This window comes from Oncorhynchus gorbuscha, linkage group LG08, assembly GCF_021184085.1.
Source record: "Oncorhynchus gorbuscha isolate QuinsamMale2020 ecotype Even-year linkage group LG08, OgorEven_v1.0, whole genome shotgun sequence".
In the NCBI taxonomy this organism is placed as follows: domain Eukaryota; kingdom Metazoa; phylum Chordata; class Actinopteri; order Salmoniformes; family Salmonidae; genus Oncorhynchus; species Oncorhynchus gorbuscha.
The window spans coordinates 36,654,226-36,942,583 of NC_060180.1; the positions used below are offsets into that span (position 1 = coordinate 36,654,226).

Genomic DNA, 288,358 nt, shown 5'->3' on the forward strand with positions numbered 1-288,358 from the left:
GGAGGACGGGCTCATGGTAATGACTGGGATGGAATAAATGGAACGTATCAAACATACGAGCCATTACAATGTGCCCGTCTTCCTATATCTCCTCCAACCAGCCTCCTCTGCTACACAGTGTTCTAAATGAGTCTATAAACCTGAAGGAGTGGTTAGGAATCTTACGCTGTAAGGGCCCATGTGGATGCAGGCTTTTGCTTTAGCCAAACAGTAGGCCTAACACACCTAATTCAAGGCTTCTCATCAAAGCCTTGATTGAATATTATAATTAGTTGATTCAGATTTGTTGGCTGGAGTTAAAGCCTTCGCCCACACCAGCTCGGTCCTCTGGGGGTGGATTGCCCATCCCTGCTGTGAGCTCCAGCAGTGCATGGGTCATCAAACCTGGTACTGGAGGTTGCAGGCGTTTGTTCTGTCCCAGCACAAACACACTTTCTGCTAATCAAAGAATGACAATCACCTTGATTAGTTGAATCTAGCGTGTTGTGCTGGGCTGGAAGGAAAGCGTATACACACCCTGTAGCGCTCCCCATTTGGTGACTACTGTTATGCCGAGCCTACAAGCTATAGCTTTCAGGCCAGAGCCCTAGGCGATGTCCATTCATTCAAAGACCCCATCTCAATAGACTCGCTCAGATCCATAGCCTCAAGCTGTTTAGAACAGTAGGCCTGGCTATTGGACCCAATATTATACACACATAACGGTACCTTTCAGGGTAGAACCTGCGGTCAGAAAACACAGCTATCATGTCTTGGTGTCTGTTCATCTATTCATATGGTGCCGTGCATGGCTGTCTCTTTTCCCCTCCATTGGTCGGGCGAATATGTGTTAACACCTAAAAATCTGCATATTCACCTTTAAATCATCAACTCATGTCATGGTATGTCTTAGGCTGTGTGTGGTAAGCTTGGTGTCACTGGCCGATACAACTGCGGATCATTATGAGATGATAAATACATGAAGTGGTTCATGCCTATGACAAGTCTTGCTCTGCCGTTGACCAATTTGACCGCATTATAGTACATTATAAAACAGTTAGGCCTACCAATGCATTTGATCTGAGAGCCCATGCATGATGGAGAAACGTGTGTTTGTGGGGCAGATGGACAGAACTCTGGGGGTTACCCTCTCTCGTGACCCCCTGCAGATGGCCCGAACAAACCAAAGCCTCCAAGAAGTAGCGGAAAATCGGTAATAAACCGGAACCGAATTGTCAATAACGAGGACAATTAAACGCGTTTGGGTGGCGAACTCTCGCTGCGCTTCAGCCCTCGTTACTGCGTGAAATATGTGCAGGCCTGGTTGACCGATGGAGACTCCATTCACGGGAATCTGGTGGTCATACATATATTATAGAGTTTAAGTGAGCCATCAAAGGGACACGATTGCAAATGAAGACCACGAGGTTGGCGTATATTCCTGCAATCGATGTTTTAGAATATTTCCGTTTGATTTTTTTTTGAATGAATCAGTAAAGGAACACAGTTTAAATTGGTCCAGATTCCTCTACGAATTAAAATCTGTCTCTAAGAGTAATCTAGAAAGCTATAATATCCAGGCCTAATGTTATTTTTCTATAGGCCTAACCCTATATTTTTGTTACGCACGGGAGAGGGGTTGTTTGGTTGCGTTATAGGCTGCTTCATGTTCTCTTCTCAAATACATTATTTATACAGTCGATCAACTCAATGCTATATTAGCCAGCTCAGTGTAATGAAGCGAAGGCCTATTGCATGCATAATGTCATTAGGGGAACCCCCACCGTCAATAACCTCTCCAGAAATAGCCATGATGAATTTAAACTACACAACTTCATAGTCATTCAAATACCCTATCACAAATCAACGGCTTTATAACTACGGTGTAAATGCATCTCACTTGGTCCGAAGGAAAGGGCTCTTTTTAGACAGGACGTCATTGTCGTCGCGCGTCAGAAGGGCCATTTAGAACACCGCGGGGTCCCTCTTCTCCCCGGCGAGGACTGGAACCCGTGAGACAGGTGTACATTTTAAACTGTTAATGAGGCGCGTCTAAATCCATCAAAAGGCGCTCCGTGCAGCGCGCCATTCTCCTAGTTTAGTTAGTCCTTACTAGACAAAAGTGTGTTTCCTCGCTAAACGGTAGTGAATGGGCGCACGCGGCGGGAGTTATATTGTAGCTCCAAACCCCTGTTGATAGCAACTGCTACTGTTTAACCAACAGAGGCGAGTGGCTATCTATATATGGTAAACAAGACCCGTATAGAATATAACAGATTGCATTAATATTCTGTAGAACATACAACAAAGAGTGTGGGTGCCACGAACCTGCTACCAGGCGTGTGCTTTCAGACACTGGACTCCCATAGATTAGAGACAAACAGGATAGACCAGCAGTGGTAGGTAAAAGCCACAATTAGTCCTAGGCTTATTTTTGAAGCAGTGGCACTCGAAATACCAACCCAGTATCACAATATTTCATAAAATAGGCCTGCAGCAGCCAACACGTATCGGATAGACATTTCTATAGCACTTTTTGAGGGGTTACATGCAGTGCATTGCACATTTTCGTTTCAAGTGGTTCAGGGACTCAGCTTCATGCAATGACTGGATGAGAGAGACCCACTGAATGGAACTCCTATCCTCTCAGATTGGCCAAGTGGTGAAAGATGATCTGTGTATACAAGGGTCAATTCTAGCGTAGCCTGGGAAGAAACAGGGGGACCATTCCATTTGTAACACTCCGTGTGAATGTGTCCTGTCAGTCGTAAGGATAGCGCTCTGAGAGAAGGACTACTTTCAACAATTTCCACGGAACATTTGACAAAAACACATTTACTCAAAGAACAGTGCAGATGTACATCTTGAAAAACAGAATTATGCGACCTCGTTTTCCAAAAACGGTTCAATATCTACTCTTATTTAAGACTCAAAGATGTCTGCAGAAAGAATGGGGTGTCAACGATGATATGACACCTTGAGTTTGAAAAAAAAACTCTTTTGATTATTGAACTACAGTAAGTGAAGTGTGTTTAACACCCGGTAACAGAGTGATGGTAACAGAGTGATGGTAACAGAGTGATGGTAACAGAGTGATGGTAACAGAGTGATGGTAACAGAGTGATGGTAACAGAGTGATGGTAACAGAGTGATGGTAACAGAGTGATGGTAACAGAGTGATGGTAACAGAGTGATGGTAACATAATGACATCATGGTTCCCTGATCTGTACTATACATAAATGCATAATGATGGATGACATTCTCTTCATGGTGATGTACCCTGAATAGGTACACAAAGGTAGAAATATGTCATATCCTCATTGGGTATTATTCTACACAAGGTCTATTATTCTAATGTACTCCGCTCCCAAACAAGACCACATTTGGTTGGTTCACACTGCACCAAATCTACACCTATCATCGATGTCTATGTTTCACAAGTTTGGACATCACGCAGTAGAGCACACTAGACTACACTACACTACAGTACAGTACAGTAGAGCACAGCAGAGTACAGTACAGTACAGTACAGTACAGTACAGTACAGTACAGTACAGTACAGTACAGTACAGTACAGTACAGTACAGTACAGTACAGTACAGTCTTGAGTAGAGTTAAGTAGAGTCAAATACAGTAGAGTATAGTTCAAATCAAACTTTATTTGTCACATTCGCCGAATACAACAAGTGTTGACCTTACCGTGAAATGCTCATTTACAAGCCCTTAACAAACAGTGCGGTTCAAGAAGAGTTAAGAAAATATTTACCAAAGAAACTAAAGTAAAAAATAAAATAAAAAATAATAAAAAGTAACACAATAACATAACAATAATGAGGTTATATACAGGGGTACCTGTACTGAGTCAGTGTGCGGGGGTACAGGTTAGTTGAGGTCATTTGTACATGTAGGTAGGGGTGAAGTGACTATATATAGATAATAAACAGCGAGTAACAGCAGTGTACAAAACAAATGGAGGGCCTCATTAGCTCATTGTTATGGATGTGACCAAATAAATGCAACCAGCTTAAACGAATGCAAATGAAGCAACTTTGCTGTTATTCTGGTTTTACTTTTTGACGTGACTGTAAGTTAGCTGTAGTTGGCTAGCTAGCATGCAAGGGATAAGAACGTTGCCAGCCAGTATGGCAATGGAACATTTAGAACGAACGACTGGGTCGCATCCATAGATACAGAACAAAAAGACTGAAGGACTGCGTCGCTTCTCTGGCAACCAAACCAATAGAACGAACGACCATCCGGCTTGGGTAGCAACTCTAGATTTGTGTCTGGACTAATATGTTGTGGAAGGATGAAAAACTCAAATAATGTTTTTAATGAAAATATGCCAATCGTTATTTTAATATGTTGTTAACCCATTGTATAAAAGTGATAATGCCCTCCCGTGCCAATATAATCTCCAAACACCGGTTTCTCTGGCATTATGGTTTAAATACAAGAGACCGCGTTTTACCCAATCACATTCATCCAAATATCCTCTGCGGAACCTTGGGACAAGCAGGCAGAAAGAAACAGAAAGATTTGACCACGGTTTAACTGTAAATATCACAGATAGAAGGAGCTTAGTTTCCAGTATCTTTGTTAATATAGCGTGTTAAAAAAAACAACATATTTTTAAAGACGTGGACGGAACAGTGTTTATTCATTCATTCTCCTCGCAACTAGCACGAAACTAATGTGCCTGAAATGCAGTGAGTCCGTCGCTCTTGTAAAAAGTGCCAATGTTAAGCGCCATTATGACACCAGGCATAGTCAATTCGGTCAGACGTATCCCCTGAACAAGAGGTGAGAACAAACCAGATTAACCAACTCAAATCCCAATTTGAGAGTTCCACCAAAGTCCTTGTATATTCCTTTACAGTCCAACAACGTGCAATGGCAATGGATTGTTCACTGAGTCACTTGTTCACTGAGGATAGCTCCGGTTTTGGAAAAACACACAAAAAAATGCTGAGATGGTAAAAGAATGCACGTGTGAAGTTGCTGACACCTTGCTCGAAGGTGAACTAAAAGATGAGCCCAGAGAAAAGGTCAAACAGATCCTACCGTCTGATTCCACAGCAATGAGGAGAACTCAAGTATTAGCTGAAGACTTAACTTCACAACTCGATGAGGCCATTCAGAATGCACCGTGCATTTCATTAGCTGTGGATGAATCGACAGATAACACTGATAATGCCCAGCTTCTGGTGTTTGTCAGATTTGATAACGAAACAAAGAAAGAATTACTTTGAGGAGCGGTTGGGCTTTAGGGGATACACCGGACGTCACTGGTCTCCATCACTACAAATGGAGGTTCAGCCATGAGGGGACTGCTTGCACGCTTGAAAGACGACCACCCTGACCTGACATCATGTCACTGCATCATCCATCAATCTGTCCTGTGTGCCAGTCTGGGAAAATATTATTCTGAGGTCATGATCAACCTTTAAAAAGTAATATCATCCCTACAACACCGCCTGCTACAAGGCATTCTGACAGAGGCCAGTGGCCATTTTGATGACTTACTACTGCACAACATACAGTAGATACAGAAGAAAAAGACTGTATCTGGCAACCGAACCAATACCATTGGACGACCATCCGGCTTGGGTTGCAACAATGATGAAACCGATCAACTTTTTAAGAGCAACATCATCCCTACAACACCGCCTGCTACAAAGGCATTCTGACAGAGGCCAATGGCAATTCTGATTACTTACTACAGCACAACAATGTCAGATGGCTCATAAAAGGCAGGGTTTTGGAACACTTTTGGGCCATTCAGGAGGAAATCAAAGCTTTCTTATCAGAGCCAAAGAGTGACAAGGCCACTCAGTTTCTGAGTTTTTGAAAGATGAGGAGAAGATGGAAACAGTTGCATTTTTGACAGACATTACATCACACCTTAATCCACTGAATGTTAAGCTTCAGGGACGGGGCAGCACAGTGTGTGATATGATAACAGCAGTCCGGGCTTTCCCGAAGAAATTGGAGCTTTTCAAGAAGGATCCCCAGGGAGAACTTGTCCACCTCCCCAATCTTCTGGTGCAAACACAGGGAGAACTTGTCCACCTCCCCAATCTTCTGGTGCAAACGCAGGGAGAACTTGTCCACCTCCCCAATCTTCTGGTGCAAACACAGGGAGAACTTGTCCACCTCCCCAATCTTCTGGTGCAAACACAGGGAGAACTTGTCCACCTCCCCAATCTTCTGGTGCAAACGCAGGGAGACAAAGATGTTCCCAACCATGTTGATTTCATACTGATGTTGAAGGATTTGATGACTTCACTGTTGGAAGAGAACTGCTGCTGCTCATCCAGAACCCCATCTTGGTCACAAACTGACAAAAGTTGTCAGAAGAAGCAACACAGATCTTCAGATCGGTAGAAGTTGCATCACTGCAAATGGAGTTGATTGAGCTGCGAGGAAATGACCCTGTCACTTTCTGGGGAAAGATGGTGCCTGCAGCTGAAGTCTCTTTTCTCAAGAAACTGGCACTATACATCCTGACCATGTTTGGCTCCACGTACTGCTGTGAATCAGCCTTCTCCACAATGAACTTTCTTCAAAACAAATACCGCACCAGGCTCGTCAATGTGTCTCTGAGTTGCTCTCGCACCATTTGTGCCAAAGTTCAAAGCTTTGGCAAGAGACAGAAAGTGTCATTTCTCTCATTAATACAGGGCAAGGCCCCGAGTGACTTATACATGAACATTGTATGACCCACAGTGACGTCATGTGTGTTCAGAGGATTCTTTTGGTTCAACTCTGCTTCCTTCTCCAGAAAACATGCACTGTGTTTTGTTGAAAACAACTCAAAATATCTCAAGGCCAGTGTACAATGGTTCAAAGTGCACTCTTTGCATAGACAATTATGCAACCACTTTTGTTCATCAGCGATGTTGACGCAACGTTGCACATGTTTGCGTTCTGAAGAATGTGTAATCAATTCCAATTGTATTCTCATTTAACAAACATTTTTGTATGGCTACATGTAGGCGACTATGTTTGTTGCTGCGGCTGTACCACAGCGCCGATAAAGGACGATATCCATCCGGACCTTTGCCGCCTAGGAAATTTGTGTCACTGGACCTGCGCTAATACTAGTTGAGTACCTCTGCTGTACTGTATTGTACTGACCGATACTCTACTTGTCTTTCCTGTATTGTACTGCACTGTGCTATACTACAGTGTGCTGTTCAAACTTGTGAAACAGACGTCTATGTCTGGTTCAGATTTGAACTGACCAAATTTCAACTGCTTTTCAACGTAGGACGTCTGGTGTCGGCCGGTGCTCAGCGGGTGAGGAGGCTGGTTACAGTAAATGGAAAGAGAGGGGGCTGAGAGAGAGAGAGAGAGAGAGAGAGAGAGAGAGAGAGAGAGAGAGAGAGAGAGAGAGAGAGAGAGAGAGAGAGAGAGAGAGAGAGAGAGAGAGAGAGAGAGAGAGAGAGAGAGAGAGAGAGAGAGAGAGAGAGAGAGAGAGAGACGGGGAGAGACGGGGAGAGAGAGGGAGGGGTTGTCCAGACTCCAGACTGTTAACAGAAGGAGAAAGAAAACAGTTATGAGCTGAACATAACAGTATGCCAGTGGAAGAGAGGACAAGTAGCAGGTGACCCAACTGTGGATTGTGACTCTGCTATAAATTCCCATTGGAAACAATTCAGTTGCAGTCATTCTGTTACCGGTTTTATAAGAGAATTACGTGTTTTAACCACTTAATAAATCATCAGCCAAATTGTTATCAGTAAAAACACTGTGTCCTAATTGGTAGATCTACCTTTACTTGTTATTCCTGTGAACTTTCATTATCCTCCCTCCTCATGAGGGAGAGAAATGTGAAAATATCTTAAAAGATATGTGAGTTTTCGGTAACAGAATGACAAGATGTTAGGGAATATTTCTTAAACATACAGATGGGAAATAATTTCTGCCAAACAAAATATAAATGTTGATATTAGGCAGCAGGGTCCTTATCTCAACATTATTGTGTTTTGATGTATTTCTAATACATTTTACTTTTTATGCAAGATGTTTTCTAGGACCCATTTTCCATCTATTTTACCAGAAATAAAACCATTTTCTTATTCCAAATGTTTAGGATGGAACATAAATATATACAGTACCAGTCAAACGTTTGGGCACACCTACTCATTCAAGGGTTCTACATTGTAGAATAATTTTGAAGACATCAAAACTACGAAATAACACCAAAAAAGTGTTAAACAAATCAAAACATATTTTAGATTTCAGATTCTTCAAAGTAGCCACCCTTTGCTTTGATGACAGCTTTGCACACTTGGCATTCTCTCAACCAGCTTCAGGAGGTAGTCAACTGGAATGCATTTCAATTAACAGTTGTGGCTTGTTAAAAGTGAATTTGCTGAGTTTTTAATGTGTTTGACCCAATCAGTGGTGTGGTATACAGAAGATAGCTGTCACGTTCTGACCTTTTATTTCCTTTGTTTTGTATTTATTTAGTATGGTCAGGGCGTGAGTTGGGTGGGCAGTCTATGTTTGTTTTTCTAGGTTTTGGGTGTTTCTATGTTTCGGCCTAGTGTGGTTCTCAATCAGAGGCAGGTGTCATTAGTTGTCTCTGATTGAGAATCATACTTAGGTAGCCTGGGTTTCACTGTGTGTTGGTGGGTGATTGTTCCTGTCTCTGTGTTTGCACCAGATAGGACTGTTTAGGTTTTCGCACGTTTATTGTTTTTGTTAGTTTATTCATGTCTAGTGTCTTTATAAATTAAACATGAATAACCACTACGCTGCATTTCGGTCCGTTATTATGGCAAGAACAGCTCAAATAAGTAAAGAGAAATAACAGTCCATCCCTACTTTAAGACATGAAGGTCAGGTGCTTTATTTAGAATTCAAGGAACACTTAACCAAAATTGTCAAAGACTCCAGACACCCTAGTCATAGACTGTTCTCTCTGCTACCACACGGCAGGCGGTACTGGAGCGCAAAGTCTAGGTCCAAGAGACTTCTGAACAGCGTCTACCCCCAAGCCATGAGACTGCTGAACACCTAGTCAAATGGCTACCCAGACTATTTGCTTTGTCCCCCCCACCCCTTCTTTTACACTGCTGCTACTCTCTGTTTATTATCTATGCATAGTCACTTTAACTCTACCTACATGTACATATTACTTCTATTACCTCAACTAACCTGCCTCCGCACATTGACTCTGTTGATTAAGGGCTTGTAAGCAAGCATTTAACTGTATTCAGCGCATGTGACAAATACAATTGGATTTGATTTGAAGCTGGTTGAAAGAATGTGAAGAGTGTGGAAAGCTTTTTTGGTTACTACATGATTCCATATGTGTTGTTTCATAGTTTTGATATCTTCACTACTATTCTACAAAGTAGAAAATAGTCATAGTAAAGAACAAAAAACCTCGAATGAGTAGGTGTGTCCAAACTTTAACTTGGTACTGTATATATATATGCCTCAATTTAAAAAGAAATATAGACTCTTAGCTTTCATTTGACACCAAATGTGATGTGGAAATGGAAATGCCCTACAGGACCAGATGGGATAAGAGCCGGCTCTCACCTCTGGGTCTGTCACACACCACAGGGGTTAACGTGTGTTAATTGGCTACATTATTCTAATTGGAATGAGTGTGCACATCCGAGGCACGCTAAGGAGTGTGCTGTTAACATTGTGTGTGTGTGTGCGTGTGCGTGTGTGTGTGTGTGCGTATGTGTGTATGTGTGTGTGTGTGTGTGTGTGTGTGTGTGTGCGTGTGTGCGTGTGCGTGTGCGTATGTGTGTATGTGTGTGTGTGTGTGTGTGCGTGTGCGTGTGTGCGTGTGCGTGTGTGTGTGTGTGTGTGTGTGTGTGTACTGTGTGTGTGTGTGTGTGTGTGTGTGTGTGTGTGTGTGTAGTGTACTGTGTACCCATCTTGAAAAGGAGACAGGAGATTATGCAAATGAGCTTGTGTGGCAGACTCAAGGAAGGTGACAGTGTCTCACGCAGAGTTTAATGTACCACCTTCGTGCTTGCGCGACCACATGAGTGCAATCTGTTCCATCAGAACCTGTGACCATTATTTATATCTCTCTTACTCAACCAATGCCAGCTGACACACAACAAGCCATTTTTACGTCACGTAGGAGTGCAGGTAGAGTTAAGTATAAGGTGAGGTTAAGTAAGGCTCATGTCATCTCTAGCATGGTCTGATGACAATTACGTGTCCTCTTCCCTTCTCTAATATCCTCTCCTCTCTTCCTTTCTTTCCGCTTTCCTCTCATCTTCTCCCTTGGATTCAGATTTAAGTCGCTCTAGTGCAAGGATGGCGGAAAAGTGACTGGAACACAAAGATTGGCCTACTTTCTGCTCTTATTGAGAATATATATATATATGAGTTGAAGTGATTTCGTGCTAACGCCTGTCTGATTTTAATTAACAAGCAGCCCTGGCGATAAAACCCACTCTGTCTATATCTACCAGCAATTATACTGATACACCCACTTTCTAAATTGAGAGGGAGAAATGGTGAGAGAGAGAGTGGGGGTGGTGGGCGGTGGCTGAAGAGAGGGGTTCAAAAAGGAGAAAGAGCGGGGGAGATGGAGGGAGAGGGAGATGGAAAGAGGAGCGGGAAGAGAGTTGACTGTTTGAGTAAAAAATAAATGAAATTCATAATTTAACCGAATGCCCACAAGCAGTTAGGAGGCGCAGTGATTCAAACACATGCATTTTCATCTCCAACGCATGGCTGTGGGTGTTTCACTAACACACACACACACACACACACACACACACACACACACACACACACACACACACACACACACACACACACACACACACACACACACACACACACACACACACACACACACACACACACACACACTCACACACACTCGCACTCTCTCTAATCAAAGATTACACACACACACACACTAATACTCTAATGAAAGATCACACGCATACACAATCGTAGGCACGAACATACACACAGTCAAAACCTCACTGAAAGGGTTAACATCTAGCAGTTCCCTGAGCTACAGTCTAACCCACTGTCAGATCATAGCACTGTACATAATGCAGGGTGCATAACTCCCTATACACACACACACACACACGCACACACACACACACGCACGCACGCACGCGCACGCACGCACGCACGCACGCACACGCACACGCACGCACGCACGCACGCACGCACACGCACACGCACACGCACATACAAATGATTCCATTCTATTCATAACTGCATGTTTTTCCTCATCAAACATAAAGTTTGGTTGTATATGAGCTCCTGTTGTTCTCGCCATATATATTATATATATGTTCTGTGTGGTACGATGTCATGGTTATATCTGCAGTTTAGTCATTTGGAAATAATGATACTGCCAGTTATTTCAGGGAGAGAGGACTCATTGTGGGCATGTAGCGCTAGTGAGCTGTGTGGTGCTTGGGGCGATACGTGTGATGGTTTGAAGCCGCTGAGTGTGTGTGTGTTGGCTTGAAGTTTCTGTGTGTTTATATTGATTGGCTTCTAAGGGATTCCAGTCTGACTGATAATCTCAACATTTCTATCTCCTCTCCTCCTCTCCATCCCCCTCTCATCCTCTTCGCTCTTCTCCTCCTCTCCACCCCCCTCTCTTCCTCTTCTCTCTTCTCCTCCTCTACATCCCCCTCTCCTCCTCTTCTCTGCTCTCCTCCTCTCCATCCTCCTCTCCTCCTCTTCTCTGCTCTCCTCCTCTACATCCCCCTCCCCTCTCCTCTCATCCACCTATAGTGTTCACTGTAGACTCTCCCTAACCATTCCCAGCAATCTCCCCTCCACTTTGTACAAGCCTCTTCAAATAGCTGTCACTCAAATCACGTTCATATGTTCATCATTGATTTAAAGGGGAACTGAGCGAGGGAAGGGAGCAACTGAATATAAAAGCAGAATCTACAATGTAGAAAATAGTAAAAATAAAGAAAAGGCCTTGAATGAGTAGGTGTGTCCAAACTTTTGACTGGTACTGCACACACACACACACACACACACGCACGCACGCACGCACGCACGCACGCACGCACGCACGCACGCACGCACGCACGCACGCACGCACACACACACACACACACACACACACACACACACACACACACACACACACACACACACACACACACACACACACAGAGAGAGAGAGAGAAAAATGGTCCAGATCCCATTAGCCTTAATATTTCAGAGTCATGGGGTCGCCAGCAGCCCTATGATCTATGATCTACGACCAGCTTATGCTTCCCCTAATCCTAACCATAGCCATCTGGAAAGAAAGGCTAAACTGACCCGAGATCTGTGCTTAGTCGTCTCTGTCCTTTCTGCCCACAGGGCCCACCTGTCCTGTGTCTTGTTAGCTGAGGCACTTACAGCATGAAAGTGTATGTCACAGTGTGCGTGTGTGTGTCAGAGAGTGTCACCCTAGTGTCAGTTAGAATGTAGCAGCTGATCTGCAGGCATGGAGGATAGCATTCCAGTGTGTGTGTGTGTGTGTGTGTGTGTGTGTGTGTGTGTGTGTGTGTGTGTGTGTGTGTGTGTGTGTGTGTGTGTGTGTGTGTGTGTGTGTGTGTGTGTGTGTGTGTGTGTGTGTGTGTGTGTGTGTGTGTGTGTGTGTGTGTGTGCACACTCCCTCCCGTTTCCCAGGGCTGAATGGTCTGTCTATGGGAAGAGAAAGGAGCTGCAGAGGCACAATAGAGATCTAGCCTGCTAGGGAGAGGGGTTGGGGGGTTGGGGGGTGGGGGGTGAGAGGGAAAGAGAAGGGGGAAACTAGGAAGGGGGAGAGGGTTAGAGAGGAAGGAGAGCAGAATACAGTTTTGTGTGGGAGGCAGAGAGAGACAGAAAAATAACGGGAGGGAAGGAGTCCTTGGTATATGCTGGAGGGAGGGAAAGAGGTAGAGGGAGAGAGAAATACAGGAAGAGAGAGAGTTTGTGTGGGAGTGCCGAGGGGGGCTGATTAGGGGCCCTTGGTTCTTGGTTTTATGCGTTCAGGGGTTTATCCCCTCACACACACGCACTCACATGCACACTCTTTCTGTCTCTCTATGACAAAGGCCTTTGAACTAGTGAAGAAACAGTTTCTCATATTTAGGCATTTTGTCAGTAAGCCCTTTCTCCTCTCTGTGAGGTTGAACATTTAACTGTTCTCCTACTGTTCGTATAGTTTCATCACGACTAGGATCACGACTAGGAGAGCGACAGGGCTCCTACATTATGGAGCAGTGTGTGTGTGTGTGTGTGTGTGTGTGTGTGTGTGTGTGTGTGTGTGTGTGTGTGTGTGTGTGTGTGTGTGTGTGTGTGTGTGTGTGTGTGTGTGTGTGTGTGTGTGTGTGTGTGTGTGTGTGTGTGTGTGTGTGTGTGTGTGTGTGAGTTATGCACTGCATTGACTGTTCGCCTCTAGAATCTATTCTATTCAGTATGCTACAGTTAAAGGCCCAGTCAACTCGCATCATTTTAGTGGAAATATGATATCTTTTAGAATTAAGTTCAAAATCTCCAACTGCTTTCAGCGAAAGGACAGACAAACACAGAAACACAGGTGTGTGGTGTACACACGTGCAATGAAGGCACAATCGCATAAGGATACACATATGAAGAGAAACAAACAAGGAAATGTATTTTACCAGGTAAGTTGAATGAGAACACATTCTCATTTACAGCAACAATCTGGGGAATAGTTACAGGGGAGATGAATGAGCCAATTGTAAACTGGGGATGTTTAGGTGACCATGATGGTATGGGGGCCAGATTGGGAATTTAGCCAGGATACCAGGGTTAACACCCCTACTCTTACAATAAGTGTATCTGGGATCTTTAGTGACCACAGAGAGTCAGGACACCCATTTAGCATCCCATCTGAAAGACATCCCCCTACACAGGGCAATGTCCCCAATCACTGCCCAGGGATATTATTTAGATCAGAGGAAAGGGTGCCTCCTGCTGGCCCCCCAACACAACTTCCAGCAGAATCGTGTCTCCTATACAGGGAACAACCCTGCTTAGCTTCAGATGCAAGCCAGCAGTGGGATGCAGGGTGGTATGCTGCTAGAATAAGAAATCCTTCTCCTGAGGGAGAAAGGAAATTTCTACTCAGAGCCAATCAAATGCGAGCATTAACAGCCAGCACATCCTTTCAAACACAAAATACTGAAGTTCTCCAAACTTCTAATATTTGAGATTTGGCCTCACGAGACTAACCCTAACACAACTACAGGTAAACCTTAACACAACCCAGACACAAACCACAATCCTAACCCTATTGCAACCACAACTTTTAGGTTAAGTTACATGGTAAAAATGATTTGTTCTTTTATCTTTTTCTTGTTGTCAGCGTTTGTGAGGAATGATGATCTGCCCAATGGCTCCTTTTCCAAGTATTACCTAGCATATCACCAATCAAATCCAACCGCATCTTCGACACCCAAGAGGTCTCTCTCTCTCTCTCTCTCTCTCTCTCTCTCTCTCTCTCTCTCTCTCTCTCTCTCTCTCTCTCTCTCTCTCTCTCTCTCTCTCTCTCTCTCTCTCTCTCTCTCTCAGACTTTGAAGTTGCTCCAAAGGGTTTTTGGATAGGGTTAAGACATTAAATATGTCCTCCAGTGATTTTTGTAACTTTTACTGTTGATAAGCGATACCCCAGGTATAAATATTGTAAAGTACACACACTGAAGTGTAAAAAAAAAGGTTTTGAGGAAAATATAGCTTTTTAGTCACAATTGCAGACTAAGGCATTCAAGGAGTAGGGTAGGGCATTTAAGGAGTAGGGTAGGGCATTCAAGGAGTAGGGTAGGGCATTCAAGGAGTAGGGTAGGGCATTTAAGGAGTAGGGTAGGGCATTCAAGGAGTAGGGTAGGGCATTCAAGGAGTAGGGTAGGGCATTTAGGGAGTAGGGTAGGGCATTCAAGGAGTAGGGTAGGGCATTTCAAGAGTAGGGTAGGGCATTTAAAGAGTAGGGTAGGGCATTCAAGGTGTAGGGTAGGGCATTTAAGGAGTAGGGTAGGGCATTTAAGGAGTAGGGTAGGTCATTCAAGGAGTAGGGTAGGGCATTTAAGGAGTAGGGTAGGGCATTCAAGGAGGTGGTCTGATGGGAATCTGTGATCATTTGCCTCCCCCCTTGCCTGAAGAACAATAGAGAAGGCAACAGTAAAGCTCCACCCACACCCACTGGTGCTATGTTATGATTTACCTGGACCACCTATTTAGATGTGCCTTTTGTTAAGTTAATCAGGTGCTAACTGAGGTGAAAAGCGGTGCCACTTAAAGTTCAAGCATTCAATCCCGGGATAAAAACAAATACAAATCAAAGTGTCTACCACTGGGATTGAACACTTGACCTTCATATCCAGATTCCTGGGATTACGTCAATCAGCCACCCATGTCCACAACACCCTAGCGAAACCCAAGCCCACTTGATGGTAAGTGTGCTCACTGGTGTGCCCCTAGTGGCCAGTTTTGAAGGTATTTCCCGACGTCCATCCAATTTCGAAGTCAATCTTGAGTAATCTTGTTCCATATATTTCCAAACTAAAGATGACACAGGGTTCACACAATCACACACACTCCAGATCCGTTCTCAGTCCTTGGAGTAATTATGCACAAACACGGAAAGTTTTAGTTATCGCCACAACAGAGCAGGCATGTCCTTAAATATTTTATGGGCACACACACACACACACACACACACACACACACACACACACACACACACACACACACACACACACACACACACACACACACACACACACACACACGCACACGCACACACACACACACACACACACACACACACACACACACACACACACACACACACACACACACACACACACACACACACACACACACACACACAGATGAACAACACGTTGAACTCACACATCATACTCTTGAGTTCCCCTCACGTGCCAAAACACAGAAAGCCCATAAGAGTCAATCAGGCAGAAACAACCACCCAAAACCTCCCTTAAACGTATGGTCATGAAACATTAAAACACACACACACACACACACACACACACACACACACACACACACACACACACACACACACACACACACACACACACACACACACACACACACACACACACACACACACACACACACACACACACACACACACACACACACACTCAGAGAGAGAGAGAGAGAGAGAGAGAGAATTGACTTTCTCTCGCTCTCTTCTCTAAACACTCCCACAGATACACCTGACGGCTCTATAAATATATGGTTATAAAACATTAACGTTATTGTTTCGAGGCAGAGTGAATCATGTTCTCCCTCATCATCCTATCTTAATGAGGACTAAAGGAGAGATCCCCCTCTGACTATCACTCTGCCTCCACCTGTGTCTGTGTGTTTGTGCGTGTTTGTGTGTTTATGTGCATGCATGCGTGCGTGTGTGTGGGTGCATTTGTGTATTTCTGTGTTGAGAGGTGCTGCTATTTACATGCTACATACAATAATGTGGTGGTAATATTGCAGTAATATACATTTGGGGCTATTGTACAGTAGGAGAAATATGGCAGTAATATACAGTAGCAGTATATTACAAGTAGCAGTACTGTTGGTAATTTTTTAAATATTTTTTACAATGTGTGCAAAAGGCATGAGGAGGTAGGCGAATAATACAATTTTGCAGATTAACACTGGAGTGATAAATGATCAGATGGTCATGTACAGGTAGAGATATTGGTGTGCAAAAGAGCAGAAAAGTAAATAAATAAAAAACAGTATAAAAACAGTATGGGGATGAGGTAGGTGAAAATGGGTGGGCTATTTACCAATAGACTATGTACAGCTGCAGCGATCGGTTAGCTGCTCGGATAGCTGATGTTTGAAGTTTGTGAGGGAGATAAAAGTCTCCAACTTCAGCGATTTTTGCAGTTCGTTCCAGTCACAGGCAGCAGAGTACTGGAACGAAAGGCGGCCAAATGAGGTGTTGGCTTTAGGGATGATCAGTGAGATACACCTGCTGGAGCGTGTGCTACGGATGGGTGTTGCCATCGTGACCAGTGAACTGAGATAAGGCGGAGCTTTACCTAGCATGGACTTGTAGATGACCTGGAGACAGTGGGTCTGGCGACGAATATGTAGTGAGGGCCAGCCGACTAGAGCATACAAGTCGCAGTGGTGGGTGGTATAAGGTGCTTTAGTGACAAAACGGATGGCACTGTGATAGACTGCATCCAGTTTGCTGAGTAGAGTGTTGGAAGCCATTTTGTAGATGACATCGCCAAAGTCGAGGATCGGTAGGATAGTCAGTTTTACTAGGGTAAGCTTGGCGGCATGAGTGAAGGAGGCTTTGTTGCGGAATAGAAAGCCGACTCTTGATTTGATTTTCGATTGGAGATGTTTGATGTGAGTCTGGAAGGAGAGTTTGCAGTCTAGCCAGACACCTAGGTACTTATAGGTGTCCACATATTCAAGGTCTGAACCATCCAGGGTGGTGATGCTAGTCGGGCATGCGGGTGCAGGCAGCGATCGGTTGAAAAGCATGCATTTGGTTTTACTCGCGTTTAAGAGCAGTTGGAGGCCACGGAAGGAGTGCTGTATGGCATTGAAGCTCGTTTGGAGGTTAGATAGCACAGTGTCCAATGACGGGCCAAAAGTATATAGAATATACTAATATACTAATTATTAATATTAATACTAATATTAATAATATAGCAGTATAATATGGCAGTATTATACAGGCAACAGTACCAATCAATCAATCACATTTACTTATAAAGCCCTTTTTATATAAGAAGATGTCACAAAGAGCTATACAGAAACCCAGCCTAAAACCCCAAATTGCAAGCAATGCAGATGTAGAAGCACGGTGGCTAGGAAAAACTCCCTAGAAAGGCAGGAACCTAGGAAGAAACATAGAGAGGAATCAGACTCTGAGGGGGGGCCAGTCCTCTTCTGGCTGTGCCGGGTGGAGATTATAACAGTACATGACCAAGATGTTGAAATATTTATAGATGACGAGCAGGGTCAGAGGGTGCAACAGGTCAGCATCTCAGGAGTAAATGTCAGTTGGCTTTTCATAGCCGAACATTCAGAGTTCGAGACAGCAGGTAGAAAAAGACAGGTCTGGGACAAGGTAGCATGTCCGGTGAACAGGTCAGGGTTCCATAGCCGCAGGCAGAACAGTTGAAACTGGAGCAGCAGCACGACCAGGTAGACTGGGGACAGCAAGGAGTCATAAGGCCAGGTAGTCTTGAGGCATGGTCCTAGGACTCAGGTCCTCCGGGAGGGGAGAGAGAATTAGAGGACCTACTGTAGGACCTACTGAAGAGATGAGTCTTCAGTAAAGACTTAAAGGTCGAGACCGAGTCTGCGTCTCTCATATGGATCAAAATTGATCTCTATAAGAGAATGCCCTGCCTCCAGCTGTTTGCTTAGAAATTCTAGGGACAATAAGGAGGCCTGCGTCTTGTGACCATAGTGTGTATGTACAGTGGGGAGAACAAGTATTTGATACACTGCCGATTTTGCAGGTCTTCCCACTTACAAAGCAAGTAGAGGTCTGTAATTTTTATCATAGGTAAACTTCAACTGTGAGAGACGGAATCTAAAACAAAAATCCAGAAAATCACATTGTATAATTTTTAAGTAATTCATTTGCATTTTATTACATGACATAAGTATTTGATACATCAGAAAAGCAGAACTTAATATTTGGTACAGAAACCTGTGTTTGCAAATACAGAGATCATACGTTTCAAATCAAATCAAATTTATTTATATAGCCCTTCGTACATCAGCTGATATCTCAAAGTGCTGTACAGAAACCCAGCCTAAAACCCCAAACAGCAAACAATGCAGGTGTAAAAGCACGGTGGCTAGGAAAAACTCCCTAGAAAGGCCAAAACCTAGGAAGAAACCTAGAGAGGAACCGGGCTATGTGGGGTGGCCAGTCCTCTTCTGGCTGTGCCGGGTAGAGATTATAACAGAACATGACCAAGATGTTCAAATGTTCATAAATGACCAGCATGGTCAAATAATAATAAGGCAGAACAGTTGAAACTGGAGCAGCAGCACAGTCAGGTGGACTGGGGACAGCAAGGAGCCATCATGTCAGGTAGTCCTGGGGCACGGTCCTAGGGCTCAGGTCAGTTGAAACTGGAGCAGGAGCATGGCCAGGTGGACTGGGGACAGCAAGGAGTCATCATGTCAGGTAGTCCTGGGGCATGGTCCTAGGGCTCAGGTCCTCCGAGAGAGAGAAAGAAAGAGAGAAGGAGAGAATTAGAGAACGCACACTTAGATTCACACAGGACACCTGAATAGGACAGGAGAAGTACTCCAGATAAACAAACTGACCCTAGCCCCCCGACACATAAACTACTGCAGCATAAATACTGGAGGCTGAGACAGGAGGGGTCAGGAGACACTGTGGCCCCATCCGAGGACACCCCCCGGACAGGGCCAAACAGGAAGGATATAACCCCACCCACTTTGCCAAAGCACAGCCCCCACACCACTAGAGGGAAATCTTCAACCACCAACTTACCATCCTGAGACAAGGCCGAGTATAGCCCACAAAGATCTCCGACACGGTACAACCCAAGGGGGGGGGGGGGGGAACCCAGACAGGCCGACCACAACAGTGAATCAACCCACCCAGGTGACGCACCCCCCCCAGGGACGGCACGAGAGAGCCCCAGCAAGCCAGTGACTCAGCCCCCGTAACAGGGTGAGAGGCAAAGAATCCCAGTGAAAAAAAGGGGAACCGGCCAGGCAGAGACAGCAAGGGCGGTTCGTTGCTCCAGTAGTTCTTGACCAGGTTTGCACACACTGCAGCAGGGATTTTGGCTCACTCCTCCATACAGACATTCTCCAGAACCTTCAGGTTTCGGGGCTGTCGCTGGGCAATACGGACTTTCAGCTCCCTCCAAAGATTTTCTATTGGGTTCAGGTCTGGAGACTGGCTAGGCCACTCCAGGACCTTGAGATGCTTCTTACGGAGCCACTACTTAGTTGCCCTGGCTGTGTGTTTCGGGTCGTTGTCATGCTGGAAGACCCAGCCACGACCCATCTTCAATGCTCTTACTGAGGGAAGGAGGTTGTTGGCCAAGGTTTCGCGATATGTGGCCCCATCCATCCTCCCCTCAATATGGTGCAGTTGTCTTGTCCCCTTTGCAGAAAAGCACCCCCAAAGAATGATGTTTTCACCTCCATGCTTTACGGTTGGGATGGTGTTCTTGGGGTTGTACTCATCCTTCTTCTTCCTCCAAACACGGCGAGTGGAGTTTAGAACAAAAACCTCTATTTTTGTCTCATCAGACCACATGACCTTCTCCCATTCCTCCTCTGGATCATCCAGATGGTCATTGGCAAACTTCAGACGGGCCTGGACATGCGCTGGCTTGAGCAGGTGGACCTTGCGTGCGCTGCAGGATTTTAATCCATGACGGCGTAGTGTGTTTCTAATGGTTTTCTTTGAGACTGTGGTCCCAGCTCTCTTCAGGTCATTGACCAGGTCATGCTGTGTAGTTCTGGGCTGATCCCTCACCTTCCTCATGATCATTGATGCCCCACCAGGTGAGATCTTGCATGGAGCCCCAGACTGAGGGTGATTGACCGTCATCTTGAACTTCTTCCATTTTCTAATAATTGCACCACCAGTTGGTGCCTTCTCACCAAGCTGCTTGCCTATTGTCCTGTAGCCCATCCCAGCCTTGTGCAGGTCTACAATTTAACTCCGATGTCCTTACACAGCTCTCTGGTCTTGGCCATTGTGGAGAGGTTGGAGTCTGTTTGATTGAGTGTGTGGACAGGTGTCTTTTATACAGGTAACGAGTTCAAACAGGTGCAGTTAATACAGGTAATGAGTGGAGAACAGGAGGGCTTCTTAAAGAAAAACTAACAGGTCTGTGAGAGCCGGAATTCTTACTGGTTGGTAGGTGATCAAATACTTAAGTCATGCAATAAAATGCAAATGAATTACTTAAAAATCATACAATGTGATTTTCTGGATTTTTGTTTAGATTCTGTCTCTCACAGTTGAAGTGTACCTATGATAAAAAATTACAGACCTCTACATGCTTTGCTTTCGGGTAGCTGGAAAGTAGAACATTGCAGTAGTCTAATCTAGAAGTGACAAAAGCATGGATTAGCTTTTCTGCATCCTTTTTGGACAAAAATGTTTAGGATTTTTGCAATGTTATGAAGATGGAAAAAACTGTCCTTGAAATATTCTTGATATGTTCATCAAAAGAAAGATCAGGGTCCAGAGTAACGCCGAGGTCCGTCACAGTTTTATTTGAGACGACTGTACAACCATCAAGATTAATTGTCAGATCCAACAGAAGATCTCAGTTTTGTCCGAGTTTAAAAGTAAAAAATGTTCCGCCATCCACTTCCTTATTTCTGAAACACAGGCTTTCAGGATGGGCAATTTTGGGGCTTCACCATGTTTCATCAAAATATATAGCTGAGGGCCTCCCGGATGGCGCAGTGGTTAAGGGCGCTGTACTGCAGCGCCAGCTTTGCCACCAGAGACTCTGGGTTTGCGCCCAGGCTCTGTTGTAACCGGCCATGACCGGGAGGTCCGTGGGGCAACGCACAATTGGCCTAGCGTCGTCCGGGTTAGGGAGGGCTTGGCCGGTAGGGATATCCTTGTCTCATCGCGCACCAGCAACTCCCGTGGGTGGGCCGGGCGCAGTGCGCGCTAACCAAGGTTGCCAGGTGCACAGTGTTTCCTCCGACACATTGGTGCGGCTGGCTTCCGGGTTGGATGCTCGCTGTGTTAAGAAGCAGTGTGGCTTGGTTGGGTTGTGTATCGGAGGAGGACGCATGACTTTCAACCTTCGTCTCTCCCGAGCCGTACGGGAGTTGTAGCGATGAGACAAGATAGTAGCTACTAACAATTAGATACCATGAAATTGGGGAGAAAAAGGGGTAAAAATTCAACAAAAAAACAACATTTTTTTTTTTACAGCTGTGTATCTTTCACATAGCAGTGAAACTTAACATTATGTTTTCCCGAATGGAGGTAAAATATATAGTGAAAACAACAGTGGTCCTAAAACGGAACCTTTAAGAACACTGAAACTTACAATTGATTTGTCAGTGGACAAACCATCCACAGAGACAAACTGATATCTTTCTGACAGACAAGATCTAAACCAGGCAAGAACTTGTCCCTGCAGATCAATTAGGGTTTCCAATGTCTCCAAAAGAATGTGATGATCAATGGTGTCAAAAGCAGCACTAAGTTCTAGGAGCACGAGGACAGATGCAGAGCCTTGGTCTGACGCCATTAAAAGGTAATATACCACCTTCACGAGTGCAGTCTCAGTGCTATGATGTGGTCTAAAACCAGACTGAAGCATTTCATGTACTTTATTTGTTTTCAGGAAGGCAGTGAGTTGCCGTGCAACAGCTTTTTCAAATAATGTTGAGAGGAATGCGTTTTCTGGGTCAAGTTTAGGCTTTTTCAAGAGAGGCTTTATTACTGCCACTTTTAATGAGTTTGGTACACATCTGGTGGATAGTGAGCCATTTATTATGTTCAACATAGCAGGGCCAAGCACAGTAAGCAGCTCTGTTAGCAGTTTAGTTGGAATAGGGTCCTGTATGCAGCTTGAAGGTTTAGAGGCCATTTCTATTTTCATGAATGCGTCAAGAGATACAGGATTAAAAAACTTGAGTGTCTCCATTGATCCTAGGTCCTGGCAGTGTTGTGCAGACTCAGGACAACTGAGCTTTGGAGAAATACGCAAATTCAAAGAGGAGTCCCTAATTTCCAGCAGTGATGGATTTCATGAATTCATCACTGCTGAAGTGAAAGCCATCCTCTCTTGGGGAATGCTGCTTTTTAGTTAGCTTTGTGACAGTTTCAAAAATAAATGTAGGATTGTTCTTATTCTCCTCAATTGGGTTGGAAGAATAGGATGATTGAGCAGCAGCTCTTTGATATTGCACGATACTGTCTTCCCAAGCTAGTCGGAAGACTTCCAGTTTGGTATATCGCCATTTCCGTTCCAATTTTCTGGAAGCTTGCTTCAGGGCTTTGGTATTTTCTGCATATCAGGGAGCTAGTTTCTTGTGACAAATGTGTTTTGTTTTTAGGGGTGCTACTGCATCTAGCATATTACGCAAGATTACATTTAATTCCTCAGTTAGGTGGTTAACCGATTTTTGTACTTCGAAGTCCTTGGGTAGGTAGAGGGAGTCTGGAAAGGCATATAGTAATATTTTGGAATTCTTGGTTGGGTTTTAAGCAGATTCTTTGCTGCAATTGAAAACATAATAAGATGTTGGCCCGATAGTCCAGGATTATGAGGAAAAACGTTTAGATCCACAATATTTATTCCACGGGACAAAACTAAGTCCAGGGTGTGACTGTGGCAGTGAGTAGGTCCGGAGACATGTTGGACAAAACCCACTGAGTCGATGATGGCTCCAAAAGCCTTTTGGACTGGGTCTGTGTATTTTTCCATGTGAATATTAAAGTCACCAAAAAATGTGAATATTATCTGCCATGATAACAACGTCCGATAGGAATTCAGGGAACTCAGTGAGGAATGAGGAATGCTGTATACAAACCAGGAGGCCTGTAAACAGTAGTGTCACGTCTACTCCCGCTCCTCCCCTCCGGCATTTGACGTCACTGGTTTATTAACCACTGGTTCTGGGAAACATCATTACACGCACCTGGCTTTCATCATTACTCTTACCTGCGCATCATCATTAAGCACACCTGGGCTCCATTACCTCCCCTTTATCTGGCACTCTTAGGTACCTTCCCTAGGCAGACACCACTAGCATAGGCCAGCCTGCTGCCTGGCCTGCACCCCATCTCATTGTGAAGGAGTTAGAGCCCTGTCTATGTTGATAGATAAGATGAGAGCACCCCTCCAGCTAGGATGGAGTCCGTCACTCCTCAGCAGGCCAAGCTTGGTCCTGTTTGTGGATGAGCCCCAGAAAGAGGGTCAATTATCTCAAAATTGTATCTTTTGAGAGGGGCAGAAAACAGTTTTCAACCAGCGATTGAGTTGTGAGACTCTGCTGTAGAGCTCATCACCTCCCCTAACTGGGAGGGGGTCAGAGACAATTACTCGATGCCGACACATCTTTCTAACTGATTTACACGCTGAAGCTATGTTGCGCTTGGTGACCTCTGACTGTTTCATCCTAACATCGTTGGTGCCGAAGTGGATAACAATACCCCTATACTCTCTACACTCGCCAGCTTTAGCCTAGCCAACACCATCTTCAGATTAGCCTATGCGTCGGTAGCCCTGCCCCCTGGTAAACACTGTATGATCGCTGAATTATTATTTTTAAGTCTAATATTGTATATTATGGCAGTATTATACAGGTGACAGTGCTGTTGGTAATATAGCAGTATATTATGGCAGTATTATACAGGTGACAGTACTGTTGATAATATAGCAGTATATTATGGCAGTATTATACAGGTGACAGTGCTGTTGGTAATATAGCAGTATATTATGGCAGTATTATACAGGTGACAGTACTGTTGGTAATATAGCAGTATATTATGGCAGTATTATACAGGTGAAAGTACTGTTGGTAATATAGCAGTATATTATGGCAGTATTATACAGGTGACAGTGCTGTTGGTAATATAGCAGTATATTATGGCAGTATTATACAGCTAGCAGAAATATAGACGTGTCTGTATGTAGGTCAATGATTTGAAGTGCGTAAATTCCTGTCTGGAATGACAATGGAAATATTTATGGAGAGACACAGAGATCAGGGGGCCTGGGTCACAAGAGGTGGGAGTCCCTGTGACGCACACACACTGAAACACACACATACTTAATCGCAAACATTCACAAACACACTTATACCATTTTCTCACTGTCACGCCCTGACCGTAGAGAGCTTTTTATGTCTCTATTTTTGGTTTGGCCAGGGTGTGATTTGGGTGGGCATTCTATGTTCATGTTTCTATGTTTTCTATTTCTTTGTGTTTGGCCAGGTATGGTTCTCAATCAGGGACAGCTGTCTATCGTTGTCTCTGATTGGGAATCATACTTAGGTAGCTTTTTCCCCTCCTTCTGTGTGGGATCTTGTTCTTCGTTTTGTGTGCAGGGAGTTTTGCAGAAGGAAGCTTTTCGGTCGTTGGTTTCTTCATTGTTTTTGTTTTGTCTAAGGTTTCACTTCGGTATTAAAGATGATGTGGAACTCAAGGAACGCTGCGCCTTGGTCTCATCCTCCTTCCTGACGACACGCGTTACACTCACTCAAGTACAGAGACACATAATCCCTCTCTAACACTCACAGACAAACATCAATTTCAAAACACACCTGCCAACAGTAAAACAATTCAAAGACACACATTTGCACACATAATTACACACACGCACACATGCCCACAAAGCTTGGGTAAAGGTCAGATGGAGACATTCTCAGGAAGTGAACACAAAACTGCCAGCATGAAGAATGGATGAGCAGGAGACAGAAGAGGTGGCTGAATGCACGCACACACACACACACACACACACACACACACACACACACACACACACACACACACACACACACACACACACACACACACACACACACACACACACACACACACACACACACACACACACACACACACACACACACACACACACACACACACACACACCTAAATCACCATTGGAAAATCATTAGAAATCTGGCGGGGTAGAGAGTCACAGATTGCGGGACAAAGCCCCCATTCACACACAAAGACAGGCCTACACTCACACACTCACATAGACACACACAGGCACAAACACTCACACACACAAAGACAGGCAGTCAGGTGGAAGGGAAGTGGGGAGTGACTGGTGATGCACACCCTCGTGCACACACTCCTCAACCTCTCACGGACACACACACACACACACACACACACACACACACACACACACACACACACACACACACACACACACACACACACACACACACACACACACACACACACACACACACACACACACACACACACACACACACACACACACACACACACACACACACACACACACACAGGCAGGGACAGGCCAACCCATCACCCGGACCCTTAACATTTGTAAGTCACTGTGTAGATGGATGTGTCAGAGTTTCATTCACATGTTAACCATTGTGTGGGTGTGTATGTGTGTGTGTGTTAAAGATTCATTCGTGTGTTGTTAAGCATTGTGAATGCTAGGCAACATTGTATCTGTCTGAACCCAACCCCAGCCATATGGCACAGGAAGACCCTCTATCCACTCCTCCTTTCCAGTCTGTTCATCTCTCCTCCACTTCTCCTCCCCTCCTCTCTATTCCTGGCCTCATTTACTCTTACCTCTCCCAAACTTGTCTAAGTACGAGGAACCAAAGGCTTTAAGGAAAAGTACTGTATAAATCTGTGAGGTGTTTTGGTAGGCTTTCTCTATAAAATACATGTACGCGCTCACACCACAAACACATGCATACACACACACACACACACTGGTTCACATGTGAATTAAACTCTGGAACGGAAATGTGGCAGAGACAGCATAGGTCAGTTGGGACAGACCTATTGGAGTGTCAGCTGAGATCAGGGTTAGGGATACTTTAATGTTGTGTGTTGTCCAAGCACATCACTAGGACAACATTTGATATGCCCATTAAAGTAAAAAGCCATCCTCCCTCTGTCCCTTCATGTTCTCTCTCTCTCTCTCTCTCTCTCTCTCTCTCTCTCTCTCTCTCTCTCTCTCTCTCTCTCTCTCTCTCTCTCTCTCTCTCTCTCTCTCCTCTCTCTCTCTCTCCCTCCATCTATCCCTGTCTCTCTCCCCTTCGTCTCTCTCTGTCACACTCACTAACACACTCTGCCCTTGACATCTAGATTGTGATTTCTGACAGGTCGCGGGTCCTTAAGGCTTCGTGCGTATGTGTGTGTACGCGTATGCACACGTGTGTGTGTGTGTGTGTCTGTCCGTGCGTGTGTATGTGTGCGCGTACTTGTGTGTTTTTTCTGTCTGACAGGAGGTAGCCTGGGGTATCCTAACTTTAGAGGGCAAGTTGAGATATTAAACTACTCTGGGTAACACAGCCTTCTAACACACAAAGGACTGCATAAACACACACACACACACACACACACACACACACACACACACACACACACACACACACACACACACACACACACACACACACACACACACACACACACACACACACACACACACACACACACACACACACACACACACACACACACACACACACACACACACTACAGACTCGTGGAAGTGGTTCCTGTATGCAGTGTGGGTATTTTTCTCACCTGCCCAACACATGTAAAAGATAAATAACGTGTGTGTGGTTCAGACAGCAGCCAGTTCCACTTCAAATTCAGACAGAGGGGTGGATTTGGACTTGGCCCTGGGCTTCTTCTAGAGACTAATTAGTCCATGTGACTTCAACATAATAAATAAGGTGGAGAAAATACATAAACACACACACACACAACACAAAATATACAGCCACATTGTCACGTTCTGACCTTAGTTCTTTTGTTATGTCTTTGTATGGTCAGGGCGTGAGTTGGGTGGGTTGTCGATGTTAGTTTTTCTATGATTTGCTATTTCTGTGTTTGGCCTGGTATGGTTCTCAATCAGAGGCAGCTGTCAATCGTTGTCCCTGATTGAGAACCATATTTAGGGAGCCTGTTGTCTATTGTGTTTCGTGGGTGATTGTTTTCTGTTTTCTGTTGTGTGTCTGCATCAGCCAGAACTGTTTTCTGTTGTGTGTCTGCATCAGCCAGAACTGTTTTCTGTTGTGTGTCTGCATCAGCCAGAACTGTTTTCTGTTGTGTGTCTGCATCAGCCAGAACTGTTTTCTGTTGTGTGTCTGCATCAGCCAGAACTGTTTTCTGTTGTGTGTCTGCATCAGCCAGAACTGTTTTCTGTTGTGTGTCTGCATCAGCCAGAACTGTTTTCTGTTGTGTGTCTGCATCAGCCAGAACTGTTTTCTGTTGTGTGTCTGCATCAGCCAGAACTGTTTTCTGTTGTGTGTCTGCATCAGCCAGAACTGTTTTCTGTTGTGTGTCTGCATCAGCCAGAACTGTTTTCTGTTGTGTGTCTGCATCAGCCAGAACTGTTTTCTGTTGTGTGTCTGCATCAGCCAGAACTGTTTTCTGTTGTGTGTCTGCATCAGCCAGAACTGTTTTCTGTTGTGTGTCTGCATCAGCCAGAACTGTTTTCTGTTGTGTGTCTGCATCAGCCAGAACTGTTTTCTGTTGTGTGTCTGCATCAGCCAGAACTGTTTTCTGTCTGCATCAGCCAGAACTGTTTTCTGTTGTGTGTCTGCATCAGCCAGAACTGTTTTCTGTTGTGTGTCTGCATCAGCCAGAACTGTTTTCTGTTGTGTGTCTGCATCAGCCAGAACTGTTTTCTGTTGTGTGTCTGCATCAGCCAGAACTGTTTTCGGTTGTCGGTTTATTGTTTTTGTTCTGTGTTCAAGTTCTTTATTAAAAGATATGTGCACGCTGCACCTTGGTCCTCTTCTTCTTCCACCGACGACGGCCGTTACACACATACAGTGGCGCATACATTCAGTCAATGCCAATGTCCTCCGCACACTGTTAAAGCCCCCAATTCACTGCTTTATTGACAACGTTTCGAGCCGAAACGGATCTCCGTCGGGTCAAAAAGACTTCTCCACGTAAACACACACACACACACACACACACACACACACACACACACACACACACACACACACACACACACACACACACACACACACACACACACACACACACACACACACACACACACACACACACACACACACACTGCTGTGTAATGTGTTGACAGACTGTGCCCCTATAAGGACACCGAGGGCCTGAGAGAACTCCTCTGGCTTTTACACACACACACACACACGCACGCACATACGCACGCACACACACACACGCACACACACACACACACACACACACACACACACACACACACACACACACACACACACACACACACACACACACACACACACACACACACACACACACACACACACACACACACACACACACACACTGCTGTGTAATGTGTTGACAGACTGTGCCCCTATAAGGACACCGAGGGCCTGAGAGAACTCCTCTGGCTTTTACACACACACACACGCACGCACACACGCACGCACGCACGCACACACACACACACACGCACACGCACACGCACACACACACACACACACACACACACACACACACACACACACACACACACACACACACACACACACACACACACACACACACACACACACACACACACACACACACACACACCACTCCTGAGGTCAACTGGAGAGATTAGCAGCTCTTTACCATACCACATAGGGGGAAAAACACAGGGGTCAGAGTTTGTGTGTGTGGGTGTGTCTTCATCTTACACACCTCGGGAACATTGTCCCCTCGTCACCACAACATCTGTGTAATTATTTAATAGGTGTCCCAGAGTAGTGCCCGCTGTAATCAGGAAGCAGATAATCACGCCCTGATGGGAGACAACGCATTATGGAATGTGTTGTTTTTTTTACCCACTAACACTATTATTTGATTAAACAATTCCCCCTCATAAACCAGATAATGCATTTCTATATCCAATCAGAACTAAGGAGAAACAGGTTTTCACAAGGGCTCAGAGCTGATCCATCACCGGTCTATCTACTGTGATGGGGTGTCTAACAGCTGTGTACCTGTGGGTCTGCTTCAGTAGTTATGGGTAGGCACAGCTCCAGGATCAGATCCCCCCCCCACCTCCCCAAATCCCAACCTTATTAGAGAGTGAAAACGCAAAACTGACCTAGGGTCAGTGTCTACGCCAACTTCATCCTATTCCTGTAGGCTCATCACAACAGTGACCCCAGTCCTAACCACCCAGTTTGATGTTGAAACATCAACCCCAAAAATAACCCCCTCTCTCACCTCTTGTCATCAGAAATCAGCTTTCAGTGCCTCGCTTGAGAGAGAAAAGAGAATTCATTAAACTCACTACCCACCCTGGGCTAAAGAATAGAGGGAGGGAGGGTGGAGGGAGGAGAGGGGGGGGGGGGGAGGTTTTCTAAAGCAGAGGCCCTTGAAGTGAATTGAAGAGAGGGTTTAGTTTAGCAGAAGAGCTCTGTGGAAAGAACCAGAACAGAGAGAACACTCCAATGAGGAATACAGAGATAAAGGAACACTGGGCCAGCCAAAGAGAAGAAAAGTGAGAGGTATTAGAGAGGGTCAGTTTAACCCTGCTGGTCCTGTGCTTTGACTCAACACACACTCACACACACACTCACACACAGACACACACGCACACACACACACACACACACTCACACACACTCACACACACACTCACACACACACACGCACACACACACACACGCACACACACACACACGCACACACACACACACACACACGAAAACTGGACTTTCTCTCTGTAATCCCTGTTACTAATCCGGTCCATTTAGTTCTGTTATTGTCCTGAGGTTTTTAATAATCCAGGTTTAATCTGGTTAGATGAGTGGCCACTAAAGCGGTTTATCAAATTTAACCCAAATAGTCATTTAGGACTGATTAACAGATTATTAAATGATTATCCAATTATCATAATTATAAAGAATGAGAGTACCTGACCATCAAAATGCTGTTCGCAATTATGGGCCCAGACAATAGGACAAAGCCATGATGACATACACTGAGTGAGTGTACAAAACATTAAGAACACCTGCTCTTTCCATGACATAGACTGACCAGGTGAATCCAGGTGAAAGCTATGATCCCTTATTGATGTTGCTTGTTAAATCCCCTTCAATCAGTGTAGATGAAGGAGTGGATACAGGTTAAAGAAGGACTTTTAAGCTTTGAGACATTGTGTGTGTCTGCCATTCAGAGGGTGAACGGGCAAGATTGAAGTGCCTTTGAACAGGGTTTGGTAGTAGGTGCCAGTTGCACCGGTTTGTGTCAAGAACTGCAACTCTGCTGTGTGTTTCACTCTCAACAGTTTCCTGTGTGTATCAAGAATGGTCCACCACCCAATGGACATCCAGCCAACTTGACACAACTGTGGGAAGCATTGGGGTCAACATCCCTGTGGAACGCTTTCAACACCTTGTAGAGTCCATGCTCCAACGAATTGAGGCTGTTCTGAGGGCAACGGCGGGGTGGGGGTGGGGGGGTGCAACTCAATATTAGGGAGGTGTTCCTAACGTTTGCTATACTCAGTGTACAGAAGCATGCACAGACACAGGCACACACATGCAGACACATACGCACACATACTTTCCTGCACTGAAACCCTTTTACTGTACTGAATGTCAGTGTTCATCTCCACCACTCTGTACTGTCAGAGAGAAAGGAAGGCGGACAAAGATAGAGAGAGAGGGAGAGAGAGAGAGAGAGAGAGAGAGAGAGAGAGAGAGAGAGAGAGAGAGAGAGAGAGAGAGAGAGAGAGAGAGAGAGAGAGAGAGAGAGAGAGAGAGAGAGACAGAGAGACAGAGAGACAGAGACAAAGACAAAGACACAGAGAGAGAGAGAGAGAGAGAGAGACAGAGAGAGACAGACAGAGAGAGAGAGAGAAGGGTAGAGAGGTGTTCTTGAGAGAGGAGGCCGGGACAGAGGTGTTCTGCTGGATCTAATGTGACATGTGGGGTAAGGTCTCTGAGTGCACACCAGTGGAGGCTGCTGAGGGGAGGACGGATCATAATAATGGCTGGAATGGAGTAAATGGAATGGTATCAACCACATCCATGTTTGACACCATTCCATTCACTCCATTCCAAACATTGTTATTACATTATTATCTGTACACACAGACGGGCTGAGATTGATGCAGGTCTGATGTAGCAGAGGAGCAGAGAAACACTCGTCACTGAGATCAAAGGAGAATAGAGAGAACAGCGAGAGGAAGAGAGGCCCACTCACTGAGGCTCCTTGTAAACACGCTGGCTAGCAGATTGGCATTGTCTCTGCTTCTCTAATCCCCCGAACTAGGACCCTGAAACATCCATGGGACCGTGTGTGTGTGTGTGTGTGTGTGTGTGTGTGTGTGTGTGTGTGTGTGTGTGTGTGTGTGTGGATTCTGGCCTGGGCATAGGTCTGGGCATGTAGAGGGTCACCTGAGGCTCCTACACCAATCAACTGGCAGAGCTACAGAGAGAGAGAGAGGGCCCTGGGGGGAGTCAGAGGGATTTAGAGAAAGAACGAGCTGGAGAATCCACATGAAATACATGTACGGACACCAGAGACAGAACAATATGTTAAAACCAATGGTTAAAACCAGGGTTTGGTAGGTTACTTTATAAATGTAATCTGTTTCAGTTACCTGTCCAATTATTTTTATCAGTAACGTAACTTTTGGATTACCCAAAACTCAGTGACGTAATCTGATTACATTCCGTTACTTTTAGATTACTTTCCCCTAAAAGAGGCATTAGAAGAAGACAAAAAATGTATGTTGCCAATTGAACAACATCTATTGCAGAATAAATCAATGTTAAGGTTTACATAGCTGGCCATATATGGATGTTACATTTGACTTTATGGGTTGGTTATGTGGGCTTCTTCTAACCTATTGCTGGTACGTCCATCATTAGATGAATGAGACCAAAGCACAGCGTGGAAAGTGTTCATGATTCTTAATACTGAACTCCGACCAAACAACAAAAATTAAAACCAAACGTAAAGTTCTGCAGCAACTATGGAAAAACAAGATCCCATAATCTAAGGTGGGAAAAAGGGCTGCCTGTCACGCCCTGGCCTTAGTATTCTGTGTTTTCTGTATTATTTTGGTTAGGCCAGGGTGTGACATGGGGATTTATGTGGTTTGTTTTGTCTGGGGTTGTTTGTAGTTATAGGATTGTGGTTAGAGTAGTACTCTAGGTAAGTCTATGGTTGCCTAGAGGGGTTCTCAATCAGAGGCAGGTGTTTATCGTTGTCTCTGATTGGGAACCATATTTAGGCAGCCATATTCTTTAGGTCTCTTGTGGGTGATTGTTCCTGTCTTTGTGTTTGTGGCACCAGATAGGACTGTTTCGTTTTTTTCACGGTTCTTGTTTTATAGATTGTTGTATTTTCATCTTTATTAAAGATGTACAAAACTAACCACGCTGCATTTAGGTCCGCCTCTCTTTCACCAGAAGAAAACCGTTACACTGCCTAAGTATGATCCCCAATCAGAGACAACAATAGACAGCTGCCTCTGATTGGGAACCCTACCCGGCCAACAAAGAGATAGAAACTAGAATGCCCACCCAAATCACACCCCGACCTAACCAAAGTCTATCAGAATTCCAGTCATTCCAATAAATATTAAACCCATTGATCTTCAAAAATAGGACTTGGAAATATGGAAGTATAGATTAGCCAAATAGTTTTACCTGAGCATGACCCCAAAACTACTGACTTATTAGCCAGCCTTACTCTGCTGTTTATGATTTTGTTGTCATGGAGGACTGATTGGGCTCGTTGATTTGAAAAATAAATGCTGCGCTCATGGAATGGCATGTTTTGAGCACTACTGAAAAGTGTTATTTACTTGTGAAAAATGAATGCCGTATGCTGCATTTGCAATCGGTTGATTGTTTAATCCACAGATTAAACAATAACAAAATGGCTGCCCAGCCTCTGATTTGGTAAAATGCTGAGGGATCGGCCTGGAGAAATGTAACAACTCTCAGATGAATAGACAGAGCTATGGATGCAAGGACTGACCATCCATGATATCAACACTATTGTTTTATCCATGTTATGAGGCTACACAGCGGTTGTTGACATTTACAATGTTTACAAACATTGGAGAAAAACAAGTTTATATTTTGGGACCTCATGGAGTGTGACAGTTGAACTAAGCTTATGAGGCATTTATAAATTATATGCATCAAGAATCAATGGGTATACAGTGCCAGTCAGAAGTTTGGACAACACTTGCTCATTCCAGGGTTATTCTTTATTTTATACTATTTTCTACATTGTAGAACAGTAGTGAAGACATCAAACTATGTAATAACCCATATGGAATCATGTAGTAACCAAAAAAGTGTTAGGTCAAATAGCCCTTACACAGCCTGGAGGTGTGTTTTGGGTCATTGTCCTGTTGAAAAACAAATGATAGTCCCACTAAGCGCAATCCAGATGGGATGGCGTATCGCTGCAGAATTCTGTGGTAGTCATGCTGGTTAAGTGTGCCTTGAATTCTAAATAATTCACAGACAGTGTCACCAGCAAAGAACCCCCACACCATCGCACCTCCACCTCCATGCTTCACTGTGGGAACCACACGTGTGGATATAATCCATTCACCTTCTCTGCGTCTCACAAAGACACAGCAGTTGGAACCAAAAATCTCAAATTTGGTCTAACGTCCATTGCTCATGTTTCTTGGCTCAAGAAAGTCTTGTCTTCTTTTTGGTGTCCATCAGTAGTGGTTTCTTTGCAGCAATTCGACCATGATGCCTGATTCACACAGTCTCCTCTGAACAGTTGATGCTGAGATGTGTCTGTTACTTGAACTCTGTAAAGCATTTATTTGGGTTGCAATTTCTGAGGCTGGTAACTGTCTAATGAACTTATCCTCTGCAGCAGAGGTAACTCTGGGTCTTCCTGTGGTGGTCCTCATGAGAGCCAGTTTCATCACAGCGCTTGATGGTTTTTGCGACTGCACTTGAAGAAACTTAACAATTTCTTGTCATTTTCCGGATTGAGTGACCTTCATGTCTTAAAGTAATGACTGACTGCCATTTCTCTTTGCTTATTTGAGCTGTTCTTGCCATAATATGGACTTGGTCTTGTAACAAGACTCACCTGTTAATTGAAATGTATTCCAGGTGACTGCCGCATGAAGCTGGTTGAGAGAAGGCCAAGAGTGTGCAAAGCTGTCATCAAGGCAAAGGGTGACTACTTTGAATAATCTCAAATAAAACATAAGTTTAACACTTTGTTGGTTACTACATGATTCCATGTGTTATTTCATAGTTTTGATGTCTTCGCTATTATTCTATAATGTAGAAAATAGTAAAAATAAAGAACAACCCTGGAATGAGTAGGTGTGTCCAAACATTTGACTCATACTGTATATATATTGTCACTTTAAGTCTAAAAGCGTGCGAGTTTGAGCATGTGTCCATTAGGTCTATGGAAAATGTTTTATCAGCATGAATTAAAGCCCCACTTTTATTCCATAAACTGGGATCGGCACTATGCAGCTGTTGCAAGAGCACATTTTTCACTGGTTGTCCACTGGTTTCAAAAACAATGATTTATAAGCAGCTTAAACTTCTTGAGTTCAACCATTATTGGCTTCAAATGCACATTTAGATTTGTGAACAGCCATCCACAACAACCACAATCCGTAAAGTGCAAATAACTAAATGAGAGGGCAGCAGTGTGATTCACATCAATGCACTTTGTAAATATCATTAATAAGTGACATCCATATCGCCGTAGTCTACACCACCGCTGTCATCCTTACCTCCAAGCGTTCATTCAAGTTGGATAATCTTAGGATGCCGACAGCAGTCGCACCATTGGAAGACATAGCTTGGACTGTAGCCTACAAAAGCCTATTCCTGCTCTTTTCCCACGATCCATCAAACCCATTTGGTGTGTCGTCATATTGGTCTCTGACTTGCTCAGGTGGAACCAACTTAAACTTGCCCCTGTTTTCAATGCTGATTTGAATGTCATTGAAAAGAATCAAAGAAGTGTCAAATATTTTTTTCCCCAAACATCCTTTCTGAATTTAAAAGTAATCCTGGAAGTAATCATCTAGTTTTTCAGAAGTATCTGTAATCTGATTGCATTGTTTTTGCTGGTAAATGTAACGGATTACAATTACCGTTTTTGTCGTAATCCCTTACATGCAAGGGATTACATGTAATCTGGTACTCCCCAACCCTGGTTAAAACAATGAACAAATCCTTTCCCAACCCTGCCGTGCAGTCTCGTTATTGCCATCTAGTGTTTATCCAATGAGCTGCTCCCTTTGAAGTATGTCACCTGTATCATCACTGGGAGAAGCAAGCTTAATCACCAAAAAATGTATTTCATGAAAATATTATTTATGAAAATTCTATGGAAATGCACTGGGGAAGAAAATCATATCAGACAGAAAAACTCTCTATATATACAGTGCATTAGGAAAGTATTCAGACCCCTTGACCTTTTCCACATTTTGTTACGTTACAGCCTTATTCTAAAATGGATTCAATTGTTTTTTCCCTTCATTAATCTACAAACAATACCCCATCATGACGAAACAAAAACAGGTTTTTTGAAATGTTTCAGGTCTCTCCAGAGATGTTTGATCGGGGTCAAGTCCGGGCTCTGGCTGGGCCACTCAAGGACATTCAGAGACTTGACCCGATGCCACTCCTGTGTTGTCTTGACTGTGTGCTTAGGGTCGTTGTCCTGTTGGAAGGTGAATCTTCACCCCAGTCTGAGGTCCTGAGCGCTCTGGAGCAGATTTTTATCAAGGATCTCTCTGTACTTTGCTCCGGTCATCTTTTCCTCGATCCTGACTAGTCTCCCAGTCCCTGCCACCGAAAAACATCCCCACAGCATGATCCTGCCACCACCATTGCTTCACTGGAAAGATGGTGCCAGGTTTCCTCTAGACATGGCGATTGGCATTCAGGACAAAGAGTTCAATCTTGGTTTCATCAGACCAGAGAATCTTGTTTCTCATGGTCTGAGTCCTTTAGGTGCCTTTTTGCAAACTCCAAGCGGGGCAGTCATGTGCCTTTTACTGAAAAGTGGCTTCCTTCAGGTCACTGTACCATAAAGGCCTGATTGGTGGAGTGCTGCAGAGATGGTTGTCCTTCTGGAAGGTTCTCCCACCTCCACAGAGGAAGTCTGGAGCTCTGTCAGAGTGACCATCTGGTTCTTGGTCAACTCACTGACAGAGACCCTTCCCCCCCGATTGCTCAATTTGGCCAGGCGGCCAGATCTAGGAAGTGTTGGTGGTTCCAAACTTCTTCCATTTAATAATGATGAAGGCCACTGTGTTCTTGGGGATCTTAAATGCTGCAGGCATTTTTTGCTACCCTTCCTCAGATCTGTTTCTTGACACAATCCTGTAAAGAAAAGAAGGATTTAACCTTTCACTGTATGACATGATGGAGGTCACTGTCAACTATGGGACCGTATATAGACAGCTGTGTACCTTTCCAAATCATGTCCAATCAATTGAATTTACCACAGGTGGACTCCAATCAAGTTGTAGAAACATCTCAAGGATGATCAATGGAAACAGGATGTAACTGAGCTCAATTTCGAGTCTCATAGCAAATGGTCTGAATACTTATGTAAATACAGTATTTCTGTTTTTTATTTTTCATAAATTAGCAAAAATTTCAATTTTTTTCTCACTTTGTCATTATGGGGTATTGTGTGTAGATTGATGAGGGAAAAATACTATTTCATACATTTTAGAATAAAGGTGTAACGTAACAAAACATAGAAAAAGTCAAGGGGTCTGAATCATTACCGAATGCACTATATATCTCTCTCACACACACACACCACAGTTCCAAATGTCAGAATCTTTGGTCCGCCACTAAAAAATTACTCTCGCCAAATGTCTCACCTTCAGTTCAAAACGTGTTCTCACCTCACGGGTCACTGACTAACCTCTCTCTCAGTGTGTGTGTGTGTGTGTGTGTGTGTGTGTGTGCTCGCGTGTTTGTTTATATGTGTGTGTGTGATGCTTCTCAGGGTGCAGACAGAGTGTGTGATGATTGAATCCCAGGTCAGTATTAAACCTCCGGGCATCACATATGAGTAATGTAACATGTTTCCCACTGTGACACACTGGGTGGGGAGAAAACTACATTAATGACCTGTTTGTTTTATATGAACTCACACAGAGGAGAGGTAACACACAAACACACACACACACACACACACACACACACACACACACACACACACACACACACACACACACACACACACACACACACACACACACACACACACACACACACACACACACACACACACGCACACACACGCACACACACACACACACACACACACACACACACACACACACACACATGCCTGTCTGGTTGAGTCTCCATCACTCACTGCTTTAGGGTGGTGAAATGCAATAACAGTCATAGAAGCATACACACACACACACACACACACACACACACACACACACACACACACACACACACACACACACACACACACACACACACACACACACACACACACACACACACACACACACACACACACACACACACACACAAAATATGCGGTGTGAAATTGGGTCAGCAGTGGAGAGTGGGCTTAATGCCGAGCACATACGCTCCCTGAAATACATCTGCATATTCATGTGGGTGGCTATCAAAGTACACACACACATATGCAGATACACGTGTGGGAACACAGACACTCACATACAATTACACAATCGCACACATGCACACGACCTCATGATCACATGTTTGAGTTACTGCCAGGAGCAGAGTGTTCACCTTTCGTGGATCTGATTGTTTTTCTATAACACTGGATGCCTTCAGACGTGTGCCTATGTATGTGTCACGATATCCTTTGTGGGAGTGATGATAACTGTATTGACAACTGCTTGCTACTGTTCCTGTAGACACTGGGGCATATGCTGTTTGCTCTGTGTCACCAGCGTCACTTAGAACTATTCTGACCCTAAGTCTCCTCAGTCCCACACACATGCTCAAGTCATAAAACAACATTTTACTCATTCTAATTCTACATATGAAAGAACAAAGAATTGAATCCCACTACACCGGCTCTGACGCTCGTCGGACGTGGCAGGGCTTGAAAATGTTCGGACTACAAAGACTCCCAGACGAGCTAAATGCCTTTTTGTGTGATCACACCCTCTGTGGCCGATGTGAGCAAGACCTTTAAACAGGTCAACATTCACAAAGATGTGGGGCCAAACGGATTACCAGGACACATACTCAAAGCATGCATGGACCAACTGGCCAGTGTCTTCACTGACGTTTTCAACCTCTCCCTGACCGAGTCTGTAATACCTACATGTTTCAAGCAGACCACCATAGTCTCTGTGCCCAAGAAAGCGAAGGTAACCTGCCTAAATGATTATCGCCCCTTAGCACTCACGTCAGTAGTCTTGGAATGCTTTGAAAGGCTGGTCGTGGCTCACATCAACACCATCATTCCGGAAACCCTAGACCCCCTCCAATTCGCATAACGCCCCAACAGATCCACAGATGACGCAATCTCTATTGCACTCCACACTACCCTTTCCAACCTGGACAAAAGGAATACAGTTGTGAGAATTCTGTTCATTGACTACAGCTCAGCATTCAACACCATAGTGCCCACAAAGCTCATCACTAAGATAAGGACCCTGGGACTAAACACCTCCCTCTGAAACTTGAACCTGGACTTCCATATGGGCTTCCCCCAGGTTGTAACAACACATCTGCCACGCTGATCGTCAACACTGGGGCCCCTCAGGGATGCATGCTTAGTCCACTTCTGTACTCCCTGTTCACCCACGACTGCATTTCCAAGCACGACTCCAACACCATCATTAAGTTTGCTGACGACACAACAGTGGTAGGCCTGATCACCGACAACAATGAGACAGCCTATACGGAGGAGGTCAGAGACAAGGCAGTGTAGTGCCAGGACAACACTCTCTCCCTCAATGTGAGCAAGACAAAGGACCTGATCCTGGACTATAGTAAGACAAGGCCCGAACAGGCCCCCATTAACATTGACGGGACTGAAGTGGAGCGGGTAGAGGGTTTCAAGTTCCTTATGACAACACCTTTTCCCCCTCAGGAGACTGAAAAGATTTGGCATGGGTCCCTAGATTCTCAAAGTTCTACAGCTGCACCATCGAGAGCATCCTGACCAGTTTGCTCGCTCGGTATCTGGCTGTAAGGTGCTACAGAGGGTAGCGCATATGGCCCAGTACATCACTGGGGCCAAGCTTCATGACATCCAAGACTTATATACTAGGCGGTGTCAGAGGAAGACTACAGTCACCCGCACGGTAAGTGGTACTGGAGCGCCAAGTCTGGGACCAAAAGGCTCCTTAACAGCTTCTACCCCCAAGCCATATGACTGCTGAACAATGAATCCACCCGGACTATTTACATTGATCTCCCCCTTTGTTTTGACACTGCTGCTACTTACTGTTTATTATCCATGCATAGTCACTTTACAAACCTCGACTAACCTGTACCCCCCCCACATTGGCTCAGTACCAGTACCCCCTGTATAAAGCCTCGTTATTGTTATGTATTTTCTTAAGTCTATTTCTTGAACTGCATTGTTGGTTAAGGGCTTGTAAGTAAGCATTTCACGGTAAGGTATACTACACCTGTTGTAATGGGATTTGATCTGTTGTATGTGACAAATGGGATTTGATTTTTGATTTGAAATTGATTGCAGTGTCTTTCTTCCCTCTCTGTCTCTCTCTCCATCTCCCTTTCCCTTTTTCTCTCCTTCTTTTCGATCTCCAGGTGACAGTCTTCGATGAATAATATACCCATCCCTGGAATGACTATTTAATAAAACTAACAACATGAAACTCAGTACGTCCTTAGAAAGTAAAACACTAACGTTTCAGTAAAACCACAAGGTAAGGACAATGACATATAATTAAACCATCCCATCCAGAGGTAGCAGACTGAAAAACTGAGACAGCGAGAGAAAGAGAGCAAAATACGGTGTGGCTTCCCTGAGGATAAACATGTCAAACCATGTGGTTGGCGTTTCTGACTTTCTCTCTGAGAAATGAACAACCATTTTCTCTGACAAAGCTTTTTTCTGCACTGCATATTTGCAGAAAGTGGGTGGAAACTGTATTTTGTGCAAAAGTGAGAAACATTGAGAGGGTAACAAAGGAAACAGAGCCAGTGAGCAGATTGTTATGAAGCCCCATCGGGGTAAGGGAGGGCAGACTTTTGAAGAGAGAGACAGTGGGTTGAGCCGAGTGGAGCGAGAGAATATGTGGATGTGTGTGTGTGTGTATGTAAAAGCATGCAGGCTTGTGTGCGTGTATCCTTGTGTGTGTGTGTGTGTGTGTGTGTGTGTGTGTGTGTGTGTGTGTGTGTGTGTGTGTGTGTGTGTGTGTGTGTGTGTGTGTGTGTGTGTGTGTGTGTGTGTGTGTGTGTGTGTGTGTGTGTGTGTGTGTGTGTGTGTGTGTGTGTGTGTGTGCGCGGACTTGCCTGTTTGTGTGCGTGATGGCCTGTGTGTGTGTGTAGGGGGTTTGGGGACTCTCACAGTGAGACCTGGGCGTATGATTTATTTCAGAATACTAATGTCTCTTTGATCTCCCTCTGCTTAAAACAACCCCCTGCTGGGATCACACGCACACCATTGTTGTGTCCCTCTCAATTCACTAAGCAGGCCACATTTATGCACTTACACTCGCAGGGAAGTACGGACGCAAGCGCGTGCACACACACATACACACACTCCAGGGTGTCTAATCTACTTTAGCTTTAATCGAATCCGTAGAGATCCAATTACAAAGATAGAGGGATATTTGTTTTTCGGTGAGCATCCTAAAAGACTAATTAAATGTTCATGTAAAGATGACAATATTTGATACAACACAAAATGTATTTTCATTTTCATAATTGCTCTTTGTTGTATAAATCTGTTTGAAGTTGGGTCCTATAATTCTAAGTAAGTGATTCACTGTATCAGAGAATACCACTGGTCCTTAAATTAGGTGTGTGGGTTGTTTTCTGTCCTCTAATTACAGAAACAAAATATGCACGCTTTACTGTTGCAGGGTTAGGCCACACGTTTCTTATAATGCACATCTTGGTATATATTTCTGACACACACACACACACACACACACAACCACAACCACACCTTGGTTATGTGGATACCCTGTAAATAAATCTCTAGGAGGGTGACCAGTAAAACTTCTCATTTACAGCCAGCAGTAAAACTCGTCCATGCAGGGCTGCCTCTGGCGTTTGGAATGATGATGGCGCCACCTCATGGACGAAAACACGAAAACACTCTTTTCCTCCTACCTGAAATTTCGCTGCTCTGTCTGGATCACTCGAAAATAGCCCAGGTGAGCGAATTTTTAACTAGGCAATGGCAAAAACGTAAAATGATCATGTGTTTTCTTTCCACCACTTGAGGGAATCCACTCTATCAATCTGATTTTGTTAAGGAAAAACATTGTCAGAAGCGGGATTCGAACCCGCGCCTCCATTCGGAGACCAGAATACCCCTTTTACCCAGGAAGGATTTTCACCTTGAGTCTGGCGCCTTAGACCGCTCGGCCATCCTGACAACTGTACCTTCATACGTTTCTTATAGCTTTTAGTATTCTATGACCTAAAGTCTTGTATAGGTGAGTACTGCTGTGTAGGTACACTACAGGTTGGATTTATGTAGTCAAGGCAGTTAGAGTACTGATAATGTATGGCCTAAGCCTATAGTTATAGATACATCTTTAGATTTTATAATGAATCATTTCGATTATTTTACCTGTATTGTCGTTATCACTTTAATAAATCATATTCAGGCTATACAGACAGTTTCGCTATTTCAGGGCAGACCGACGGCAGTTGGAAAAGTCTAGCTAGTTTACTACAATCCCCATACTGCACTGACAGAGAATGGGCGGGGTTCGAGTCGAGACAAAAGCGGAAACTTGACATCGCGGATGACACGCACTTTTGTTTCTTTGTTGACCTTTTCTTATGTAGCGTTCCAGAGATAAAGTCGGCATACTCTTCAGTTTGTTTTAAGATCTAGCTCTGCTTTAATGTTGGTGTTTGTTTTAATTTGAACATGGTACACGAAGAGTTGAGCGCTCGTCTGAACGATGGGGGGTATAAGAACTGGCTCAAAGCGGGGTACTGTCTCCTCAAACTGCGGGAGGGGTTGCACCCTTTCACCGATACTGAGATGAGATCCTTCCACGGAAATCTAGTCACTAGGAACCCGAGTCTGCGGCGGCCATGTCGGAGCGGGTGCAGACCCAAAGGGAATCAGGTGAGAGTCAAAAGTTGTCTGCTGGCATAATGTCAGTTGAGTTGAACCCCTCCCCAAATAACCTGAATCATTTTCAGAAAATTATTATGGGCTAGCTAGATCATGTGTCAATTTACTCCAGTAGTATCCTGGACGTTAAGAGTGTATTTATTAGTTCGAACAGTTGCAAAGCGGAAAACACTTATTTTATTTCACCTTTATTTAACCAGGTAGGCAAGTTGAGAAAAAGTTCTCATTTTTAATTGCGACCTGGCCAAGATAAAGCAAATTCAGGTAGGTCCGTTTCGTTCCGTTTGCATCCGTAAGAAACGTTTTGTTAAAGAATCGGCGTAATGAATACGCCCCTGGCACTCGCGTACTCTTTTCTGCTATAATGGTGTTCGCACTAATTTAATGTGCATGCATGCTGGCACCAACCGTACTGGTAATGAACTGAAGAAAAAAATGTAAAACCATTTCGCAAAGGAGTAATACCATTTCGCAAACGAGAGACTACACCAGTAGAGACCTGTCATGACGTTTGATTGAATGATTATTTCTCGTATGTGTCCCACAGCTGTACTCTGTGTGTGTGGTGTGTACAGAGTGGAGGAACGTGATCCTGAGGCACCACACAAACCCCAGGGGGATGGTGAATTGGGGGAATTGCAGACCCCCACTCTGGAACCAGGACCACTGGGAACTGGCCAAGGTAGTGTGTGTGTGTGTGTGTGCAAACTAAATATTACTGAATTATTGGTTCTGTTATTGAAATTGTACTCCGCTTACACCCATGTTATATTAGATAATTGACCTCTTCTCTCCTTCTTTCTTCCTTTGTCTCCCTCAGGCCTACATGCCGCGGGGTCAAGCTGGGGTTAAGGGGGCGGAGCTGTGTGATGCGTCCGCACTGCTCAACCTCCTGAACTTCTGCTCCCACTTCAACTACGTGGACCAGCACTGTGTCAGAGAGGTAACACAAATCTACACAGTATAAACACACATGTCACCTCTGTTTGTGTGTTATGAATGTGTATGCGTCTTGTCTTAGGTTATCAGGTGTAGGAACGAGTTGATGCACTCCTGCGAGATGCGAGTGTGTGACCAGTGGATGAGGCACTACCAGGTCAGCATACAGCAGCTCCTACAGCAATTCACACACCTACCAGAAGTGGCAGCAGCCGGACAACAGATACTAGAGGTGTGTGTGATACCAGCTCTCAGGTCTGTGTGTTGTATCACCTCTGATCTATGGAGTGTAAATGCTGTGTGTGTTCGTGTCCAGATGCTGGCTGTTGATTTGTCAGTGTTAGTTCCTGGTGTGGACCGAGTGGACGGTTCCTTGTCGGAGGGGGTGGAGCCTGAGTTATCAGCCAATGGGAAGCGGACTTGCTGAGAGAGAGGCTGCAGGAGCTGCTTACTGACACAGACACACAGGTACTTCTAACTACAATTCTAACCATTAGTTGTCTGACTGATTGACTCTGTCTGACTAATGTCTGACCTCCTGCTGTATTCTGTAGGACACTGAGGAGTTGCTGAGACTGAGGGATTTCCTCCTGGCCAACAGAGACTTGAGTGACCAGTTCTCCTCTGAACTCCAGACCATCACATCAATGGAGACACAGATGAGGAGAAGGGGGAGGGAATGAAGTGGAGACACCTGCGTAACCAGTTAACCTACTAACTCATCAGAGGGCAGGGGAAGAGAGCAGCAGGAGGAGAGCAGAGGTGAGGACTAAACCAGAAGAGATGGATGACTCTCGTGCCCAAATGCCAGTTTTAGCATGGGCAGCACCATTGAGGACTTCTACAATTTTGAAGTAATCAACAGGGTGGGACTTCCTATGGGTTAAGGAAGGATCACATGATTCCATTTGGGTCATCAGGAGGGATCAGCCAATGAATTATACTAGTGAGCAAACATTCCATAACTGCAGGTGGCAATAAATCGGCAACTTCGGCATTGTACCTGTTCAAAAAATTCACTACAGTAGGGCTGGGCTATATGGCAAAAATATCATGTCACGGTATTTAATGGTTTGAGTAATAAATGTTCTGGATTTGCTTTGAGTAGTGTGTGACCCTAGGGTGACAACACATACATTCTAATTGATTTCAATGGGTTCTCTGTTCTGATTGTTTTATACTGTTATATTAAACTTTCACCCAAAATAGTTTACATAAATGTCCTGCACTCATTTGAGATAATTTCCATTCCATATTGCCATGTAGTGCTGCATGATATTTGCCAAAGCTATTTTGTTTTTTTACCAAATGTTGCAATTGTGATTTGACTTGCGATTTAGATCAGAACACTTGGGTGAACTGATGGAATCATGGAAATATAATTATCATAATTCTATAGTTAGAATATAAGAGTGGACACTTTGAATACAGTGTTTGACATGAAAATGCCAGGGAGGAGTTATTGTGACAGGGGAGGAACCAAAGTGTTGGTCAGTGTTTCCTACGGGACTCTATAATCTTTGGCTACATTAAATGTTTTCTTCATGTAGCGAACATATTCATGCTTTGCCTATTCCTCTTTGATTTAGAAGATACTGTTGCACAAACAACATGCTGATTTAGGCCTCCACCATCACTGGTATCAGGCTGTATTGCCAGCTACATTTGCTCTGACTCAGTACATTTATTGGCTAGTCAGCTGACTAGCGATTAGCATTAGCGGCTAACACGACTTAGCCACAACTTGCTAAGAAAATAAACTAGCTGTTTACAGATGTAAGAAACGCACACCAATAGTGTAATTATAGAATGCGTGTTGATTTATATTAAGAAGTAAAGTGGAATGTGAACTTCCTAAACTAGACAGGGGGGCAGCTGCTGCACTCGATGCAGGGATAACTTTAGAGGAAATTAACACAGCGATAGCACAATTTACAAACGGCAAGGCCCCTGGGCCTGATGGATATGTCATAGATTGGCACAGAATTCTATAAGAAGTACTATCTCCACTTATGTTGCGAATGTTTAAACGATCCAAAGAAAATGCCAAACTCCTGCAAACATTGTATGAGGCTACAATAGCACTGATCTTGAAAAAATATGATAGAGATTCCATGGAGATGTCGTCTTATCGCCCCGTGTTGTTACTCCCTATAGGAAATAAGGTGTTGACAAAGATATTGGCAAACCGATTGAAAACATATATTTCCGACATCATACACCCTGACCAGACAGGTTTTATCCCGGGCCGACATATATACTACAATTTGAGACGCCTTTTCAACGTAATGTATCACGATCATAAGGTTGAGGCAGTGGTAATAGCTGATGCAGAGAAGGTTGAGGCAGTGGTAATAGCTGATGCTGAGAAGGTTGAGGCAGTGGTAATAGCTGATGCAGAGAAGGTTGAGGCAGTGGTAATAGCTGATGCAGAGAAGGTTGAGGCAGTGGTAATAGCTGATGCAGAGAAGGTTGAGGCAGTGGTAATAGCTCTTGATGCAGAGAAGGTTGAGGCAGTGGTAATAGCTCTTGATGCAGAGAAGGTTGAGGCAGTGGTAATAGCTCTTGATGCAGAGAAGGTTGAGGCAGTGGTAATAGCTCTTGATGCAGAGAAGGTTGAGGCAGTGGTAATAGCTCTTGATGCAGAGAAGGCGTTTGATCGGCTTGAGTGGAAGTATATGATGTCGGTTCTGGAGCACTTCGGGTTTGGAAAGGAATTTATTAAAAAAGATAATAATTATTTATGCACACGCAATGGCGTCCGTGGTAACCAATCAGGCAATGTCGCAGTCATTCCACTTGTTCAAGGGCTGCCGACAGGGGTGCCCTATTTCACCTGCTCTCTTCGCTATAGCCATGGAATCCCTTGATTCAGGCATATAGCTTCTGTTAAAATAAGACACTCACCACAAAATTTCCCTATATGCAGATGATGTGATTTTGTTTTTATCCAAGCCTAAAACTTCTATTCCGCCCTTAACTTGATAAATACATTCTGCTCCTTCTCTGGCTACAAGATAAACTGCCAAAAATGCGAATTGATGCCGCTATCACGGCCCGTGGATATGCAATTTCTGCAATCTACCCCAATTAGAACAGTGATGGACAAGTTCACAAGCCTTGTAGTGACGAGACCTTGATCAGCTACTGAACGCAAATTCGGACAGTTTCAAAGAAGCATTTATGCAAGTACAAGATAGAGGGGGCTTTGGCCTTCCTCACTTTAAACTGTATTATTGGGCTGCTAATCTGAACAGTGTGCTTTCTGGAGGGAAAGTTTACCTGGGATGTGACAGAATGATATGTCTTTTGATTGAGCAGTGCACTTGTTAATTGTCCATCATATGTGAAAAAAAGCCACTTATGACTCTAAAAGCCACTGTCATACTCTTAGCATCTAGAAACAGATGAGGTATTTTCTTAACGTACCCACCGTATACATTGACGGCCCGATTTGCCTGAATCATGCTTTCCACCCCGCATTGGATGATGTGGTGTTTTCACAGTGGAGGGAGAAGGGGCTCACAACAATTGGTCATTTATACATGGATGGTTAGTTAGCTTCATTTCAACAATTACAGGGAAAGTTCAACATGCCAACAACACATTTTTTCAGATACCTCCAAATCAGGAATTTCTTAAGGACACATATTCCACAGTATGGCATTAAGCCAAATAATCCTACATTACATAGCCTGACCCTTGTAAAACCCCACTCAAAAGGGTCGGTCTCTAGACGGTATGATGTGCTACAGGCCCACATAGAGGTATCCACAGACACTATTAAAATGGCTTGGGAACAAGAACTGTGGTTTATATTCCTGGGAGCTTCTACCCAGTCCTCATCTGAGATTTATGAGCCAAGTTCTTGTTCCCAAACCCTTTTAATAGTGTGTGGATACCTCTATGTGGGCCTGTAGCACATCATACAGTCTAGAGACCGACCCTTTTGAATGGGGTTTCACACACCGTGTACAGTTTAAGGTGATACACAGGTTACATTACTCAGTAGTGAAACTGCATAAAATATTCCCAGACACCTCACCACTGTGTGAGAGGTGCAAGCAGGATGAGGGGATGTTGACCCACTTATTCTGGACATGTCCTAAGTTACATGCTTACTGGGCTCTCATTTTTGATTGACTTATCTAAAGCCTACGATAGAGTTCTAGCCCCAGACCCATTGTTCGCTCTGTTTGGTACAGGTGATGGTAATAACCAGGGGAAAGCTGTCTCTCTTTGTACTCAATTAGTTAAAGGCTCGTATTGCAATTTTGGAAATTGGAGACTGTACCTACCTTTTGAAACGTGGTTACGGGATTTATGGAATGTAATACATATGGGAAAGATACGATACAATACCTCCAATAGAAGTCCATTGTTTTACCAAATATGGCAGCCGATACTGGATAAATGTTCTAGTCCCGTTTCGTAACTGGGTTGATGATCTGCTGCTACTCTGTGCTGTACTCCACTCAATATTTTTGGCTTAACTACACTGCTTGTAATGACTATATGCTGTCTTCTTATACATGTACCACCTAATAGGATTTAGTTTTATTTTGTGTATGTGTGAGTTAAGTTTTGTTTTGTCCTCTAAAATTGGCCATCCCATTCAACAGTACAATGAATGTCAATGTTTGTATTGCTGTCTTTTTTGTTGAATGTTTTTATTTATTTATTGGAAAATAATAAGCATATAATTTTTTTTTTTAAAATTAGGAAGGAAAGTGGAAACGGCATAATAGTCGTTCTCATTGTTGCATGTGCTGCATTGACCAAGTGTCTCATGTTCGAGACAACAAATACGCTCCTTGAGTGAAGGGGTGGGACTAGGTCTGTGTGGAAAGCGGCATAGAGTGAGGGGAGAAAGATGTTTCAATTATCGGAGTAAACTATACAAATTAACATCACACAATGCGTATCACATTTAACAAGAAAAACTTTCAAAATACCGTTATAGAAGGTAAAGTAAAAACCCATACCGGTCTGTGCATCAATACCGGTGTATAGTAAAATACGGTATACCGGCCAGACTACAGGTGACCGTATGCACTCAGTTTGCTTGCCAACTCGAAGAAGACAATGGAGATGGCCTCAATGGCATTGCCCATTCGCTCATAGGTCTATAATGGGACAGATGCAATGATGCAATGTCTAAGTAAGGGATCATCAACTAGATTCAGATGCAGCCCATTTCTTTCTATTTTTTATTGAGGGGATGGTCGGGGAGCCGGAACATGATTACAAATCATTTGTAGACAGCAAATTGACCGCAAGAAGTCCACACCTAACCAAACCTAATAATTTCAAACCTTGCTTACATTTGTTTATGATCACGTGTCTCGCTATTATGCGTGGAAATACGTGTGAACATATTTCCTAGTTTAAAATCGCGTGGAGTTGATTTCCCAATGTTAATTTTTTAAATAAAAAATGTATGTCCAACAATGAAAATGCAACAACAAAATAATTACAATGGGGATAAAACCACCTGTGGGAAGCCAGTTGGGGAACAGACTTTTTCAAATTGAACCTTTATTTAATTTAAGTCTATGGACTGTACTGACCAATCATGCCTTTATGCCAGAAGAGGGGTTAGGGGTCAAGGTTAATGGGTTGATCAGTGATCTACCAGAGGACGGGACAGTAGAACCCAGGGAACTATTCAAAGTCTTGAAAAGGTTTCAGATTTTGCTTGCGAGCATGTTTTTATCGATATGAACTTGCTGTTGTTGACCGACTAAATGAGAATGTGCATGTACAAAAAGTTGTATGTTTACTCTGTAAATCCAGCCACAGAAGGGACCAGAAGGGGAAATTGATTGTCCCCAAAAAACAACTCTCCAACATGACCATACTTTGTTTTATTTGTTAAATACGTTATATTGAGATGTAGGTATGTCTATGCTGTAGATCACATTGAGACACTTTGTGATTGAACAGTGACCAGAACTGTAAGAGCAAGAACACGTACTGAAAAAAACATACATAAATGCACAATCACTAAAATGTCCTGCGTTTCTATCATTATTGGTTTGAATGCAATGCCGTACATTGGAAGGTTTGTTTTGCTGTGGTAATACATGGAAGCAAAGTATATGGTATAAACGGGTTAAATATGTATCTTGGAGGTGAGAGAACCTTCCCCAAAATACATGTACAGGAATCGATCTACGTACACGTTATGACGGTGGCGAGAACGCTGCTCATTGGTTGAACCGGGACCCTGTGCGCCTGACAGTTCCGCTGCAGACAGCCTGTCAAACCCAGCGCATAGGTAATGTAGGCTCACAGGTTACGGAACTGATCGAATCGGGCGGTACCGAAGGAATTATTATCCAGCACAACTATACAGCATTTGTTTCACCATGGACTCATTCAGACGGTTTCAGGATGACGACTATAAAAACTGGATTAAAACGACCATGGGTCTGAATTGTCTTAAAACGCGACTAGGAGGATTCCTGGAACACGAAACCGAAACGTACCACAATCAACTCCGAAACAAAGTGAACGCAAACAAAGGCGATCTATGTACAACACAATGTAACCTGAAGAAATGGATGCCCAGGGCAAAGCAGGTGATTAAAATATGTGAGTTAAAATGTAACTCGCATGATATCTGAGTTTCCGTCCCTAATATGTTCTGCCCATGCACGGATGTCATAGGCTACAACTGTTTTATGGAATGACTTTTGTGATTGTAATATAAAACAAACCGTTTGAATTCGAGAACCAAATTATTATTGCAAACCAAAAGAATCATATTGAGGGCAAAACATTAACCCAAAAGTATTGAGAGGAAAAATAATATTGCAAGAAAATATTTTTTTAAAGGCAAGAACAAGTGACTTGTAAATGAATGTATTTTTTTCTTCTTCAGTAAGCACGTTTCCATCCACAGTTTGTATGGAGTGAAGTCATACCGTATAAAATAAATCGCACAGTTGTGATAGAAACAGGAAGTTTCGGTACAATTTTATAAATGACGACAGAGAACGTGTTTGTTCGACATGGTGGGATCTCTGTTGGTAAAATGAAATGCGAGAAATGGCGGTGGAAACTCCTTTATGCGTAAATGTTGAAATAATAGCCATCCTACTGAAGTAAACGTGGAGTCACGTGATGATCTGTCGTGTGGTCCTTCCACTACGACTCGGGGAAACTACAGTTTATTAGGCTACAGATGAAAATGTAAATGATCTTCACAGGGTGGTGAAAGTGCTCGGTGATCGTGATGCGTATTTCAAATATATATCGAGGGTTCGATTCTGGTGACTTGACGATCGATGCTTGGACTGCCTTTTGACAAAAACATATTCTCGGGTTTATCCATAATAATCTCACTGATCAACCCATGACCCCTGATCCCTAACCCCCTGTAGACTAGTCTACCCGGGGTTGCCATGTCTGCGGCTTTCTGTAAATTGTTGTAACTTGTTGCTGCAGATTATCAGGCAGTGAGCAGATTGTTACTGAGTGAGTGGTGGGGATGGCTGGAAGGGTGTGTGTGTTATTTAGAGCACTGGTTGAGAGCGCTGCTGCTGAGTCATTGAGACGGCAGCACGCACACGTCGTGACAACTTTTTACCAGTTGTAGGTAGGCTATTTAGATTGTCATTATGGAGACACCCATTTACAACCCTTTCCCATAAAACCTATTAATGCGCTATAACTGCTATAACCCCGACAACGACTGGAATACGACTTTAGGCTCACTAAGTATGCTGTAGATAAATTCGCTCAGAGGTGGTTTAAAGTAAACTGCATTTGAAAGTCGAATTTTCTTATGGAAAACTATCAAGCAAAGGGTTTTACGCATGCTTAGTTCTTGGGTCTTGAGCACTTGAAATGGAATGTATAGATGCTTCTGTTACGGGAATAAGTCCACAATAAACCTGACATTAAATTTGAAGAATGATACATTTGCATTTGTTGGCCGTCATGTAGTCTATTAATTTCTATGCAATTGTAGGCTACTGTAGCTTACCTTTTGATACACTATACACGTAAAAGTATTTATAGTATATGGACACCCCTTCAAATGAGTGGATTTGGCTATTTCAGCCACACCCGTTGCTGACAGGTGTATAAAATCGAGCACACAGCCATGCAATCTCCATAGACAAACATTGGCAGTATAATGGCCTTACTGAAGAGCTCAGCGACTTCCAATGTGGCACTGTCATAGGATGCCACCTTTCCAACAAGTCAGTTCGTCACATTTTTGCCCAGCTAGAGCTCTCCCGGGCAACTGTAAGTGCTGTTATTGTGAAGTGGAAACATCTAGGAGCAACAACGGTGCTGGGAGCGCGTAGCACATAAAAATGGTCAGTCCTCAGTTGCAACACTTACTACAGAGTTCCAAACTGCCTCTGGAAACAACATCAGCACAATAACTGTTAGGCGGGAGCTTCATGAAGTGGGTTTCCATGGCTGAGCAGCCTCACACAAGCCTACGATCACCATGTGCAAGCTAAGCTTTTGGTGGAGTGGTGTAAAGCTCGCTGCCATTGGACTCAGGGGCAGTGGAAACGTGTTCTCTGGAGGGATGAATCATGCTTCACCATCTGGCAGTCCCACAAATGAATCAGGGTTTGGCGTAAGCCAGGAGAACCATACCTGTCTGACTGCATAGTGCCAACTGTAAAGTTTTGTGGATGAGGAATAATGTTGTGGGGCTGTTTTCATGGTTCGGGCTGAGCCTCTTAGTTCCAGTGAAGGGAAATCTTAACACTAAAGCATAAATTGACATTCTAGACGATTCTGTACTTCCAACTTTGTGGCAACAGTTTGGGGAAGGTCCTTTCCTGTTTCAGCATGACAATGCCCCTGTGCACAAAGCGAGGTCTATACTGAAATGGTTTGTCGATCTGTGTGGAAGAACTTGACTGGCCTTCAGAGCTCTAACCTCAACCCCATCGAACAACTTTGTGATAAATTGGAAAGCCGAATGCCAGCCAGGCCTAATCGCCCAACATCAGTGCCCGACCTCACACATGTTCTTGTGGCTGAATGGAAGCAAGTCTCCGCAGCAATGTTCCAACATCTAATGGAATGTATTTACGGAAGAGTGGAGGCTGTTATAGCAGCAATGGGGGCACAAACTCCATATTGATGCCCATGATTTTGGAATGAGATGTTCAACGCGATATCACTGAAGTCATTGCAAATCAATTTGTGCCACTTGTGTAGTCTACCTGGAGCTGACAAACAGATTTGAATAAATGGCCTATAACTTAATTTTTTATTGTAGCCTTGTGTTATTAGGCAATTATTAATGGCCGTGTTAGGATAATTTCTAATTGAATTATCCTATCAATTGTTATCATGGTGACAGCTCTATCGCAAATGTATCATTCTCCACATTTAATGTCAGTTTCATTGTGGATGTTGACCTATCAGGGCCTATAGGCCACCTGCATCTAGCTCAGCAAACCATGGCAAAGTTGAATTGCAATTATAAACACAGATTTTAGTCGGTAGCCTATGCCTATTGAAATAACGAGTCAATCTCACAAACAGGCCGTTTTATACATCTAACACAATGGCACAATTGCCAGAAAATAGCCTAGCATTCTTTTTTGAAGTTCGTTCAAGTGTTTCTTTTTTCAGAGATTTCGAGATCCTCTGTCCAACTTTCATCCCTCTAACTCTCCTTTAGGATTTATCAAGTTATGTGCAAAAGGGATTTAATTACAATTATAAACTGAATGCTGATTGGTTGAAAGCTGTGGTATATCAGACCGTGTACCACGGTATGACAAAAAAAATTACGCTGTTCTAAATATGTTTAACCAGTTTATAATAGCAATAAGGCACTTCAGGAGTTTGTGGTAAATGGCCATTATACTACGGTTAAGGGCTGTGTCCTAAGAACAGAAATATTGGCAATGTGCCTCACCTCCTCGGGCCTTATTGCTTAATCATAGCAGTCAAAACAAGTTAAATCAACATCCATTGATGGAAAATGATCTGGCAAATTTAATAAGGGTGAATTAGCCTTTCTCTTGCGACATATTCTTAAACTCACAATAGTTATTATTTTGATGGAAAACTGAAGTTTGCTTCTTAGCTTACATCGTTACAAATTCCGCAGATATTCCTTCTTAATTTGCTCTAACATGATAGAAAAAGGGTTTATTGGATAAATGTGGCAACTGTTCTTCTGCTGTGAAAAAAAGAAACATTTTTGGGGCTATTTGTCAGGCCTGGTAAGTGGGTTGAGGTTTCATTGGGATAGAAATTTGAACTTGACCTGGCAACCCTGAGCCTATCCTACTCATAGCCTAATCACCCTGTATCTGCCAGCTGTTGGCTAGAGCACATGTGCTAAAACCAGACTAGGCACATTTGCTATTTAATTTTTGTGAAGAACTATGGGTAGAGTAGAAAATACAATGGAAACACACTGAACTTTATATTTTTATTCAGTACATGAAAACTTGAGAGAAAAGGTTAGCCTCACCCAGTGATCCAGTTTGTTTACATCCAAGGCTATGTATACCTCGGTATGTTAGATATAGCTACCATGCAACCCAGATCATTTGCTAGATACTTGTTTGTTACTCTATAAAGTAGCTTGATTGCTAATTCCAGAATTCAGGGGATACAATACACATCTACATTATCTTCAGTCCCTAACTATGTTAGGTAGCTAACAGGTTAAGAAGCTAGCTAGCAAGTTGATTCACACATGACTTTTGTAGGTAGCTGCGGTGCAACGAGACCAAAGTCAAAACCAACTTTTTCTAAACACCTCAATCTACACGTATATGGCCAGTGACGATAGCTCCTTATGTACTTATCAAATTTGAAGAGCCATAGTAATAAACATAATTGTCACGTATACTCCCTCTCCGGCCTCTAGGTCATCAGGCTGCTGATTTATTCCGCACACCTGTCACCGTCGTCAAGCGCACCCGCGCCTCATGACACTCACCTGGACTCCATCACCTCCTTGATTAGCTTCCCTATATCTGTCACTCCCCTTGGTTCTCTCCTCGGGTGTTATCGACTCTGTTTTCACGTCGGCGTGTTTTGTGTTTCGCGGTTATTGTTTTGTTTACTTATTGAAACACACACTCCCTGTACTTGCTTCCCGACTCAGCGCACTCGTTACCATAATCTTTGAGTCAGTCCTTGGCGAGACAGTTGACAAAGCTGTTACTTGACTCAATACTGTTAAAGCTGCAAGACATAGGCATTACCACAGAGTTTAATTACAGTAGTTGATCAATCAGTCTGCACAATTAACCATCACAAATGATTTTATTAAGGACATACCCCTTACTGTACATTTAGACCTGTGATAGACACATTGTCCTTTGAAGAATGTTCAAGAAATGTACAATTTCCACAAAGTGTTCAACTCGTTTTCCTTGATAATGGTTTCCAACATATGATTGTCAGAACTTAACTAAAGAGCAAGAACATCTCTGCATTGTAATTGTATTTGCAGGATACCTTATTGAACATGTGGCTGGTCACAAATTGGTACTGTAAACTGGACTAAACACAGTTCAGCGATAAGTCTGCCCTACTCATTCTCGTCTGTACAGTTAGAAGTGTTTGTAGTATTTTTGGGAACGAAGTGATGTTCCTCTTCGGCTTCTCTCAGCTACGGAGGCAGATCATCAGCCAAACTAGCTGTGGAAAAGGAACAATTTAAACACTGCTGCCCTTCAGGGCTAGGAATGAGGAACATTGAACTCGTGCACACTTTTGTAGAAAGGGTGAAGAATCAGGACACAAGCGGACCCTCTCCCCTTAAGCCGAAGTGCGCATTCATACAATCTCCCTCTTGGCTGAAGCCCTTTACACTCGTACCCGTATACGGGTTGAAAATGGCAGATATGGACATTGATAAGCACGTAAATTGGAACGCAGTGGCTGTACAGTAACATGCTACACAAGACGTCAGAGCTCAAGGGCCTCCACTTCATAGCGCTGTATTGGGTTTTGACTGACGGCCGTTAAGAACTTGAGCAGCACGCACAGCCCCAAAAAAAGTTGCCCCATTCCTCCCGCTAATTGGCCAACTTTTGCAAATGATTTTGTGTGTCTGAGTGAGGGAAATGCCTTAAGTTACAAGGACTCTATGTATTTTGAAAGATGTGACGTTGAGTATTTATAATAAATACCACTTTGATGTCATACGAGCAAGTCAAACACCTGTGAATCCAAATGTACACTTCACATTTCCACATCATAAACCTCATGTCATATACAGTACAGTGTCAGTGTTTATCATCACTATGCTTGATGTACAGTTACAAGATGACATGACGTCATACCCTGGGGCTGTCCTGAACACAATGAGCCTATGCTTGATGTACAGTTACAAAATGACATGACGTCATACCCTGGGGCTGTCCTGAACACAATGAGCCTATGCTTGATGTACAGTTACAAGATGACATGACGTCATACCCTGGGGCTGTCCTGAACACAATCCTTGAACACAAATGAGCCTATGCTTGAACACTGTGTTGTGAAGTTACAAGATGAATGTACCCAGTGGACTTGATGTACAGTTACAAGATGACATCACCCTGGGGTGTCCACACAATGAGCCTATGCTTGATGTGTTGTGAAGAAAATGTACAGTGGACCACACATCAGAGTGCACTCATGACTTCATTCCATGCGCACCAAAATAACCATCTGCTTCTCTGAATTGCCTAGTGAAAGCCTAACACTGTAAGGCCTTTTTAGCAAGTCATGTTGGCAATAGAACCCCACATTTTCCAACAATATTCTTGTCATGTCACTGAATGTATTTAGAGTATTTTCAGACTTTGATACCAAAAAAAAGTACAGTAAGTGTAAAATGCACGTAAAGTCTTGGATTCAGTCTTGTCAGGTGAAGCGTCATGTCCTCACCTTTTAGTCTAATCATTACCCCATGATCTCCAAACGGTTCCCTTTGAATTGCTACCATGGTAATGCTTTTGCTTACCTTATTTCTCATGTAATAAACATTTAAATTTAGCCCTATCTATGTAGGCCAATTCCCATGAGTGTAAGGGTTAAAGGAATGAACTGGCGGTGTAAGGAATATGACGGAACTCCACTCAACCATGGTTGTAGCAATCCATTGCCTTAAATCCATGAAAGGGAATTAACAAGTAAATACCATTTGAAGAAGGGGGTTTAGGGCACCAAGTAATATTTCAGCCACGTCAGTGCCACTACAGCCCTTGCTCCCCATGGGAGAGCATCCTGACCTTGCAGCTTAGAAGGGCAGCTTGGTCAGCAGCATCTGGAAGACAGGAGGAGGCAGTCTGCTGGAGGAGCTGCTGGGTTTGCCTGCACACAGCAATGACTTTAGCCAGCTGAACCTCTCCCTTCTCATACTTTCCTAAGGGTTGGAACACAAAATGGATTAGATGGAAAGCACTAGGGGCAACAGTGGAGCGCATCTTTACTGAGTAGTGGGCACATGTGGTGGACGGGGATAGTGGATGGGTATAATTCCATGACTCTGGATCAGAAGATTGCTTGTTTGATCCCAGTGGTGGACACTGATTTTGTATTTTGTTTTACCCTATCCCATACCTTAACCATTCAGAGTCAGTACCTAAACTTAACTTGACGTTTAGAGAAATGGAATGCAGCTCAGTGTTCAACACCATAGTGCCCACAAAGCTCATCACTAAGCAAAGAACCCTGGGATGAAACACTGCCCCCAGGTGGTAAGGGTGGACAACACCTCTACCACGCTGATCCTGAACACGGCGCCCCTCAGGGGTGAATGCTTAGTCCCCTTTCTGAACTCCCTGTTCACTCACGACTGCATGACCAAGCACGACTCCAACACCATTATTTAGTTTGCTGACGGTGGTAGGATTGAACCCCCTCAGGAGACTGAAAAGATTTGGGGAAGGCCCAAAAAATGGTCAGACTCCAGTCACCCAAGTCATAGACTGCTGCTACTCACTGTTTATTATCTATACATAGTTACTTTACCCCTTCCTACATGTACAAATGACCTCGACTAACCTGTACCCCCGCACATTGACTCGGTACCAGTACCCCCTGTATATAGCCTCCACATTGACTCGGTACCAGTACCCCCTGTATATAGCCCCGTTATTGTTGTTTTGTGTTACTTATTTATACAATTGTTTTACTTTAGTTTATTTAGTACATTTTCTTAACCAACAATGCAGTTCGAGAAATAGAGTTAAGGGCTTGTAAGTAAACATTTCAAGGTAAGGTTGTATTCGCCGCATGTTACAAATAAAATGGGATTTGATTTGAATGATACGGAGGAGCAGGAGCAACTCGGGGTGTAAAAACAAATGTAATTAAAATAAATATACACTTTCAAATGGGACTTTTTGAGCAACTTGGATACATGTCTAATTCTGCACTGAGACATCGCTTATTGGGCAGACAGATAGACACACACACACACACACACACACACACACACACACACACACACACACACACACACACACACACACACACACACACACACACACACACACACACACACACACACACACACACACACACACACACACACACACACAGCCAGTGAGCCAGGCCACACAAAAAAAGAAACATGCTAAACAAAATTGTCTATAGTACAATCACACTGTAGTGAAAAGCTGCCCTTGCTCTCGGGAACCCAGGGCTATACAGCACTGGGGTTCATGAGAAGGGCTTGTAGTGCCTTTGTTCTTGACTAGCCACCTACCACTAGAATAACTTCAGAGTTACTTCAGTGCACCATATCTTGCTTGTTGGCTGGGATCGAAATGATATAACCATGCTAGCTAATTGTTTCAATACATCTTCTAAATGTAAAAGACACTTACCAAAGGGTGTTTCCCTATGTCTTCCTTGTTGTAAAGCTGACGTTATCTAGTTATACTAGTCAGGCCCATTGGGCTAACTAGCTAGCTAATAGCCACTGAGCCTTTAAAAAATAATTTTCTTTTAAATGAGGATGAACTGTCTCTCCAAAACCAGTTGACCAGTAGAGACTCATCATATACCTCCTCCCTCCCAAACCCCGCCTACCCGGAATGAACTTGCCAAAACTTTGCAAACCCAAAACAAGGCAGTGAAGCAAAGGGCCGGATAATGTAACCAAATAGAGTTTTAAAAAATGCAGTCAGAGGTGTTTAATCGCAATTGCGATTATATATATATTTTTTTAAAAAATTACAATTTGTTTTTACCTTTCAAAATGATTTTCTTGCATTACTATTTATATTGCTCTCAAAACTTTTGGGTTAATGTTTGCGTTCAATATTATTATTTGTTGTTTGCAATAAAAAAAAATTGTTCTCGAATTCAAAAGTAATTCTATGGTTGTTCCTGTGTAAGGTTCCTCAAGTGTGTGAAGTGTGCGAGCCATGGAGAGATGAGATCTGGGCCAACCATTCATTTAAAGGCGGACAGGTCTACTGGAGTAACTCCAAGCCGTACCTGTGGCCTACGAAAAAATGGGAGGTAGCCAAGGTAAAGTACCGACATCTGGACTAATGCTCTTCCTGTATTTATCATAAGTGTGTTACATCCTGCCTTGGTAGTTGGTATGTCATTGTGTGTGTCTTTAGGTCTACATGCCCCGTGGAAATATGGACCACACCACTGTGGACCAATTTGACATCTCGGCCTTCCTCAATCTCATGAGCCAATGCAGCTACTTTGCCAAGTTTGTGAAGTCCAAAACTCTTATCACACAGGTAAACTTTCTCACACTCACAAATGTGCACATTTACCTGTGTATACGTATGACAGTGTGTATGTGTGCAGGTGACCAACGTGAGGAACCAGGTGATGCACTCGGCTGACTTCCGGGTGGAGAAGGGGGAGTTAGAATCTTACCTAGGGCGAATCAAAGACCTGGGCCAGGCTCTGAAAACACACTACCCCAAATTCAGTGAGCTGACAGAGGAGATCGAACAGGTGTGTGTGTGTGTGTGTGTGCGTGTGCGTGTGCTATTAAGTCCATACCTCACTTTTACATTGGGAACCTGACCGGTATCTTTGTCCCAGCTCCAGAATACAGACTTCAGTTTTATCATGAGCTGTGTTGGGAAGAAGATTGCACTTGCAGCAGATAATAAGGTCCCAGAGAGCATGCTGAAACTCCAGAACTTTCTGAGTCTGGAACAACAGATACTGAAGGAAAAGTTGGAGTGTCTGTCCCAACGCTATGAAGAGGACAGAGAGACAGCCCTTACTGTAAGACACACACAAACACACACACACGTCATGTTATTCTATCCTCGTGGGGACCTACAATGTATTTCCATTCAAAATCCCCCCCCCCCTAACTTTAACCCGTAACCCTAAACCTAACTTATAACTCTAAACCTAACCCTAATTCTAACTCTAATTGTAACCCTAAGCTTAAAATAGCCTTTGTCCTCATGGGGACCTGGGAAATGTCCCCACGAGGGAGAATTGTTTTACTATCCTAGTGAGGACTTTTTGGAATTTTAGGTCCTCACAAGGATAGAAGAACCCAAACACACACACACACACACACACACACACACACACACACACACACACACACACACACACACACACACACACACACACACACACACACACACACACACACACACACACACACACACACACACACACACACACACACACACACACACACACACACACACACACACACACACACACAGTAAGGCACCTCAAATGTTTTTTGTGTGTGTGTGTGTGTATCCCCAGCTGGAGGAGTTGCAGTGTGTGAGGGTGTTTCTGGAGGGGAACAATGACCTGCAGGAGAGCCTGGCGCCACAGTGGGAGAGACTGACAGAGGTGCAGGAAAAAGTGGACACACTCACCGTCAGAGTGGACACACTGGAGAGGAACACACGCACACACGGTGAGTGAGGAAGAGGAACTTAGAGAGAGAGATGGATTCAACCCCACTCAGAGCATTTGTTTTCCAGAGAGAGAGAGCAGGGCTGTATTCATTAGTCAAATTCCATTGCAAATGTCTGTTGCAAAAAGATTTAACGTAAACCGTTTACACTAAGAAACAAACAAGCAAACAGAGTAAACGGAACCAAACGGGAAGGGACCTACCTTAATTTGTCCAAGAGAAACGCTCATTTTTCATTTGGTGTAAACTGTTTCCATTGCAAAAAGTTTTGTAACAGACTAAACGTTTTGCAACAGAATACAACTAATGAATACACCCCAGGTAGAGAGAGAGACCGAGAGAGAGAGATAGTAGAGAGACAGATAATGGAGTTACTGAGGAATCCAGCCCTACTCGGAGAGAGAGACTTGAGGGTTAAAATTACTTAAAAGATTCACATTTTTATTTAACCTTTATTTAACTAGGCAGTTAACAACAATTTTTTTTTACAATGACGGCCTTCCCCGGCCAAACCCTAACCCGACGGTTGTGATACAGCCTGGAATCGAACCAGGGTCTGTAGTGGCGCCTCTAGCACTGAGATGCAGTGCCTTAGACGACAAATTAATCTAGTGTACAACTTTAAGTGTTCACCACATTTACATAATTTCACACAGACAGACTTTACCATGAACAGAGGAAAAATATTGACCTATGGCAGCTGTGTGTTTTTCAGATCCTGAGTTCAGTACTGACATCCTCAAATATAAGAACCATCTGTATGAGGAGGCCAGGAGGCAAGGGTGGCCTGAGCCTGTCTTCTCAGAGATAAAGGAAGCCCTCGGTAGGTCAGAACCTTATCCCTAGCTTTGGGCCTGGAGTTCTTCCTTAACATGCCCAAAATGTCGCCCATAACGGTCATCCAGACTGTCCTGGCTACGTTACATGGTCAAGAAAAACTCCTGGCCCTTATCCAATTCTGTGGTGTAAAGAAGACGTCTTATGGTGGCTTATGCTGGGTTGTTTCATGATATTATATGTAATAGCTTTATAATATCAGGAAACAGCTCTATAAAAATGTGTTGATTGTATAAATAAATGATTTATTATTATGTGAAAACGTTGGAGATGCAGCTGTGTCTCTGTGGAGACTTGACCCTCTGGCTTCTCTCAAAATGGGTTTGTCCAGGTTACAGGGGTCGTGTGCGGGTGAGAGGTCAGACATTTGAAGGTGTTCAGGTGTGCCCAAAGTCGAAGACAGCACACCAGGAAGTGGCTAAACTGGCCCTGAGCCAGCTTGCCAAGGACAGTGCTAGCCTGAGTGAGCTAGCCAATGACACAGAGGAGGGAGAGGCATCCAGTAGCCAGACGGACCAACCACAAAGCCTCTCATGCACAGGTGCTGTATTCCTCAGCCAATCAAATGTATGGTATGAGTAAAAAATATTGTGTCAATAGTATCTGTTAAAACATAATATCACCATGTTTTGTTTCTCGAATGACCAATAGTCCTAAATTGGTATCAGTGTCTGATTGATTAACCTCTACCATGTAACTCTGTCTTTAGGCCCTGTGTTCTTTGGTAGTGTCACTGTGGTCCTTAAAACTGACATCACCTCTGGAGAGGGGCATTCTGGAATGACAGAGGCTGTTCAGTCTGCCTACAAGAAACTAGCTCTCCTGTTGGATCTACCAGAATCAGGTTAAAGACCCCTACAGTACAGTAATGTACATCTACCTTTACTGTTTTCACTTATGTCCATCAAAATGCTTGTGGCCATGGAAACTCTGCTCTTGTCCCTCAGCTTCCTCCTATAAGGATGTGGTCCTGGAGCACTGTCATACGCGGGATGTCCCACCCCCAGAGGAGGCTGTCCAATCTGATGCAGAGGAGAAGACCTACCAATGCACTCTTCGATTCACTGGACCAATCACCTTCTATGTCCCAGGTAACACCACATTCAGTAGGCCGTATGGATACTTTACAATGTTATGTTTCATGGTGTATTGAATGTAAATATATTGTGTGTATGTCAAATGTATATAGATATATACTGTAAGTATTATATAATGTTTAAAATATGTTTTCTGGTTCACTCCAGAGGGTTCCAGCAAAAAGAAACATGCATGTCAGCAGGCAGCTAATGTTGCCCTCCAGCGGCTGTCCGGAGTCCTCGGCAGTAAGGAAGTGGTGGGAGGGAACTACGTGAGCACCCTGAAAGAGCTGCTGGAGGCTCAGACCCCACAACTGGACAAGCCTGCGTATGATGTCACAGACAGAGGAAGGGGAGCGGGGGAGGTCACTGAGGGGGGAGGGGGAGTGGAGGAACGTGGAGGGGTGACAAGTGGGGAGGGGATAGGCAAGGAGGAGAAAGGAGTGGGGTCAATCGAAGGTGAGGGCTGCCCTCACCTCCCACCAGCTCCCATGATACATAGCGTGCAGCCCCCCGAGAGTCAGGTGGTCCCAGTGTCACGCATGGAAACCTTGGTTACTATGGACCCCATGGCTACCACAGTCACCATGGTTGCCATGCATACCGCAGCCCCCATAAATACCACAATTACCATGGAGACCCAGGGGGGAGGGGCCTCAGAGTCAGACCCCCACCAAGCCAAGCCCACCCTTCCAGAGGAGAGCAGCGTCACTTCAGGTACACAGAATCGCATTAAAACTCACAGCTTCATTGTCCAGTTCATATTAACAGACAACATTGTACCTAGAAGAAACAAGAACAAAAAATAAGACAACAGTCAACACTGTTAAAAGAACACACTTTAAAAGAAGTGTGAAATTGAAGTCAATGAAAACGAGAACATATGAAAAAGGTGAGGTCCTTTTATCTGTCCTCCATTTTTCAGATGGCCCGGGGTTCGTTATGTGTGTGGCGGTACGTGTGCAGAAGGACCTCGACCCACACGAGGCCTCCTCTCGAGAGGAGGCGCTACAGGCAGCCTACTGCAGTCTGCTCCAGGGCCTGTCCCTGGGGCCGCCGCCTACAGCAGGTACACTACACACTTTAGATATGGGGGGACAACTTCATCCTACTTAATTGGTTAGTGGGTGTTGTTGTGACTCAGCCTGAACTCAGTGCTGTCCTTGCAGGTGGTGAGAAGCAGAGTGTGCTGGAGTTCTTCAGACGGGCAAAGTGTGTTCCCCCAGTGGAGGACTGTGTAACAACGATGGAGGGAAAGCACAGATGCACTCTAAGAATCGTAGGCGAGCTCACCTTCCACAGCACAGGTAACTTTTTTTTTTATACACAAATGTCATCACAATGGCACATTTGATGAGAGGTAAACATTGGTTATAAAGGGTAATTGCAGTTTTTCCAGGACATGAAATGATCGATGTCTCACAATCACCTGTAACCCCCTCACCTCTCTCTCTCTCTCTCTCTCTCTCTCTCTCTCTCTCTCTCTCTCTCTCTCTCTAAGAGGCGGCCCCCAAAAAGCAGCAGGCAGAGCATTGTGCAGCTAAGGAGGCCCTGAGGCGTCTGAATGGGGTCCTGAGTGGGGTTTTGGGCGGAGACATCGGCAGAGCGGGTCCAAACTACAAGGGTAAACTCCAGGAGTTGCTGGCCAAGCATGGAGGAGGAGCCAAGCCAGAGTACAAAAATACTGAGGCTAACAAGATCAGAACAGGAGCCGGTTAGTCTGGACCTCTTTCTATCTCCCCATAGCTGCAGGTCAGGTGATGGGAAACTGCTGCTGCTGGCTCTGCTCTGGTCAGAGGCTAAAAACTAACACAGCACTTATTCCATTATTAATACATTATCTTCTCTCTGTATCTTTCTCTATGTCTATGTCTGTCGCGCTCTCTCTCTCTCCTGACTTCTATCTATCTCATGCTCTCTCTCCCCACAGCTGCAAGTCAGATGAGCGGGGAAACTGCTGCTGTTGGCACTACTCTACAAGGTGACAAGTTGTCAATTACCACGGAGACAACACCTGACGATTCCGGCCCGCCTCCGTCTAAGAGATCTGCAGGGGGAGAGATGGAAGGTGACTGTCCTCTCTTTGTTACTCTGCTCAAAGAACCGAAAAATGTCCTTTTTCAAGGAAAAGAATCAGAACCGGGAACGAAACTAGTCTATACTGTTCCGGAACAGAACCGTTATTTTAAAAGCAACCGTTTAATAGCGTTCTTTTATATTCCAGACCAAAAAATGTTCAGTCTCACAAAGAAAGCAACAAAGCACCTACGCAAAGCCCTCCCTCTGTCATTCAGAAACTTCTTCCAGTGTCTGCCTGCCAGCTGAACATCTTTGTGTGTGTGTGTGTGTGTGTGTGTGTGTGTGTGTGTGTGTGTGTGTGTGTGTGTGTGTGTGTGTGTGTGTGTGTGTGTGTGTGTGTGTGTGTGTGTGTGTGTGTGTGGGCTACCTGCCTTTCCCCCTCCGAAGAATAACTGTAGCCTACTGACGTTACAAGCATGATTCAGAAGATGGAGAGAGAGATTTTGAATTAGAGAAGAACAGATTAACTTCTTGGGGATACTATAGTTATCACATTTCACATTGTATTTATTAAGTACAAAAATACCTTATTTTTTACAATTCTGGTGACGGTCTGCACACACAAGCATGTCAGCTAGCTATCTCCGGTCCAACGTTAAAGCCAACTCTGAACTTAAAGGACATTCAAAGTACCTCCATAGAAGCCACTTCTCCGTAGGTGTAATACCACGGGCCTAATTCAGATAATGCATGTTATATCAAGATGCCCGGCGCTTCAAGGCAAGCTTCCTCCTCCACCCTCACCCGCTCTCTCCCCACTCGGAAAATGTCAATTGCATCTCACGGCCCTAGACTTGTCTTTCCATCACACACGTAAACAACTCACTGTACTATAGCTTGTCCGCCCCATAGCAAGCTGCTTTATCCGCACTGCATGATTGGTGAAGTCATTTAATGTCGAGCTAAATGTAAAAAAATGTAGATTTAAAAAGGAACGATATTAGCCAGTACTTTTTTGGGGTCCGAACCAGTTCAGAACTGTATTTATCTGGTCGGAAAAGTGGGACGGAACAAAAACAAAATGGTGGTTCAAAATGAAACGATTGGAAAATAACTTAGGTTCCTACCCCTGGACCTACCCTCTTTCTGAATGATTCTAAGCCTCAATATCAGTCAATTAGCAGTAACCTTTTACTCAGTACCTTTTACTTGGCGCGTGTGTGTGTTTCAGAAATCCGGCGGTGTCTGGCACTGTGGAGTCTGCAGCCCCCGTGTGTGGTGTGTGAGGATGTGTCTGTGGAGCAGTTGTGTAAGTGGATGGTGGAGGTCCGACTAGACCGCCATGCCTTCCGGAACCAGACCCTGTTCAGCTCTAAGAAAGAGGCTATCTGCTGGTCCTGCCACAGCCTGGGTACAGCAGGGGATATCTTCCAGCCTGGCACCGGTGAGCAATCAACCAGTCATTCAATCAATTAATCAGCCAGAGCTGAGCCACAGATCGTTATTTTAAAAAATATATGTTTCAAACACCACTCCTCAGTAAATGGTTACACTACATAATACCCATCTCACCATCCTCCTTATCTTCCTCCTCTCCCGTCTTCACACCCCTTCTCTCTCGCTCTCGCTCTTCCTCTCCTCCCGTCTCTCGCTCTCTCTCTCTCTCCTTCTCTCTGTAGACGAGAGTAAGTCCACAGAGGTGGTGAAGAAATTTTTCCTGCAGCGGTCGTTCCCGTGGCCTGTGGAGGAAGTAGCAGAACCAGAGAAGGGCAGGTTCTGCTGCAATCTCAAAGACATCACCTGTGTCTTCACTTACCGTGGAGAGGGTATATAAAGACCATTATTAGTTGGAATGAATTTATTTGTCATATACCGTGCATTCGGAAAGTATTCAGACCCCTTCCCTTTTTCAAACATTTTGTTACGTTACAGCCTTATTCTAAAAAGGATTCAATAAAATAAAATCCTCAATCTCCACACAATCCCCATAATGACGAAGCTGAAACAGGCTTTTAGAAATGTTTGCTAATTGAATTTAAAAATAAAAAACAGAAATACCTTATTTACATAAGTATTCAGACCCTTTGCTATGAGACTTTGAAATTGAGCTCAGGTGCATCCTGTTTCCATTGATCATCCTTGAGATGTTTCTACAAGTTGATTGTAGTCCACCTGTTGTAAATTCAATTGATGGGACATAATGTGGAACACCTGTCTATATAAGGTCCCACAGTTTTGCATGTCAGAGCGAAACCAGGTCATGAGGTCGAAGGAATTGTCCCTAGAGCTCAGAGACCGTATTGTGTCGAGGCACAGATCTGGGGAAGGGTACCAAAAAATTACTGCAGCATTAAAGGTCCCCAAGAACACAGTGGACTCCATCATTCTTAAATGGCAGAAGTTTGGAACCAACAAGACTCTTCCTAGAGCTGGCCGCCCAGCCAAACTGAGCAATCGGGGGAGAAGAGCCTTGGTCTATGAAGTGACCAAGAACCCAATGGTCACTCTGAAAGAGTTCCAGAGTTCCTCTGTGGAGATGGGAGAACCTTCCAGAAGGACAACCATCTCTGCAGCACCACCAATCAGACCTTTATGGTAGAGTTGCCAGATGGAAGCCACTCTTCAGTAAAAGGCACATGGCAGCCCGCTTGGAGTTTGCCAAAAGGCACCTAAAGGACACTCAGACCATGAGAAACAAGATTCTCTGGTCTGATGAAACCAAGATTGAAGACTTTGTCCTGAATGCCAAGCGTCATATCTGGAGGAAACCTGGTACCATCCCTTCGGTGAAGCATGGAGGTGGCAGCATCATGTCTGGAGGAAACCTGGCACCATCCCTTCGGTGAAGCATGGAGGTGGCAGCATCATGTCTGGAGGAAACCTGGCACCATCCCTTCGGTGAAGCATGGAGGTGGCAGCATCATGCTGTGGGGATGTTTTTCAGCGGCAGGGACTGGGAGACTAGTCAGGATCGAGGGAAAGATAAACGGAGTAAAGTACAGAGAGCTCCTTGAAAACCTTCTCCAGAGTGCTCAGGACATCAGACCGAGGCGAAGGTTCCCCTTCCAACAGGACAATGACCCTAAGCAGACAGCCAAGACAACACAGGAGTGGCTTCTGTACAAGTCTCTGTATGTCCTTAAGTGGCCCAGCCAGAGCCTGGACTTGAACCCGATCAAACATCTCTGGAGAAACGTGAAAATAGCTGTGCAGTGACGCTCCCCATCCAACCTGACAGTGATTGAGACGATCTGTGGAGAATAATGGGGATAATGTGTAGGATAATGTTAGTAAATGAATGCACTGTATGAGAGCGTAGTGCAGGATAATGTTAGTAAATGAATGCACTGTATGAGAGCGTAGTGCAGGATAATGTTAGTAAATGAATGCACTGTATGAGAGCGTAGTGCAGGATAATGTTAGTAAATGAATGCACTGTATGAGAGCGTAGTGCAGGATAATGTTAGTAAATGAATGCACTGTATGAGAGCGTAGTGCAGGATAATGTTAGTAAATGAATGCACTGTATGAGAGCGTAGTGCAGGATAATGTTAGTAAATGAATGCACTGTATGAGAGCGTAGTGCAGGATAATGTTAGTAAATGAATATACTGAGTGAACTGTATCACATTGCTAAAGGCAGATTTGATTGACAGGTTCCAGTGAGGCTGCAGCATGTCAGTCGGCCTACCAGAGGGCGCTGTCTCGTCTTGCTCCTTTCATTGGCTACTGTGCTCCTGTGGCCCCACCCAGCAGCACTGAGGATGCGAAGCAAAAGCTCAGCACTCTGTTGGAGGGGACAGCCCTTACATCTGTGAACTCCGCCCTTTCAGAAACTCAGTACAGAATCTCCGCCCAGCTTAGGTTCTTGGGGTAAAGACTGATAACAATCTATATAACTTTCATTTCTAAATATCAATACATTTGAATAGCCCCTTTAGTGTTTTTTTTTATATGTTGAAAATGTGTATTTTGAGTGAATTCTCTCTTTACCACACAATTATATAATGGACTTGTTTGTAGTGAGTAGGAGTAACTGCCTGATGGTGGTGCATGATTGTGATCGCGATTGGCAGGTACAGCATGGAGACTGAAGGACAGGACAGTAAGAAAGCTACCAGAGCCCAACTCAGCCAGCGCTTACTGGGCCTACTTGGGGAGGATGAGATGGGTCAGTACCACACACACACACACACACACACACACACACACACACACACACACACACACACACACACACACACACACACACACACACACACACACACACACACACACACACACACACACACACATTGATATTGTGAATCCCTCCACAGACTCCACAGCCTCGGCGAGGAACGTTCTAGATGAGTGGTTTGTGAAGAAAGGTCTGGAGAAACCTGTATTTGAGTACACTAATGACAAGTTTGGGACAAAAGTCACCTTCTCTGCCCCTCTCATCTGCTCCTACAAAGGTAGGCTTCTGACACACTCACACATTTATGTTTCAGTGATTTAGATGCTCTTATCCAGAGGGACTTACAGTAGTAAATGCATATATTTTCATACTGGTCCCCTGTAGGGGACACACACTCTCGCTCTCAGGCTATTTTCTGATTGGCTTTTCTCTCTGTCCTTCTGAAGAGTGGCAAGCCAGCCGGGAGAAAGCTAAGAAGAAATTAATCGATGAACTGCAGAGGCGGGTCAAATACTTTTGTGAAGGAAGCACCAACTGAGGGCCCACTGACCAATCATAAAAGATAGTTTTACTTCCCCTTGGCTCCTGCATGAAACGACAAAATGTCCTCTATTTCCCAGTCTGGATCTCTCTCTTCCAAGTTTTCCCTCTTTTCATCAGTCTTGTGGTGTTGGTGACAGATGTGTCTGTCTGTAATAGTATGGCTTTAATACTATATATAATTCACTCTTTGCATGCACTGTTTTTACCACCAGGTCCTGATATGAAATGATCCTACATTTAGCAGCTCTTTTATTTTTTTTACTCCGTCTAGTAACATAATGAATGTACTTCTGTGCATCCCAGATGTATTACATTTTAATCTGTAACAATTACCGAAGTATTTTAACACGAAATGAAAATGCTCCTCTCTGATAATAAGAAATACCATCCACTACTTTGAATGATGTACTTGTCTGTCTCACCTGTCTCTGAAATGACTGGTCTTACTGGTGTGAACAGGGGTTAATGGGAAACACTGGTGTAACCGTTCCGCTGTCAACTGGCCAAAGTATTTTGTATGGTTGGCTGAGTGTAAGTAATGTCGGGCGAATTGTGTGGAATCCTGGAGTGGGTTGGTTGAAACATTATACACCACTATGCTGAGGTTTCAGCCCCAATATAAGAACTCTAATGTCGTTGGTCTTAACATCTTATGAAGAGAGTCTGACGACTAGTCAATAAACATATTTTTTTAAATGGCATCACTTCATCTTCATTACCTTTCCGTCTTAACTTTACATTTGCCTCAATCATTTTTTGACTAATGTTAAAAGCCATGATGGTCGACGCTTTCAGCAGAAACGGACATTTAATACTTCACCCAGTGGGCACCAGAGCTCCTCTTAACCACACTACCACAGGAAACATAGGTGTGCGTGTTGAATGAGGGTATAGAGCCAGAAACCACTTCCAAACACATTGCATGGCCAAGACAGTCTCTCCGTACCACATCCTGAAATAAATAACTCAACTCTTTGCAGCAAGAGTTGTTTCGGTCGTTCTATCCCTGTAGCTCTGGTACCTGTATATTGGTGCTTGATCAACCACGTCCCAATTTAGACACTCCTAGACAGGAGGCCAGTGGAGTCAGGTGCCAGGAATACCGTTCTGCTATTTATTGTTATTTCTGCACCAGCACCTAATAATGTGACTGTCTGTGAACATATTATTACACACCATCTGATGCCAGGCAGGCGGCGCTACTGCACTCTGACCTGGGTGTGTTGACATCCTGTTCACGCTGACAGTCCGTTTCCCATGAGATGCAGGCAGTTAAGGCACACAGAGAGAGGGAAGGGTGTGTGTGTGTGGGGGATGAAGTGAAGTGGATATATATTATGTGTCTGGTGGTAGATGGAGAGGGAGACCATAGGACCGTGGCTATATTCTCATACCAAGGTTGAGAGAATTAAGTCAAATAACAACATGGATCTTAAATATTCCTAAAAGGAAACTCCACTTTTTTATAAATACTCACCTGGCTGTAATGGTCCTAGGTGTGTGTACTACGAGATAGCCACTTTAGGCTCTTGAGACCTCTAAATTTGACACATCCTCCACCACCCCTAAACAGATGCTTGAAATGCGGTAGGCCCATCTCTCGCGTAGCATCTGAATGCGTTAGATCTGTTTCTCTTTCCAAAACCACTTGTGTGTCTCTCTTTGGTCAGCCGCTGCTATGTCCCAAGCCTATAGCGCACTGAGCACCTCGCTCCGCTGTCTGACCCGCTGCGAAGTCTCTCTTTATATACAGGGAATAATTATGCTGTTATGACAGGGTGAAACTCGTGGTTTAATACGTAAAAAGCTTCCAAACAATCATTTGAAATAACCTAATGTGGGGTAAGTAAATAAAACTAAGCCATATTTTTGGTCATTGTTCAGTGGCGACTGATAGAGGAAAATATAGTTTAGATGATCAATTATGTATACATTAATGATTAGAACCATTTATGCTAATGCTATTATGTTATGATTTGAAAAGTATGGGTTTTTAGTAAAACTGTTACTGAAAATGTAAGCAGAAATTAATTGTGTCTGTGTCTCCTGGGAAAGTTTAAGAAGGAGGTATAAGATAGTTTATCAAACAGATAAGAATGTTTTGGTTGGATTCCATTAGTGGAGAGAAGTATATCCTTTAGGCAGGTTGGAATGTAGTTTATGAGGGGAGTGAAACTATCTCCAGGACCGAATACTACGCCATTGTAAGGCTGGGAGAGGGGGTGTAACTGATGACGTCATTTTATGTCTTCTTTCTTTAAAATGTAATGTTCTTTGTATTTTGGGTCAGTACTCATCAAGAATAAATGCTGAACTTGTTTTTAAGACTGGTCTCTTGCTAATTCATGCAAATGATAAACTTACAACTTATCATGAATTAGAAATGAGTGCGAATTGAATTGATTTTGGCAATAAAACATAAAGGGATTAAGAATTCCTCTATCAGCGACCCGTCATCCAGGGTAGTTAATTAAGCTGCATACAAACATGGTCTCTTTTGTTTTCTTGAGTGAGGCAGCTCCAAGATGCAGGTGTTTCAGCCTAGCTCAGTGCTTTCTGCGATGGTTGGGCAAGGCAAGCCAGCAGAAAACACGTAGCGTTGCGCCGTGATTGGCTCAGTGTTCTGTCACTTATGGGGACACTAGGTCACCGCCAAGTCTAAGGGTAGAGCTCTAAAATTCTAGCCCCTTGGGTGCTGCCATAGAATTACATTAGAAGTGCCCATCCAAGAAGGCTCAAGGTCATTGGTCACAGATAAAATGATGTCAAATCACGTTATCTCCACAGTATCTAAAAAGCTTGGACACACCTATTCATTCAAGGGTTTTAATTTATTTGTACTATTTTCTATATTGTAGAATAATAGTGAAGACATCAAAACTATGAAATAACACATATGGAATCATGTAGTAACCACAAAAAGTGTTAAACAAATCAAAATATTTTATACCTGAGATTCTTCAAAGTAGCCACCCTTTGCCTTGATGGCAGCTTTGCACACTCTTGGCCTGGTCTATACTCATCTCACTACAATACTCTAAGACGTATTGCAGTGAGATGAGTAGTAATACCTCATTAGAACTAAAAAGCACTTTCAGAATGAGTGGATAGTGTTTTCAACATTTGAGTGTGTTTTAATGTCACCCAGTTTGCCTCACCTTTTTGATTTACATGACCCTACTGAAACCGAGTGTAAACTCTTCCTCTCTCTGGTTCAGGAGGACACTGTACGTCCACCGCTTCAGAATGAATCTGAAGGATGGAGGCTTCAGGTGAGTCACTCTGTAATATTCTGAGAACATGAATCAATAGGATTTCAAAAGTATTCATTTAAAAACATGGAAAATAAACTCTTACTCCTCCCTACACACATGCGCCATTACCTCCCATGTTATAGCAGTCCGTGTAAGGCCTTGGATGTCAGTGTTATGAGCTGTGCATTTGTGAAAGTAACTGCACTTCATGCACAATCAACAAGTACACAAAGTAGCAGCCCATAATGCAACACAATACAGCAAACATAACAGCCTCCAAATCACCAAGTCCACGTCTGCAGATAGTCCCTGCTGACAGCATCCCCCCGACCATACACCCCCTGAACAAAACACAGCTGAGAGACAAGTCTGTGGAGTGGTAGGTCGTCCCACACCTACACATAATATAGTTAACAATTTTATGTTTTCAACAGAGATGGGACAATTTGTTTGTGTGTGTGTGTATATGTGTATATATATATATATATATATATATATATGCATTTAATTGAGCCTTTGAGATGCTTTTGTTGTTTACAAAAGTGCATGTTTGTGGTTCCAGGTGGAGGAACGCTTTGAAGTGTGTGTGTAGTAATTTGGTGGGTACTAATATTTGTCCTCTTTCACATGAGATTTAGAAATGTGTTTGTGTTTTTTTCATATCCCACTCTCTGAAAGGATTGGATAGGTGTTAACTAAAGGGTAACGACTGCATCTTGCCCTGTGATAGGTTAAGGGGATCCTCATTACAGATCGGCCCACAAGCTTAGGGGTTAATGATGGTGGAGTTTAAGCAGGTAGCCTAGCGGTTTGAACGTTGGGCCAGTAACAGAGGTTGCTAGTTTGAATCCCCGAGCCGACAAGGTGAAACATCTATGGATGTGCCCTTGAGCAAAGCACTTAAGCCTTATAGCTCCAGGGTTACCGTTGTCGTGGAAGGATCAGAATTTGTTGGTAACATTTGTAAGATGTTTAATATTCATCAAATGTGTGTAAGTTACTTCTCATAAGAATGTATTTTGTTGTACTATAGTGGTGGCCATTGGCAGTTTCTGTTCTATGTCAAAACTAAGTTGCATGGGCCACAGAGAGGGGAGAGGTCAAAGTGTCATCATGTGTAAACATATCTTTTACTCCCTACCTTTTCTAGTGGGGAAAGAAGGGTTGCAGTGTCTGGAATCATTCTATGCTCCCTCTAATGTTGTTTCTATCTTAACTTATAGCCTCACTCTCCTCTGTGAGTTTGTATTTAGAGTGGGTTGTATATAAATGACAATTTGATATATGCCTGTTGATATGGAGGAATTGGTTTATGGTTCTGGGGTTTGGGAAAGGAGACAAAGCTGAACGATGAATTATGTCTATGTGTGTCTTTGCTATTAAAAGGAACTCAGTTGCATTGTAAGAGGGCTCTCAGAAAATTCACTAGGAGACACTGAATTTATCTGAGTCACAGGATTGTGATAAGAACTCATATAATTAAAGATGGACTTTTATAACTAACTCTGACGTGTGTGTGTGTGGTTTGCTCCCATGATTAGGTAAATAGAGGAAATTTCCACGACACCGTTCATAATGGCTGGCTGTGACCCCACTCTCCATTATGATCAGTAACCCTGGAGCCATTAGGGTTAAGTGCCTTGCTCAAGGGCACATTCATAGATTTTTCACCTTGCCACTTAGTTAAACCTAGCATGGTGGAGGCATCATGCTGTGGGGATGTTTTTCAGCGGCAGGGACTGGGAGACTAGTCAGGATTGAGGCAAAGATGAACGAAGCAAGAGATCCTTGATGAAATCCTGCTCCAGAGCACTCAGAACCTCAGACTGGGGAGAAGGTTCACCTTCCAACAGGACAATGACCATTAGCACACAGCCAAAACAAAGCAGGATTGGCTTTGGGACAAGTCTCTGAATGTCCTTGTGTCCCAGCCAGAGCCCGGACTTGAACCCGATTGAACATCTCTGGAGACCTGAAAATAGCTGTGCAGCAAAACTCTCCATCCAACCTGACAGAGCTTGAGAGGATATGCAGAGAGCTATGCAAGAAACTCCCCAAATACAAGTGCGCCAAGCTTGTAGCGTCATACCCCAAAAGACATGAGGCTGTAACCGCTGGAAAAGGTGCTTCAACAAAGTACTGAGTAAAGGTTCTAAATACTTATGTAAATGTGATCGTTTTTCTTTATACAAATGCAAAAATGTCTTATTCCTTCTCACTTCAGGCCAAATTTCTCACTCCTCCCTAATCCACAGCTGTCCTACCTTACCAGTGACTGAAACCAGACTGTTGCCCTTTGCCTCCCTCCATAGGACCCACTGATTAACTTTCCATTCACCTAGTTCTTATCTGCCATTTACTCAAACACATACATTCATTATACATGTAAAGTCATCAATAATTCATAGTAGGTAATATGAATAAGTACATTTCAAGCTAGAATCCAACATGTCTGACCAAGGAAATTGCTTGTGGATAGAAATGTATAAAGTTGACATTACATCAAAAAAATCCACATTTTACGTTAGCAATTTATGTTATTAGTAACTAATGCTGTTGGTTTGGCGTCAGATATGTTATTTGCCAATGTGGGTTTTATGCTAGCTACTGTTCCCTCTGAAGTTGGTAGCTAACTGGAGAATGCATCTTCTTCAGGAGTGCTGTTATATCATGTCTACTACTCATCATTCATCCATACTGTGTGTGTCCCATGATCGCAGCTTTGGAAATAAAATAACTATCTATCCATTACTCCTTCCTGTGTTGACTCACAGACTTGATGGATGGGACCAGGAAGGTCACACTTGCCCTGCACACACTCCTTGTCCTACTTGTAGATCGGAAAGGACTGTATAGGTATTAACAAATAATAATGACTGCATCTTCACCTCTGATAGGCTAAGGGGATCCTTCTTACAGTTCGGCCAGAGAGCCTAGGGGCTAATGTTGACGGGGGCTTTAAAACAGCCAAGCAAAGCCGTCTGATCCCGCTGGCATTTACGAGGCTACTTTAAAAACCTCTTGTTTAACTGGCCATATTGACAGGTGTTTCCTCAGCTTCCTCCACCACTGTGATCTCCTCAACACATTTGGACGGCAGGGCCTGAGGGACAAGCGGTGGAAACCAGAAGGAGGAGAAGTTTTGTTAGCTCCACAAAGAGAGAGGATATGTTAGTTTACAAAAGGAAACATGAATGTTTCTGCTCTGTGCGTGTGTTTCTTCACCTGAAGTAGGTCGTCTCTCTCCAAGAGGTGTTTAATCGTCAGTGGGGGGCCAGGGATGGGGGGAAACAGACGGTCCCTGAACACACACACCACAGTCAACGAGGGAATCACACCACTAATACCATAGCGTTATGTCATTACATTTAAACCGTATACTGTTTTCATATTGTTCTTGCCAGTTACTGTTCAATCACACAGGCAATTTTCTTCCCCCTTCTGTTGTTTTCTAAGAATAAACGGGTGTTTTCCACCTCTTGTTGGAAGGAAGTTCTGTTTCACAGTGAAAATGTGTGCGGTCTGTAGACAGATGCTTAAATCTAACACCTCTGCCCTTATTCTATTAATACGTTGTCCTCTTCTCTCTATCTTTCTCTGGGTGTCGATTTTTTTGTATCTGTTTCGTTTCTCTCTTTCTCTGTCGCTCTTTGTTTCTCTGCTACTCTGTTTCTCTGCTGCTCTGTCACTCTCTGCTGCTCTGTCGCTGTCTGCTGCTCTGTCGCTCTCTGTTTCTCTGCTGCTCTGTCGCTCTCTGTTTCTCTCTGCTGCTCTGTCGCTCTCTGTTTCTCTCTGCTGCTCTGTCGCTCTCTGTTTCTCTCTGCTGCTCTGTCGCTCTCTGTTTCTCTCTGCTGCTCTGTCGCTCTCTGTTTCTCTCTGCTGCTCTGTCGCTCTCTGTTTCTCTCTGCTGCTCTGTCGCTCTCTGTTTCTCTCTGCTGCTCTGTCGCTCTCTGTTTCTCTGCTGCTCTGTCGCTCTGTTTCTCTCTGCTGCTCTGTCGCTCTCTGTTTCTCTGCTGCTCTGTCGCTCTCTGTTTCTCTGCTGCTCTGTCGCTGTCTGCTGCTCTGTCGCTCTCTGTTTCTCTGCTGCTCTCTGTTGCTCTCTGCTGCTCTGTCGCTCTCTGCTGCTCTGTCGCTCTCTGCTGCTCTGTCGCTGTCTGCTGCTCTGTCGCTCTCTGTTTCTCTGCTGCTCTGTCGCTGTCTGCTGCTCTGTCGCTCTCTGTTTCTCCGCTGCTCTCTGTCGCTCTCTGCTGCTCTGTCGCTCTCTGCTGCTCTGTCGCTCTCTGTTTCTCTCTGCTGCTCTGTCGCTCTCTGCTGCTCTGTCGCTCTCTGCTGCTCTGTCGCTCTCTGCTGCTCTGTCGCTCTCTGCTGCTCTCTGCTGCTCTGTCGCTCTCTGCTGCTCTGTCGCTCTGTTTCTCTCTGCTGCTCTGTCGCTGCTGCTCCGCTTCTCTCTGCTTCTCTTTCTCTGTTTCTCTCTGCTCTCTTTCTCAGTTGCTCGCTCTGCTCTCTCTCGTTGGAAGGAAGTTCAGTTTCACTGAAAGACAGAAGCTAAAATCGAACACCTCTGCACTTACTCTATTAATATGTTGTCTTAATGTCAGTGTCTCTGCTCTTTCTCAGTGTCAGTGTCTCTGCGTCTCTTGGCTCTCTCTCTGCCTCCGCGGCTCTTGGCTCTCTCCGCGGCTCTTGGCTCTCTCCGCGGCTCTTGGCTCTCTCCGCGGCTCTTGGCGCTCTCCGCGGCTCTTGGCTCTCTTTGCGCTCGCTGCGTCTCTTTGCTCTCTCTGCGTCTCTTTGCTCTCTCTGCGTCTCTTTGCTCTCTGCGTCTCTTTGCTCACTGCGTCTCTTTGCTCTCTGCGTCTCTTTGCTCTCTGCGTCTCTTTGCTCTCTGCGTCTCTTTGCTCTCTGTGTCTCTTTGCTCTCTGTGTCTCTTTGCTCTCTGTGTCTCTTTGCTCTCTGTGTCTCTTTGCTCTCTGTGTCTCTTTGCTCTCTGTGTCTCTTTGCTCTCTGTGTCTCTTTGCTCTCTGTGTCTCTTTGCTCTCTGTGTGTCTCCTCCCTCCCCATGAACCCAACAGAATCAATACCTCTGGAGTCTGATCAGCAGCAGCAGAGCCAGGAGGATCATGGGTATCCCCAGAGTGATGGCAACAACCGCCAGAGTGTTCAGCTGATTGTGTGATTCAGACGGGGCCACTGCTGCGCACACGCACACACACACACAGCAGTGTAAACATAAACCGACAGAAAAGACTGCTAAATCAAATGTAAAAATACATTCAAAAAAGATTAGAGGTCGACCGATTAATTAATTAGGGCCGATTTCAAGTTTTCATAATAAATCGGTAATCGGCATTTTTGGATGCAGATTATGGCAAATTACATTGCAATCCACGAGGAGACTGCGTGGCGGGCTGTGACCACCTGTTACGCGAGTGCAGCAAGGAGTTGCTGGCTAGCATTAAACTTATCTTATAAAAAAACAATCAATCTTAACATAATCACTAGTTAACTAGTTGAGCTGTTCCAGCGTTGCATATAATCAATACGGTGCCTGTTTATCATCGAATCACAGCCTACTTCGCCAAAAGGGTGATGATTTAAAAGAGCATTCGTGAAAAAAAGCACACTCTTTGCACCAATGTACCTAACCATAAGAAAGGATGTTTAAAATCAATACACAAGTATATATTTTTAAACCTGCATATTTAGTTAAAATAAATGCATGTTAGCAGGCAATATTAAACTAGGGAAACTGTCACTTCTCTTGCGTTCCAGGACAAGCAGGGTCAGGGTACATGTAACAGTTTTGGCCACCTGGCTCATTGCGAACTGTGTGAAGACCATTTCTTCCCGAACAGAGACCGTAATTAATTTGCCAGAATTGTACATAATTATGACATAACATTGAAGGTTGTGCAATGTAACAGCAATATTTAGACTTAGGGTTGCCACCCGTTCAATAAAATACGGAACGGTTCCGTATTTCACTGAAAGAATAAATATTTTGTTTTTCGAAATGATAGTTTCCGGATTTGACCATATTAATGACCTAAGGCTCGTACTTCTGTGTGTTATTATATTATAATTAAGTCTATGATTTGATATTTGATACTGCAGTCTGACTGAGCGGTGGTAGGCAGCAGCAGGCTCGTAAGCATTCATTCAAACAGCACTTTCCTGCATTTGCCAGCAGCTCTTTGCAATGGTTGAACCACAGCGCTGTTTATGACTTCAAGCCTATCAACTCCTGAGATTAGGCTGGCAATACTATAGTGCCTTTAAGAACATCCAATAGTCAAAGGTATATGAAATACAAATGGTATAGAGAGAAATAGTCCTATAATTCCTATAATAACTACAACCTAAAACTTCTTACCTGGGAATATTGAAGATTAATGTTAAAAGGAACCACCAGCTTTCATATGTTCTCATGTTCTGAGCAAGGAACTTAAACGTTAGCTTTCTTACATGGCTCATATTGCACTTTTACTTTCTTCTCCAACACTTTGTTTTTTCATTATTTAAACCAAATTGAACATTTCATTATTTATTTGAGACTAAATTGATTTTATTTATGTATTATATTAAGTTCAAATAAAAGTTAATTCAGTATTGTTGGAATTGTCATTATTACAAATATATATAAAAATGGTCCGACGTAATCGGTCTGGGCTTTTTTTTTGGTCCTTCAATCGGTATCAGCGTTGAAAAATCATACTCGGTCGACCTCTAATCCAGATTTCATTAGAATATTGATGACTGCGGACTCACAGATGGTGTTGCTCCAGCTGCTCCAGTGTTCCGATCCTCTGCAGTTACTATTCTTCCTCACCCTCATCTTCACGTCGTACCGTTGTGTGCGGTCCAGGTTGGTCTCGGTGAATGTCAGTCCCTGTGTGAAGCTCCTCACCTTTCAAGACACACATACAAATAGCCTCTTAATAAAAACAGGGCCACCACTGAACACAAGTTAAGACAACTCTCTGGTATACTCATCTATTTTTTTTAACTTAACACTTTTCATAACTCCATTGTTGGTTTAAGAGCTTGTAAGTAAGCTTTTCACTGTAAGGTCTAAACATTTCGCATTCGGCCCATGTGACAAATACAATTTGATTTGATAGTATTACCAGGTCATTGATCTGGAGCTGGTAGTGGAAGCATCTGGGTGTGGTGTTGGACGGAAGATCCCACTGCACCAGCAGACCCTCCTCTCTGACCCAGGCAGTGATGTTGGGGGGCGGGCGCAGTACTTCAATATCTATGGTGTCCATTTTAATAGTGTAGATGCAGCACACGCCAGGGCGTGACACTCTGAAAGTAAGACTCAAAGAGGTGACGCCGTCACCCACACTGCCTTGGCAGCCAGCAGACACGCCTCGAACCACACCGCCAGGCCATCCCTGGCCTCCCATGACCTCAGAGGCACAGTCCAGACTGGAGATACTCTCATTGTTCCTACACACACTGATATTCACACACACACACACACCCCAGCACTTATAACAGACACCTTAATTAAAGGTGGGTGTCATGTACTAACATTAGATGACATTTTTATTATACTGTAAAATGGTAATTGCACAGTAATAACCAATAAATTGACAAGTTCCACTATCAAATAAAATAATTGTTGCTAAGCCTTTCATTTTCTGTGTATCTTGGATATTGTGGGAGGGGCTTACAAGACAGAGGCAGAGGATTGGCTGTCATTAAGAAGACCATGGAATTTCCAGGAGCAGTTGAGTTGATTGGTTGGGTAGATAAGACAGCGGGCCGGTCCACCTAGAGTTACAGACAGGGTTTCAGCGAGTGTGCATGCGTGTGTGAGTGTGTGTTTGGGTCTTAGTGCATTTTGTGTTACTGGGTGATAGGTTGCAGGGGTCAATGCTGGTGTCAATGTCAGTGTCTTCATAGTCCCCGCTGTCTTCATCGTTGTCGCTCTGAACCAGCTGCATAACACCATGAGAATCCCTCTGGTACACTCTCTGGCGCACCGGGGACAGAAAAATAAAGATATTGTAAATCTAAAATGGTTTGAGACAGGGCCATTAGAGACCACAGACCATCATAGTGATCTCACTTCACTGTAGTCCATCTCGTCATCCTGACAGGGGTATAAGGGAGGCGGTTCTTGCTTCTGGTCAGGTTCTAGGCTCTGGTGTGTGTGTCTAGCAGGGCTTCGGGTCACATCCAGCCTTGTAGTAACTGTCCCAACAGTCAACCCTTCTGTGCTCTCAGAGAAACTTGTTTCAGTCGTTTGAGTTACTGTCAGACAGAGACAGAAATAGAGCTCAGTAAGGTCGCACACTATATCGTACCAGTTTTGGTGAAGCTACTCTGAAATCATAGTTAATCATAGTTACAGTTACTTCACACTAGAAGTTAAGCTACATTAAAGACACCCTTAGGATCTGACTGTACAAAACATAGACATGACAGACTGACCAGGTGAATCTGGGTGAAAGCTATGATCCCTTTTTCATGTCACTTGTTAAATCCACCTCAAGTCAGTGTAGATGAAGGGGATGAGATAGGTTAAAGAAGGATTTCAGGAAGGTGTTCTTCATGTTTTGTAGTTTAATTAAGTAAAGCTACATTGAAAAAGCAGTTCACTACATCCAAGCTACTTTGGGAGAATGAAAATGATGTAGAAATGTCATAGACTACAAATGACAAAAACACATCACTCTGGGGTCAGGTGTTAAATGTTCAATGCTGCCATTTATCTTAGCTCAATATCATATCATTTCTGGGTAACAATTAAGTACTTCAATTTAATTGAAAGCAATCACTTGTAGTCAACAATAAACAAAAATAGCTTCTTAGCGAAGAGCAATTTCTCAAGCAATAATTTTACTAAGAGTATCTGGGAGTGGTCTGAGTGAGGAGGGCAAAACTGAAAACTAGGAGAGAGGTTTGGAACTCTTTCTTATTGGTCTATCAATATATATTTTAATGCATGTTGATGTCACCAGACAGGCCAAAACTCAATCCCACCAAAATAGGGTCTTTTCAAACAGCTCTTAAATGAAAAGGATATCATAATTTTCACAATTTCACAGTCTTTTTTCATCCTCACAGTGTGGAATATATATGTCGAACACAGGAAAATCACATTTGACTGCACTCGATCTTTAACTAAATGTGTAATTTGACCGATTATTAATAAAGACAAAAGCTGTTTCAAGTGAGAAATAGGCCGTTCTGAACCTGAAAAAGAAATTCAATTCTTGCCTATATCAGACACATCTTCTCTTTTTTGAAAAAAAAAAGAAATCAAAATGTGTAGTTCAAATAGTTAGCTACTCCACAACATGGATTTGAATTGATTGGAATTCAACTTCCACCATGCTATTGCAAAATGTAGTTTAATTACTAGTTGACTTAAATGTAGTTCGCTACTCCCCAACACTGCAGGGTAAACACATGTAAGGATGATACACACACAATCACAATCACCTTTCTCTGCTCTCCCAAGGGAATGCAGCACCACAGCACAGACCCAGAAGACCACCAGATATAGCCCCATTGCAAACCTGGGGGAGGGGGGGGGGGCAAACACACAGATATCACACCATGATGAACACCTGACTACTTCAGCAGGGATGAAAATAGCCCATATTAATATATGTAGCCTTAGAGATTAAGTTAATGTAAATCAATAATTTGCTAACATCAGATAACATTTATATTAGACATTTATGATGGTAAATTAGATCATTCATTTGATATATATGTATGATGATACAGCAGTAGCAATACAAGGATGTAGCATCTACAGAAGAGACAGAAATGCTTATGAGGGAGGTGTTGCTGTATATATATATATATATATATTCAGAGCCATATCCCTGTAATGCTTCACTAAGATCGTATGTCAAGTGTTATTGAAGTGTTCTGGTTGCTGGTTCATTTGGCACATCTAAAGCCTTTTCTTTCAGGGTGTTGCTATAGTCCACCAAGTGCTAACAGTCAGTATCTAAATAATATGTGTGAAATGCTTGATAGTGTATGTGATGTGAACAGAGAGGGCTACTTTCTTGGGGACCTGAATATTGACTGGTTTTCTTCAAGCTGTCCGAGGAAGCTTCTTACTGTAACCAGTGCCTGTAATCTGGTTCAGGTTATTAATCAACCCACTCAACAGGAAGCTTCTCACTGTAACCCGTGCCTGTAATCTGGTTCAGGTTATTAATCAACCCACTAAACAGGAAGCGTCTTACTGTAACCAGTGCCTGTAATCTGGTTCAGGTTATTAATCAACCCACTCAACAGGAAGCTTCTCACTGTAACCAGTGCCTGTAATCTGGTTCAGGTTATTAATCAACGTACCAGGGTGTTTAGAAACACTACAGAAACAAGATAATCCACATGTATCGATCACATTTTTACTAATACTGTATAACTTTGTTCTAAAGCTGTATCCGTACCCATTGGATGCAGTGATCACAATATAGTGGCTATATGCAGGAAAGCCAAAGTTCCAACAGCTGGGCCTAAAATAGTGTATAAGAGATCATACAAAACATTCTGATGTGATTTACGTGGATGACGTTCATATTTTCTGGTCTGATCCACTTGATGAATTTATGAAATTGCTTCTTCCAGTTATTGATAAACATGCACCTGTTAAGAAACTGGCTGTTAGAACTGTTAAGGCTCCATGGATTGATGAGGAATTGAAAAAGTGTATGGTTGAAAGAGATGGGACAACAGGAGTGGTTAATAAATCTGGCTGCACATCTGACTGGCTGACTTACTGCAAATTGTGACTAAACTCAAAAAGAAGAAACTGTATTATGAAGCCAAGATCAATGATATAAAGAATGATTAAAAAACTTGAGTACTTTAAATTAAATTATTGGCAAAAAGACAAATTCAACCCCATCTTTCATCAAATCAGATGGCTTACAGTGCTTGCGAAAGTATTCGGCCCCCTTGAACTTTGCGACCTTTTGCCACATTTCAGGCTTCAAACATAAAGATATACAACTGTTTTTTTTGTGAAGAATCAACAACAAGTGGGACACAATCATGAAGTGGAACGACATTTATTGGATATTTCAAACTTTTTTAACAAATCAAAAACTGAAAAATTGGGCGTGCACAATTATTCAGCCCCTTAAGTTAATACTTTGTAGCGCCACATTTTGCTGCGATTACAGCTGTAAAGTCGCTTGGGGTATGTCTCTATCAGTTTTGCACATCGAGAGACTGAAATTGTTTCCCATTCCTCCTTGCAAAACAGCTCGAGCTCAGTGAGGTTGGATGGAGAGCATTTGTGAACAGCAGTTTTCACTTCTTTCCACAGATTCTTGATTGGATTCAGGTCTGGACTTTGACTTGGCCATTCTAACACCTGGATATGTTTATTTTTTAACCATTCCATTGTAGATTTTGCTTTATGTTTTGGATCATTGTCTTGTTGGAAGACAAATCTCCGTCCCAGTCTCAGGTCTTTTGCAGACTCCATCAGGTTCTCTTCCAGAATGGTCCTGTATTTGGCTCCATCCATCTTCCCATCAATTGTAACCATCTCCCCTGTCCCTGCTGAAGAAAAGCAGGCCCAAACCATGATGTTGCCACCACCATGTTTGACAGTGGGGATGATGTGTTCAGGGTGATGAGCTGTGTTGCTTTTACGCCAAACATAACGTTTTGCATTGTTGCCAAAAAGTTCAATTTTGGTTTCATCTGACCAGAGCACCTTCTTCCACATGTTTGGTGTGTCTCCCAGGTGGCTTGTAGCAAACTTTAAACAACACTTTTTATGGATATCTTTAAGAAATGGCTTTCTTCTTGCCACTCTTCCATAAAGGCCAGATTTGTGCAATATATGACTGATTGTTGTCCTATGGACAGACTCTCCCACCTCAGTTGTAGATCTCTGCAGTTCATCCAGAGTGATCATGGGCCTCTTGGCTGCATCTCTGATTAGTCTTCTCCTTGTATGAGCTGAAAGTTTAGAGGGACGGCCAGGTCTTGGTAGATTTGCAGTGGTCTGATACTCCTTCCATTTCAATATTATCACTTGCACAGTGCTCCTTGGGATGTTTAAAGCTTGGGAAATCTTTTTGTATCCAAATCCGGCTTTAAACTTCTTCACAACAGTATCTCGGACCTGCCTGGTGTGTTCCTTGTTCTTCATGATGCTCTCTGCGCTTTTAACCGACCTCTGAGACTATCACAGTGCAGGTGCATTTATACGGAGACTTGATTACACACAGGTGGATTGTATTTATCATCATTAGTCATTTAGGTCAACATTGGATCATTCAGAGATCCTCACTGAAATTCTGGAGAGAGTTTGCTGCACTGAAAGTAAAGGGGCTGAATAATTTTGCACGCCCAATTTTTCAGTTTTTGATTTGTTAAAAAAGTTTGAAATATTCAATAAATGTCGTTCCACTTCATGATTGTGTCCCACTTGTTGTTGATTCTTCACAAAAAAATACAGTTTTATATCTTTATGTTTGAAGCCTGAAATGTGGCAAAAGGTCGCAAAGTTCAAGGGGGCCGAATACTTTTACAAGGCACTGTATTTGTCACAAAACCATTTGAGGTTGCCAATTATTTGAATGATTGTTTAATTGGCAAACTTAGGCAGGAAATGCCAACAACGAACAGTGAGCAATTGTATTCATGCATAAAAAAATACAAATAATAAAAGAAAAGCTTTGCAAGTTTGAATTTTGTCAAGTTAAATGTGGAAGAGGTGGAAAAATGATTGTTATTGATCAATAATGACAAACCTCCTGGCATTGACAACTTAGATGGAAAGCTACTGAGGATGGTAGCTTCTACAGCCACTCCTATCATATTTTTAGTCTGAGCCTAGAGGAAAGTCTTTGTCCTCAGGCTTGGAGGGAAGCCAAAGTAATTCCGCTACCCAAGAGCGGCAAAGCAGCCTTTACTTGTTCTAACAGCAGACCTATAAGCTTGCTGCCAGCTCTTAGCAAACTGTTGACCAAATACAATGCTATTTCTCTGTAAACAAATGAAGACTTTCAGCATGCTTATAGAGAAGGGCACTCAACATGTACTGCCCCTGAAAAAGGGGAGAAATAATCACGAGAGTGATACGGTGTTCTCACTTAAACTTTTAGTGTAATCATTTTTACAAAAGTAACACATTACAAAACAGAAAAAACATTATACAAATAACACAGCAAAATATCAGAGCAATCGATCTCAGGCTCATAGATTAAGAGAGGACTGTGTGTAAACACGTGCTCTGGACTAGAGCAGGGTCATACTTAAGCCCTGATTCTGACTCCTGGGATGCAAACAGTACTTTCTGCCTCAAATCTAAGACGCGCATCAGGAAGCTTTGAGGGGTCTCCTTGCTATGCTGTGCTTCTGAAGCTAGCTGTTTGTAAAAGCTCTGTTGCACTCTTCTCTTGGAAGTGGGAACGCAGGATACATCTAAGTGTGGGAAGAGTTAGCTGGGGTTTACCTTACAAGTAGCTACGTAGCTGTGAACCTGGAGAAATAGCCCTGACAACTGCGTCTACTATTTCTACCTCAGGATGGCCTCTTAAGTCCATTCTCGATCTGATGGGCAAGGCTAGGAAAAAAAACAGTTTTTCTTTCTGGTCCGGTTCACCTATCTGACCAGAAATGTTAAACTCTTTGCGCCAGTATGAGCTGTGCATTGGGTGAGAGCGGCACGCTCCCCTGAAGATTGGCATGGGGTTGGGGCTGACGCAGATAATCGCTGGCTTTGGCTGCAGTAATCTGCTCAGTTCCCACCCCTTGTTGTGGGGTTACAGTTCTCAGTTGCTCTATTCTGTGATGTGTTACGGCTGGTTCAATATGATGGTCAGTTTGCCCGGTTTTGTTATCTATGACAATGATCATCTCTGTCATTTTGTCTTTAAGTAGCAACAATTCCAACATACTGCCATCTTCTAACTCTGCAACTTCCTCTCTTTCAAGGAACATCATAATGTGAGTCATCAATGATATGCGGGATTTGTCTTTAACATCTCTTCTCTGTTCGCCTGATATGTCAAGGAAATCACACATCTCTAGTAACTTGTCTTTAGTCAGGGTGTGCAATTCTCCTACTACCTCTTCCTGTAGTTCTTCCAAGGCGCTTGTCATGTTGACAGAACAGGAGGAACTTTTACTGTGCAGGAGTTGACTCTGAATTAGATGGTCCTTACTGTCTCTGATGGTCGATCAATGGCCTCAGTTGACACGTACATAACCACTAACTTTCAGCTCGCCTTGAACAGCAACACTTCGCTCACTGCAGCCTGCCCGAGTTGTTATGTGGGGATTTAGCTGGCTCGGAATTCAGCGACCAGGATGTGGGAACTGGATATCTGAGCAGCAATCTCAGCGGAGCCTCCAAAAATGTTAAGCCCCTATAAAGGGGGAGAAATAATCACGAGAGTGATACGGTGTTGTATTCTCACTAAACTTTTAGTGTAATCATTTTACAAAAGTAACACATTACAAAACAGCGGAAAAACCATTATACAAATAACACAGAAAAATATCTTATTAACAACGCACATGTTCATTCACAATCGACCTAAAACGGCAGCTACTCTCAGTACGATGCTATTCTTCACTTCAACCGAGCAGGGCTAATATTACTCTCTTCCAACCTAACTCTAACTTCCTCAAGACGTTACTAAGACACACCTTAAACACTCTTGACATGTTAGCGAGTTATTACATTTAAATTACTCTTTTTTTTATCGTCAATAATGTACCTGAAAAAGGGGAGAAATAATCACGAGAGTGATACGGTGTCGTTTTCTCACTTAAACATTTAGTGTAATGAGAAAAGACAGATTTCCCCCGGAATATGGGTGGAGACCAGAGCAATCGATCTCAGGCTCATAGATTAGGAGCATTTAGTAGATCACAGATTAACACTTTTAGGCACCACAAAATAAAGTAATCACTATAACGTTTACACATTACTCTCACAATTCGTACCCTTTGTACGCTTAGCGGATTTGAACTTTAACACAATTAGATGAATGTTATCAATCTCTATCAACTAATACTGAATGCATGATCTTTTTAACCTTAGATGTATTAAGATCCTCACATACTATGAACTTACTAATACTTTTTAGTGTATTTTCAGGCTATGAATATTTCCTTTAACCTGTCACACTCTCCCCGACAAAATAAATGTTGTCCCAACATTACCAACATTGTATTCTTCAACAGTCCGTATGCACTGGACCTAGAAAATCCTCTTCTGTAAGGTAGTACTTGAGCAGAGGTCAAGGGTCACAGTTCAAATATAACTAACAAGTTATATTCACAGTCCATATCTGTTGACCAGCTGTTGACATAAGCAGTCTTTTGTCATACTATTGATCAACAGTCCATCAATTTTAATGATCTATATGCATAGTCTGCAAATTGTCTCTTTTGACAGTCTGTGAAATCAGACAGTAGTCCATGGTCAAACATGTCAACTCTGTAGCCTTTTTGCTGAAGCCTATACATGTAAGGTGGCTGAAAGAAACATTGCTGTAGTGATGGCAGCCATGGAACCAGTCCTGGTGCAGAGTAGACAGGGAACAACTGTGGCTGTGGCTGGATACTGTAGCAGGAAGGGATACCAAGCTGATCATAGGTAATACGTCTTGGAGGGTGTCTCTCTCTTTGTGGCAGCTGGTAGGCTGGTTCCTCAGGTTCAGCAGCATCAGTTAATGAAGGAAAGGCACTTGGTGGACGATCATCAGGCAAATTTTCAGCAGGCAAGTTCTTCTCCTCAGCAGGCAGGTCTTTAACTGTTGTTGTCTCCTCCAGCTACTTTTCAACAAGAGGCTGTGCTGGTAGCGTATCAGGGACTGGCACTGCAACTGTCTGTTTCACTGTTGGGGGCCGGTGTTCCCACTCTCTCGCTGGTTTAGGATTCCTCTCCTCAGGTACTGTAGGAGATGTGGGAACCTGTAGCGGCTCATGATAAAGGTCATATTCATGCCCACTGTCTTCATCAGAATCTAGAGGCTGTGATGCAGGCTGGTGTCTCCTCGTTTTCTGACTTTTGTCCACTTTGGTCATTTCTGGTTGTGTCTCAAAAGGTAAGTGGTCACAGGACATGAGCAGATTTCTGTGCAGGACCCTGGAGCGCCCCCTACTCTTTCCTGGTCTCAATTCATAAATCGGCAGGTCTGAACCCATTTGTCTCACCACTGTGTGAATTGTATCTTCCCAATAGTTACAGAGTTTGCCTGGTCCTCCTCTTGGTGACAGGTTTTTAATCAGAACTCGCTCGCCAGGCTGTAACACTGAACTCCTAACTTTAGTGTCATAGTACTTCTTACTTCTTTCAGCGGGTTTCTGGGCATTTTCATTTGCAATGGTGTATGCTTCTTCCATCCCTCGTTTCCAGTTCTCCACGTATTCTCGCTGGTTACTGGAACCTGCCTATGTGCACAATCCAAAGAGCATATCAACTGGAAGCCTGAGGACGGCTCACCTCTCACAGTTCTGGGCGACTTTAACCTCCCCACGTCTACCTTTGACTCTTTCCTCTCTGCCTCCTTCTTTCCACTCCTCTCCTCTTTTGACCTCACCCTCTCACCTTCCCCCCCCTACTCACAAGGCAGGCAATACGCTCGACCTCATCTTTACTAGATGCTGTTCTTCCACTAACCTCATTGCAACTCCCCTCCAAGTCTCCGACCACTGCCTTGTATCCTTTTCCCTCTCGCTCTCATCCAACACCTCCCACACTGCCCCTACTCGGATGGTATCGCGCCGTCCCAACCTTCGCTCTCTCTCCCCCCGCTACTCTCTCCTCTTCCATCCTATCATCTCTTCCCTCCGCTCAAACCTTCTCCCACCTATCTCCTGATTCTGCCTCCTCAACCCTCCTCTCCTCCCTCTCTGCATCCCTTGACTCTCTATGTCCCCTATCCTCCAGGCCGGCTCGGTCCTCCCCTCCCGCTCCGTGGCTCGATGACTCATTGCGAGCTCACAGAACAGGGCTCCGGGCAGCCGAGCGGAAATGGAGGAAAACTCGCCTCCCTGCAGACCTGGCATCCTTTCACTCCCTCCTCTCTACATTTTCCTCCTCTGTCTCTGCTGCTAAAGCCACTTTCTACCACGCTAAATTCCAAGCATCTGCCTCTAACCCTAGGAAGCTCTTTGCCACCTTCTCCTCCCTCCTGAATCCTCCGCCCCCTCCCCCCTCCTCCCTCTCTGCAGATGACTTCGTCAACCATTTTGAAAAGAAGGTCGACGACATCCGATCCTCGTTTGCTAAGTCAAACGACACCGCTGGTTCTGCTCACACTGCCCTACCCTGTGCTCTGACCTCTTTCTCCCCTCTCTCTCCAGATGAAATCTCGCGTCTTGTGACGGCCGGCCGCCCAACAACCTGCCCGCTTGACCCTATCCCCTCCTCTCTTCTCCAGACCATTTCCGGAGACCTTCTCCCTTACCTCACCTCGCTCATCAACTCATCCCTGACCGTTGGCTACGTCCCTTCCGTCTTCAAGAGAGCGAGAGTTGCACCCCTTCTGAAAAAACCTACACTCGATCCCTCCGATGTCAACAATTACAGACCAGTATCCCTTCTTTCTTTTCTCTCCAAAACTCTTGAACGTGCCGTCCTTGGCCAGCTCTCCCGCTATCTCTCTCTGAATGACCTTCTTGATCCAAATCAGTCAGGTTTCAAGACTAGTCATTCAACTGAGACTGCTCTCCTCTGTATCACGGAGGCGCTCCGCACTGCTAAAGCTAACTCTCTCTCCTCTGCTCTCATCCTTCTAGATCTATCGGCTGCCTTCGATACTGTGAACCATCAGATCCTCCTCTCCACCCTCTCCGAGTTGGGCATCTCCGGCGCGGCCCACGCTTGGATTGCGTCCTACCTGACAGGTCGCTCCTACCAGGTGGCGTGGCGAGAATCTGTCTCCTCACCACGCGCTCTCACCACTGGTGTCCCCCAGGGCTCTGTTCTTGGCCCTCTCCTATTCTCGCTATACACCAAGTCACTTGGCTCTGTCATAACCTCACATGGTCTCTCTTATCATTGCTATGCAGACGACACACAATTAATCTTCTCCTTTCCCCCTTCTGATGACCAGGTGGCGAATCGCATCTCTGCATGTCTGGCAGACATATCAGTGTGGATGACGGATCACCACCTCAAGCTGAACCTCGGCAAGACGGAGCTGCTCTTCCTCCCGGGGAAGGACTGCCCGTTCCATGATCTCGCCATCACGGTTGACAACTCCATTGTGTCCTCCTCCCAGAGCGCCAAGAACCTTGGCGTGATCCTGGACAACACCCTGTCGTTCTCAACTAACATCAAGGCGGTGGCCCGTTCCTGTAGGTTCATGCTCTACAACATCCGCAGAGTACGACCCTGCCTCACACAGGAAGCGGCGCAGGTCCTAATCCAGGCACTTGTCATCTCCCGTCTGGATTACTGCAACTCGCTGTTGGCTGGGCTCCCTGCCTGTGCCATTAAACCCCTTCAACTCATCCAGAACGCCGCAGCCCGTCTGGTGTTCAACCTTCCCAAGTTCTCTCACATCACCCCGCTCCTCCGTTCTCTCCACTGGCTTCCAGTTGAAGCTCGCATCCGCTACAAGACCATGGTGCTTGCCTACGGAGCTGTGAGGGGAACGGCACCTCAGTACCTCCAGGCTCTGATCAGGCCCTACACCCAAACAAGGGCACTGCGTTCATCCACCTCTGGCCTGCTCGCCTCCCTACCACTGAGGAAGTACAGCTCCCGCTCAGCCCAGTCAAAACTGTTCGCTGCCCTGGCCCCCCAATGGTGGAACAAACTCCCTCACGACGCCAGGACAGCGGAGTCAATCACCACCTTCCGGAGACACCTGAAACCCCACCTCTTTAAGGAATACCTAGGATAGGTTAAGTAATCCCTCTCACCCCACCCCCCCTAAGTTTTAGATGCACTATTGTTAAGTGACTGTCCCACTGGATGTCATAAGGTGAATGCACCAATTTGTAAGTCGCTCTGGATAAGAGCGTCTGCTAAATGACTTAAATGTAAATGTAAATGATCTCCCAAACAGAAGATAAAATGGTGAATAGCCAGTCACTTCGCAACGGGTGCAGTTATAGGCATAAACCAGTTTGTTCAGAGACTCCTTCCAATTTGACTTTTGTGTCTCAGTTAGTGTCTTTAACATTTGCAACAATGTTCTGTTCATGCGTTCCGCTTGACCGTTTCCCATCGGGTGATAGGGTGTTGTCCTGGACCCCGCCATGCCACTGAGTTTCTTTAACTGATGGAACAACTGATTTTCAAATTCTCCCCCTTGGTCATGGTGGATGCGGGACAGGAACCCAAACTTCAGGGCAAAGTCATTGAAGATGAGATTTGCAGCAGTTTTACCTGACTTTGATGTGGTGGCGTAGGCTTGAGTGAAACGTGTAAAATGATCAACAATCACGAGGATGTACTCATATCCCCCTTTGCATCTGTCGAGATGAAGTCTATACATACCAGTTCAAATGGCCGTGTTGTCACAATGTTTGTCAGAGGAGCTCTTGTTTCATGGGCTGGCTTTTTCTGCTTGACACAGCTACAAGTTTTAGTCACATAGTGCTCGATGTCAGATTGCATATATGGCCAGAAGAAGCGGTTACGTACTAGTGATACAGTGCGGTCAGTACCCTGGTGTCCCTTGTTATTGTGCAACTCTTCCATCACTTTACCTTTGTACTGCTCTGGTAGAACTAACTGCTTGCGGGCTGTAGTGATTCTGTACAGAATGCCATCACTGTCTATTGTCAATTTGTCCCATTCTCTGAATAGGCATTTTGTCTTTGGACTGGATTTCTTTTGCTCTTTTAACTGGCGGTTTGGAACTCGACAGTTTGAAATTGAGCACAGGACGGATGACCGGATCAGATTCTTGTGCTTCTCTTATCCCATCTTTTGGGATCGAGCTGGTTGTTGCAGTGGTTGTCTCACCTTCAGCTGATACTGACATAGATGCAGCTGAAAGTGACCAAGGTACAACAGTCTCTTTCTGTACCTCAACTGCTTGTATATCGTGGCGGTAATGGTGTCTGGTGGAAGCTCCTCAGAACTTTCTATCGTCAGTGACTCTACATCCAGCGGCATCCTTGACAAAGCATCTGCATCACCGTTCTCTCTGCCTGGCCTGTACTTTATTGTAAAGTGGAAATCAGCCAAGTCTGCATCCCACCTAGAAGTGGTTGCGTTCAGTTTTGCAGTAGACAGAATGTAGCAGAGCGGGTTGTTATCGCTGTATACAGTGAAGGTCGGAGCATAGTACAAATAGTCATGGAACTTATCAGTGATTGCCCATTTTAGAGCTAGAAATTCTAGCTTGCTCGAGTGGTAGTGATAGTTCTTCTCAGCTGCTGTTAAGGTTCGAGAGCCATAAGCAATGACCCTAAGCTTCCCATCTGGCTTTTTATAAAGAACTGCTCCCAAGCCTTGGTGTGACGCATCAGTTTGTACAACAAATGGCTGAGTGAAATCAGGGAAACCTAAAACTGGTAGGTGAAGCAAACACTCAATCAGCTGTTCAAGTGCCTGTTGATGCTGGTCAGTCCACAGGATTGGCTTGTTTGAGGGCACCACATTACTTACTTTCTTTGTTTTTGTTTTCCGTGGGTGGTCAGGTAATTTCTTTGAATCTGCTTTCAGGAGGTCATACAGGCAGCTGGCACTCCTAGAAAAGTCTTTGATGTACTGTCTGTAGTAAGTGAGTAAACCAAGCATTTTTCTGAGCTGGCCCACAGTCTCTGGTCTGATTTCTTTCAATGCTCTTACTGCTTCAAAATCGGCTGGGTCAACTCGGCTGCCCTCTGCAGACACTATTCTGCCCAAATAACGGACCTGGGGTTTGAAGAGATCACACTTACTTGGTTTGAGTTTAATGCCATACTCTCTGAGACGCTGCTAAACTTTTCACACATCATTCACATGGCTGTAAAAAAAACTGGAAAAACACCTTTCCTGACTCTGACTAGTGTGTCAAAGAACTCAAGGTCGTCTGGCCACTGCGGGTTCAGGTCTGGCTGGAAAAGCAGTGTCATGTCATCTTTGAAAGGCTGGGAAGCTACACGGAACTCAATCTGAATGCTACTGTGTTTTGGTACAGCAACCTTCTCTTTCTTGGTTTTCACTGCGTATTCATCTGTCTATCCTGCGCTAACAGCCTGTATTAAAAGCTCTCACCTTGTTTCTTTTGAGGCTTGGGAAAGCTGTTTTTACTGTACTGTATCGTTTGGTCTTTTTGGTCATTGTCAGGATGTGCTCGATAACATTGAAACCTATGATGGGATGAGATAGGTGACAGCCTTTCATTACAAGCACCGGGATGATTAGTTCCTTTGTTTGGTCAGTTTCAGAGGCTAGACGAAAAGTTGTTTCAATCCATCCCAGGTACGGTATTTCAGTCCCATTTGCTGCAGTCTACCTTAGATCATCAGGTGAGTCCAGGATTTCTGAAACATCTCTCAGCCTTGCGTTTGGGAGAAATTCCTCTTCCATCGTTCACCAATGACCGATACCTGAGAGCCTGTGTCCCATAAAGCTTGGAGGTGGTGGCGATTCAGGTGACACTCAATAAGGCACTGTCTGCCGACTAGCGAGGTGACCTTACAACCTTGAGCTAGGGATGGTAAGGAGTGGGCATTTTCCTCCGTGCAGGAAAACCTTTCACTGGTAGAGTCAAATTTCAGGTGAGTGCATTTTTCCTTATGTTTAGTCCAATGTTGGTTTTGACATACTTTGGAACAGTACAGTGTCTCTTTACATGATGAACATTGCCTCCAACTGCTTTTAAATGCAAGTAAAACTAAGTGCTTGCTCTTCAACCGATTGTTGCCCGCACCCTCCCACCTGACTAGCATCGCTACTCTGGACGGTTCTGACCTAGAATATGTGGACAACTACAAATACCCAGGTGTCTGGGTAGACTGTAAACTCTCCTTCCAGACTCACATTAAGCATCTCCAATCCAAAATTAAATCTAGAATCGAACTCCTATTTCTCAACAAAGCCTCCTTCACTCATGCCGCCAAACATACCCTCGTAAAACTGACTATCCTACCGATCCTTGACTTCGGCGATGTCATTTACAAAATAGCCCCCAACACTCTACTCAGCAAACTGGATGTAGTCTATCACAGTGCCATCCGTTTTATCACCAAAGCCCCATATACTACCCACCACTGCGACCTGTATGCTCTCATTGGCTGGCCCTCACTACATATCTGTCGCCAAACCCACTCAAACAAACTAGTCTAAGTCTTTGCTAGGTAAAGCCCCGCCTTATCTCAACTCACTGGTCACCATAGCAACACCCACCTGTTGCACGCGCTCCAGCAGGTATAATGCACTGGTCATCCCCAAAGCCAACACTTCCCTTGGCCGCCTTTCCTTCCAGTTCTCTGCTGCCAATGACTGGAAAAAATTGCAAAAATCTCTGAAGCTGTAGTCTTATATCTCCCTCTCTAACTTTAAGCATCAGCTGTCAGAGAAGCTTAACGATCACTGTACCTGTACACAGCCCATCTGTAAATAGCCCACCTATTTACAGATGGGCTGTGTATTGCACATCATCAATTGCACATTCTATCACTCCAGTATTAATGCTAAATTGTAATTATTTCCGCCTCTGGGGCCTATGTATTGCCTACCTCCCTACTCTATTTTGTCGCACTGCTTTGCTTTATCTTGACCAGGTCCCAGTTGTAAATGAGAACTTCTTCTCAACTGGCCTACCTGGTTAAATAATGGTGAAATAAAAAAACGTATTTAAAAAATTGTATTTGGTACCAATGATTTGTTAATTTCAAGACGTCAGCTAAATCTGGTAATGAATGGTGTGGCTGTTGAACAAGTTGAGAGACTAAATTACTTGGCGCTACCTTAGATTGTAAACTGTCATGGTCAAAACAGATAGATTCAATGGTTGTAAAGATGGGGAGACGTCTGTCTGTAATAAAGAGATGCTCTGCTTTTTTGACACCACACTCCACAAAGCAAGATCTGCAGGCTTTAGTTCTGTGTAATCTTGATTATTGTCCAGTCGTGTGGTCCTTTGCTGCAAGGAAAGACCTAGTTAAGCTGCAGCTGGCCCAGAACAGAGCGGCACGTTTTGCTCTTAATTGTAATCACAGGGCTGATATAAATACTACACATGCCAGTCTCTTGTCTCAGAGACTGACTGCCTCACTTATTTTCTATAAGAAACAATGTGTTGAAATCCCAAATAGTTTGCATAAGTCAACTTACACACAGCTCTGACACACTTATCCCACCAGGGGTCTTTTCACAGTTCCCAAATCCAGAACAAATTCAAGAAAGCGTACAGTATTATATAGAGCCCTTATTGCATGAAACTTCCTTCCATCCATCCATCCATCTCATATTGCTCAAATAAACAGCAAACCTGGTTTCAAAAAACAGATAAAGCAACAGTTCGCGGGACTCTCAACGACTCTCCCCCATTTTACCAAGATAGTTTGTGTATGTATATGCACAAAAAGGCTACGTGTGCCTTTTTAAAAATGTATGTAGTTACAGTCCTTGAGCAGTTCTTGTCTATTGATGTTCTGCATCATGTAATTCTGTATTATGTTTCATGTGGACCCCAGGAAGAGTAGCTGCTGCTTTTGCAACAGCTAATGGGGATCCTAATCAAATAAAATAAAAACTCAAGGCACACCAGAACTTCAACATTCAGAGGGCCACACATGTTATACTTATTTCTACCAGGTTTAAGAGTGTCGCCTGGATTCGTTCTTTAATCATGTCATTCCATGGGCTTTATAGCTTCTGGTAGAGGCTTCTCTAAGGTATAGATCTAAGACACCGGTGCCCCCTGTATATAGCCCCGCTGTTATTTACTGCTGCTCTATTTTCTTTCTTAAAACTGCATTGTTGGTTAAAGGCTTGTAAGTAAGCATTTCATTGTAAGGATTGACTGTTGTATTCAGCACATTGTAACAAATAAAATTAGATTTTGAAGACCAGCTTAACTACATGAAATCCTTCCCCTTTCCAGTACAAACCAGACAGACCTAGGAACAGCATCTAACGAAAACTTGATGATATACAACTCATGGGTTTTAGACAGTTGAGAAACACGAAACACTAAATTGCCCCCTTAACATTGGACATATCAAAAGCTCAAAACAGCACAAGACATGTTAGGCTTAAGTGTTAATAAGATAGAAAGGTTAGAATGATGGTCTCATATCAAGATAAAGGTAAAATACCGTTTTGTTTCACTGAGTATCTTCCTTGGTCTGGTCTTGATGCCGTCTAGTGTCAGCAGAAAGAGTGTTGGCACACACACTGACTGCCTCTGGAGGGAAATGTGACATTACTCATTACTGGAAAGTTGATAGACAGGAAACTACATCCAGTGGTGTATTAAGTAGAAATACTTTGAAGTACAACTTCAGTAGTTTTTTGTGGCATCTGTACTTAATCCGATGATGCTGTGACACACCGCCCCAGACTATGATGGACCCTCCACCTCCAAAATCGATCCCGCTCCAGAGTACAGGCCTCAGTGTCACGCTCATTCCTTCAACGATAAATGCAAATTCGACCATCACCCCTGGTGAGACAAAACCGCGACTCGTCAGTGAAGTGCACTTTTTGCCAGTCCTGTCTGGTCCAGCGACGGTGGGTTTGTGCCCATAGGCGATGTTGTTGCCGGTGATGTCTGGTGAGGACCTGCCTTACAACAGGCCTACAAGCCCTCAGTCCAGCCTCTCTCAGCCAATTGTGGACAGTCTGAGCACTGATGGAGGGATTGTGCGCTCCTGTTGTAACTCAGTCAGTTGCTGATGCCATCCTGTACCTGTCCTGCAGGTGTGATGTTTGGATGTACCAATCCTGTGCAGGTGTTGTTACACGTGGTCTGCCACTGCGAGGACGATCAGCTGTTCGTTCTATCTCCCTGTAGCTCTGTCTTAGGCGTCTCACAGTACGGACATTGCAATTTATTGCCCTGGCCACATCTGCAGTCCTCATGCCGCCTTACAGCATGCCTAAGGCACATTCACGCAGATGAGCAAGGACCATGGGCATCTTTCTTTTGGTGTTTATCAGAGTCAGTATTAAGGCCTCTTTAGTGTCCTAAGTTTTCATAACTGTGACCTTAATTGCCTACTGTTTGTAAGCTGTTAATGTCTTAATGACCGTTCCACAGGTGCATGATCATAAATTGTTTATGGTTAATCAAAAAAGCATGGGAAACAGTGTTTAAACCCTTTGCAATGAAGATCTGTGAAGTTATTTGGATATTTACGAATTATCTTTGAAAGACAGGGTCCTGAAAGAGGGACGTTTCTTTTTTCCCTGAGTTTATATATATATATATATATTATATATATATATATATATATATATATATATATATATATATATATATATATATATATATATATATATATATATATATATATATATATATACATATATATATATATGTATATATGTATGTATGTGTATATATATAAATATATATATTTACCCCAAAAATAAATGGTGGATTGGAAATGATGCAGAAAATTACATTAATGGAAGCTTCAATCTATCCGCAATATTAAATCTGATCCACCCCAAAAAAAAAAAATATATATATATATATATATATATATATATATATATATATATATATATATATATATATATATATATATATATATATATAAACAAAAATAAGAAGACACAGTGGCAAGTTCAATGCAACATATGTCTGGTGAAGTCCACTAAGCATTTTGCATGTAATCAAATCAAATTTGTTGAGCAGATGTTATTGCGGGTGTAGTGAAATGCTTGTGCTTCTAGCTCCAAAAGTGTAGTAGTATCTAACAAGTAATATCTAACAATTTAACAACAATACACACAAATCTAAAGTCAATGAATGGAATTAAGAATATATAAATATTTGGACGAGCAATGTCAGAGCGGCATAGACTAAGATACAGTAGAATAAAATAGAATACAGTATATACACATATGAGATGAGTAATGCAAAATATGTAAACATTATTAAAGTGACTAGTGTTCCATTAATAAAGTGGCCAGTGATTTCAAGTCTATGTATATAGGGCAGCAGCTTCTAATGTGCTAGTGATGAGTATTTAACAGTATGGTGGCCTTGAGATTGAAGCTATTTTTCAGTCTCTCGGTCCCAGCTTTGATGCACCTGTACTGACCTGGATTATACCGGGGTGAACAGGCAGTGGCTCTGGTGGTTGTTGTCCTTGATGATCTTTTTGGCCTTCCTGTGACATTGGTTCCTGGAGGGCAGGTAGTTTGCCCCCGGTGATGTGTTGGGCAGACCGCACCACCCTCTGGAGAGCCCTGTGGTTGCGGGTGGTGCAGTTGTCGTACCAGGCGGTGAAACAGCCCAACAGGATGCTCTCAATTGTGCATCTATAAAAGTTTGTGAGGGTTTTAAGGTGTCAAGCTAATTTGTTCAGCCTTCTGAGGTTGAATAAGGGCTGTGCCTTCTTCACCACACTGTATGTGTGGGTGGACCATTTCAGTTTGTCAGTGATGTGTACGCAGAGGAACTTGAAGCTTTCCACCTTCTCCACTGCGGTCCCGTCGATGTGGATGGGGGGTGCTCCCTCTGCTGTTTCCTGAAGTCCACGATCAGCTCCTTTGTTTTGTTGACGTTGAGTGAGAGGTTATTTTCCTGGCACCACACTCCCTGGGCCCTCACCTACTCCCTGGAGGCTGTCTCGTCATTGTTGGTAATCAGGCCTACTATTTGACTACTTGACTAAACTTGACAAACAGTTACATGACCTACAGCATAGTCAAGCAAGTTATGCTTCCGATATTTTCAACAGGGTACTGGAAAGCTCACGGCACATCGGTAATTGTCTCAAGCAGCCTTGTACTACTCCGGAGCATCTGCCTCTGTCATCTCAGTGAACCTGATGAAAATCAGTTAACATCAAAGATCTTCATTGTTTTTCACCATGTTAACTGTATATATATATATTTTTAACTATTCAAAATCCTTGGAAACAGTAGTTGAAGGTGGGGAAGCCTATGCGCTTTTGAATACTTCCAAGCAGTCCAAAAACGGTACTTTCGATTGAATGCGCAAAAGGGTAATTCCCTGACCGGGAATCGAACCCGGGCCGCGGCGGTGAGAGCGCCGAATCCTAACCACTAGACCACCAGGGAAACTATACTTGCAGCATCAACAAGTGACATAACATATATTACACGACGTACACATAATGTCCGAGAGCGAGCTAACTTAATAATATAAAAACTTAAAGTACTCACACTTGGCTTTTACGAGGGAAGAGGGGAGCACACGGTGAGCAAATCACTCTGCAGTAGCGGTGTGAGGGTAAAATCACTGGGGAAGCCAATCCATTAAAAAAAGCGTGTTGTGATTATTGCGTTGTTTGCTCTATAACCTGTTGGCTCATAGGCCAAGCCACCGTTATACATAGGCCTAAGGCCGAGACAATAAGAAGACACAGTGTCAGAATACATTCAACGCAACATCTGTCTGGTGAAGTCCACAAAGCATTTTTCATGTCACAAACAGTTACATGACCGACAGCATGGTCAAGCAAATTAATGTATCTGACATTTTCAACAGGGCACCGGGAAGCTCACAGTATTTCGGCAATAGTCCAAAGTAGCCCTGTAGTACTTCTGAGCGTCTGTACCTTTGCTCTACCGACTTTGTTAACATGAAGAAAAACAGTTAACATGTCCAGTAAAGTTTTTCATTGTCATTCACAGTTAACAAGGTGAAACACAATGAAAAAGACTTGCAACCAGAAATTGTTCAGTGAGTAAAAAGGCTGTTCCCTGACCGGGAATCGAACCCGGCCGCGGCGGTGAGAGCGCCGAATCCTAACCACTAGACCACCAGGGAAACTATAACATTATAGGAGAAAAGTTAAATAGAAAAGCTTCACCTGTCCTCGGAAATAGAGCAAACACTGTATTCATATCAAATAGGGTCATCATGTTAACTATGAATGAAAAAGCACGAGCGATATCCTATGCTCTTGCTTATGCTGGTGTGTCTGTTTGCGGTAGAAATGTCCTTTAGCAAGTAGCTAGAGATAACATAGGTAGCTAGAGTTTATACACTTAATTCTATTGTTCCATCTATTAATCTAATCTGCTCACTGTGATTAAAATGTATATAATTTATGCTTATTAAATGCAAACTTTCCCCTTGATTTTCACAGCAGACAGGGAGTCCAGCTTCAGAAAACTGCCAAATGGAATCCTTGTCTTAAAGGACAGTAAGGATTCCAGGAGTTACAGGACAAAAAACTACTAAAAGAGCATGGAGCAGGGCTGTGTCTCCAGACAAAGTGGTGGACTCAGCCAGGAGGGCTGTACTGTTCAGAGGTGGCAACCCAGCAAGCAGAGCACATTTGCCAGGTCAGCATAACATGCAGTTTGGCCTTTATAAGGAGCAGACCTTCAAGTGGGTGGTTGAAAGTGTGCTGGGCTGGGTATTTGGTGGCATCGATGCAGAAAGAATCTGCCTCTCAGCCAGCAAGTAGTGATTTAAAAAACCATGCTGCTAATAAAATGGCTTTCAAGAAACACATGGAGCTCTTCCCTGAAGGCTGGGAGGCTATCATGATTAAGTCCAACATCCAACCACTGTTATCGGTGTAAAATGGCACAGTGATGCCATCTGTTGGTAAATGTTAATTTACTGCAACTCTTGTGTTGTGATGTACTGAACAAGACTGGTTACTCGCATCAATGCCTCTGTCTCGTCATTTACCGTTCAAACAGCCACCTCCCACCACCGAGCCATACAAAGACCAGATGACCACTGGTCCCATTTCCCAGAGGTCCTCAACATCCTCACTCAGGTCATTGCTGGTTGGAAAACTACACCCCTCCCAGAATTTCGATAGGACAATAAGGAATGTGATTGAAAAGAAGACGGATAACATTACTAAAGAGATCGATGTTAAAGAGGTTCCCAACCAGCGGTTATAAAGTTCCACAACTTCACCCACAAGCAGACGCATATATCGGTTCTGACTGTAGTCAAGGTCCAAGGGTCTCATTCTTCAATGTCTATTCCACAGCGATTGTACGAAGACGCATGTCGTTTGATGAGGTGAAGGCTCGACTCAAGATAATGAATATGGACTACGCACTGATGTACCCGGCCACATTGAAGATTATGGTCAACGGATCGCTTAAAAAACTTTACACACCCGAAGAGGCTGCTGCGTTTATTGACTCTCTCGGGTAAATAACTTTCAGCTGCACCCCGCAGGATTAGATAACTTCTTTATTTGAATCTGATCATGAAGCAGTGATGTGCGTTCTCAAGTGCTCCTGTTCAGCAATATTCATATGTTTTATCATTTGTCTTGCTAAAGTAACTGCCACTATAGCTCAGACTAGGGTTGTCAACCGTCCTGTATTAGCCGGGATGTCCCTTATATTGGGTTAAATTGGTTTGTCCCGAAAGTGATCTCCCTTGTCCCGTGTTTTCATCCAATCACAGTAATAGCGTTAAACGCGCCAATTCCGGCCAAGTAATATCTGTTGTTCGGTGGTTTGGCATATCAAGGATATATGAATAAACCTGCAAAAAAGAAAAGACTGTGCAGCTACAACAAACAATGGGAAGCAAAAAAAAGAGGTGCGTTAAGGCTGTCAGTGGTGACTCGACGAAAGCTGTGAGTGAGCGAACTCGGCATGCATCCACATAAATGCACAAGGATATCTGCCTCCTACGGAAGGCGAACCGGTGTATTTCTCAGTTGCCAGGGATGCCTCAAACAAGGAAAATAGAAAAATGTTTCCAGTGTGCGTCAGATATTTCTCTATGTCTGATGGAGTGCAGTGAAAGTTACTTGATGTTTATGAAGACGGCGATGAAACTGCAAATGGCAAACATCAAGCTTTGATGAACTGTCTGGAAAAGCATGAACTGGATTTTAGACGCATCACAGCCTATGCAGCAGGTAATGCCAATGTCAACTTTGGAAAACACCTCTCCGTTTACCAGTTATTGAGCAGTGACAACAATCGCATTCTGAAAGCTAATGGCCCAGCTCACATAGCTCATAATGCCCTTTGCCTTTCCAATTGAATAAGAATATACACGGTCTATTCATTCCCATTACACCCACACCGCCGTGTCACCGTGCACTGTCACGCCACCTTTTGTTCCTTATTTGGTAGTGAGAAAGTTGGCAACCCTAGCTCAGACTGAGATGTGTGGGAATCTATGTTGGTGCCCAGGTTTGGTTTTAGGTGGAAGAGCCTCAATCTTATTTTATTGATTTTCATTTCCATATATATAAAGGATGGCTATGCGGAGGGAAGAATCTCCATTGGAGAGTTGAAATCCCCTGCATGTTAGCTAGTGGGGAAACCCCCTTCTGCATATTTACATGTTTCATTTTCAGGTTTAGTATAGTTCGGGTTCAGGGTTCATATGGCTTGTTTACGCTCGGTGAGATTAGAGGAGAGTTCAACACATGGGAAAAGGTACCATCCCATTTTTACAGTAGGATTCAGTCTGGATATTGGTTGGTCAAAGTGCAATAGCAGGTAACAGACTGCGTGAATGAACATTAGAGGGAGCCATTAATTATGTTTCCCCCCCACCTTTATTTAACCAGGTAGGCTAGTTGAGAACAAGTTCTCATTTACAACTGCGACCTGGCCAAGATAAAGCAAAGCAGTTCGACACATACAACAGAGTTACACATGGAATGAACAAACATACAATCACTTAAATGTAAATGTAAATGTATATACAGCATGTGCAAATGAGGGAGGATAAGAGAGGTAAGGTAATAAATAGGCCATAGTGGCGAAGTAATTACAATATAGCAATTAAACACTTGGAATGGTAGAATGTGCAGAAGATTAATGTGCAAGTAGAGATACTGGGGTGCAAAGGAGCAAGATAAATAAATAAATACAGTATGGGGATGAGGTAGATTGGATGGGCTATTTACAGACGAGCTATGTACAGGTACAGTGATCTGTGAGCTGCTCGGACAGCTGGTGCTTAAAGCTAGTGAGGGAGGTAAGAGTCTCCAGCTTTAGTGATTTTTGCAGTTCGTTCCAGTCATTGGCAGCAGAGAACTGGATGTCATAAGGTGAATGCACCAATTTGTAAGTCGCTCTGGATAAGAGCGTCTGCTAAATGACTTAAATGTAAATGTAAATGTAGAACTGGAAGGAGAGGTGTCCAAAGGAAGAATTGGCTTTGGGGGTGACAAGTGAGATATACCTGCTGGAGCGCGTGCTATGGATAGGTGCTGCTATGGTGACCAGTGAGCTGAGATAAGTCGGGGCTTTACCTAGCAGAGACTTGTAGATGACCTGGAGCCAGTGGGTTTGGCGACGAGTATGAAGCGAGGGCCAACCAACGAGAGCATACAGGTAGCAGTGGTGGGTAGTATATGAGGCTTTGGTGACAAAACTGATGGCACTGTGGGAGACTGCATCCAATTTGTTGAGTAGAGTGTTGGAGGCCATGTGTAACTCTGTGTTGTTGTTTGTGTCGCACTGCTTTGCGTTATCTTGGCCAGGTCACAGTTGTAAATGAGAACCTGTTCTCAACTATCCTACCTGGTTAAATAAAGGTGAAATAAAAAAATGGAATAAACAAACATACAGTCAATAACTCAATAGAAAAAAAGTCTATATTCAGTGTGTGCAAATGAGGTGAGGTAAGGAAATAAATAGGCCATAGTGGCGAAATTAATTAGAATTTAGCAATTTAAACACTGGAGTGATAAATGTGCAAGTCGAGATACTGGGGTGCAAAGTAGCAAAAATAAATAACAGTATGGGGATGAGGTAGTTGGATGGGCTATTTACAGATGGGCTATGTACAGGTGCAGTGATCTGTGAGCTGCTCTGACAGCTGGTGCTTAAAGACTTCTAGACTGGGGTGCAAAGGAGCAAAAATAAATAACAGTATGGGACTGAGGTAGTTGGATGGGCCAGTGGGTTTGGCAATGAAATTGAAGCGATGGCCATCCAATGAGAGCATACAGGTAGCAGTTGGAGGCCATGGAAGGAGAGTTGTATGGCATTGAAGCTCGTCTGGAGGTTAGTTAACACAGTGTCCAAAGAAGGGCCAGAGGTATACAGAATGATATCGTCTGCGTAGAGGTGGATCAGAGAATCACCAGCAGCAAGAGCGACATACAGAGAAAAGAGTTGGCCCGAGAATTGAACCCTATGGCACCCCCATAGACTAAATAATAAATAATAATATATGCCATTTAGCAGACGCTTTTATCCAAAGCGACTTACAGTCATGTGTGCATACATTCTACGTATGGGTGGTCCCGGGGATCTACAGAGGTCCGGACAACAGGCCCTCCGATTTGGCACACTGAACTCTGTCTTAGAAGTAGTTGATGATCCAGGCTAGGCAGTCATTTGAGACACCAAGGCTGTTGAGTCTACCGATAAGAATGTGGTGATTGACAGAGTTGAAAGCTTTGGCCAGGTCTATGTATACAGCTGCACAGTACTGTCTCTTATCGATGAAGGTTATGATATCGTTTTGGAACTTGAGTGTGGCTGAGGTGCACCCATGACCAGCTCGGAAACCAGATTGCATAGTGGAGACGGTACGGTGGGATTCGAAATGGTCTGTGATCTGTTTGTTAACTTGGCTTTCGAAGACCTTAGAAAGGCAGGGTACGATAGATATAGGTCTGTAGCAGTTTGGGTCTAGAGTGTCTCCCCCTTTGAAGAGGGGGATGACCGCGGCAGCTTTCCAATCTTTGGGGATCTCAGACGTTACGAAAGAGAGGTTGAACAGGCTAGTAATAGAGGTTGCAACAATTGTGGCAGATAAATTTAGGAAGAGATGGTCCAGATTTTCTAGCCCAGCTGATTTTTTAAGGGTCCAGATTTTGCAGCTCTTTCAGAACATCAGCTATCTGGATTTGGGTGAATGAGAAATGGGGGAGGCTTGGGCAAGTTGCTGTGGGCAGTGTAGGGCTGTTGGCCGGGGTTGGGGTAGCCAGGTGGAAAGCATGGCTAGCCAAGAAAAATGTTTCTTGAAATTCTCAATTGTTGTGGATTTATTGGTAGTGACAGTGTTTCCTAGCCTCAGTGCAGTGGGCAGCTGGGAGGAGGTGCTCTTATTCTCAATGGACTTTAGTGTCCCAGAACCTTTTGGAGTTTGTGCTGCAGGATGTAAGTTTATGTTTGAAAAAGTTAGCCTTTGCTTTCCTAACTGCCTGTGTATTGATTCCTAACTCCCCTGAAAGTTGCAAATCGCAGTGGCTATTCGATGCCAATGCAGAACGCCACAGGATGTTTTTGTGCTGGTCAAGGGCAGTCAGGTCTGGAGTGAACCACAGCTATATCTGTTCCTGGTTCTATTTTTTTTAATGGGGCATGCTTATGTAAGATTGTGAGGAAAGCACTTTTAAAGAATAACCAGACCTCATTGCGTCAGTAGAAGATGCCAATATCCTTCCAGGATACCCGGGCCAGAGTGTTTGACAGTGATAAGGGGTGGTTGTTTGACCGCAGACCCATTACGGACGCAAGCAATGGAAGCAGTGATCGCTGAGATCCTGGTTGAAGACAGCAGAGGTGTATTTGGGCGGCAGGTTGGTCAGGATGATTGGCCAGGATGATGTCTATGAGGGTGCCAGTGTTTACGGATTTGGGGTTGTATCTGGTAGGATCATTGATAATTTGTGTGAGATTGAGAGCATCGAGCTTAGATTGTAGGATGGCTGGAGTGTTAAGCATGTCCCAGTTTAGGTCACCTAACAGCACGAGCTCTGAAGATAGATGTGGGGCAGTCAATTCACATATGGTGTCCAGGGCACAGCTGGGGGCAGAAGGTGGTCAATAGCAAGTGGCAACGGAGAGAGTATTGTTTCTGGAAAGGTGGATTTTTAATTGTAGAACTCAAATTGTTTGGGCACAGAACTGGATAGTATGACGGATCTCTGCAGGCTTTCTCTGCAGTAGATTGCAACTTTCAGGGTTTTTGGTGGCCTTCCTAAGCCAGGATTCAGACACAACTAGGACGTCTAGGTTGGCAGAGTGTGCTAAAGCAATGAATAAAACAAATTTAGGGAGAAGGCTTCTAATGTTAACATGCATGAAACCGAGGCTTTTACGGTTACAGAAGTCAACAAATGAGAGCGCCTGGGGAATGGGAGTGGAGCTAGGCATTGCAGGGCCTGGATTAACCTCTACATCACCAGAGGAGGAGTAGGATAAGGGTACGGATAAAGGCTATAAGAACTGATCGTCTAGTACGTTCGGAACAGAGAGTAAAACGAGCAGGTTTCTGGGCCTGGTAGAATAGATTCAATGCATAATGTACAGACAAAGGTATGGTAGGATGTGAGTACATTGGAGGTAAACCTAGGCATTGAGTGACGATGAGAGAGGTATTGTCTCTAGAGTCATCAATTAAACCAGGTGAGGTCACCGCATGTGTGGGAGGTGGGACAAGAGGGTTAGCTAAGGCATATTGAGCAGGGCTGGAGGCTCTACAGTGAAAAAAGACAATAATCACTAACCAAAACAGCAATGGACAAGGCATATTGATATTAGGGAGAGGCATGCGTAGCCGAGTGATCATAGGGTCCAGTGAGTAGCTGGGCGGGCAGGAGACACTGCGATTCAGACAGCTAGCGGGCCCGGGGATAGCAGAAGGGCCTTAGGGGGACGTCGTGACGGAAGAAGTCTGTTGTAGCCCCCTCATGCAGTTACATCGGCAGACCAGTCGTGATGGATCAGCAGGGGTCCGTGTAGTAAAAGGGTCCAAGCCAATTGGCAAAATAGATATAGTATCCCAAAAAATTGGCAGATGGACCTCTTCAGCTAACAGTCTGGTATGCTCTTGACAGATAGCGGGCCGCGGCTAGGAGGCTAGCAGATGGTCATTCGGGGGACGTCGCGACGGAGGAGCCTTTTGGAAACCCACCTCGGGCGGATTATGTCTGTAGTCCAGTCATGATGGATCGGCGGGGCTCCGTATAGGCAAAAAAAGGGGTCCAGGCCAATTGGCAAAATAGGTATTGTAGCACAATGACTGGCTGATGGACCTCTTTAGCTAGCCGGGAGATGGGCCTAGCATAGGCTAGCTCCAGGCTAATTGGTGCTTTCTTCAGGACAGAGACATTAGCCAGAAGAAGCCAATCAGATAGCAGCTAGCTAGCTGGGATGATTCAGGTGAAGAGGTTCACAGCTTGCGGTAGGAATCCATGGATATGGAGAAAAACAAGTCTGATAAGCTCTGGGTTGAATCTGCGCTGTGCAGACTGGCAGGAGTTGTCCGGACTAAAGGTTAGCTGATGACCGCTAGCAGTGGCTAGCTGACTACTAGCTAGTAGAAGGTTAGCTGGTTAGCTTCTGTTGGGGGTTCCGGCTATAAAGTAAATAAAATAGCAGATCTATACCACGTTGGGTGAAGTGGGTTGCAGGAGAGTATTAGAAAAAGTAGAAAAATATTTTTTAATTGTATGCGAAGAAAAAAGATATATGAAGATATATACACGGGACACGACAAGACGAAGACAAAAGACTCCTGATTGCTACGCCATCTTGGATTGAAACAAGGAAGATGGAAGAAGGTACTGTCTTTTTTGAATAAAGAAAATATTGATATTGCTCTGTTGCAAGAAACTAATTTGGATGGTGTTGAAGGAATTTGAATTCCTCTGTTTTAATTCCCAATTAAAATTAAACTCTGTCAATTCATAAGAATTTGTAAGACCCTTATTTTATAGGAATGGACAGACGCCTGGTCTTAAAGTCAAGTAACAGCCTTTATTCAAGAGAATACTGAGTACACACACATTTTACCAAAGGTTATAAACTGATAATGACGTTAGCGTGTTCTAAATGTTCCATCTCTTCTTGACACTGGTAGAAAGGCTCTATAGCTCTCAAGCCTTCCCTCCTCGCCTAGAGCCAAGGTCAGTCAGTGTAGATCTGGCAGATAAGTAACACACTAGTATTCTGATTAGTCAGTCCTGATTGAAATGTATACATAATTAGTCATCATTGATAAAAATTCCCTTAACAGATGGTAAGGAGCATCTGAAATTGCAACAAGGGGGGTTTGGTCAAGTGTTTTTCTCATCCTTTACATTCAGAAGTAGAGGTGTAGCAATTCCTGGGAAAAAGAACCTACCACTTAAAGTGTCAAATTGTATGAAAGATACATTTGGTTGTTTTGTTATAATTAATGGTACTTTACACAGGCAGAACATTTCCATAATGAATATTTACTTTCCCCCCTGCCCACCCTCCTTGATTTCCTCACTAAAGTATTTCTAGACATTTCAGAATTAAACTCAGACATTGCAGTAGTTGCAGGAGATTTTAATTGTTTTTTGAACCCCCTTATTGACAAGTTTCCCAGCGGTATAGCTTCGCTCTCTCCTCAAACTAGGTCACTTAAAGCTATTTGTGATAATCTGGGGTATGCTGATGTTTGGAGAACCTTTCATCCCTTCAACAGAGAGTTAACTTTTTTTTTCTCTGCACCTCATGGATGTCAGACTAGAATAGATACATTTTTTTATGCCCAGGATGTCTTTGCAGTCTGTTTTATCCGCTAGGATAGGAAGCATAGTCATATCAGATCATGCGGAGGTCATCTTGGACATAAAACTCAATGGGGCATCCAATCTGTCAAGACCTTGGAGGTTGAATACAACCATTCTTAAAGACCATACATTTACATCATATTTTTATTACAGAGTTTAAACGATTTTTCTCTAACTCTCAACAGAACCCCTCGCTTCTTTGGGAAACCTGTAAAGCGTACGCCTGGGGTCCGATTATATCATACACAGCCACTGAGGGGGGAAAAGCGTGAAAAGCAAAAACATTAGAGGGTGAATTAGGTACTAAAGAGAAGGACTACATTAAAACTCCCACTCCTGCCTTATTAAAGGAAATATCAGTCCTTAGATCAACGTTGGAGTCACTCCTAACACAGGACGCTGAAAAGAAGATGAGATTTGTCAGGCAAGAGCTATATGAACATGGTGATAAACCAGGAAAGTACTTGGCATACCTAGCTAAAAAGAGAGCTGACTCACAGTCAAATGCTAAAATTACTGAGTCTGATGGCAATCATTTATATGAAAAATAAATTGATAAATGAACAGAGGTCTCTCCTTAATGCACCTATTACTGATAATAGGTGCATTAAAGCTTTCTAAAGTTCTGGCCACAAGATTAGAGGACTCACTGCCACTAATTGTGAAAGGAGACCAAACTGGCTTCATTAAGGGCCGTAAGTCATGTAACAATGTCAGGCAGCTTCTTAATGTTATTCAAGCCTACGAACAAAGTGCTATGGATGGTCTTGCGCTCTTCCTAGATGCTGAGAAAGCATTTGACCGTGTGGAGTGGTCTTACCTATTATTTGCTCTAACTAAATTTGGTCTAGGGGACAACTTTATAAAATAGGTTACATTTTCTCAGGCTGCTGTCCTTACTAATGGTCTAAGGTCAAATAGATTCTCTATACACAGAGGTACTCGACAGGGCTGTTCTTTGTCCCCTCTCCTATTTGCACTCGTTATGGAACCACTGGCCGAGGCCATCAGGGTAAAGCCTGCTATACAGGGGCTGCTCATTGGTGAGGTTCACCATAAAATAAGCTTGTATGCTGATGATGTCCTGATATTCATCTCTAGTCCCGAGACTTCAATTACATCTCTTCATTATTGAATTATTCAGTGAAATCTCAGGCTACAAGATTAACTTAACTAAATTAGAGGCTATGCCACTTGGTAACCTTCATTCTGTACCTAATACGTCTCCACCCTTTCCTTTTAAATGGCCTCCCTCAGGTTTTATGTATCTGGGTATATTTGTAACTCCTAAATTCCAGAAAATGTACAAAGCTAATTTTATTTCCTTGTTTGATACAATAACACAGGATCTGGAGTGCTTGAACTCGCTTCCTATTTCATGGTTGGGTAGAATATCCCTCTTGAAAGTGAACATTGGACCCAGTTTCTTTACTGTTAGGTAGGCCACCATCAGAATGGGTAAGACAACGTGGTTAATTAACAGTATTTTATTATTCATAAACAACTGTGTATAGTGTTCATTTGTGTTAAGAGAATTATGTTCTCAATGTTCATAAACTGAACTTCAATTAAACTACTCGGTCTGCTACCAAGAATTTGTAAGATTCTTGTTGAAATGAAACAGACAGAGGCCAGTCTACAATAGTCAGCAACTTTTATTTACAAGAGCTCTGCTTATCATGTCCTGTACATTGGTTTATATAACTCCCATTTCGTCATAAATGTCCCTCCTCTTCTCAGACAATGACAATGTAGTCTACAAGTTTTCTCCTACACATACATTGCTTATCACATCCTACAACATGTGGCACAATCTACTGCAAGCCCAACGGTTTCTCCGCTCTTTGTGTGGGGAGACTTCCTTCCCTGTTATCAGTTTCACAGAGGTCACAAGTTGTCTGCCACAGATCCTCTTCTCTTATGGACAAACATTCTTCATCACTATACAGAGACAGGGTACAATTCTGTTAGTTATAGTTCTACGTTAAATGTATACATCATTTAGTCATTATTCATACAATTCATAAGGATTTGAGAATCACCCATTTAAACTAAATTCCTGACTTTGTGGTTCAGTCCAATGGGTAGAACACTTGAAAAGGAGAGCTGCACACTCTAGGAGCTTCCGGTTACTAGTCCATGTCTGAATTATTCCACAAAAGAGCTTTATGTGGGGAGAAATTGTGCAGGAAACATTTTCCAGGCCATTAAAGCTTGTTGGTGAGACCTGTGCTGGGATCTGGTTGGTGGCATCCGTGAAGATTGACTCAAAAAAACATGCTGCCAATCAGATGACTTTGAAGGAGTACCTGGATGTTCCACCCCAGCATCGAGGAGGAAGTGCAGCCAGCGTAAGCGAACACTGCATTATTTCAATCGGCGAGCGAATCACTTTAGTCGTACAGGTAAGTCGTAGCTATTACTATTAGCTATCAAACCGTTGTTAATATGTCTTGACAACCAAATCTGCAAAATATGCTCACTGATAGTTGACACGAAAGTAACTAGCTAGGCAGCTAACGTTACTCATGCTTAACTTGCGCGTTACTGTAATATTAGCTACTTTTACACTAAACCTATTAACGTTAGCTACCGTAGCTATCAAATAGTATCTAAACCTACTAAATCATCTTTGGTATTAATGGGCAGTGGTGGATAATTATCTTAAAAGTAAAGATACCTTAAAAGAAAATGACTCAATTGAAAGTGAAAGTCACCCAGTAAAATACTACTTGAGTAACAATTAAAAGTGAAAGTATTTGGTTTTAAATATGCGTAAGTATCAAAAGTAAATGTAATCGCTAAAATATACTTAATGTATCAAAATGTCAAATTCAAGTATAAATATTTTCAAATTCCTTATATTATATTATTATTATTATTATATTATATTATTATATATATTAAGCAAACCAGACGGCACCATTTTTTTTAATGGACAGCCAGGGGCAAACTTCAACACTCAAGACATAATTTACAAGTGAAGCATATGTGTTTAGTGAGCCCGCCATATTGGAGGCAGAAGGGATGACCAGGGATGTTCTCTTGATAAGTGTGTGAATTGGACTATTTCGGGGGGCACTCAAGATGGCGGCATGAGAGGGTGTAACATTACTAGCTGAGGAACAATTTTAGGGTTTTCTCACAGCTAAAATCAAAGAGAGCGCAGATGACATCATGGATTTGGTGGAAAAGAACACTCAGTATTGTACTATTAATGTAGTTATTGTAGGGTTTTTGGATAAAAATAAGGTCTGTGATAAACACAGGCTTAGGAGATCTTACATTTTTTGTCTGTGAGATAATCTTCATCAGCTAACGTCCCTTTTTGTGAAATTTGAAGCATTTATGTAATACAAAAAGCACATAAAGCACCAAGACTTCATAATTTACAAATGTCATGCTAACTGACTGATATCTCATAGAACAAAATATAAGATCTCTTAAGCCTGTGTTAACCTTAGACCTTATTTTTCAGCGTTTATCCCAAAACCCTATTCTTTCCCCATTTAACTTTCCTATTAGGAATGGCTGAATGAACCAGAGGTATCTAATTTTCTGATTTTTAGGACGACAAGCTTGCGAGCTCTATTGAGGCTGCTATCAGTCTCTGGCCCACACTCCCGTACAGTAGGTGGAGGTAATGCACCAATAACATTGGATGCCAACCACTGTAAAACCCCACAGAAGAAGAGGAAGTACAGTGGTGGGAAGTGGCCAAAGATAAGAGCTAGACATTTATTTATTTAGAATGTATTTTTTACTTCATGGCTTCAACGAGAGGGGTCAGTCGTTCTCCCCTGCACAGGCTAGCTATAACTTGTATCAGTAAATGAATTTTGAATGTGACCCATTCTTGGAATTTCAAAAAACTTATCAGGAACAGGGTAGGTTTTATATTTGAGATCATGAACAATCTTTCTCTCTCTCAAGGTCCACCATGCAGACTTTGAGAGAGAATAAGACTTTGATTACAGAGATCCTGTCTGCGGAACCTAAGTTCATCCTTCAGCATGTGCAGCAGGCGAAGATAGTAAACCAGCGTGAATACAACAACCTAAACGTCACTGGTCATCCCCCGGAGACCATCATCCTCAATCTTCTGGATAAAGTGATGAACAAAGGAACGGCAAAATGCCTCCACTTATTTATTTAGGTTAGACAATAGAAAATGGACATAGACAAAAGACAACTTAACATTTCACAGACATGGCTCCAATAAACTAGACATGACATTGGCTGGGACTTAATGCCCAACCTTCGACATAAAGAAGAAGAAGAAAGACACAAACACCAACTCAGACGTACATACATTTCAACAAACATTAATGACATCGTACTTGCTCAGACCTATATGTTCCCACCATATCCATACACAACTTGTTTGTTCTCATAGTCTTTTTTTCATTTAAAAAAAAATCCTCTGGATATTTCAGGTGCTTGTAATACTTTATGCCATATATTTTGAAATTGTGCTAATTTGTTTCTCTCTGTTAACAATCTTTTTTGAAATATCTCAAGAAGAATGCATTTGATTCTCCCACTGTCTTAACGATGGGAGCATTATTTGATTTCCATTTTTTTAAAGTAAACTTTTCAAAGGATGAAGCATTAACAACTTCGAGAAAATGAAAGATTCTACAAGAACCAATATCACTCCCTAAAAATACACCCCTGTGGAACAATCCTTCCTTTACACTAACATGCTGCTAACCTGTACTGTCAGTTAGCGTTGATCTGCTTACTCATATTGTCTGTAGTAAGGGACACTAACACATGCTAATGGGTTTTTCCAGATAATACTGGCCAGGCGGTTGGAATGAGCAGTGAGGTAATTGCAGCAATCCCGTATGCTTTCATTCTTAGCAGAAACAAAACCTAACAAATCATCACAACTACACAAAACTAAACTGCTCGAAACACAACATTCACAATACTACTCACAACCCAACTGAGCACCTCAGACCACCACCAAGTCCAGTCAAGCCAATGAATAAAACATATATTTTTCTTTTTGCACTACAAAACATACACAAGGAACACAGAGTTTTAACCTGTGTACACAGCGATAAGTGTTTGTCTCCTGACTGCGCAGTGTGTGTATGCATTTTTCTGCTTAATCCCATTGCTTTTCTCTGTGTTTCCAGGTCTGTCAATACCGAATGACCAGCCTGCCACGTGGTCATTGTTTAATCATCAACAATGTGCACTTTATTCAAATGGCGGAAAGAAGGGGATCAGACAAAGATGCTGGTAATGTAACCAATGTGTAAAACAGTTCTAACATATTTGTTCCATATTGTTGTTGCATGAACATTGATCTTGTTCCTCTTGTTTGTCTTGAAATTGTTTTGTGTGTGCTTTTCCTGTAGAGGTTCTGAAGGATGTGTTCCAGTGGCTCGGTTTTACGGTGACTGTACTCCTAGACCAGACAGCAGTGCAGGCCCGCGAGGAATTGAAGAGGTTTGGTGACGAGACGCATGGCGACGCCTTTGTCGGCTGCGTACTGAGTCATGGTGGCAAGGGAGTTATCTATGGCACAGACGACGAACCCATCTCCACCAATGACCTCTTCTCACCCTTCAAAGGCACCAACTGCTCCACCCTCATTGGCAAGCCCAAGGCCTTCTTCATCCAGGCATGTAGGGGGGAAAGATACCCAAGCTAGAGTGCAGTTGGAGACAGACACAAATCCAGGTCACCAGATCTACATTCCAGCTGATGCCGATTTCCTGTTTGCCATGGCCACTGTCGAAGACTACTGCTCGTTCAGAGTCATCCAGACTCTGTGCAAACAGCTCAAACAGGGCTGTCCCAGGTGAAGCCTGATTTAATATGTGCTCTAGAGCACCAAATCTGGTGGGTCGCATCGGGAGGTTTTGAATGGCTCGAGGTTATTTATACATATTTGATTAATAAAATACTAGTCTGATTCTTTATCCCCTTACACTGTGTATAAGACAGTAGTTTAGGAATTGTTAGTTAGATTACTTGTTGGTTATTACTGCATTGTCGGAACTAGAAGCACAAGCATTTCGCTACACTCGCATTAACATCTGCTAACCATGTGTATGTGACAAATAAATTTGATTTGAAGTAATCGATAAACATTGCTTAAGCTTGACTTTATTGCATGTTGTGATTTGATCTTCTTTCCTAATTTGGGTAATTTTTTACAATCATGTTCTTACCTGCCTCTCAACTTAACATATTTTATACCTGGAAATAAATATTTTAATCGAAGGTTGGTTGCTGAAGGCTTATTAAATCACATTCTCCTCAGAATTAGAGACATCTTGTTGAACTTTAAAAATGTGAAACATGGCTAATAGAAAAATAGACACCCGTTTTACTGATCATCTCCAGAACACATTTATTACAGATAAAGAAAACGTTCCACAATTTCCAGCATTTAATGGAAAAATTTATTAAAATCTCATGAGTTTGAAACATCTTTCAGGAAATCAGACATGCCAACCAATGTTCAACACACTGTCTTATGGGAGATGGGCCACAGTAGAGGCTGCTGTGGTAGGGTTCCTGAGAGTGACAGCTTACTGTTCAGACATGACAGCCTTTCTGAAGTGTCTCCATCCAGAAGGAAGGACAAGATTTGACGCTTTAAGTCAGCCAACCAGAGGTGTTTCAGAAGTAGGGGAGGAAGAGTTTCTTGGTGAGGGTGTACTTGGGCTCGGGCATCTGTTTGGAGTCTCTATACACTCCTCTGCTGACCTCACGATTCACACGCGTCAGCACCGACAGAATATCCTCCTCTCTACACAGGAAACAGGAAATACACATCACAATACATCGCTCACCTGTTATAGAGATGTATGTGTTTAACCTTTATTTAAGAACAAATTCTTATTTACAATGATGGTCAAACCCAGAAGACGTTGGGCCAATTGTGCGCCACCCTATGGGACTCCCAATCATGGCTGGTTGTGATACAACCTGGATTCAAACCAGCGCGTCTGTGGTGATGCCTCAAGCACCGAGATGCAGTGATTTATGCCACTCGGGAGCCCAGCGATAACAACCTTGTATCTGCCATCATGGTGTCTGTGACTGCATGGGCAGCGTCATTGAGGCCATCTCCATTTTAAAATAGTCACATTTCTTCTTCTGATGTATGAAAAAAGTGGCAATCTTATATGGCCACCTGCAGTGCTGGAGTCTTGAACCAAATCTTATGTGAAATTAATTTGTGACCACTAGATGGCGATCATATAGCTTAAAGCCATTTACAAACTAAACAAACCAATTTGAAGAAGACAATAATTGGCTGATCGCTCCCAACCCGTACGAATTCCCACCCAGTTGACTATTTAAAGTGTAGTCAAAATTAAGTTTGGGCTTGCCTGGTGACATCACAAGGCAGTAAATTAGTTTATAGACTAATAACGAAGAGAGTTCCAAATCTGTCAATAAGAGTTTTAAGTTTCCCCCTCCCTACTCAGACCATTCCCAGAAAATCCGAGCAAAATTCTGTCTTGAGAAAGTTTTCTAAAAAGCACAACAAAAAATATGAAAAACTATTACAGTAAAGTACTTAAATTGTTACCCAGAAATGATTTGATATTGATATAAAAACAGCTGCATTGGGCCTTTAAAAATGGTGGAATCCCTCAATGGCAACATCCCAAAAATGGGTCATTTCTATGTAATGATCTTAATAAATTTCTATGGTTAATGCCAAACCTAACCCGCTTCCCTTCTAATTCACCTGTCCGCTCCCCACTCCAGCTGTTTGCAGAGCTCCTGGATGTAGATGGAACCTTCCTTAGTGTTTCGGAATGACTTGCACTCCTCTACTGTTGCCATACCGATCAGGAAGTCTGCATCCCAGGGGATGGACTCGATGGCGCCGGCGTCTGCCTCATACCGCCCCTTGCTCTGCCTTATGGAGGGGATGAATAGGGCCCCTTGCTGGAAGCCCTTCCCCTGGCAGGCCTGGATGAAGAACAGTTTGGGTTTGCCCATCAGAGAAGGGCACTGCTTGCTGGTGAAGGGTTGTGTGAGGGAGCGAATGGGCACCCCCCCCCCATCTGTCCCAAGCACACAACCCTTCTCCCCATGGGACAGCACACACACCACCTAGGACCAGGCACAGGGATTAGAGTAGTTCAACCTACTTTAATTAATTGGAGTCCAATTGGGCTTCAAGAGTAGAGCTACTGTACCTCCTGAAGAGACTGGAGAATTATGACCTCACTACTCACCAGAGCGTCTGCCTGTATGTGACTCCGCCCTGCAAGCTCCTCTACCGCACCCAACATGGTCTTCTCTGTCAGGTCGCTACACACTTCCACTTTAAACCCCAACCTGGAGAACACATTATGCAGAGCCTCTACACACAGAGACAGAGAGACAGATGGGAGAATTTAACATCCAGGTTGACAAATGGGCTTCACTGAATGAGATCAGGCTCATAAAATCAACCAATGAGCGAGCATGCCTACTCTCGTCCTGCTCAGTTCCTGGTCTGTCTGTCAGACCTGAAAATCCCATGAAGTGGTAGTTATTGATGATTAAGCACGTCCCCCGAGGATTACAGGTCATGGAATAGTGCTCCATCTGTTGGGCAAACACACACAGGAGTTACCACCATGGACAAAAATCAACCAAATGTTAGATTCTATCCCACTGTCTAACCTCAGAGGTCTTCCAGGATTGCGTCGGTGAAGTGGTCACCTGGTCAGGCCCAGACCCAGACCCAGGCTGAGTTTCCGTCATTGCATCAGAGTACAACCTTGTGCGTTGCCCACGTTCACCTGTGGACAAGGGACAAGAACACACTTCAACTACCTGTGTGTGTCTGTGTGTGTCTGTGTGTGTGTGAGACTTACAGTTGGGCCGTGTCTCTGATATAGACAGGCTCTGTAGTGACTGAGGGGAGCTGAGTTGTTGTTCCTGGTTACTGATTGGCTGAACAGAGTACTCCTGCCGTGACACACTGCCCCTTGCTGAAAAACAGCAACCACATGAAACAAATAACTATATTTTAATATACTGAACTATCAAATCAGCGCAAGAGAGTGGTGTGAGAGAGAAGAGAGAACAGTGAGAGTGACTTGTACCGGCTAGACAGCTGTGTGTGAATATGTACCTTCTCTATGCTGCCGTACTGTGTGGGCCAGCTGTGTGTCAATATGTACCTTCTCTATGCTGCCATAGTGTGTGGGCCAGCTGTGTGTCAATATGTACCTTCTCTATGCTGCCGTACTGTGTGGGCCAGCTGTGTGTCAATATGTACCTTCTCTATGCTGCCATACTGTGTGGGCCAGCTGTGTGTCAATATGCACCTTCTCTATGCTGCCGTACTGTCTGGGCCAGCTGTGTGTCAATATGTACCTTCTCTATGCTGCCGTACTGTGTGGGCCAGCTGTGTGTCAATATGTACCTTCTCTATGCTGCCGTACTGTGTGGGCTAGCTGTGTGTCAATATGTACCTTCTCTATGCTGCCGTACTGTGTGGGCCAGCTGTGTGTCAATATGTACCTTCTCTATGCTGCCGTACTGTGTGGGCCAGCTGTGTGTCAATATGTACCTTCTCTATGCTGCCGTACTGTGTGGGCTAGCTGTGTGTCAATATGTACCTTCTCTATGCTGCCGTACTGTGTGGGCCAGCTGTGTGTCAATATGTACCTTCTCTATGCTGCCGTACTGTGTGGGCTAGCTGTGTGTCAATATGTACCTTCTCTATGCTGCCGTACTGTGTGGGCTAGCTGTGTGTCAATATGTACCTTCTCTATGCTGCCGTACTGTGTGGGCTAGCTGTGTGTCAATATGTACCTTCTCTATGCTGCCGTACTGTGTGGGCCAGCTGTGTGTCACACTCCTCCAGTATCCTCTGTAGCTCATCCAGTCTGTCCTCTGTCAGCAGCTCCTGCCTCTCCATCTCACACATCACCTCCAGAGCAGTCTATGGAGAAAAAAGAGAAAGCGAGAGAGAGTGTAATTGTGTGTGTGTGTGTGTGTGTGTGCGCGGCCGCGTTTACAAAAAGGCAGCCCAATTCTGATATTTTGCCCACTTATGGGCAAAAGCTGATCTGTTTGGACAAAAGACCAATTAGTGAAAAAAAAAAAAAAAAAAAAATCAGAATTGGGCTGCCTGTGTAAACGCAACCATAGAAGGTACGGTGAGATTCCCATTTTCAGCCCGAACTCGACGGGCCTTTAACAGGCTGGGGCTGAATTTCTGAGAATTGATTCGGTCCGTGTGGGGTTCGGGCTTGCTGCAACACCTTTTACTACTACTGCTCTCGTCGTAGCAGTAGCCACTATCGGCACCAGGATTACAATATTGGCTGGGTATGAGACATGTGGCCATGATTAAACATATTTTTCTGATGACTGAAACGTTTTCAAATTGTGATGCGAAAAGGCTGGAGCGCACTCAGGAGAATGATGATCCACGAGACCTAGACAAGCTGCGCATCTTAGAATCAGGAGAAGCCGACACATCCTAACATATATACACCCTATGACTTCACCACTAATGGGCCTTCCTTGTAAAACTATTGAAAGGAGACCCATAACTGATCCAAATGTTTTCCTAATCAGGCCTAGGCTTGATGCAGTTATTTCAGAATAACATGCATCCACAACATGGGGCTTTTGAGCAATTATTCAAATGATGGATGTTCAGTAGAAAATATCTTTACAGTAAAACTTCAGTTAATAGCCCAGTTTTATTTGCTTAAATCACTGAACACAACACGCACTTAGAGACAGACTTCTATTTGAGCCAGGCGTCCATTTCCTTAATGCATATAGCTTTTGCTCATTTGCTTAGGTAACTGTATAATTCCAGATTTCACTTCCAGCATTTTAAACAATTCTTCAATTTCTACACTGTGTAATCATGTACACACTAGGTCACGTTTCTTTTGTCTCAGTATGCCTAAACAATGTATATTAATATCAATAATTTTCCTTGACGGAATAATTATCTTCTTTGCCTGTGCATTTGTCAGTTCTAACTAGGTGGCGATTGGACTATTTATGGGGGTCACAGTACACCTGAAGTTGTTGACTATGTTTGTGCTTGCTAGTTAGCCTGCAGTTCTCAGCTGTTAGGAGCCAACGGCTAGCAGTTTCTTACTGGCAATAAAAACGGAGGAGTAAATAATTCAGTAATGACTCAAATTATGGAAATTTAACAAATCAAACAAATCTCGTAAAAAACCATTAATGGTAACCTCGTAAGAAATTCAGTTAGACCAGCATTTATTTGAAACAGGTGCCGTTGCTCGGCTATTAAAAAGGGACAGGGGGCTATTTGAGACTGCGCTTAATTGAAGTACGGTGTTTGTTTAATTATTCTAGGCTCTTTTTTCATTTTCAAAATAAAATGCCTTATCGTAAAAAAAAGATGCATGAATCATGCTGTGTGATGACATGAATTAATGATTGATTGAGGCTTAAGTGACAGCTGTAACAAGATAAACTCGATGGTGGACAGATTAAGCAAGGCTACTAGCCTACTAGGCCTAATATTGATCAAAGTAACACTTATTATTCTAGTAATTCTAATAAGAGAAATAGATCAAGAAGAAAAAGACAAGACCAAGAAGGAGGAGGAAGAGACACGTGCTTATTCTGTGCTAAATGGGTGTTGGATTTCTAAAAATCAACGGTCATTTGACCATTTAGATCAATGTAAACACTACAGAATTTTTTTTCTAATGAAATCACGTTGTAAAGCCTTTTAAAAACAGTCGCATTCATAAAATGCAATTGCTTTATACATGTTGCGGTTGCGTGAAGCTTGGAGCTCAATTGATATAGCATCGGATTACTGTAAACAGTAGTAAACAAACACTCAAAAAACAGGCAACAGCAGCAAGATCTAATTTCTTAAGCTATGGATATTTTATACAGTCAAGATGCATTCAACGGAGAGTTCTGAGAAAATATGCTTCCTCGTCTTCCCATGTTGCTGCCGCCTCAACCACATTGTTGTCAACAGTCAATATAGCCTACTGGTGAAATGGCAACGTTATCTTTTCTAGCAATCGAGTTTAAAAATATAAATGTATTTATTTCACCTTTATTTAACCAGGCTAGTTGAGAACAAGTTCTCATTTGCAACTGCGACCTGGCCAAGATAAAGCAAAGCAGTTCGACACATACAACAGAGTTACACATGGAATAAACAAACATACAATCAATAATACAGTAGAAAAATCTATTGACAACATGTGCAAATGAGGGAGGATAAGAGAGGTAAGGCAATACATAGGCTATGGTGGCGAAGTAATTACAATATAGCAATTAAACACTAAAATAGGTTGTGCAGAAGACGAACGTGCAAGTAGAGATACTGGGGTGCAGAGGAGAAAAATAAATAACTACAGTATGGGGATGAGGTAGATTGGATGGGCTATTTACAGATGAGCTATGTACAGGTGTAGTGATCTGTGAGCTGCTCTGACAGCTGGTGAGGGAGGTAAGAGTCTCCAACTTCAGAGATTTTTGCAGTTCGTTCCAGTCATTGGCAGCAGAGAACTGGAAGGAGAAGCGGCCAAAGGAAGAACTGGCTTTGGGGGTGACAAGTGAGATATTCCTGCATGAGCTGAGATAAGGCGGGGCTTTACCTAGCAGAGACTTACAGATGACCTGGAGCCAGTGGGTTTGGCGACAAGAATGAAGCGAGGGCCAGCCAACGAGAGCATACAGGTCGCAGTGGTGGGTAATTATTTGGGGTTTTGGTGACAAAACAGATGGCACTGTGCTAGACTGCATCCAATTTGTTTAGTAGATTGTTGGAGGCTATTTTGTAAATGACATTGCCGAAGTCGAGGATCAGTAGGATGGTCAGTTTTACAAGGGTATGTTTGGCAGCATGAGTGAAGGATGCTTTGTTGCGAAATAGGAAGCCGATTCTAGATTTAATTTTGGATTGGAGATGTTTAATATGAGTCTGGAAGGAGAGTTTACAGTCTAACCGGACACCTAGGTATTTGTAGTTGTCCACATATTCTAAGTCAGAACTGTCCAGAGTAGTAATGTTTCTTATCGATGGCGGTTATGATAACGTTTAGGACCTTGAGCGTGGTTGAGGTGCACCCATGACCAGCTCTGAAACCAGATTGCATAGCGGAGAAGGTAAGGTCAGATTCTAAATGGTCTGTAATCTGTTTGTTAACTTGGCTTTCAAACACCTTAGAAAGGCAGGGTAGAATAGATATACAGTGAGTGAAAACCTCCTTCCATCAGCAAGGGCATTGAAGATGAAACGTGGCTGGGTCTTTCAGCATGACAATGATCCCAAACACACCGCCCGGGCAACGAAAGAGTGGCTTCGTAAGAAGCATTTCAAGGTCCTGGAGTGGCCTAGCCAGTCTCCAGATCTCAACCCCATAGAAAATCTTTGGAGGGAGTTGAAAGTCTGTGTTGCCCAGCAACAGCCCCAATACATCACTGCTCTAGAGGAGATCTGCATGGAGGAATGGTGCAAAATACCAGCAACAGTGTGTGAAAACCTTGTGAAGACTTACAGAAAACGTTTGACCTCTGTCATTGCCAACAAAGGGTATATAAACTTTTGTTATTGACCAAATACTTATTTTCCACCATAATTTGCAAATAAATTCATTAAAAATCCCACAATGTGATCTTCTGGATTTTTTTCTCTCGCATAATTGGTGGCTGACTAAATACTTTTTTGCCCCACTGTAGGTCTGTAGCAGTTTGGGTCTAGAGTGTCTCCCCCTTTGAAGAGGGGGATGACCGCGGCAGCTTTCCAATCTATGGCAATCTCAGATGACACAAAAGAGGTTGAACAGGCTAGTAATAGGAGTTGCAACAATTTTGGCAGATCATTTTAGAAAGAGGGTCCAGATTGTCTAGCCCGGCTGATTTGTAGGGGGTCGAGATTTTGCAGCTCTTTCAGAACATCAGCTATCTGGATTTGGGTGAAGGAGAAGTGGGGGAGGTTAGGGCGAGTTGCTGTGGGAAGCGCAGGGCTGTTGCCCGGGGTAGAGGTAGCCAGCATGGTGAGCCGTAGAAAAATGCTTCTTGAAATTCTCAATTAATGTGGATTTATCAGTAGTGACAGTGTTTCCTAACCTCAGTGCAGTGGGCAGCTGGGAGGAGGTGCTCTTATTCTCCATGGACTTTAGTGTCCCAGAACTTGTTTTTGAGTTCGTACTACAGGATGCAAATTTCTGTTTGAAAAAGCTAGCCTTAGCTTTCCTAACTGCCTGTGTATATTGGTTCCGAACTTCCCTGAAAAATTGCATATCATGGGGGCTATTCGATGCCAATGCAGAACGCCACAGGATGTTTTTGTGCTGGTCAAGGGCAGACATGTCTGGAGTGAACCAAGGGCTATATCTATTCCTGGTTCTAAATTTAAAGGTGTATTTGGAGGGCGAGTTAGTTAGAATGATATCTATGAGGGTGCCCATGTTCACAGATTTGGGGTTGTACCTGGTAGGTTCATTGATAATTTGTGTGAGATTGAGGGCATCAAGCTTAGATTGTAGGATGGCTGGGGTGTTGAGCATGTCCCAGTTTAGGTCACCTAGCAGCACAAGCTCAGAAGATAGATGGGGGGCAATCAATTCACATATGGTGTCCATGGCACAGCTGGGGCAGAGGGTGGTCTATAGCAAGCGGCAACAGTGAGAGACTTGTTTCTGGAAAGGTGCATTTTTAGAAGTAGAAGCTCAAATTGTTTTGGTACAGACCTGGATAGTAAGACAGATCTCTGCAGTAGAGTGCAACGCCGCCCCCTTTGGCAGTTCTATCTTGGTGGAAAATGTTATAGTTAGGGATGGAAATTTCAGGGTTTTTGGTGGTTTTCCTAAGCCAGGTTTCAGACACAGCTAAGACATTGGCAGAATGTGCTAAAACAAACTTAGGGAGTAGGCTTCTAATGTTAACATGCATGAAACCAAGACTTTTACGGTTACAGAAGTCAACAAATGAGAGCACCTGGGGAGTAGGAGTGGAGCTAGGCACTGCATGTCCTGGATTAACCTCTACATCACCAGTGGAACAGAGGAGAAGTAGGATAAGGGTACGGCTAAAGGCTATAAGAACTGGCCACCTACATGTTCGGAACAGAGAGTAAAAGGAGCAGGTTTCTGGGCACGATAGCATAGATTCAAGGCATAATGTACAGACAAAGGTATGCTAGGAAGAGAGTACATTGGAGATAAACCTAGGCATTGAGTAATGATGAGAGAGATAGTCTCTAGAGACGTTTAAACCAGGTGATGTCATCGCATATGTGGGAGGTGGAACAACATGGTTAGTTAAGGCATATTGAGCAGGGCTAGAGGCTCTACAGTGAAATAAGACAGTAATCACTAACCAGAACAGAAATGGATAAGGCATATTGATATTAGAGAGAGGCATGCGCAGCCAAGTGAATCGGATGGGTCCAGTGAGTGGTTGGGCTAGCTGGGGACACGGCGATTCAGACAGTTAGCAGGCCAGGGCTAGCGAGCTAGCAGTTAGCAGACCCACATCACATTGGGTGAGGCGGGTCGCAGGAGAGTATTTTGAAGTAGAGGTTTAGGAATAATATTAAAAAGAATGCGAAGAAAAATATTTTTTTAAAGATATGTACATGGGACAAGACAAAGACGTCTGACTGCTACGCCATCTTGGATTCATTCCATGTATGTGATGTTGGACTCGGGTAGGGCTCGGGCTAGGTCGGACCGGGCTCAAATTTTCTAGTGTGCATTTACAAATGAGTGTGTGCATGTAAGTGTTCTCACAGTGCAGGGATCCAGTCGTCCTCTGGGCAGTTTGTCACTCAGCAAAAACTTCATCTTAGTGAGATTCTCCTTAGTTACATCTTCTGAGACCTTATACAACATCCTCCTGAGAGAGAGAGTGAAAGAAAGAGAAAGACATAATGCAACCAGTGAATTAACAGAATGTCCAGCTGTTCAGTGTTGCTGTGCTATGTGGTCCATTGTGGTATGTGGTCCATTGTGCTATGTGGTCTATTGTGCTATGTGGTCTATTGTGCTATGTGGTCTATTGTGCTATGTGCCACCCCCCCTGTGCTCACCTGTACTGTGAGAGGGCAGGGCATGAGTCTGTCTGGGTGTGGGCCGTTTGCTCCGGCTGTCTGCTGTCGGTCTCCAGGAGGCGGTGAAGGTCCAGTCGACCAATGACAGAGAGGAGTTGGGACAGGAAGTAGTGGTCCTTCAGCAGGCTTTTCTCCTGCAGCCTCAGGAACAGGCCATGCCCATCTGCCACCTGGAGCCAGCCCAAAGGATTAGACGGTGTTGCGTTCCAATTCTCTACACTTGCTTTCACTGATATAGAAGGAATGGACTGATGGGAAATATAATGACAGGAAACTATAGCCATGGACCACTTTGAAAACAAGCGTTTTAATTAAAACATGCTCTGGGGATACAATGTACATTGTGTTTTTTATATTTTTTATACCCAAATTCAATTCAAATGTATGGTATTGGTTACACCTTTCACCAGTTTCCATTTGGCAATTGTAACATCTGAAAGGATTGCATAGCATAAACTCCATAGTGCGCTAGGATGCGCTATCCTAACCACAATCCTAATATACATCATCCAATCACTTCAAAGGAGGTTAGTATTGGCCATTCATCTCGATCTTAGGCCTCTGTATGTGGTCCCTATCCCTCACCGTCTCCAGGCGTTTCCTATTGAGCACATCTCTGCACAGGAAGCACAGGGCAGCCACCTCAGAGGAGTCCAGCTCCTCATCGATACGAGACAGCAGGCGCAGGTCCATCACACACTGGATCCCCTGACCAGACCGCACTGCAACATCCACTTGCACAGGGCTATGAGAGAGCGGGGGGGAGAAGAAAGTAGAGGAGAAAGACACCTGGGTCAGGTATGAGGAGATGACCAGGAGGAAGGATTCCTAAAGGGCTATGAGAAGTGACCAGTCTCTATATATAAACTTCTGGGTGACAGGATGAGAAACCCACAGGCCACAGTCAACAGTGTAGGATGTATGAATGAAGGAGAGGTGAGCTCATATTGTTTTATAAATAGGATGTCAACATGTGTGTTTTTCCATCATTACCTGATTAGGTTTTTCCTAATCATAGATATTTTTATTTTACCAGGCAAGTTGACTGATAACAGATTGTAATTTACAGCAACCACCTGGGGAATAGTTACAGGTGGAAGCAACAGAAGAACGAGCCAATAGGAAGCTGGGGATGATTAGGTGGCCACGATGGTATGAGGGCCAGATTAGAAATTTGGCCAGGACACCGGTGTTAACACCTTTACTCTTACGATAAGTGCCACCGAATCGTTAGTTACCACAGATAGTCAGGACACCCATTTACATTCCATCCGAAAGATGGCATCCTACACTGGGCAATGTCCCCAATCACTGTACTGGGGCATTATGCTCTCCTTACATGCTGACCAGACTGCACGCGTATCTGCGTGCGTCATTGCACGCATGTTGATTTTGTCTGCCCACACCAGATGCGATCAGGACATGCAGGTTGAAATAAAGTCTGAACCATTTATATTAATTTGGGGGCAGTTCAAAAAGTATGAAACATTTATGACAATTTAGCTAGTGAGCTTGCTGTTGCTAGCTAATTTGTCCTGGGATATAAACATTGGATTGTTATTTTACCTGAAATGCACAAGATCCTCTACTCAGTTCCATCTTTCAATCACCCACGTGGCTATATGCGCCTAAAAACCAATGAGGAGATTTGAGGCAGGTCTTGCAGCCCCTTGAGCATCACAAATAGAACCAAGATCTATTTTAGCGCCCAGCTACGCAGACACTCACGAGCAGTGTGGGTACAATGATTTAATAACATGTATGTGTAAATTTATGCGGTGTGGTGAGCATGTTAGACCATGCACTCTTCCATCACATGTACAGCCGATTTTCAGGATCTTACACACTATTGAGATGCTGTTGAGCCCACACTATTACACTGTCTGAGTCAAGGACTACAAGTTTTGATTACAATACTGGGTGGGGTGAATATATTTTATATTTATACTCATCCAGAACGCCGCAGCCCGTCTGGTGTTCAACCTTCCCAAGTTCTCTCACGTCACCCCGCTCCTCCGTTCTCTCCACTGGCTTCCAGTTGAAGCTCGCATCCGCTACAAGACCATGGTGCTTGCCTACGGAGCTGTGAGGGGAACGGCACCTCAGTACCTCCAGGCTCTGATCAGGCCCTACACCCAAACAAGGGCACTGCGTTCATCCACCTCTGGCCTGCTCGCCTCCCTACCACTGAGGAAGTACAGCTCCCGCTCAGCCCAGTCAAAACTGTTCGCTGCCCTGGCCCCCCAATGGTGGAACAAACTCCCTCACGACGCCAGGACAGCGGAGTCAATCACCACCTTCCGGAGACACCTGAAACCCCACCTCTTTAAGGAATACCTAGGATAGGTTAAGTAATCCCTCTCACCCCACCCCCCCTAAGTTTTAGATGCACTATTGTTAAGTGACGACTCCACTGGATGTCATAAGGTGAATGCACCAATTTGTAAGTCGCTCTGGATAAGAGCGTCTGCTAAATGACTTAAATGTAAATGTAATGTAAATGTTATATGACATACATTATTTTTTGTTAACTAGTAAATAGTGTGTTTAAATGATTTCTAATTTAACAATTTCTGCTAGTTAGTTTTTGCTTCCATGTGGGTTTTAGCTTGCTTGAGTCTGCTAACTGAGGAGTGTTAATTCACCTGTTTCCATACATGTTTCATGATAAACATTTATCTTACAAAGGAGTTGTTTAATCTAACTGCTTAACTATTTTTTTTACCCATTTTTTTCTTATCTACAGGAAAATGCCATGGGCACTACCTGATGTGTGGAGACATTTCACTGCAGCTAATGTACAAGGAAAAGCAGCGTACATTTGCAAATACTGTGCCAAATCATATGTGAAGAATGCAACAAAGATGCAGAATCATCTGGCCAAGTGCATAAAGTTCCCTCAACGCTCACAACCTCTGACAAAAGTCCCTCTACTTCTATTTGAGGTGAAAATGATGAATCAGACACCTTATCGATAGCAACAGCTCATGGTCCTCCTGGAATCAGAAGTTTTTTTGACTCAATTGCGGAACGTAGTCCGAGAAATGCTGATGAATTTCTTGCTCGAGCTGTAGATGCAACTGGTTCACCTCTGATGCTCACAGGCAATGTGTATTGGAAGAGATTTCTGAATGTTCTTCGCCCAGCATACACCCCTCCAACCAGACATGCTTTATCTACTCATTTGCTGGATGCAGAGTTCAAGTGAAGGCCAAGCAAATCATAGAGAAAGCAGGCTGTGTTGCAATCATCTCTGATGGGAGGTTGAATGTTTGCAGGAAAGGAATAATTGACTACATCAACCCCACCCCTCAACCAGTATTCTACAAGAGCACAGACACAAGGGACAACAGACACACTGGTGTCTACATTGCAGATGAGCTGAAGGCAGCCATCAATGACCTTGGACCACAGGAGGTATTTGCACTGGTGACAGACAATGCTGCGAACATGAACGCTGTCTAAAGTGGAGGAGTTCTACCCTCCCATCACACCCATTGCATGTGCTGCTCATGCATGGAATCTGCTCCTCAAGGACATCATGACACTGAAAACAATGGATACACTCTACGAGAGAGCCAAGGAAATGGTTAGGTTTATGAAGGGTCGTCAAGTTATAGCAGCAATCTACCTCACGAAGCAAAGTGAGAAGAGTAAGAGCACCACTTCGAAGCTGCTCAACAACACTTGTTGGGGTGGTGTTGTCATCAAGTTTGACAGTCGCATGGAGGGGAAGGAGTCTCTCCAAGAAATGGCCATATCACAGTCTGCCGATATGGACAGCCCCATCAAGAGGATCCTCCTGTGTGATGTATTTTGGGAGAGCGTGGTAAGCAGCCTGAAACTCCTGAAAACTATAGTAGGATTAGCCATTGCATGGATTGAAACAATTCCATCCTGTCTGATGTGCAGATGTAAGCGAAGAATTCTGCCTGAAGCCCATCCACGCCACAGCATACATGTTGAACCCCAAGTCTGCTGGCAAGAGCATCCTGTCTGGTACAGAGATCAACAATGGTGTCATCACTACCGTGTCTCGCCACCTTGGCCTGGATGAGGGCAAGGCTCTTGGCAGTCTTGTGAAGTACACTTCCAAGCAAGGGCATTGGAGGGAGCTGTAATATGGCAGTCGTGCCAACATATCTCATCAGCCACCTGGTGGAATGTACTTTCTGTATGAGGCTCTTTCCCGTTGTCGGTCATCCTCCAAATCCCACCAACATCAGCCGCCTCAGAGCGCAACTGGTCCTTGTTTGGGAACACACACACACCAAAGCACGCAATAGGCTGACCAATACAAGGGTTGAAAAATGGTGGCCACCCGGGCAAATTTGCAGCTTTTTGAGCCTGACAACGAGCCTTCCACAACCAGGCTGGAAAGTGACAGTGAAGATGAGGCCTCAGAGTCTGATGTTCAAGAGGTGGACATTTAGGAGGTCCATAGAGAAGACATGGAAGCCTGAGAGGAAGACAACCAAAGCTTTAGTTTCTAGACTATCATTTTGTTGAAAATGTTTTTTTTTATTAAACTGAAATTGCAACAAACTTTCTATGGCCTCTATTTTGGAGATTATTTCGTTTTCAAATAACCAAAAGTGAGTGGTTGTAATCTGTACAAAGGGAAAAAGGCCATTCTTGAACATGAGGTGAGACATTCTTACTACTATTTGTACATATGTCTTTCAGCCTCAACAGGAGTGGCAACAAAGTGGCAAGGTTCCAGCTAGCAGCAGGATATTAAGCTAGCAGTAAAGATGCAGATTTTTTCCCCTTCAAAACAGGAGTCCCTATGCAAAGAAATACGCAACTTTGGGAATATTTATTTTCAGCACTCTAGTGCAGTACAACTGTTTTTCACAGCATTGCCATCACCTTTGAAAAAAAATAATGAATTATTTGACATAAAATATTACAAATAAAAGTATTATTTCTACCAGCATTTCTTTTGAAAGTTTACACAAATGCTGGTATGTTGAAAACTATTGTCCAAAGTGAACAAATGAACTCAAGCTTACGGACAATGTCAAATGTGATATAGAGAAACATCGGAGTGAGTTGGGTGCGTAATTACGCAGGTACTTTCAGATGACACAAACAACTGGATTCGTTATCTCTTTCATGCCCTTCCTCCAGTCCACTTACAGATATCTGAACAATAGAGCCTCATCAATATTGCATCAAGCAGTTCTGTGAAAATGTCATTTAAATCAGAAGCCACTGCCAGATTTCTGGATTGGGCTGCACTCAGAGTATCCTGCCTTGGCACATCGTGCTGTTAAAAGACACTAATGCCCTTTGCAACCATGTGCCTATGTGAGAGTGGATTCTCAGCCCTCACTAGCATGAACACTAAAAACAGGCACAGACTGTGTGTGGAAAATGATTTAAGACTGAGACTCTCCAATACAACCCAACATTGCATGAGCATCCTTTCAAGCACACCCTTCTCATTAACCTGTGGTGAGTTATTCACAATTTTCAATTAACAAATAAAAAGTTTTATATGTAAGATGGCTAAATAAACAGCAAAATGACTGATTATTAATATATTATTATTTGTGCCCTGGTCCTATAAGAGCTCTTTGTCACCTCCCACAAGCCAGGTTGTGACAAAAACTCACACTCGTTCTTATGTTTAATACATTTATTGTATAGTGTGTGTGTGTGTGTCAGGCTTACAATGATGGCAAAAAATGACATTTGAGAGTGCGCTGAACCTGGTGCTAGAGGGGTACGCAGCTGGAGGTTGAATGTTTGAAGGAGTAGCGGACTATAAAAAGTTTGAGAACCACTGGTGAACACTATATTTACACAAATACACGTAATAAAATACATGGTATTGTTATTACTCAATCGTCCTAAAATCGGTCTCTTGTGTTGGGCAACGGGTTGAATACCGAGTGCTGGTGACAACTTACTCCACCCACTGCAATGCAATACACTGTATATGGGATACTTATTGGTGACAACTTACTCCACCCACTGCAATGCAATACACTGTATATGGGATACTTATTGGTGACAACTTACTCCACCCACTGCAATACACTGTATATGGGATACTTATTGGTGACAACTTACTCCACCCACTGCAATGCAATACACTGTATATGGGTTACTTATTGGTGACAACTTACTCCACCCACTGCAATGCAATACACTGTATATGACAACTTACTCCACCCACTGGATACAGTTATTGGTGACAACTTACTCCACCCACTGCAATGCAATACACTGTATACTTATTGGTGACAACTTACTCCACCCACTGCAATGGATACTTATTGGTGACAACTTACTCCACCCACTGCAATGCAATACACTGTATACGGGATACTTATTGGTGACAACTTACTCCACCCACTGCAATGCAATACACTGTATACTTATTGGTGACAACTTACTCCACCCACTGCAATGCAATACACTGTATACTTATTGGTGACAACTTACTCCACCCACTGCAATGCAATACACTGTATACTTATTGGTGACAACTTACTCCACCCACTGCAATGCAATACACTGTATATGGGATACTTATTGGTGACAACTTACTCCACCCACTGCAATGCAATACACTGTATATGGGATACTTATTGGTTTGTGGGGGGAAATATCAAATAATCTTCACCTCCCTTAGTAGGGTCTCTAATAACAAGATATGTAAAGTTGGTACTGTGTTGTACATATCCTGCAGCAGTTCATTCTCCACCCCTCCAATACACTGTACATGAGATAAATATTGGGTTGTAGAGAGAAAATTATTCTACCTTTCTCAGCTAAAGTGGGGTGGGAAATACTCTGTTGGGGCTCTAATAAACAAATATGTGTAGTTTTGGAGGGGGATTGTGTTATGCATATTAGTGATGGGGGGGGGGCATTATACAGTTACATATCTGGATATTATATTTGACAATATGTATCGTTTCAACAATATCGCAATATTATTTTTGCGCTGGTTGGCTGTCCCTGTTCTTTTGGGTGTCAGGGAAAGAGTAAAGTACAGATACCCCTTCCACTGCCCCCAATGCTGTACATGGGCTATATGAACCATTAAAGTCCAAAAGTCAAACCTTTTTATTGTACCAAGCTGGGTTTAAGAAAATAATTGGAAGGCTATGCATAGCTGGGGTGAACCTACAGCAACATGATTTTACTGGGATTACTGACAAGTTTTTATTTGTTAGGCCAAAGCGATTGACCTGTCAAGGCTGCCCTCAGGCTGATTTAAATGTGTAAAGGTGCAGCCAGCACATCCCCATTAGATCAATCTAGGACAGATTCATGTCAGTCCATCATTGTCTTTGAAGCAGTTCTCAACCAATCACCAATCCATTAGGGCAAGGCGAGAGTACATGAACATCTAGTATGGAATGGCATTTTGATTCACACTGGAAGCAAACAGGTTAAGCACATTTATTTGACGATGTTTTGTTTTTCTGGCTGATATTCAATACAGCAATAGTAAATGATTGTATTGTTTTGAAATTAAAGTAACATGCAGAACTAAATGAGTGTCTATAACAAGACAGACTGCGTAATAACCAGACATTTGACAAAGCCACCCCCCTGAAAAAACGAATATTTGATTAGTATAAAGACCTTACATCAGGGATCATCAACTAGATTCAGCAGCGGGATGATTTTCTTCTTGAGGGGATGTTCGGAACATAATTACAAATCATTCATGGACTGCAAGAAGCCCAAAACAGATGTAATATTTAACTAAAACAATTTCAAACCTTGTTCACAAATGTTTACGATCACGTGTCTCTCGATTATGCATGGAAATACTTCAGAACAGATTTCGCCAATTAAAATCATTTGGTAGCTAATTTCCTTGTGTTTTTATAGTTATGTACAATGATAAAAAAAAAAAAGCTCAGAAAACTTGGGGGCTAAATAAAGCCACCCGAGGGCCAAATTCGACAGCCAGTTTGGGAACCCTGCCGTACGTAAAGTTATGCTGTGTTTTTTTTTTACAGGCCCTACTTTATTTTATCCTTATTTAACTAGGCAAGTCAGTCAAGAACTAATTCTTATTTTCAATGACAGCCTAGGAACAGTGGGTGAACTGCCTTGTTCAGGGGCAGAACGACAGACCTTGTCAGCTAGGGGATTCGATATTGCAACCGTTCGGTTACTAGTCCAATGCTCTAATCTCAAGGCTACGCTGCCGCTCCACAACTTAGTTGTGGCCAATGGAATGGGTGGAGTATAAAGTGCTCCTGGCCCTGACGTACAGGACGGAAATCGATTCGGAGCAGGCGAGTTTGATAAGGACCGTACAAAGGACCGAAGACAGGTTTTTAACAAAGTTATGTTTTCATGTCTTAAAAAATGTTTTACTTTTGTTAAATCATTTAGACACATTTTAAATGGCTTTTACAGATGTGGATGTTTTACATGAAAAAGTACTTTTATTTATGGTTGTTTTTACTGGTTTTAACAACATGTACTTCTTAACAATTTAAATGTAATATTCAAATGCTGTTTTTTATGTGTATAAAGGCTGTAAATATATAAATGAACAGCTTTAAAAAGGAAATGTGACAAAACTTTTTCAAAAACAAATAAAGTGCTCCTGGGTAATTATGACACATTCACTTGATGTCAGAAACTCGAGTTTCCCACTTGGGAAGTATCAGAATCAAACAATAGGAAGCTTTACGCAAATAACTTAATTTGACATGAAGTGAACGTGGCATTAGACCACAGTCCCCCATGAAATAACACCATCTGTAGATTCTACAGACCCAACTGAGTATTTCCCACCCCACTTAGGCAGAGACAGGTAGAACATTGGCAATTGGTTAAAATTCTACATCTTTTTTTTTTAATCAGCTAATGTCCCTACAGGAGGCCTTTTGGTAGGCAGTCATTGTAAATAAGAATTTGTTCTTAAGTGACTTGCCTAGCTAAATAAAGGTTAAATAAAAACAAATACAGTGTTGAAATGTGGGCTTTTATTTAGAAAGTTCCCCGATTAGCATAAAAAGTGAGGTCATCATTTGTGCTGCTGACAGAATAGTTTATTCTGTACTTTTGAAATTGTAAATACTATGCAAAAAATGTCTACACCATGTTAAATAAAATCAACTAATTAAACAGTAATACAGCACTTGAATGTTGTCATGGATAGGAACTTAAAATAAACTTTAAAAGGCAGACACAACTCACCTTGGGTCGGCTGGGCGAGTATTTCCCGCCGGCTTCTTCTACTAACGAAGCTACGTAGTCAGTTAATGAGACGCCAATGAGATAAGACACGATTAAATAGAGAGAACAGCCAATTTACTCAACTGTATGCAAAATGTATACTTTTTTTTTTTTTTAAATACCACTGCCACCGCACTCTTCGAGCTGTCCTGTTTTCTTTCGGTTTGACTTCTTCTCCACGGTTTTATCATTTGAGTCAGGAAGTAGGTCATGACAATGGGCGTGGTTGTACAGTAACGTTGAATAAAATGCTCAAAAATCTCGTCATCCCTTTTCTGGTTACAGAGACAGATAATTATAGGGCCTTTGGTGTAGAGTTGAAGTCGGAAGTTTACATACACTTAGGCTGGAGTCATTAAAACTTGTTTTTCAAACAATCCATTTCTTGTTAACAAACTATAGTTTTGGCAAGTCGGTTAGGACATCTACTTTGTGCATGACACAAGTATTTTTTTTCCAACAATTGTATACAGACAGATTATTTCACTTAAAATTCCCTGTATCACAATTCCAGTAGGTCGACATACACTAACTTGACTGTGCCTTGAAACAGATTGGAAAATTACAGAAAATGATGTCATGGCTTTAGAAGCTAATTGACATCATTTGAGTCAATTGGAGGTGTACCTGTGGATGTATTTCAAGGCCTACCTTCAAACTCAGTGCCTCTTTGCTTGACATCATGGGAAAATCAAAAGAAATCAGCCAAGAACTCAGAAAAATATGTAGACCTCCACAAGTCTGGTTCATCCTTGGAAGCAATTTCCAAACGCCTGAAGGTACCACGTTCATCTGTACAAACAATAGTACGCAAGTATAAACACAATGGGACCACACAGCCATCATACCGCTTAGGAACGATACGCGTTCTGTCTCCTAGAGATGAAGATACTTTCGTGTGAAAAGTGAAAATCAAACCCAAAACAACAGCAAAGGATCTTGTGAAGATGCTGGAGGAAACAGGTACAAAAGTATCTATATCCACAGTAAAAAGTGTCCTATATTGACATAACGTGAAAGGCCGCTCAGCAAGGAAGAAGCCACTGCTCCAAAACTGCTATAAAAAAGCCAGACTATGGTTTGCAACTGCACATGGGGACAAAGACCGTAATTTTTGGAGAAATGTCCTCTGGTCTGATGAAACAAAAAATAGAACTGTTTGGCCATAATAACCATCATTATGTTTGGAGGAAAAAGGGGGAGGCTTGCAAGCTGACCAACACCATCCCAACCATGAAGCACGGGGGTGGCAGCATCATGTTGTGGGGGTGCTTTGCTACAGGAGGGACTGGTGCACTTCACAAAATAGATGTCAGCATGGGGGAGGAAAATTGTGGATATTTTGACGCAACATCTCAGGACCTCAGTCAGGAAGTTAAAGCTTGGTAGTTAATGGGTCTTCCAAATGGACAATGACACCAAGGATACTTCCAAAGTTGTGGCAAAATGGCTTAAGGACAACAAAGTCAAGGTATTGGAGTGGCCATCACAAAGCCCTGACCTCATTCCTATAGAAAATCTGTGGGCAGAACTAAAACGTGCGAGCAAGGAGGCCTACAAACCTGACTCAGTTACACCAGCTCTGTCAGGAGGAATGGGCCAAAATTCACCCAACTTATTGTGGGAAGCTTGTGGAAGACTACCCAAAATGTTTAACCCAAGTTAAACAAAAGGCAATGCTACCAATTACTAATTGGTTGTATGTAAACTTCTGACCGTCTGGGAATGTGATGAAAGAAATCAAATCTGAAATAAATAAAAGCTGAAATAAGTCATTCTCTCTACTATTATTCTGACATTTCACATTTTTAAAATCAAGTGGTAATCCTAACTGACCTAAGACAGGGAATATTTACTCTGATTTAATGTCAGGAATTGTTAAATTGAGTTTAATTATTTGGCTAAGGTGTATGTTTTTTTTAAACAAAGCGGGTGTAGCAGTGTAGATGTTGTTCTCCCGTGTAAATGTGTTTTTTTTCTGTCTTTATTTGAAATCGCTCTAGTTTGAGACTTATCTCCCTCACCAACTTTAAGCATCAGCTATCTGAGCAGCTTACCAATCGCTGCAGCTGTACACAGCCCATCTGTAAACAGCCCATCCAACTACCTCATCCCCATATTGATTTGATTTACTTTTCTGCTATTTTGCACACCAGTATTTCTACTTGCACATCATCATCTGCACATCTGTCACTCCACTGTTAACTTGCTAAATTGTAATTACTTCACTACTATGGCCTATTTATTGCCTTACCTCCTTACGACATTTGCACACACTGTATATAGACATTTCTATTGTGTTATTGACTGTATGTTTGTTTATTCCATGTATAACTGTTGTGTTGTTTGTGTCGCAAGGCTTTGCTTTATCTTGGCCAGATCACAGTTGTAAATGAGAACTTGTTCTCAACTGGCCTACCTGGTTAAATAAAGGTGAAATTAAATAGATATGTAAACTTCCGACTTCAACTGTATTAAGTGTAATGAAGACAACCCCAAAAGCACATTTTGCTTCAATAAAAAAGAATGCTTTATTAAAATTTCAATTGAGACCACACACAGCTGAAAATGAACTCTAATTCCTCATTTGTCTCAATCTAGTAAAGTCCCCCCCATCTCATTTTCTTCATAACAGCTACTCCGCCTTACTGCCCAAACCACTAATAGTTCAGTTGACACACAGGGGATGAAAGAACTAATGCATTAAAGAGTCAAAGGACGCGCACATGATGACACATATAGAAGTAGGACTAGTCTACCTGGCCTGCACACAAATGTAGGCCTATAAATGTGCCCATTTGGGGATGTCTGATAGTATTTCTGATTATCTTAACTCACCACCACTAATGAGCTGTGGAGCTTCTCAAAGTGCGGAGGTCAAACTATGTGCGGAGGTCAAAATCATAAAAAACGATCTTCCAAATCTATTATTTTCTAATGTAGATTACTTCTCCTTGCCATGATCATTTACCAGATGATAAGACAAGACGTGAAAAATAAAGTTTTTCTAACATATGATGGGGATCCCTGGGTAGCCGATTTTCCTAGGAGGGTGTTCCTGGGTCACCGGTTTTCCTGGGAGGGGGGTCCCTGGGTCACCGGTTTTTCTGGGAATGGATCCCAGGGTTGCCGGTTTTCCTAGGAGGGGGTTCCTGGGTCACCGTTTTTTCTGGGAATGGATCCCTGGGTTGCCGGTTTTCCTAGGAGGGGGTTCCTGGGTCACCGTTTTTTCTGGGAATGGATCCCTGGGTTGCCGGTTTTCCTAGGAGGGGGTTCCTGGGTCACCGGTTTTCCTGGGAGGGGATCCCTGGGTTGCCGGTTTTCCTAGGAAGGGGTTCCTGGGTCAGACAGTATACAGCGGTCTGACTTCCCGCCCGGGTTTTTGATGACTCTAGTAGCCACCTCTCCGGCCCCCGAGGTGGTGACTACCCCCCTCCTCCTGCATACGGCTTCCCGGCCTATGGAAGTCCCCCACCAGGCCAGCCTTCTGCCCCCTACCCCTCTGGTCCCCATGGTCCTCCATACCCCATTGGGACCTACCCAGGCCAGCCTCACCTTGTGGTCCAACACCAGGGTATCACGCCCAGCCCACAATACCACCCATGCCCCGCATCACTACTCCTACAATGCCAACCAGTGCACTGTGCGGTAAGCCTGAACCCTCCTCTCTCACCTGGCTGGGGCTTATTCTGAGCTTTCTCTTACTCCCGAATAAGCTCTTTTGCACAGATTAATATGAATCCTTGATACTTAAGTTTATACTTGAGTAGTTGCTCACCAGTCTTGTGTTCTGATGATGTTAATGATAATGTCATTAATGAGGTTTCTGCTGATGTCACAGGCGATGGGGAGGGGTTTGCGGAAGGCCGTTTCAACAGTCTGAAAGTGCGACATGCCTTCATACGAAAGGTGAGACAGCACAACAAGCAAGCACACACACAAACACAAGGTGATATAATTAAACAATAAGGCACGAGGGGTGTGGTACTGTAAATGGCCAATATACCACAGCTAAAGGCTGTTCTTACTGTATGCACGACGCAACGCGGAGTGCCTGGATACAGCCCTCAGCCGTGGTATATTGACCATATACCACAAGACCCTGAGGTGGCATATTGCTATTATACATTGGTTACAAATGTAATTAGAGAAGTAAAAAATATATGTGTTGTCATACCTGTGGTATACGGTCTGATATACCACGGCTGTCAGCCAAACAGCATTCAGGGCTCGAACCACCCAGTTTATAATATAGTATAATATTGTCTCTTTCTCTTAGGTGTATATGATTCTGGCATCTCAGCTACTCATCACTGTCACACTCGTTGCAGTGCTTGTGTTTCTATGACTGTGGTATGTCTGTATATTAGTGGTTTTGTGTTACTGCACACGTGTGTTGAACTGAGTTACTCTTCTCTGCAGTGACTCTGTAAAGCGGTTTGTGATCAGAAACCCAGCCGTCTACTGGTTGTCATTGTAAGTACTATCCCTTTGTACTGACCTATGTTTTTACAGTGTTGTTGGATTGACAGCTGTGCTGGCCTATGTCTTGGCTGTGCTGTTTGATTGACAGCTGTGTTGACCTATGCCTTTGTAGCACTGTGTATATCGTCATTCACATTCTGCCGGTCTGCCGTAAAGCACCCATGTGAGTCTCTTTCTTAAAGAACATCACCTCTAGAAGATGACAATAAAGTTGACCACAAAATTAATAATAGTTTACAATATAGTTGACAATAGAGTTTTATTGTATTAATGTGCTGTTCTTAACGTAGCAACTCGCCTGTCTTTAGGAGGAAATTCCCACGGAAAGTCCTCCAGCTGCCCACCTTTCTGTACTGGTCCAGGCTAGTCTATAGTCTACAATGGTATTTACTGGTCAATGATGGACTTTGGTGGTTTGTGCTGGCCTGCTGTGGTTTATATTGATCTGTGTTTTCTGTTGCACAGACACTGGCCATGTCCTACTGTACATGACAGGGACCATATCCAGGTGAGACAGACACACACAGTGTGGTAGTCATGTCTGTCTGTCGCCGTGTGTGCGTCTCTGCTCTGTGTGTAGTTTCTATGATACTAAAGCAGTGCTTCTGGCTCTGGGCATCGCGGTCATCATCACCACAGTATTCTACTTCCAGACCAAGGTAAGAGGTGCCACCAACCTCTTGTGGTGTGTGCGTATGTGTGTGGACCTCACCTCATGCACAAGCCTATTTTGTGTACTGGGGGTCGTTGTCATGGTGGCAGGCATCATCACAGTCATTGTGCTCTCCTTCACATATGTGAGCTTGCACTTTAGACACCACGTGTTTGATATCATTCCAATGACTATTCCAGCCATTATTATGGGCCGTCCTCCCCTCACCAGCCTCCACTGATGCCGAGTCATGTTTTTATTCTATTACCGTTACTATTGTACTGAGGATAAAACACAGGTAGATGTAGTACAAACAGAACCACTTAAACTGTATCAGCATGTGTTTCTTCCTATAACATATACAATATGTATAATATATGTCTGATATATTGAGGTTTGTACTGATGGTATTTCTGATACATTGTTGTTTGTATTGATGTTGTGTTGCTAGTGGGATATATTTAAGCAATAAGGCGAAGCGGGGGGGGGGGGGGGTATATGGACAATATACCACAGCTAAGGGCTGTTCTTAAGCATGACACAAAGCGGTGTGCCTGGACACAGCTCTTAGCCATGGTATATTGGCCATATAACACAAACCCCCCGAGGTGCCTTATTGCTATAATAAACTGGTTACCAACGTAATTAGAGCAGTAAAAATACATGTTGTCATACTCGTGGTATACAGTCTCATTCCAAAGCTGTCAGCCAATCAGCATTCAGGGCTCTAACCACCCCGTTTATAATAGCAGTTTTACTGTCGTTATTTATATATTACTGCCATTGTAATGGCGATTCCCATTCAAAAGTCACTGTCACAAGAGAAAGCCGCCCGTAACGTGTCAGTCAAGAATCAGCTTTCCAAACGGTAAAGTTCCCATATACTGCACATACACAATAGAAATAGCTCCTAAACACATATTCCTCTTCAAAAGGTACAGAGGGAAGCATACAATAAGCTGTATCTGTGATATATGGTAAGAACCTCTCACCTGTGCGAACCCTTCCTGGTTACCTATATACATGTGACCCATGACCCCAAAATAAAGTGCCCTCTATTGTGAATATAATGACCACAGGAAAAGGAGGGCCAAGCATGCCTCCATTCTCAACCACAAGTTACCGGTGGCCGAAAACACAATCGCAGCGGGACGAACGAGTGACGAATTTCCGGGAAAGGGCAGTCCGTTTAAAAATGAATTCTTTCCTCCCTCGCCCTGCAAGTGGAAACGTGTCTGACACGTCATCAGAAGTGTCCACTTCATTCGAGGGCTTTATGATGTGTCTGTTAAGTGTTTGGAATGCAGCCCAGACATTCCTGTGGCTGCTGAAGCTCATCGGTGCAGCCCACAGATGATTCCCCTGGAAACAATGAGCTGGGAATAGTGAGGTACTTTCCGAAAAAAAAGGGTGTCTGCTAGGGGCAACCCTGCAGTGTAAAAAAAAAAAAAGCTTCTATTTACATTCTGCTTATGAATACATTTCAAACTACTTTTGGATTACAATGGGATTTTAAGGCTCATATAAACTGTCCTGCTTAATATGATGTTTATGTCATCATCGCAAATCAACTGCACTATACTTAAACACTTCCACCAGTAAAATGGCTCTTTGGCTAGCTTTTGCTACAGCCTATATCAATGAGCTTTAGCATTCTAGCTAACAACTGCTGCATTCAAAAGTTAATTGGCAAAGATCACAACCAAATAGAATCTCAGCGATTGTTCAAAGCAAGAATCAAAACATTCTTGTAAAAGCGCATGAGAACCCCAAAAAGATATTTTGTTTAGAAGTAATAACGTAAATCTAGATTATGTTGAAATGGGCGCAAATGGCAACTGCTTTCTTACCGCTGCCAAGAGTCACGCACATCTGTGTCTTGTACTGGGGAAAGGGTCTATACACCCCAGATATCAATCATGCTCTGAGACACGGATGAAGAGGAAACGTCAAAGTAGAGACAGGTTTTTATTTTTACTTCTTCTTCTGTGGATTTCATATGGTGGCTGGCAACCAACTTTAAGGGGCATTACCGGCACCGACTGGAGTGTGGACCAGAGACAATGAAGGCTCTTATACCCCTCTGTTACTCCTCAAATCTAATGGCAATCGCTCCCTTTCACATATTTCTGGCACTGAAATAGAACGTGTTCCAATGTCTCCTTCCTGACAATGATCACACCTCCCAGTCGGATGGTTCACCACCACTTTCAATGCACTATTTAGCCTTGTATGTCCCAGTCTCAGCCTTGTGACTACACTTTCCTCCCTTCTCTCTCGGCCTGAGGACCTCCCTGCCCCCACCTGGATCTCATACAGGTGTCTTCCCTTACTCTCCCTGTTCCACAACTCTTATACAGGTGTCTTCCCTTACTCTCCCTGTTCCACAACTCTTATACAGGTGTCTTCCCTTACTCTCCCTGTTCCACAACTCTTATACAGGTGTCTTCCCTTACTCTCCCTGTTCCACAACTCTTATACAGGTGTCTTCCCTTATTCTCCCTGTTCCACAACTATTGCCACTTACTTTTAACCACTGTTATTATTCATCCATTTAGCTTCCGCTTTACTAAATGACAATTCCAGCTCAACATCAGGATGTTTACGAGCCTGATTGGCAATAATATCCACTTCCTCATTCTCCTCTACTCCCACATGAGCTGGTACCCAGAGGGAACATCACAAATATCCCCATCCGTTTCACCCTATACAAACACTGTAAAACTTCATACAATACACCCCACCCCGTCTGCTCGGAGACACATGAATTTAAGCTCATCAGTGCTGCACAGGAGTAAGAGCAGATGACTACTCTGTCTGGCCTCACCTCCTCCACCCACTCTGGATAAATGATCCGCTGCTATTTTTGTATTTCCTTTTACTCTGCATGTCTGATGCTTTTCTATGATTTAAACATAGGTAACGACAAGGTAATCATGAGCGAAAGCTCTGGGCTGATTGGCGTGATTTTGATACGCCGTTAGGTAATGGTCTCGTCTTAGTGGTGCCATCTTACAGATGTAAATTCATTTTCATGTAAATGCAATGTCTGTTTCTGATGTACATGATACCACATACAGGGTACCTATTATAGCATTGTGAAATGTTTAGCCTAATTGTCAGGTACTGGCTTGAACATACAGTTCTAGGCTCAAATGTGTTTAGAACCCTCAGAACAGAACATTGGATGACATAGCAGAACACTGAGAAAAGGCCCAAATTCACACCTCAAAGCATTAATAGACAAGCTTCTTTTCTACCACATGAGAAGAATGGACGTTTTAGACTATTGATGTTAAACGATTGACTGTTGAGAGAAATCCACATGGGAACACAGTTTGCAGGGTGTACTTACTGATGCATGTTTTGAAAAATCTGGAAAGAAAAGGCCCGTTGCACGTAGCAGAGTGACATGGCCAGCGTTTCTCCCGACAAAGGTCATGACATAGGAAGAACTCTGGATCCTATACTGATCCACGCAGACAGTCGATTCATATACATTCTTGTAGGTGCGAACACTGAGCAAAGTAGTACGGGTGTCTCTCAACAACTGTTTCCAATCCGTATACATCAGTCTCTTTTTAAGGCTTCGTCAGTCCAACGGCAGACGAGGCAGTGAACACACACGCACACATTCACTCAAGCACACACACATCTTCTCAATGTAGTTGGGATCAGTCCAGTCTGTGGTTGCGGTAGCGACTGCCCTCGTATTCTCCTTCATTGGACCGGTTCATCCGCTGGCGAATCCTCAGCTGCTTCAGGCGGTTCTTATCCACCTCTCTCTTGGTCAGGATGAATCCTATTATTCCTGCAGGGAGACCGACCATCCTATAGAGAGGGCAAAGAGAGGGGGAGAGAATGGGAACTTACCAAGGGTGTTATTCACCTGAATACAATAGTACATTGTCAGCTGTTTCTCTACAACAGAAATCTGATGATAAACCACGTTAGAGAACAGAGGGTCTCTCACCAGGCATATCCGATGTTTATCATGGGGTTCTTGGCCTTTCTCGTGGGGATGTACTCTGGTCCCTGCTCCTCCTCTTCCTCCTCAGTCTCTTTCTTTTGCTCTTTCTGCGTGTCAGTCGTTTTCTGCTGATCGGTGCTTCTTGGCTGTTCTGTTTTGGTGCTGATCAGTGTCGACCTGGTGGTGGTCAGTGGCTGGTAGAGTCGGGTGAGACACCGGGGAGGAATGCACCTCAGAGCCTGTAACTTGACCGGGCACCTCTGTGTCCATAATGACCGGCCTGGAATCTGACACAAACCTAAAACAGTGAGAGTATTGGTCAGGTCAAATAATTATAGCCTTCGGAGTCAGCTGCCTCAGGATCTGTGGGTTAAGAGATGTTGACGATGCGTACGACACTTTTTTTTATTTAAATGAGACGATGTCTTTTCATCCTTATTGGGTGAACCGTTTAGAAATTATAGCACTCTTTGTACATAGCCAGCCCCCCCATTTAGGGGACCAAAAGTATTGGGACAAATTAATTTGTGTATTAAAATAGTAAAAATATTAGTATTTGGTCCCATATTCATAGCACGCAATGACTATTCAAAGTGCTGAAACAGAGACAAAACAACATTTGTCAATGTCCCAATAGTTTTGGAGCTCACTGACAATCTTGTGAGCGTGCATAGAGTCAGTGCAAGATAGTCTGGGTAACCAATAATTATCTACTTAGCATTCATGAATTTTTAGCAGTCTTATAGCTTTTTCCCCCGAGCCGTCTCAGAACCTGTTGGTTCGAGAGACGATGCTTCTATACTGTTTAACGAAAGGTGGCAGAGTGAACAGTCTATGTTTAGGGTGGCTGGAGTCGTTGGCAATTCTTCGGGCCTTCCTCTGACACCTCCTGATATAGTGGTCCTGCATGGCAGGGAGCTCGACCCAGTGATGTACAGGGCTGTCCACACTACCTTCTGTAGCAATTTGCGGTGCATTTGCCATATTAAGAGGTGATGGAGCCAGCCAAGATGCGCTCAATGGTGCAGCTGTAGGACCTTTTCAGGATTCGAGGGCCCATGGCAAATCTTTTCAGCCCCTTGCTTACCCAGGTGGGAGAGGGCAGTGTGAAGTGCAATTGTTAATTAATTACAGTGCTACAGGGCGATAGTCATTTAGGCAGGTTACCTTGGAGTTATTGGGAACAGGGACAATGGTGGTCAGCTTGAAACATTATGGGATTACAGACTGGAACAAGGAGAGATTGAAAATGTCAGTGAAGACACTTGCCAGCTGGTCTGCACTTGCTTTGAGAACGCGCCCTGGTATTTCGTCAGGCCCGGCAGCCTTGCGAGTGTTAAACTGTTAAATAGTTTTACTCACATCAGTCACGAAGAGCGAGATCACGCAGTCATTGTAAGTCGCTCTGGATAAGAGCGTCTGCTAAATGACTTAAATGTAAATGTCATCCGGAACAACAGGGGTTTTCACACAAGACTCAGTGTTGTATTCCTCGAAGCGAGCATAACAAGTATTTAGCTCATTTGGGAGTTCTGCATCACTGGGCATCTGATGGTTAGGTTTCCACTTGTAATCCGTTGTCATCTGCAAGCCCTGCCACATATGACTAGTGTCGGAGCCGGTGTAATAGGATTCCAACTTCCTCCTATATTGTCCTTTTGCATGTTTGATGTCCCGTCAGAGGTCGTAACGGGCTTTCTTGTATGCGTCCGTGTCCTGCTCCTTGTAAGCGGTAGCTCTAGCCTTTAGCCAAAGGGGGATATTGCCTGTAATCCATGGTTTTCGGTTTGGATACGTTCGTATAGTCACTGTGGGGATGACGTCATCTATGCACTTATTGATGTAGCCTGTGACTGATGTGGTAAACTCCACAATGCTATCGGGTGAACCCAGGTGTTAAGAAGCGTGCTTTTGGCAGGTCATGTATCGGAGGACGCATGACTCGACCTTCGGCTCTCCCGAGCCCGTTGGAGAGTTGCAGCAATGAGACAAGATCGCAATTGGATATCACGAAACTGGGGAGAAGAATTGGGTTCAAATAAATAAATAAAAGCAGGATAATAAGAGTTGTGATCAAATTTGCCGAAGGGAGGACCTTGTATGCATTTCTGTGGGTAGAATAAAAGTCTTCTAGAGTTTTAGCGCCCCTCGTGGCGCAGGAGCCGTGTTGCTAAAAGTGATGTCGAAAAGTTTTAAGTCCTCCCCGCGTTAATGTCTCCACCTGCAAGAAATGCTGCCTCTGGGTGAGCGGTTTCTTTGTTTGTTTATGACCCCAGGCAGTTCGTTAAGTGCCAAAAGTGGTGTTGGCTTGCGGAGGGATGTAGACAGCCGTGATAATTACAGATGAGAACTCTCTTGGCAGATAATGAAACAATGGAATGAACAAGGGAACAGCTGAGTCGGATTTGAAGTCCAAATCGAGGTTAGTAACTGTCGATTCTTTGTGGGTCTGTGTAATGTGAGGGAAATTTGCATCTCTAATATGGTCATACATTTGGCAGGAGGTTAGGAAGTGCAGCTCAGTTTCCACCAAATTTTGTGGGCAGTGGGCACATATGCCTGTCTTCTCTCTCGGTCTGCCTACGGTGAACTGTCAATAGCAAAGCTAAGCTCACTGAGTCCGTACATGGTCAAAGTCTTCCTTCATTTTGGGTCAGTCACAGTGGTCAGGTATTCTGCCACTGTGTACTCTCTGTTTAGGGCCAAATAGCATTCCAGTTGGCTTTGTTTTTTTAGTTAGCTCTTTCCAATGTGTCAAGTAATTATCTTTTTGTTTTCTCATGATTTGGTTGGGTCTAATGGTGTTGCTGTCCTGGGGCTCTGTAGGGTCTGCTTGTGTTTGTGAACAGAGCCCCAGGACCAGCTTGCTGAGGGGACTCTTATTTAGGTTAATCTCTCTGTATGCGATGGCTTTGTTATGGAAGGTTTGGGAATCACTTCCTTTTAGGTGGTTGTAGATTTTAACAACTCTTTCTCTGGATTTTGATCATTAGCGGGTATTGTTCTAATTCTGCTACGTGTGCATTATTTGGTGTTTTACTTTGCACACAGAGGATGTTTTTGCAGAATTCTGCACGCAGAGTCTCCATTTGGTGTTTGTCCCATTTTGTGAATTCTTGGTTGGTGAGAGGACCCCAGACCCATATAATTAGGAATTTGAATGCTAGAAAGGACATGAACCTTCTTATGATGGTCAAAAGGTCAGCCATGTTGGTCAACCATGATTTGTCAGTGCTGTGATAATCTTCACTGTATCTTATCTTCACTGTATCTTATCTTCACTGTATCTTATCTTCACTGTATCTTATCTTCACTGTATCTTATCTTCACTGTATCTTATCTTCACTGTATCTTATCTTCACTGTATCTTATCTTCACTGTATCTTATCTTCACTGTATGTGTATTAACTAGCTTGCCAGACAGTTTGAGGAAGGATTCCATTATATATATATTTTTCTAATTAACTGCCAATATGCCAACATTCCATTCAAACAATCCAGTCAATCCACTGGCTGAACTCAGTTGATGATAGGATTTAGACAAGTTGTACATGCACCAAGTACTGATATTGTATCATATAATAGCACTCACAGCTTTCCAAGAAACCAACCAAGACATTTATGGTCTGTTCACATATACAGCATTTTAAAAGCTATACAGACAATTGGTATAGAACCCATGTATACTGTATTTATAATTATATAACAATATTTAAGACTGGTTTTGATTTTCTCCCTGACCAAGATAGCTACCATTTTGGCTCCATTACGGAAATGTTAAGGTTTATGATATCTCCTCTAGTAATTGTATAAGATCTCTATGCCCAGACCTCAGGTGGAGGGCAATCGGTATATATCTCCTCTAGTAATTGTATAAGATCTCTATGCCCAGACCTCAGGTGGAGGGCAATCGGTATATATCCCCTCAAGTAATTGTATAAGATCTCTATGCCCAGACCTCAGGTGGAGGGCAATCGGTATATATCCCCTCAAGTAATTGTATAAGATCTCTATGCCCAGACCTCAGGTGGAGGGCAATCGGTATATATCCCCTCAAGTAATTGTATAAGATCTCTATGCCCAGACCTCAGGTGGAGGGCAATCGGTATATATCCCCTCAAGTAATTGTATAAGATCTCTATGCCCAGACCTCAGGTGGAGGGCGGTATATATCCCCTCAAGGTATATATGCCCAGACCCCTCGATATATAAGTAATTGTATAAGATCTCTATGCCCAGACCTCAGGTGGAGGGCAATCGGTATATATCCCCTCAAGTAATTGTATAAGATCTCTATGCCCAGACCTCAGGTGGAGGGCAATCGGTATATATCCCCTCAAGTAATTGTATAAGATCTCTATGCCCAGACCTCAGGTGGTATATATCCCCTCAAGTAATTGTATAAGGCCCAGACCTCAGGTGGAGGGCGGTATATATCCCCTCAAGTAATTGTATAAGATCTCTATGCCCAGACCTCAGGTGGAGGGCATATCAAGTAATTGTATAAGATCTCTATGCCCCCCTCAAGTAATTGTATAAGATCTCTATGCCCAGACCTCAGGTGGAGGGCAATCGGTATATATCCCCTCAAGTAATTGTATAAGATCTCTATGCCCAGACCTCAGGTGGAGGGCAATCGATATATATCCCCTCAAGTAATTGTATAAGATCTCTATGCCCAGACCTCAGGTGGAGGGCAATCGGTATATATCTCCTCTAGTAATTGTATAGGCTCTCTATGCCCAGACCTCAGGTGGAGGGCAATCGATATATATCCCCTCAAGTAATTGTATAAGATCTCTATGCCCAGACCTCAGGTAGAGGGCAATCGGTATATATCCCCTCAAGTAATTGTATAAGATCTCTATGCCCAGACCTCAGGTAGAGGGCAATCGGTATATATCCCCTCAAGTAATTGTATAAGATCTCTATGCCCTGACCTCAGGTAGAGGGCAATCGGTATATATCCCCTCAAGTAATTGTATAAGATCTCTATGCCCTGACCTCAGGTAGAGGGCAATCGGTATATATCCCCTCAAGTAATTGTATAAGATCTCTATGCCCTGACCTCAGGTGGAGGGCAATCGGTATATATCCCCTCAAGTAATTGTATAAGATCTCTATGCCCAGACCTCAGGTAGAGGGCAATCGGTTCTATAACTGACTGAAGTATTTTTTGCCACATCCTAATTGGGATGTCGAATTTAATGTTCCTTTTTGACGGCGTAGAAGGCCCTTCTTTCCTTGTCTCTCAAATCGTTCATAGCTTCGTGGTGTTGTTTTCAAACCACCAGACAAGGAGATGAACATCTTAGCCCCTAAAAACTGCTGACTCCCTCTGTTTATGAGTTATGTCGAAATAAAGGTGGTTTTAAGCTGTCCAGAGTAAACATACCTTTAAACATCACCGACCTCGCAAGCTTCCTACAGGGCGCCGCCATCTTGTTACGTAAAAGTGGACTCGGCTTGGGCGTGCACAAAGCCTCATTCATGCGTTCTACGGCACTCTGCTGCCACCTAGCGGACGATCCACCGATAGATATGCCAGCCAGTGTCATTTGGATTAGTATATTTATCAGAAGATGCGTTAAATCATTATCTTTGGCTATACTCATTCATTACAATCATATCAACTCCAACAAGGTATAAATGTGATCCCACTCCACCCAGGTTAATAACATTTGCTAAATGTTTACTGTAGGGGTGTCAAATTCATTTGGAACTTGGGGCCGCATTCTGTCTTCAAAGAGCTCCAGAGGGCCATACTGAAAATGTGTCATATTTCCTCGCTGTAAAACTTTGCTAAAGAGTCCTCTATTCATCCTTTTCGGATTTTTCAATTCTACCCGACTGTCTTGCTTTCATTTCAGTGATTATTAGTGAGCTGGACAGTCAAGAAACTGCATGAATGTAGGCCCATTATAATTTCTACAGTTTCATTTTGGTTTTGGAAATTTTGAAGTATATTGCGTTAGTGTTCCCCGAAACATCACTGGCGACAAGGAGGCCATAAACAACATCAAACATTTATTTCAAACATTATTCTTCTTAGGTTTTTTGGGAAGCAGATTTCCACATGCTTACAACAGTTATTTCATTTTTTGTTTCGTTTTATACAAAACATATGCATCAAAAGGGTAGACTTTAATTTGTGTGTATTCTTTTACACATACATTTAACATGGGAGGTAAAACCATGCTAGTCAGGATTAACATCATGTTAACTGAGGAGACCCACAAACAGCCATACGCCAGTTAACGCTCTGGAGAAATCAGAGCAACATATTTACATTATTCACCTGGCTACAACAATACAAAATAAAAGGCTTAAAACAGGGTAGAGTCGTTTAAAAACTCTATAAAGCAGCAATACAATTAAAACATGACAAATGTTGTGCATGTAATTACGCTGACCAACATTCAACAAAAAACAACTTCACGGAGTCTTGAATTGGAGTCCAACGTAAAAGTTCTAGAAAGAGGCGATTGAGAAGGAGGGGGAAAGTGCTAGGGAGGGAGTTGGAGGGGATGAGTCTAGTCCTTCCAGAGTGTAGTTGAGGTTGACGACCAGAACCTCTTCCTGTGCCTCCGCCTCTGACCCGTTCAGCCTCCCCCGAGACAGCTCTATCAGGATATGATCCTAGAGATGGAGAGGAGAGAAGAAAAACAGTAATAGTAAAGTCTGTTGGACATTAAAGGTTTGTAAAGGTGTTATTACTCCGACTCAACGCAGCAATGGGTGTGTTCGTGTGTTCTCACGTGGTGCACTAGTCTGTGCAGGACTTTCTCTATCAGGCTCTTCTTGTGGATCAGTTCCTCCTCTGAGTCAATCTCTGACTCCATCTCCTTCAGATACCAGTTGATTACGGCACTCTTCTTCAACTCCTCTTCCTCCTCGGCTGCGCACACAGGCAAACAGTTAACCGCTGCGTAACACACGGCCCACATGTAGAATGTGTGCGTTTCGGGTGCCTTTACCCTCCTCGGCCCTGCGGAGATGCAGCACCAGCAGGCTGGAGATGCGGCGGTACTCTGGGAAGGTCAGACGCAGCGGCGGCGGCTTGGGGTCAGAGTGGCCGCTCACAACGTCGGTGTGTCCGTCGACTGGTGCCGCGGTTAGTTCCGTCGGAGTGGCCGTTCATTCTATCGGCGTGCTCGTTAACCAGGCCGTTTACGCCATTCACTCCGTTGGGAACGTCACGACCTGCAGAGAGACGGAGACGTTTCAGTACATGTAAATATCTGGAGTAAAGCGGCAGTAGTACTAGTGGTTGTGCGAGTGTTTGTGTACCGTTCTCTCCCTCCTCCTCCTCCATCTCCTGTTCTAGATTGACGTCAGGCGTCTCCACTCTGATGATGGACTTATTCAGCAGGCGGAATGCCTCCTTCACGTGCTTAGGCTGGACCTGCCGGGTACAACAAATAACACACACAGAACACCCTACACACTTTATTAGCACGCAATCTATGACAAACCGACAGAGCAAACTTGATCAATCCTTCAGGACCAAACAACGAAACGCAGGTTGAGAGCGGTGTGCGCCTAAGTTCTTGGTACGTTGGGTATAGGTTGTGTGACCTCTAACCTCGTCGCAGCAGTGCATGCGGGCCATGCCCTCAGAGAGGCGGATCATGCTCTCCAGCTGCCGCACCGTGATTCGCCAGGCCGACATGGCCACGCCTCCAGAGCCGTCGCGCTGACGCAGCAGTTTGTACTGCTCCACGAGGAACTCCTCAGACTCACCAGAGATCTACGCACCAACACAAATTCAGCCGCATCAGTCCTACTCCATTGGAATTGGGCATAAGCCCTATCACAGCACAGAAACACGGAAACACAGACATGGGATATGTTTACATGCATTCAATAGTACGATTTATTGTGAATACTCAGATTAATATAATACTTCAATTAAAACAGTTACATGGACGGATCTGAAACCAGGCTACATTTTGCGAACTCACTTCACTGGCGCGAATGAGAAGCTCGCGCCAGCACACGCCAGCACACGCTAGCACACACTAACACACGCTAGCACACGATAGCCCACGCTAGCACACGCCAGCACATGCTAGCACACCGCAGGTCCAACACACCGCTGGATCTCCTATTAAGGTGTTTACACGTCCTAACATTGCGAAAAGATTGCTTAAAAATCGTGGTGTTTTTAAATCGCCGTATGCCTACTTCAATTATGACCGGTCACCGGCCACATCATTTACATTTACATTTAAGTCATTTAGCAGACGCTCTTATCCAGAGCGACTTACAAATTGGTGCGTTCACCTTATGACATCCAGTGGAACAGCCACTTTACAATAGTGCATCTAATTCTTTTAAGGGGGGGGGGGGGGTGAGAAGGATTACTTTATCCTATCCTAGGTATTCCTTAAAGAGGTGGGGTTTCAGGTGTCTCCGGAAGGTGGTGATTGACTCCGCTGTCCTGGCGTCGTGAGGGAGTTTGTTCCACCATTGGGGGGGCCAGAGCAGCGAACAGTTTTGACTGGGCTGAGTGGGAACTGTACTTCCTCAGTGGTAGGGAGGCGAGCAGGCCAGAGGTGGATGAACGCAGTGCCCTTGTTTGGGTGTAGGGCCTGATCAGAGCCTGGAGGTACTGAGGTGCCGTTCCCCTCACAGCTCCGTAGGCAAGCACCATGGTCTTGTAGCGGATGCGAGCTTCAACTGGAAGCCAGTGGAGAGCGGAGGAGCGGGGTGACGTGAGAGAACTTGGGAATGTTGAACACCAGACGGGCTGCGGCGTTCTGGATGAGTTGTAGGGGTTTAATGGCACATCATGATGATGATGATGCAAAATGGATCATATGATAATCAGAGTAAGGTGTTTACATGACTAATGCCATAAATCAGCTTAATATCTAATTATTAGAGTGCATGTAAATATACTCAGTGTGGAAATCCTTAACACACACACACAGCACTTACCTTGGGTTTGAACTGTCGGGCGAGGAGCAGGTATCTTCTGATCTCATCCAGAGAGTGGTATTCACTTTGTATGTTGTCTACCTCACTTGCTTTGGAAATGTTAACACATGTTTCCCATGCCAATAAAGCCCTTGAATTGAATTGAGTAGAGTCTGTCTACTGAGTTCTCAATGCGAGAGTGCAGATCCACGATACGCCTGGCTATGGCATAGTCTGTCACCTACACACACACATTTCCATTAGTAATTATACACACACCATGCTTCACATACACACAAATGTTCTCTCTCTCTCTCTCTCTTGAGAGAGGGGGGAGACAGCGGGTATCAGTGGCGACCCGCCATTCAGGGCAGGTGGCGCAGAGCCCCACCGGGTTTTGGGACCCACATTTTTAGCAAAAAAATAAATCAAACGATATATAAATACATGAATGTACAGTAGCTTTGATTGGACTCATCGTGGCAACATCTTATTTCCACTTATTTCTTCGCTAGCAGTCATCATCGTGAATCAAGTCTACTGGCAAGTCCTTTTTAATCCTCGTCATATGAAGAGAAAATATAACACGCATTGGTGCTCATCGGCCGTTGGACATAAACATTAGGACATTACACTACAAGTTGGAAATTGCAAATTCAACAATGAGTGGTTTGGAAGAAATCGGTGACAGTGGCTAACCGCAAGCATTGCGACTGGGAAGTCAAGACTGGGAAAATACGTTTTGAACAGCCATCCAACTCGGGAATTGTAAATCTTTTTGATGACAACATTTGCCAACGAAGGACCGCCGCCGCGCACAACAAAGGTGTGTCTTAAAATGTCTTCCATGCTGCTGCATGAACGATGTCATTGGCCAGGGACATAAGTCAGCCATGTGGTTTTAAAAGGCAGTAAACGAGGCTGCATGAACGATGTCATTGGCCAGGGACATAGTCAGCCATGTTGTTTTAAAAGGCAGTAAACGAGGCTGCATGAACGATGTCATTGGCCAGGGACATAGTCAGCCATGTTGTTTTAAAAGCAGTAAACGAGGCTGCATGAACAATGTCATTGGCCAGAGACATAGTCAGCCATGTGGTTTTAAAAGGCAGTAAATGAGGCTGCATGAACGATGTCATTGGCCAGGGACATAGTCAGCCATGTTGTTTTAAAAGGCAGTAAACGAGGCTGAATGAACCGTTGCCCTGCCAGACAAGGTCTGTGCTGTTTTAAAAGGCAGTAAAGGGCTGAATGAACAATGTCATTGGCCAGGGACATAGTCAGCCATGTTGTTTTAAAAGGCAGAGGCTGAATGAACCGTTGCCCTGCCAGACAAGGTCTGTGCTGAAAAGAAAGCTCTGCTGTTGGGACAGACTGTAGGCCCTAACACATTTGTGGGCACCGCTTGTCGCCGTTATAGTGCAATTAAGGTATTGTTTAGTGTTGTGTTGTGTTGTGCAGTGGCTTTGTTTTGAGATCTACAATCACCACTGGTGGGTATAGGGAGATGTGGAGGTGATTTTGTGTGAGGGTTAGACATGCATTGTGTAAATTTAATAGGGGTGTAGTGTGCAAGTATGTGGTTGTGTGAGCTATAGGGTGGAGGGATTTTTGACATAGGAGTGTATAGTGTGTAGGGGTCTTACTTGAGGAACGGGCTCTTGGCGGTCGAGGGGTCTCCTACGATGCAGACGTTCACATCTCCTCTGAGAGATGTTCCCTCCATGGTGGTTTTGGGAACACCCCCGAACAACATCAGCAGGATGCCACGCTTCACCTCGTCATTACCTACACACACACACACACACACACACACACACACACACACACACACACACACACACACACACACACACACACACACACACACACACACACACACACACACACACACACACACACACACACACACACACACACACACACACACACACACACACACACACACACACACACACACACACACACACACACACACACACACACACACACACACACACACACACAAACAGTTGTATTACTCGTATGCATGCCATTTTCATGTATACCTGATGTATAAAGCTATTAGAGGACTCGTATTTTTTTTATTTCATCTTTATTTAACCAGGTAGGCAAGTTGAGAACAAGTTCTCATTTACAATTGCGACCTGGCCAAGATAAAGCAAAGCAGTTCGACACATACAACAACACAGAGTTACACAAGGAGTAAAACAAACATACAATCAATAATACAGTAGAAAAATAAGTCTATATACAATGTGAGCAAATGAGGTGAGATAAGGGAGGTAAAGGCAAAAAAAGGACATGGTGGCGAAGTAAATACAATATAGCAAGTAAAACACTGGAATGGTAGATTTGCAATGGAAGAATGTGCAAAGTAGAAATAGAAATAATGGGGTGCAAAGGAGCAAATTAAATAAATACAGTAGGGGAAGAGGTAGTTGTTTGGGCTAAATTATAGATAGGCTATGTACAGGTGCAGTGATCTGTGAGCTGCTCTGACAGCTGGTGCTTAAAGCTAGTGAGGGAGATAAGTGTTTCCAGTTTCATAGATTTTTGTAGTTCACTCCAGTCATTGGCAGCAGAGAACTGTATGAGGCTATACCGACTGTGTGCACATCTTAACCAACTTCAACGTGCTTGTTAGCTAGCTAGCTAGCTTGCTAGGTTTTAACAGTTCCAAAAGCGTTTAAAGATGCGAGGTGGGGGGGGGGGGGGGGCACTTCCAGCACTGGGGAACATCCCGCGCGCCCCACCCAAGTCCCACATCTATTTCTCCCACCCAAGCCCCACATCTATTTCTATGGGAATAAGCACTGTTCATGGCACAAGCTGTTCACACCCCTCGTTGGTGGAGAGAATTTTGCCGTTTTAAAGCTAATCTTGCAATTCTATACATTTTGCCATGTCTAATGTGATATGAGTGACAAAATAAATTACAATATCTATGGGCTAAAAACCTAAATGGAAAAACGTTAACTGACATGGGCTAGTTCATTTGGGCATTTCTGACAAGTTATAAATAGCTGTCTTAGGTATAAAATGACTAACATGAGAAGAGGAACTGACGATGCACTACCCAATTTGTCACACGCGCCAAATACAACAGGTTACAGTGAAATGCTTACTTACAAGCCCTTAACCAACAATGCAGTTAAGAAAAAATGAACACAAAATGTAATTAAAAATAAGAAAAAAAGTAACAAATAATTAAAGAGCAGCAGTAACTAAACAATAGCGAGGTTATATACAGGGAGCACTGGTACAGAGTCCATGTGCGGGGGTACCAGTTAGTCGAGGTAATTGAGGTAATATGTAGGTTGAGTTATTAAAGTGACTATGCATAGATAATAAACAGAGAGTAGCAGCAGCGTAAAAGACGGGGGCAATGCAAATAGTCTGGGTAGCCATTTGATTAGATGTTCAGGAGTCTTATGGCTTGGGGGTAGAAGCTGTTAAGAAGCCTCTTGGACCTAGACTTGGCGCTCTGGTACAGCTTGCCGTGCGGTAGCAGAGAGAACAGTCTATGACTAGAGTGGCTGGAGTCAGGCAGTGATGCAATCCGTCAGGATGCTCTCGATGGTGCAGCTGTAGAACCTTTTAAGGATCTGGGGACCCATGCCAAATCTTTTCAGTCTCCTGAGGGGGAATAGGCTATGTCATGCCCTCTTCAGGACTGTTTTGGTGTGCTTGGACCATGTTAGTTTGCTGGTGATGTGGACACCAAGGAACTTGAAGCTCTCAACCTGCTCCACTACAGCCCCTTCGATGAGAATGGAGGCGTGTTTGGTCATCCTTTTCCTGTAGTCCACAATCATCAACTTTGTCTTGATCACGTTGAGGGAGAGGTTGTTGTCCTGGCACCACACGGCCAGGTCTCTGACCTCCTCCCTATAGACTGTCTCGTCGTTGTCGGTGATCAGGCCTACCACTGTTGTGTCATTGGCAAACTTAATGATGGTGTGAATTTCAAAATTGAATCCATGTACTTTCTACTGCTACAACTTTTAAGAATAAGTTTAAAGCCAGACTAAGTTACTTTAAAAAAACACACACACACACACACACACACACACACACACACACACACACACACACACACACACACACACACACACACACACACACACACACACACACACACACACACACACACACACACACACACACACACACACAGTTTTGGTGTTTTTGTTTATTTAGACTATTTTCTGCATTCTATAATAATAGTGAAGACATCAAAACTATGAAATAACAAATATGGAATCAAGTAGTAACCAAAAAAGTGTTAAACAAATCAAAATATTTATATTTGAGATTCATTCAAAGTAGCCACCCCTTTTGCCTTGATGACAGCTTTGCACACTTGGCATTTTCTCACGAGGTAGTCACCTGGAATGCTTTTCAATTAACAGGTGTGCCTTGTTAAAAGTACATTTGTGGAATTTCTTTCCTTAATGCGATTGAGACAATCAGTTGTATTGTGACAAGGTAGGGGTGGTATACAGATAGCCCTACTTGGTAAAAGACCAAATCCAGTACATCAATATTTTAAGACATGAAGGTCAGTCAATACAGAACATTTCAAGAACTTTGAAAGTTTCTTCAAGTGCAGTCGCAAAAACCATCAAGCGCTATGATGAAACTGGCTCTCATGAGGACCGCCACAGAAAGACCCAGAGTTACCTCTGCTGCAGAGGATACGTTCATTTGAGTTACCAGCTTCAGAAATCAGCAATTACCTGCACCTCAGACTGCAGGCCAAATAAATGTTTCACAGTGTTCAAGTAACAGACATATCTCAACATCAACTGTTCAGAGCAGACTGCATGAATCAGGCCTTTATGTTCGAATTGCAGCAAAGAAACCACTACTACAAGGACACCAGTAAGAAGAAGAGACTTTCTTGGGCCAAGCAAGAAAGCATTCCAGGTGTCTACCTCACGAAGCTGGTTGAGAGAATATATTTTGATTTGTTTAACACTTTTTTGGTTACTACATGAGTCCATATGTGTTATTTAAAAGTTGTGATGTCATCACTATTATTCTACAATGTGGAATATAAAGAGAAACCCTTGAATGAGCAGGTCCAAACTTTTGACTGGTACTAATAAATATATATGTTTAATCTAGACATTACATTGTTGTCTCTCTATGTTAATGTTTTGCTAGATATCCAATAGCTATTATCTAGCTAGCTATAAATCTACCAGTCAGCTAACGTTAGGTTCCAAGAAGAACAATAACACAATGTCACTCACTCTTCTAAGAAAGCCTGGAAAAGCTTCTGGCATTTCTCTGCCAACTCGTCTTTCACCATCTGTCCCGCATTTTCCTGAGTCGTCTGTGCAAGATCCATCTTTTCACTGGATTAACACTGAAATATAAAAATGTTTCTAAAATCTCTTTCGTCTTCCTTTGACGAACTTGCACGCAGGAAGAGAAAGTGAGAAAGTGCACTTTTCGCGCGAAAACAATGACCATGTGACGTTTGGGGCGACACAGTTGACCAATCCCATCGTTGTATCTTGACAACGTGTGAAAGCCTGAAATATTCTAGCCAATCAAATGTGTTATTGAAATATGAACAACCCCCTTTCTCCTTGTAGGAGCAACATTGTGTAAAACCATAGAGCTTTACAGGTAGGAGCTACTTCCAGAGTGATGGTGGGGTACAAGTTCTGCGGTTTCGCCACTAGAGGTAGATGTTTAACTGATAGAGCAGGTTCTCAAATGCAGCATTATTATATTTGCGTGTTGGTTTTGTAAAACCTTGTCATGGGTGTAAGATGGCACGGTAATGCCATCTGTTGGTAAATGTTAATTACTGCAACTAGTGTGCTTGGGATACCCGGATGTAATTGCAACGTACTGAAAAAGACTGGTTTCTCGAATCAATACCTCTGTCTCGTCATTTAACATCCAAACAAAACTGTCTGTTTTCATGGTCTTCCTCAGCGGAAGGACAAGGACCATAGCTTGTCAGTCCTCCCTGGCAAAGTGCCTTTCTCTCTCATCTCTCCCCCAGAGAGTACACAGTAGTCTACTCTTATCTGACAGGTGAGAGCAACATGGTGATCGCTTATCACCTGCCATCAGGGTTGGGTTACTTTCTAAATGTAATCTGTTACAGTTACTAGTTACCTGTCCAAAATTGTAATCAGTAACAATTTTTGGATTACCCAAACTCAGTAATGTAATCAGATTACATTCAGTTACTTTTAGATTACTTTCCCCTTGAGAGGCATTAGAAGACGACCAAAACGTATGTTACCAATCGAACCACATCGAACCAAAGTTTACATATCTGGCAATATATAGGTGTTACATTTTACTTTTATGGGTTGGTTATGTAGGCTTCATCTCACCCATCTCTTTCTACTACATATACAATTCAATTATATTTTTTACATTAAAAACCAAAGTCTATCAGAATTTCTCTTCAATTTATCTTCAAGAATAAGACTTGGAATTATGGAAGTATAGAATAGACTAATTGTTTTACCTGAGCATAACACCAAAACTAAGAATTTAACAGCCAGCCCTACTCTGCTGTTTATGATTTTGATGTCATGGAGGACTGATTGGGTGTATGGAATCGAGTTGAAAAATAAATGCTGCGCTCATGGAAAGGCATGTTTTGAGCACTACTGAAAAGTGCTATTTACATGTGAAGAATGAATGCCATTATGCTGCCTTTGCAATAGGCCTATTGTTTATATTTTTGTTGGTCAGTCTTTGACATCTTGATAATATACAGCTGTTTAAAGGGCAAATCCAAAGATGAAACAATAACAAAATGGTTGCCCCACATCTGTTTTGGTAAAAAGCTGAGCGTTCGGCCTGGAGAAATGTAATCACTCAGATTAATAGACAGAGCTATTGATGCAAGGACTGACCATCCATGATATCAACATGTATTGTTGTAACCATGTTATGAGGCTATACCGTGTTTGTTTACATTTACAATGTTTACAAACATTGGGGGAAAACAAGCTTATATTTTGGGTTCTCCTGTAGTGTGACATTTGAACTAAGCTTATGAGGCATTTTTAAGTTCTATTCATCATGAATCACTGGATATATATCAAAAATGGATGTAGCAACTACAGATTGCCCCTTTAAGGCTATCAAAAGTGTATGAGTTTGAACATGTGTCCATGATGGAATTAGATTGAGCAATAAAAGCCCCGCTTTTAGTCCGTAGGCTGGGATCTGCCAGCCGACTCTGTTGCAAGAGTGCATTTTTCACTGGCTTTACACTGGATTCAAAAACAATGATTGATAGGCAGCTTAAACTTCTTCAATTCAACCATTATTTGGTTCAAATACACATTTTAGATTTGTGATCAGCCATCCACAACAAACACAATCCGTAATGCTGAAATAGCGAAATAAGAGAGCGCAAGTGTGATTCACATCAATGCATCATGTACTGTAGGTAACAATAATAAGTGATATCCTTATTGCCGTAGTCTACACCACTGCTGTCATCCTTACCTCCAAGCGTTTATTCAACTTAGATAACCATTGGATGACGGCAGCAATCGTACCATTGGAAGACATAGCTTGGACTGTATCCTACAAAAGCCTATTTCTGCTCTTTTCCCACGCGCCATCAAACCCAATTGGCGTGTCGTCATAGTGGACTTTGATTTTGTGGTAAAACTCGCTCAGGATGGAACAAACTTAAATTTGCGCCTTTTTTCAATGCTGATTTGAATACCATTGAGAAAACAGAGACATGTCGAAAAGAAATCTGCAAACCTCCTTTCTGAATTTAAAAGTAATCCTCGAAGTAATCATATAGTTTTTCAAAAGTATCTGTAATCTGATGAAAATATTTTTGCTGGTAATGTAACAGATTACAGTTACCGTTTTTTTGTTGTTGTAATCCATTACTCCCATACTCTGCCTGCCATTCACCTATCCAGCTTTTTCACATTGGTGCACTGAGCGCTGGTAAAGGAGAGTAGACAATGAGCCACTTTGGACTGTTGGGATGTACCTCTGGTTTTGTCTCCCTTTATATAGACTCATCTGAAACACAGGACTGGTGATAAGCAATAAGGTGGATGCCTACCAGGTGTTTGCTTGTGTGTGAAGCACATGGGGATGTGTGAAACTTACTCTTCAGACTGAAGTGTCCCCACTTGCACCAGCAAATAGCTAGTGTATTGTGTGGTATCGACTGGAAAGATGCTCCAGGTCACGTGCAAGCAAGTCAGAGGTCCTGGGTTCAAGCCTGGTGTGAGCTGAATCAGGATGTAGTAGCCCTACTTGGTTAAAGACCAAGTCCATATTATGGCAAGAACAGCTCAAATAAGCAAAGAGAAATGACAGTGCTATGATGAAACTGGCTCTCATGAGGACCGCCACAGGAAAGGAAGACCAAGAGTTACCTCTGCTGCAGAGGATAAGTTCATTAGAGTTACCAGCTTCAGAATTCAGCAATTAACTGCACCTCAGATTGCAGGCCAAATAAATGTTTCACAGAGTTCAAGTAAAAGACACATCTCAACTTGAACTGTTCAGAGGAGACTGCTTGAATCAGGCCTTTATGTTCGAATTGCTGCAAAGAAACCACTACTAAAGGACAGCAGTAAGAAGAAGAGACTTTCTTGGGCCAAGAAACATGAGCAGTAGTACTTGCTGAGCAAGCAGCGTGATGTCCTTTATATCTGTATTCACATGGCCAGTGTTTTCACACCAGAGCAGATAAAGAAGAAGAAGCCCGTTTATACCACTAAAGAGATGGTATGGGATTTTGGCAATGAGGTCCTTAATCTATACAGAACAAAAATATATCAAATGAAATAAAAATGTTATTTGTCACATGCGTCGACTACAACAAGTGTAGAACGTACAGTGAAATGGTAACGTACAAGCCTTTAACCAACAATGCATTTTTAAGAAAAATAAGTGTTAAAGTATTTACTAAAATAAACTGAAGTAAAAAAATACAAAAATGTAAAATTAAATAGCAACAATAAAATAACAGTAGCAAGGGGGTACCGGTACAGAATCAATGTGTGGGGCACAGAAATATGTACATGTAGGTAAAGTGACTATGCATAAATAATAAACTGAGAGTAGCAGCAGCGCAAATAGTCCAGGTAGCCATTTGATTAGCTGTTCATTAGTCTTATGGTTTGGGTGTAGAAGCTGTTAAGGAGCCCCATGTAAAGTGTTTTATGAGCTGAATTGAAAGATCCCAGAAATTTCCCATACTCACAAAAAGCTTATTTCTCTCAAATTTGGAGTTGTCTACATCCCTCTTAGTGAGCCTTCCTCCTTTGATAAGGCAATATATCCAGCTGACATGTATGGCATATCAAGAAGCTGATTAAACAGCATGATTATTACACAGCTGCACCTTGTGCTGGAGACAATAAAAGGCCACTAATAATAATAATAATAATAATAATATATGCCATTTAGCAGACGCTTTTATCCAAAGCGACTTACAGTCATGCGTGCAGTTTTGTCACACAACACAATCTCTCAAGTTTTGAAAGAGTGTGCATGCTGACTGCAGGAATGTCCATCAGAGAGGTTGACAGAGAATGAAATGTTAATTTTGTCTACCATAAGCTGCCTCCAACGTCGTTTTAGAGAATTTGGCAGTACGTCCAACCGGCCTCACAACCGCAGACCACGTGTAACCATTCCAGCCCAGGACCTCCACAGTCGGCTTCTTCTTCTGCGGGATCGTCTGAGACCAGCGAGCCAAGCAGCTGATGAAAAGGTGGGTTTGCACAACCAACAAAAATTCTGCACAAACTGCCAGAAACCATCTCATGGAAGCTCATCTGTGTGCTCGTCATTCTCACCAGGGTCTTGACCTGACTGCAGTTCGGCTTCGTAACTGACTTCAGTGGGCAAATTCTCACCTTCAATGTCCACTGGCACAGTGGAGAAGTGTGGTCTTCACGGATGAATCCCGGTTTCAACTGTACCGGGCAGATGGCAGACAGCATGGATGGCTTCATTTGGGCAAGCGGTTTCCTGATGTCAATGTTGCTTACAGAGTGCCCCATGGTGGTGGTGGAGTTATGGTATGGACAGGCATAAGCTACGGACAACGAACACAATTGCATGTTGCATTTTTACATTTTTTTTTATTCAGTGTACTTCCCCAGGGTCAGATGAACGTGTGGATACTATTTTGTATGTCTCTGCGTTCAATATGGGCTTCATTGCCAAAATGGTGTACTATCCCCTTTAAGATGTAGCCCATCTCCGTCTGAATTTCCCAGGATTGTTCAGAGTCTCACCAACAGGAAAGTCTGTCTTGCATTGACGGAGGAGTTAACATTCTGTAGGCAGTAGACTATTACACCCCCCCCCCCCACACCCCCAAGCGTTTAGACCATCACTAGAGTGGTGCTGGGGGTTAGAAGGAGAGAGGAAAATAGAGGAGATGAGTGATGAGAAGAATGAGCGATTAAAATTGAGGGCATTTGTGTCTGTTTCAAAGCTGGATATACATATCTTTACAGGTGTTTATGCGTGTACGTGTCTGCATGTGTACAGGAGTGTCCGTGTGAGAGATCTTTCCAGCTGTTTGCTTTTCCCAAATAGAGAGGGAGGAAGTCCTTCCTGTTATGAATACTCCATGACTAGAGGAGAATAATGTGTGTGTGTGTGTGTGTGTGTGTGTGTGTGTGTGTGTGTGTGTGTGTGTGTGTGTGTGTGTGTGTGTGTGTGTGTGTGTGTGTGTGTGTGTGTGTGTGTGTGTGTGTGTGTGTGTGTGTGTGTGTGTGTGTCACCAAACCCCTGACACATTAGCAGCTGCATGGGGTTTGGGAAGTGGTACATTTTGGATGTGGGGTATGCCTTGTGCATCCGTGTGTGTGTGTGTGACCGTGCGTGCATCCGTGTATGTGGCTGAGGGGTGACTGATTCGGGAATGGTTACATGTTAGGGAGTGTTGACTTGTCTTCTCCTCTCTTCTTTCTGTTTTCTTCGCTCTTCCTCATCCTCTTCCTCCCTCTCTCCTCCAGGAAGCTCTGTTCTAATGCTGGGAGAGGCAGTCAACTTCCAGCTTCTGTTTCTACTGCTTCCATGTGTGTGTGGGAAGTGCTTGAGAGGCCCTGGGAAAACTGACTCTGCTCGTCACTCACCGAGCCACCCTCCCATGTAACCTACTTGGCTCTAAGTTGAAACGGCTCAGCTGGCCAGCAGCTGCAGCAATACTGTGAGTTCCCAACCTATTGTTCCCTACTGTTTCTTTCTACTATCTTTTATTTTACACCAACATCCGACTTACTGTATGTGCAGAAATCCCATTTTCTTGCTCCCCTGTTCTGGTGTGTGTGTGCATGCGTGCATGTGTGTGTGTCCCACGGGTGGTCTTTTAAACAGCTGAAGCTATGGAGCTAAACCAGCTGGTCACCAGCGCTGTCGTTAGAACAGGCTCCATGGCAACCCTGTTAGACCAGAAACACCTGCTCGCCTGTGTGTGTGTTCTGATTCAGTCCATGCCCATATACTGTAAGCGTTGTAGGCCTACAAGAGTCTCTGCTGCAGTAGTGTTCATATTCGTGTCTTAAGGCCTGATAACAATCCCCAAAAAAGGTATTTTCACTTCAGTCTTTTGGAGTCTACATGAGAGTGGGAGTTCTAAGTACAGGAGGTCTTTAATTAGGCCTATGAGGAGAGGGAGATACAGTGTTGGTGATGGGAGGGAGGGAGGGAGGGAGGGAGGGGAGAGAGGGAGGGAGGGGAGAGAGGGAGGGGAGGGAGGGAGGGAGGGGAGGGAGGGAGGGAGGGGAGGGAGGGAGGAAGGGAGGGGGAGAGAGGGAGGGAGGGACGGAGGGGAGGGGAGGGACGGAGGGGAGGGAGGGAGGAAGGGAGGGGGAGAGGGAGGAAGGGAGGGGGAGAGGGAGGGAGGAAGGGACGGAGGGGAGGGGAGGGAGGGAGGGGAGAGAGGGAGGGAGGGGAGAGAGGGAGGAAGGGTACAGATTTAGCATCTTAATTCGACCACTGTGTCGATGGCAATTTTCTTGCAAAGGAGGAAATTCAAACGTGTCGTCTATTCAAGGTTTAAAAATGCTTCTGAAGTTTGTAATTTCCACTTTGAAATGTCAGACTATTTGCCCTGATGCAAAATGTATTAACCCATACAAAACATAAATGATCATCCACATAACAATTCACATTTCCTGTTGCTGCAGGAGTATTTTCCTGCTGTAGCAAACTGGCTCAAATGAAGATCCTACAGTATAAGGGTGTGAGAGTGGTAAGGGCGGGGTGACACCTTCGTCAGTGTTGTCTGGGTCTGAGTCTATGTCTGCACAGGATATGCCTCACCTATAACGAACATCACACCCACTGTCTATACCACAACCCTAAACACACATCTACCTGAACCCTTCACAGGCTGTGGGTAGACTGAGCGTCCAAAATGCGCAATGGCACCGTGCGCCTGGAGTATGAATGGACACGGTTATAACACACACACACACGGTTCATTTATTGTCAAAGAACCTGTGGGAGAACATGGTATTTAACAGAACGGAGAACGGGAGGAGACACTATCTGATCTGAGAATAATAGTACACACACACGCACACGCACACGCACACGCACACACACACACACACACACACACACACACACACACACACACACACACACACACACACACACACACACACACACACACACACACACACACACACACACACACACACACACACACACACACAATAATAATCATATCAGATGACACAAGTCAGAGAATTCTCTCACACACCTGTGCACTTCTTCATGGTGCCACTCATGCAGGACTGTTCTGATTCAGCTCTGTGTCAAAGGGACAAAGTGGTGCAAACACAAACTCGCTCTCCCTCAGTCTCAATTGATCTCACACACAGCAGCTGTACCCTCGTCTATACAGACGCAATACAGCTGGGCGGTGAGAATGTGTTTATAGCGTTTCCCCTCTCCTTTATGGTTTGACTGTCAATAGACAGCAACAGCATTATATCATCATGCCATTGTCAACAATATTATTCTCACAGATTTGACATCAGGGGCCTAAACTGTAAACAAAGGCGCGCACACACACACGCGCGCACACACACACACACACACACACACACACACACACACACACACACACACACACACACACACACACACACACACACACACACACACACACACACACACACACACACACACACACACACACACACACACACACACACACACACACACACTCAAATATCCTGCGATAGAGACACTTTCAGCACCTGACACCTCGAAAACAGGAAAAGCATTTCAGTGGGACACAGATGTGTGTGTGTGTGTGTGTGTGTGTGTGTGTGTGTGGGGCGGAGCAAGGGTGGAAGAAGGGTAGGCTCAGCTATTTAACCTCACCGGGTACAGAACTTTACTCCATTTGGAGAAGAGAAAGACAAACGTGGCAGGAGAGAACAGAGGGAGAGACAAAAATATAGCTGTCTCCATCATGTCCTACTACGAGGTATGGCTTGTTTCAGCATTTAGGCCTTGTAAGCAAAACCTTTCTGGGACTTTGTATGGCTGTCGGCATTTGTCTTGGTTATCATGTTAATCACTAACCAGATTGTAGAATTGGTTCTTAAAATTGTGCACATCGTATTTTTTAAGTGTACTCAATTATCCTTCTCTCTCTGTAGCATTTCGTGATACCAGAATCGGATTATGACTACAATGACACAATTTCCGGTTTTGGTTCTGGCTTGGGCGATTTCGGTGCTGGATTTGAGGAGCCATGTGACCGTGAACTGCTGAGCCCCAGCGTGCAGCGTGTCTTCATCCCGGTGGTGTACGGTTTCATCTTCACCCTGGGGATCACCGGGAATGGCCTGGTGGTGTTTGTACTGGGCTGCCAGCGGAAGGCCCGCCTCAGCCTAATGGACCGCTACCGGCTGCACCTCTGCGCCGCCGACCTGCTCTTCGTGCTGGCACTGCCCTTCTGGGCTGTGGACGCAGCACTAGGGGACTGGCGCTTTGGAGCAGTCACATGTGTCGGCGTGCACGTCATCTACACGGTGAACCTGTATGGCAGCGTGCTGATCCTGGCCTTCATCAGTCTGGACCGCTACCTGGCCGTGGTCAAAGCCACGGACACCAGCACCACACACATCCGGCAGCGGCTAGCTCACAGGTATGTGTACGCTGGTGCCTGGCTGCCGGCTGGTCTCCTCGCTTTCCCAGACATGGTGTTCGCTCGGACCCAGGAGGCAGGGGAAGGGGAGATGGTGTGTGCAAGGCTCTATCCGCCAGAGCACGCCCCACTGTGGGTGTCCCTGTTTCACCTTCAGACGGTGCTGGTGGGGCTGGTGGTGCCGGGCCTGGTTCTACTGGTGTGTTACTGTGTGATCCTGTCCAGGCTGACCCGTGGCCCTCTGGGAGGCCAGAGGCAGAAGAGGAGGGCGGTGCGGACCACTGTGGCTTTGGTTCTCTGTTTCTTCCTCTGCTGGCTGCCGTACTGCATTGGCATCACAGTGGATGCTCTCCTCCGCTTGGAGCTGATCCCACGGGGCTGTACATTGGAGTCAGGCCTGGGGTTGTGGTTAGCGGTGTCTGAGCCAATGGCGTACGCCCATTGCTGCTTGAACCCACTGCTCTATGCCTTCCTGGGAGTGGGTTTCAAGAGTTCTGCTCGCCGGGCCCTCACACTTACACGCATGTCCAGCCTGAAGATTCTCCCGCGTAGACGAACAGGCGCCACGACGTCCACAACGACAGAGTCAGAGTCATCTAGTCTGCACTCCAGCTAAGAAAGATATTAGTCTATAGCCTAATAGTGTGAGTGTGCGTGTGTGTGTGTGTGTGTGTGTGTGTGTGTGTGTGTGTGTGTGTGTGTGTGTGTGTGTGTGTGTGTGTGTGTGTGTGTGTGTGAGAGAGAGAGTAAGGAGTAAGACTGCTGGTCAGTTCTTTCTAATGTCTTGAGATTTTTTTTGTAAATATTCTTTGCTTTGCCAGCATTCACTGTTGTTATGGTATGTAAGTATGTATGTATGTATGTATGTATGCTTTAAAAAAAACTTCAAACATGTTTGTAATAAAATGTAAAACAAAACCATGATGAATCTTTACTTGGTTCTCTCATTGAGTGGTGTTACAGTGTGTGTGTGTGTGTCAGAGAGAAAAAGAGAGAAAGAGAGATGAGGTGTATCTTTACGTTCTTGAAAGTGAAACAGATAAATCCCTGTGGTGCGGTTGACCAGTCAAGCACACTTAAAACATCCTGCTGTGTGTCTGGGCAGGGGAGGGGGTGGACATTTATTGTTTCTCCAGATGTTGTTATGGGAACTGTATACCCCCCACCTACACAGGTAAGGGGCTATTTATGTGTGTCACATCCTGTTATTATCATCATGGCATTGCTGCCCCCCTACCCACACACATACATTCACATTGAAAATGAAATTGGCTGATGTTTCAGACCATAGCCACGGGAAGTAGGGGTGCTGATGGGGCTACAGCACCCCCTGATAAATCACCCCCAAAAAATAATACAGACAAAAGAAAAGTAGGAAAAAAAAAAACTAGGCCTTTCTAGGCCTTTAAACAAAAATGTATGCACTAGGCCTTTATTACTTATTCAGCCCAAAACATCTCTGGTGGCCATGTTCAACGTGTGACACTGGGCCAGGTGTGAGTGATTCATAACAGTAATCTTGCTTGTTTGTAGGTGACCAAATACTTATTTTCCACCATAATTTGCAAATAAATTCATAAAAAATCCTACAATGTGATTTTCTGGATTTTTTATCTAATTTTGTCTGTCATAGTTGAAGTGTACATATAATGAAAATTACAGGCCTCTCTCATATTTTTAAGTTGGAGAACTTGCACAATTGGTGGCTGACTAAATACTTTTTTGCCCCACTGTATATATATATATATATATATATATATATATATATATATATATATATATGTATATAAATTCCATATTATATCATCTTTGTCTCTCAAAATCATTGTAATGTGGATAACCTTAAAAAACTCAATGAAAATGATAAAAATCTTAAAGTTAAAATTCAACCAGAGAGAGTCCTTAGATCGTGGGAAAAGGCCGCACTTGACAGTTGCACTTGAATCATTACCACGGTGAATGGCAAGGCACGCTACGCTATGAAACCACAGACTATTGCAGAGATTTCGATATGACCGCCCACCACTGATATGGTGAAAACAACGTGTGGGGGGAGGCAGAGGCTCAGAAACTCACATCAATACCTTTGTCATATAACACTGTGAAACTAAGAATTGATGCTATAGCTAGCAATCAGGAGGAAACTCTGACTGAATGACTCAACATACCCCACCATATACTCTCCAAACGGATGTTCGCTGCGAGGGCCGAGATGCCCATGCATTGTCTTTTGCTCGCTACATGTCGGGGGATGTTATTCACAAGGCCATATATTTCTGTCTCAGGGATGTTCAGTGTGCTGCGAGGCAATATTGACGAAAAACAGATTCCAGGGGATTGAATGGTGGCTTTTGCACAGAGGGAGCTCCATCTATCACGGGACGGCAGACAGGCCTCTGCACTCTAGTTATGAATGTGTCTCCCTCTGCCATATGAACGCATTGTATGATACACCCACTGAGCTATAATGGATACACCGAGAGCAACTGGCGGCAAAATAGTTGAGCGCAGAACTCGGAGATATGCAGCAGGTAACTTCGATTATGAACTACATAGCGCACGCAAAACTATGTGGAGAAATGAGATCAGAGCATGACAATCTTCTATTTCACACCGAAGCTTGGTGGTTTTTGAGGGCAATGTTGGAAAGAGTTTTCGAATTGAGAGAGGAACTGTTTGTAAATCGCAACGGATGTAAAAAAAAAATATTTAAAAAACTTTGTTGAATTTCTGTGTGATGAAAAGAAAATGTGTATCCTTGCCTACTTAACAGAAATATTCGGGATACTGAATGAACTGAACGCAAGCATGCAGGGGAAATGCACAAATAAATCTACAGATGAGTGACCAAATCAGCTAAATCCATTTGACTGTGATCTTGGGTCAGTTGACATGCCAGTGATGGGTTTGGATATCTGATCTTTAAGTATTATTAATCATGAGTTCTAATAGAGACATGAGAGGTGCCTTAGCCCAGGGTTTACACCAGAAGTTGTCTGTAAGAGGAAGGGTTATGGTGGGTGCAATTAAGCTTGGGAGTAGTTCCTCCATCTTAATATTTTATTTTTATTGGCCAGTCTGAGACATGGCCTTTTTTCCAACTCTGCCTAAAAGGCCAGCCTCCCTGAGTCACCTCTTCACCGTTGACATTGAGACCGGTGTTTTCGAGGGTAATATTTAATGAAGCTGACAGTTGAGGATTTGTGAGGCTTCTGTTTCTCAAACTAGACACTCTAATGTACTTGTCCTCTTGCTCAGTTGTGCACTGGGGCCTCCCACTCCTCTTTCTATTCTGGTTAGGGCCAGTTAACAAGGTCTACACCGTATTTCTGATCAATTTGATGTTATTTTAATGGACAAAAAAAATGTGCTTTTCTTTCAAAAACAAGGACTTTTCTAAGTGACCCCAAACTTTTGAACAGTAGTGTATATTTATTTTTACACATATTTAACCCTTTTTTTTTTTGGGGGGGGACACGGAACGGAATGGGTCAACTAAGCGACCTACGAGACCAATGTCGTAAGGGGAAGGTTGCGAGTGGGGGATAGGCACCTTACTGCCTCCATACTTTCATTCTTTAAAAAAAAAAGGTACCAGTTAGCTTCAGTCGAGTCCCGTGACACTTGTGGGAGTCTTAGAGCAAAACGAGTGGTCAGTTTATAGGCCAAACTGTTCAGACGCTACAGACGTTTTCGTGAGATTCCAAAACCCTTCTATGGATTATGTCTATGGCCACAACACAACAAACTGTATATTTGGCACGCATAAATATAAATAAATAAATATATGCCATTTAGCAGACGCTTTTATCCAAAGCGACTTACAGTCATGTGTGCATACATTCTATGCTACCCAAATTGCGGCCTCAACATTTGTAGGCAACCGGTAACTTCCAAAATAAAGGAAACACTTGAGTAAATGATGGATACAAAGTTTATGTTATGGTGTTTGGGGTGCATTTTCCTGGCATGGTTTATGTCCACTTGTAGAATCTATGCTTTGGCGCATTGAAGCTGTTCTGGCAGCTCGGGCCCAACACACCTTTCAGTCACTTTGTTGGTGTTTTCTTTATTTTGGCTGTTACCTGTATGCACTTGTGAATTTTTTTTATCCACATTTATTTTTATTTTTTTAAACTATTGATCCTCTGTTAGCTCAATTATGCTCCCTGGTGTATTTTGAACATTGAGAGGTCTCTTGTGGTTGGAAAAAAACAAAATAAATGTTTTGACTCTTGGCCCGGGCCATGCACCTGTGAATTGTTTGGAAAATCTGTTACTTTAGTGGCATCAGTGTTCATTTGACTGACAATATTCAAAAGGTTTATGATTGTTTTGTCACTGCAATGGACTTTATTGTCAGGTTCGATTTTTCTGTCTTTGGTAGTGAATCAACTCCCTGATTCACTCCCTGATTAGTTTATTCTGTTCATTTATATTTCAGTTAATATTTACTGTTATAATGCAGTGACTTTTAAGGTAAATAATGTAAAGGAGTGTAATTTGTCAAATGAATATTTAAGTGAAAATGCTTTGTCAACAGAACTGAGCGACGGCTCGGGCTATAGATGGCAGTATTCTCTTTGGACGGCTACTACTAGCTAGAAAAATATTATCAACATGAAAGGTATGGCTCCTTCAGAATGAGTTTGCTAGATATGAATTTGGTCAACCAATGGGCCTACGGGGACATGTGGTTATTAGCACAGAGATATGGTGGTTGGCTTGAAGAAATGGACTGTTTTTAGTGTCTTAATTCAGATCAAGGATGAGCCGAGCATCCAGCAGTAGGTTCTAGGGGACCCCCTCAGAGGGTGGCCCACAACAACCGAATGAGCATGGATGACGCAACACCTCAGGGGTAAGTGAACGGCAGTGGCGCTGCTTCAAATGGCTATAACTGCTATGTTTTTGCAATGATAAGACTTTTGTGGATATTTGTATAACTACAACAAACAACTGGCCTTTGGAAAGTTGAACATTCCTAAAAGCCAGTCTGGGTAATCTGAGAGAACATGTTTTTTTTTTTTAAGTCTGTAAGTCCCACATACTAACTTAGAATGGCATGTCAGATGGCTGTTATAGGTATGTGCTCTATGACCATGGAAGACCTCTCTTGCACTGCCCAACTAGACTACTGTCTTGACGTAATACGAACTATGTGATGGAGAGCCTGTCAATTGATATAGTCAGTCACTAAGCTCTTGGTAGACTGGACATATGATTGCGTCCTAATGATCTGATGAGCATTCATCAGGACCAGTGGTGCTGGCATGGCTCGCGACGCTGCCTTTGGAGGTGCAGATAGTGCCGGATCCCTGGCCCTTACACGATAAGGGCTTTGTTCAGCAGTGTATCAGACAGCTGTGGTCTATCTGGTCTATCTGACTCATAATACATGTTTTGTAAACAGAATTCCTCATAGCACAAGGCAAATAAAGTTGTGTTTGTCACATGCGCTGGATGCAACAGGTGTAGTCCTTACAGTGAAATGCTTACTTACAAGCCCTTAACCAACAACACAGTTCAAGAAATGGAGTTATTAAAATATTGACTAAATAAACAAAATGTAAAAAAATCTAACACAAGAAATGTACATAACAATAACGAGGCTATACACAGTGGGTACCGGCACCGAGTCAATGTGCGGGGGTTAGTTGAGGTCATTTGTAAAGTGACTATGCATAGATAATAAACAGCTATTAGCAGCGGTGTAAAAACAAATGTAAATAGTCTGTGGCCATTTGATTAGTTTAGTTGGTCAGCAGTCTTATGGCTTGGGGTTAGAAGCTGTTTAAGGAGCCTTTTTGGTCCTAGACCTGGTGCTCCGGTACCACTAACCGTACAGTAGCAGAGATAACGGTGACTGGAGTCTTTGACACTTTTTTTTGGGGGGGGCCTTCCTCTGACACTCCTAGTATCCTGGATGGCAGGAAGCTTGGCCCTAGTGATGCATTGGCCAGTACGCACTATCCTCTGTAGCGCCTTACGGTCAGATGCCGAGAAGTTGCCTTACCAGGCGGTGATGCAACTAGTCAGAATGCTCTTGGACATTTTGTTAATCATCATTTAGCCTTCCCACAGGTGAGCGCAACTACTCAAGTCTCTCCATCAAGATCCTGTACTACTTTTTCGGTGCAGCTGTAGAACTTTTTGAGGATCCAGGGACCATTCCAAATCTTTTCAGTGCCCTGAGGGGGAAAGGATGTTTTGTCGTGCCCTCTTCACAACTGTCTTGGTGTGTTCGGACCATGATAGTTTGATGTGGACACCAAGGAACTTGAAACTCTTGACCCACTTCAGTCCTGTCGATGTTTCCTATAGTCCAAGATCAGCTCCTTTGTTTTGCTCACAGTGATTTTCCCCCTTGTTCTCCTATAGTTCCTGATAGAGAAGTGGTTTCCTGGTATGGTGTCAGTGAAGTCACTCAAGGGTCCCTCCACCAAGGCGTTCTTGAGGATCTTTGAGTTCCTCTACTGCCTCATTGAGCCCATCTTCCAGATGCCAACCTTCGAAGTGGAGGAGGTCCCCAGGATTCTCAAAGAATTGGGGTAAATCAATAATTTTAGAAAACCATGTGATTCACTGACAATTTCTACATGTTCGCCTCGTAGCAGGTTCATGTCTACTGACAACTAAACTCTCTGCAGGCAGGTATCCATTTGCACTCTCTAAAAGTCCCATGTTCGCTGTGGGAGCTCCACATACCTGGCCACAGGTTTTAGGGACTCTGACCTGGCTCATTGATACTGTGAAGGTAGGTATTAGACAGCCCAGTAGATGACCAACTCTTTTTAAAGTTCTACATATCACAATTCCACCTGCAAATAGTGTCAAATGTCAATCACCTACCAGTAGTAATGACTGAGTAAACAAATGAGGTTGAACTTATATTTACATTTGAATGCCATGCCAGTTTAAACAACTTTCCGTATTTCACTTGAGACTGACTTGACATTATCTGGCCAGGTTTTGTAGTTTGCCACACGTGGATTACTCTACACTCAACCAGAGACAATTGTAACAGATTAGCTTTGGGGCAACAATTACCAGCATAGGAGTACTGGTCTTTTGGGGTATAACAATTACTTTAAGTGTTTGATGTACCTATGAAGCTACATTTGGTATTGTTATAATGAATTATTAGCCTGTTGTGGGAAGACTCTCAACTCCTGCCAGTGGAGGGCTTTTCTCGTTGACAAGTTTGCTTTCACATTTCACAGGCTCTATGTGTTCAATCTATATTACATTTAATACTAAAATAATTGCTAGCGTTTTATCATTCCATCCCATACGTTTATTGCAACACATGGACCTTTCAGGTTTGATACGCTTACGATACATTTGGATTTTATCCAACCCTTTCTTACCCTGCTCTGAGAGGATGCAATTCATATAGTGCACATGCATGTTTACAAGACTCATGAGGTAGAATGTGTCATGTTTTGTCTTAGATTGTCTTGTCATTTTGCTATTCCCTCTGTTCATTTTCCCCCTGCTGGTCTTTTTAGGTTCGTTCCCCTTTTTCTCTCTCCCTTCCTCTCTCTCTTCTCTCTATCGTTCCGTTCCTGCTCCCAGCTGTTCCTATTTCCCTAATCAATCATTTAGTCTTCCCACACCTGTTCCTTATCTTTTCCCCTGATTAGAGTCCCTATTTCTTCCCTTGTTTTCCGTTCCTGCCCTGTCGGATCCTTGTCTATTGTTCACCGTGCTGTGTCTGTGTATCGCCCTGTCGTGTCGTGTTTCCCTCAGATGCTGCGTGGAGAGCAGGTGTCTGAGTCTGCTAGGTTCAAGTGCCTTCCCGAGGCAACCTGCATTTCTTGATCGAGTCTCCAGTCTGTTCTCGTCATTACGAGTGGAATTATGTCTTATGTTTGTAGAATTACTTTACTGGATTAAAGACTCTGTTTTCGCCAAGTCGCTTTTGGGTCCTCATTCACCTGCATGACAGAAGGATCCGACCAAGAATGGACCCAGCGACTATGGATTCTCTCTACTCTACTCTCGAGTTCCAGGGAGCGATGCTCGGCAGACACGAGCAGGAATTGTCTGCTGCTCGGCATGCCGTTGAGACCCTGGCCGCTCAGGTCTCCGACCTCTCAGGACAGTATCAGAGTCTTCGTCTCGTGTCACCAGCTACTTCCGGTTCTTCCGAGCCTCCGGAACCTAGGGTTAATAACCCACCATGTTATTCTGGGCAGCCCACTGAGTGCCGCTCCTTTCTCACCCAGTGTGATATAGTGTTCTCTCTCCAACCCAACACATACTCAAGAGAGAGAGCTCGGATTGCCTACGTCATATCACTCCTTACTGGTCGGGCTCGGCAGTGGGGCACAGCTATCTGGGAGGCAAGCGCTGAGTGTACTAACAATTATCTGAACTTTAAAGAGGAGATGATAAGGGTTTTTGATCGCTCAGTTTTTGGGAAAGAAGCTTCCTGGTCCCTGTCTTCCCTATGTCAAGGTAATCGATCCATAACGGATTACTCTATAGAGTTTCGCACTCTTGCTGCCTCCAGTAACTGGAACGAGCAGGCGTTGCTCGCTCGTTTTCTGGAGGGACTCCACGCTAAGGTTAAGGATGAGATTCTCTCTCGGGAGGTTCCATCCAGCGTGGATTCTTTGATTGAACTCGCTATTCGCATTGAACGACGGGTAGATCTTCGTCACCGAGCTCATAGAAGAGAGCTCGCGTTAACTGTGTCTCCCTCTCTCCGACACTACCGTCTTTCCCCACTGACTCAGGTGTTGAGCCCATGCAGCTGGGGGGTATTCGCATCTCGACTAAGGAGAGGGAACGGAGAATCACCAACCGCCTCTGTCTCTATTGCGGTTCCGCTGGTCATTTTGTCATTTCATGTCCAGTTAAAGGCCAGAGCTCATCAGTAAGCGGAGGGTGACTGATAAGCGCTACTAGACGGTCCTCTCCGTCAAGTACCTGTACTACTTTACCGGTCCATCTACGCTGGACCGGATCGGCAGCTTCTTGCAGTGCATTAATAGACTCTGGGGCAGAGGGCTGTTTTATGGACGAAGCCTGGGCGCGGGAACATGACATTCCTCTCAGACAGTTAGGGGAGCCCACGGTCATGTTTGCCTTGGATGGTAGTCCTCTCCCCAGTATATTATATGAAACACTACCTTTAACCCTCACTGTATCTGGTAACCATAGTGAGACTATTTCTTTTTTGATTTTTTGTTCACCTTTTACACCTGTTGTTTTGGGTCATCCCTGGCTAGTGTGTCATAATCCTTCTTTTGATTGGTCTAGTAATTCTATCCTTTCCTGGAACGTTTCTTGTCATGTGAAGTGTTTAATGTCTGCTATTTCTCCTGTTTGTTCTGTCCCCTCTTCTCAGGAGGAACCTGGTGATTTGACAGGAGTGCCGGAGGAGTATCATGGTCTGCGCACGGTCTTCAGTCGGTCCAGAACCAACTCCCTTCCTCCTCACCAGTCGTATGATTGTTGTCCTGTTCTCTTCAAGAAGCGTTTTGCATCCGCTCCTATCCTTGTTGCACCTGACGTCACTAAACCGTTTATTGTTGAGGTTGACGCGTCGGGGGTGGGCGTGGGAGCCATTCTGTCCCAGCGCTCCGATACTGACGATGGGGTCCATCCTTGTGCGTATTTTTCTCATCGCCTGTCACCGTCGGAACGTAACTATGATGTGGCTAACCGCGAACTGCTCGCCATCCGTTTAGCCCTAGGCAAATGGCGACAGTGGTTGGAGGGGGCGACCGTTCCTTTTGTCATTTGGACTGACCAAAAGAACCTTGAGTACATCCGTTCTGCCAAACGACTGAATGCGCGTCATGCTCGTTGGCCGTTGTTTTTCGCTCGTTTCGAATTCGTTATTTCTTATTGCCCGGGTACTAAGAACACCAAGCCTCATGCTTTATCCCGTCTCTTTAGTTCTTCTGTGGCTTCTACCGATCCCGAGGGGATTCTTCCTGTTGGGCGTGTTGTCGGGTTGACTGTCTGGGGAATTGAGAGACAGGTTAAGCAAGCACTCACGCACACTGCGTCGCCGCGCGCTTGTCCTAGTAACCTTCTTTTCGTTCCTGTTTCTACTCGTCTGGCTGTTCTTCAGTGGGCTCACTCTGCCAAGTTAGCTGGCCATCCCGGCGTTCGGGGTACGCTTGCTTCTATTCGCCAGCGGTTTTGGTGGCCTACTCAGGAGCGTGACACGCGCCGTTTCATGGCTGCGTGTTCAGACTGCGCGCAGAAGAAGTCTGGTAATTTTTTTTTCTGCTTCTGCTCCTGGTCTTGCTGGGTCTGTCTGTTCCCTGCCATCGCATCTCTCCTGTTCTTGTTCCTGCCCTTGCTGTGTCCCAGTCTGTCCCTAGTTGTTACTCTCCTGGCCTGTTTGGTCCTGTTTGCTCTATAGCTTTCAGTTCTCTACCCGTGTCTCATTTTTTTTTTTTTTTTAGAGTAGTACCCTAGTTTCCCTTTTTATCGTTTTTCGTTACGGTCCTGAGGAGAGGAGTTGGGTTCTTTCTCGGGACGTGCTGGACCGTTTGTGATCTATGATTTCCTCCGTTGCCGCCAGTGTTCCTCCTCGAGAGCGCCAGCAGGCGCTCGGTGAGTGGGGGGGGGTACTGTCATGTTTTGTCTTAGATTGTCTTGTCATTTTGCTATTCCCTCTGTTCATTTTCCCCCTGCTGGTCTTTTTAGGTTCGTTCCCCTTTTTCTCTCTCCCTTCCTCTCTCTCTTCTCTCTATCGTTCCGTTCCTGCTCCCAGCTGTTCCTATTTCCCTAATCAATCATTTAGTCTTCCCACACCTGTTCCTTATCTTTTCCCCTGATTAGAGTCCCTATTTCTTCCCTTGTTTTCCGTTCCTGCCCTGTCGGATCCTTGTCTATTGTTCACCGTGCTGTGTCTGTGTATCGCCCTGTCGTGTCGTGTTTCCCTCAGATGCTGCGTGGAGAGCAGGTGTCTGAGTCTGCTAGGTTCAAGTGCCTTCCCGAGGCAACCTGCATTTCTTGATCGAGTCTCCAGTCTGTTCTCGTCATTACGAGTGGAATTATGTCTTATGTTTGTAGAATTACTTTACTGGATTAAAGACTCTGTTTTCGCCAAGTCGCTTTTGGGTCCTCATTCACCTGCATGACAGAATGTCTGTTTATTTAATTCAAAGTATGGTTTCCTTTGTTAAGATTTTCCGGGTTATGTCGGACTTCCGTGTGTGCTATGTTGTCTTTGTGGGTAAATAGGAGCGCACGCCTCGGTGCCCATAGAATGCTTTTGGCGTCAGAATGTTCATTTGAGAATGATTGTTCCATGTATGCGTGGTGTTGAAATAGCGTTAAAAATAATGACGTCTGATTTAAGAGATGGAGCAATGGACGTGAGAATTTCCTGTTACATTGTAGAACTAGTTTATTGGTTGTAATTGTGTAGTCCTGGGGGGGGGCAAATGCTTATATTATGTAGGCCTAGTGGTTTGAGTTGCTGTTGGACAGATTCAATTTGGTTTCTCAAAGGGAAAATGTAAAGTCGTGCCATTTACCTTTGTCCGATCAGATAGGACAGGTTGGCCTGAGGCTATTTCTTTTGGGCTATTGCCCTTGTATATTTGGTCAATCTACTTGTATATTTTGTTATGGCGCTTTCACCATTTGATCACAAAGTCCTGTAGATAAATCTACACTCTGAGCACGTCAACCTACCTTGTTTTCTACTGACTTCATGCCCTAATGACTGCTACAAGATCCCTATTTTACAATTGGTGTAGATCAAATAATGATGAAGGCTGTCTGGTAGCCTCAATAAATAGACAAAGATTTGTAGTTGAACAAGTTGTTGCATGTGTAGATTTGATTTTTAATTGACTTGATTTTCAAACTTGTCACTTGACTTAATCTGAGAATGCTCTCGCACATTGACCGCTTCGACTTGTGACTTGAGAATTGCTTGTGACTCAACTAATAGTGACTTGCTCCCACCTCTGCGAAGCAGTGGTTAAAATGTGACCTGTCGCTCTAAGAACATTGCTAATGATCACCAAGATGTCATGCTCTCTATTTTGCAGATCTTTCGCAGCATGGCTGAACAACAGGACATGCTCTTAAATTCTGATGGCAGCACTGAGATCGAGGAGGGTATCGAGTTCAGGAAGGTAGCGTTGGTTAAGATGGTTAAGTATGAAGATGCCTAACCTGCTTCTCCAGTAGAAATCCCTGATCACCAGTCTCAACGTCAACAGGGAAGAGGCAACTCCGGGATGCTGGCCTTCTAGGCAGAGTTGCAAAGAAAAAGCCATATCTCAGACTGGCCAATAAAAATAAAAGATTAAGATGGGCGAAAGAACACAGACACTGGACAGGGAAACTCTGTCTAGAAGGCCAGCATCCCGAAGTCGCCTCTTCACTGTTGACGTTGAGACTGGTGTTTTACGGGTACTATTTAATGAAGCTGCCAGTTGAGGACAATTTTGTGAGGCATCTGTTTCTCAAACTAGACACTCTAATGTACTTGTCCTCTTGCTCAGTTGTGCACCGAGGCCTCCCACTCCTCTTGCTATTCTGGTTGGAGCCAGTTTGCGCTGTTCTGTGAAGGGAGTAGTACATTGCGTTGTACGAGATCTACAGTATCTTGGCAATTTCTCACATGGAATATCCTTCATTTCTCAGAACAAGAATAGACTGACGAGTACTTCATTTCTAGCCATTTTGAGCCTGGAATCTAATGATCAATTAGCCTTTTAAAATGATAAACTTGGACTGGCTATAACTACGTGCCACAGGAGTGGTTTCCGATAATGGGCCTCTGTACGCCTATGTAGATATTCCATAAAAAATCAGCCATTTCCGGCTACAATAGTCATTTACAACATTAACAATGTCGACTGTATTTCTGATCAATTTGTTATTTTAATGGACAAAAAAAATAGCTTTTCTTTAAAAAACAAGGACATTTCTAAGTGACCCCAAACCTTTGAACGGTAGTGTATCAACAACCGTCGTTTTATGTGACACAAAGATATGTGCCTGCTGGGACATGCAAGTGTATCTGTAGCTGCAGTAGGCCTACACATCATTTGCACCTACCAACACACACAGATCAGCTCAACAATATGAGCACCACTAGACTATTAATGATTCTCACAGGCTTCATAACTTGAACTAGATTGCTGTCGAATTTGTGACACTATGCAATGAGTGTAAGCAAGCCACAACGTCTCCAAATGGGAAATATTTTCTGTGTGGGAGAGTTTTACACACACGAGCACACACTATAGCAAAAGAACACGGAGTGGGCGAAAAATTAGGCTGTGGCGTTTTATAGTATTCCCATCACTTTTACAGTAGCCTATCACTCAACAACTGTGTAATGCAAGTGAATGATTATAGAGTGAATGCTTGCCTACTTCTTTTCGTGGGCTACACACGGTATTGGTCCTACTACTGCGACATACACAATGTAGGCCAATGTCAACTGGATTCCGGTGCTACATGCAACATAATGCAACGTAATGAGCTACAAAGACAACATCAATCGGGCACCTGACACACATCTATTGCCCAGCGATACTAGACTAAAGCTGTACTCAGGAGCGCTAATGAGCTCTATGGGCACCTTTTGAGACCGAATGTGTTATTCAGGGATGCAAACACAAGCTGGATTTTAAGATTGTGAAAACCAGTCAACATCCTTTTCTCTCAGGCTCTACATGCGAACGCCTGGGACTGATGCAGTTCACTGTACCAAATGACCTGCACATTGTGGATCATGTCCAGCATGGAACCCTGTCCAAAGAACAACTACTCAGCAGATATGACGACGTATTCAACATGCCCGTTGAATCTGTGCCTGGGGAGGTACACTTTGAAGTGGATGAGAGCATCACTACAGTCCAGTGTGCTCCTCTCAATGTGCCCTGCGCAATGAAAGTGGCTGTGAAGGCCCAGCTGGACAAATATGAGGCCGATTGCCACATGACATCGGTGACTGAACCAACTGACTGGAACAGCAATATGTTCATAGGGAAAAAAAACAGAGAAGCTGAGGGTCTGCACCGACCCAAAGCATTTGAACCAAGCACTGAAACGATTCCACTACATGCCGACACTAGAGGATGTCCTCTACAAGCTTCCCAAGGCCAGGATTTTCACCATGGTGGATGCCCGATATGCATTCCTTCAATGCAAGCTGGACAAAGAAAGCAGCTTCATAACTACCTTCTGGACCCCCTGGGGTCGTACATGCTGGCTCAAGCTCCCGTTTTGTGTCTCAGTGGCGCTTGAGGTATACAAACGCAAGCAGCACGAGTTACTGGCTAGGCTCAAGGGCATTGCAACCATCGCCGATGATGGCCTGATCGTAGGCTGTGGTGACACAGACGAAGAAGCAGAACGCGAACCACGATGTGAAGCTCCTGGCACTGATGGAGCGCTGCCGATCAGTTAAGCTTCGTCTTGGCCTGCAGAAGCTGCAGTTCATGGTGAAAGACGTCCACTTCCATGGCCATATTCTCTCGGACAAAGCTCTGTAGGCGGACCCAGACAAGGTCCGAGCGATCCTCAACATGCCAAACCCGTTTGATGCAAAAGGAGTACAGCGTCTCATCGGTTTTGCAAACTATCTTGCAAAGTTCATGTCACACCTATCAGCAGTCTGTGAGCCTCTGTGTGTCTGTGTGCCGGTTGCTTGGATGCTGCCTTATGCAGGAAGGCCAGCCTGTTGCGTTTGCATCGAGAGCGCTCACCCCCACCGAACAAAACTATACACAAATTGAGAAAGAGTGCCTCAGCATTGTCCTCTCCTGCCGCCGATTCCATCACTACTTATATGGTCGAGAGCTGGTCACAGCTGAAACTGACCACAAACCACTTATTGCCATATTCAGTGAACCTCTCCTCAACGTGCCCAAGAGGCTTCAAAGCATGCTCCTGACTCTGCAAAACTACAGCCTGAAGGTCATTTACAAGCCAGGACCAGAGATGTACATCAGCGACACACTGAGCAGGGCAACAGCACAATGTACAGGCAGAGGCACTGCCTATCAGCGGCAGGCCATCTGTTCGCTACAGCAGGAACAACAAGATGTTCAACAGATCAATCAGGCAGACTACTTAAACGTCATAGATCACCGCCTAGCCCAGATCAGGCAACACACTGACATGGACGAACACCTACAGTCACTGAAGTCCATGGCTCTCGCAGGTTGGCCATACCTGAATGAGGAGACACCTTTCACAGTGAGAGAATACTGGACCTTTCGAGATGAGATCATCGTGCAAAATGGCGTCTTGATTCCCAAATCACTACGTCCAGAGATGCTTACCCCATACACTCCAGTCACGTTGGAGGTGAAGCATGCTACCGCCAGGCTCGTGAAACATATACTGGCCAAACAAGCAGAAAGCAGAAATTAAAGACTTTGTCAGCAACTGTACCACATGCAACAGGTACGCTCATGAACAGCAAAAGGAAACCATGATGTCACAGGACCTGCCCACAAATCGCCTGACAAATCGTCAGCATGGACTTATTCAGCCACAGACAAAAGGACTATCTTCTCATCGTTGATCACTACTCTGACTTTTGGGAAATTAAACTGCTCCCTGACTTGTCTGCAGAGACGGTCATAAAGTGCTGCAAGGTGCAGTTTGCAAGGCAAGGTCAGCCTGACAAGGTAATCACGGACAATGGCCCACTGCACAGTTCAAGCGTTTTGCTTGATGGGCGTTTGACCACGTGACCTCCAGGCCTAAGGGCAAGGGGCGCAGAATTGAGACATGAGCCAACTGAAGGTGAGGCTTCTACCCCACCAAGCTCTCCAGCTCGTGGCCCTAATCCTACCCATGTCAGAGCCAATACTTACTCACGGGTGGGTCGGCTGTGCAAGCCACCGGACAGGCTTACTCTGTAAGCAAGAGACTGTGTTAACTTATCCTCTGTTTATAAAAAAAGGAAGATGACAACTGAAGTAAAAAGAAAATGTCATGCTTTTTCAATTGTTATGACTTGACTGTTAAGAACTTAATGTTATGCCGTTATGTTTGCACTTTCTATTGAAAAGGATGATGTTACGGAGTCTAGTTGATAGGTAATCGACTAGCCGGACTGTTCCCTGGACTCCGCGTGTAGGGATTTGTACAATGCTTGAACAAGGCTATTGAAACCAACATTGGTGTCTGTCTTTATTCCTTTATCCAACATATCATACTGAAACAATGTGCCTCACCCAAATGATTACTCCTATTGGTCCCTTTCCCCCTCATCACTTAGCCTACTATTCTGACTTGGTGGTGCACATGTTGCCTATAGCCAGTTTTAGAGAAATGTAATCTTCTGACTTGGTGTACATGGAGAATACTATAAGAACAGCCCATGTTCTGAATTCTGTTGCTGTACATTTCAAAAGAGCTGAACAAATAGTTGTCAACTACGTTTGTCCTAGCTCGCTCATTAATGTCTTAATCGAAATTACGGATTGCATCTTATCTGCTCGTCGTCCCCTTATGCCATAGTTTGTACATCTCAATTGTTAGTAGAAACCACATTTATTTAAGCAAGTCGGACATATCAGCTATGTTTTTTTAAAAGGCAGTAATTGAGGCTGAATGAACTGCTGTTAGCCAGGTGTAGCAGTGGTAAGGATTCACTCCATGGTGCAGAAAAGAAAGCAGTTTGTGGGCACTGTTTGTCACCATTATAATGCAATTAATGTACTGTTTAGTGTTTGTGTAGTGGCTTTTGCATCTACAATTGTTTTTTGTTTTTTAGTTTGCCCCACCTACATTTACGTGCTAAAATCGGCACTGATGATTACAAATGTCAAGTATTTGCTTGCTATATAGTTTTCGAAAACACAAGTTACTTATCTTTCATATCTGGCATGATGTTTTGATAACCATGTAAATCTCTCTCGGACAAGGTAACTTTTATTAATATTTTTGGCTGTATTCAATTCGAAAATAGAAATTAGCATAAAAGTTGACATCATGCAAAACTACAAATCCCTGCAAGCTCTTGCACGTAATCTCTTAGCTGGCACCTTTGTAACAGGTATTGTAAACATTTAAAGCTTGCACGAGACAGTTAACAGAATTGTTAATTCAAATAATTTTTTGGGCAATTTATTCCTTACTACGTTTAGCTAACATTAGATAGCTAATCCAGAGATTCTTACCTTTGCCCTCGATTTGGCAGTCTCTTCCAGGTCATCATGGCATTTGGAGTCGTAGCTGTGGGAAATAGGGGTGCTGAGGGTGCTGCAGTACCCCCTGAAAAAAAACATTGCCCCAAAATATTTTTTTACACAAAAGTAGTGCACTGAGCCTTTATTATTATTATTATTATTATTATTATTATTATTATTATTATTATTATTATTATTATTATTATTATTAGCGGACCAATCGCAGGTAAATACAGGCAAATATATTGATAAGTCACCTTGTCCAAAAACATCACATCAGGGTAAACCTACATGAAAGACAGCCCTTATTTTATGCAAACAGTTGTATGCTAGTAACAATGCCTGCTTAGACCTTTACCCTACTCTGTCTCTGCTTTGTAGTAATCATTGTGTTTGTCTTAATACAGTGTTAATGTGTTAATATGGCTGTCAGGAACATAATCTTCTGTCTCTCCATGTCCCTCCTGAAGAGCACAGAGGCCAAGATGCTCACCTGTAGGACCATGTTAATGTCTTTAGATCTTAAATTTGTCTCTTTTCAGTGGAACAAAATCATTGACTCCTATGTACAGTATACAGTCGTAGTTCCACTGACATATTGTTTCTCCTCGTGTGTCCCCCCCCCCGGGCCCCCCTAGGTACCTTATTACATAAGTACTCAGACCCTTTGCTATGACACTCGAAATTGAGCTCATGTGCATTCTGTTTCCATTGATCATCCTTGATGTTTCTACAACTTGATTGGAGTCCACCTGTGGTAAATTCAATTGATTGGACGTAATCTGGAAAGGCACACACCTGTCTATATAAGGTCCCACAGTTGACAGGCCATGTCAGTGCAAAAAAACAAGCCATAAGGTCGAAGGAATTGTCCATAAAGCTCCGGACCAGGATTGTGTTGAGGTACAGATCTGGGGAAGGGTACCAAAAAATGTCTGCAGCATTGAAGGTCCCCAAGAACACAGTGGCCTCCAAGACTCTTCCTATAGCTGACCGGCCGGCCAAACTGAGCAATCGGGGGAGAAGGCCTTGGTCGGGGAGGTGATCAAGAACCCGATGTTCACTCTGACAGAACTCCAGAGTTTCTCCGTGGAGATAGGAGAACCTTCCAGAAGGACAACCATCTCTGCAGCACTCCACCGTTCAGGCCTTTATGTTAGAGTGGCCAGACGGAAGCCACTCCTCAGTAAAAGGCACATGACAGCCCACTTGGAGTTTGTCAAAAGGCACCTAAAAGACTCTCAGACCTTGAGTAACAAGATACTCTGGTCTGATGAAACTAAGATTGAATTCTTTGGCCTGAATGCCAAGCGTCAACTCTGGAGAAAACCTGGCACAATCCCTATGGTGAAGCATGGTGGGGGTGGAAGCATGCTGTGGGGATGTTTTTCAGCGGAAGGAGACTAGTCAGGACTGAGGGAAAGATGAACGGAGAATAGTACAGAGCGCCCAGGACCTCAGACTGGGGTGAAGGTTCACCTTCCAACAGGACAACGACCCTAAGCACACAGCCAAGACAACGCAGGAGTGGCTTCCGGACAAGTCTCTGAATGTCCTTGAGTGGCCCAGCCAGAGCCCGAACCTGATCTAACATCTCTGGAGAGACCTGGAAATAGCTACGCTGCGACACGCCCCATCCAACCTGACAGAGCTTAAGAAGATCTGCAGAGAAGAATGGGAGAAACTTCCCAAATACAGGTGTGCCGAGCTTGTAGCGTACCCAAGAAGACTCAATGCTGTAATCGCTGCCGAAGGTTCTTCAACAAAGTACCAAATAAAGGATCTGAATACGTTTTTTAAGTTTTAATTAATGTGCAAACCATTCTAAAAACCTGTTTTTGCTTTGTAATTATAGGGTATTGTGTGTAGATGGAGGAGGAGGAGTAGGTCTGTGGATCTGTAACCTGGATGCTTTGAGTCGCTCTCGGAAAGTCTATGCGTTTGACCTCCTGGGGTTTGGCCGGAGCTCTCCACCCCCCTTCCCCACAGATGCTGCCCTGGCCCAGGAGCTGTAGAGGCAATCAGTAGGCCTTGAACAATGTCCTACTGGGACATAGTCTGGGTGGATACCTGGCAACGTCTTACATCATCCAGCACCCTTCTAGGTGAGAGGCCATGTTATTGTTCACTCATGTTGACGTCAGTATTTATTATTGTATTGCCTTGAAGCTTATGCTTGATGTACATTGACAGTGCAAACATGTGTACACTAGGGCCGTTGTGTTGACCATATTACTGCCCCACTGGCAGTCATGACCGCAGTAAAATTCTATGTGAAATTCTCACTTAATAGGGCTGACTGACCTCTGTTCTGACTTCCTGGTGAGGCCTGATCACCCTTACTAGGAAGACATGATATGTTTTTTATGGACTATGTAAAAAATAAATAATTAACAAGTTCATAACTTATTTATTTCGGACCACGAGAAGGACAGAGCTGTCTCCATTTGTATTTTACCATTACCTTATGGGATACAATTACTTCGTTATGGAGTTATCAAGATAATTCGATTTGATATATTCTAATTTGTTTATTTTGATTTAACAGGGAGTGTTTTTTAAATGTATTTTTCCGGACGCATGAATCATGTTGTGGTCATTTGGTAAATATGCAAATAGATTTTCTTCACATGGCTGCCTGTTGGTAATGGATGACAGTTACTCCAAATGAATTGAAGTTTTTCCTCACCTTGAGTGATAGATGTGTATTGCTGATGTTTTCTCTTTGTTTTTGTGCAACACTGACAATGTACTATGTCAGTGTACAATGTACTATGTAAACAGTACCTGTAGAAAAGGCCCATGGAGTTGGTGGAATAATCCTTTAATCCTTTAATTCATTGCCATTTACTCAGCTGGGCCAGGGGCGCTTTAATTAGGTCATGTCCGACAGATCTCAACTCCATTAAAGGAGGAAATTGCCATCGCCTGATCTCGCTGCTTTCTCTTCCTTAACTCCATCTGATCCAGAAGTTCTGTGCGTCCATGAATCCACCACAGACTACTCAGTAAATATACCACTTTATGGTTAAAGGAATTCCTGCCTCAGTCTCATCCATTCCTCTGTCACCTGACCACCTGTTCACCTTCACTGTCAGTCATACTACCTGTCCAGCTACCCACACAGATTCCACTAATCTTTCAGTACCAGTCAAAAGTTGACACACCTACTCATTCAAGGATTTTTCTGTTATGCTGGTGAATGAGGACCCAAAAGCGACTTAACGAAAACAGAGTCTTTATTCCAGTATATGACAAAAGTAATAATCCTGGAAAAATCAAGAAGAAAACAAAACAGGAAAAAACTTAAATCCATTCGTAGTAACGAGGACAGACTGGAGACTCGACCATTGACTGCAGGTTGCTTCGGGAAGGCACCGACCGTAGCAGACTAAGACACCTGCTCATACGCAGCATCTGAAGGAGACAAAACACGACAGGGCGAGACAAGGACACAGAACAGCGTACATCATACAAGGATCCGACAAGGACAGAAGCGGAAAACAAGGGGAGAAATAGGGCTCTAATCAGAGGGCAAAATAGGGGACAGGTGTGAAAAGAGTAAATGAGTGAGTTAGGAGAATGAGGAACAGCTGGGAGCAGGAACGGAACGATAGAGAGAAGAGAGAGAGGGAGGGGGGAGAGAGAGGGATAGAAAAAGGGAACGAACCTAATAAGACCAGCAGGGGGAAACGAACAGAAGGGAAAGCACAAGGACAAGACAATATATGACAAAACATGACATTTTCTTAATTTTTTTACTCTTTTCTACATTGTAGAATAATAATGAAGACATTAAAACTATGAAATAACACACATGGAATCATGTAGTAACCAAAAAAGTGTTAAACAAATCAAAATATATATTTTATTTTAAATTCTTCAAAGTAGCCACCTGTTGCCTTGATGACAACTTTGCACACTCTTGGCACACTCTTGGCACCAGCTTCACCTGGAATGCTTTTACAACAGTTTTGGAGGAGTTCCCATATATGCTGTGCACTTGTTGGCTGCTTTTCTTTCACTCTGTGGTCCAACATCTGAGGTTTGAGGTCGGTTTATTGTGGAGGCCAGGTCATCTGATGCATCACTCCATCACTCTCCTTCTTGGTCAAACAGTGCTTACACAGCCTGGAGGTGTGTTGGGTCATTGTCCTGTTGAAAAACAAATGATAGTCCGACTAGGCTCAAACCAGGGATGGCGTATCGCTGCAGAATGCTGTGGTAGCCATGCCGGTTAAGTGTGGCTTGAATTCTAAATAAATCACAGACTGTGTCACCAGCAAAGCACCATCACACCTCCCATGCTTTCAGAAATCTCAAATCTCAAGGACAGATTTCGGTCGTGTCCATTGCTTGTGTTTCTTGGCCCAAGCAAGTCTCTTCTTCTTATTGGTGTCCTTTTAGTAGTGGTTTCTTTGCAGCAATTTGACCATGAAGGACTGCTCCACTGTCTCCTCTGAACAGTTGCTGTTGAGATGTGCCTGTTACTTGAACTCGGTGAAGCATTTATTTGGGCTACAATCTGAGGTGCAGTTAACTCTGAGCTTATCCTCTGCAGCAGAGGTAAATCTGGGTCTTACTTTCCTGTGGTGGTCCTCATGAGAGCCAGTTTCATCATAGCGCTTGATGGGTGCGACTGCGATTGAAAAAACTTTCAAAGTTCTTGACATTTTCCAGAATTGACTGACCTTCATGTCTTTAAGTAATGATGGACTGTCATTTCACCTTTGCTTATTTGAGCTGTTCATGTCATAATATGGACTTTGTCTTTTACCAAATAGGGCTATCTTCTGTATACCACCCCTACCTTGTCACAACACAACTGATTGGCTCAAAAGCATTAACAAGGAAAGAAATTCCACAAATTAACTTTTAACAAGGCACACCTGTTAATTGAAATGCATTCCAGGTGACTACATCATGAAGCTGGTTGAGAGAATGCCAAGAGCGTGCTTAGCTGTCATCAAGGCAAAGGGTGGCTACTTTGAAAAATCTAAAATCTAAAATATATTTGGGTTTCTTTAACACTTTTTTGGGTACTACATGATTCCATATGTGCTATTCCATAGTTTTGGTGTCTTCACTATTATTCAAACATTTTGAAAATAGTAAAAAATTAAGAAAACACACCTACTCATTCCAGGGTTTAACTTTTGACTGGTACTGTATAAATTTTTGTTGCATGTTATTTTGGCATTAATTAATTTGTCACATGAGTTTGCAAACAATAAAAAAAAGTTTTAACATTGAGTTAATAAAGCCACATATAAACTTGTTCTCTTTATTGCTTCTTGAGTAAGGCAACTCCAAAATGCAGGTGTTCCAGCATAGCTTAGTTTTTTTCTCTGGTAGTCGGGCAGCCAAGCTGAAAATACTGAACGTAGGGTTGGTATGTTCTCTAGTTGTGCCGTGAATGGCTCTGTGTTTTGTCACTAATGGGGACACTACGTCACTGCCAAATCTACGGAGAGAGCTCCAAAATTCGAGTCCCTTGGGTACTGCCATAGAGTTATATTAGAAGTGCCCATCCAAGAAGTCTCGAGGTCATTGGCCACAGATAAAATTACGTCAAATCATGTTAGATCTACCATAGCTTTGATTGGACTAGTCAAGCAGTCATCATCATCAAGTCCACAATATACAGGAAAGTCCTTTTCAATCATTTGTCATATGAAGAGAAATTATTGGACATAAACATTGGGAGTTGGAAATCAGAAATTCAACAATGAGTGGTTTGGAAGGAATCAGTGGCTAACAACAAGCGTTGCAAAGCAATCTCTTGCCTACTACTCAGTGGAGTGCGGGTGTGGTCCAAGTCTGGGTTTAAGGGTCTTATTTCCAAGCTTAAAAGGATAAACATTCACATGCATCACCATGGGCCTGAAAAGTTTGAATACAGCACGAGTGAATGAGTTGTTTACGTCTTTGTTAATTTACCGTAAAACTGTTTTTATTCAGTGTGGACGGGGTCCCTGATTGAAAGGGGAAAATCTTTTGACGCACCGCCAGTGAGCACCTGAAATATTATGTCAGCTCTGAAATATTATGTCAGCGCTGAAATATTATGTCAGCTCTGAAATATTATGTCAGCTCTGAAATATTATGTCAGCTCTGAAATATTATGTCAGCTCTGAAATATTATGTCAGCTCTGAAATATTATGTCAGCTCTGAAATATTATGTCAGCTCGAGGACAGGGAAGAAGACAGCTGGCCATTTCAACACCGGGCAAAACGCAGGACAGAGGAGGTCAGCGCTGCAGCAGGGGTTGATTTGGATCAAATTAGTTCGGTTAAAGAGATGTGTTTGGGTTTTGCATTGTAGTGAGTTTTCTAGTGTCAAATGCTCAACAAAATAGGCTAAGATAATGTTGGCGCAAGCGTGTAAAGACAATAACGGAGCTATAACGGTTTGTTTAGGCTATTATTAGTCTGAACAGTTGAATACTTTGGCCGGCATTTATTAACAAAGCACATTTCTTTACCAAAGTTTTATCAACACATTGAGTGTAGTACTCGCATTGCTAAAATACTCGACCACTGCTACTCCAACTTCCGAGATGCTTACAAAGCCCTCCCCCACCCTCCCTTCGGCAAATCTGATTACAACTCGATTTTGCTCCTCCCTTCCTATTGGCCGAAACTCAAACTGGAAGTACCCATGCTAAGGACTATTCAACTCTGTTCTAACCAATCAGAATCCACGCTTCACGATTGTTTTGATCACACGGACTGGGATATGTTCCGTGTACCCTCCGAGAACAATATAGACGAATATACTGATACGGTGACTGAGTTTATCAGGAAGTGTATAGGATATATTGTACCCACTGTGACTATTAAAACCTACCTTAACCAGAAACCATGGATAGATGGCAGTGTTTGTGGTAAACTGAAAGTGCAAACCATCTCATTTAACCATGGCAAGGTGACTGGGAATAAGGTTGAATACACACAGTGTGGTCATTCCCTCCATAAGGCAATCAAACAGGCAAAACGTCAGTATAGAGACAAAGTGGACTCGCAATTCAATGGCTTAGACACGAGACGTGGCAGGGTCTACAGGCAATCAGACTAAAGGGAAAACCAGCCACGTTGCTGACACTGATGTCTTGCTTCTGGACAAGCTAAACACTTTCAATGCCCGCTTTGAGGATAACACAGTGCCACCGACGCAGGCCACTACAAAGGACTGTAGGCTTGAGTGTTTATGGACATATTCAATCTCTCCCTATCCCAGTCTGTTGTCCCCACATGCTTCAAGATGTCCACCATTGTTCCTGTACCCAAGAAAGCAAAGGTAACTGAACTAAATGACTATCATGCGCAGACCAGCTGGCTTGAGTGTTTACGAACATATTCAATCTCTCCCTATCCCAGTCTGTCATCATGAAGATGCATTGTTTGTAACTGAACTAAATGACTAGTCATTAGTCTGTCATCATATGCAGTCCATATCACCTCACCTTACCTGACACCTTAGACCCAATTCAATTTGCTTACCACTCCAACAGATCCACAGACGATGCAATTGCCATCGCACTTCACACTGCCCTATCCCATCTGGACAACAGGAATACTTATTCTGTTCATTGACTATAGCTCAGCATTCAACACCATAGTACCCTCCACGCTCATCATTAAGCTCGACGTCCTGTGCAACTGGGCCTGGACTTCCTGACGGGCCGCCCCCAGGTGGTGAAGGTTGGAAACAACACCTCCACTTTGCTGATCTTCAACACTGGGGCCCCACAAGGATGCGTGCTCAGTCCCCTCATGTGCTTCCTGGTTCACCCATGACTGCATGGTTACGCACACCTCCAAATCAATCATCAGCTGGCCTGATTACCAACAATGATGAGACAGACTACAGGGAGGAAGTGAGGGTCCTAGGAGTGTGGTGCCAGCAAAATAGGGCTTCCAAAGGCGCCCTTCAGTCCGGAGCTTCCAGAGGCGCCCTTCAGTCCGGAGCTCTCTACGAGGGTCCCTAGTCCGGAGCTCTCTACGAGGGTCCTCAGTCCGGAGCTCTCTACGAGGGTCCCCAGTCCGGAGCTCTCTACGAGGGTGTCCAGTCCGGAGCTCCTACGAGGGTGTCCAGTCCGGAGCTCTCTACGAGGTGTCCCCAGTCCGGAGCTCTCTACGAGGGTCCCCAGTCCGGAGCTCTCTACGAGGGTGTCCAGTCCGGGGCCCGCAACGAGGGTCCCAGTCCATTGTCGGCGGCGAAGGTCTACGTCCCTCAACAGAGCATCCACTGCGGAGAAATGCCCACCCAGACCCTCCCCTATAGGTTCAGGTTTTGCGGCCGGAGTACGCACCTTTGGGGGGGAGGGGTACTGTCACGCCCTGACCTTAGAGCTTTTTATGTCCCTATTGGTCAGGGTGTGATTTGGATGGGCATTCTATGTTATTTTTTCTATGTTTTTGAATTTCTTTGTTCTGGCTGGGTATGGTTCTCAATCAGGGACAGCTGTCTATCGTTGTCTCTGATTTGGAACCATACTTAGGTAGCTTTACCCCACAGGGTTTCTGTGGGTAGTTATTTTCTGTTTTGTGTTTCTGCACCTGACAGGACTGTTTCGGTTTTCGTTCATTCTCTTTGTTATTTTTGTTATTTAGTGTTCAGTTGAAATAAAAGTATGACCACTTACCATGCTGAGCTTTTGTCCACATCTTCTTCAACAGACGATCGTTACAGAAAGCTTCAAGTTCCTCGGTGTACACATCACTGACAAACTGAAATGGACCACCCACACAGACAGTGTGGTGAAGGCGGCGCAATAGCACCACTTCAACCTCAGGAGGCTGAAGAAATTTGGCTTGGCACCTAAAACCATCACAAACTTTTACAGATGCACAATTGAGAGCATTGTTACGGATACAGTTATCCTGTGTGTGTGTATCCTGTGTGTGTTTCTTTTCTCTCCTTCTCCCCTCACAGGTGAAAATCATCACTCCCCAATCAGTCAACAATCAATCATCAATCAGAAGACACACCTCCTCCTATTTCCTGACCTATCACAGTTCCTTCCCCATGGTTTAAAAACCCCATAATTTGTTTGTTCTAGAGCTCAGCTCATCTCAATCTCAATCTCTCTGTAAATGCCATGTCTGTAGGTCTCTGTGTTTCACTCTCGCTTTGTGTCTTAACCTCTCTTTTGTTTAAAGCACCTCCATAGCACTTTGTCATCACCTGTGAGTATTGTTTTTGGTTATGGTGTTTGTTTGTTGCTGGTGGGAAAAAGGGGAAACCAAGACAAATCGCCCATGTGCATACACTACCCGTAGGTGAACTTTGTTAAATACACTAGTTAGAACTGGGTGGACCACCCACTGTATTTTTGGCTAGTTAGTTAGTTGTTGTTAAAGTAGGCTAGTCTAGCTTAGGGGTGTGTTTTTGTATATTTATTGTTTCTTTCCTTGGGTCCAGCTCAGCCCCTTTTCCTGCTCCCCCCATTACCGTGTGTTTATAAATAAACCTAGAGTTTGACGGTAGATTTCTGTTGTCGTGGTTATTTCGTTCACACTTTTACTTTGTCACAATAATAATTTGCATGAGTTATGTTACGGATCTCATTACCATCCCCCCCCCTAGACTGTCGGGCCAAAAAGGGATTTGTAACATAAGTGGAGCCTCGTCCGGAATCTGTCATAACTGACACCCATGCCGCTCATGTAGATTGTTGTAGTGGTATAGTTCAGTGTTGAGCGTCATAGCTGAAGTAGCATTAGTGTTTGTTATTTTCTTTGGCACTTGTGAAGTAGTGTAAAATGACTACTTTTGATTTGAAATCCTTTTTGGATGACCCTTCGTGGGAGGTTTTTGACAAATGTCGTAGAGTTGATTTAATGACCTTGGCTGACCATTATTCAGTATCGATTCCGCGGAGGTGAAACGGCTAGTATTAAATGTATTGTTGGAAGAGCAGGTGCTTGTGTTATCGCTGCCTGAGCCTACTACCCCTGTAGCAGATGTTGCTGCTCCTGTAAGCCCATTGGTGTCTGATAATGAGGGCGAGGCTAAAACACCAGCCACATTGTCCCGTTTTGATCCACTCTCCCCACTGTCAAATGGTGATGCCAGGAGGGATGTCCGTTTAGCACAGTTCCAACTGGAGGTGGAAGAGAGAGCCCAAATTAGGCAAGAGTCTCCAGTTGGAGATGTGTAAAATAGAGGCAGAAAAAGAACGAGAACAACGGCATTTGGAGATGTGTAAAATTGAGGCAGACAGAGAACAAAGGCAGTTGGAGTTCAAAATGTGCCAGATGGAACTGGAGGCAGAGACAGCGAGGCTAGCCTCCGGTCCTACTGTGCCTGTTTGTGAGCCGTCCTCACCTGCTGTGTCAAACACGTTTGACATTAGTAGGCAGATTGCCTTAGTACCTTTGTTCAGAGAGTCAGAGGTTGACTCCTATTTTTGTGTATTTGAGCGTATAGCCATAGCATTGAAATGGCCTGAAGAGGTATGGTGCCTATTACTTCAGTGTAAATTAACTGGTAAAGCCCAAGAGGTTTTGTCAGCGTTACCTCTGGAGGACAGTTTGAATTACGAAGTGGTCAAAGCTACTGTTCTTCGTGCCTATGAGCTTGTGCCTGAGGCATACCGACAGAGATTTAGGTCTCATAGAAAGTCTTCTAGTAAGACTTATGTGGAATTTGCTAGAGACAAGGGAAATCTGTTTGATAAATGGCATGCTGCTAATAAGGTAACTGATTTCAACTCTCTCCGGGAGTTAATCTTGTTGGAAGAGTTTAAAAATTGCTTACCCGAACGCATTGTAGTTTACCTAAACGAACAGAAAGTATCCTCTCTGGCAGAAGCGTCTGTGTTGGCAGACGAGTTTGTGTTGACGCACAAGAGTGTGTTTTCGGCTCAAACCGAGAGTAGAGCCACTGAGTTTCCTACCTTTAGCCCTAGTCGGCCAGCAGTAGTATATCAAGCACGCCAGAAGAATGAGCGTCCCTGTTTCTATTGTCATAAAGTAGGACATATGATTAATGATTGCTTCCTGCTTAAACGCAAACAAGGGATGCCTCTTCGTGCCAAGCCACCAACAGGTGTTGCTCTAATTCGTACGGTTAAGAGGTCGGCAACAAAACAGGTGCCTCAGGGTAACTGTAGTTTGAAATTCCCAGTCCCCGACTGCCGTTATGAACCATTCATTTTCGAGGGGTTTCTGTCCCTAACGAATGAAGAAGCGTCTCAACGACCGGTTAAAATCCTTAGAGATACTGGTGCGGCGCAGTCGTTTATATTGTCTGATGTGTTGCCCTTATCTGACGATACATACTGTGGTTCCAGTGTGTTAGTGCAGGGTATTGAAATGGGTTTTGTCCCAGTGCCATTGCACTTTGTGAAAGTACACTCTGAGTTAATCAGTGGAATATTCAGAGTGGGGGTACGTCCTATGTTGCCAGTGAAAGGTGTGACCTTTATAATGGGTAACGATATTGCCGGAGGAAAGGTAGTACCCGTATTGGAAGTATTGGATAAAAGTGACCACTCTCTCTCTAATGAGCTGGCACAGAGTTATCCACATGTGTTCCCCGCTTGTGCTGTCACTCGTGCCCAGGCACGACAAGAGGGTGACGAGATAGATTTGTCGAACACTGTTCTGTTCAAAGAGGTTGATCAAGAAGATGGATTGTGTGATACCTCTGAGAAGCTGATCACCTCTGACAAACAGCCCAGGAAAGAATCAAAGAACGTTGAACTTATTGCTGATGCAATACAGTTACCAGTCACTCGTGAGCAGCTGATTGCTAACCAAAAGGTTGACAACTTCCTACAGTACTCAGTCATGGCTTTTGGGATGCGAAATGCACCAGCCACCTTCCAACGACTGGTTAACTCCGTATTAGCTGGCGTTCCTAATTGTAGTGCATACCTTGATGACCTAGTGTTTATTCGTCTGAGTGGTCAGATCATGTTGACTCGTTAAGGGTAGTATGTGAACGGTTGGCAGCTGCTTCTTTAACCCTGAACTTGGCAAAGTGCGAGTTTGGGAAGGCTACTGTTACCTATCTCGGTAAAGAGGTTGGCCATGGACAGGTGCGCCCTGTTGGTGCCAAGGTCTTGGCTATAACTGCATTCCCTGCACCTACCACCAGACGAGAGCTACGCCGCTTTCTAGGGATGGTTGGCTACTACCGTAGCTTCTGTGAAAATTTCTCTGCGGTAGTTGCTCCATTGAACAAATTTGCTTAGTCCGGCTAGATCATTTGTGTGGTCCTCTTATGTAGTACACCTGTACTTGCTGCTCCAGATTTTGAACAACCGTTCAAACTCGAGGTAGATGCTAGTGCCAGAGGTGCTGGTGTTGTTCTACTGCAGCAGGACAAGAGTGGAGTGGATCATCCCGTTTGTTATTTTTCACGTAAATTTACTAAATGTCAAACAAACTATGTGACAATAGAACAAGAAGCTCTTGCTTTGTTGTTGGCTCTGCAATACTTTGAAGTATATATTGGTTCCAGTGCCCTACCCGTGATTGTATATACTGACCATAACCCCTTAGTTTTTCTCCACCGAATGTACAACCAGAACCAGCACCTTATGCGTTGGGCGCTGATTGTACAAAATTATAATTTGGAGATCCGCCACAAAAAGGGTTGTGATAATGTGTTGGCAGATGCTTTGTCTCGTGTGTGAAAATGATTTCTGTATGTTTTGCAAGGTTATTGCTTTGTTGTGAGTATTCACTGAAATACTGTAGTCGCAACCCCTAGGGTTGCTCTTTTAAGGGTGGGAGTGTTACGGATACAGTTATCCTGTGTGTGTGTGTATCCTGTGTGTGTTTCTTTTCTCTCCTTCTCCCCTCACAGGTGAAAATCATCACTCCCCAATCAGTCAACAATCAATCATCAATCAGAAGACACACCTCCTATTTCCTGACCTATCACAGTTCCTTCCCCATGGTTTAAAAACCCCATAATTTGTTTGTTCTAGAGCTCAGCTCATCTCAATCTCTCTGTAAATGCCATGTCTGTAGGTCTCTGTGTTTCACTCTCGCTTTGTGTCTTAACCTCTCTTTTGTTTAAAGCACCTCCATAGCACTTTGTCATCACCTGTGAGTATTGTTTTTGGTTATGGTGTTTGTTTGTTGCTGGTGGGAAAAAGGGGAAACCAAGACAAATCGCCCATGGGCATACACTACCCGTAGGTGAACTTTGTTAAATACACTAGTTAGAACTGGGCGGACCACCCACTGTATTTTTGGTTAGTTAGTTAGTTGTTGTTAAAGTAGGCTAGTCTAGCTTAGGGGTGTGTTTTTGTATATTTATTGTTTCTTTCCTTGGGTCCAGCTCAGCCCCTTTTCCTGCTCCCCCCATTACCGTGTGTTTATAAATAAACCTAGAGTTTGACGGTAGATTTCTGTTGTCGTGGTTATTTCGTTCACACTTTTACTTTGTCACAATAATAATTTGCATGAGTTATGTTACGGATCTCATTACCATCCCCCCCTAGACTGTCGGGCCAAAAAGGGATTCGTAACAAGCATCCTGTTGGGCTGTTTCACCCCCTGGTATGGCAACTGCACCACCTGCAGGGCTCTCCAGAGAGTGGTGCGGGCAGCCCAAAGCATCATCGGGGGCAAACTACCTGCCCTCCAGGACACCAACAGCACCCAAAATCACAGGAAGGCCAAAAACATCAAGTACCACCTAAGCCACTGCCTGCTCACCCCGCTATCATCCAGAAGGCAAGGTCAGTACAGGTGCATCAAAGCTGGGACCGAGAGACTGTAAAATAGCCATCATAGGCACATTAGAGGCTGCTGCCCTATACATGGACTTGAAATCACTGGCCACTTGGATAATTGGATCACTAGTCCCTTTAATAATGTTTACATATGTTGCATTACTCATCTCATATGTGTATATACTGTATTCTGTCCTGTTCTACTTTATCTTAGTCTATGCCGCTCTGACATTGCTCATCCAAATATTGATATATTCTTAATGCCATTTCTTTTCTTTAGATTGTGTGTTGTTAGATATTACTTGATAGATATTACTGCACTGTTGGAGCTAAAAACACAAGCATTTCACTACACCGGCAATAACATCTGCTAAACACATGTATGTGACAAATAAAAATGTATTTGATTAGATTTGCTGTCAATCCAGCATGATTTATGCCACATTTATAAACAACTGTAAACTTGGAATTAGGAAATCTCAGACTTCAGTGAGTTCAAGACAACTGGGAACTCAGAAAAAAACGAGCTCCAACTGGGAAAATAAGTTATGAATGGTCATCCAACTTGGAATTCAAAGCCGGGAACAAGGGCCTCTTTCTAGAGCTCTGACCTGAATATCACTGACATCATGATTCATCCTTAGTTCTACCTTAGTTTTGTTTTGTTCAAGTTCCCAGTTGTCTTGAAAGCCCCATAAATCCAGAGAATGTCAGAATTGAATGGCAATTTTTGATGACATTTGCCCACAAGAAGGACCCCCTCGCCACCTTCCTGCTCAAGTGAGCACAGCACAGAAAGAGTCCAGAAATGTATTGTATGCTGCTGCATAAATTATGTAACATTCCAGGGAGATATGTATACTGTAGCTAAGAAAGTAATACTAAGTTCATGTAGTGTAGTAAGCTGTTAGGAGCCCATGTGCCTCACCCTAATAATTTGGTCCCTTTCCCCCTCATAACTTAGCCTACTGTTCTGACTTGGTGGTGCACATGTAGCCTATAGCCTATTTTAGATACATGTTATCATCAGATATTCGAAGAGCTTTCAATGTCTGCTTATATGCCCCCTTTATTTCTCCTACGGTTCTGACTTGGTGTACAGGGAGAATACTGTAAGAACGGCTCATGTTCTGAATTCTGTCACTGCTTATTTCAATAGTGCTGAACAAATAGTTATGTTGACTACGTCCGTCCTAGCTCGCTCATTAATGTCTCAATCAAAATTATGGATTGCCTCTTATCCACTCGTTGTCCCCTTATGCCATAGTTTGTACAACTCAATTGTCAGTAGAAACCAGATTTGTTTAATTAAAACTTCTTATGGCTGGAGGGGCAGTATTGAGTAGCTTGGATGAAAGGTGCCCAGAGTGAAATGCCTCCTACTCCTCCCAGATGCTAATATATGCATATTATTATTAGTATTGGATAGAAAACACTCTGAAGTTTCCAAAACTGTTTGAATTATATAAACCTGAGAAGAAATCCAAACAGGAAGTGGGAAATCTGAGGTTGGTCGATATTCAACCCAGCCACTATTGAATACACAGTGGGATATGGATCAAGTTGCACTTCCTAGGTCTTCCACTAGATGTCAACCGTCTTTAGAAACTTGAATGAGGCTTCAACTTTTATGTGGGGCTGAATGAGAGCTTAATGAGTCATTTTACTGGCAGAGAGCCAGGTCCTGGTCATGCGCATTTCACATGATAGCGACCTGCGTTCCATGGCTTCTCTACAGACAAAGGAATTCTCCGGTTGGAACATTATTGAAGATTTATGATAAAAACATCCTAAAGATTGATTCTATACTTAGTTTGAAATGTTTCTACGACTTGTAATATAATTTTTTGAAGTTTTTGTCTGACGTTATGCTGGACCTGCACGAGTGTTTGGATTTGTGTACCTTATGCCCTAACAAAAGTAGCTACTTGGACATAAATAATGGACATTATCGTACAAATCAAACATTTATTGTGGAACTCGGATTCCTGGGAATGCATTCTGATGAAGATCATCAAATGAAAGGGAATATTTCTAATGTTATTTCTGATTTCTGTTGATTTCAACATGGCGGATAATTTTTTTTCTGAGATCTGTCTCAGATTATTGCATGGTTTGCTTTTTCCGTAAAGTAAAAAAAAATCTAACACAACGGTTGCATTAAGGAGAGGTATATCTATATTTCCATGTCTAAGACTTGAATTTTCATCGACATTTATAATGAGTATTTCTGTAAAATGATGTGGCTCTCTGCAATATCACCGGATGTTTTTGGAACTAGTGAACATAACACGCCAATGTATACTGAGATTTTTTTATATAAATATGAATTTTATCAAACAAAACATATGTATTGTGTAACATGAAGTCCTATGAGCGTCATCTGATGAAGATCATCAAAGGTTAGTGATTAATTTTCTCTATTTGTGATTTTTGTGACTCCTCTCTTTGGCTGGAAAAATGGCTGTGCTTTTCTGTGAGTTGGTGGTGACCTAACATAATCGTTTGTGGTGCTTTTGCTGTAAAGCCTATTTGAAATCAGACACTGTGGTGGGATTAATAACAAGATTACCTTTAAAACGGTATAAGATACATGTATGTTTGAGGAATTTGAATTGAGATTTCTGTTGTTCTGTTGTTTTGAATTTGGCGCCCTGCACTTTCACTGGCTGTTGTCATATCGATCCAGTCAAGGTGCAGCGTGGTATGCGTACTTTCTTCTTTATTTAATGAATAAACACTGAACAAACTGTGAAACTAATATGAGGAGTGCAGACAGGCAACTAAACATAGAACAAGAACCCACAAAAACAAAAGGGAAAATGGCAACCTAAATATGATCCCCAATCGGAGACAACGATAAACAGCTGCCTCTGATTGGGAACCATATCAGGCCACCATAGACATGCATATACCTAGACCTACCAACCCCCTAGACATACAAAACCCCTAGACAATACAAAACTAGCATACCCACCCTCGTTACACCCTGACCTAACCAAAATACACTGCTCAAAAAAATAAAGACAACACTAAAATAACACATCCTAGATCTGAATGAATGAAATATTCTTATTAAATACTTTTTTCTTTACATAGTTGAATGTGCTGACAACAAAATCACACAAATGATCAATGGAAATCAAATTTATCAACCCATGGAGGTCTGGATTTGGAGTCACACTCAAAATTAAAGTGGAAAACCACACTACAGGTTGATCCAACTTTGATGTAATGTCCTTAAAACAAGTCAAAATGAGGCTCAGTAGTGTGTGTGGCCTCCACGTGCCTGTATGACCTCCCTACAACGCCTGGGCATGCTCCTGATGTGGTGGCAGATGGTCTCCTGAGGGATCTCAGATGTGCTCAATTGGATTCAGGTCTGGGGAACGGGTGGGCCAGTCCATAGCATCAATGCCTTCCTCTTGCAGGAACTGCTGACACACTCCAGCCACATGAGGTCTAGCATTGTCTTGCATTAGGAGGAACCCAGGGCCAACTGCACCAGCATATGGTCTCACAAGGGGTCTGAGGATCTCATCTCGGTACCTAATGGCGGTCAGGCTACCTCTGGCGAGCACATGGAGGGTTGTGCGGCCCCCCCAAAGAAATGCCACCCCACACCATGACTGACCCACCTCCAAACCGGTCATACTGGAGGATGTTGCAGGCAGCAGAACGTTCTCCACGGCGTCTCCAGACTGTCACGTCTGTCACATGTGCTCAGTGTGAACCTGCTTTCATCTGTGAAGAGCACAGGGCACCAGTGGCGAATTTGCCAATTTTGGTGTTCTCTGGCAAATGCCAAATGTCCTGCACGGTGTTGGGCTGTAAGCACAACTCCCACCTGTGGACGTCGGGCCCTCATACCACCCTCATGGAGTCTGTTTCTGACCGTTTGAGCAGACACATGCACATTTGTGGCCTGTTGGAGGTCATTTTGCAGGGCTCTGGCAGTGCTCCTCCTGCTCCTCCTTGCACAAAGGCTGAGGTAGCGGTCCTGCTGCTGGGTTGTTGCCCTCCTACGGCCTCCTTCACGTCTCCTGATGTACTGACCTGTCTCCTGGTAGCGCCTCCATGCTCTGGACACTACGCTGACAGACACAGCAAACCTTCTTGCCACAGCTCTCATTGATGTGCCATCCAGGATGAGCTGCACTACCTGAGCCACTTGTGTTGGTTGTAGACTCCGTCTCATGCTACCACTAGAGTGAAAGCACCGCCAGCATTCAAAAGTGACCAAAACATCAGCCAGGAAGCATAGGAACTGAGAAGTGGTCTGTGATTATCACCTGCAGAACCACTCCTTTATTGGGGGTGTCTTGCTAATTGCCTATAATTTCCACCTGTTGTCTATTTGCACAACAGCATGTGAAATTTATTGTCAATCAGTGTTGCTTCCTAAGTGGACAATTTGATTTCACAGAAGTGTGATTGACTTGGAGGTACATTGTGTTGTTTAAGTGTTCCCTTTATTTTGTTGAGCAGTGTATAAAGAAAACCGAGATATCTAAGGTCAGAACGTGACAAATGAACTGTTTTGCTGCAAGACAAGGCTCCGCTGATAGCCAGGTGTAGCAGTGGTAAGGATTCATTCTATGGTGCTGAAAATAAAACTGCTATTGGGACAGCTTTATGTAGGCCATAACAGTTTGTGGGCACCGTTTGTCACCGTTATAGTGCAATTAATGTATTGTTTAGTGTTGTGTAGTGGCTTTGCTGGCAGGCATAAAAAAATGTTGGGGGGAGTTTGCCCCACCAAGATTTGCATGCTAATATCGCCACTGTTCACAATGTATTTTTTTGATGGCTATAGTCTTGAAATAACCTAAATAATGTATTTTCGTTTTTTCTTAGGCTCCCTGTCTGGCTCCTTACCTATTCAGTGTGTTTGTATGCTGTTTAATATGACATGTAGTCGATGTGCACTTCTTACACTCACCTTTTCATGTGTTTTGATGCCGTTCCATTCGCTCTGTTACAGACATTATTAGGAGCCGTCCTTCCCTCAGCAGCCTCCACTGAATTATATGCATGAGGTTTTCCATTTCCTCAGGCTAAATTGTGCAAGACACACCTTTGCCTGAAGCTACACAATTTGAATAGATAATAACAGGTTGATGAGGAAGCCAAGGGTGTATACAATTATAAATCTGTATTTTCAAATAAGTGAGCCAGGGAGGGAAAGTTTGGCTACTAGAGGTATGTACTTGCTACTCTGTTACATTGAACGATGTCATCTTTCTGATCTATTCACCCCATTTTGTCCTACAGGGAGTGATCATGCAAATAACTTAATTAACTACAAAGTAACTTTCCAGTGTTTCCACCTTTCTATGAAATATGACCTGTAAATAATTACATTAAGAGTGAAATAGTTTTCCTTTCATGAAATAATAATTAGGTATGTTAAAAAACAGCTTTTTTTGTGTTGGAATGGTGTGAGTGCATATACAGGTCATTAACAATATTTATGTGAGTAGACTGCTGATTGGCCAGTTCATCCTCCTCAGGATGACATGAGGAAATAGTCATACTTTTTTAAACGGTTTGTTTGAGGTGGGGTTTTGAAAGTGTTTTTTTTCTCTCCAATTAAATGCTTTGACCACAAATACGAGTATAGGCTGAGTCGGCAACATTATTTGGTTATGAGTAAACAGAATATGAACTTTTAAAAGGGAGATTTTCACCGGGCAATTTAACAGGGAAAAATAGTTGATTAACAAATACATTGACAATTGAAAAAAAAAACATGTATATAGATGAATTAATACAATCTAATTGTAATGCGTTAAAATGTTTCCTTTCTTGTATTTAAAGTCCAAACACACAAACTATGAGAGCAGAGCAAGGTCAACAAGGGCCATGGATACAACTGTAAACTCTCAGGAGCTGACTGCTGTTTGGAACAGTGATTTCATAAGAGAACTTTAAGGCAAGGAAACACTATTAGCAAAATAAGATAATAATGTCTTCAATTCTTTCATATAAAAATAAGCAAACACATTGAGAAGGACTTCTTTAGGCATAAGCATCATAAAATCAAACTGAAGCGCTTCACCTTCATATAAACCATGTGACGCTACATACAGCATATCCAACAATGCACAATGCAAACATCTTGAATAATAACATCATTGGATACTCTTATGCTTATACAGTGTATTAATACAATATTTGATGACAGAAACTTGACATCGTTTGTTCAGTACATTCTACTGAAAATGGGTGCATTAGATAACATTATTAAGATTAGATCATGCATATCTAGATAATAAAATATACCACAGGATTCTTCATAAAGTATTTCAGTGGCCCTAACAATAATTCTGTTTCTTCTTCATAAGTGTGGACGACCCTAACTGTAATGGAAAATCCATTTCAGAGCAAGGCACGCTGGTGAAAAGCTTGGACACCTACTCATTCAAGTTCTGTTATACTTTCCAGGTCTATACCCAAACAGTTTGAGCTTATATTTTTTTTTTAAATTAATCTTTCCAGAAATAAGTCTCTCACTGTTGTCGCCTGTTATAGACCCCCCTCAGCTCTCAGCTGTGCCCTGGACACCATATGTGAATTGATTTTCAGAGTGTGAATCCACCCATCTATCTTCAGAGTTCGTTCTGTTAGGTGACCTAAACTAGGATATGCTTAACACCCCAAAAGTCCTACAATCTAAGATAGATGCCCTCAATCTCACACAAATGATCAAGTAACCCACCAGGTACAACCCTAAATCCATAAACATGGGCACCCTCATAGATATTGTCCTGACCAACTTGCCCTACAAATATACCTCTGCTGTTTTCAATCAGGATCTCAGCGATCACTGCCTCATTGCCTGCATCCGCTATGGGTCCACGATCAAACGACCACCCCTCATCACTGTCAAATGCTCCCTAAAACACTTCTGCGAGCAGGCCTATCTAATCGAGCTGGCGCAGGTATCCTGGAAGGATATTGACCTCATCCCGTCAGTTGAGGATGCCTGGTCATTCTTTAAAAGTAATTTCCTCACCATCTTAAATAAGCATACCCCTTTCAAAAAATGTATACCTGAGAACAGATATAGCCCTTGGTTCACTCCAGACCTGACTGCCCTTGACCAGCACAAAAACATCAAATAGTCCCCGCGATATGCAACTGTTCAGGGAAGTCAGGAACCAATACAGGCAGTCAGTCAGGAAAGCAAAGGCTAGCTTTTTCAAACAGAAATTTGCATCCTGTAGCTCTAACTCCAAAACGTTTTGGGACACTGTAAAGTCCATGGAGAACAAGAGCACCTCCTCCCAGCTGCCCACTGCACTGAGGCTAGGCAAAACAGTCACCACCGATAAATCCATAATAATCTAAAATTTCAATAAGCGTTTCTCTACGGCTGGCCATGCTTTCCTCCTGGCTACCCCAACCCCAGTCAACAGCTCTGCACCACCGCAGCTGCTTGCCAGAGCCTCCCCAGCTTCTCCTTCACCCAAATCCAGATAGCAGATGTTCTGAAAGAGCTGAAAAACCTGGACCCGTAGAAATCAGCTGGGCTAGACAATCTGGACCCTCTCTTTCTAAAATTATCCGCAACCCCTATTATTAGTCTGTCCAACCTCTCTTTCGTATTGTCCGAGATCCCTCGTGAAAGGGGGTGACACTCAAGACCCAAACTGTTAGAGACCTACATCCATCCTGCCCTGCCTTTCTAATGTTTTGAAAGCCAAGTTAATAAACAGATCACTGACCATTTCGAACCCCACCATACCTTCTCCTCTGTGCAATCCGGTTTCTGAGCTGGTCATGGGTGCACCTCAACCACGCTCAAGGTACTAAATGATATCATAACCACCATCGATAAAAGACAGTACTGTGCAGCCGTCTTCATCGACCTGGCCAAGGCTTTCAACTCTGTCTATCACCGTATTCTTATCGGCAGACTCAATAGCCTTGGTTTCTCAAATGACTGCCTCGCCTGGTTCACCAACTACTTCGCAGACAAGAGTTCAGTGCGTCAAATCGGAGAGAAGTCTCTGGCAGTCTCTATCGGGGTGCCACAGGGTTCAATTCTTGGGCCGACTCTTTTCTCTGTATATATCAACGATGTCGCTCTTGCTGCGGGTGATTCCTTGATCCACCTCTACGCAGACGACACCATTCTGTATACATCTGGACATTCTTTGGACACTGTGTTAACTAACCTCCAAATGAGCTTCAATGCCATACACCACTCCTTCCGTGGCCTCCAACTGCTCTTAAACGCTAGTAAAACCAAATGCATGCTTTTCAACCATTCACTGCCCGCACCCGCCCGCCTGACGAGCATCACTACTCTGGACGGTTCTGACCTAGAATATGTGGACAACTACAAATACCTAGGTGTTTGGCTAGACTGTAAATTCTCCTTCCAGACTCATATCAAACATCTCCAATCCAAAATCAAATCTAGAATCGGCTTTCTATTTCGCAACAAAGCCTCCTTCACTCACGCCGCCAAACTTACCCTAGTAAAACTGACTGTCCTACCAATCCTCGACTTCGGCGATGTAATCTACAAAATAGCTTCCAATACTCTACTCAGCAAACTGGATGCAGTCTATCACAGTGCCATCCGTTTTGTTACCAAAGCCTATTATACCACCCACCACTGCGACCTGTATGCTCTAGTCGGCTGGCCCTCGCTACATATTCGTCGCCAGTCCCACTGACTCCAGGTCAAGTCTATGCTAGTTAAAACTCCACCTTACCTCAGCTCACTAGTCACGATAACAACACCCACCCGTAGCACGCGCTCCAGCAGGTATATCTCACTGGTCATCCCCAAAGACAACACCTCTTTTGATCGCCTTTCCTTCCAATTCACTACTTGCACATCCTCATCTGCTCATCTATCACTCCAGTGTTAATCTGCTAAATTGTAGTTACTTTGCTACTATGGCCTATTTATTGCCTTACCTCCTCACACCATTTTCACACACTGCTTATAGACTTTCTTTTTTTCTATTGTTGTAACGTTGTTCATTGACTATAGCTCAGCATTCAATACCATTGTGCCCTCCACGTTCGTCACTAAGCACAGGACCCTGGGACTGAACACCTCCCTGTGCAACTGGATCTTGGACTTCCTGATGGGCCGCTCGCAGGTGGTGAGGATAGGCAAACACATCCGACACGGTGACCGTCAACACGGGCCCCTCGCGTGCGTGCTTCGTCCCCTCTTGTACCTGTTCACCCATGACTGCGTGGCGGTGCATGACAGCAACACCATCATTAAGTTTGCCGATGACATGACGGTGGTTGGCCTGATCACCGACCATGATGAGACAGCCTATATGGAAGTCAGTGACCTGGCAGTGTGGTGCCAGGACAACAACCTCGACGTCAATGTCAGCAAGACAAAGAAGCTGATCGCGGACTACAGGAAAAGGAGGGCCGAGCATGCCCCCCCATCCACATCGACATGGCTGCAGTGGACGGAGCCTAGAGCTTCAAGAATCTGTGTCCACATCACTAAGGCATTATCATGGTCCACACACACCAACACAGTCCTGAAGAAGGCACGGCAATGCCTCTTCCCCCTCTATTGCTAAAAAGATTATGCATGGGCCTTCAGATCCTCAAAAAGTTAAATAGCTGCGCCATTGAGAGCATCTTGACTGGCTGCATCACCACTTGGTTTGGCAACTGCTTGGAATTTGACCGCAAGGCCCTACAGAGGGTAGTGCGTATGGCCCAGTACATCACTGGGGCCAGCCAGCCTCCCAAATAATAGAACGTTTGTTCTGATACCACACGGCAAGGGGTACCGATGCACCAAGTCTGGGACCAACAGGACTCTGAACAACTTCTACCCCCAAGCCATAAGACCGTGAAATAGTTTGTCCGAGTAGCTATTGGTTAACTCTTTAACTATGTGCATTGACCCTTTTTGCACTAACATTTTTATTCATCACTTAGGCTACTGCTGTTTATAATCTATCCCGTTGCCTAGTCACTTTATCCCTACCTATTGTATCTACCTCAATTACCTTCTACCCCAGCACATTGACTTGGCACCCCGTGTATATAGCCAGGTTATCGTTACTCCTTGTGTATTTCCTCAAATTCTTCTTCTTCTATTGATCCTTCTTTTCGCTCTGCATTGTTGGGAAGGGCCCGTCAGAAAGCATTTCACTGCTAGTCTACACCTGTTGTTTACGAAGCATGTGACAAATAAACTTGATTGATTTGGAAAAATATGACGTGAGTATTAAAAACATTAACAGGGGTAAAAACAATTTAGTGTACAACTTCATCCAACGATCAGGGTATTTCCATAATTACATGTCAGCATGAAAAAAAAAAGATTACACTCAAATCATGGGAAAACTGAATAAAAGGCTTCCCATTCTCTTTTTGGAGACTTGAATGAAACACCAGATAAGTGGACAGGAGAGAGCAGTTGAAGGCTCCCTCTCATTGGTCCTGGACAACAATGTCAACAACCCCGTGCACCTGTGTCAGCTGTTTACAGTCCAGAGCTGCTACCAGCTTCCTGTGTCCAGCCTGGGTGGGTATGAAGTGTTCTGTCCGAGTCACCGTAGAGTGGCTCCCAACATCACTTGAGAGAGGAGAGAGACAAGAGTTATCAATTAAAGCAGGGATGAGCAACTGATGGGGAGCCTACAAAACATCTGAACTCAGCATGAGGGGCCGCAGTGGCTCAAGGGTCTGGGTAACAGCATCTATACCCACACATGCAGTCAGCGCTCTAAGTGAAACATTTTAGTGGCTCGCCCTCTCGACAGTGGAGAGAGAAACTTTTAGAGTTCATTTCCTGCAATTCTATACATTGTCACGGAGCGTAGAGAAAATGTTGCAGTTCTAAAGGAAGTTTGTTGTAATTCTACACATTTTGCCATGAGGCGGATAGAAGATTTAACCATTTTAAAGCTCATTTCCTGCAATTCTCCACATTCTGCCATACGATAGAGAGAAACGTTTTCAGTTTTTAATATATCTGAGTGAGAGTGACTAACAAAATCAATGGGGGGGCCCCCCCAGTTGTAGTAACCTTGTAGTTACCATGACTACTACAAGTTTAGATAGCTGGCGTGACAGAAAATATGTATTTACCTCATTTGTTGGATATTTAACAATTATTTAATTTAACAAACAGTAAGGTACTTCTGTCCTACCAATGCTGTGTTGAAGAGATGGTTTCCACTCTAGCTTCCTGCAGTTAGTCTGGACATATGGTCAAGCAAACGGGTTTTTGCTAGAGATAGTTTGAGCTGACAATGACTTGGTGATTAAAAACCTAAAAAATGGCATTCTATAGACAAGATGTGGTGTGTGTGACCCGAGGTAGAGAGAGCCTGGAGTTTAGAACAATGCCTCATTGCCTCATCTTCCCGGCATCTGGGAAACTATGCCGTGTTGGAAGTAAAACAACATCCCGTGCAGATAACCATGAGATGGACCAAGGTGGCTTATGGGAAGGGTAGAAATGATTGAGCATTTTTTAGGGCCTATATAAGATCTGTTTTTTCATGATCAGTCAAGCACTCGGCAACATACTTTGGAGTGTGGGGTCGACGCTTTCATTATTGCCATAATGAATCCATGTTAAATAAAGAGGATTGCTTGAATAACTGCCCAAGTCTCTCTCAGTACTGACATTTCCACGACACAGGCTAGACTAACTTATGATTATGATATAAATAAATTGTTGACATGAGCTAATTGAGTGACTGTCAGTGACTGACATAAGAAAAAAAACTGCTGATGGACAACCACATTTCAAAATTGATTCTAACTCTCAACAGTAAGTTGAGTTCCCATTTTTTAAATTTTTATAATTAGGGGAGGGAATTTGATGCATGTGCATGCGGCTCGTGTGCCGCCCATTGCCCATCCCTGACTAAGAGTAACTGGGAGGGGGAGAGAGATCGAAAGGAATATCATTACTGTCATTGACAGTTAACATTAAAAGAGAGAGGAGAGAGCAGGATAATAGCAAGCTAATAGAGGCGGGTAGTGTCTTACCCCACAACCACCTCTTTGACCTCCTGCAGGCCCAGTCCCTCCACCCTGAGCACCACGCCCCTCAGTGTACGTGGCAGAGGGTTGGTGAACGTGATCTTGGCTGTCATCTTCTTACCTACCACCGCCTCCCCTACAGCCTGAGGAAACAAACACAATAACTATTTTCAGCGCTGCTGTTTATCTGTGAAGCGACATCTGTATGCAGTCTGTGCCATGGTTCTGAGGCAAGACATCATTACTTCATTTCTGTGGCATTACATTTGTTTTGGGATACTATACTGAACAAAAATATAAACGCAACGTGGAAAGTGTTGGTTCCATAATTTCACGAGCTGAAATAAAAGATCCCAGAAATGTTCCATATGCACAAAAAGCGTATTTCTCTCAATTGTTGTGTTTGGCAGTACGTCCAACCGGCCTCAACTGCAGGCCACGCGTAACCACGCCAGCCCAGGACCTCCACATCCGGCTTCCTCACCTGCGGGATCGTCTGGGACCAGTTATCCGGGCAGCTGATAAAACTGAGGAGTATTTATGTCTGTAATAAAGACCCCTTGTGGGACCAGTTATCCGGGCAGCTGATAAAACTGAGGAGTATTTATGTCTGTAATAAAGACCCCTTGTGGGGAAAAACTCTCATTCTGATTAGCTGTCCTTGCTCCCCAGTGGGTGGGCCAGTTTACCAAGCGCCCCTGCCCAGTCTAATGAATTTATTTCAATTGACTGATTTTCTGAAATGAACTTCAACTCCGTAAAATCGTTGAAATTGTTGCATGTTGCGTTTTATATTTCTGTACAGTATATGTTAATAGAGACAGAGGGAAAAAATGACAGTACACCATTGATTACAAAAAAAGTGTCTCTACATTGTTTGAAATTCAATTGTAAACGGCTTTTATTGACCATCGAATTGACAAAAGATGGAAAAGGTACATCCTGAATCCCAGGAACAGATTGTGTTCATGCTAAACTGTGTCTTACCTCAATGCTGAGGTCGGGTGTGCGTAGCCTGAAGCTGGTCTGAGTGGCCAGGACCTGTTGGGTCTCGCTGACCCGTCCAGACAGAGTCAGCATTAGAGCAGCCTGGTCCACCAGCTGGTCCTGGTAGCTATGGTAGGGCAGGACCCACTGCATGGCCTTCACTGAGGAGGAACAGAGAGAGATTACTGCACATTCTACAGGGACCATTTGAGAGGATGGAGGATGCACATCGGAGAACTTTTTCATATTACGGTGACTGAGCTGAAATGGTGGCAGTGGGGCTAGCTGCTGGCTTCTGTTTGCTTGAGATTAAAGTTGCCCTTAACTCCAGATCTAGGATCAGATTACCCTACCCAAATCCTAACCTTAACCATTAGGAGTATGACAAATATATTACCCTGTAGCAGGGGTTAAGGACACCCTCCACCTCCAGCCACTTACTAACCTTCATTGGGCTTGAGCGCCACAGGCATCTTGTCCTTCTTGACGGTGCCCTTCAGCACCCCGGTGTAGTACATGACTGCCACCTGGATGTGTAGCGTGGTCTTGCGGGTCTGGGAGCTGAAATTGGTCATCACGATGGTCAGCTGGGCGTCAGCCCCCATACGAGGCCCCTCTCCCTCCAACTTCACCTCCAAGCTCACGTCCTCCGCCATGGATGTGGAGTACACGTCAGGCTTGGTGCCATAACGACTGGCTGTCTCCACGGCGATGCGTTCCTCCTCTGATCCTGGTGGGGGGAGAGTGGTGAGAGAGGGAAGGGGGTGAGGAGAGAATATTCTGCTGGAAACTTTGGTGTGTAAATATCTATCGCTGATGTCTGCACAATTAATACATTAATAGTATGTTTCCTCAGAGCCTCAGATGTGAACTCTGATATTACTTTCTTTGTACAGGTAACCATCCGAACCTTAGTGTTTTTATGTGTGTGTATGGTTGCCAAGCTACCCTCTGACAGTGTATGATGACATGACTGTACCTTCGGTGTGTTTGTACAGGTGTGTGATGTCATCGCGTTTGTCAGAGCCCACAGCCTTGGTGCTGATGCAGTGGCCCACAGCCTTCTTTTCACATTGGATCTGAGTGAAGATACCATCCAGGTTCCTCTGCCAGTAGATCTTATCACTGTTCACCTGACCAGACACACACAGAGACAGACAGGAGAAGTAGGGAACGTGTGCAATCTTTGATCAAACCTAGGTAGTTATCCAAGGTCAGTTTTGCCATTCCCTTTCTATTTGGACATTTGGGATGGTTAAGCTGAAAAACTGATCCTAGATCTTCGACCGTCTCCTTCCCATAGTGCTCACCTCAGCAAAGATGAAAGGTGTGTCGTATTTGAGGTAGACCTGGCCGGTGCGGATGGCGGTGACAGAAGCAGGGCCACAGCGGAAGGTCCCCTGGCTGGTCTCCTGCGGGGTGGCGTCTAATGCCTGCCAGCCGCCGTTACCAGGAGGAAGGTCTGGCCTGGCCATCCAACAGTCGTTCCATACATGGAAATTCCTACAGAGAGGAGGAGGGGGGTTGAGATTACATATACGTAGTTAGGATCAGGAGTTTGACCATAGACATCTATTTATATAACTAGAGCCTGGTGTTTTTCTTGATCCAGTCACATGATCAGGAAAATCTCACTTTTTATAGAGTATGATTTGTGTGGCAAGGCAATGGGTATTTAAAGTGGCACACTTTAAACTTGTGGCAGATTAGACGCATTTGATGTGACCAGGAAAACCGGGCCCTACTTAAAGTGGATGATGACTCACCAAACAGAGTCGGTGTTGAGTTCGTCGAACGGCTCCATGTTCTCGTCAAAATACATGTCTGTGGTGAGTGAGACGTCTGTGTCGTGGGCCGACTGGAAGTTTGTTACACTACGGCACGGTATACCCAAGCACCTGAGCACTGAGAGATGGAGAGAAAATGAAAAGGAGGGGGAGGGAGAGCGAGGAGCACAAATGAGGCAAGGCATGAACAAAATTGACACGGATATGAAAAGCAAGCAAAAGGGAGAGATCGCACAGAGAGCAGGGGTGTAAAGTACTGAAATAGAGCCTTGTGTCGTCTTAACATTCTGTGTACTCCCCTTGTCCTAAGGGTCAAAAATGACCCGCCTCCACTAAACCCCTAACATAAAAGCAGTTTCATTTCATTTGAAATCCCAAATATATTTTGCATGAAGAAGCAACCTGTCATTCATCACAAACTTTGTGAATATCTGGGTTTTCCCTCTGCATAATGCAGAAAGAATGCATTTAATCAGTGGACACCACTCGTTTTTATTACAACACACCTGTCATAATGGTTTTCTTTACTAAAGCAGAGGTTTATTATTATTATTGTTAAAGGTACTGCATAGGTGTAAACATTTTCTTTAGCAAGAGATAGCACTTGTATAGCCTAAGAAAGTTGCAGAAATGTGCAGAAAGTAGTTTTGAATGCATTTTATTGAAGGAATCAACAGTCTTGAACTTTTTTAGCAACATAGTGATATATTCCTATATACTGTACAATGAGGAATTCAACTACTAAATACTAGTCTTCTCCCATTTTTTAAAAACTATTCCCCCCCACAAGGTGTATAACCACAACAATATATAAGAATAAAATAAGATACTCTAATTAGCACATGTAGGACATAGTATTTGTTTTTACAGTCCTTCTTTGGGGGGCAGAATTGGCATCTCCTCCTCTTGCCTGCCCCAGCTGCAGCCTCAGGTGGATCAGGACAAGAATCAGCCCCCTGAACAGCTTTCTCAAGTGCTGCAGAAGTTGCTGTGCGGGGAGGCGCTCCCTTCTTTGAATGTGTGGGGTTATAAGTGCCTTTCCCAGCTGCTCCAGGAACACACTCCTCTTGTTCCGCTTACCAGGCATCCAGGTAGGGTTGATTTTGTTCCATATCATGAAGACATTGTATGAGGACACATCAATGATGAACCTGAGCATTTCGCTACACTCGCATTAACATCTGCTAACCATGTGTATGTGACAAATAAAATTTGATTTGATTTTGATTTGAACAAGATGATGTTATGGAAGATGACCAGGGGCCAGCGGGCAGTCGTCTTCCTGCAGCTGTAAGTTCCAATCACCTTGTCCAGGTTGTCCACGCCTCCTTTGTTGTGGTTGTTGTCCAGGATGGCTGGCTTCCTGTCCTCACGATCACTGTGAATCTCAGTGATTTGTGCAGTGTGCTTAGGAGGACCACATTCTTGTTCGTCTTCGGGAGGTAAGAAACTAGATTGGTGGTGGGGGGGAAGGCAACCTTTGATGAAGGCCTCTCTCCCCCTTGTTGCGAGGAGTGCAGGGGGAGATCAGGCTTGTTCCTCTTTGGGAGGTAAGAAACTAGAGTGGTGGTGAAGGCAAACTGATGAGAAGGCCTCGCTCCCCCTTGTTGTGAGGAGTGCACGGGGAGCTCAGGCTTGTTCCTCCTTGGGAGGTAAGAAACTAGATTGGTGGTGGGGGGGAAGGCAAACTGATGAGAAGGCCTCGCTCCCCCTTGTTGTGAGGAGTGCAAGGGGAGCTCAGGCTTGTTCTTTCTAACTGTGCCAACCATGGTGATCTTCTTCTTCAGGAGCTGCTGGCTGAGTTCAATCAGTAGTACACATAATCTCAATTTCTCATTGTGTGTGTGTCTTTGTGGTTTTTGTGTAAATGATTTTATAACTGCCGGGTCAATTTTTTTTATTTAATTTTTACCTTTATTTAACCAGGCAAGTCAGTTAAGAACATATTCTTATTTTCAATGACGGCCTGGGAACAGTGGGTTAATTGCCTGTTCAGGGGCAGAACGACAGATTTGTACCTTGTCAGCTCGGGGGTTTGAACTCACAACCTTCCGGTTATGTAGCACTTGCTACAGACGGGAAACCCTAGACTCACTCCAATTCGCATAACGCCCCAACAGATCCCCAGATGACGCAATCTCTATTGCACTCCACACTGCCCTTTCCCACCTGGACAAAAGGAACACACTATGTGAGAATGCTGTTTATTGACTACAGCTTAGTGTTCAACACCATAGTGCCACAAAGCTCATCACTAAGCTAAGGACCCTGGGACTAAACACATCTGCAACTGGATCCTGTACTTCCTGACGGGTCGTCCCCAGGTGGTAAGGGTAGACTACAACACATCTGCCATGCTGATCCGCAACACGGGGGTCCTTCAGAGGTGCATGCTTAGTCCTCTCCCGTACTCCCTGTTCACCTAAGACTGTATGGCCAAGCGCGACTCCAACACCATCATTAAGTTTGCTGACGACACAACAGTGGTAGGCCTGATCACCGACATCGATGAGACAGCCTATAGGGAGGAAGTCAGAGACCTGGCAGTGTGGTGCCAGGACAATAACCTCTCCCTCAATGTGAGCAAGACAAAGGAGCTGATCGTGGCCCACAGGAAAAGTAGGACCGAGAATGCCCCCATTCACATCGACGGGGCTTGTAGTGGAGCGGGTCGAGAGATTCAAGTTCCTTGGTGTCCACATCACCAACAACCTATCATGGTCCGAATACACCAAGATAGTCATGAAGAGGGCATGTTAACACCTATTCCCCCTCAGGAGACTGAAAAGATTTGGCATGGGTCCCCAGATCCTCAAACAATTATATAGGTGCATCATTGAGAGCATCCTGATAGGTTGCATCACTGCCTGGTATGGCAACTGCTCTGCATCCGATTGCAAGGCGCTACAGAAGATAGTGCATACGGCCCAGTACATCACTGGGGAAGACTCCAGCCACCCAAGTTACAGGCTGTTCTCTGCTACCGCACGGCAAGCGGTCCAGGAGCGCCAAGTCTAGGTCCTAAAGGCTCCTTAAAAGCTTCTACCCCCCAAGCCATAAGAAAGCTGAACAATTAATCAAATGGCTACCCGGACTATTTGCATTTCTTTACACTGCTGCTATTCGCTGTTTATTATCTATGCATATTCACTTTATCCCTACCTAATTTTGCCTTAATTGCCTTGACTAACCTATACCAACACACATTTACTCGGTACCAGTGCACCCTGTATATAGCCTCATTACTCTTATTCTATTGTGTTACCTTTTCTAACTTTAGTTTATTACATTATAATAATAATATTATATTTTCTTATTCTTATTTTCTTAAAACTGAATTGTTGGTTTTAAGGGCTTGACAGTAAGCATTTCACGGTAAGGTCTGCACCTTACCAGCGCATGTGACGAAATTAAATGTGATTTGATTTGATTTGATTTGACACACCTGTGGTGGTGACCCCAGAGAAGACCCAGCACTGTCCGTATTTGACAGGCAGGCCTCCCTCCTTGTGGTATTTCTTCAGGATCTCCACACTGCCATTCCAAGCTGTAGGGGAAACTCCTCCCACATAGTTCCCTGACCAATTCCCAGCCAGGACCCCATTGTCATCTTGGGAGTTGATCTGGAACGCAACAAAAAAAATGGGAGAGACCGTTTTGTTTTCAATAGGATAAAATATAGCAGCACGTGGTTGTTTTTACTTAACCAGGTAGGTCACTGAGAACACATCTTTTACATTTCTTTTTATTACCATAACGTTATAGTAATGGTCATGAAATGAACATCAACATACCTCAACCTAATTCAGATCAATGAACGTACGCCAGGAATAAATCAACGGGAAAGTATGTGTATGTATGATAAATAAGTATGTTCACTACTGGAGGTCAAATAAGTTGACAGGTAACTCACCATGGCAGATATGACTCTGACCACGTTGACAGGGTCCCCTCTACCAGGCGGAGGGATCTCACTCTTCTCCAGCACATAGAGACAGGCCTCCAGCATCCCCTCAAGGAACTGAACGGCACAGAGAGTGGGAAACAGACAGACAGGGAGAGATGGAAGACATGATTAGGGGTCAACCAATGAACAAATGACTTGTGTTCGTTCTGTGGCTCATAAATGACTTGTGTTCGTTCTGTGGCTCATAAATGACTTGTGTTCGTTCTGTGGCTCATAAATGACTTGTGTTCGTTCTGTGGCTCATAAATGACTTGTGTTCATTCTGTGGCTCATAAATGACTTGTGTTCGTTCTGTGGCTCATAAATGACTTGTGTTCGTTCTGTGGCTCATAAATGACTTGTGTTCGTTCTGTGGCTCATAAATGACTTGTGTTCGTTCTGTGGCTCATAAATGACTTGTGTTCGTTCTGTGGCTCATAAATGACTTGTGTTCGTTCTGTGGCTCATAAATGACTTGTGTTCGTTCTGTGGCTCATAAATGACTTGTGTTCGTTCTGTGGCTCATAAATGACTTGTGTTCGTTCTGTGGCTCATAAATGACTTGTGTTCGTTCTGTGGCTCATAAATGACTTGTGTTCGTTCTGTGGCTCATAAATGACTTCAACGACGGTGGTTTTCAGGATGACTGGAATTCGCCGAAAGAAAGACATCATCGCCGCCGCACTTGATTTTGAATTCCCTCCCCGTCTCGTACTTGTCCGTAGTTCCATGTGCGATCTCCAATCTGTTTCTCTGTGCCGTAGTAGAGTCTTCCCGTGTCATTCAGCACATACTCCTTCTTCTCCTCCTCATCATCCATGTACACGGTGTCATCTTAGGGCGAGTGGGAAGAGGAACAAAGATTAGGTATGCAGTTTTTCAGTTATGCATGGCAAAAATGATTTCTGTTTTTCCTAACATTTCTGAAATGTAATCTGGTGTGAAGTCCACAACACAGTCATATCTGCCACAAATAACTTATTTGATAAACACCGGGGAGAATCGGAGAGAGAGGCAAGGACTATTCACTGTTATTTGATGACTATCTGGACCATACAAAGCAGGGAGAGTGAGTGCAGCCAGGAGAGGGTTAATCACTACTAGCAAAATGCAGGGAGAGGGTTTACTATTACTAGAGGCTAGAATAGGTTTAAATGTTGCTATCACAGTGGCCGGCGCTCACTGAGGGGCCTTACTCATTTAGAGGAAAAGGGATGGATTGTGTGAAATCATCCTAAATGGATAACACACCACAGGGTGGAGTAAGGACCCTATGGGAATATCTGGTTCTCTCTTTTCCACCCTTTGTTGTCTTTACTGACCACATGGACATGATTATCTGTGTGAGACACTGTGAAACAGGAGAAAGCTATTGGGGGGAGGGACAAGAAGAAGGGGAGGCAGAGGGAAAAGCTAGGGTGGGGGTGGGGGGTGGGGGGGTGAGAACTAGCAGAAGGGGCAGAGAGGTTAAACGATATGTTTGGGAGCAGTGGTCAAGATGGGATGTGGGAAGGAAGAGGAAGGAAGAGGTACAAAAAAGGCTACACAAACTAATGGCGGGAGAGGATGCTATAAAGAGGGAGTGGTAGAATCTCAAGGAGGTAGGGAGGAAGGGTAGAGATTGTGTTAAGGTTTTATGGGAGGAGGTACAGTATAGATTTGAGCTGTTGACAGGATCTAGCAGCTGAGAATTGGCTGGCTTTACTACTTAGTAAACATCTACAGCATGTAGAGAGAGAGAGAGCGAGAGAGCGAGAGAGCGAGAGAGCGAGAGAGAGAGAGAGCGAGAGAGGGAGAGAGCGAGAGAGGGAGAGAGCGAGAGAGCGAGAGAGCGAGAGAGCGAGAGAGCGAGAGAGGGAGAGAGGGAGAGAGGGAGAGAGCGAGAGAGGGAGAGAGAGGGAGAGGGAGAGAGTGAGAGAGGGAGAGAGCGAGAGAGCGAGAGAGCGAGAGAGCTAGAGAGGGAGAGAGAGAGAGAGCGAGAGAGCGAGAGCGCTCAGATTGCCAGCAGCTGTATTACTGTCATATACTCCTACGGTGCAAGGCAGTTTGTACAGGAATTGCGCAGAAGTTCTCTTGTTAAACTCCAGAAGCCTCAAAATACAGGATTGATTGAAAAGACAATATAGCAACATAAGGGAAAACAGGCCAAGCAGGTCAACATGTGAATTGGCAAAGACCAGAGTCCCAAGCAAATGTGCGTGTGGTCTTGACGTGCAACCAGAGAATGAAACAAACATTCTGGGTCACACTGGGTCAAGCTGTGACTTTATGATGGATAGCAGCACATTATTGGGCAGTGAGCTGAGTTTCCCGCCTATGTGCAAATTATCGCTTCTCTGTGAGACCAAGAGGCTAAATAGAGCACAGTCCTAGAGCCAGCCTCTGTTAGACACTGAGGGTACAAAACATTAGGAACACCTGGTCTTTCCATGACATGGAAGGTGAATCCAGGTGAAAGCTATGATCCCTTATTGATGTCACCTGTTTAATCCAGGAGGAGACAGGTTAAAGAAGGATTTTTAAGCCTTGAGACAATTGAGACATGGATTGTGTGTGTGGCATTCAGAGGGTGAATGGGCAAGAAAACATATGCCTTTGCTATGTCAGTAGGTGCCAGGCGCACCGGCTTGTGTCAAGAACTGCAACGCATCTGGGTTTTTCACGCTCAACAGTTTCCCGCAAGTAACAAGAATGGTCCTCCACCCAAAGGACATCCAGCCATCTTGACATAACCGTGGGAAGCATCCGAGTTAACATGGGCCAGCAATCCGATGGAACTCTTTCGACACCTTGTAGTCCATGCCCCGACTTATTGAGGCTGTTCTCAGGGCAAAAGGGGGTGCAACTCCATATTTAGGAAGGTGTCCCTAATGTTTTGTACACTCAGTGTATAAACTCCTAGCTCTTTTGAACTCTACGTCTACTCTGTGATCTGTCACTTGGTCCTGGTGTTTAGATTGGGTCATAGGTCTGTTCCTATAGCAATGGAATAACGTCATTGAAACATTAGACTTATATACAGCATTGAAGCTGAACTGTGATACAATGGGATACCTTTGTTTGACCCACTGTGTCAACTTTAGGTGAGCACGGGGGGGTGGGGTTGGCACGTCAGTGGCAATGGTATGGTCCTTAACGTGCCGACCTTGCCTCCCAATATCTATTTTTCTCCCCCTTCTCTCTCATTCCTTCCTCCCACATTTCCCAACAGTCTTTACCTTCACACCAGGGGTTGAACAGCATGACGATGTCTTTCCTGGGGTCGCGTGTGGTTGCAGACCCGCCCTTCGGAGACTCCACCGTCACGGTGACGTTGTACTTGCCAATCACAGCTTTGGCGTGCGAGTTGACGGACAGCTTGATCCTGTTGCCGTTCTGCTCCACTATCTTGGCCTCCCAGCGGTCGTCCTCCAGCTCTTCCACCAATTGAATGATGACGTGCGTGTTCTTTGACACCATGGGGAGGGGTCCTGTCAGACACATTAGTAAACGGTTTGTCAGTTTATCATTTATGGTCATCACAAGCGTGTGCCAAATTGTGCCCTTATATAGTGCAGTGCACTATAGGGAATAGGGGGGCCCTTTCAGGTAAAGCTTCAGGGGGATTGAAGCAGTGTAATATTGGTGGAATATCATTGTAGTAACAGTGTAGTGGTGCCTGAAACCCATCTCAACAAACCATGCAGTGTTCAGGACCATCGTGTTACTCCCAAAGACCGCCGTGAATATTGATTGTTCTCTTATCTCTGATGGAAACCGTACCAGCCCACATCGAATTCCTACTGCACATCTCTTGGAATTAAGCCCTCACACCCTTCACACAGAAAAGGTCCACAATACACACGCAATCATTGAAACCTGCTTTCAGTCAAACACACCATACGGCGAACAGCTGCACTTGACTGGCACACACATTCTATTGCAGAGGCAGGAATCACAGTCTTCACATAACCAGAAGGGTGGAAATTCCAAATCCCGTCACAGTCCACTTGGCAAATACCAATGCTTACTATTTATACAGAGTGAATGTGTGTGTAATTGCATGTGAGAAACAGCAAGAAAAAGCTCTGCAAACTATACCAGTGAAACACTGTCTTGAATTGACCTTAAAGGAGTTGAAATAAATGTAAGATAGTGGAATGACAACGAGCGGCCTTTAAAGGTAACGTGTAGTCTGCTGTGCAGGAAAGTGAGGAAACCACAGTATCCACACCACTGTAATTCAGAGCCTGTTGTGCCAGAGGGTGACAGTGCCAAAACCAAATGTGAACCACAAGTGTGTCACTGTTATGCAGTTCAGTTCAGCTTCGGTAAACTGAGCTGAGTACTGTGAAAACTCCACTGAGGGTAAACACACAGAACGTCTTCACACATACAGCGGGGTCTGAAGTTTATTGACACCCAAAATTGGCCGTATCAAATACATCATTGAAATACTGAGCTATGTTGTATGCTCAAAGCATATGGGAGAATATATTATTTTATACTAATACAACTGCTCAGAGAAAGAGATTTTGATGATCAAGTATTCATTTTGATATTCTTCGTCTGCGTCTTCGTCTTCAATTCAAACCACAGGTTTTCAATGGGATTCAAGAAATGGCAATTGCAAAATGTTGATTTTGTGGTCAACCATTTCTTTGTGGATTTTGATGTGTGCTTGGGGTTATGGCCTTGCTGGAAGACCCACTTGTTGCCAAGTTTCCTGGCAGAGGCAAAGTTCACGATGCCGTTGACCTTAACAAGGGAGATAGAAGCTGTTTTTCAGTCTCTCGGTCCCAGCTTTGATGCACCTGTACTGACCTCGCCTTCTGAATGATAGTGGGGTGAACAGGCAGTGGCTCCGGTGGTTGTTGTCCTTGATGATCTTTATGGCCTTCCTGTGACATCGGGTGGTGTAGGTGTCCTGGAGGGCAGGTAGTTTGCCCCCGGTGATGCGTTGTGCAGACCTCACTACTCTCTGGAGAGCCTTACGGTTGTGTGTGGAGCAGTTGCCGTACAGCCCGACAGGATGGTCTCGATTGTGCTGTAAGTTTGCGAGTGTTTTTGGTGACAAGCCAAATTTCTTCAGCCTCCTGACCACCGCTCCTCTTCACCAAGCTGTCTGTGTGGGTGGACCATTTCAGTTTGTCCGTGATGTGTACGCCGAGGAACTTAAAAAACTTTCCACCTTCTCCACTACTGTCCAGTTGATGTGGATAAGGGGGGGGGTGCTCCTCTGCTGTTTCAGCTCGGGTGCTTACGCCATTTCACTCCTTACTGGCCGGCCCGAGAGTGGGGCACAGCTATCTGGGAGGCAAGGGCTGATTGTTCTGACCTTCAGTTTTTTGGTGGGAGGCTAGGGTCCTGGCTTCCCCAAGGTGAGTCCACGACCATCTCCTTTGTTTTGTTGACGTTGAGTGTGAGGTTATTTTCCTGACACCACACTCCAAGGGCTCTCACCTCCTCCCTGTAGGCCGTCTCGTTGTTGTTGGTAATCAAGCCTACCACTGTAGTGTCATTTGCAAACTTGATGATTGTGTTGGAGGCGTGCATGGTCACACAGTCATGGGTGAACAGGGAGTACAGGAGAGGGCTGAGAACGCACCCTTGTCGGGGCCCAGTGTTGATTCCTACTCTCACCACCTGGGGGGCGTTACGTCAGAAAGTCCAGGACCCAGTTGCACAGGGTGGGGTTGAGACCCAGGGACTCGAGCTTAATGACGAGTTGGAGGGTAATATGGTGTTAAATGCTGAGCTGTAGTCGATGAACATCATTGTTACATTGGTATTCCTCTTGTCCATATGGGTTAGGGCAGTGTGCAGTGCGATTTTCTCTCTCTCTCTCTCTCTCTCAAAGAATTTACAGTAAACATTACATTTACAACAGAATAAAGACATTTCAAATGTCATATTATGTCTATATACAGTGTTGTAATAATGTGCAAATAGTTCAAATAAACATAAATATAGGTTTTATTTACAATGGTGTTTGTTCTTCACTGATTGCTCTTTTCTTGTGACAACAGGTCACAAATCTTGCTGCTGTGATTGCACACTGTGGTATTTCACCCAATAGATATGAGAGTTTATCAAAATGTGATTTGTTTTCAAATTCTCTGTGGGTCTGTGTAATCTCAGGGATATATGTGTCTCTAATGTGGTCATAAATTTGGCAGGAGGTTAGAAAGTGCAGAGTCTGTACAAAGTCAAAGATTTCCTTAATTATGGGTCAGTCACAGTGGTCAGTTATTCTGCCACTGTGCACTCTCTGTTTAGGGCCAAATAGAATTCCAGTTCGCTCTGTTTTGTTGTAATTATTTTTTATCGTTTTCTCATGATTTGGTTGGGTCTAGTTGTGTTGCTGTCCTGAGGCTCTGTGGGGTCTGTTTGTGTTTGTGAACAGAGCCCCAGGACCAGCTTGCTTATGGGGCTCTTCTCCAGGTTTATTTCTCTGTAGGTGATGGCTTTGTTATGGAAGGTTTGGGAATCGCTTCCTTTTAGGTGGTTGTAGAATTTAACGGCTCTTTCTTTCTTCTTTCTTCGGGTGACTCGCTGGTCTGGGAGGGGTGTCCGTTGCTCTGTTGTTCCTGTGTGAGGTGCTGGGGCAATGGTCGAGGGTGACGTCCTTCAGGGTCCTGGCAACAGTTGGGATTGCTGCCTTGTAGAGGCGGACCTGTTCATAAAGGCTGTTCAAGTCCAGTGTGGAGTGGTGGGCCAGGTAGACATTAGGTTTTGAGGCACAGTCGTGCTGGTCCGTTTTGTGGGTTTGGTCTGTGTGTATTTTGTGGACTAGATCTCTCAGCTATCTGAGCAGCTAACCAATCGCTGCAGCTGTACATAGCCCATCTGTAAATAGCCCATCCAATCTAGCTATCTGAGCAGCTAACCAATCGCTGCAGCTGTACATAGCCCATCTGTAAATAGCCCATCCAATCTACCTATCTCATCCTCATATTGTTTTTTTTATTGACTTTTCTGCTCATTTGCACACCAGTATTTCCACTTGCACATCATCATCTGCACATCTATCACTCCAGTGTTTATTGGCTAAATTGTAATTACTTTGCTACTATGGCCTATTTATTGCCTTACCTTCACACCATTTGCACACACTGTATATAGACAAATGTATTTATTTTCTATTGTGTTATTGACTGTACGCTTGTTTATTCCATGTGTTGTCTGTGTGTGTGTGTGTGTGTGCATGCCTGTGTTGTTGTTTGTGTCGCACTGCTTTGCTTTATCTTGGCCAGGTCCCAGTTGTAAATGAGAACTTGTTCTATGGTCCTTCTGTAGCTCAGTTGGTAGAGCATGGCGCTTGTAACGCCAGGGTAGTGGGTTCGATTCCCGGGACCACCCATATGTAGAATGTATGCACACATGACTGTAAGGCGTTTTGGATAAAAGCGTCTGCTAAATGGCCTACCTAGGTTCTTTCCCTCTTTCTATCCCTCTCTCTCCCCTCCCTCTCTCTCACTCTCCTCGCTCTCTCTTCTCTCTATACCTGGTTAAATAAGGAATACTAACCTGTGTTCCCTTTATTGTGACAGACATCAAGGTCAGACTTACCTGTCCTGAGGTCCAGGTGGAGTTTGTCTGTGTTGGAGTTAAAAGGTCGCGACAGGTCCAGTTCTATCTGGAAGGTCTGGCCACGTCGGATGATGAGTGCATTGCCATGGTAACGGTCGGTGTGATGCTCCATGCGATTCTGACCCGTTTTAGAGCTCAGTAGATCCAGCGAGTGCACTGACAACATCAACTCTGACAGAGAGAGAGAGAAATTGAAAAATGTAATGCAATGGTCATTGCTTATAGGTAGGGCCAGGATTTTTCCCATCTACATGGGCTTACCATTATGAACTAATTAACTCGACTGAGACTATACCTTCCAGCTGATTGTCTCCAGTGTGGGGCTGAGGGGGCTCAGGAAGCGGGGCCTTTTTCACCACTTCGTCCGTGACAACTGTATCGTACAAGCTGCTCTGGCGTGGCCAGCAGCAGCATATCTTCCGAACACCCGAGAGAGAGCCCCTTGCTCCTTAGACTCCGCCTCCTCCTGGTTGTTTGCCTCCACTATGGTCAGGGCATTGCCATGGAAACGGCCCACATCAGAACCGCTCGCCATCAATCGTTCTCCTGGCATTCTGAAAGGGGTGCTACGAAAGATAAAGTTTGAGATGAGATAGTAAGATTGAGATTGTAAGAAACAGTAAGATTGGTCATGCAGACAGTCAGAGATAAATAATAATGATGCATAATGAGTTCCCAGTTTTAAAAAAAAGTAAAATATAGGAGAAAAACGCAATTGACTGAGATAAATCTATGAAATGACATCAAATGAAGATGCAAAAGCATGTCAACAATTCAATGTGAGAGAGGTTAAGTGCACACATATCAGTCGGACAACACAGCGCACAATTGTCTACTAAGAAAGACTGTTAACATTACTACTCCTATTCTTCCTCCCATGTTTCCCCAATGTAAACCTCTCTTCTGCATGTTCTCTCTGCTTACATTTCCTCTCCACCTCTTTTCCTCCCTCCATTCCTGAAACCAGCTTGTTTTCTTTTAAACTTTTCCTACATTCCTCTTGACTGATACCAGACATAATAGCCCCCACCCAGCCACAGATGTGTGTGTGATCTCTAGATATGACGGAGACCATTTATCATATTGCCATGACAATGCAAAATGCTTAATTATTCATTTAGTCTAGTTCATCTGTTTATACCACCATTCATCAAACTGCAAGGTTAAGCGAACCATGAGACTATGGAACTCTGGATCCAGGCTACCACGCTAGAGTCCAGGCTACAAATCTAAACATAATGGCGGGTTCTAAGGTCAAATGTGAAAGGTCAGGAGAGGTAAAAACAAGAGCATGAGGCATGTTTACAAGAAGACCAAGATACGTTTCCAACCATGGTCTCCATCTGTACTGTTTCGTTCGGCTGTGTCTAAACAAAAAAAAACACTTTGGCTCAGGCCTGGGTTCTCTCCCAGGACCCAAACAATGAAGCCCCTGTGGAGTCAGTTTGGTCTGATGAATCCCTTTTGTAAAACACTCACTGCCCTAACGAGCCATACGCCTTGCACATAGTTAGGAGAAATAAAAGCAGAGTTGTAAACAATTATGTTTACTTTTATGATTTGCATTGGCAAGACAGAACAGCTGCCTCCGGTAAGACAAGTGGTGGCGGTCTGTGTCTATTTGTCAATAACAGCCAGTGCGCAATATCTAATATTAGTCTTGAGGTTTTCCTCACCTGGGGTAGAGTATGAAGACCTTTAACCAGGCCAACCTTCACAAGGCCGCAGGGCCAGACGAATTACCAGGATGTGTACTCCGAGCATGCGCTGATCAACTGGCAAGTGTCATCAATTACATTTTCAACCTGTCCCTGGCCAAGTCTGTAATACCTACATGTTTCAAGCAGAACAACATAGTCCCTGTGCCCAAGAACACCTGTGCCCAAGAACACCAAGGTAAGCTACCTAAATAGGGCTCCCGAGTGGTGCAGTGGTCTAAGGCAATGCATCTCAGTGCTAGAGGTGTCACTACAGGCACACTGGTTCAAATCCAGGCTGTGATTTGGAGTTCCATAGGGGGGCACACAATTGGCCATACCAGTGTCTGGATTTGGTTGTTGTAGACTGTCATTGTAAATAAGAATTTGTTCTGAAGTGACTTGCCAAGTTAAATAAAGGGCAACTTTTTGGTGACAGGGAGCAGTATTTTCATGTCCAGATGAAATGCATTCCCAAATTCAACTGCCTGCTACTCGTCCCCAGAAGATAAGATATGCATATTATTAGTAGATTTGGATAGAAAACACTCTAAAGTTTCTAAAACTGTTTGAATCATGTCTGTGAGTATAGCAGAACTTATTTAGCAGGTGAAACCCAGAGGACAAACCATTTCGATTTTTTTGTTGTTTTTGAGGTCACTCTCTTTTCAATGTGTTTTCACTGGGAGTCCAGATTTCTAAGAGACCTTCTTGCAGTTCCTACCGCTTCCACTGGATGTCACCAGTCTTTAGAAATTGGTTGAGGTTTTTCCTTTGTGTAATGAAGAAGTAGCCCTGTTCAAAACGAGGGTCACTTGTAGTGTACTGTTAGAGATGCGAGACCAGAAAGCTAGCTACAGTTTGTTTTCCTCCAGTATTGAACACAGATCATCTCGTCTTAAATTTTATCGATTATAAAATTACCCAAAGTTGTTTTGGCAAAGTTTACAGGTAACTTTTGAGATATTTTGTAGTTACGTTGCACAAGTTGGAACCGGTGTTTTTCTGGATCAAATGCGCCAAATAAATTGACATTTTGGATATATATCGACAGAATTAATCGAACAAAATTATCATTTGTGATGTTTATGGGACATATTGGAATGCCAACAAAGGAAGCTTGTCAAAGGTAAGGAATGAATTATATTTGTATATATGCGTTTTGTGTCGCGCCTGCAGGGTTGAAATATGCTTCTCTATCTTTGTTTATGGAGATGCTATCCTCAGATAATATCATCATTTTCTTTTGCCAAAAAGCCTTTTTGAAATCTGACATGTTGGCTGGATTCACAACAAGTGTAGCTTTAATTTGGTATCTTACACGTGTGATTTCATGAAAGTTGGATTTTTATAGTAATTTATTTGAAATTGGCGCTCTGCATTTTCACTCGCTAGCGTCCCACATATCCCAGAGAGGTTTTAAATTCACGTCTGTAGCCATGACGTGCTCACATGAACACCATCATCACAGAAACCCCTGACCCACTCCAATTTGCATACCGCCCAAACAGATCAACAGATGACAGAGTCTCTATTACACTCAACACTGCCCTTTCCCACTTGGACTAAAGGAACACCCACGTGAGAATGCTGGTCATTGACTACAGCTCAGCGTTCAACACCATAGGGCCCACAAAGCTCATCACTAAGCTAAGGACCATTGACCCAAACACCTGCACCTGGATCCTGGACTGCCTGATAGGCCACCCCCGGGTGGTAAGGGTAGGCAACAACACATCTGCCACGCAGATGATCCTCAACACAGGGGCCCCTCAGGGGTGCGTGCTTAGTCCCCTCCTGTAATCCCTGTTTACCCATGACTGCATTGCCATGCACGACTCCAACACCATCAATACGTTTTCCGATGACAAAACGGTGGTAGGCCTGATCACCGCCTACAATGAGACAGCCTATATGGAGGAGTAAGTCAGAGACAATGCAGTGTGGTGCTAGAACAACAACATCTCCCTCAACATGGTCAAGACAAAGGAGATGATTGTGGACTACAGAAAAAGGTGGACCGAGCATGCCCCCATTCTCATTGATGGGGCTGTAAGGGAGCAGGTTGAGAGCTTCTCAACAAACTATCATGGTCCAAACACACCAAGATAGTCATGAAGATGGCACGGGAATGCCTATTCCCCCTCACGAGACTGAAAAGGTTTGGCATGTGTCCTCTGATCCTCAAAAAGTTCTACAGCTGCACCATTGAGAGCATCCTGACTGGTTGCATCATCGCCTGGTATAGCAATTGCTCAGCCTCCCACCACAAGGCACGACAGAGGGTAGTGAGTACGGCCCAGTACATCACTGGGGCCAAGCTTCCTGCCATTCAGGGCCTATATACCAGGCAGTGTCAGAGGAAGACTCCTGCCACCCTAATCATAGACTACTCTCTCTGCTAACGCATGGCAAGAACGCCAAGTCTAAGTCCAGAATGCTTCTTAATCTACCCCCAAGCCATAAAACCACTGAAGAGCTAATCAAATGGCTACCCGGACTATTTGCATTGACCCCCACTGTTTTTTTACACAGCTGCTGCTCGCTGTTTTTTTTATCTATGCATAGTGTGACGACCCTCCCACTCTGTCTGCCGTATTCTGTCTTTGTTCTTGTTTCCTTATTAGGATGCCAGTGGGCGGAGTTGAGAGGGTCGTCAGCTACATGGGAAACACCTGGGCCAGGTGTCTCCCAGGATAAATAGACCTCTTCAACATTCATGCTGATTACACACACCATTGGATATTTTCCTTAGTTGCTTTAGTTAATAAATATATCTTTTGTTACTCCTTATCTCCACGTTGTCTCCCTTTGTTACGGGCTTTGAGCCGGTTCGTGACAAGTGGGGGCTCGTCCGGGATCTTTGAACTATTGGTTTGGGAGACCGTGGAGGTACGTGTTTAGTTTGAATATGGTGTTTGAGTGTGATCGGCCCAGTATTGGTTGCCTCTGTTGTTTGGTTTGTGTGCTGCGTTGGAGAGAGTATAATGGTTAGTTTCCAGGCCCTGCCTAGCCTGAACTCTTGTTCTACTTTCTGTTGGGACGTCAGTCTGAAGTGAGTAATCTGCTGTGTACCTCGGTGGGAGATTTGGGGGGTAGGGTAGTGGAACTTGCTACCCGGAGCTATAGCCTTTTTCCCCTGATAGGTTTAGCGACGTGTTTCATTTTTTGGAATATGTTGGGCATGGTTAATGTTTGTTATTTTTGTGTGGTGTCTGTGGACTGAGCAGTTGTCTCGGGGGCACGTCCGTGGCTTGGTGGAATTTGCCAGCATGCTGGGGAGTTCTATTTCCTTGCCAGCGGGCTACAGTGCGTAAATACCCACCGCAAATCTGCACGAAGACTAGGGTTGAGTTATTGTAGGTTTTGGGGAAGCTCCGTACCTCATCTCTCTTCTGTGGTGCTCAGGGTGATTGTCATTTCTCTGGTTGTGGTCTGATGTGCTCAGCAGAGGGGTTGAGCAAGATTACTTACTTATGACTATGGTGTCTCATGTATACAAGTTCATTCGCTTTCCATCAGAGGACCTGTTAGAATTATGTACTTAAGAACAGCTGTTGAAGATCGCTGAACACTACAAGCTTAAATGATTGAAATTAGTGAAATTCTGTTTCGTTGGAAGTGACTATGAATCGTTGGAAGTGACTATGAATCGTTGGAAGTGACTATGAATCGTTGGGAGTTGTAAAAATTAAGAAGGACCCTGATGTTCTTTTCGTTGGAGTTTGTAGCTGTTGGTCTTTTGTGCCATGTTCCTGAATGTTTACGTGACTGACCATTGTTTCGGGTTGTCATGTTCTATCTTTCCTGTCTGTTCCCTCCTGGTCTTGTGTTCTTCTTTCCTCTTAAATATTGCTTCCTATGCGCAAAGGTTGCTGAGGTCTGGGGAGGAGGAGGTTGGATGGGGCAGGTGGAGGTGTGAACACATAACCCCTCACCAATTTGGGACGCAGAGGCCTGTGTCAATTTGGGACGCAGAGGCCTGTGTCAATTTGGGACGCAGAGGCCTGTGTCAATTTGGGACGCGGGAGGCCTGTGTCAATTTGGGACGCGGGAGGCCTGTGTCAATTTGGGACGCGGAGGCCTGTGTCAATTTGGGACGCGGGAGGCCTGTGTCAATTTGGGACGCGGGAGGCCTGTGTCAATTTGGGACGCGGGAGGCCTGTGTCAATTTGGGACGCGGGAGGCCTGTGTCAATTTGGGACGCGGGAGGCCTGTGTCAATTTGGGACGCGGGAGGCCTGTGTCAATTTGGGACGCGGGAGGCCTGTGTCAATTTGGGACGCGGGAGGCCTGTGTCAATTTGGGACGCGGGAGGCCTGTGTCAATTTGGGACGCCCAGGATACATTTACATTTACATTTAAGTCATTTAGCAGACGCTCTTATCCAGAGCGACTTACAAATTGGTGCATTCACCTTATGACATCCAGTGGGACAGTCACTTAACAATAGTGCATCTAAAACTTAGGGGGGGTGGGGTGAGAGGGATTACTTAACCTATCCTAGGTATTCCTTAAAGAGGTGGGGTTTCAGGATAAATAGCCCTCTTCAACATTCATGGAGGAGACTCTCTCCATGCAGACACCTGTTGTAGATTGTGGTGTGGTTCTTGGTGGCCTTTTGTTTGTGTGCTTTGGCACCTTTCAACACCCTGCATTATCACATTCATGCATGCAAAACACTCACTTGCACTATGGACTACTGATTACACACACCATTGGATATTTTCCTTAGTTGCTTTAGTTAATAAATATATCTTTTGTTACTCCTTATCTCCACGTTGTCTCCCTTTGTTACGGGCTTTGAGCCGGTTCGTGACAATAGTGACTTTACCCCTACATACAGTGGGGCAAAAAAGTATTTAGTCAGCCACCAATTGTGCAAGTTCTCCCACTTAAAAAGATGAGAGGCCTGTAATTTTCATCATTAGGTACACTTCAACTATAACAGACAAAATGAGAAAAGAAAAATCTAGAAAATCACATTGTAGGATTTTTAATGAATTTATTTGCAATATTTTGGTGGAAAATAAGTATTTGGTCACCTACAAACAAGCAAGACTTCTGGCTCTCACAGACCTGTAACTTCTTCTTTAAGAGGCTCCTCTGTCCTCCACTCGTTACCTGTATTAATGGCTGTATTAATTTTTCTCATTTTGTCTGTCATAGTTGAAGTGTACCTATGATGGAAATTACAGGCCTCTCTCATATTTTTAACTGGGAGAACTTGCACAATTGGTGGCTGACTAAATACTGTTTTGCCCCACTGTACATGTACAGTACCAGTCAAAAGTTTGAACACACCTACTGATTTTTCTTTATTTTTGACTATTTTCTACATTGTAGAATGATAGTGAAGACATGATAACTATGAAATAACACATATTGAATCATGTAGTAACCAAACAAGTGTTAAACAAGTCAATATATATTTTATATTTGAGATTCTTTAAAATAGCCACCCTTTGACTTGATGACAGCTTTGCACACTCTTGGCATTCTCTCTACTAACTTGTACCCCCACACATCAACTCGTTACTGGTACCCCCTGTATATAGTCTCGTTGTTATTTTATTGTTGCTCTTTTATTTTCTACTTTAGTATATTTAGTAAATCTTTTTCTCACCTCTTATTTTTCTTAACGGCATTCTTTGCTAAGGGCTTGTCAGTAAGCATTTCACGGCAAGGTCTACTCCTGTTGTATTCGGCACATGAAACAAATAGCATTTGATTTGATGATTCTATTGACATATTTACCTCCAAGCTGTTCAATCTCATGCCTTCTAGGAATTCCTTCTGCTTTTAACTGACCAGGTCTTTCACATCAGGAAACAAAAAAGAAATAGGTCAAGGAGAGGATTGTACTTGAGGCTATTGAGATGCATCCTCTCTATCACTCTTACCCAGATGCTTATAAGAGAAGATGTATGTCGAGGCCAGGGTTGGGCTCAGTTTGAATAAAAACAAAAATGACAATTCAATAATTCAAAAAGGGCATTTATTTTCAATGACTTCTCAATAAACTGAAAAGTAAAATCTATTTATTTCAAGTTCTACCATTTCTGAATGTTAAGTTCAAATCACTTCCTGAATATTCTGCCTTCAATTCAAATTGAGGCCAAGTCTGGTAGAGGCTAGTTAAAAGGTGTCACAAACCTTTTGATAATGACAACTGGTAGGATAGTTCTGTGACAGCTCAGAGGGTGGAAAGAGAACAGCTGGGTGAAGAAGAACGGTGTTTTGTACATGGTGGGTTTGGGAACTTTATCAACTAAAGCACTATGTGTGTGTGTGTGTGTGTGTGTGTGTGTGTGTGTGTGTGTGTGTGTGTGTGTGTGTGTGTGTGTGTGTGTGTGTGTGTGTGTGTGTGTGTGTGTGTGTGTGTGTGTGTGTGTGTGTGTGTGTGTGTGTGTGTGTGTGTGTGTGTGTGTGTGTGTGTGTGTGTGTGTGTGTGTGTGTGTGTGTGTGTGTGTGATTTAGGAACTTGTCAGTCCATATGCTGGTCCAATGATGATACACCTGTGTCCCTCTCCCTGTTTCTCTCCTGCCAAGTAACTTTGTTTTGGCAGCTAGCACCATGCAAGCACCGTTAGAATGCACATGGGCCTGTCATGCTGGTAAAAGAGGACCCAAAAGCGACTTAACAGAAGCAGAGTTTAATAATGTTCAAAACGGAATAACTGACATCCTCTAGATTTGTAGAGGGGGAAAACAACTGGAGAAGCGGCCACAGACTGCAGGTCGCTTCGGGTAGGCGCAGGCCGTAGTCGACTGAGACACCTGCTCACACGCAGCGTCTGATGAAGGCACAAAACACGACAGAACAGGGTGATACACAATCACGGCAAAAAACACGACAGGACAGGGCGAAACGCAATCACAGCATGGTGAATACAATATAAGGAACCGACGGAACAGGAACGGATTACAAAGGAATAAATAGGGAATCTAATCAGGGGAAAGGATCGGGAACAGGTGTGGGAAGACTAAATGATGATTAGGGGAATAGGAACAGCTGGGAGCAGGAACGGAACGACAGAGAGAAGAGAGAGCGAGAGAGTGAGAGAGGGAGGGGGAGAGAGAGAGGGATAGAACCAAACAAGACCAGCAGAGGGAAACGAATAGCATGGGGAGCACAGGGACAAGACATGACAATAAATGACAAACATGACAGTACCCCCCACTCACCGAGCGCCTCCTGGCGCACTCGAGGAGGAATCCTGGCGGCAACGGAGGAAATCATCGATGAGCGAACGGTCCAGCACGTCCCGAGACGGAACCCAACTCCTCTCCTCAGGACCGTAACCCTCCCAATCCACTAGGTATTGGTGACCCCGTCCCCGAGAACGCATGTCCATAATTTTATGTACCTTGTAAATAGGTGCGCTCTCGACAAGGACGGGAGGGGGAGGGAAGACGAACGGGGTGCGAAGAAAGGGCTTAACACAGGAGACATGGAAGACAGGATGGACGCGACGAAGATGTCGCGGAAGAAGCAGTCGCACAGCGACAGGATTGACGACCTGGGAGACACGGAACGGACCAATGAACCGCGGAGTCAACTTACGAGAAGCTGTCGTAAGAGGAAGGTTGCGAGTGGAAAGCCACACTCTCTGGCCGCAACAATACCTTGGACTCTTAATCCTGCGTTTATTGGCGGCTCTCACCGTCTGTGCCCTGTAACGGCAAAGTGCAGACCTCACCCTCCTCCAGGTGCGCTCACAACGTTGGACAAACGCTTGAGCGGAGGGAACGCTGGACTCGGCAAGCTGGGATGAGAACAGAGGAGGCTGGTAACCCAGACTACTCTGAAACGGAGATAACCCGGTAGCAGACGAAGGAAGCGAATTGTGAGCGTATTCTGCCCAGGGGAGCTGTTCTGCCCAAGACGCAGGGTTTCTGAAAGAAAGGCTGCGTAGTATGCGACCAATCGTCTGATTGGCCCTCTCTGCTTGACCGTTAGACTGGGGATGAAACCCGGAAGAGAGACTGACGGACGCACCAATCAAACGACAGAACTCCCTCCAAAACTGTGACGTGAATTGCGGACCTCTGTCTGAAACGGCGTCTAACGGGAGGCCATGAATTCTGAATACATTCTCAATAATGATTTGTGCCGTCTCCTTAGCGGAAGGAAGTTTAGCGAGGGGAATGAAATGTGCCGCCTTAGAGAACCTATCGACAACCGTCAGAATCACAGTCTTCCCCGCAGACAAAGGCAGACCGGTAATGAAGTCTAAGGCAATGTGAGACCATGGTCGAGAAGGAATGGGGAGCGGTCTGAGACGACCGGCAGGAGGAGAGTTACCCGACTTAGTCTGCGCGCAGTCCGAACAGGCAGCCACGAAACGGCGCGTGTCACGCTCCTGAGTCGGCCACCAAAAGCGCTGGCGAATAGACGCAAGAGTGCCTCGAACACCGGGATGACCCGCTAACTTGGCAGAGTGAGCCCACTGAAGAACAGCCAGACGAGTGGAAACAGGAACGAAAAGGAGGTTACTAGGACAAGCGCGCGGCGACGCAGTGTGCGTGAGTGCTTGCTTAACCTGTCTTTCAATTCCCCAGACTGTTAACCCGACAACACGCCCATAAGGAAGAATCCCCTCGGGATCAGTAGAAGCCACAGAAGAACTAAACAGACGGGATAAGGCATCAGGCTTGGTGTTCTTGCTACCCGGACGGTAAGAAATCACAAACTCGAAACGAGCGAAAAACAACGCCCAACGAGCTTGACGGGCATTAAGTCGTTTGGCAGAACGGATGTACTCAAGGTTCTTATGGTCTGTCCAAACGACAAAAGGAACGGTCGCCCCCTCCAACCACTGTCGCCATTCGCCTAGGGCTAAGCGGATGGCGAGCAGTTCACGGTTACCCACATCATAGTTGCGCTCAGATGGCGACAGGCGATGAGAAAAATAAGCGCAAGGATGAACCTTATCGTCAGACTGGAAGCGCTGGGATAGAATGGCTCCCACGCCTACCTCTGAAGCGTCAACCTCGACAATGAATTGTCTAGTGACGTCAGGAGTAACGAGGATAGGAGCGGACGTAAAACGTTCTTTTAGAAGATCAAAAGCTCCCTGGGCGGAACCGGACCACTTAAAACACGTCTTGACAGAAGTAAGAGCTGTGAGAGGGGCAGCAACTTGACCGAAATTACGAATGAAACGCCGATAGAAATTAGCGAAACCTAAAAAGCGCTGCAACTCGACACGTGACCTTGGAACGGGCCAATCACTGACAGCTTGGACCTTAGCGGAATCCATCTGAATGCCTTCAGCGGAAATAACAGAACCGAGAAAAGTAACGGAGGAGACATGAAAAGAGCACTTCTCAGCCTTTACGTAGAGACAATTCTCTAAAAGGCGCTGTAGAACACGTCGAACGTGCTGAACATGAATCTCGAGTGACGGAGAAAAAATCAGGATATCGTCAAGATAGACAAAAACAAAAATGTTCAGCATGTCTCTCAGAACATCATTAACTAATGCCTGAAAAACAGCTGGCGCATTGGCGAGACCGAACGGCAGAACCCGGTACTCAAAATGCCCTAACGGAGTATTAAACGCCGTTTTCCACTCGTCCCCCTCTCTGATGCGCACGAGATGGTAAGCGTTACGAAGGTCCAACTTAGTAAAGCACCTGGCTCCCTGCAGAATCTCGAAGGCTGATGACATAAGGGGAAGCGGATAACGATTCTTAACCGTTATGTCATTCAGCCCTCGATAATCCACGCAGGGGCGCAGAGTACCGTCCTTCTTCTTAACAAAAAAGAACCCCGCCCCGGCCGGAGAGGAAGAAGGCACTATGGTACCGGCGTCAAGAGACACAGACAAATAATCCTCGAGAGCCTTACGTTCGGGAGCCGACAGAGAGTATAGTCTACCTCGAGGAGGAGTGGTCCCCGGAAGGAGATCAATACTACAATCATACGACCGGTGAGGAGGAAGGGAGTTGGCTCGGGACCGACTGAAGACCGTGCGCAGATCATGATATTCCTCCGGCACTCCTGTCAAATCGCCAGGTTCCTCCTGAGAAGTAGGGACAGAAGAAATGGGAGGGATGGCAGACATTAAACACTTCACATGACAAGAAACGTTCCAGGATAGGATAGAATTACTAGACCAATTAATAGAAGGATTATGACATACAAGCCAGGGGTGACCCAAAACAACAGGTGTAAACGGTGAACGGAAAATCAAAAAGACATAGTCTCACTGTGGTTACCAGATACTGTGAGAGTTAAAGGTAGTGTCTCAAATTTGATACTGGGAAGATGACTACCATCTAAGGCAAACATGGGCGTAGGCCTGTCTAACGGTCTGAAAGGAATGTTATGTTTCCGAGCCCATGCTTCGTCCATGAAACAACCCTCAGCCCCAGAGTCAATCAAAGCACTGCATGTAGCACCCGAACCGGTCCAGCGTAGATGGACCGACATAGTAGTACAAGATCTAGATGAAGGGACCTGAGTAGTAGCGCTCACCAGTAGCCCTCCGCTTACTGATGGGCTCTGGCCTCTTACTGGACATGAAATAACAAAATGTCCAGCAACTCCGCAATAGAGGCACAGGCGGTTGGTGATCCTCTGTTCCCTCTCCTTATTCGAGATGCGAATCCCTCCCAGCTGCATGGGCTCAGTCTCAAAGCCAGAGGAGGGAGATGGTTGCGATGCGGAGCAGGGAAACACCGTTGATGCGAGCTCTCTTCCACGAGCCCGGTGACGAAGATCTACCCGTCGTTCTATGCGGATGGCGAGAGCAATCAAAGAGTCCACATCTGAAGGAACCTCCCGGGAAAGAATCTCATCCTTAACCGCTGCGTGGAGTCCCTCCAGAAAACGAGCGAGCAGCGCCGGCTCGTTCCACTCACTAGAGGCAGCAAGAGTGCGAAACTCAATGGAATAATCCGTTATGGACCGTTCACCTTGGCATAAGGAAGCCAGGGCCCTAGAAGCCTCCTCACCAAAAACTGAACGGTCAAAAACCCGAATCATCTCCTCTTTAAAGTTCTGGAATCTGTTAGAGCAATCAGCCCTTGCCTCCCAGATAGCTGTGCCCCATTCTCGAGCCCGGCCAGTAAGGAGTGAAATGACGTAAGCAACCCGAGCTCTCTCTCTAGAGTATGTGTGGGGTTGGAGAGAGAACACAATCTCACACTGCGTGAGAAAGGAGCGGCACTCAGTGGGCTGCCCGGAGTAGCAAGGTGGGTTATTAACCCTGGGTTCTGGAGGCTCGGCAGGCCAGGGAGTAACAGGTGGCACGAGACGTAGACTCTGGAACTGTCCAGAGAGGTCGGAAACCTGAGCGGCCAGGTTCTCCACGGCATGGCGAGCAGCAGACAATTCCTGCTCGTGTCTGCCGAGCATGGCTCCTTGGAACTCGACGGCAGTGTAACGAGCGTCTGAAGTCGCTGGGTCCATTCCTTGGTCGGTTCCTTCTGTCATGCTGGTAAAAGAGGACCCAAAAGCGACTTAACAGAAGCAGAGTTTAATAATGTTCAAAACGGAATAACTGACATCCTCTAGATTTGTAGAGGGGAAAACAACTGGAGAAGCGGCCACAGACTGCAGGTCGCTCGGGTAGGCGCAGGCCGTAGTCGACTGAGACACCTGCTCACACGCAGCGTCTGATGAAGGCACAAAACACGACAGAACAGGGTGATACACAATCACGGCAAAAAACACGACAGGACAGGGCGAAACGCAATCACAGCATGGTGAATACAATATAAGGAACCGACGGAACAGGAACGGATTACAAAGGAATAAATAGGGAATCTAATCAGGGGAAAGGATCGGGAACAGGTGTGGGAAGACTAAATGATGATTAGGGGAATAGGAACAGCTGGGAGCAGGAACGGAACGACAGAGAGAAGAGAGAGCGAGAGAGTGAGAGAGGGAGGGGGAGAGAGAGGGATAGAACCAAACAAGACCAGCAGAGGGAAACGAATAGCATGGGGAGCACAGGGACAAGACATGACAATAAATGACAAACATGACAGGGCCACTGAGATAAGAGCCTTTAATTCAATGCAGTTTCCCAACAACAACACCCACACTTTAAATGCTATGGGTTGAAGGCTGCTTCACCAACACACATAAAAAGTCACTCAAATTGATGCCAGATGTAGAAAACACCCACTAATCAGCATTTGTTTGCAAATTAAATGGCATACAACATGCAACCTATAGTAAGGCTGGGCGATATATCGAACAAATTTGTTTCATTCGAATTCATGTTTTTGCGCGATATTCCAAATGCCTGTATCACAAGAATCAATGTTTTGTTATTTTTTGTTTTTATGAGCGTTTATGTCCGCTTGTTCTCATTGTATTTTTGGTCTCGTCTCCTTCGCTCCTCTGTGCTGTGTGCACCTTTCCATTTACACCAGAGATCTGTCTCCGTCCAACAGATTTGAACAAGAGTGAAACCTCTCACCTTGCCTCTTTCTATGTGGTTTACACACATACCAAGCCCTTTCCTCTCAACAAAGTTGAAAGATCACACCTTCCTCTCTGACAAGCGGTTTGAACTCGTCAAACAGAATTGACAAAAAATACAATACAACAAAAAATATCTAGTTAACAGAAGAAAGGAAGACAAAATAAGGACAAAAGAAGGACAGAAGAAAAAGGAAAAGAAAGAGGACAACAAAGTGAAACAGTCAGCACTTCTATTGCAACTTCGTATTTCGTCGTCCTAACGTAGTCTACACTGCTATCTGCCCAGCAGCTAGCCAGCTAGCAAACGTCCACCGTCTACCGAATAGCAGCACTGTAGAAACTATTACACTCAACTGAACGACTTGATTAGTGTAGTGTTAGCTAGCTACATAGTTGTCTTTGCTGTCTTCGTATCCAAGATAATTGTGTAGTTTAGAGCGTGTAGTCTTAGAGTGATTATCTTAATTTACCGAGGTTAGCTAGCCAGCTATTTGTCGTCCTTAACGTAGGAGACACTGCTAGCTAGCCAACAGCTAGCCAACATCTACTGAATAGAACTTCCGCACTCAACAACCCGGTCGCATTCCGCTTCGCTCCACAGGTAGTATCACATTTTTCATTTCATTTCATTACAGCACAACGGTTTGATTTGTTTGATCGTAGCTAGCTACATAGCTAGCTACATAGCCGTCTGTGTATCAAAGATAATTGTGTAGTCTAGAGAGATTTTCTAGGTTAGCTAGCCAGCTATTGTCGTTCTTTTAACGCAACGTAACGTAATCAACACTGCTAGCTAGCCAGCTAGGCCCCGAATAGCAGCACTGTAGAAACTACTACACTCAACGGAACGACTTGATTAGTGTAGTGTCAACAACGCAGCCACTGTCAGCTAGCCTACAAAGTCAACAACGCAGCCACTGCCAGCTAGCCTACTTCAGCAGTACTGTATCATTTTTAATAATTTTAGTCAATAAGATTCTTGCTACGTAAGCTTAACTTTCTGAACATTCGAGACGTGTAGTCCACTTGTCATTCCAATCTCCTTGCATTAGCGTAGCCTCTTCTGTAGCCTGTCAACTATGTGTCTGTCTATCCCTGTTCTCTCCTCTCTGCACAGACCATACAAACGCTCCACACCGCGTGGCCGCTGCCACCCTAATCTGGTGGTCCCAGCGCGCACGACCCACGTGGAGTTCAGGTCTCCGGTAGCCTCTGGAACTGCCGATCTGCAGCCAACAAGGCAGAGTTCATCTCAGCCTATGCCTCCCTCCAGTCCCTCGACTTCTTGGCACTGACAGAAACATGGATCACCACAGATAACACTGCTACTCCTACTGCTCTCTCTTCGTCCGCCCACGTGTTCTCGCACACCCGAGAGCTTCTGGTCAGCGGGGTGGTGGCATAGGGATCCTTATCTCTCCCATGTGTGGTCATTCTCTCTTTCTCCCCTTACCCATCTGTCTATCGCCTCCTTTGAATTTCATGCTGTCACAGTTACCAGCCCTTTCAAGCTTAACATCCTTATCATTTATCGCCCTCCAGGTCCCCTCGGAGAGTTCATCAATGAGCTTGATGCCTTGATAAGCTCCTTTCCTGAGGACGGCTCACCTCTCACAGTTCTGGGCGACTTTAACCTCCCCACGTCTACCTTTGACTCATTCCTCTCTGCCTCCTTCTTTCTACTCCTCTCCTCTTTTGACCTCACCCTCTCACCTTCTCCCCCTACTCACAAGGCAGGCAATACGCTCGACCTCATGTTTACTAGATGCTGTTCTTCCACTAACCTCATTGCAACTCCCCTCCAAATCTCCGACCACTACCTTGTATCCTTTTCCCTCTCGCTCTCATCCAACACTTCCCACACTGCCCCTACTCGGATGGTATCACGCCGTCCCAACCTTCGCTCTCTCTCCCCCGCTACTCTCTCCTCTTCCATCCTATCATCTCTTCCCTTTGCTCAAACCTTCTCCAACCTATCTCCTGATTCTGCCTCCTCAACCCTCCTCTCCTCCCTTTCTGCATCCTTTGACTCTCTATGTCCCCTATCTTCCAGGCCGTCTCGGTCCTCCCCTCCCGCTCCGTGGCTTGACGACTCAATGCGAGCTCACAGAACAGGGCTCCGGAAGGCCGAGCGGAAATGGAGGAAAACTCGCCTCCCTGCGGACCTGGCATCCTTTCACTCCCTCCTCTCTACATTTTCCTCCTCTGTCTCTGCTGCTAAAGCCACTTTCTACCACTCTAAATTCCAAGCATCTGCCTCTAACCCTAGGAAGCTCTTTGCCACATTCTCCTCCCTCCTGAATCCTCCTCCCCTCCCCCCTCCTCCCTCTCTGCAGATGACTTCGTCAACCATTTTGAAAAGAAGATCGACGACATCCGATCCTCGTTTGCTAAGTCAAACAACACCGCTGGTTCTGCTCACACTGCCCTACCCTGTGCTCTGACCTCTTTCTCCCCCTCTCTCTCCAGATGAAATCTCGCGTCTTGTGACGGCCGGCCGCCCAACAACCTGCCCGCTCGACCCTATCCCCTCCTCTCTTCTCCAGACCATTTCCGGAGACCTTCTCCCTTACCTCACCTCGCTCATCAACTTATCCCTGACCGCTGGCTACGTCCCTTCCGTCTTCAAGAGAGCGAGAGTTGCACCCCTTCTGAAAAAACCTACACTCGATCCCTCCGATGTCAACAACTACAGACCAGTATCCCTTCTTTCTTTTCTCTCCAAAACTCTTGAACGTGCCGTCCTTGGTCAGCTCTCCCGCTATCTCTCTCAGAATGACCTTCTTGATCCAAATCAGTCAGGTTTCAAGACTAGTCATTCAACTGAGACTGCTCTTCTCTGTATCACGGAGGCGCTCCGCACCGCTAAAGCTAACTCTCTCTCCTCTGCTCTCATCCTTCTAGACCTATCGGCTGCCTTCGATACTGTGAACCATCAGATCCTCCTCTCCACCCTCTCCGAGTTGGGCATCTCCGGCGCGGCCCACGCTTGGATTGCGTCCTACCTGACAGGTTGCTCCTACCAGGTGGCGTGGCGAGAATCTGTCTCCTCACCACGCGCTCTCACCACTGGTGTCCCCCAGGGCTCTGTTCTAGGCCCTCTCCTATTCTCGCTATACACCAAGTCACTTGGCTCTGTCATAACCTCACATGGTCTCTCCTATCATTGCTATGCAGACGACACACAATTAATCTTCTCCTTTCCCCCTTCTGATGACCAGGTGGCGAATCGCATCTCTGCATGTCTGGCAGACATATCAGTGTGGATGACGGATCACCACCTCAAGCTGAACTTCGGCAAGACGGAGCTGCTCTTCCTCCCGGGGAAGGACTGCCCGTTCCATGATCTCGCCATCATGGTTGACAACTCCATTGTGTCCTCCTCCCAGAGCGCTAAGAACCTTGGCGTGATCCTGGACAACAAACTGTCGTTCTCAACTAACATCAAGGCGGTGGCCCGTTCCTGTAGGTTCATGCTCTACAACATCCGCAGAGTACGACCCTGCCTCACACAGGAAGCGGCGCAGGTCCTAATCCAGGCACTTGTCATCTCCCGTCTGGATTACTGCAACTCGCTGTTGGCTGGGCTCCCTGCCTGTGCCATTAAACCCCTACAACTCATCCAGAACGCCGCAGCCCGTCTAGTGTTCAACCTTCCCAAGTTCTCTCACGTCACCCCGCTCCTCCGCTCTCTCCACTGGCTTCCAGTTGAAGCTCGCATCCGCTACAAGACCATGGTGCTTGCCTACGGAGCTGTGAGGGGAACGGCACCTCAGTACCTCCAGGCTCTGATCAGGCCCTACACCCAAATAAGGGCACTGCGTTCATCCACCTCTGGCCTGCTCGCCTCCCTACCACTGAGGAAGTACAGTTCCCGCTCAGCTCAGTCAAAACTGTTCGCTGCTCTGGCTCCCCAATGGTGGAACAAACTCCCTCACGACGCCAGGACAGCGGAATCAATCACCACCTTCCGGAGACACCTGAAACCCCACCTCTTTAAGGAATACCTAGGATAGGATAAAGTAATCCTTCTCACCCCCCTTAAAATATTTAGATGCACTATTGTAAAGTGGTTGTTCCACTGGATGTCATAAGGTGAATGCACCAATTTGTAAGTCGCTCTGGATAAGAGCGTCTGCTAAATGACTTAAATGTAAATTAAATGTAATTGGCCATATGGACACCCAAACGCATTGAGACATTATTTTACTGTAATAGAGGAGAAGTAAACTTTTCAATCAATACCCTTTTTATGTCTCAACTACTCCAAATGTGCACAGAGCAAAACAAGAGTAAAACAAGAGTATCAATGAACATCGATTCTGGAAAATGAATGTTCAGTTCGTCGTGAGCGACATTGGGGTACCACGTATCACTAGCAGTATTTCAGCCAAAGACTGTTATACTAGCTGTCTAGTCTTTTTAAAATTGTGTTTTATAAATGTGCAATAAGCATAAAACACAATGATATAAGGAATTGGCAACTCGTTCTCATTCTGAGAAATAAGGTAGGCCACTTGATTTCAAGAAGTGGACAGGCTAACATGCTTTCAAACAGTTGGAGGCAGACTGAAGGGTGTGCTCATTGCAATTCCACTGTTCAGCCTTGTTAGCTAGAAAATAGATCCAAGTTGGCTAAACTTAAAATATAAAGATTATCTTGGCTAATCCCTAGCTCATGGGCTTGAGAGATTGTTGAGACCTGTGTTCATTTTCTATAGCCTAATGCCTGCTCCAAGAGGTTTGTCTTTATTAGTGAATGCATGGTTCTAGTTAAATTTGTAACAAAAAAAGGGAATTTCCATAGACAGACTTGAAAGCCGGATCAGTGATTGTTGCACAAAAAGCAGGTTAAACTATTTTGATAAACTCAGTGTGTCAAAGTCGTGTGTATAGGTGGAAGGGAAGTCAGGCGCAGGAAAATCAAACTGAATGGAATGGAGTTGTTTAATGATTGTAAACAAAACATAACTCCAAAACTAATGAATCATAATAAAACAAAATGGAGTACGAGGACCCGTCGCGCACCAATACAAACAACACAAAAACTGAACAACAAACAATCTCTGACAAAGAGATGAGGGGAAACAGAGGGTTAAATTCACAACAGGTAATGAATGGGATTGAAACCAGGTGTGTAGGAAGACAAGACAAAACCAATGGCAAATAGAAAATGGATCAATGATGGCTAGAAGACCGGTGTCGTCGAGCATCGAGCGCCGAGCACCGCCCGAACAAGGAGAGGCTTCGACTGTCGTGACACAGTGGGTCTTATGGTTGTGGAAGGCTTATATTTAGTCTAGGTATAACTTCAGAAGCCCTAAATGCATTAGATTATTGCTGACTGTTTGAAATGCAGTGGACTTTACCTTTAATTGTACAAAAATCGAGATATATATTGTGAATCGCCCATACCTTTGAAAGAAATCGAGATAGGGCTGGGTGATATGGCCTAAAAAATGTAGCTTATCCCTCTTATTTGACAGAAAAGGTCCTTAGACCACATGACCTTTATTTAACTAGGCAAGTCAGTTAAGAACAAATTCTTATTTACAATGACGGCCTACCAAAAGGCAAAAGGCCTCCTGCGGGGATGGGGATTAAAAATTAAAAATAAATACAATATAAATATAGGACAAAACACACATCACAACAAGAGAGACAACACAACACTACATAAAGAGAGGTCTAAGGCCACAACACAGCAAGGCAGCAACACATGACAACACAGCATGGTAGCAACACAACACCACAACAACATGGTAGCAACACAACATGGTAGCAGCACAAAACATGGTACAAACATTATTGGGCACAGACAACAGCACAAATGTCAAGAAGGTAGAGACAACAATACATCACATAAAACAACCACAACTGTCAGTAAGAGTGTCCATGATTGGGTCTTTGAATGAATTGATTGAGATACAACTGTCCAGTTTGAGTGTTTGTTGCAGCTCGTTCCAGTCGCTAACTGCAGTGAACTGAAAAGAGGAGCGACCCAGGGATGTGTGTGCTTTGGGGCTACAAATGTGTGTGTCATAGGATGTGTGTGTCATAGGTGAAAGGGTAACAACATTAAATATATAACTTGCCTATTATTTTATTTTTGTTGGGACTAATTTTTTCCCTTTATTCAATTTCTTAACTCAACATTCAAGTCTCTGAACGGGGTTAGGTGTGTGGGAGTGAGGGTGGGGGTGTGGGTGTGTGCCTCTTTGGGTCTCCGAGACCAGGATTGAGAAGCACTGCCTTTGAACAAAATACACTGAAATTGCAAATCATGAAATGTGTAATAATAACTAGAAAAATGAATTATGTGGAGGCCAGGGTTGGGCTCAGTTTGAATAAAAACAAAAATGACAATTCAATAATTCAAAAAGGGCATTTATTTTCAATGACTTCTCAATAAACTGAAAAGTAAAATCTATTTATTTCAAGTTCTACCATTTCTGAATGTTAAGTTCAAATCACTTCCTGAATATTCTGCCTTCAATTCAAATTGAGGCCAAGTCTGGTAGAGGCTAGTTAAAAGGTGTCACAAACCTTTTGATAATGACAACTGGTAGGATAGTTCTGTGACAGCTCAGAGGGTGGAAAGAGAACAGCTGGGTGAAGAAGAACGGTGTTTTGTACATGGTGGGTTTGGGAACTTTATCAACTAAAGCACTATGTGTGTGTGTGTGTGTGCGTGTGTGTGTGTGTGTGTGTGTGTGTGTGTGTGTGTGTGTGTGTGTGTGTGTGTGTGTGTGTGTGATTTAGGAACTTGTCAGTCCATATGCTGGTCCAATGATGATACACCTGTGTCCCTCTCCCTGTTTCTCTCCTGCCAAGTAACTTTGTTTTGGCAGCTAGCACCATGCAAGCACCGTTAGAATGCACATGGGCCACTGAGATAAGAGCCTTTAATTCAATGCAGTTTCCCAACAACAACACCCACACTTTAAATGCTATGGGTTGAAGGCTGCTTCACCAACACACATAAAAAGTCACTCAAATTGATGCCAGATGTAGAAAACACCCACTAATCAGCATTTGTTTGCAAATTAAATGGCATACAACATGCAACCTATAGTAAGGCTGGGTGATATATCGAACAAATTTGTTTCATTCGAATTCATGTTTTTGCGCGATATTCCAAATGCCTGTATCACAAGAATCAATGTTTTGTTATTTTTTGTTTTTATGAGCGTTTATGTCCGCTTGTTCTCATTGTATTTTTGGTCTCGTCTCCTTCGCTCCTCTGTGCTGTGTGCACCTTTCCATTTACACCAGAGATCTGTCTCCGTCCAACAGATTTGAACAAGAGTGAAACCTCTCACCTTGCCTCTTTCTATGTGGTTTACACACATACCAAGCCCTTTCCTCTCAACAAAGTTGAAAGATCACACCTTCCTCTCTGACAAGCGGTTTGAACTCGTCAAACAGAATTGGCCATATGGACACCCAAACGCATTGAGACATTATTTTACTGTAATAGAGGAGAAGTAAACTTTTCAATCAATACCCTTTTTATGTCTCAACTACTCCAAATGTGCACAGAGCAGACACTAGTAAAACAAGAGTATCAATGAACATCGATTCTGGAAAATGAATGTTCAGTTCGTCGTGAGCGACATTGGGGTACCACGTATCACTAGCAGTATTTCAGCCAAAGACTGTTATACTAGCTGTCTAGTCTTTTTAAAATTGTGTTTTATAAATGTGCAATAAGCATAAAACACAATTATATAAGGAATTGGCAACTCGTTCTCATTCTGAGAAATAAGGTAGGCCACTTGATTTCAAGAAGTGGACAGGCTAACATGCTTTCAAACAGTTGGAGGCAGACTGAAGGGTGTGCTCATTGCAATTCCACTGTTCAGCCTTGTTAGCTAGAAAATAGATCCAAGTTGGCTAAACTTAAAATATAAAGATTATCTTGGCTAATCCCTAGCTCATGGGCTTGAGAGATTGTTGAGACCTGTGTTCATTTTCTATAGCCTAATGCCTGCTCCAAGAGGTTTGTCTTTATTAGTGAATGCATGGTTCTAGTTAAATTTGTAACAAAAAAAGGGAATTTCCATAGACAGACTTGAAAGCCGGATCAGTGATTGTTGCACAAAAAAGCAGGTTAAACTATTTTGATAAACTCAGTGTGTCAAAGTCGTGTGTATAGGTGGAAGGGAAGTCAGGCGCAGGAAAATCAAACTTAATGGAATGGAGTTGTTTAATGATTGTAAACAAAACATAACTCCAAAACTAATGAATCATAATAAAACAAAATGGAGTACGAGGACCCGTCGCGCACCAATACAAACAACACAAAAACTGAACAACAAACAATCTCTGACAAAGAGATGAGGGGAAACAGAGGGTTAAATTCACAACAGGTAATGAATGGGATTGAAACCAGGTGTGTGGGAAGACAAGACAAAACCAATGGCAAATAAAAAATGGATCAATGATGGCTAGAAGACCGGTGTCGTCGAGCATCGAGCGCCGAGCACCGCCCGAACAAGGAGAGGCTTCGACTGTCGTGACACAGTGGGTCTTATGGTTGTGGAAGGCTTATATTTAGTCTAGGTATAACTTCAGAAGCCCTAAATGCATTAGATTATTGCTGACTGTTTGAAATGCAGTGGACTTTACCTTTAATTGTACAAAAATCGAGATATATATTGTGAATCGCCCATACCTTTGAAAGAAATCGAGATAGGGCTGGGTGATATGGCCTAAAAAATGTAGCTTATCCCCTCTTATTTGACAGAAAAGGTCCTTAGACCACATGACCTTTATTTAACTAGGCAAGTCAGTTAAGAACAAATTCTTATTTACAATGACGGCCTACCAAAAGGCAAAAGGCCTCCTGCGGGGATGGGGATTAAAAATTAAAAATAAATACAATATAAATATAGGACAAAACACACATCACAACAAGAGAGACAACACAGCACTACATAAAGAGAGGTCTAAGGCCACAACACAGCAAGGCAGCAACACATGACAACACAGCATGGTAGCAACACAACACCACAACAACATGGTAGCAACACAACATGGTAGCAGCACAAAACATGGTACAAACATTATTGGGCACAGACAACAGCACAAATGTCAAGAAGGTAGAGACAACAATACATCACATAAAACAACCACAACTGTCAGTAAGAGTGTCCATGATTGGGTCTTTGAATGAATTGATTGAGATAAAACTGTCCAGTTTGAGTGTTTGTTGCAGCTCGTTCCAGTCGCTAACTGCAGTGAACTGAAAAGAGGAGCGACCCAGGGATGTGTGTGCTTTGGGGCTACAAATGTGTGTGTCATAGGATGTGTGTGTCATAGGTGAAAGGGTAACAACATTAAATATATAACTTGCCTATTATTTTATTTTTGTTGGGACTAATTTTTTCCCTTTATTCAATTTCTTAACTCAACATTCAAGTCTCTGAACGGGGTTAGGTGTGTGGGAGTGAGGGTGGGGGTGTGGGTGTGTGCCTCTTTGGGTCTCCGAGACCAGGATTGAGAAGCACTGCCTTTGAACAAAATACACTGAAATTGCAAATCATGAAATGTGTAATAATAACTAGAAAAATGAATTATGTGGAGGCCAGGTCATCTGATGCAGTACTCTCCTTCTTAGTCAAATAGCCCTTACACAGCCTGGAGGTGTGTTGGGTCAATGTCCTGTTGAAAAACAAATGATAGTGCCACTAAGCGCAAACCAGATGGGCTGGCGTATTGCTGCAGAATGGTGTGGTAGCCATGATCGTTTAGTGGTCTTGAATTCTACATAAATCAATCAATCGATCAATCAATGAAATGTATTTATAAAGCCCTTTTTACATCAGCCGATGTCACAAAGTGCTATACACACTTTGCCTAAAACCCCAAACAGCAAGCAATGCAGAGATGTCGAAGCACGGTGGCTAGGAAAAACACCCTCGAAAGGCAGGAACCTGGGAAGAAACATAGAGAGGAACCAGCCTCTGAGGGGTGGCCAGTCCTCTTCTTGCTGTGCCTGGTGGAGATTATAACAGTACATGGCCAAGATGTTCAAACGTTCATATAGATGACCAGCAGGGTCAAATAATAATAATCAAAGTGGGTGTAGAGGATGCAACAGGTCAGCACCTCAGGAGTAAATGTTGGTTGGCTTTTCATAGCTGAGCATTCAGAGGAAGAGACAGCAGGTGGGGTAGAGAGAGAAAGAGAGTAGAAAACAGCAGGTCCGGGGACAAGGTAGCACGCCCGGTGAACAGGTCAGGGTTCCATAGCCGCAGGCAGGACAGTTGAAACTGAATCAGGCCTTCAGTGTCACCAGTAAAGCGCCATCACACCACCTCCTCCATGCTTCACGGTGGGAACCACATATGCGAAGATCATCTGTTCACCTACTTCGCATCTCACAAAAACACGGCGGTTAGAACCAATAATCTCTCATTTGGACTCATCAGACCAAATGACAGATTTCCACCATCTAATGTTCATTGCTCGTGTTTCTTGGCCCAAACAAGTATCTTCCTCTTATTGGCGTCCTTTAGAAGTGCTTTGAGCAATTTGACCACGAAGGCCTGATTCACGCAGTCTCCTCTGAACAGTTGATGTTGAGATGTGTCTGTTACTTGAACTCTGTGAATAATTTATTTGGGCTGAAATTTCTGAGGTGTAGTTAACTCTAATGAGCTAATCCTCTGCAGCAGAGGTAACTCTGGGTCTTCCTTTCCTGTGGCGTTCCTCATAAGAGCCAGTTTCACCATAACGCTTGATGGTTTTTACGACTGCAGTTGAAAAACTTTTAAAGTACTTGAAATGTCCAGGATTGGGCCTCCCGGGTGGTGCAGTGGTTCTGGGCGCTGTACTGCAGCACCAGCTGTGCCACCAGAGACTCTGGGTTTGCACCCAGGCTCTGTCATAACCGGCCCCCGTCCGGGAGGTCCGTAGGGCGACGCACAATTGGCCTATCGTCGTCCAGGTTTGGCCGGTAGGGATATCCTTGTCTCATCTCGCACCAGCGACTCCTGTGGTGGGCCGGGCACAGGGCGCGCTAACCAAGGTTGCCAGGTGCACAGTGTTTCCTCCGACACATTGGTGCGGCTGGCTTCCGGGTTGGATGCCCGCTGTGTTAAGAAGCAGTGCGGCTTGGTTGGGTTGTGTATTGGAGGACACATGACTATCAACCTTCGTCTCTCCCGAGCCCGTTCGGGAGTTGTAGCGATGAGACAAGATAGTAGCTACTAAAACAATTGGATGCCACGAAAAAGGGGTAAAATTCAAATAAAAAAAAGAAATGGAGTTGTAATAGCTTTTCTTGCCATATTATGAGACAAGATAGTAGCTACTAAAACAATTGGATTGGACTACTTCATGAAGCTGGTTGAGAGAAAGCCAAGACTGTGCAAAGCTGTCACCAAGGCAAAGGGTGGCTACTTTGAAGAATATCAAAATATAAAATAATATTTTGATTTGTTTAACACTTTTTTGGTTACTACATGATTCCATATGTGTTATTTCATATTTTTGATGTCTTCACTACTATTCTACAATGTAGAAAATAGTAAAAATAAAGAAAAACCCTTGAATGAGTAGGTGTCTCCAAACTTTTGACTGGTACTGTATATATATATATAAAGAAAGGCAAAAAATGCCTCATATTTCCATTGGTTGTCGACGCACAACATTATGTGAGGGAACAGGAAAACCTTTCCATGTTTTTATCAGCATGGTATCTAAAATATTTCTCACTTTATGAGCAGAGCCTGGTACCACTGGAACCAATAACACCCATCACCCTGTGTGCGTGTGTGTGTGTGAGAGAGAGAGAGAGAGAGAGAGAGAGAGAGATAGAGAGAGAGAGAGAGCAATTCAGTGTTCAGTAATTCAATGGCCAAATGAAACGTAAAATTGCTCAGTCAGCTGAGCTAATAACTATCTGCCATTTAAAAGTGCCTTTTATTTTGATTTATCCATTGGCTACATAAGCACTTTCCTCTGCCTGCCTTTCATGCCAAGTTAATAAGCTACATGTGGTGGATGCAGGCTTCTAGTTGCAAGCTTTCAGCCTACAGGCTACTCACTTTCAAATCAAATCAAAGTTGATTTTTCCCTTCATACCTCATCAAAACACATCCCAACTGCGAAATTTGTGAAAGTTCTTTACTTGAGTAGCCTACCACAGTGTAACTAATTGTCAAGAGTGAAATGAACAATTGCTTACGTTGTGTTGAGTGATGGCTTCTTGAAACACCGAAAAAGTTTGAGTGACTTTTGAAAGCTTCTAATATATATCCATCCGTTGGTGTATTATCAGCTTTAGAAGTTTCAGCTCGTGCCAGTTCTTCTGTCTCTAACAGAGGCTTCTTGGATAAAGGTTTAGCCTATGCTCCTCTGGAGGAATGCAAAGGGGAAGTGACTTGACACACCTCCTGCCTCAGACAGTTCCAACCTAGGACCCCCTCACCATTAGGGTATCATATAAACCATAGCCCGCTATCGAGGACATCCTGTGTGGAGCGTCAAGGCAGCATACACGGCAAACCAACAGGTTACTTAATACAATAACAGGCGCGTTAGTTTATAATGCAGAAAGGCAGTGGAAACCAAGCAGGCACATTTTTTGGGTGCAACCCTTTTGATGGCAGAGTGAAAAATGTTCATTTTAAAGTTGATTTTAGACATTTTGCCATGTGGCAGAGAGGAAAATGTACATTTTAAAGTTGATTTTAGACATTTTGCCCTGTGGCAGAGAGAAAAATGTAAATTTTAAAGTTGATTTTAGACATTTTGCCATGTGGCAGAGAGAAAATGTAGCAATTTTATAACAAATTTGATGCAATTCTACTAATTTTACCATGGGGTGGAGAGAAATTAAAGGGCAATTCCACCACTTTTCAACTTCATATTCAACATCTTCAGCACCAAACCAGGGTCTATATATGTGAAAACGGTGTGTTTCTCTGTCTGTGGTTAAAAAAATAAGGTTCTAAAAATTGCTTCTCTATCACATGATGGGATAAAAAAAAAATTATTGGCAAACATTTCAGTGTTCATACCTTCCTGTGTGCTGTCCCGTATACAAAATCAAATCAAAATGTAATTTAGTTTATCTGTCACGTTCTGACCTTTATTTCCTTTGTTTTGTCATTATTTAGTATGGTCAGGGCATGAGTTTCTATGTTTCGGCCTAGTATGGTTCTCAATCAGAGGCAGGTGTTATTAGTTGTCTCTGATTGAGAATCATACTTAGGTAGCCTGGGTTGCACTGTTTGTTTGTGGGTGATTGTCTATGTTGATGGCTTGTTTCAGCGCAGCTCGCATTAGCTTCACAGTTGTTATTTTGTTTACTGTTTTTGTATAGTTTTTCAGTGTTCAGTGTTTTCTTTATTAAAATTCATGACGAACACATACCACGCCGCATTTTGGTCCTCCGATCCTTCTCGCCTCTCATCTTCAGATGAAGAGGACGACCGTGACATTATCACATGCGATGAGTACAACTGGTCTAGACTTTAAAGTGAAACGCTTGCTTAAGAACCTTTCACAACGATGCAAAGTTTTAAAAAAGGATGATACACATTTTAAAGTAACTAACGCGAGGAATAAAATACACAAGAATGGAGCTACAGTATATACAGGGAGTACCAGTACAATGTGCAGAGGTACGACGAGGTACTTGAGGTAAATATGTACATGAAGGCAGATTAAAGTGACTTTGCATCCGGATAGATAATAATAAGAGTAAAATAAAGAACAGATAAGCAGCAGCAAATTAAAAGTGTGTGTGTGAGTGTGCGCGTGTGTATGTATGTATGTTTGTTTGTGTTGTGTCGGTGTGTGTGTGTGTGAGAGATTTGTGTGAGAGTGACATTGTAGTGTGTATGTGAGTGAGTGTGTATATCAATTCTAGTGAGTGTTCATTGAGTCAATGCAGATAGTTAGATTAGTTGACTATTTAGCTGTCTGACTATTTAGTAGTCTTATGGCTTTGGGGTAGCAGCTGTTTCGGAGCCTGTTGGTCCGAGAGCTGATGTTCCGGTGAACGTCTATGGCTTGGGTGGCTGGAGTCGGACGCCTTCCTCTGTACCAGAGTGAACCTATAGTTTCCTAGTTTCTATGGCTTGGGTGGCTAGTTTCCTATAGTTTCCTAGTTTGTTTCCTATAGTTTCCTAGTTTCCTATAGTTTCCTAGTTTCCTATAGTTTCCTAGTTTCTATAGTTTTAGTTTCCTATAGTTTCCTATAGCTATAATTTTTCCTATAGTTTCCTATAGTTTCCTAGTTTCCTATAGTTTCCCTAGTTTCCTATAGTTTCTGACACCTATAGCCTGATAGTTTCCTATATAGTTTCCTATATAGTATAGTTTCCTAGTTTCCTATAGTTTCCTAGTTTCCTATAGTTTCCTAGTTTCCTATAGTTTCCTAGTTTCCTATAGTTTCCTATAGTTTCCTATAGTTTCCTATAGTTTCCTAGTTTCCTATAGTTTCCTATAGTTTCCTAGTTTCCTATAGTTTCCTGATAAACCATATTGACTGATACCATTCAATCAACAACAAAAAAGACAATACAAGAACAATAGAAGAACAAAAACAAGTGCTTTATTTCAGCTTTTATTTCTTTCATCACATTCCCAGTGGGTCAGGCGTTTACATACACTCAATTAGTATTTGGTAGCATTGCCTTTAAATTGTTTAACTTGGGTCAAACGTTTTGAGAAGCCTTCCAACAAGCTTCACACAATAAGTTGGGTGAATTTTGGCCCATTCCTCGACAGAGCTGGTGAAACCCAGACAGGTTTGTAAGGCCTCCTTGCTCACACATACTTTTTCAGTTCTGCCCACAAATCTTCTATAGGAATGAGGTCATGGCTTTGTGATGGCCACTCCAATACCTTGACTTTGTTGTCCTTAAGCCATTTTGCCACAACTTTGGAAGTATGCTTGGGGTCATTGTCCATTTGGTAGACCAATTTTGCGACCAAACTTTAACTTCCTGACTGATGTCTTGAGATGTTGCTTCAATATATCCACCTAATTTTCCTTTCCCATGTTGCCATCTATTTTGTGAAGTGCACCAGTCCCTCCTGCAGCAAAGCAGCCCCACAACATGATGCTGCCACCCATGTGCTTCACGGTTGGGATGGTGTTCTTCGGCTTGCAAGCCGGGAGCCTTTTTCCTCCAAACATAACGATGGTCATTATGGCCAAACAGTTCTATTTTTGTTTTATCAGATCACAGGACATTTCTCCAAAAAGTACAATCTTTGTCCCCATGTGCAGTTGCAAACCATAGTCTGGCTTTTTTATGGTGGTTTTGGAGCAGTGGCTTTTTCCTTGTACCTGTTTCCTCCAGCATCTTCACAAGCTCCTTTGCTGTTGTTCTGGGATTGATATGCACTTTTTGCACCAAAGTACATTCATCTCTAGGAGACACAACACATCTCCTTCCTGAGCAGTATGATGGCTGCGTGGTTCCATGGTGTTAATACTTGCGTACTATTATTTGTACAGATGAACGTGGTACCTTCATGTGTTTGGAAATTGCTCCCAAGGATGAGCCAGACTTGAGTAGGTGTACAATTGTTTTTCTGAGGTCTTGGCTGATTTCTTTTGATTTTCCGATGATGTCAAGAAAAGAGGCACTGAGTTTGAAGGTAGGCCTTGAAATACATCCACAGGTACACCTCCAATTGACTCAAATGATGTCAATTAGCCTATAAGAAGCTTCTAAAGCATGACATAATTTTCTGTAATTTTACAAGCTGTTTAAAGGCACAGTCAACTTAATGTATGTAAACTTCTGACCCATTGGAATTGTGATACAGTGAAAGTGAAAGTGAAATAATCTGAATGTAAACAATTGTTGAAAAAATTACTTGTGTCATGCACAAAGTAGATGTCCTAACTGACTTGCCAAAACTATAGTTTGTTAAAAAAACTTTGTGGAGTGGTTGAAAAACGAGTTATAATGACTCCAACCTAAGTGTACGTAAACTTCCGACTTCAACTGTATAATGGAAAGCTATGGGTTCTTTGTAATTCCAGCTCCCAGATTGCAAATTCATTGTTTCAGGCTTGTTTCTTCAAAAACAAGCATGAATGTTTAGTTTTTGTACAAAGACTCCCATTTCAAAAAGTCTGTTTTTAGCGTGGTGAAGAGGATGCACGCTTACTAATTTGACTTTTCTATTGAACATACTTTTTTCCATATGAAATATTATAGTTTATTCACATTTTATGATACCTGAGGATTAAATAGAAACGTAGTTTGACTTGTTTGAACAAAGTTTAGCGGTAGCTTTTGGACTCCTTTGTCTGCACGTTGAATGAATGGGTTACTGAAATCGATGGCGCCAACTGAACAGACATTTTGGGATATAAAGAAGGATTTTATCTAACAAAATGACCATTCATGTTGTAGCTGGGACCCTTGGGATTACAAACAGATGAAGATTTTCAAAAGTAAGTGATTTATTTATTCACTATTTGTGATTTTATGAAACCTGTGCTGGTTGAAAAATATGTTGATGTGGGGCGCTGTCCTCAAACAATTGTATGGTATTCTTTCGCTGTATAGCCTATTGTAAATCAGACAACTCAGTTAGATTAACAACAATTTAAGCTTTTAAATGATATAAGATACTTGTGTGTTCATGAATGTTTAATATTACAATTTATTTTAATTGCAGGCCCTCCAATTTCTTCAGATGTAGTGGGACACCTATCCCTAAGAAGATTTAACAAGTCACATAATGAGTTGCATGGACTCACTCTGCATTTAACATGATTTTTGAAAGACTACCTCATCTCTGTACAATTATGACAAAAATATACAATTATCTGTAAGGTCCATCGGTCAAGCAGTGAAACACAGATTCAACCACAAGGAACAGGGTGTTTTTATGTGTATGTGAATAACTCACCTTGGAGAGTTTGGTAAAGTTCAAGCATAATCCTTTACTCAGGTATTTTTTATATGTTTTATTTCACCTTTATTTAACCAGGTAGGCTAGTTGAGAACAAGTTCTCATTTGCAACTGCGACCTGGCCAAGATAAAGCATAGCAGTGTGAACAGACAACACAGAGTTACACATGGAGTAAACAATTAACAAGTCAATAACACAGTAGAAAAAAAAATGGGCAGTCTATATACAATGTGTGCAAAAGGCATGAGGAGGTAGGCGAATAATAATAATAATAATAATAATATATGCCATTTAGCAGACGCTTTTATCCAAAGCGACTTACAGTCATGTGTGCATACATTCTACGTATGGGTGGTCCCGGGGATCGAACCCACTACCCTGGCGTTACAAGCGCCATGCTCTACCAACTGAGCTACAATTTTGCAGATTAACACTGGAGTGATAAATGATCAGATGGTCATGCACAGGTAGAGATATTGGTGTGCAAAAGAGCAGAAAAGTAAATAAATAAAAAACAGTGTAAAAACAGTATGGGAATGAGGTAGGTGAAAATGGGTGGGCTATTTACCAATAGACTATGTACAGCTGCAGCAATCGGTTAGCTGCTCGGATAGCTGATGTTTGAAGTTGGTGAGGGAGATAAAAGTCTCCAACTTCAGTGATTTTTGCAGTACGTTCCAATCACAGGCAGCAGAGTACTGGAAAGAAAGGCGGCCAAATGAGGTGTTAGCTTTAGGGTTGATCAGTGAGATACACCTGCTGGAGCGCGTGCTACGGATGGGTGTTGCCATCGTGACCAGTGAACTGAGATAAGGCGGAGCTTTACCTAGCATGGACTTGTAGATGACCTGGAGCCAGTGGGTCTGGCGACGAATATGTAGTGAGGGCCAGCCGACTAGAGCATACAAGTCGCAGTGGTGGGTGGTATAAGGTGCTTTAGTGACAAAACGGATGGCACTGTGATAGACTGCATCCAGGTATAATAGGTTACGACATCCCAATCAGACACTCATAATGCACCTCATAATGCACCATAATGCATTTATATATCCTAGATAGGTGCCCCACTAGCGCCATCTCTGGGTTGGCATTATGCCCGTTATCTTAACATCTTCCTTTTTATATAAAATTAGCCCGAGCACTTCATACCATTTTAATACCACAGTGAAAATATCTATTTACATTATCAACACCCTTTTTATTTTTGAAATTTAGGATAAAAAACAATTATGTCCATCTCTTTAACGCTAACATCCCACGCCAAATTCAAAAGAACAGAAATCCCATAATTAAAATTCCTCAAACATACAAGTATTTTAAACCATTTTAAAGATACACTTGTTGTAAATCCAGCCACAGTGTCCGATTTCAAAACGGCTTTACGACGAAAGAAAATCAAACGATTGTGTTTGGTCAGAGCCAAGTCACAGAAAAACACAGTCATTTTTCCAGCCAAAGAGAGGAGTCACAAAAAGCAGAAATAGAGATAAAATTAATCACTAACCTTTGATGATCTTCATCAGATGACACTCATAGGACTTCATGTTACACAATACATGTATGTTTTGTTCGGTAAAGTTCATATTTATATCCAAACATCTGAGTTTACATTGACGCGTTATGTTCAGTAGTTTCAAAACATCCGGTGATTTTGCAGAGAGCCACATCAATTTACAGAATAAGCATTGCTAAAAGATACAACTGTTTTGCATGGAATTTTAGATCCACTTCTCCTTAAGGCAACCGCTGTGTCAGATTTTTTAAAAACTTTACAGAAAAAGCACACCATGCTATAATCTGAGTACAGTGCTCAGAGACCAAAACAACCCAAACAGATATGTGCCATGTTGTGTAGTCAACAGAAGTCAGAATTAGCATTATAAATATTCTGTCATGCAGGTGAATGAGGACCCAAAAGCGACTTGGCGAAAACAGAGTATTTAATCCAGAATAAACTTTACAAAACAAAAAGCATAATACTACACGTAAAGACGAGAACAGACTGGAGACTTGATCGAGAACTGCAGGTTGCCTCGGGAAGGCACTTGAACCTAGCAGACTCAGACACCTGCTCACCACGCAGCATCTGAGGGAAACACGACACGACAGGGCAAAACATAGACACAGCACGGTGAATTATAGATGAGGAACCGACAGGGCAGGTACGGGAAACAAGGAGAGAAATAGGGACTCTAATCAGGGAAAAGGATCGGGAACAGGTGTGGGAAGACTAAATGATGATTAGGGGAATAGGAACAGCTGGGAGCAGGAACGGAACGATAGAGAGAAGAGAGAGCGAGAGAGTGAGAGAGGGAGGGGGAGAGAGAGGGATAGAAAGAGGGAAAGAACCTAATAAGACCAGCAGAGGGAAACGAATAGAATGGGAAGCACAGGGACAAGACATGATAATAAATGACAAAACATGACAGTACCCCCCACTCACCGAGCGCCTCCTGGCGCACTCGAGGAGGAATCCTGGCGGCAACGGAGGAAATCATCAATGAGTGAACGGTCCAGCACGTCCCGAGACGGAACCCAACTCCTCTCCTCAGGACCGTAACCCTCCCAATCCACTAAGTATTGGTGACCCCGTCCCCGAGAACGCATGTCCATGATCTTATGTACCTTGTAAATAGGTGCGCTCTCGACAAGGACGGGAGGGGGGAGGGAAGACGAACGGGGTGCGAAGAAAGGGCTTAACACAGGAGACATGGAAGACAGGATGGACGCGACGAAGATGTTCAGTACCGACCTGGGAGACACGGAACGGACCAATGAACCGCGGAGTCAACTTACGAGAAGCTGTCGTAAGAGGAAGGTTGCGAGTGGAAAGCCACACTCTCTGGCCGCAACAATACCTTGGACTCTTAATCCTGCGTTTATTGGCGGCTCTCACAGTCTTCCCCGCAGACAAAGGCAGACCGGTAATGAAGTCTAGGGCGATGTGAGACCATGGTCGAGAAGGAATGGGGAGCGGTCTGAGACGACCGGCAGGAGGAGAGTTACTTAGTCTGCGCGCATCCGAACAAGCAGCCACGAAACGGCGCGTGTCACGCTCCTGAGTCGGCCACCAAAAGCGCTGGCGAATAGACGCAAGAGTGCCTCGAACACCGGGATGACCAGCTAACTTGGCCCACTGAAGAACAGCCAGACGAGTGGAAACAGGAACGAAAAGGAGGTTACTAGGACAAGCGCGCGGCGACGCAGTGTGCGTGAGTGCTTGCTTAACCTGTCTTTCAATTCCCCAGACTGTCAACCCGACAACACGCCCATAAGGAAGAATCCCTCGGGATCATTAGAAGCCACAGAAGAACTAAACAGACGGGATAAGGCATCAGGCTTGGTGTTCTTGCTACCCGGACGGTAAGAAATCACAAACTCGAAACGAGCGAAAAACAACGCCCAACGAGCTTGACGGGCATTAAGTCGTTTGGCAGAACGGATGTACTCAAGGTTCTTATGGTCTGTCCAAACGACAAAAGGAACGGTCGCCCCCTCCAACCACTGTCGCCATTCGCCTAGGGCTAAGCGGATGGCGAGCAGTTCACGGTTACCCACATCATAGTTGCGCTCAGATGGCGACAGGCGATGAGAAAAAAAGCGCAAGGATGAACCTTATCGTCAGACTGGAAGCGCTGGGATAGAATGGCTCCCACGCCTTCAACCTCGACAATGAATTGTCTAGTGACGTCAGGAGTAACGAGGATAGGAGCGGACGTAAAACGTTCTTTTAGAAGATCAAAAGCTCCCTGGGCGGAACCGGACCACTTAAAACACGTCTTGACAGAAGTAAGAGCTGTGAGAGGGGCAGCAACTTGACCGAAATTACGAATGAAACGCCGATAGAAATTAGCGAAACCTAAAAAGCGCTGCAACTCGACACGTGACCTTGGAACGGGCCAATCACTGACAGCTTGGACCTTAGCGGAATCCATCTGAATGCCTTCAGCGGAAATAACGGAACCGAGAAAAGTAACGGAGGAGACATGAAAAGAGCACTTCTCAGCCTTTACGTAGAGACAATTCTCTAAAAGGCGCTGTAGAACACGTCGAACGTGCTGAACATGAATCTCGAGTGACGGTGAAAAAATCAGGATGTCAAGATAGACAAAAACAAAGATGTTCAGCATGTCTCTCAGAACATCATTAACTAATGCCTGAAAAACAGCTGGCGCATTGGCGAGACCAAACGGCAGAACCCGGTACTCAAAATGCCCTAACGGAGTGTTAAACGCCGTTTTCCACTCGTCCCCCTCTCTGATGCGCACGAGATGGTAAGCGTTACGAAGGTCCAACTTAGTAAAGCACCTGGCTCCCTGCAGAATCTCGAAGGCTGATGACATAAGGGGAAGCGGATAACGATTCTTAACCGTTATGTCATTCAGCCCTCGATAATCCACGCAGGGCGCAGAGTACCGTCCTTCTTCTTAACAAAAGAACCCCGCCCCGGCCGGAGAGGAAGAAGGCACTATGGTTCAAGAGACACAGATAAATAATCCTCGAGAGCCTTACGTTCGGGAGCCGACAGAGAGTATAGTCTACCCCGAGGAGGAGTGGTCCCCGGAAGGAGATCAATACTACAATCATACGACCGGTGAGGAGGAAGGGAGTTGGCTCGGGACCGACTGAAGACCGTGCGCAGATCATGATATTCCTCCGGCACTCCTGTCAAATCGCCAGGTTCCTCCTGAGAAGTGGGGACAGAAGAAATGGGAGGGATGGCAGACATTAAGCACTTCACATGACAAGATACGTTCCAGGATAGGATAGAATTACAAGACCAATTAATAGAAGGATTATGACATACTAGCCAGGGATGACCCAAAACAACAGGTGTGAAAGGTGAACGAAAAATCAAAAAAGAAATAGTCTCACTGTGGTTACCAGATACTGTGAGAGTTAAAGGTAGTGTCTCAAATCTGATACTGGGAAGATGACTACCATCTAAGGCAAACATTAGGCTTGTCTAACTGTCTGAAAGGAATGTTATGTTTCCGAACCCATGCTTCGTCCATGAAACAACCCTCAGCCCCAGAGTCAATCAAGGCACTGCATAGCACCCGAACCGGTCCAGCGTAGATGGACCGACATAGTAGTACAAGATCTAGATGAAGAGACCTGAGTAGTAGCGCTCACCAGTAGCCCTCCGCTTACTGATGGGCTCTGGCCTCTTACTGGACATGAATTAACAGCAATAGAGGCACAGGCGGTTGGTGATCCTCCGTTCCCTCTCCTTAGTCGAGATGCGAATCCCTCCCAGCTGCATGGGCTCAGTCTCAGAGCCAGAGGAGGGAGATGGTTGCGATGCGGAGCAGGGAAACACCGTTGATGCGAGCTCTCTTCCACGAGCCTGGTGACGAAGATCTACCCGTCGTTCTATGCGGATGGCGAGAGCAATCAAAGAGTCCACACTGGAAGGAACCTCCCGAGAGAGAATCTCATCTTTGACCACTGTGTGGAGTCCCTCCAGAAAACGAGCGAGCAGCGCCGGCTCGTTCCAGTCACTAGAGGCAGCAAGAGTCGAAACTCTATAGAGTAATCCGTTATGGATCGATCACCTTGGCATAGGGAAGCCAGGACCCTAGAAGCCTCCCCACCAAAAACTGAACGGTCAAAAACCCGAATCATCTCCTCTTTAAAGTTCTGGTAATTGTTAGAACAATCAGCCCTTGCCTCCCAGATAGCTGTGCCCCACTCTCGGGCCCGGCCAGTAAGGAGTGAAATGACGTAAGCAACCCGAGCTCTCTCTAGAGTATGTGTTGGGTTGAGAGAGAACACAATCTCACACTGGGTGAGAAAGGAGCGGCACTCAGTGGGCTGCCCGGAGTAGCAAGGTGGGTTATTAACCCTAGGTTCTGGAGGCTCGGCAGGCCAGGAAGTAACAGGTGGCACGAGACGAAGACTCTGGAACTGTCCAGAGAGGTCGGAAACCTGAGCGGCCAGGCTCTCCACGGCATGGCGAGCAGCAGACAATTCCTGCTCGTGTCTGCCGAGCATGGCTCCTTGGATCTCGACGGCAGTGTTACGAGCGTCTGTAGTCGCTGGGTCCATTCCTCGGTCGGATCCTTCTGTCATGCAGGTGAATGAGGACCCAAAAGCGACTTGGCGAAAACAGAGTATTTAATCCAGAATAAACTTTACAAAACAAAAAGCATAATACTACACGTAAAGACGAGAACAGACTGGAGACTTGATCGAGAACTGCAGGTTGCCTCGGGAAGGCACTTGAACCTAGCAGACTCAGACACCTGCTCACCACGCAGCATCTGAGGGAAACACGACACGACAGGGCAAAACATAGACACAGCACGGTGAATTAGATGAGGAACCGACAGGGCAGGTACGGGAAACAAGGAGAGAAATAGGGACTCTAATCAGGGAAAAGGATCGGGAACAGGTGTGGGAAGACTAAATGATGATTAGGGGAATAGGAACAGCTGGGAGCAGGAACGGAACGATAGAGAGAAGAGAGAGCGAGAGAGTGAGAGAGGGAGGGGGAGAGAGAGGGATAGAAAGAGGGAAAGAACCTAATAAGACCAGCAGAGGGAAACGAATAGAATGGGAAGCACAGGGACAAGACATGATAATAAATGACAAAACATGACATATTCACTTACCCTTGATGATCTTCATCAGAATGTACTCCCGGGAATCCCAATTCCACTATAAATGTTTGTTTTGTTCGATAATGTCCATCATTTACGTCCAAATACCTCCTTTTTGTTAGCTCGTTCAGCCCAGTATTCAAATTCACAATGCGCGATCACTAGGAGCAAAGGAAAAGTCAAAAAGTTCCGTCAAACGAAGTATAGAATCAATCTTTAGGATGTTTTTAACATACAGTGCCTTTCGAAAGTATTCGGCCCCCTTGAACTTTGCAAACTTTTGCCACATTTCAGGCTTCAAACATAAAGATATAAAACTGTATTTTTTTGTGAAGAATCAACAACAAGTGGGACACAATCATGAAGTAGAACGACATTTATTGGATATTTCAAACTTTTTTAACAAATCAAAAACTGAAAAATTGGGCGTGAAAAATTATTCACACAAGTGGCTCAGGTAGTGCAGCTCATCCAGGATGGAACATCAATGCGAGCTGTGGCAAGAAGGTTTGCTGTGTCTGTCAGCGTAGTGTCCAGAGCATGGAGGCGCTACCAGGAGACAGGCCAGTTCAGTTCAGGAGTTTGTGGATGCTTTAGTCCAGTGCAAAAAACCCTCCCAGGCATCATTGCAACTTTAAAGGACATTAAGTCACAGCCAAATTCAGGCAGATCGACTGATGCACGGTCATTACTCACACTCATTGATGCTGAATTCATCCTCCACCTTATCCTGTTTGAGGATCTGTTCCACACAGCAAAGTTAATGTCAGTCCCCTGATATTTTGCTCTAGACTGCCACTGACCTCGCACACTCGGTCACCACGAGCTTAAAAGAAAAGTGCACAGAGGACTCTTGGCGACCCATATGGAGCCAGGCAAAGGCCCTGTGCGCAAAGGTCGGTGTTGCCGTACAACCACCTCCGCCCCCCACAAGAGAAGAGACAATCGCAACAGCCTCGCCATCTACAGGAATTTATAGTTGAAGCTCCAATTCAAAGCGAACATCCATCCATGTCCTCTCCGGATGAACTCCGAACGTCCTCGTTCTACCCTGGCATTGACCGACTGGCGAATGAAATTACCCAACGCTTTTCCACAGAAGCAGGTGCAGTTCTCATGGGAACGTCAGCCCTCAAACCCAAGCATGCCGCATTCCTGCAAAAGGAGAGCCTTTGCCCATGGCACAGCACTATGGAATCAGAGAGGACAATCTGCTGGCCGAGATGCACCAAGTGCACCGGCTCTTGGAAAGAAAAAAACAACAGGCCAAAATAGTTAGCAGCACACTGGAGTTCCTGTCCATGCTTAAACCTTACAAAGACTCCTTCGTGGACATCTGTAAACTTTTACGCATATCTGTCACACTGCCACTAACCTCCTTGTCATGTGAGTGCAGTTTTTCCTGCATGCGGCGTGTAAAAACCTACCTGAGAAACAGAATGGCAAACCCTCAACTCAGCAACCTTGCCTGCCTGTCCATACACGCAGAGAGAACCAAGGCTGCATGTCCAGAGGATTATAGACTCATTTGCACTGTACCACAACAACAGACGTATCGTCCTTCTGTAAAACAATGCTTGGTGAGTAACTGATTAACTAATTATGAATATATGCCATAGGATATTATTATGTGGTATTAAGTTGGGTAATTTTGTATATTGTGCGCCTGTCGTAGCCTCATCTATTATTATGAATTTGCAACTGAAAGGCCTTTCATTTATTGACAGAGCACCTGTCTGGTGGTGCGAACATGATTGAAATGCACTGATCTGGATCTGGATGGAACAAGAAGGCGCATGCATATTGTCGGCCAGCCAGTCTACAAGTATCTGCTTTTATTGAAACAAAACGAGAACTTCCTCTTAACTCTGAAGTTTTGAAAATCAACTTTTTTCTTTTCCCCTTGACCAATACATGGGGGTATCCTGGCGCCGTGCCTGCCTTTCCCCCTCAGGAGACTGAAATGCATGTGACCGGTTGCATCACTGCCTGGCATGGCAACTGCTCGGCATCTGACCGTAAGGCGCAACAAGAGGGTAGTTAGTGGGTACGATGCAGTACATCACTGGGGCCAAGCATCCTGACATTCAGCACCTATATACTAGGCCAGTGGTTCCCAAACTTTTTATAGTCCAGTACATCTTCAAACATTCAACCTACAGCTGCATACCCCCTCTAGCACCAGGGTCAGTGCACTCTCAAATGTTTTTTTTTCTCCATCATTGTAATCCTGCCACACAAACACACTATACGATACATTTATTAAGCATAAGAATGAATGTTTTTGTCACAACCTGGCTCGTGGGAAGTGACAAAGATCTCTTATAGGATCAGGGCACAAATAATAATAATATAATAATCAATAATTTTGCGTTTTATTTATCCATCTTACATATAAAACCTTATTTGTTCATTGAAGATTGTGAATAGCTCCCCACAGGTTAATGAGAAGGGTGTACTTGAAAGGATGCTCATAACTCTGCAATGTTGGGTTGTATTGGAGAGAGTCTCAGTCTTAAATCGTTTTTTCACACACAGTCTGTGCCTGTATTTAGTTTTCATGCTAGTGAGGGACGAGAATCCACTCTCACATAGGTACGTGGTTGCAAAGGGCATCAGTTTCTGAACAGGGTGATTGCAAGGCAGGATACTCTGAGCTCAGCCCAATCCAGAAATCTGGCAGTGGCCTCTGATTAAATGACATTTTCACAGAACCGCTTGTTGCAATTTCAATTAGGCTCTCTCGTTCAGATATCAGTAAATTGGACAGGAGGCAGGGCATAAAAGAGATAACAAGTCAAGTTGTTTGTGTCATCCGTTTTGGGAAAGTGCCTGCGTAAATGCGCACCCAACTCACTCAGGTGCTTCGCTATATCACATTTGACATTGTCCGTAAACTTGAGTTCATTTGCACACAAAGAATCATACAATGATGGAAAGACCTGTGTGTTATCCTTGTTAATGCAGACAGAGAAGAGCTCCAACTTCTTAATCATAGCCTCAATTTTGTCCCACACTTTGAATATAGTTGCATAGAGTCCCTGTAATCCTAGATTCAGATCATTCAGGTGAGAAAAAAACATCACCCAAATAGGCCAGTTGTGTGAGAAACTCGTCATTCATGCAAGCATTCAGATAAGGGAAAATTATGGTCAGTAAAGAAAACTTTAAGCTCGTCTCTCAATTAAAAAAAAACGTGTCAATACTTTGCCCCTTGATAACCAGCACATTTCTGAATGTTGTAAAAGCGTTACATGATCGCAGCCCATATCACTGCATAGTGCAGAAAATACATGAGAGTTCAGGGGCCTTGTTTTAACCATTTTCACTGTAGTGTCCAAAACGTCTTTCAAGTTGTCAGGCATTCCCTTGGCAGCAAGAGCCTCTCGGTGGATGCTGCAGTGTACCCAAGTGGCTTCAGGAGCAACTGCTTGCACGCGCGTTACCTCTCCACTTTGTCTCCCTGTCATGGCTTTTGCGCCATCAGTACAGGTACCAACACATCTTGACTAATTTTATTTTCTACTTGAGTTAATTTAGTAAATATTTTCTTAACTCTATTTCTTGAACTGCATTGTTGGTTAAGGGCGTGTAAGTAAACATTTCACGGCAAGGTCTACTACACCTGTTGTTTTCAGTGTATGTGACAAATAAAATGTGATTTGATCACTACTTTCTTTACTTTTCTGTCTCCCTTTCCTCCAAGCCTAACCACTCAACCCCTACCCAGATCGTTGTGCGCCGTCGCAATCTTTGCTCTCTCTCTCCCACTACTCTCTGCTCTTCCATCCTATCTTCTCTCCCTTCACCTAAATCCTTCTCCCTTCTGTCTCCTGTTTTTGCATCCTATGATTCGCACTTCCCCCTTTCCACTCGACCCTCTTCTCCTGCTCCGAGGTTGAGTGACTCATTGCGAGATTACAGAACAGGGCTGTGGGCATTTGAGTGAAAATGGAAGAAAACGACATTTCTGGAGGACCTATCACCCTTTTACTCCCTCCTCTCTCCCTTCTCTTCCTCTGTATCTGCTGCTAAGGCCAGTATCTATCAAGTTTCTGCCTCTAACCCTCTGCTACTCTGCCTATTGTGTCCAGTGGTCTCACTCAAACAGAACTACCCTACGCCTTGACCTCTTTCTCCCCTCTCTCTCCAGATGACATCCTGCGACTAGAGAGGTCTGGCCGCCTGACAACCTGCCCACTCAACCCTATCCCCTCTTCCCTTTAACAGACCATCTCTGAAGACCTTCTCTCATTCATCTCTTCCCTCATTAACTCATCCCTGACCATTGGCTGTGTCTCCTCTGACTTTAAAATGGCCAGAGTTGCTTTCTTCCTCAAGAAATCAACACTCGACTCATCTGACGTCAAAAAACGATAGACCTGTATCCCTTCTTTCTATCTTCTTTCTGTATCCCTTCGTATCTCTCAAAACAATCTTCTACAAGACGGGTCACTCAACCGAGACTGCTCTTCTCTGTGTTACGGAGACTCTATGCACTGCCAAAGCTGACTCTCTCTCCTCTGTTCTCATCATCCTAGATCTATCCGCTGCCTTTGACACCATGAACTATCAGGGCTCTCCACACTCTCAGGGCTGGGCGTCTCAGGCTCTGCACACTCTTGGATTGCATCCTACCTGGCAGGCCGTAGAGACGATCTGTGTCTGCACCACGTACTCTCACTACTGGTGTCCCCCAGGGCTCATTTCTAGGCCCTCTCCTTTACTCTCTATATACCCCTCACCCTTCCAGCTCTGACTCTACTGACAGCTATGTTATTGAGGGTTAAGCAATTAACATAATGCAGCAGTAATTGTATTTTCATTTCAGTAGCTAAATAAGGAGGTAGGCATATCAGTTCCAGCTAAAACTTGGATTGGAATGCAGGCAGCCTGCTTGCTCAAGAGCATCTGTCAACATTCCATACAACAGTTGGGACAGAGCACACTGTAGGCTACACAACAACACAGCTGGAAACAACAACAGTTTCTCAACATTTACACAAAATACATCTAAATGATTTGACTGTTAAGTGGTAGTCCCTATTCTCCTACTTTCTTGTTTTACTGTTTTAAGTAAAGCTGCAGTTCTGTTCGGGAGAAGAACGTAAAGGAAAGATTTGCTAGTTTTTTTAATTAAGAAGAAATTCTAATTTACAATGATGGTGTACCAAGGAACAGTGGGTTAACTGCCTTGTTCAGGGGAAGAACAACAGATTTTTACCTTGTCAGCTCAGGGACTTGATCCAGCAACCTTTCGGTTACAATACTCTAACCACTAGGCTACCTACAATGCTCTAACCACTAGGCTACCTACCGCCCCTAGTTAAATAGCTAAAATGAGGCAGCTAAGTTAGCTAGCTATCTAGCTAACATTAGCACTGAGTAATCCTCCATGGACATTGTAAGTTTTTTAATTTGTACCTGCTATAGGCGTTGGTTGTAGCTAGCTAAAATAACATATAGAAATGTTGATATCTGTTTAGTTAATGATAGTAAATGTCTGTATGAAAGACAGAGATGATGATCACAACAACTTTAGAAAACATTTTCATGTCAACGTTGTCATGCTAGTTATGTGTGTGTATTCTCTGTATGAGAGGGGTGGTTATGATTGCAATAACTTGTAGAAAAGATTGTCGTCATGTCAACATTGTATCATGCTAGCTGTGTGTGTGTGAGAGAGAGCGAGATAGAGAGATGGTACATGGATACACATATAGGAAACATTGATTGTGTGTGTGTGTGTGTGAGAGACAGTAATCTAGTTTAATTCTTGAAACATGAAACATGTACCCCCCCCCCAACATGGATGTGAAGATTTTCTTGATTCGTCAGAGATCCTTGTATTTGTAGGTATTTATCATTCTAATGTTACACCTCTCAACTGCCTTTTTCAATGATTGATTCTCTTGCAGGATTCTTCTAGCTTGGATGGAAGGATGGAAGAGGTAACAAAGAAAAGGAGTACAAAAGCTATCCAGTCTGGTGACTAAGAAATGTATGTTATGTAAATAGCGTATGTTTTACTGTCTATCTCTCGGCGTCTGTCTGCCTGACTGCCAGATTGCTGAGGGGCAACATAGTCAACGTCTTTGTATTTATTACGGATCCCCACTAGCTTCTTCCAAGGCAGCAGCTATTCTTCCTGGGGTCCAAACACATTAAGGCCCTTGCATTACATGAAACAGAAAATACAACAGTACATCATGAAACATTATTACACCACTGCATATCTACAATACGAAATGTATAATATCAGCATGCAACAATATTACAATGTAGGTGTGTGTAAAGTGCGAGTGCTAGCATGTGTGTGTGTGTCTGCGTGTGTCTGTACCTGTCTGTGTGTCTCTTCACAGTCCCCGATGTTCCATAAGACGTATTTTTATTTGTTTTTTAAAATCTGATTCTACTGCTTTCATCAGTTATTACCTGATGTGGAATAGAGTTCCATGTAGCCATGGCTCTATGTAGTACTGTGTGCCTGTCATAGTCTGCTCGGATTTGGGGATTGTGTAGAGACTTCTGGTGGCATGTGGGGTATGGTGGCTTGTGGGGTATGCATGGGTGTCCGAGTAGTTGTGTGCTAGTAGTTCAAACAGACAGCTCGGTGTATCCAGCTTGCCAACACTTCTTACAAAAATAAGTAGTGATAAAGTCAATCTCTCCTCCACTTTGAGCAACTAGTGACTGACATGCATATTATTAATGTCAGAACACTGTGTAAATTTAAGGGCCAGCTGTGCTGTCCTGTTCTGAGCCAATTGTAATTTTCCTAAGTCCCTCTTTGTGGAACCTGACCACAAAACTGAACAGTAGTCTAGGTGCAACAAAACTAGGGTCTGTAGAACCTGCCTTGTTGATAGTGTTGTTCTTAGCTACTGTTGTATCAATATGTTTTGACCATGACAGTTTACAATCCAGGGTTACTCCAAGCAGTTTAGTCACCTCAACTTGCTCAATTTCCACATGATTCATCACAAGATTTAGTAGAGGTTTACAGTTTATTCAAAAACTTGCCCCCAATACAAAGCTTTTAGTTTTTGAAATATTTAGGACAAACTTAATCCTTGCCACCCATCCTGAAACTAACTGCAGCTCTTTGTTAGGTATTGCAGTCCTTTCAGTTTCTGTAGCAGTTGAAGTGTATAGTGTTGCATCATCTGCATACATATACACACTGGCATGGATTATGTTGGAGATGTTTCCATTGCGATAGACTATGATCGATAATGCCAAAAAACGCACTGAAGCCTAACAAAACTATTTCTCTTAGCCAATCATCAGTCATATGTTTAAGTACTGTGCTTGTTGAATGTCCTTTCCTATAAGCATGCTGAATGTCTGTCAAATTGTTTACTGTAAAATAGCATTGTATCTGGTCAAACAGAATTTCTTCAAAAAGTTTACTAAGGGTTGGTAACAGGCTGATTGGTCGGCTATGTGAGCCAGTAAATGGGGCTTTACTATTCTTAGGTAGCAGAATGACTTTTGCTTTTGCATAAGACATCATTTAAAACTTTTTGTGTTTATATTAGGCCCAGCCATTGGAACTTTGGCTTTCCTAGATATGGCTACTATTGTGATCACTATATCCGATGGATTCGGATACTGCTTTAAAGCAAATTCCTGCAGCATTAGTAAAGATGTGATCAATACATGTTGATGATTTCATTAATGTCCTGTTTGTAACTACCCTGGTAGGTTGACTGACATCCTGAGCCAGGTTACAGGCACTGGTTACAGATTGAAGCTTTTTCTTGAGTGGGAGGCTTGATGAAAGCCAGGCAATATTGAAATCACCCAGAAAATATACTTCTCTGTAGTACTAGGCTAAGTCTAACTTAGTGAAGACCATAGGTAATGATTAATCATGATTAGTCTCTGTCTTTACAGTTCCTGAAACACGTCATTGACCGGATGCATGGCCTCTACAGCAATGCTTAGCCACCCACTCAGTTACCAGTGACCAATTCTGCCACATCCTAGGGAAAGGAGAGAGCAGAACTTCCCATTATTAAATCCATAATGATTGACAGTAAGTTATCTGATCTTCAATGTGTATTGATTCCTACTAACCAGCTTTGTAAGAGCTACAGTAGGGTTGTACTAGCTACGCTGATAATCATTCATGTTTTTTCTCTGCATCAGGTCTCTCTGAGACTGGATTCCACAAGAGAAATGTTATTCAGCTGCCCATGATTGCCTGATCTGACTGTGGACTCTAGAAAAAAAGTGGTCTCTAGAACCTGAAAGGGTTCACCAGCTGTCCCCATAGGAGAACCCTTTGAAGAACCCTTTTTGGTTCCAGGTAGAACCAAGATGGCATAGCAGTGCAGACGTGGTTTGTCGTACTCTCGTTTACTTTTTGTATTTTTCGTCTTTTAAGTATATATTTCAATTTATTTTTCAATCTCTTTTCCATTTTAAAATTAAATATACCTTCCGGTAACCCACCTCACTCAATGTGACACGGATCCGCTATTTTCTTTAGACCTTATAGCAAGAACCTCCATCAGAAGCTAGCCATCAGCAGCTAACCAGCTAATTAGCTACTAGCTATTTAGTCATTGTTAGCCACGGCTAGCGGCCTTTACCTTCTGCACAGGCACCAGGCACTGTTTTTTTAGCCTGGATAATACCTGCCAGCCTCGGACTGTTTTTCTCCACTACAATGCCGTATTCCTGCCGTAAACCCTGGACCATTACTCCTGATCATCACAGCTAGCTAGCTGCCACCGAGTGACCCAGCCCCGAAGCTAGCCCTGAGCCAGGCCCACCTCCTGGCCTACTCTGTGATCACCCGGCTACTCAGCCGACGCCTCCCGGACACCCAACACGGCTAGAATCCACTACTCCACCGGATACTTGCCGTAAGCTCTGGACATTTGCATCGGATCATCGCTGCTAGCTAGCTGCAACCGAGAGGCTATAGTGGCTAATGCCCCTGGCCCGAAGCTAGCACCAGTTAGCTTGCGGGTCGCCGTGTCGACAACGGGTCCGGGCCAGATGGCGAAAGAGGTATTGTAGATGTAGTAATTTAGTTTGCTACCCGGAAGATGCACATCAGCCACGCTCAAGGTACTAAACGATATCATAACCGCCATCGATAAAAGACAGTACTGTGCAGCGGTCTTCATTGACCTGGCCAAGGCTTTCGACTCTGTCAATCACCGTATTCTTATCGGCAGACTCAATATCCTTGTTTTTTTAAATGACTGCCTTGCCTGGTTCACCAACTACTTTGCAGACAGAGTTCAGTGTGTCAAATTGGAGGGCCTGTTGCCCGGACCTCTGCCAGTCTCAATTCTCGGGCAGACTCTTTTCTCTGTATATATGATGTCTCTCTTGCTGTGGGTGATTCCCTGATCCACCTCTACGCAGACGACACCATTCGGTATACATCTGGCCCCTCTTTGGACACTGTGTTAACACACCTCCAAACGAACTTCAATGCCATACAACACTCCTTCCGTGGCCTCCAACTGCTCTTAAATGCTAGTAAAACCAAATGCATGCTTTTCAACCGTTCGCTGCCAGCACCCGCCTTCCCGACTAGCATCACTACTCTGGACGGTTCTGACCTAGAATATGTGGACAACTACAAATACTTAGGTGTCTGGCTAGACTGTAAACTCTCCTTCCAGACTCATAATAAACATCTCCAATCCAAAATCAAATCTAGAATCAGCTTTCTATTTTGCAACAAAGCCTCCTTCACTCACGCTGCCAAACATACCCTCGTAAAACTGACTATCCTACCGATCCTCGACTTCGGCGATGTCATCTACAAAATAGCTTCCAATACTCTACTCAGCAAACTGGATGCAGTCTATCACAGTGCCATCCGTTTTATATATTTTGTTACCAAAGCCGCTTATACCACCCACCACTGCGACCTGTATGCTCTAGTGGGCTGGCCCTCACTACATATTCATCACCAGACCCACTGGCTCCAGGTCATCTATAAGTCTATGCTAGGTAAAGCTCCGCCCTATTTCAGCTTACTGGTCACGATAACAACACCCACCTGTAGCACGTGCTCCAGCAGCATATCTCACTGGTCATCCCCAAAGCCAACACCACCTTTGGCTTTCTTTTTTTCTATTGTGTTATTGACTGTACGCTTGTTTATTCCATGTGTAACTCTGTGTTGTTGTTTGTGTGCACTGCTTTGCTTTATCTTGGCCAGGTCGCAGTTGTAAATGAGAACTTGTTCTCAACTAGCCTACCTAAATCAAATCATCAAATCAAATTTAATTTGTCACATACACATGGTTAGCAGATGTTAATGTAATAACCAACAAGTAATCTAGCTAACAATTCCAAAACTACTACCTTATAGACACAAGTGTAAGGGGATAAAGAATATGTACATAACGATGAATGAGTGATGGTACGGAGCGGCATAGGCAAGATATAGTAGATGGTATTGAGTACAGTATATACATATGAGATGAGTATGTAAACAAAGTGGCATAGTTAAAGTGGCTAGTGATACATGTATTACATAAAGATGCAGTAGATGATACAGAGTACAGTATATATGTATACATATGAGATGAATAATGTAGGGTATGTAAACATTATATTAGATAGCATTGTTTAAAGTGGCTAGTGATATATTTTACATCATTTCCCATCAATTCCCATTATTAAAGTGGCTGGAGTTGAGTCAGTGTGTTGGCAGCAGCCACTCAATGTTAGTGGTGGCTGTTTAACAGTCTGATGGCCTTGAGATAGAAGCTGTTTTTCAGTCTCTCGGTCCCAGCTTTGATGCACCTGTACTGACCTCGCCTTCTGGATGATAGCGGGGTGAACAGGCAGTGGCTCTGGTGGTTGTTGTCCTTGATGATCTTTATGGCCGTCCTGTGACATCGGGTGGTGTAGGTGTCCTGGAGGGCAGGTAGTTTGCCCCCGGTGATGCGTTGTGCAGACCTCACTACCCTCTGGAGAGCCTTACGGTTGTGGGCGGAGCAGTTACCGTACCAGGCAGTGATACAGCCCGCTAGGATGCTCGCGATCATGCATCTGTAGAAGTTTGTGAGTGCTTTTGGTGACAAGCCAAATTTCTTCAGCCTCCTGAGGCCGCCTTCTTCACGATGCTATCTGTGTGGGTGTACCAATTCAGTTTGTCTGTGATGTGTACGCCGAGGAACTTAAAACTTACTACCGTCTCCACTACTGTTCCATCGATGTGGATAGAGGGGTGTTCCGTCTGCTGTTTCCTGAAGTCCACAATCATCTTCTTAGTTTTGTTGACGTTGAGTGTGAGGTTATTTTCCTGACACCACACTCCGAGAGCCCTCACCTCCTCCCTGTAGGCCGTCTCGCCGTTGTTGGTAATCAAGCCTACCACTGTTGTGTCGTCCGCAAACTTGATGATTGAGTTGGAGGCGTGCGTGGCCACGCAGTCGTGGGTGAACAGGGAGTACAGGAGAGGGCTCAGAATTTACCCTTGTGGGGCCCCAGTGTTGAGGATCAGCGGGGTGGAGATGTTGTTGCCTACCCTCACCACCTGGGGGCGGCCCGTCAGGAAGTCCAGTACCCAGTTGCACAGGGCGGGGTCGAGACCCAGGGTCTAGGGATAGGGATTGATTGAATATGTCCGTAAACACACCAGCCAGCTGGTCTGCGCATGCTCTGAGGGCGCGGCTGGGGATGCCGTCTGGGCCTGCAGCCTTGCGAGGGTTAACACGTTTAAATATTTTCCTCACGTCGGCTGCAGTGAAGGAGAGTCCGCATGTTTTGGTTGCGGGCCGTGTCAGTGGCACTGTATTGTCCTCAAATCGGGCAAAAAAGTTCATTAGTCTGCCTGGGAGCAAGACATCCTGGTCCGTGACGGGGCTGGTTTTCTTTTTGTAATCCGTGATTGACTGTAGACCCTGCCACATACCTCTTGTGTCTGAGCCGTTGAATTGAGATTCTACTTTGTCTCTATACTGATGCTTAGCTTGTTTGATTGCCTTGCGGAGGGAATAGCTACACTGTTTGTATTCGGTCATGTTTCCGGTCACCTTGCCCTGATTAAAAGCAGTGGTTCGCGCTTTCAGTTTCACGCGAATGCTGCCATCAATCCACGGTTTCTGGTCTGGGAATGTTTTAATCGTTGCTATGGGAACGACATCTTCAACGCACGTTCTAATGAACTCGCTCACCGAATCAGCGTATTCAGAACGGGAGCTTCTTGTTTTAGTGTCTGTCTGTACGCAGGGAGCATGCAAATGGAGTCGTGGTCAGCTTTTCCCGAAAGGAGAGCGGGACAGGGCCTTATATGCACCGCGGAAGTTAGAATAGCAATGATCCAAGGTTTTTCCAGCCCTGGTTGCGCAATCGATATGCTGATACAATTTGGGGAGTCTTGTTTTCAGATTAGCCTTGTTAAAATCCCCAGCTACAATGAATGCAGCCTCAGGATATATGGATTCAAGTTTGCAAAGAGTCAAATAAAGTTCGTTCAGAGCCATCGATGTGTCTGCTTGGGGGGGAATATATACGGCTGTGATTATAATCAAAGAGAATTCCTTTGGTAGATAATGCGGTCGACATTTGATTGTGAGGAATTCTAAATCAGGTGAACAGAAGGACTTGAGTTCCTGTATGTTGTTGTGACCACACCACGTCTAGTTAACCATGAAGCATACGCCCCCGCCCCTCTTCTTACCAGAAAGATGTTTGTTTCTGTTGGCGCGATGCGTGGAGAAACCAGCTGGCTGCACCGACTCCGATAGCGTCTCTCCAGTGAGCCATGTTTCCGTGAAGCAAAGAACGTTACAGTCTCTGATGTCCCTCTGGAATGCTACCCTTGCTCGGATTTCATCAACCTTGTTGTCAAGAGACTGGACATTGGCGAGAAGTATGCTAGGAAGTGGTGTACGATGTGCCCATCTCCGGAGTCTGACCAGAAGACCGCTTCGTTTCCCTCTTTTTCGAAGTCGTTTTTTGGGTCGCCGGCTGGGATCCATTCCGTTGTTCTGGGTAAAAGGCAGAACACAGGATCCACTTCGCGAAAGTCATATTCTTGGTCGTACTGATGGTGAGTTGACGCTGCTCTTATATTCAGTACCTGGTGAAATAAAGGTGAATTTAAAAAAATGAAAAACCTTTGGTTCCAGGTAGAACTACAGTAATATAAGTTTGTAAAGCAAATAAAACCCTTGTGCCCTAATTCAGTTTCCCTTGGTGGGTCATGTAAAGTTCCTCCCATTTCTCTCTTGCTCATTCTCCCTGTCGCTCAGTCAAACTCACACGTGTACAATTCCAAAGAAGAAGACGAGATTAGCCAGTTACACCCATTTCTAACAATGTTTGTTGCAGGACTGATATGACAGACAACTATAGAACAAGATTATCTTTTATTGTCTCTTTGTTGCCTCTTTACACATACCTACATTTTTGCATTTAGCTTTCTCTTTTTAAGACTGCCAAGCTGTACTCAATTGGGGGAACCTCTGTCCGGGACAATGTCTTCAGGATTATGCCAGAAACTCAGGATGTTGGTTTGTTGCTGGCCCTCTGGAAAGTCCTAAAATATTTCCCTGACCACCGTGAGGGAGGGGACACAAAGTGTGCATATGAGCAAGTTGCTCCTTACTGACGACATCTCTAACCTACAACTGCCACAGAATTATTCATGTAGTACCATGGAAATACATTTAGCCAGCTGAGTCCACAAAGTTTCTTCAAGAATGTCCTTTTCTGGTTTGCGTATATATCTAAAATTGATCAGTCGGAATGCGCTGATTCTCTTCAATGCAGATCTGACCAATCACACAACTCTTCAAGAGGGCCACAACGTTCCAGATCACCTTCTGTGCTCAGAGGTCCTTGATGAGGATCTAACCCATCACACCACTTTTATTAATCATTAATCAAATACAACAATGGGCCTTTATACACTCCCAGTATTTCTATGCATGTAATGTATGTGGGTGAATTATTGTGAATTATTATTATATTATTATGAAACAATTACTGTATGCAGATGTGCTACAATGTTTGATGTAGATTTGTTTTTGCCATTGCTTGATCTGTTTTAAATGTAAGAATATGTTGAAGAATAACTTTAATTAGTGACTATGGAAACAAATATAAATGTAATGAACAATGATTTCAATATCCAACTTTATCCTCTGCAATACTTTTTATAGTACACTCAGAAAAAAACAAAAAATGTGGAATCTAGAACCTAAAAGGGTTATTTGGCTGTCCCTATAGGAGAACCCTTTGTAGAACCCTTTTTTGGTACCGGGTATAACCCTTTTGGGTTCTATGTAGGACCCTTTCCACAGAATATTGTAGTTCTACATGGAACCAAAAAAAGGTTGTCCTATGGGGACAGCCGAAGTGTCCTTTGGAATTGTTTTTTCTAAGAATGTGGGTATTAAGCTGTAGTCAGGTGGTCACGACCAGGTTATGATGAGGTCCTAACCATGACCAGTAGGCGACATAATATAGCACATAATGTAGTGGTCAGAATTATGACTAGCTGGTCAGATAGAGGTCACAATTATGATCAACTGGTCATATGGTCGTCAGAAAAAGAAGTTTAAAAAAAGTACTTTTTCAACCCGTTTCCGACCAGAATAAGATGTTATAAAAATACGTCATACTAACCATGTTTCCATCCCACAGTTTTTATGCGAGTTAAGTCATACCATTTAAAACTAAATCACGACAGCGGGTGATGGAAACAGGACGTTTCACTACAATTGTATTAACGGCGACACAACATTTAATCGTCCGCCATGAGGGATATTTTTGTGTATTTTCAGAATATCATCCCACAACCTGCCATATCTAACTAGCTAGTATACCTACTCCCTTTTCTGACAGGTGGAGCAGAATATCCTTTCACCCTCTTCCATTTCTGTTATCTACAAACGCATTTGAAGTATACGTATTTAATTTACAATGATTAATAGGCCTATATCAAAATAGCAAGTGTCATGACTGTCCTGTGAGGATCTGAATGGGTCAGCTCAGCTTGGCAATGGATGACGGTAACCACACCCTCTCTCACCCACAGAGGGTGTAATTCAAGGAGAGAGAACCTGCCACGACTTTCGCCGAAGTTGGTCCCTCTTCTTGTTCGGGCGGCGTTCGGCGGTCGACGTCACCGGCCTTCTAGCCATCGCCGATCCACTTTTCATTTTCCATTTGTTTTGTCTTTGTTTTACACACCTGGTTTCAATTCCCCAATTACATGTTCATTATTTAACCCTCTGTTTTCCCCATGGTTTTTGTGTGTGATTGTTTTTTTGTAAGTTCGGTCCAATGTTTGAAGGCTTGGTTTGACTTCATGTATTTGGATATTTTGAGTAAAGTTCCTTTTGTTACTCATCTCTGCTGTCCTGCACCTGACTCCTCTGCACCAGCTACTCCCAGATGCTTACAGAATCACGCACCCGAAAATGGAGTCAGCAGGAGCAGACAACCCACCTTTGGCGGTCGAAGAGTGCGTCCAGCAGCATGCAACCATGTTGCAACGTCTCAGCACCGCCATGGATCGATGGGAGAGAGGGGGAGTTCTGCCAGCACCTCCACTGGCACCACTGCAACAGGCACTGCAACAGGCACTGCAACAGGCACCACAGTTCACCCCTCCTTCACCCAATGCCCCATCAGTCTTCCAGGCATTTGTAGATGAGATTTTCCGAGTCCGCTACACGCACCGAGCATGTGTCCCTGGTGCGCAGGGTGCTTGGTCGACTGTTGGAGCATGACCTGTACAGTCAAGGCTGAGAAATGTCTGCTCTTCCAAAAGTCCGTCTCCTTCCTAGGGTGCCACATTTCCACTTCAGGGGTGGAGATGGAGTGTCCTCGTAATTGTTTGACTCCCACCACGGTTAGTAAAAATGTATGTGCAAATCAAATCAAATGCAGAGTTAGAGTTATGAAAATATTGACTAAATAAACTAAAGTTTTTTTTAAATTACAATAACAATAATGAGGCTACATACAGGGGGTAACAGTACCGAGTCGATGTACGGGGGTAAAGGTTAGTCAAGATCATTTTTACATGTAGGTAAGGGTAAAGTGACTATGCATAGATAATAAACAGAGAATAGCAGCACTGTAAAAACAATGGGAGAGGGGGGGTGTCAATGCAAATAGTCTGGGTGGTTTTTTGATTAATTGTTCAGCAGTCTTATGGCTTGGGGGTAGAAGCTGTTAAGGAGTCTTTTGGACCTAGACTTGGCGCTCCGGTATCGCTTGCCGTGCGGTAGCAGAGAGAACAGTCTATGACTTGGGTGACTGGAGTCTTTGACAATTTTTTGGGCCTTCCTCTTTTATTTTATTTATTTATTTGACCTTTATTTAACTAGGCAAGTCAGTTAAGAACAAATTCTTATTTTAAATGACGGCCTAGGAACAGTGGGTTAACTGCCTGTTCAGGGGCAGAATGATAGATTTGTACCTTGTCAGGTCGGGATTTGAACTTGCAACCATTCGGTTACTAGTCCATCACTCTAACCACTAGGCTACCCTGCCGCCCCCGGCCTTCCTCTGTCCACCTAGTAAATAGGTCCTGGATGTCAGGAAGCTTGTCCCTGGTGATGTATTGGGCTGTACACACAACCATTTGTAGCGCCTTACGGTCAGATGCCGAGCAGTTGCTCGTAATGCTCTTGTTGGTGCAGCTATAGACCTTTTGAGGATCCTGCTTCTGTGGGATTTATTTGCGGCTGGCTTCCAACGTTATTTTGTATTAACGCCACCTACTGTACTGGAGTGACCCCACCTTCCACCTGTCCTAGCTTCAAAATGTACAAATAGAAATATAAAGAGGGGTTCCTGCAGATGCAGGAATTGCTGGCCGCAATTGCACCCTTCTCTGTAGACTAGCCTACCTGCACTGCATCTGGGTCATGGCTAGAAGGGATCCAGCTTTTGTCAAATTAACGTCAAAACATGTTTTTTTCTGTTCATGAAAACTTAAGCGAAAAAATACATTTTGTGTGCGCTACCTCATCACGCACTGATTGTTGCCAAGTGGATGGAAACCTAGCTACTGGCGTCTTTTTAACCAGGTTTTGCCCACTGGGTTTTGTGTCGGTAAAATTCATTATTCAAGAAATGTCGGTGGAAATGCTTTTATGCATAAATATTGGTATAATAACCATCATAAGGAAGTAAACTTGGAGTCACGCAATGACATGTTGTGTGGTCCTCCCACTACGACTCCTCAGGAAAGCATGAAGTTTTTAGGCTACTTTACAGCATGGTGAAAGTGCAAGGTGATAGGCTTCATGCTCCTTTCCAATAAATATCTAGTATTTTTTGGTGACATGATCATTGATGCTTGGCTGCCTTTTGACCAATAAAAATAATCTTGCTATTTTGTCCTTTACCTCCTGAGACTTTTTTTTTTACATAAGCGTGATTACGTTACCATTTTTAAAATGATATCCTGATACATGAGTTGCAGGCTTATGTCTATCAGAGCAGAGAGAGGGAGAGAGATCATAGAACGTGAATCTCATTCTGCACCGAGGAACTTTCCACCTTCTCCACTGCGGTCCCGTCGATGTGTATAGGGGGGTGCTTGATTATTGAGTTGGAGGTGTGTGTGGCTACGCTGTCATGGGTGAATAAGGAGTACAGGAGGGGGCTGAGCACGCACCCTTGTGGGCCCCAATGTTAAGGATCAGCGAAGTGGAGGTGTTGTTTCCTACCTTCACCGCCTGGAGGCGGCCCATCAGGAAGTCCAGTACCCAGTTGCACAGGGCAGGGTTCAGACCCAGGGCCTCGAGCTTAATGATGAGCTTGGAGGGTACTAGGATGTTGAATACTGAGCTATAGTCAATGAACAGCATTCTTACATAGGTATTCCTCTTGTCCAGATAGGATAGGGCAGTGTGCAGTGCGATTGCATCATCTGTGGATATATCTGTGGATATATTGGGGAAGGCAAATTGAAGTGGGTCTAGGGTGTCAGGTAAGGCTTCCTACAGTCGGGAACAATCTGACAGTGAACAGCATTCAGCCAAAACAGGCCTTTCACAATATTTCAAGTACAATCACGGGAAAACGCAGGTTGAAAAGCAAATGGCTCCTGCTGAAAAGAGAACTTATCTGTCTGTAGGTTTCCAAATATGGTATCAACTTGCAAATAGGTCTATTAAACAAAGAGCATTGTCATTTTTATTGATCTCAGATTTTCAGTTTTCCAGTGTCAAAGTAGCCTGTCATTTCGATCCTTTGTGAGGTCTTTAAAAAATATTCTGCTAATGTCTCCAATCATCTAAAATGATGTCGAATTGCATGAAATGCGTTAATAAAAGGCAAAATGAGGCAAAATAAAATATACATTTCCATGTGCAACTTCTGTACTCACCTATACTCTACTACTCTATGTCAGCATGCAAGAGCGATGATAATGCATGCAATGGTTTATTAAAAAGGTGTTTTTAACCCTCAGGTCAACCCCCTTTCCTTTTTTTTTCTTTTTCGGCACCTCCCAATTTAAAAATGAAGCACTGGAAAACATCCTTCTTCCGACTACCTTATTCACATAAGTATTCAGACCCTTTGCTATGAGACTACATTTTTTGTTATGTAACTAGGCAAGTCAGTTAAGAACAAATGCTTATTTACAATGACGGCTTACACCGGCCAAACCCAGACGATGCTGGGCCAATTGTGCGCCACCCTATGGGACTCCCAATCAGGCTCAGTTGTGATACAGCCTGAATTCGAACCAGGGTGTCTGTAGTGACGCCTACTAGCACTGAGATGCCGTGCCTTAGACCGCTGTGCCACTTGGGAGCCCAGGTGCATCCTGTTTCCATTGATCATCCTTGAGATGTTTCGACAACTTGATTGGAGTTCACTTGTGGTAAATTCAATTGATTGGACATGATTTGGAAAGGCCTGTCTATATAAGGTCCCACAGTTGACAGTGCTTTTCAGAGTAAAAACCAAGTCATGAGGTCGAAGGAATTGTCCGTAGAGTTCAGAGACAGGATTGTGTTGAGACACAGATCTGGGGAAGGGTATATTTTTTTTGTTGCCGCAATGAAGGTCCACAAGAACATAGTGGCCTCCATCATTCTTAAATGGACGAAGTTTGGAACTACCAAGACTCTTCCTAGAGCTGGCCGCCCGGCCAAACTGAGCAATCAGGGGAGAAATCCCTGGGTCAGAGAGGTGACCAAGAACCCGAAAGTCACTCTGACAGAGCTCCAGAGTTCCTCTGTGGAAATGGAAAAACCTTCCAGAAGGACAACAATCTCTTTAGCACTCCATCAATCAGGCCTTTATGGTAGAGTGCCCAGACGGAAGCCACTCCTCAGGAAAAGGCACATGACAGACAGATTGGAGTTTGCCAAAAGGCAACTAAAGGACTCAGATCATGAGAAACAAGATTCTCTGGTCTGCTGAAACCAAGATTGAACTCTTTGGCCTGAATGCCAAGTGTCACGTCTGGAGGAAACCTGGCACCATCCCTACGGTGATACATGGTGGTGGCAGTATCATGCTGTGGGGGTGCTTTTCAGTGGCAGGGACTGGGAGTCTAGTCAGGATCGAGGGAAAGATGAGCGGAGCAAAGTACAGAAAGATTATTGATGAAAACCTGCTCCAGAGTGCTCAGGATCTCAGACTGGGTTAAAGGTTCACCTGCGAACAGGACAACGACCCTAAGCACACACCCAAGACAACGCAGAACTGGCTTCGGGACAAGTCTCTGAATGTCCTTGAGTGGTCCAACCAGAGCCCAGACTTGAACCAGATCGAACATCTCTGGAGAGACCTTAAAATAGCTATGAAGTGACGATCCCCATCCAACCTGACAGAGCTTGAGAGGATCTGAAGAGAAGGGTGGGAGAAACTCCCCAAATACAGGTGTGCCAAGCTTATAGCGTCATACCCAAGAAGACTTGAGGCTGTAATCGCTGCCAAAGGTGCTTCAACAAAGTACTGAGTAAAGGGTCTGAATACTTACGTAAATGTTATATTTAAGTTAAGTTTCTTCTAAAAGACTGTTTTTTCCTATGTCATTATGGGGTATTGTGTGTCGATTGAGGAGGGAAAAAACGATTTAATACATTTTAGTAGAAGGCTGTAACGTAACAAAATGTTGAAAAAGTCCCATCTGAATACTTCTGAATACACTGTAGTAATAAGTTTAGCCGTGATGATGTGATTAAATGTGATGACGGAGACAGACATCTGGATGCACTGAATCGAGTCCCAATCCATTATTATGATTGGAGGAGAATATTGGTAAAGGAAAATAGAAAAAGTTGGTCTTACATGAGCTCAGAAACGCGCCTCTTTCTTCAAATTGCATATTTATACTCAAATGTGTCTCGTCCTACTACAGTACAGCTAACACAGTCTAGAAATTCCCGAGAGTTCTTGTAATTGAGGGTGAGGGTCAAGAGTCAGGATTGGTATGTGCCTTAGTAACACCTCTTTGTTAAACAATAACTTGAGTTATTCAGACCTCTCCCATTCCCGTTGAGGTGTTTACTACTTCAACTATAGGTGTAAGGAAAGTGAAGGTCTTTTTTAGTGGGCAGCGGCAGGTATTTTAGGTATTGATTCCATATAATCACTTGATTGTCAATCTGTTTTTTTTTTTTACAGGATATGAGTTTGGTCAGGGCCGATGTTTGTAACATTGACCACAGCCCATTACTTACATTTATTTTTATTACAATCTGAAAGAGATTAAATAGTCACATAATTCCCCAATATTTCAATAGAGCATATTGAAGGGTATTTTAGTCATGTGTTCTGAAGCCTGAAATGAAATGGAAATGGACAAGCAATGTTTAATATAGTGACTTATTGTATGTTGGGCTGGGTTTTAAGAAAGCAAAGCATCACAATTGAGAACATTCAGTAGGAAGTGATGCCTTCAACTGACAGGAAATGAGAACACGAGAGCGATAATAATTTTGACAGGCAGCCAAGTAGACAACTCCACAACGGAAAGTGTTTAGAATAAAAATATATATTGAAGATAGCCCAGAGAGCCTATAGATGAGTAGAGCAACATTAATGGGAACAGGAAGGGAGTGAGGGAATTATGAAGAAAACAGATGATCTGTGTGCATGTTTTATTGTGTCATGTCTTGTGTCTGAGGGTTTGAGTGCATTTACAAGTTCCAGATAATGATCTGGTGACATCATAAGGGCGTTGGCCTCACTGTGTGCTTTACACAGTGGTGTGAAAAGTACCCAATTGTCATACTTGAGTAAAAGAAAAAGATGACTTCATAGAAAACAACTCAAGTAAAAGTGAAAGGCACCCAGTAAATTACATGAGTAAAAGTTGAAAAAAGTATTTTGTTTGAAATATATATATACTACCAGTCAAAAGTTTTGGAACACCTACTCATTCAAGGGTTTTTCTTTATTTTTACTATTTTCTACATTGTAGAATAATAATGAAACATCAAAACTATGATATAACACATATGGAATCATGTAGTAACCAAAAAAGTGTTAAGCAAATCAAAATATTTATTTTATTTTTGACAGTCTTCAAAGTAGCCACCCTTTGCCTTGATGACAGCTTTGCACAATCTAGCTTCATGAGCTATTCACTTAGAGTGCATTTCAATTAACAGTTAAAAGTTAATTTGTGGAATTTCTTTCCTTCTTAATGTACTAATCAGAACATGGTGTGAATAATCTTAGAACTAATCAGTTGTGGTGTGACAAGGTAGGGGTGTGTCGTGTCTTTGGCTATGCCGGATTAAGTGATATGACATGCTATTCTATAAAATAATTTCTCTGTAACTAATATTACCTGATTCAGCTAATCATGTCAATGTAATTAACTAGAGAGTCGGGGCACCACAAAATAATATTAATGGAGCTGTTATCTTCCGAATAAACTCTTAAAGACCTAGTAATATTTTACATCAATAGCAGTCAATATTAATCGTCACCTTAATTCAGTCTCATCTGAAAGTTGTAAACTCTTGGTTATCTTCACAAACCCTGGCTAACAAGTTGAATCAGTTGAATTATTTACTAAATACCTAACTAATCACACAGAATTGCACATACACATAATTAATCATAACTTTATTACAAATGACGTCATAGCGGGAAACGTCCCTAGCGGGCGCAACAGATATGGCAGCTTGTTACACACAAGAAAAGGGGCTGGGTTTGAGTGAAAGAGCGGGAAGACTGAGGAACAAAGGGCGAAGCTGTGCTATCGTAAATACAGTATTTTATGCATTCTAAATTACCGCCCATTTGGAGAAGGAAAATGCAATAAATATTTACTCTGAGCTGCGCTTCGGTAGGTTGGTGGTAGATGGAAGGCCGTGTTACCAAACCAAGTCCTTTGTCCTTTGAAAAATGTCTCTGGTGGTCAATTGGATAAGTTGTAGTAACGTCGTTGTGTGATAGACGGGATACTCTGTCTGTTCCTTCCTAACCCTCGTTTTCAGCTGCTGTTGCTAACTCAACGGCTAGGAGGTATCACTTATGTAGTGAATAAGAGTTCAAAGTTCATACCATTCACAACCAAAGCTCACGCTGATGTTGGCTTCGTTCTGTAGTTATTATCTGAACCATTCTGACATCGGACCGCCGTCCTCACATCCTCGGAACAGGAGGTTATATTGTCGCCAAGGCTTTATATAGTGGAGCGAGAAGGGTGTGTCTGAAAAGTTTTATAACCCATGTCTCTTCACAGGGGTGGGCCACTGATTGCGCAGAGCCCTAACCTTATGAAAACCCAAATCTCTCATTTGGAAGCTAAAATTACATTTAATCTCTTAACCAATAATTTTATATTCAAACATTTAAAATGAACAACAATTCCATGTGAATCCGATAACTCTGATGTGTAGACTTTCCACTGTATAGTTTATGTCATCTTATCATTGATGAGAATGTCTCAGATGACAACCGAACTGACATCATATTCATTAAGTACCACCGCTGTGCTGCCATCCTGTTAGAAGATAACAGATTATTTTATTACAATGGGTAAATTCGATTTTCATTGTGTTCAATGGTGTTATTTGCCCCCTAGTGGCGCTTTCTGGTACTTAGAGAGACGACGCAAACAGGAAGTTCAGAATTTGTTTTGCACGCATAGAGCAGCTACAAACAACGCTACGTTGCAGGTCTTTCAATGTAGTTATTTCTTGTCACGCTTCAGCCTTGGAAAAATATTTGTTTGTAAGTTCGATTCAAGCATTTAGCTAATGATGATAATCTTGTTATTGATAGAGTTTCTTACATATCAATGTTGGTTGCATTTACTCACAAATTGCAATGCCTTTTGTGTATGTCGTTAGCTGTATTACTTTGCTCATGCGTCATGCAAACGAATTGTAAAATATACAATACTGTAGTTTTGTTACTGTTTCTAGTGTAATATGCTTTGTTATTCTACATAGATGGTTATACATTGTTAGAGTAATGAAAGGAGCAATTACCATATGGTTAACAATTAGCTATATGGTTTGGCATCATGCCAGATGCATGGTACCTTAGCGCGTGCTTTGTATTTATGCAACTTCAAATGTTTAATGTACATCTACAGTATGTCGGTGTGAATTGAACACTAAAGTATATTCTTTTCTGTATTTTGCAGTTTCACAACATAAACGTTTTCAATATATTCATTCAAGAAAAGTCACGCCTTGGGAGTTTTATTGAAGACTTAGTTGTTAGCTATCTGTCTAGTTTTGCATGGGAACGCAACTCAAGGGCAGAATAACCGCATATGTTCAATTGGTCGGATTACCAGAATATAGTTCATTTCCCCCCCACCTTCTGATGTTCCCATAATCTCTAAGTTAACCAAGGGGTTTTCAAATGTCACATCAGTAGGGTAGAGAGGAAAAAGGGGGGGAAGAGGTATTAATGACTGTCTTAAACCTACCCCCAGGCCAACGTCATGACAGGTGGAATACAGAAGATTCCAGCAAGAACAGGTCAAATAAGCAAAGAGAAACGACAGACCATCATTACTATAAGACATGAAAGTCCGTCAATACGGAAAATTTCAAGAACTTTGAATGTTTCTTCAAGTGCAGTCGCAAAATCCATCAAGTGCTATGACGAAACTCTCTCTCATGAGGACCGCCTCAGGAAAGGAAGACGCAGAGTTACCTCTGCTGCAGAGGATAAGTTCATTAGAGGTACCAGCCTCAGAAATTGCAGCCCAAATAAATTCTTCACAGAGTTCAAGTAACAGATACATCTCAACATCCACTGTTTATTAAAGGAGACTGTGCAAATCAGGCCTTCATCGTCGAATTGCTGCAAAGAAACCACTACTAAAGGACACCAATAAGTAGACAAGACTTGCTTGGGCCAAGAAACACGAGCAATGGACATTAGTCCGGTGGAAATTTGTCCTTTAGTCTGGAGACTAAATTGGAGATATTTGGTTCCAACCGCTGTGTCTTTGTGAGACGGAGTGTTGGTGAACGAATGATCTCTGCATGTGGCACACTTAACCAGCATGGCTACCACAGCATTTTGCAGCGATACGCCATCCCATCTGGTTTGGGCTTAGTGGGACTATCATTTGTTTTTCAACAGAACAATGACCCAACACACCTCCGGGCTGTGTAAGGGCTATTTTACCCAGAAGGAGAGTGATGGAGTGCTGCATCAGATGACTTGGCCTCCACAATACCCCGACCTCAACTCAATTGAGATGGTTTGGGATGAGTCAAACCGCAGAGTGAAGGAAAAGCAGCCATCAAGTGCTCAACATACTGTACAGTGCCTTGCGAAAGTATTCGGCCCCCTTGAATTTTGCGACCTTTTACCACATTTCAGGCTTCAAACATAAAGATATAAAACTGTATTTTTTTGTGAAGAATCAACAACAAGTGGGACACAATCATGAAGTGGAACGACATTTATTGGATATTTCAAACTTTTTTAACAAATCAAAAACTGAAAAATTGGGGGTGCAAAATTATTCAGCCCCCTTAAGTTAATACTTTGTAGCGCCACCTTTTGCTGCGATTACAGCTGTAAGTCGCTTGGGGTATGTCTCTATCAGTTTTGCACATCGAGAGACTGAAATTTTTTCCCATTCCTCCTTGCAAAACAGCTCGAGCTCAGTGAGGTTGGATGGAGCCTGAAATGTGGCAAAAGGTCGCAAAGTTCAAGGGGGCCGAATACTTTCGCAAGGCACTGTATGTGAGAACTCCTTCAAGACTGTTGGAATATATTTCCAGGTGAAGCTGGTTGAGAGAATGCCAAGAGTGTGCCAAGCTGTCATCAAAGCAAAGAGTGGCTATTTGAAGAATCTCAAATACAAAATATATTTTGATATGTTTGAGTTTTTTGGTTACTACATGATTCCATATGTGTTATTTAATAGTTTTGATGTCATCACTATTATTCTACAATGTAGATAATAGTAAAAAATAAAGAAAAAGTAGGTGTTCTAAAACTTTAGACCGGTAGCGTAAGTATCAAAAGTAAATGTAAGTGCTAAAATATACGTAAGAATCAAACGTAAAAATATGGATAACTTAAAATTTCCTATATTAAGCATGGCACAATTAGTTTTGATTTATTTACGGATAGCCAGGGGCACACTCCAACACAGACATACTTTACAAATGAAGCATTTGTGCTAAGCATTCAAAAAGTAACAGGTATCAGGGGAAAAGTATGAAGTAAAAATAACATTATTTTCTTTAGGAATATAGTGGATTAAAAGTACAATTTGTCAAAAATATAAATAGTAAAGTAAAGTAGCGATTCTCAAAAAAACTACTTTAGTACTTTCCCCCACTGGTTTTACTGTAATGTGATGAAATATCTGGACTCAGGAGAAATGAGACACTGTGACAATGATATTTTTGTTGAATCAATTAGAGCCCATTCATACAGTCAGTCCTAATGTATGACAACCAGCAACCACAATTCATGATTCGTTCCGTTGCCCTGTGGATAATGAAGCAAAGCCAAGAGCCCCCTGCTGGTTGATGAAAGAAATGCACGAAAATGACCTTTGGAAATTGACGTCATCTTCACGCGTCAACAAAACACATGTGAGTTGTTTTATTAGCTAGCTTGATGTTACATTTTCTAACTTTTTAAAATGTTATTATGTGTCTTTTTTTGAGTCCATTCATATAGCTAGTGTATAAGTTATGAGACAATCAAATATACAGACGATTTGAACTGGAAGAGAACGGTCGCAGTGATCTAGCTTGTGAACTATTTATTCCATGTGTTATTCTTGTTAGCTAGCTAACGTCAGCTAAACCAAAACAGTTTATTCTTGTTGTTAGCTAGCTAGCTAAACCGAAGAAGATTCCGATTGTTAATGTATTGACAGCTCCTTGAATTTAGGTTGTTTTTCATAATCAAAAGTGTACTTTCAACTGACAAATATTTTGTCTCATATTCATGGCTGGTCCGTATTAGTTTAAGAGTGACCAGGGGGTAAGCATCTGCTTTTCATCTTATTCAACAACATGCACATTGTTTTTTTCCAGACAGAAGACACCAGTACCCAAGTAATCAAGTTGCGTTGGTGTCCTTACTTTAAAATGCTGGCGAAAATGGAGGAAAATAACCAGTGGAGAGAGGCAGGATTGAAAAGGAAGTATCCTGAAGATAGAGAGAGAATGAGAGGAGAAGTGGGTGGAAGAGGAGGAGCGGGAGAAAGAGGAGAAGATGAAGGCAGAAATAGAGGAAGAGAAGCAAGTGAACGAGGAGAAGATGGAGAGGGAAAGAGAGGAGGAGCGGGTGGAAGAGGAGGGGGTGAAGGAGGTGCCAAGAAGCGTCTCGATGCCTTGAGTGTGGGATACTTCCGCAGAGTGGGAGAGAGACTCAGCGAAGGCTTCACAGAGGACGAGGAGAAAG

General features: G+C 43.8%; 8 protein-coding genes, 1 long non-coding RNA gene, 2 other non-coding genes and 2 pseudogenes across 15 annotated transcripts in view; 6 read left to right on the plus strand and 7 right to left on the minus strand.

The window, feature by feature from the left end:
• Nucleotides 1–42,147: 42,147 nt before the first annotated feature.
• Nucleotides 42,148–42,260, minus strand: trnal-caa. Its single transcript has 2 exons — nucleotides 42,223–42,260; nucleotides 42,148–42,193 (listed from the first exon to the last, which is right to left on the minus strand). It is a non-coding gene; the product is annotated as a tRNA-Leu (tRNA).
• Nucleotides 42,261–42,578: 318 nt separating this feature from the next.
• On the plus strand, nucleotides 42,579–45,129 carry LOC124040849 (uncharacterized protein CXorf38 homolog). 2 transcript variants are annotated; one of them, XM_046357950.1, is made up of 6 exons: nucleotides 42,579–42,968; nucleotides 43,525–43,659; nucleotides 43,798–43,920; nucleotides 43,999–44,148; nucleotides 44,233–44,384; nucleotides 44,471–45,129. In XM_046357950.1, the coding sequence occupies exons 1-5, from the start codon at nucleotides 42,765–42,767 to the stop codon at nucleotides 44,341–44,343; spliced, it is 723 nt and encodes a 240-aa protein (XP_046213906.1). In that variant the 5' UTR covers nucleotides 42,579–42,764; the 3' UTR covers nucleotides 44,344–44,384; nucleotides 44,471–45,129. The 2 variants fall into 2 exon arrangements, with proteins under 2 accessions (XP_046213906.1, XP_046213907.1); XM_046357951.1 differs by having other exon boundaries at nucleotides 42,801–42,968; nucleotides 43,553–43,659.
• Nucleotides 45,130–50,155: 5,026 nt separating this feature from the next.
• LOC124041575 lies at nucleotides 50,156–70,148 on the plus strand. 2 transcript variants are annotated; one of them, XM_046359305.1, is made up of 18 exons: nucleotides 50,156–50,500; nucleotides 59,265–59,399; nucleotides 59,498–59,626; nucleotides 59,697–59,849; nucleotides 59,940–60,128; nucleotides 60,636–60,792; nucleotides 61,508–61,615; nucleotides 61,961–62,170; nucleotides 63,631–63,774; nucleotides 63,875–64,012; nucleotides 64,207–64,419; nucleotides 64,636–64,773; nucleotides 65,956–66,168; nucleotides 66,404–66,550; nucleotides 68,381–68,597; nucleotides 68,801–68,895; nucleotides 69,044–69,181; nucleotides 69,351–70,148. In XM_046359305.1, the coding sequence occupies exons 1-18, from the start codon at nucleotides 50,288–50,290 to the stop codon at nucleotides 69,440–69,442; spliced, it is 2,829 nt and encodes a 942-aa protein (XP_046215261.1). In that variant the 5' UTR covers nucleotides 50,156–50,287; the 3' UTR covers nucleotides 69,443–70,148. The 2 variants fall into 2 exon arrangements, with proteins under 2 accessions (XP_046215261.1, XP_046215262.1); XM_046359306.1 differs by having other exon boundaries at nucleotides 50,376–50,513.
• A 3,028-nt stretch (nucleotides 70,149–73,176) lies between these two features.
• On the minus strand, nucleotides 73,177–98,939 carry LOC124041576. The gene is made up of 11 exons (XM_046359307.1): nucleotides 98,883–98,939; nucleotides 96,927–97,015; nucleotides 82,158–82,234; nucleotides 80,779–80,963; nucleotides 80,560–80,683; nucleotides 80,381–80,480; nucleotides 79,826–80,162; nucleotides 79,467–79,605; nucleotides 77,780–77,891; nucleotides 75,927–76,002; nucleotides 73,177–75,804 (listed from the first exon to the last, which is right to left on the minus strand). Exons 3-11 carry the CDS (start codon nucleotides 82,225–82,227, stop codon nucleotides 75,727–75,729), a joined length of 1,221 nt encoding a protein of 406 aa, XP_046215263.1. The 5' UTR covers nucleotides 82,228–82,234; nucleotides 96,927–97,015; nucleotides 98,883–98,939; the 3' UTR covers nucleotides 73,177–75,726.
• Nucleotides 98,940–99,795: 856 nt separating this feature from the next.
• On the minus strand, nucleotides 99,796–99,867 carry trnae-cuc. The gene has a single exon. It is a non-coding gene; the product is annotated as a tRNA-Glu (tRNA).
• Nucleotides 99,868–101,524: 1,657 nt separating this feature from the next.
• On the plus strand, nucleotides 101,525–108,411 carry LOC124041577. The gene is made up of 2 exons (XR_006839967.1): nucleotides 101,525–102,659; nucleotides 107,556–108,411. It is a non-coding gene; the product is annotated as an uncharacterized LOC124041577 (long non-coding RNA).
• Nucleotides 108,412–110,247: 1,836 nt separating this feature from the next.
• LOC124040642 (caspase-10-like) lies at nucleotides 110,248–115,317 on the plus strand. Its single transcript, XM_046357726.1, is given in 6 exon segments — nucleotides 110,248–110,305; nucleotides 111,536–111,667; nucleotides 114,059–114,093; nucleotides 114,410–114,515; nucleotides 114,635–114,909; nucleotides 114,911–115,317. Coding segments are annotated over 6 exon segments (780 nt in total). The 3' UTR covers nucleotides 115,085–115,317.
• A 352-nt stretch (nucleotides 115,318–115,669) lies between these two features.
• casp8 (caspase 8, apoptosis-related cysteine peptidase) lies at nucleotides 115,670–134,754 on the minus strand. Of its 2 annotated transcripts, XM_046359310.1 has the most exons (11): nucleotides 134,509–134,753; nucleotides 125,908–126,067; nucleotides 125,302–125,492; nucleotides 125,003–125,108; nucleotides 119,058–119,187; nucleotides 118,112–118,228; nucleotides 117,918–118,036; nucleotides 117,725–117,839; nucleotides 117,485–117,612; nucleotides 116,989–117,359; nucleotides 115,670–116,037 (listed from the first exon to the last, which is right to left on the minus strand). In XM_046359310.1, exons 2-11 carry the CDS (start codon nucleotides 126,013–126,015, stop codon nucleotides 115,908–115,910), a joined length of 1,515 nt encoding a protein of 504 aa, XP_046215266.1. In that variant the 5' UTR covers nucleotides 126,016–126,067; nucleotides 134,509–134,753; the 3' UTR covers nucleotides 115,670–115,907. The 2 variants fall into 2 exon arrangements, with proteins under 2 accessions (XP_046215266.1, XP_046215265.1); XM_046359309.1 differs by having other exon boundaries at nucleotides 117,918–118,228; nucleotides 134,509–134,754.
• Nucleotides 134,755–141,620: 6,866 nt separating this feature from the next.
• Nucleotides 141,621–149,131, minus strand: si:ch73-71c20.5 (DUF4748 domain-containing protein). Its single transcript, XM_046359311.1, has 3 exons — nucleotides 149,050–149,131; nucleotides 143,658–143,952; nucleotides 141,621–143,515 (listed from the first exon to the last, which is right to left on the minus strand). Exons 1-3 carry the CDS (start codon nucleotides 149,093–149,095, stop codon nucleotides 143,359–143,361), a joined length of 498 nt encoding a protein of 165 aa, XP_046215267.1. The 5' UTR covers nucleotides 149,096–149,131; the 3' UTR covers nucleotides 141,621–143,358.
• Nucleotides 149,132–149,779: 648 nt separating this feature from the next.
• LOC124040643 lies at nucleotides 149,780–153,054 on the minus strand (annotated as a pseudogene).
• A 12,941-nt stretch (nucleotides 153,055–165,995) lies between these two features.
• On the plus strand, nucleotides 165,996–167,649 carry LOC124040850 (C-X-C chemokine receptor type 4-like). Its single transcript, XM_046357952.1, has 2 exons — nucleotides 165,996–166,071; nucleotides 166,247–167,649. The coding sequence occupies exons 1-2, from the start codon at nucleotides 166,057–166,059 to the stop codon at nucleotides 167,351–167,353; spliced, it is 1,122 nt and encodes a 373-aa protein (XP_046213908.1). The 5' UTR covers nucleotides 165,996–166,056; the 3' UTR covers nucleotides 167,354–167,649.
• Nucleotides 167,650–206,488: 38,839 nt separating this feature from the next.
• On the minus strand, nucleotides 206,489–250,415 carry LOC124041580 (annotated as a pseudogene).
• A 37,191-nt stretch (nucleotides 250,416–287,606) lies between these two features.
• LOC124040851 (nucleolar protein 9) overlaps nucleotides 287,607–288,358 on the plus strand; it is a 4,181-nt gene continuing 3,429 nt past the window's right edge. Inside the window, exons 1-2 of one of the 2 annotated variants that reach the window (XM_046357954.1) lie at nucleotides 287,607–287,842; nucleotides 287,989–288,358. In XM_046357954.1, coding sequence (XP_046213910.1) covers nucleotides 288,043–288,358 — 316 coding nt within the window. In that variant the 5' untranslated portion in view covers nucleotides 287,607–287,842; nucleotides 287,989–288,042. Of the gene's footprint in view, nucleotides 287,843–287,904 lie in introns of those variants that run through there. The other variant, XM_046357953.1, reaches the window with a different exon arrangement.

Excerpts from the sequence above, each read along its gene's own strand:
- LOC124040849 (XM_046357950.1), top strand. The coding sequence starts at position 42,765 with ATGGTACACGAAGAGTTGAGCGCTCGTCTGAACGATGGGGGGTATAAG. Across the intron at positions 43,660-43,797 it reads ACCACTGGGAACTGGCCAAG|GCCTACATGCCGCGGGGTCA; the intron begins GTAGTGTGTGTG and ends TGTCTCCCTCAG. Across the intron at positions 43,921-43,998 it reads ACCAGCACTGTGTCAGAGAG|GTTATCAGGTGTAGGAACGA; the intron begins GTAACACAAATC and ends GTCTTGTCTTAG.
- LOC124041575 (XM_046359305.1), top strand. The coding sequence starts at position 50,288 with ATGGACTCATTCAGACGGTTTCAGGATGACGACTATAAAAACTGGATT. Across the intron at positions 64,013-64,206 it reads GCTCACCTTCCACAGCACAG|AGGCGGCCCCCAAAAAGCAG; the intron begins GTAACTTTTTTT and ends TCTCTCTCTAAG. Across the intron at positions 68,896-69,043 it reads ACTTGGGGAGGATGAGATGG|ACTCCACAGCCTCGGCGAGG; the intron begins GTCAGTACCACA and ends ATCCCTCCACAG.
- LOC124041576 (XM_046359307.1), bottom strand. The coding sequence starts at position 82,227 with ATGGGGCTATATCTGGTGGTCTTCTGGGTCTGTGCTGTGGTGCTGCAT. Across the intron at positions 80,163-80,380 it reads CAATCCTCTGCCTCTGTCTT|TGTGTGTAGGAACAATGAGA; the intron begins GTAAGCCCCTCC and ends TGTGAATATCAG. Across the intron at positions 79,606-79,825 it reads AGCTCCAGATCAATGACCTG|GTGAGGAGCTTCACACAGGG; the intron begins GTAATACTATCA and ends GTGTCTTGAAAG.
- casp8 (XM_046359309.1), bottom strand. The coding sequence starts at position 126,015 with ATGGACCTGCGCCTGCTGTCTCGTATCGATGAGGAGCTGGACTCCTCT. Across the intron at positions 119,188-125,002 it reads GACGACTGGATCCCTGCACT|ACTGCTCTGGAGGTGATGTG; the intron begins GTGAGAACACTT and ends TTTTCTCCATAG. Across the intron at positions 118,229-119,057 it reads AGTACGGCAGCATAGAGAAG|CAAGGGGCAGTGTGTCACGG; the intron begins GTACATATTGAC and ends GCTGTTTTTCAG.
- si:ch73-71c20.5 (XM_046359311.1), bottom strand. The coding sequence starts at position 149,095 with ATGGCGGCGCCCTGTAGGAAGCTTGCGAGGTCGGTGATGTTTAAAG. Across the intron at positions 143,953-149,049 it reads GAGGTCGGTGATGTTTAAAG|GTTTGTGTCAGATTCCAGGC; the intron begins GTATGTTTACTC and ends TCACTGTTTTAG. Across the intron at positions 143,516-143,657 it reads ATAAACATCGGATATGCCTG|GATGGTCGGTCTCCCTGCAG; the intron begins GTGAGAGACCCT and ends CCCTCTCTATAG.